Source organism: Ranitomeya variabilis, chromosome 2 (genome assembly GCF_051348905.1).
Source record: "Ranitomeya variabilis isolate aRanVar5 chromosome 2, aRanVar5.hap1, whole genome shotgun sequence".
NCBI lineage: Eukaryota > Metazoa > Chordata > Amphibia > Anura > Dendrobatidae > Ranitomeya > Ranitomeya variabilis.
The window spans coordinates 298,288,191-298,576,548 of NC_135233.1; the positions used below are offsets into that span (position 1 = coordinate 298,288,191).

General features: G+C 44.0%; 4 protein-coding genes across 10 annotated transcripts in view; 2 read left to right on the forward strand and 2 right to left on the reverse strand.

Annotated features, from left to right (window-relative positions):
• Positions 1 to 2,020: 2,020 nt before the first annotated feature.
• Positions 2,021 to 117,858, forward strand: LOC143805609 (phosphatidylinositol-binding clathrin assembly protein-like). Of its 4 annotated transcripts, none has more exons than XM_077285123.1 (21): positions 2,021 to 2,550; positions 34,655 to 34,797; positions 37,029 to 37,104; positions 37,601 to 37,703; positions 37,784 to 37,877; positions 37,964 to 38,075; positions 69,801 to 69,907; positions 70,494 to 70,535; positions 82,892 to 82,977; positions 83,180 to 83,303; positions 89,078 to 89,214; positions 90,462 to 90,565; positions 95,740 to 95,883; positions 97,264 to 97,371; positions 107,476 to 107,607; positions 107,698 to 107,728; positions 109,093 to 109,213; positions 110,654 to 110,680; positions 113,185 to 113,241; positions 113,381 to 113,488; positions 116,509 to 117,858. In XM_077285123.1, exons 1-21 carry the CDS (start codon positions 2,421 to 2,423, stop codon positions 116,521 to 116,523), a joined length of 2,001 nt encoding a protein of 666 aa, XP_077141238.1. In that variant the 5' UTR covers positions 2,021 to 2,420; the 3' UTR covers positions 116,524 to 117,858. The 4 variants fall into 4 exon arrangements, with proteins under 4 accessions (XP_077141238.1, XP_077141239.1, XP_077141240.1 ...); XM_077285124.1 differs by having other exon boundaries at positions 107,491 to 107,607; XM_077285125.1 differs by lacking the exon at positions 110,654 to 110,680.
• A 12,481-nt stretch (positions 117,859 to 130,339) lies between these two features.
• On the forward strand, positions 130,340 to 140,799 carry VBP1 (VHL binding protein 1). 3 transcript variants are annotated; one of them, XM_077285128.1, is made up of 6 exons: positions 130,340 to 130,369; positions 132,122 to 132,246; positions 132,343 to 132,409; positions 133,725 to 133,823; positions 137,647 to 137,785; positions 140,260 to 140,799. In XM_077285128.1, exons 2-6 carry the CDS (start codon positions 132,140 to 132,142, stop codon positions 140,328 to 140,330), a joined length of 483 nt encoding a protein of 160 aa, XP_077141243.1. In that variant the 5' UTR covers positions 130,340 to 130,369; positions 132,122 to 132,139; the 3' UTR covers positions 140,331 to 140,799. The 3 variants fall into 3 exon arrangements, with proteins under 3 accessions (XP_077141243.1, XP_077141245.1, XP_077141242.1); XM_077285130.1 differs by lacking the exon at positions 130,340 to 130,369 and adding an exon at positions 130,378 to 130,401; XM_077285127.1 differs by lacking the exon at positions 130,340 to 130,369 and adding an exon at positions 130,599 to 130,750.
• A 12,845-nt stretch (positions 140,800 to 153,644) lies between these two features.
• Positions 153,645 to 173,715, reverse strand: RAB39B (RAB39B, member RAS oncogene family). The gene is made up of 2 exons (XM_077285131.1): positions 172,737 to 173,715; positions 153,645 to 157,884 (listed from the first exon to the last, which is right to left on the reverse strand). The coding sequence occupies exons 1-2, from the start codon at positions 172,949 to 172,951 to the stop codon at positions 157,458 to 157,460; spliced, it is 642 nt and encodes a 213-aa protein (XP_077141246.1). The 5' UTR covers positions 172,952 to 173,715; the 3' UTR covers positions 153,645 to 157,457.
• A 12,194-nt stretch (positions 173,716 to 185,909) lies between these two features.
• LOC143805612 (synaptotagmin-like protein 2) overlaps positions 185,910 to 288,358 on the reverse strand; it is a 110,511-nt gene continuing 8,062 nt past the window's right edge. The window contains exons 1-17 of one of the 2 annotated variants that reach the window (XM_077285132.1): positions 254,190 to 254,327; positions 253,410 to 253,826; positions 247,584 to 247,735; positions 238,140 to 238,227; positions 230,360 to 230,459; positions 227,762 to 227,846; positions 224,871 to 225,905; positions 207,464 to 207,562; positions 203,650 to 203,741; positions 203,406 to 203,507; positions 197,534 to 197,703; positions 194,760 to 194,862; positions 193,365 to 193,526; positions 192,779 to 192,857; positions 188,157 to 188,256; positions 187,027 to 187,232; positions 185,910 to 186,760 (exon numbers count right to left, since the gene is read on the reverse strand). In XM_077285132.1, the coding sequence (XP_077141247.1) occupies positions 186,615 to 186,760; positions 187,027 to 187,232; positions 188,157 to 188,256; positions 192,779 to 192,857; positions 193,365 to 193,526; positions 194,760 to 194,862; positions 197,534 to 197,703; positions 203,406 to 203,507; positions 203,650 to 203,741; positions 207,464 to 207,562; positions 224,871 to 225,905; positions 227,762 to 227,846; positions 230,360 to 230,459; positions 238,140 to 238,227; positions 247,584 to 247,735; positions 253,410 to 253,531 (2,841 nt within the window). In that variant the 5' untranslated portion in view covers positions 253,532 to 253,826; positions 254,190 to 254,327 and the 3' untranslated portion in view covers positions 185,910 to 186,614. Of the gene's footprint in view, positions 186,761 to 187,026; positions 187,233 to 188,156; positions 188,257 to 192,778; positions 192,858 to 193,364; positions 193,527 to 194,759; positions 194,863 to 197,533; positions 197,704 to 203,405; positions 203,508 to 203,649; positions 203,742 to 207,463; positions 207,563 to 224,870; positions 225,906 to 227,761; positions 227,847 to 230,359; positions 230,460 to 238,139; positions 238,228 to 247,583; positions 247,736 to 253,409; positions 253,827 to 254,189; positions 254,328 to 288,358 lie in introns of those variants that run through there. The other variant, XM_077285133.1, reaches the window with a different exon arrangement.

Genomic DNA, 288,358 nt, shown 5'->3' on the forward strand with positions numbered 1-288,358 from the left:
ACATGCTGCGGGTGGTAAACCGCTGCGTTTCTGCGCGGTTTTTCCCGCAGCATGTGCACAGCGGTTTGCATAGGGTTTACATGTAAATGTAAACGCAATGGAAACTGCTGCGGACCCGCAGCATCAAAATCGCCGCGGATCCGCGGTAAAACCCGCAAAGTGTGAACATGGCCTAATGCGCTTTTATAGCGGAAAAAAAGTGAAAAATCCGCAACGTATGCACACAGCCTAATGGTATTCAGGGAAAATGGGGGTGCGTCTTATTGTCGCAATACACTTACAAATCCTGTGGCGGTGGCAGCGGTTCCGATGCAGCCTCCCTTCCCAGCCTGGTACGGTTGTGGCATGGTGGTGGCGGGCTGTGCTCTGAGGCAGTGGCTCTTCGTGCTCCGTGGGGGGCTTCGCCGGCATTTCGCCAAATCCCGGAGGCCACCGCTCATCCGTTAATGCCATGTTGCGGTGGACTCCGGGAACATGGCCGACGGGAAGATGGCTACCGGGCCAGTGCATGCTCAGATTCAAATCTTGGCAACGAGATCTCGTTGCCGAGATCTGAATCTGAGCATGCACGCCCCCAGTCTTGCGGCCATGTTCCAGGAGGCCACCGCAACATGGCATTAACGGATGAGCGGGGGCCTCCGGGATTTGATGAAATGCCAGCGGAGCCCCCCACGCAGCACAGAGAGCCACTGCCCCAGAGCACCGTACCACCTTGGAATGGGATTCCCCAGAGGTCACCGCACCAGCCTGGACCACCGAACGACCCCTGTGACCACTCCTCCACCTGTGCCGATCCCTTCACTGGTAAGCTGAATTTGAACTGTAAGACAGACCCACATTAGACACATTTTTTTTTGCCCCTATTTTCCTTCTGAAAATTTGGGGTGCGTCTTATGGTCCGATGCGTCTTATAGTCCGAAAAATATGGTAACTACTTGTTGGCCGTTACAAACCTGAAGCAGTTAAGGGATGCTAAGAAGGCTGAACACAACAAATGCACAGGAAAGTATTTTTTTTTTTTTTTACATAGAAATGCAGATGTTCATTCTTTTGAGTGTTTTCTGGGCACTTTTTCAACCTGTGTGGAAAAAAGAAGGATTTTTGGCATTCACAGCAAAATCTCTTTCTTGCAGCTTTCATTGGAGGACACAGCACCCTATGGTTACCTGTGTCCCCCAATGAAGTGATAAAGAAGGATTTTTGGTACTCACCGTAAAATCTCTTTATTGCTTCATTGGGAGGACATAGGTAACCATAGGGTGCTGTGTCCCACAATGAAGCGATAAAGAAAACAAAACGTGTTTGTGCACATACTAGTAAGGGTGCGTTCACACTGAGGGGTTTTTGCTGCAGAAACAAAACTCGTGGTTTCTGGAGATTTTCTGCATTGAAAAAACCCAGTATGTGCACACCCTAAATAATATTTTCTCCGTCTAGTTTAAATTCCCATGCACCGTAGATGAGTACGTGCCCCTCGGCCAGACCCCCACCAGGTCCAAAAACAGCGCAAATCCAAAGATATCACAGGCGGCACCATAGATCCTTCCAAAAATCCAATCTGTAACCCAAAATATCTACAAGAGCCCAGGAGCGAGGAGGCAAAAACAGGGCTCAGGCTTCAGGCCATTTAGCCGAAACGTCGCCCGATTTTTACCTCCTCACTGCTGGGATTTCTATAAGGATCTATGGAGCCTCAGATATCTTTGGATTCACCGGATAAATATTTCAGGAAAAAAATACAGCGTTCCACAGGGTTGTTGGATTTTATTAGTAAGTCTCCACAGCAATGCCTCCATTGCCAGTCATGGTGCCCACCCTGGGGCTGGCAAGGTGGGGAGCAGCCAGAAGCCCCTCCGTGTGGCCCTAGCTGAGCCCTAAGACCCCCTGTACCTGTGTGTGGAGAGAGGACAGGTGGGCACGACGTGCCATTATCTCGGTGTAGTCCCCTCATCCCTGTGCATGAGGAGCTCCATGAATAAAGCCGGTCCCACCGTCACCCATGGACGCCCCTCGGGGCCACACAGGCGCTGCCTGCTATCAGCGCACACTCCCTGTACACGAGCTCCGCGGTGACTGACGTGTCCGCTCACATTCCCGGGTCTCCCCAGCACCGGAGCCGGCACACAACACACGACTAATGCCCCCTGACAACCGCCGGCGCTCTGCGGACCGCGGTCACATGACTCGGCGCCGCCATTTTGTCTTGTGAGTAAAGTGAGGTAAAAAAGAGAGAAGGGAAAGAAACCGGAAAGGAAGAGGGAGGCAGCCAGTCACACAGAGCGGAGCGGGGCACGGACTGCTGCCTGTCACCACCAGCTGTCAGGGAAGCCTCCGAGCAGGGTGACCCGGGAGCACGTAGCTGGAGAACCGGCGGTGACACATCCTGCATCCGTAGGCCCGGCCGGGAGTCAGCGCGGACAATGTCGGGGCAGTCCATCACCGACCGGATCACGGCGGCCCAGCACAGCGTCACCGGCTCGGCCCTGGCAAAAGCCGTGTGTAAGGCGACCACCCATGAGGTGATGGGGCCCAAGAAGAAGCACCTGGACTGTGAGTGATAAGTACATGGGGGGAGAGGTCTGTGCGTATGTATGTATGTATGTGTATATGGGCCACACATGTAATGTATGTATACACTGAGGTGTGTGTATATGGGCCACACATGTAATGTATGTATACACTGAGGTGTGTGTATATGGGCCACACATGTAATGTATGTATACACTGAGGTGTGTGTATATGGGCCACACATGTAATGTATGTATACACTGAGGTGTGTGTATATGGGCCACACATGTAATGTATGTATACACTGAGGTGTGTGTATATGGGCCACACATGTAATGTATGTATACACTGAGGTGTGTGTATATGGGTCACACATGTAATGTATGTATACACTGAGGTGTGTGTATATGGGCCACACATGTAATGTATGTATACACTGAGGTGTGTGTATGGGATACACATGTCATGTATGTATACACTGAGGTGTGTGTATGGGCCACGCATGTAATGTATGTATACACTGAGGTGTGTGTATATGGGCCACACATGTAATGTATGTATACACTGAGGTGTGTGTATATGGGCCACACATGTAATGTATGTATACACTGAGGTGTGTGTATATGGGCCACACATGTAATGTATGTATACACTGAGGTGTGTGTATATGGGTCACACATGTAATGTATGTATACACTGAGGTGTGTGTATATGGGCCACACATGTAATGTATGTATACACTGAGGTGTGTGTATGGGATACACATGTCATGTATGTATACACTGAGGTGTGTGTATGGGCCACGCATGTAATGTATGTATACACTGAGGTGTGTGTATATGGGCCACACATGTAATGTATGTATACACTGAGGTGTGTGTATATGGGCCACACATGTAATGTATGTATACACTGAGGTGTGTGTATATGGGCCACACATGTAATGTATGTATACACTGAGGTGTGTGTATATGGGCCACACATGTAATGTATGTATACACTGAGGTGTGTGTATATGGGCCACACATGTAATGTATGTATACACTGAGGTGTGTGTATATGGGCCACACATGTAATGTATGTATACACTGAGGTGTGTGTATATGGGCCACACATGTAATGTATGTATACACTGAGGTGTGTGTATATGGGCCACACATGTAATGTATGTATACACTGAGGTGTGTGTGTATGGGCCACACATGTAATGTATGTATACACTGAGGTGTGTGTATATGGGCCACACATGTAATGTATGTATACACTGAGGTGTGTGTATATGGGCCACACATGTAATGTATGTATACACTGAGGTGTGTGTATATGGGCCACACATGTAATGTATGTATACACTGAGGTGTGTGTATATGGGTCACACATGTAATGTATGTATACACTGAGGTGTGTGTATATGGGCCACACATGTAATGTATGTATACACTGAGGTGTGTGTATGGGATACACATGTCATGTATGTATACACTGAGGTGTGTGTATGGGCCACGCATGTAATGTATGTATACACTGAGGTGTGTGTATATGGGCCACACATGTAATGTATGTATACACTGAGGTGTGTGTATATGGGCCACACATGTAATGTATGTATACACTGAGGTGTGTGTATATGGGCCACACATGTAATGTATGTATACACTGAGGTGTGTGTATATGGGTCACACATGTAATGTATGTATACACTGAGGTGTGTGTATATGGGCCACACATGTAATGTATGTATACACTGAGGTGTGTGTATGGGCCACGCATGTAATGTATGTATACACTGAGGTGTGTGTATGGGACACACATGTAATGTATGTATACACTGAGGTGTGTGTATGGGCCACACATGTAATGTATGTATACACTGAGGTGTGTGTGTATGGGATACACGTCATGTATGTATACACTGAGGTGTGTGTGTATGGGATACACGTCATGTATGTATACACTGAGGTGTGTGTATGGGATACACATGTCATGTATGTATACACTGAGGTGTGTGCATATACTGTATATTCATTCATTCTCTGGCATGTACACACAGACCAAGACATACACTATATATGTATACAGCGACATGCACACTGTATATATGTGTGCACTGCACATGTCACATCTGTACTTATATATAGGGACAGTGCTGTTCACTCGTGTGATTATACATTGTTACCTGTGTATAAGATGCATACAGTAATATCATCTATATAAATATGTGTATCGGCATGTGACCCTTCTTGTGTGTGAATATATTATACATACAGTATCATTGTATGCCCCTGCATCAGTGTATATATACACCTGTTCACGGCATGTACTCATGATAATGTATACCGTCTGTATACTCGCATGTGTCCCTGTCAGTATATATGTCATACACACCACAGGCGATACTGACAATTATTTCCTATAGATTGTGTATGTGTCCTGTAGACTTACATTCTGCATCATATGACCCTGCCTGTGTGATCTGTACAACCCTCATCCTATATAATCTGTACTTTGTGTATATAATATATTTCAGTGTACATTATGTTGGATATATACTGTAATCTTGATGCTGACCTGTATAGTAACCTATATACCACGCATATAGATAACAATAAATGTAGGAGATGATTACATTCTCCAGGAGCCGATTACTTCTTAAGGCCCCGTCTCACGTAGCGAGGTCGCTAGCGAGATCGCTGCTGAGTCACAAGTTTTGTGACGCAACAGCGACCTCAGTAGCGATCTCGCTATGTTTGACACGTAGCAGCGATCAGGCCCCTGCTGTGAGATCGCTGGTCGTGTCGGAATGGCCTGGACCTTTTTTTGGTCGTTGAGGTCCCGCTGACATCGCTGAATCGGTGTGTGTGACACGGATTCAGCGATGTCTTCACTGGTAACCAGGATAAACATCGGGTTACTAAGCGCAGGGCCGCGCTTAGTAACCCGATGTTTACCCTGGTTACCATCGTAAATGTAAAAAAAAACCAAACAGTACATACTCACATTCCGGTGTCCGTCAGGTCCCTTGCCGTCCGCTTCCCGCACTAACTGACTGCCGGCCGTAAAGTGAAAGTACAGCACAGCGGTGACGTCACCGCTCTGCTGTTAGGGCCGGCGCTCAGTCAGTGCAGGAAGCGGACGCCGGGGGACGCGAAGGTGAGTATGTACTGTTTGTTATTTTACATTTTACACTGGTAACCAGGGTAAACATCGGGTTACTAAGCGCGGCCCTGCGCTTAGCAACCCGATGTTTACCCTGGTTACCCGGGGACCTCGGCATCGTTGGTCGCTGGAGAGCGGTCTGTGTGACAGCTCCCCAGCGACCACGCAGCGACTAAACAGCGACGCTGCAGCGATCGGCATCGTTGTCTGTATCGCTGCAGCGTCGCTATGTGTGACGGGGCCTTTAGTAGACCGGTAATTTGCTGACCTCCATAACATGAGTAGATAACAACCCAAAAGATTAGGCAGTCTGCAAATTTCTGGGCGAATTGACCATCCCTCACATCAAACTTTGTTCAAAATTCCTGCAAATGGTACCAATGAGTCTGCTCTGATGGTCCACCGATCCTGCCAGCTTGTGATTGCTGCAGTGATATAATGACACCTTGTTCAGCACGTGACCACCGATTGTGTACAAGCAGTCGGCATCTGACCACCGAGGCCACTGATTGTGTACAAGCAGCACCCGACATTTGGACCACGTCAGCCAAGACTGGGAGGAGCGCCAACCTGTTGGTTATCTTTCTCCAGCAATAGTGCAGTAACATTTTATTTTTTGCAGCCATACTTGAAGTAGGCTGCCTGTACTGGCAGATAATAGACAGAAGGTGATGGATAATAGCGTCTATGTCCCATTTTTCTAGCGTCAGGTTGTCTGTGATGGGTGATGAAACAAAGCATCTGGCTATAAGCATCAGTCAGGAACAAGTGCTGACATATAGCCTTCTAATACAGGGTGCATCCTAGGACGTACAGCTCAGGGGGTCACGCCTGTGGGAAGACTAGTGATGGATGGGCATTGGTGTACACGTCTCAAGATGGTGACCAAAAAGTATCACTTGGCACCTTCATTTCTCATTGTAAGCGCGTTTTGTTTTTTCTCTAATGCTTTTCATGTTTTATAACCTGGAGTCAGGGGTGGTTTAAGGGTAGCTAGGGCCCCGGGCTGTTCAGACACTGTGGGCCCCCTGGTCATGTGAGGGGGTCATCAGACATATACCTGAACCAGATTATTCCAGAAAAATAGTTGCTGTGTGAAACTATAACCTGTCAAACATCCATTGATCTAGTCAATTTACCCTTCAGTTAAGTATATAGTATACAGTGTATAGTGTCAGTGTATAGGTAACACTGACTCACCAGTGACGTCACTAGGTGAAGTCCTTCATCTTTCATCCAGCACAGACCGCCATCACTTCATTCAGCCAGGACTCGTCTCTGCAGGAAATAACACAGTTATCTCGAGCTCTGCTTGTAGAACACATTACTTAATTTTTCCCAACTTCTACATTACACCACATTAAGAAGAAGAGAGGACATAGTGTCACTCTACACAGTAACAGGACCGCCCTCCCATTTAAAACAGTGTCCTCAAAAAATAAAATAAATACATCACTGCAGTAATAATATCCCTCAATTGGCCCCTATGGTAATAATAATATCCCCCATCCTGGCCCCGTGTATCTCATTCCTGGCTTCAGCCATATGTTCTCCCATCCTGTCTTCATGAGTATCCATTCTGCCCCATATGATCTCCCCATCCTGCCCCATCCGTCTCCATCGTATCCATCCTGCGCCATGATCCTGCCCCCATGTCTTTCATTGTGCCCCGTGTCTCCAATCATGCTCCGTATCTACATTCTGCCCATGTCTCCAGTCCTGCCCCCAGGGTGTCCAGCATCCTGGCCTGGGCCCCCCTGATTGCTGTTCGCAATAAAAAAAAAAAAAAAAAGTTCTCCTCACCTGTCCGCGCTCCTTCGGCGAAGCTCTCTCCTCGCAGCTGAAGCACGCACTCGCCGGCGACTGACAATGACATCAGACGCGTGCGTGCTGCAGGTGATGTCAGCTGCCAGCCTTCGATTGGCTGGCGGCTGTTAACTATCGACGTGCGTGGCCCTGTGAGCAGATGAGACCCCTCTGCCCACCGGGCCCATACGCCAGTCAGGGCAGTAATGCCCTGATGGCGGCGGGCAATCTGAGCGGTAGCCCAGGGCCCCCCACCACTTGGCCCTGTGCTACCACCCAGATTGACCCCATTATAATCCGCCCCTGCCTGGAGTGTAGATGAGGGTACAGGGGTTCTGCAGTGATTGCGGGTTGTAGATGGGTAGGGGGAGCACTCACTTATCAGTCTTATCAGATCATTATTTTGGTGTTCAGTGAAGAGATCGCTATCATTGTGCCACTACAGCTTTTAAGTCACTTCTGTTATCTACAGTAATAATCTTTATAATAATCTTTATTTTTATATAGCGCTAACATATTCCGCAGCGCTGTCCCCAATGGGGCTCACAATCTAAATTCCCTATCAGTATGTCTTATGTGGGAGGAAATCCACGCAAACACGAGGAGAACATACAAACTCCTTGCAGATGTTGTCCAAGGTGGGATTAGAACCCAGGCTGCTATTCACTGAGCCACCGTGCTGCCCACAGAAAGACAAGAGGACCACAGGTAGAGGGGCAATGTATGGTGTATTTTCACATAGGTTCCCCCCCCCCCCCCAACTAATGTTTTTTGTTTCTGGATCTTTTGTAAACTTCGCAGTGGAATATTTTTATAATTTTAACTGGAAATGCAGGAAAAAATGTTACAAAAAACTACAGCTGCAAATGTACAACATGTGAGTAAACATATACGCTGGAGGAATCTGTAGTTCTCTAAAATTATTACGGTATGTGCAGACGGTCAGTAAATGCTGAGGGTTGGACACTGTGTACTTGTGCAGCATCCAACCCACAGCGTTCAGATGTTACAGTATAGTGAAGGGGATTTCAAGACATCCCATGTCCAGAGATGCCCGTGGAGATGGACATGTGGCGTGTCTCTCCAGACTGCAGCATGTCTATTTATCTTTCGGAGACGCGAGCCTCCTCAAGGTAAATTTCACCCGTAGAACGTATTGGACGCTGTGAATCTGCACGGCTCGGTGAACACCTGCGGATTCTCCTGTGTTCAATAGACGGCAACACTTTGGATGCAGTGGACATGCGCTTGCCTTTTCCTGATCGTGTGCACATACCCTAAAAGGGCTTTCCGAGACCGGAAAATGTATGGTCTATCCTTATTTTGAGCTTCACTTGGGCACTGTTGTGCACATTTGCTAGTGGCGATGCCTGATATTGCAGCCCATTTCCATTCACTTGCATGGTACTTGGCAGTCAAACCTGGCACAACGGCAACTTGAAAGTACTGAGCCCTTCGTGGCAAACAATCAGGAGGACGAGGTGTTCACTGAAGTTCCACTGCTTCTTTATTTGGCTGATTGGGCAGATGCCAGGAATAGGACCCCCACTAACCTTATATTAGTGGCCTATTCTATTATTTCTGTCCCACTAAACCTTTTTAATGAGAACTTTTTAGGACTGTAGGAGAATAGTTTCTGCATTATGTAATAAAGACGTTTTAATATGTAATGCAAATTAGTACCGAAGAAGAGCCACGTGGCAATGATGCCCTTCTCCAGAAAAGTGATTCTGGCCTGTCGCTAAAAGTGCCCTTTGTGACTTGATTGATATCCCTTTGGTCAAGATACATCCTCACAAGCCAGCTGCCGAGCATGTGCATTGGAGTTGGATGTAATGGACTTTACCTGTACAGGGATGCTACAGGAGTTAGTTTGTGATGATTTATCCAGGCCTGTGCGGGTATATGAATCCTGTGCCTGGTGTCAAGGGTGTGTCAGAGGCTCCAGATCATCGCTCTGCATCTGACTGCAGAAGGTCTCAGCAGTTTGCTTGCCTGGACCAGGGTGTTTATAACTTTCAGCTGGCTGCTGGAAGTTGTGGGTGATATTTCTATTTGCATTTCCCTGTTGAGGCTTGGAGCTATAGCAGCCTGCTATCTTCTTTGGTGTTTGGAGAATGTCTGCGTTTTTTCCTGAGTCTACTCAAGCTAAGTGTTTCCCTTATTTGTTTATCCCATCTGTCTTTAGTGGTAGTGGGGATTGACTAGCGTCTATCTTGTCCTTCCCGTAGCAGGGCTTATTGCCAGGGTCAGGCAGGGATTAGGTATCTATTGGCGATAGGTGCGGAACCTATATAGGGATGATAGGGCAGATAGGGTAACTTTAAATCTGCCTAGGGGTCTTCACTCCCCCTTTCCCTAGTGTTTGGTTCCCTTTCCCATATCCCTTCGTGTTGCACTTAGCCTTTCCCACACGTTGCATGACATTTATTATTATTATTATTTATTTATATAGCACCATTAATTCCATGGTGCTGTACATGAGAAAGGGGTTACATACAGGGTAATAAATATCGTTTACAGTAAACACGTTTACAGTGACAGACTGGTACAGAGGGGAGAGAGGACCCTGTCCTTGCGGACTTACATTCTATGGGATAGTGGGGAAGAGACAGAAGGTCGGAGGTGCAGCAGCTCTGGCGGTGGTGAGGTGGCTGCTCTGGCGATGGCGAGGCGGCAGAATGGTTATTGCAGGCTGTAGGCTTTCTTGAAGAGATGGGTTTTCAGGTTCCGTCTGAAGGATCCGAGGGTGGTGGATAGTCGGACGTGTTGAGGCATGGAATTCCAGAGGATGGGGGATTTTCGGGAGAAATCTTGGAGGCGGTTGTGTGAGGACCGAATAAGTGTGCTGGAGAGTAGGAGGTCTTGGGAGGATCGGAGATTACGTGAGGGAAGGTATTGGGAGATTAGTTCAGAGATATAGGGAGGGGACAGGTTGTGGATGGCTTTGTAGATCAGTGTTAGTAGTTTGATCTGGATTCGTTGGGGAATTGGGAGCCAGTGGAGGGATTTGCAAAGGGGAGTAGTGAGGAGAGAGGTGGATTAGCCGGGCAGCAGAGTTGAGGACAGACTGGAGTGGTGCAAGAGAGTTAGCGGGGGAGGCCACAGAGGAGGGTGTTGCAGTAGTCGAGGCGGGAGATGATAAGGGCATGCACAAGAGTCTTAGTAGATTGTGGGGTGAGGAAGGGACGGATTCTGGCAATATTTTTGAGTTTGAGGCGACAAGAGGTGGCAAGAGCTTGAACGTGCTGTTTGAAGGACAAGGCAGAGTCGAGAGTTGCCCCGAGGCAGCGGTTTTCAGGTGCGGGAGAGAACGTGATGCCGTTTACCATAATAGATAGATCAGGTAGGGGGGATACGTGAGATGGGGGAAAGATGATGAGTTCGGTTTTGTCTACATTGAGTTTTAGGAAGCGAGAGGTGAAGAAGGAGGATATGGCTGACAGAAACTCCGGGATTCTGGACAGAAGAGAGGCGACATCTGAGCCAGAGAGGTAGATCTGAGTGTCGTCCGCATACAGATGGTACTGGAAGCCATGGGACTTTGAGTTGCCCTAGGCCAAGGGTATAGATGGAAAAAAGTAGGGGCCCTAGGACAGAGCCTTGAGGGACTCCAACAGAGAGAGGGTGGGATGAGGAGGTAGTGTGGGAGTGGGAGACGCTAAATGTGCGGTCGGAAAGGTATGAGGCAATCCAGGACAGGGCAAGGTCTTTGATGCCAAGGGAAGAAAGAATCTGTAGCAGTAGACAGTGGTCGACTGTGTCAAAAGCAGAGGACAGGTCAAGGAGAAGGAGGATGGAGAACTGTCTGTTAGCTTTGGCTGTGAGTAAGTCATTAGTAATTTGTCAGGGCAGTTTCGGTGGAGTGGTTGGGGCGGAAGCCAGATTGTAGGTTGTCAAGGAGAGAGTTAGATGAGAGGTGGGAGGAAATTTGAGCATGGACATGCTGCTCAAGGAGTTTTGAAGCAAACGGGAGCAGTGATATGGGGCGATAGCTGGGCATAGCAGTTGGGTCAAGGTTAGTCTTTTTGAGGATGGGTGTGATGGTGGCATGTTGGAAGGTACCAGAAGATAGCGATAGGTTGAAGAGATGGGTTAGGGCTGGAATGAGCATGTTAGTGAGGTTGAGGAGCAAGTGGGAGGGGATGGGGTCAAGTGCACAGGTGGTGAGGTGTGATTTGGAGAAGAGGCGAGTAAGCGCTCCTTCAGTGATGTTGGAGAGGGAGGTTATTAGGGAAGGGCAGAGGTCCGGTATATGGAGTGGTTGGGGACGTGGAGCAGTTAGGGTTTGCCTTGTTTGGTCGATCTTGTTTTTGAAGTAGGTGGCAAAGTCCTCGGAGAAGATGAGGGGAGTTGGGGGTGGCAGTGGTGGGCGGAGGAGGGAGTTAAATGTGCTGAACATTATCACCTGCCATTCACGTTTGCAAAAGAAAGAAGAAAAACCTGACACTTGGTTTTTTGGTTTTTTGTGTGTGTGTGTGTGTGTGTGTGTGTGTCTGTGTGTGTTTTTTCTGTGTGGGTTTTTTTCCCCTTTGCTGGGTTCACGGATCCTGCTGCTGTGCTAGCACAGCAGCTGCAGAGGTTGTCACTGGAGGTGACCGACCTTCGTTCTGAGGTCCAGCAGCAACGGCAGCAGACTCCAATTGTGGGGGATGCTGTGGGTTGGCCGGTCCAGCTTGAACCCAGAGTTGCCCTCCTGGACAGGTTTTCTGGGGGTAGGGACAGGTTTTTTTTGTATTTAAGGAGGCATGGAAATAGTACTTTAAACTTCATCCTTACTCCTCTGGAGATAAGGAGCAACGAGTAGGAATTATTTCACTGTTACAGTGGGAACCTCCATTCTGGGCTTTTGCTCTGCCACAGGATTTATTTTGTCTCCAGTCAGTGAAGTTTGTCAGGGCCCTTGCCCTGATCTATGATGATCCTGATAGTATTTCCTTGGCTGAATCCAAGCTGCATCACATTCTACAAAGGAATCAATCAGTGGAGACTTTTAGCTCTGAATTCCGCAGGTGGTCGATAACGAATTGACGCCTGCAGGACAGATGGGTAAGACCACCAGCTTCTGATCCCTCTTTCCGGGACAAGATCCTGGTGTTGGAGGGAAGGTCCAGGGTGAACCTATACTTGTGGAGTTGGAGGAACCCATCCAGTTGGGGGGTGCGTTCATGTCGTATGTTTCCCCCGACATTTGCAAGAAAAAGGGTGTATGGGTTTTGTTTTGTTTTTTTTCGGTGGGAAGAAGGGACATTTTATTGGGGCATATCATGTAATTCCAAAGCCCAAAGAAATATCACCCACAACTTCCAGCAGCCAGCTGAAAGTTATAAACACATTGCGGTAAAAAACGCAGCATGTTCATTAATTTTGCGGATTTTTCACGTTTTTGCAGCTATTTAATGCATTGGGAAGCTCCAGAAAAAAAAGCATGTGGATTTCTTGCAGAAAATGTCCGGTTTTGTTCAGGAAACTTCTGCAAGAAATTCTGACGTGTGCACATAGCCTAAAAATGCCTGGTTTTCTTGGATACACAAAGGATGGCGCTGGGCCAGAATGATGCAAAAAAAAGTAACTTCTGCTTCTTCATTTTCACAATCTTTGGAGAGTACAGTAGCCGCCACCAGCGCCATTCATTCACAGGTCACATAACCAGTTCTGTCATCCATTGCCAATCTTGTGCCGCCTTCTACCACTTCATGGACTTCACTGTCTTTGCTGAATGAAAAAATCCTTGTTTTTATTTGTTTCACTACATGGAATGACAATGTGGTATTGCTGAGTCCCTGTGATGGGTTCTGCTTCCTGTAAATGATATTTTAACAAACTCTCCTCCACTTCGTAGTCCTGGTTTGTACAATACATGAACTCGATGTTAAGAATATTTTTCTCAATTTGAACAGTTGCCTGGGTGTTAAGATTTGGTGTGAATATGGCCTCTGGAGGCCCGAGCTGCCGGCCTTTCATCTGCTCTGCATTCACGGTCTACCCCTGTTTATTCTCAGGTTGAGCCCTAACGAAGCTTTCTCCTCTGTCCTCTCTCCTGCTTCTAAGCTGTAACATAATAAAATAATACAGTAATATCTAAAAATCATGGATTATTTGGTAAATATAGACCCCACACTTTTAGACCACAGGCTGAACAGCTCTGGATTCAAGATTTTCGAATTGAAACTGTAATAGTTTTATTTTTTAAAATATGATCCCATCACGATCCCAACTTGTATTTTGGTACAGACGTGGCTAGGAGCATAGCAAGCACATATGCAGTTTTTGAAATTAAACTTTTTTTTTTGGGGGGGCGGGATTCGTTTTAAAGTTTTGCGTTTGCATTCTCATGGGTAAAATATTATCAAAGATACTCTTGTGACATATCTGGTGAAAGCCTGTACAGTTCTGAGTAGAATGGTGTTTATTTTGTTTCTCTCTTTGTTTTCTAGCCTGAGTTATGAGGAGAAATGTAAAGGCAGGCAACACCGAAATTCGCACTTTTTCCAAACTTTGAAAATCAATTTTTTAAAAAAAAAATCTAGAATTTTTTTTCTACACATTTTCCATTCTCTGTCACTATTACCAAATAACAAAATCTCAAAAGAATTAAAAATATAGAGTTAAAAATCATTTGTTCACTTCACATGGAATGACCCATGGATGGAATAGTACCTCACGTGCGATCAGCCGCTCTCACAGGGGAGCGTGGCCGGGTGTCGGCTGATTCTCACAGCTGACACCCGGGTCATTCCACATCAAGTGGACCAGTTTTAAAAATCGTCCCCACTCGACCTTCTCCGATTTTGCTGAAAATTTATAAGGATGTACATGTATGTTTGAAAAGAGGTTCTGTAAATTTTTAGGGCCAGATCTCATATACATTGGGCACTGTTGACCTTTCACTGGAGGTTCCACCAAGCCTGCGGCTTCAGCTAAGAGGATTTTGCAAACTTTGGCACATAGCCATTAGAGTTCTATACTGGCTATGATGCTGAAATTTGGCATACTAGCTCAACTTTTGCTGCTAAACACGATGAAATTATTACCGGCTATGACAAAACAATATTTTGGCCGCCATTTTGTGTCAAAGTAGCTTGAAAAACGCGTCGCATAAAATTTATGCTAAACTTTGCCCATATATAACTCAAGACCAAAAACCAATAGTAACTGGTGCTTTGCCCTGTACACCAAACATCTACATGACTTTGCATTGCTGCAATATCACGGTCAAAGCATATGTATTTGTGGAAATATTCACACCCACATATGATGAAAAACTTTAAAAAAACGAATTTTACCTATTTTTAGGTCAAATTTCTCAAAAAGGGTACCCCTAAAATATATTAAGTCTGAAATCATTAGAAAGAGCACATTTTTCTCTACAAGGATCATTGTTTTTTTTTTTTTTTGGAGTCTCTCAGTTTAAGAAATGAAAAATGCCACTGAACATGGTGTTATTTATTAATACGCAATGAATGGTAACTGCACTATTCAAACCCTTGCGTTGGTCCATGGTGGTTATACCACAACCAATTCCCTAAGAATTGGTATTATAATCCTATTAAGAATTGTAATAATGCTGTCTTTCGAGAATTGGCAGCCCCATCGCCTAGGAGCCGTGGCCGATAGCCGTGCAAGGCGAGCCTCGGACGGTCTCTTTATCGCAGGTTCCGAAGCCTGAGGGTGGGTGTCTTTGCCTAGGATCCCAAGCCTAATATTGGGTATCTTTTGTTGGTTCCCAAACCATAATGTTCAGTCTAAGTTGTCTGGAATTGTTGCTGAATTTGCAACATAATCGGTTCAGAGAAGCTGTATTGTCGGCCCATTGCTGTTGCAGTTGGTGCTGGAATTATTGCTATGATTGACTGCTCGGGAATCCAGCATGTATCATTTCTCACAGGCCAGTGAAAGAAGCTAGCTGGTCCATGAGGATGCATAAAATTTATTAATGCATCATGCTCGTCGACTGAAATTTCAGAAATATTTCCAATCCACCAGTTCCTATCGTAAATGCAGGCAATGTATTGCCCTGGCTGGAGGTTTGCATTTGGCACAAAAGGCATTTCTGATCTGACAGATCTATCTACATGGGCAATGAAAGATGATGGGTCATTTGACACCCTTTTGTCATCAATTGGCACAAACTGGTGATTTTCTCTTGTTCCAGCAATTGTTTGTCCATCTTTGAACCTTTCCTCTTGAACTACCCGTATTTTGTCAATTTTTTCTTTTGGAACAAAAAAAAACTTGATTCCATGCAGTTGCTCGTTGCAAAAGTTGAATAAATCGTTGCAAAAGTTGAATAAATCCACCGGGGTCAGTATTTGGTTTTCAGATGGGCGTTGAAGACTGGCACGAGCTGCCAACCTCTTTGCTGTCCCTCCAATCCCATCACAGGGTGACTTTCCATGACTGGTACCAAAAAAATTCCATTCAGCGCTGATATTGAAATCAGCATTGTGATGGCACAAGTTGAGAAAATTTTTGAAATTTTTGTACTGGGCTGCAGATCCATCGCTGAAGTAGTGGATATGACGAATCCCATAGATGAGTCTTGAGATACTCCACAATTACTGTTAAGAAAGTGTGGACTGCAACTGTGTCATGTCGTGAGCAATCACTGATTATGCACAAGCTGATATTCTGCGCAGCTTCACCATTTAACTCCTTGAAGTAAATTACAAATGGGTGTACTGTAGCTTGACTATTTTCCCAATGGAAACCTTGAATGGCATCTTGAACAATAAATGAGTAATTTTCAGCAAAGTCCATAAGGATCACAAGCTCTCCAGGTCTCAGATTTTCCTTGAACGATTTCAGATAGCAACTTTGATGCTTGGCGATTGTAGTGATGGCTACAAAAAGTTTAGAAATTTTCAAAACCAATTCTTCAATGAAATCTTCTATAGTCAGTTGTTTGGTATCAAGCGTGTCTCAATCAGTGTGAATCCATTGTTTGAACTCAATAATATCTTCAGGGTCACTGTTGTACAAACACATTGACTAGAAATTCTTTTAAAACTTCAGGACCCGGGCATTTATCACAACGGCCAAGCATACAATTCCACAGACCATTTTGCATATGAGCTCTTTGTAGTCATCATTGATTGGGCATGCTGCAAGCATTAGTTTGACATTTTGGTGAATGGTACACATGCATGATGCATTAATTAATTTTATGCATCCTCATGGACCAGCTAGCTTCTTTCACTGGCCTGTGAGAAATGATACATGCTGGATTCCCGAGCAGTCAATCATAGCAATAATTCCAGCACCAGCTGCAACAGCAATGGGCCGACAATACAGCTTCTCTGAACCGATTATGTTGCAAATTCAGCAACAATTCCAGACCACTTAGACTGAACATTATGGTTTGGGAACCAACAAAAGATACCCAATATTAGGCTTGGGATCCTAGGCAAAGACACCCACCCTCAGGCTTCGGAACCTGCGATAGAGACCGCCCGAGGTTCGCCTTGCACGGCTATCGGCCACGGCTCCTAGGCGATGGGGCTGCCAATTCTCGACAGACAGCATTATTACAATTCATAATAGGATTATAATACCAATTCTTAGGGAATTGGTTGTGGTATAACCACCATGGACCAACGCAAGGGTTTGAATACTGCAGTTACCATTCATTGCGTATTAATAAATAACACCATGTTCAGTGGCATTTTTCATTTCTTAAACTGAGAGACTCCAAAAAAAACCCCCAATGATCCTTGTAGAGAAAAATGTGCTCTTTCTAATGATATCAGAATTAATATATTTTAGGGGTACCCTTTTTGAGAAATTTGACCTAAAAATAGGTAAAATTCGTTTTTTTAAAGTTTTTCATCATATGTGGGTGTGAATATTTCCACAAATACATATGCTTTGACCGTGATATTGCAGCAATGCAAAGTCATGTAGATGTTTGGTGTACAGGGCAAAGCACCAGTTACTATTGGTTTTTGGTCTTGAGTTATATATGGGCAAAGTTTAGCATAAATTTTATGCGACGCGTTTTTCAAGCTACTTTGACACAAAATGGCGGCTGAAATATTGTTTTGTCATAGCCAGTAATAATTTTATCGTGTTTAGCAGCAAAAGTTGAGCTAGTATGCCAAATTTCAGCATCATAGCCAGTATAGAACTCTAATGGCTATGTGCCAAAGTTTGCAAAAATCCTCTTAGCTGAAGCCGCAGGCTTGGTGGAACCTCCAGTGAAAGGTCAACAGTGCCCAATGTATTTGAGATCTGGCCCTAAAAATTTACAGAACCTCTTTTCAAACATACATGTACATCCTTATAAATTTTCAGCAAAATCGGAGAAGGTCGAGTGGGGACCACTGGTCCACTTGAAATGGAATGACCCACCCGGCACTATGTGCCAGGAGCGGTCATGGACCGCTCCCGGCACTTTAACCCCCGGAACACTGCAATCAAACAAGATCGCGGCGTTCCAGTGGCATAGGGAAGCATCACGCAAGGAGGGGGCTCCCTGCATTCTTCCCTGAGACCCTCAGAACAATGCGATGTGATTGCCTTGTTCCGAAGGCCTCCTCCCTGCAGGCCCCCGGATCCAAGATGGCCATGGGGTCCTGCAGGGAGGTGGCATGTCAGTGCCTGCTGAGAGCTGGCGCTGAGAAGCCTCCTACACTACCTGTCAGATCGCTGATCTCACACAGTGCTGTGCACTTTATACAGTGAGGTCCCATGTAAAATAGTAAGAAAAAAAATTACCGTATATACTCGAGTATAAGCCGAGATTTTCAGCCCAAATTTTTGGTCTGAAAGTGCCCCTCTCGGCTTATACTCGAGGCAGGGTCGGCGGGTGAGGGGGAGAGGGCGCTGAGGCATACTCACCTGCTTCCGGGGCTCCTGGCGCTGTCCCTGCAGTCCCACGGTCTCCGGGTGCCGCAGCTCTTCCCCTGTTCAGCGGTCACGTGGGACTGCTCATTAGAGAAATGAATATGGACTCCACTCCCATAGGGGTGGAGCCGCATATTCATTTCTCTGAGTGGTAATGGTGACCGCTGATAGAGGAAGAGGCTGTGGCACCGAAGACCAGCTTTCCGGGGGAAGGAGCGGGACGCCGGGAGCAGGTAAGTATTACATATTCACCTGTCCGCGTTCCACATGCCGGGCGCCGCTCCATCTTCCCGGCGTCTCTCCGCACTGACTGTGCAGGTCAGAGGGCGCGATGACGCATATAGTGTGCGCGCCGCCCTCTGCCTGATCAGTCAGTGCAGAGAGACGCCGGGACGGGACGCTGAGGAGCTGCAAGCAAGAGAGGTGAGTATGTGTTTTTTTGTTTTTTTTTTATTGCAGCAGCAGCAATGGCACAGCTTTCTATGGTACATCTATGGGGCAATAATGAACGGTGCAGAGCACTATATGGCACAGCTATGGGGCAATAATGAACGGTGCAGAGCACTATATGGCACAGCTATGGGGCAATAATGAACAGTGCAGAGCACTATATGGCACAGCTATGGGGCAATAATGAACGGTGCAGAGCACTATATGGCACAGCTATGGGGCAATAATGAATGGTGCAGAGCACTACATGGCACAGCTATGGGGCCATAATGAACGGTATGGAGCATCTATTTTTATTTTTGAAATTCACCGGTAGCTGCTGCATTGACCACCCTAGGCTTATACTCGAGTCAATAATTTTTCCCAGTTTTTTTGGCAAAATTAGGGGGGTCGGCTTATACTCGGGTCGGTTTATAGTCGAGTATATACGGTAACATGTAAAAATATATTTTTTTAAATTCCTAAGGAAAAAATAAATATTGTTCCAATAAATACATGTCTTTATGTAAAAAAACAAAATAAAAGTACACATATTTAGTATCGCCTCGTCCGTAACGACCCGACCTAGAAAACTGTCCCACGAGTTAACCCCTTTCATGAACACCGTAAAAAATAAAAACTGCCTTATCAATTTTACCACACCCGGAACGGTATAAACGCCCCACCCAAATAAAATTCATGAATTGCTGATTTTTGTTGATTCTGCCTCCCAAAAATCATAATAAAAGCGATCAAAAAATGTCATGTGCCCGAAAATAGTACCAATAAAAACGTCAACTTGTCCCACAAAAAACAAGACCTCACATGACTCTGTGTGAAAATATGGGAAAATTATAGCTCTGAAAATGTGATGCAAAAATTTTTTTTTGCAATAAAAAGCGTCTTTTAACGTGTGACAGCTGCCAATCATAAAAACCCACTATAAATAGTAAATCAAACACCCCTTTATCACCCTCTTAGTTAGGGAAAAATAATAAAATAAAAGTATTTATTTCCATTTCCCATTAGGGTTAGGGTTGGGATTAGGGTTAGGGGTGTGTTGGGGTTAGGGGTGGGTTGGGGTTAGGGTTGGGATTAGGGTTAGGGGTGTGGTTATGGTTAGGGTTGGAGTTAGAATTGGGGGGTTTCCACTGTTTAGGCACATCAAGGGCTCTCCAAACGTGACATGGCGTCCGATCTCAATTCCAGCCAATTCTGTGTTGAAAAAGTAAAACAGTGCTCCTTCCCTTCCGAGCTCTGCCGTGCGCCCAAACAGTGATTTACCCCCACATATGGGGGTATCGGCTTACTCAGGACAAATTGGACAACAACTTTTATGGTCCAATTTCTTCTGTTACCCTTGGGAAAATAAACATTTTGGGGCTAAAATATCATTTTTGTGGGGAAAAAAATACTTTTTTTTTTATTTTCACGGCTCTGCGTTATAAACTTCAGTGAAACATTTGGGGGTTCAAAGTTCTCACAACACATCTAGATAAGTTCCTTGGGGGGGGGGTCTAGTTTCTAAAATGGGCTCACTTGTGGAGGGTTTCTACTGTTAAGGTACCGTCACATTAAGCGACGCTGCAGCGATAGCGACAGCGATGCCGATCGCTGCAGCGTCGCTGTTTGGTCGCTGGAGAGCTGTCACACAGACCGCTCTCCAGCGACCAACGATGCCGAGGTCCCCGGGTAACCAGGGTAAACATCGGGTTGCTAAGCGCAGGGCCGCGCTTAGTAACCCGATGTTTACCCTGGTTACCAGCGTAAAAGTTAAAAAAACAAACAGCACATACTCACCAGCGCGTCCCCCAGCGTCTGCTTCCTGACACTGACTGAGCTCCGGCCCTAACAGCACAGCGGTGACGTCACCGCTGTGCTTTCACTTTCAGTTTAGGGCCGGCGCTCAGTCAGTGTCAGGAAGCAGAGGCTGGGGGACGCGCTGGTGAGTATGTGCTGTTTGTTTTTTTTAACTTTTACGCTGGTAACCAGGGTAAACATCGGGTTACTAAGCGCGGCCCTGCGCTTAGTAACCCGATGTTTACCCTGGTTACCAGTGTAAAATATCGCTGGTATGGTTGCTTTTGCTGTCAAACACGGCGATACACGGCGACCTAGCGACCAAATAATGTGCAGACCTTCTAGCAGCGACCAGCAATTTCACAGCGGGATTCTGATCGCTGCTGCGTGTCAAATACAGCGATATCGCTCCCTAGGACGCTGCAACGTCACAGATCGCTGGCGACGTTGCTTAGTGTGACGGTACCTTTAGGCACATCAGGGGCTCTGCAAACGCAACATGACGCCCGCAGACCATTCTATCAAAGTCTGCATTTCAAAACGTCACTACTTCCCTTCCGAGCCCCGACGTGCACCCAAACAGTGGTTTACCCCCACATATGGGGTATCGGCGTACTCAGGACAAATTGGACAACAACTTTTGGGGTCCAATTTCTCCTGTTACCCTTGGTAAATAAAACAAACTGGCTCTGAAGTAAATTTTTCATGAAAAAAGTTAAATGTTCATTTTTTTTTTTTTAACATTCCAAAAATTCCTATGAAGCACCTGAAGGGTTAATAACCTTTTGAATGTGGTTTTGAGCACCTTGAGGGGTGCAGTTTTTAGAATTGTGTCACTTTTGGGTATTTTTCTATCATATAGACCCCTCGAGGTGACTTCAAATGTGATGTGGTCCCTAAAGAAAAAAATATGGTCTTGTAAAAATGAGAAATCTAATTTAACCCTTATAACTCCCTAACAAAAAAAATTGTTGGTTCCAAAATTGTGCTGATGTAAAGTAGACATGTGGCAAATGTTACTTATTAAGTATATTGTGTGATATAGCTGTGTGATTTTAAGGGAAAATTCAAAGTTGGAAAATTGTGAAATTTTCGCCAAATTTCTGCATTTTTTTCACAAATAAACGCAAGTCATATCAAAGAAATGTTACCACTCACTTGAAGTACAATATGTCACGAGAAAACAGTGTCAGAATCACCGGGATCCATGGAAGCGTTCCAGAGTTATAACCTCCTAAAGGGACAGTGGTCAGAATTGTAAATATTGGCCGGGTCATTAACGTGCAAACCACCCTTGTGAGTTAATCTGTAATGTAGCATAGAGCAATCTTTGCCTGCGTGACTTGTGGCCAGAATTGCAATGTAGCCTCAGACTAAAGAGGACATATGAGTAATAATTGTGGTGTAGATTGTGTGGTGAAATTGAGATGTCATGAGATGATACTATGGACTGTAAAATGCCTGACTACTTTGCTCTTTTCTTGCACCCCTATTACTTCCACTTTTCACCTGATTATGTTTCATATGTAAAATGTCATGTAACTGAGGCCGCAGGGACATATTATTGATGTGGTTGTGTCATGTGCCTATACACGAATGGCATGTTACCACCTACAATATGCAAACACAATGTGTCTAGTGGGGAGCAGCAGCTCGTACATGTAAAAGGGCAGCGCAAGGTGTATCTCTGGGGTCTTATACACTACTAGATGGTGGCCCGATTCTAACGCATCGGGTATTCTAGAATATGTATAGTAGTATATAGCACAGCCCACGTAGTATATAGCACAGCCCACGCAGTATATAACACAGGGCACATAGTATATTGCCCAGCCACGTAGTATATAGCAGAGGCCACGTAGTATATAGCAGAGGCCACGTAGTATATAGCAGAGGCCACGTAGTATATAGCAGAGGCCACGTAGTATATAGCAGAGGCCACGTAGTATATAGCAGAGGCCACGTAGTATATAACACAGCCCAAGTAGTATGGCAGCTTTCTGGAGACCGTCCCCGGCCCGTCCGTCCATGAGAGGAGCAGATGTACGGCCGGTGGTGAGAGCGGCGGAGGCGCCATCTCCGGCAGTGCAGGAGCAGCACACGGCCCGCGCCTAACATCAACAGGACACGTGTGTAGATGACAGATGCTGAGGGCCCGGCCGGGAGTGTGGCTCACACGGGGCGCCCTGCAGGACTCCACAGTGCCGGCACATGGGCTGGGTCCGAAGAGCTGTTAACGTGCGGGGTGATAGTCCGCCCTTCCTGTAGTCCGGCATGGAGGCCATTGCTGGCGGAGGACATCGTGGCTGCTCCCGGGAGTGTGCGGAGCCCCGGGCACAGGTCAGATGATGGCGGCCGCTGTGATCTCCCCGTTGTATTTCTATGTCCCGCATTGTGAGTGCTCGCTGCTTCCTCCCCATTATAACCATGTGCACCATGTGCGGGTCATGTGTCAGTAGTGAAGCATGCAGGGGGGAGTAGGGAGGGACTAATCTGACTTTGCTCGTCGCTGATTGGTCGTGGCAGCCATGACAGGCAGCTGGCGCGACCAATCAGCGACGCGGGATTTCCGTGACGAAAGTTGCCGACAAAAAGACGGAAGTACCCCTTAGACAATTATATATATAGATAAGGCTAAGTGCACACGTTACTTTATAACAAACACCGACCTTGCGGATACAGTTAGTAACGTAATCCCTTCTACTGGGAGTACCCATTGCACTCCAACGGGGAGGGGAGGGGGCAGAACTCCCATATACATATATACGGTACCTATAAGCTACCAGGAGCATAATGCCCAAGAACAATAATGCATAACATCAGCAGTTTCATCTAAAACATGTAAATTTTATTAACAAAGTGCAAAAAAAGTGATACAACAAATATTGAGGACAAGGTGCATGATGCAAAGGCACACCAACATGGATATGCACACGTAAAAAGATTGTAAGGGTTCAATCACAGGACTGTATAGGGTATACAGTATGTCACATCTAACGACAGTGGTGCAAAAAATATGTATATATATTTTCTGAGGTGGGAGGGAAACAGTGGTCTTAGGTTAAATAACCAATTACCCTTTAGTAGGAATTGACCCTGTCCTTCCTAACATCCACCCATATTGCAACCTGCCCAGAAAGTGCAAATGTAGCTAAACCACAAATCATGTGTTGCGCTTACCCATGTGTGCAGTCTCCTGTATGGGGTGTCCTATAGATAGCCCCGTTTCGCGTTTAGAGCTTCCTCGGGGGGGGCTGTGTGGATACTGATAAATGTTTTTTTTTTTTATATCATTACTACAGCTGCTGCTACTTGCCGTATGAATGCTGCGGCGCATGTGGGCGGATCCCCCCCCCGCCAACACCGCGCTCCTTCCGGCTATCCCAGCGACGCACAGAGAGGGAGGAAAACCCCCGTGACGTCAAAAAGTCTGAACGTCGCTGTTTACAGATGCCATTGGTGGCGCGGCTTGGCTGGGAGTCCATCGCACATGCGCACTGCTACGGCGGCCATTTTGGATCAGGGAGAAGGTGCTGGCAGGATGAAGATGCAGGTAACATATAACGAAAAAGTGAAATACACACCAATTCTACATAAAATACATCAAAACCATATGCAGATACATAATGACTCCTTACCAACTGATCTTTTCAGGCAAAATCTTATTTAAAGTGGGTTCAGTTTTCAATACTGACCAATGCCTCTGTAGAATCTCCCGAATATCATCCCACCTGTTATTAACCCCTTCCAGACCTTTGACGCCACGTAGGCGTCATGAAAACCCGTGCCAATCCGACCTATGACGCCTATGTGGCGTCATGGAAAGATCGCATCCCTGCAGATCGGGTGAAAGGGTTAACTCCTATTTTACCCGATCTGCAGGGAGAGGGGGAGTTGTACTTCAGCCCAGGGGGGGGTGGCTTCACCCCCCCGTGGCTACGATCGCTCTGATTGGCTGTTTCACTTTCAACAGCCAATCAGAGCGATTTGTAATATTTCACCTATGAAAATGGTGAAATATTACAATCCAGCCATGGCCGATGCTGCAATAGCATCTGCCATGGCTGGAGACCCCGATCTGCCCCCCCCCCACCCCACCGATCGCCCCCCCCGTCGTCCTTTCTGCCCCGATCTCCTGTCCGCTCCCCTCCTCCCTCCTGTCCGCTCCCCCGGTCCTCTTGTCCGCTCCCCCGGTCCTCCGATTCCCCCCCGTGTTCCGATCCCACCCCCCCATACTTACCTAGCTTCCATGTCCCTCCCGGTGTCCGGCCGTCTTCTCCATGGGCGCCGCCATCTTGGAAAATGGCGGGCGCATGCTCAGTGCGCCCGCCGAATCTGCCAGCCGGCAGATTCATTACAAGTACATTTTGATCGCTGTGGTAGGTTCTATCACAGCGATCAAAATAAAAAAATAATAAATAAACCCCCCCCCCCCCCCCCTTTATCACCCCCATAGGTAGGGACAATAATAAAATAAAGAAAATATTTTTTTTTCTTTTTCCACTAGGGTTAGGGTTAGAACTAGGGTTAGGGGTAGGGTTAGGGTTACGGGTAGGGTTAGGGTTATGGCATGTGCACACAGAGCGGATCGGCCGCGGATCGGCAGCGGATCGGCCGCGGATTGGCAGCGGATCCGCAGCGGATTGGCCGCGGATCCGCAGCGGATTGAATTCGAAGCAGTTTTCCATCAGGTTTACAGTACCATGTACACCTAAGGAAAACCAAATCCGCTGTGCCCATGGTGCGGATTTTTCAAAAATCGTGCGGAAAAATCTCACACGAATCCGCAACGTGGGCACATAGCCTTAGGGTTAGGGTTGGAATTAGGGCTAGGGTTTGAAATAGGGTTAAGATTAGGCTTGTGGTTAGGGTTACGGATAGGGTTAGGGGTGTGTTGGGGTTACAGTTGTGGTTAGGGTTGGGATTAGGGTTACGGTTGGGATTAGGGTTAGGATTAGGGTTAGGGTTGGAATTAGGGTTACGGGTGTGTTGCGGTTAGGGTTGTGGTTAGGGGTGTGTTGGGGTTAGGGTTGTGATTAGGGTTATGGCTACAGTTGGGATTAGGATTAGGGGTGTGTTGGGGTTAGTGTTGAAGTTAGAATTGAGGGGATTCCACTGTTTGGGCACATCAGGGGTCTCCAAACGCAACATGGCGCCACCATTGATTCCAGCCAATCTTGCGTTCAAAAAGTCAAATGGTGCTCCCGCCCTTCCAAGCCCCGACGTGCGCCCAAACAGTGGTTTACCCCCACATTTGGGGTACCAGCGTACTCAGGACAAACTGGGCAACAACTGTTGGGGTCCAATTTCTCCTGTTACCCTTGCAAAAATAAAAAATTACTTGCTAAAACATAATTTTTGAGGAAAGAACAATTATTTTTTATTTTCACGGCTCTGCATTATAAACTTCTGTGAAGCACTTGGGGGTTGAAAGTGCTCACCACACATCTAGATAAGTTCCTTCGGGGGTCTAGTTTCCAAAATGGGGTCACTTGTGGGGTGTTTCTACTGTTTAGGCACATCAGGGGCTCTGCAAATGCAATGTGACGCCCGCAGACCATTCCATCAAAGTCTGCATTCCAAAACGTCACTACTTCCCTTCCGAGCCCTGGCATGTGTCCAAACAGTGGTTTACCCCCCACATATGGGGTATCAGCGTACTCAGGAGAAACTGGACAACAACTTTTGGGGTCCAATTTCTCCTGTTACTCTTGCAAAAATAAAAAAATTCTGGGCTAAAAAAATATTTTTGAGGAAAGGAAACACATTTTTTATTTTCACGGCTCTGCGTTATAAACTTCTGTGAAGCACTTGGGGGTTCAAAGTGCTCACTACACATCTAGATAAGTTCCCTTGGGGGTCTAGTTTCCAAAATGGAGTCAATTGTGGGGAGTTCCTACTGTTTAGGCACATCAGGGGCTCTGCAAACGCAACCTGACGCCCGCAGAACATTCCATCAAAGTCTGCATTTCAAAACGTCACTACTTCCCTTCCGAACCCCGACGTGTGCCAAAACAGTGGTTTACCCCCACATATGGGGTATCAGCGTACTCAGGAGAAACTGGACAACAACTTTTGGGGTCCAATTTCTCCTGTTACCCTTGGGAAAATAAAAAATTGTGGGCTAAAAAATCATTTTTGAGAAAAGAAAAATTATTTTTTATTTTCATGGCTCTGCGTTATAAACTTCTGTGAAGCACTTGGGGGTTCAAAGTGCTCACCACACATCTAGATTAGTTCCTTGGGAGGTCTAGTTTCCAAAATGGGGTCACTTGTGCGGGAGCTCCAATGTTTAGGCACACAGGGGCTCTCCAAACGCGACATGGTGTCCGCTAATGATTGGAGCTAATTTTCCATTCAAAAAGCCAAATGGCGTGCCTTCCCTTCCGAGCCCTGCCGTGCGCCCAAACAGTGGTTTACCCCCACATATGGGGTATCATCGTACTCAGGACAAACTGGACAACCACATTTGGGGTCCAATTTCTCCTATTACCCTTGGGAAAATAAAAAATTCTGGGCTAAAAATCATTTTTGAGGAAAGAAAAATTATTTTTTTATTTTCACGGCTCTGCGTTATAAACTTCTGTGAAGCACCTGGGGGTTATAAGTGCTCACTATGCATCTAGATAAGTTCCTTGGGGGGTCTAGTTTCCAAAATGGGGTCACTTGTAGGGGAGCTCCAATGTTTAGGCACACAGGGGCTCTCCAAACGCGACATGGTGTCCGCTAACGATTGGAGCCAATTTTCCATTCAAAAAGTCAAATGGCACGCCTCCCCTTCCGAGCCTTGCCGTGCACCCAAACAGTGGTTTACCCCCACATATGAGGTATCGGCATACTCAGGAGAAATTGCCCAACAAATTTTAGGATCCATTTTATCCTGTTGCCCATGTGAAAATGAAAGAATTGAGGCTAAAAGAAATTTTGTGTGAAAAAAAAAGTACTTTTTCATTTTTGCGGATCAATTTGTGAAGCACCTGGGGGTTTAAAGTGCTCACTATGCTTCTAGATAAGTTCCTTGGGGGGTCTAGTTTCCAAAATGGGGTCACTTGTGGAGGAGCTCCAATGTTTAGGCACACAGGGGCTTTCCAAACGCGACATGGTGTCCGCTAACGATGGAGATAATTTTTCATTCAAAAAGTAAAATGGCGCTCCTTCCCTTCCGAGCCTTACCATGTGCCCAAACAGTGGTTTACCCCCACATGTGAGGTATTGGTGTACTCAGGAGAAATTGCCCAACAAAATTTAGGAACCATTTTATCCTGTTGCCCATGTGAAAATGAAAAAATTGAGGCTAAAATAATTTTTTTGTGAAAAAAAAGTACTTTTTCATTTTTACGGATCAATTTGTGAAGCACCTGGGGGTTTAAAGTGCTCACTATGCTTCTAGATAAGTTCCTTGGGGGGTCTAGTTTCCAAAATGTGGTCACTTGTGGGGGAGCTCCAATGTTTAGGCACACTGGGGCTCTCCAAACGCGACATGGTGTCCGCTAAAGATTGGAGCCAATTTTTCATTCAAAAAGTCAAATGGCGCTCCTTCCCTTCCGAGCCCTGCCGTGCGCCCAAACAGTGGTTTACCCCCACATATGAGGTATCAGCGTACTCAGGACAAATTGGACAACAACGTCCCTGGTCCAGTTTCTCCTTTTACCCTTGGGAAAATAAAAAAATTGTTGCTAAAAGATCATTTTTGTGACTAAAAAGTTAAATGTTCATTTTTTACTTCCATGTTGCTTCTGCTGCTGTGAAACACCTGAAGGGTTAATAAACTTCTTGAATGTGGTTTTGAGCACCTTGAGGGGTGCAGTTTTTAGAATGGTGTCACTTTTGGGTATTTTCAGCCATATAGACCCCTCAAAATAACTTCAAATGTGAGGTGGTCCCTAAAAAAAAATGGTTTTGTAAATTTTGTTGTAAAAATGAGAAATCACTGGTCAAATTTTAACCCTTATAACTTCCTAGCAAAAAAAAAAATTGTTTCCAAAATTGTGCTGATGTAAAGTAGACATGTGGGAAACGTTATTTATTAACTATTTTGTGTCACATAACTCTCTGGTTTAACAGAATAAAAATTCAAAATGTGAAAATTGCGAAATTTTCAAAATTTTCGCCAAATTTCCATTTTTTTCACAAATAAACTCAGAAATTATCGACCTAAATTTACCACTAACATGAAGCCCAATATGTCACGAAAAAACAATCTCAGAATCGCTAGGATCCGTTGAAGCGTTCCTGAGTTATTACCTCATAAAGGGACACTGGTCAGAATTGCAAAAAACGGCAAGGTCATTAAGGCCAAAATAGGCTGGGTCATGAAGGGGTTAAATGTGGAGATGAATCTAAGTGGCTGATCTCTCTTGATGGAAATAGGCCTGGAAGGTCTGCAGAGCAACTGGTCTCTGGGAGAACTCCCAGAGAATTTTTGGGTCAGGACCACACGGAAACATGGAAAACAACCCCATCTCTGTGGTCCTGACCCAAAAATTCTCTGGGAGTCCCCTTCTTACAGCTAGAAGGGGGAGGAGCCTAAAAGATCAGTTGGTAAGGAGTCATTATGCTCCTGCTCCCCCTAGAATTTTTGAGTCAGGACCACAGAGATGGGGTTGTTTTCCATGTAGTTCTTGTAGGGCATGCAGGAACATCATCAGAGCCACCACCTTTTCGGCGGCGGGAGGGGGTAGGGACTACCGGATTACAAGCTATATATCATGCAGCACTACCTATGTAGTATATTATGCTACTTGTGCCTGTAATTTGATCTATATTGGTCTCACGTCCCGTGAACTTCGAGTCGGGGTCCGAGAACATGTCAGGGATATTATAGCGGCTAGGGACGCTGTTAATGTCTCGGAACTTAAGACCATTCCGAGACATTTTAGATTATATCATGATTGTAACCCGGATACATTCAAGGTACGGGGAATTGATCGGGTCCATTCCGGCAGTCGAGGGGGTGACCTTAAACGTACTTTGGCACAAATAGAGTGCCGGTGGATTGTGTCATTAGGGACTATGGCCCCAAACGGCCTCAATGAGAAACTATCCTTTGTTCCATTTTTGTAGACGCTTTTTGGGATGAATTCGTCTCCTTCTTTTGTTTCTCACATTTTAATTCGTTGTATTGTGTTTTTAATCATTGTTTTGTTCTTTTTTGGTTTTAGTCACTTTATGTCGAGTTTATATTCATCTTGCGGTGATGAAATCACATTCATATTCACCTAAGAACAGGCCGTTCTGCTGCTGGGATATTCTTTTGAATACATAATCAAATGAAAGAAGCGTGGCATTGTCTGCCGCTAGAGTATCCCAAAATAACGGCGGGCTACATATATGAAGATGCGGATACTATGAAGATATAGTTTGTAACACTTTGGAAACCTTTCTGTGACCTTTTGGGATCCAATATATGTATCTGCATATGGTTTTGATGTATTTTATGTAGAATTGGTGTGTATTTCACTTTTTCGTTATATGTTACCTGCATCTTCATCCTGCCAGCACATTCTCCCTGATCCAAAATGGCCGCCGTAGCAGTGCGCATGCGCGATGGACTCCCAGCCAAGCCGCGCCCCCAATGGCATCTGTAAACAGCGACGCTCAGACTTTTTGACGTCACGGGGGTTTTCCTCCCTCTCTGTGCGTCGCTGGGATAGCCGGAAGGAGCGCGGTGTTGGCGGGGGGGATCCGCCCACATGCGCCGCAGCATTCATACGGCAAGTAGCAGCAGCTGTAGTAATGATATATATAAAAAAAACATTTATCAGTATCCACACAGCCCCCCGAGGAAGCTCTAAACGCGAAACGGGGCTATCTATAGGACACCCCATACAGGAGACTGCACACATGGGTAAGCGCAACACATGATTTGTGGTTTAGCTACATTTGCACTTTCTGGGCAGGTTGCAATATGGGTGGATGTTAGGAAGGACAGGGTCAATTCCTACTAAAGGGTAATTGGTTATTTAACCTAAGACCACTGTTTCCCTCCCACCTCAGAAAATATATATACATATTTTTTGCACCACTGTCGCTTGATGTGACATACTGTATACCCTATACAGTCCTGTGATTGAACCCTTAAAATCTTTTTACGTGTGCATATCCATGTTGGTGTGCCTTTTGAGTCATGCACCTTGTCCTCAATATTTGTTGTTTCACTTTTTTTGTACTTTGTTAATAAAATGTACATGTTTTAGATGAAGCTGATGATGTTATGCATTATTGTTCTGGGGCATTATGCTCCTGGTAGCTTATAGGTATATAAGTGCACACGTTGCAGAATTGCCACGGAAATTTCCGCGGCATTTTCCCGCTAAACACTAGCAAAATGCTAGCGTTTTCCAAGCGATCTGTAGCATCGCTTGGAAAACTGATTGACTAGTCACACTTGTCAAACTCAAACATAGTGTCTGACAAGTGTGACCAGCTTTTTACTATTGATGCTGCCTATGCAGCATCAATAGTAAAAAGATATAATTTTAAAAATAATTTAAAAAAAATGGTTATTCTCACCTTCCGACGGCCCCCGATCTCCTCCTCAGCGGTGCACGCAGCGGCTTCCGTTCCGAGGGATGCTTTGTGCGAAGGACCTGGGATGACGTCGCGGTCACCACGACATCATCCCAGATCCTTCGCACAAAGCATCCCTGGGAACGGAAGCTGCCGCGTGCACCGTTGAGAGGCGGGAGGACTCTGGGGGCGATCGGAAGGTGAGAATATCAATATATTTTAATTATCTTTTTTTTTTTTAAGCAGTGATATGGTGCCCAGTCCGTGCAGGAGAGTCTCCTCTCCTCCACCCTTGGTACCATCCACACATGATCCGCTTACTTCCCGCATGGTGGGCCTAGCCCCATGCGGGAAGTAAGCGGATCAATGCATTCCTATGTGTGCTGAATCCCCGCGATTCCGCAAATTAATGAACATGCTGCGTTTTTTTCCGGAATGCGTTTCCGCTCCGGGAAAAAAACACAGCATGTGCATACAAAATGCGGATTGCATTCTATTACTAGGATGCTTAATGTGAGCGTTTTTTTCGCAGTTTTATCGCTTTTTATAGTGAAAAATCCGGAACGTGTGCACACAGCCTAAAAGTAAAATGTGAGCTTACACCCAAGATGAAGGAAAATTCACAAGCATAAAAAGGTCAGCAATAACAATAATGGCTGTCAGATGAAAATAAACCTGTCAGTATGAGTCCTCTTTAAGACTACAGTGATTTTTTTTTTTTTTTTTTTACTTGATAGGCAATAACACAAACCATTGTTAGGATGAATGCACACAATCTGGAAATATCAGCACTTTGGATGCAGCGTTTGTTTGCTGTGTGCAAAGCACTGCCGTCTATTGAATGCAGGTGAATCCGCATCTGTTCACTGAACCGTGCGGATTCACCACATTCAATACATTCTATTGGTGAAATGGACATTCTGCTGTCTAGAAAGAAGCACGGCATGTCCGTCTCCCCGGGTGATCTGCAGGTGTCTGTAGACACATGGTGGGCAAGGGATTTCTTGACATCCCATCCACTATGCTGTAACAGCTGGCCACTGCAGGTTTGACGCTGCATAAGTACGCAGCGTCAAACCCGCAGCAATTACTGATCGTGTTCGCATACCCTTAGTGTTTTGGATCTGAATGTCATCAGTATTTGGTCAGTGTCAGTTTTTACCATCAGCGTTTTTCCACGTATGAAAAAAACAAATATTGCGAAGCTTCTCCTATACATTACAGTGTTTGGTCAGACCGCTCACGGATGAAATATGTGGGCTGTCTATGATGTTCAAGGACTACCAGAGATTTATGGTGATTTTAATCTGTGACTCCCAATCCAAAGCTTACACTGTACACAAAAAAGCGTGAACTACCCCATATAACCCATAGACTAGAATGTGTACATGTACATACACGATGCGTCGGCACACTGCAACTAATGAATACATAAACTCCAATATTGCTGCAAACATTAAAAACATAAGGTATTAGTTAACGTTTTTGATCAAAGGGCGCAAGGTCAAGGTGACCTTTTAATATGGATTGTCCCTGTCACTAACGTTCTGCCTCTCCATGTGCCAAACCAGGCCTCATCTGAATGGGGACTGGAAAGGAAACCAGTCGTCGCTCACAATTAAAACCTTGTATGGGAAAGATGGGTGGAATTTTCTTTCTTAGAACGTGTACATATTCGTTCTGTGAAAATCACGAATAGATCGTTTGTGATTCATGGACGTCTGAATGAGGCATAAACGTAATACAAATGTTCCATCTATAGGTGATTCAATCATATATACTTCTTTACAGCCGCTTTCAGTTGATTGCAGGGATTGCCCAATCCTTCAGTACCAGGAAGTGTAGGTTAATTATAATGTATCGGCAGCTGCTTGCACATGACCTGTATACACTAATCTGGCAGCCGAGAGCGGCACAATATTCATCTATCCTGTATACACTAGTATAGTAGCAAGGAATACATCTGTACGCACTTCCGTGGCTGAACAGAACACACATGTACACACCGGCAGAGCAACAGAATGTTCGCCTGTACCCTTCCTCATAGCTGCGCCGTGCGTTCACTATTACCCGCCCACATATCTACGCTATGCGCTCACTAGTACTCATCCACATACCTACGCTGTGCGCTCACTATTACCTGCCCGTGTAGCTGCGCGGTGCGCTCACTAGTACTCGTCCACATACCTACGCGGTGCGCTCACTAGTACTCGCCCACATATCTACGCGATGCGCTCACTAGTACTCGCCCCACATACCTACGCTGTGCGCTCACTATTACCTGCCCGTGTAGCTGCGCGGTGCGCTCACTAGTACTCGTCCACATACCTACGCGGTGCGCTCACTAGTACTCGCCCACATATCTACGCGATGCGCTCACTAGTACTCGCCCCACATACCTACGCGGTGCGCTCACTATTACCTGCCCGTGTAGCTGCGCGGTGCGCTCACTAGTACTCGCCCACATACCTACGCGGTGCGCTCACTAGTACTCGCCCACATACCTACGTGGTGCGCTCACTAGTACTCGCCCACATACCTACGCGGTGCGCTCACTAGTACTCGCCCACATACCTACGCGGTGCGCTCACTAGTACCTGCCCGTGTAGCTGCGCGATGTGCTCGCCTGTACCCAATTGCACAGGATACAACAAGTAAACTGAAAAAGAAAACTTCTGAATGTGACTGCCACACAAAGCACATGCATCATCCTTGTGTGCTCCTAATTCAGAAGTGATCAGTAGAAAACAACTACTTTAAATAGCGAGGAGCTTCAGAACCAGATGCAGCCAGGGCACAGGAGTGGTGCTGTTTCTAGGAAAACAATATTTTTGCTTTCCTATCAAAATTTGTAATACAAGTTTCATATGTCTGACATTCAGGGTCCAGAGTATGAACTGCGATGTTCGGTCTGGCCACAGATCTCCAGACTTGATTCATCAGCCTCGTAGGCATAAGCCTATAAAGTCGTTTTATCTAAATAGGAAGAATCCTTTGCACAAACACTTGTGCTTTGGAAAAGCAATGATTAAACTATTATTGATCTCTTATTATGGGGGAATTCCAATTTCAGGACACTTGCACATTCATCAGAGCTTCTCTCTGAAGCGCCCAGTATGTTTGTGCTTGACACACGTGTAATATCTACAGGACCGGTGCCAGGCGCTGGGAGTAGGAATTGAGCACTTGATGCAGGTTCTACCACAGATCTCCTATAACGTGGTGAACTTATGAGAAATAAATATTCAAAAGTAGACAACTCTTACTTATTTTTCCATTTTTATGGGATTTAATTTTAAATGCATGCTGGTGCTAGTTCTGCTTTTGTTTCTGGCATGGAATTGTGCACTAATCTGAATTCCCACAATCCTGAAGAAAATGCAGAGATGCATTTATAATTCTCCTCTTATAAAGCAAGCGGCAATGGTATAATTTTATATCTGCATTTTTTTTTCTCAGATGCTTTGCTTTTATAAGGAAATTGCTGATACATTTATAAATTATTTGATGTCTGTTGTAACTGAAAAGAAATGTGATGTGTTATCGCCCTATGCTTCATTAAGGATTGTAACATACGGTACTAACTTTTGTGTTTTATCAGATCTTATCCAATGTACAAATGAAATGAATGTTAACATACCGCAGCTGGCCGACACGCTCTTTGAACGGACCGCCAATGGTAGCTGGGTTGTAGTGTTCAAAGCCCTGATCACAACACATCACCTTATGATGTATGGTAATGAGGTAAGCTTGCACATCTTATAAGGCCATAGGTCTGCAGTAAAGAATCAATTCTCTGTATACTGTAATAAGTATTGCAGTGTAATTTTGTTGTAGTGTTGACTTTTAATATTGATTGCCTATTCTTGTGATCATTCATCAGTCTCAGATTGGCGGGTGTCCCAACACCCCTTTTTTTTTTTTTTTTGCAAGTTTTGCGGTGTCCAGTGAACAGAGATGGAGAAGCAATGCTTTGTATACTGTGTAGTGGCTGTGTGTGGATGCTGCAGCCCTGGAGGATGTCCCCCACAGGAGATGGAGCTGAATTACACACTGTATATCTGCTCTCTGCAGGAGCTGGCAACAGCTGATCAATGGGGTTGTTAGTTCAACACCAATCTGATAATGATAACTTAATAGGCCATCAGTTTCAAAGTTTTAGGCAACACCTTTATGCAGTAGCAATATAATAAAGAATTATGTCATCTTTTTACAAATTATGAGCTTAAAAAAGAAATATGCATGCTTATGAAATGAGCATTACGTTTGGTTTAGTGGGCATCTTCATCTACTAGTGTATCAAATATAGCAGGAGATCTTTGATCCAGTTGTTACACATGTCCACACTGGCACAGACTAATAAGTTTTTGCCCATTAAGGTACACTTCAGTGTATATCCGTGATCCTTGTATTTCTGCCATGGTTTTGCGGTGTATGTGCTGCTGTTGCGCAGCAGGTCTGCATGAGACTAATCCCTTTTGTTGGTTAATGAGACTAATATTACCTTCTCTGTAGCATGCAGGGTTGCTGAAACTCCCATCAACCTGCATGGGATGCGGACTGTTCCATGTCCAAATCTGTGTGAAAATCAACATTTTAACATGATCTAGTACGGTTTGTTTCCATTAGATAGGAAGCAACTCCAGCTCACAAGGAAAAAAAAATCTAATTTTTATTCAATATCGGAATTAAAAAGTAAAATTATGAATAAAAAGGACAGGGTGAAAAAACTTCCAAAAAAGAGGGGACAACACCCACTGAGGGGAACATAGACTACAGAACCATTCTCCCATAGGTAATATTACATGCCCATCGGCTCTTAGTTTGTTTTCATACCTTTTGGGGTATTGGTATATAGTGGGGGACCGTCGCTGGGAGACCTGTTTGGCGGTGTTACACTAGTGCAGAGCATTGGTACTGACTGCATCTAGGCACACCACGGCTTCTGCATTCCCTGGGACCCGCCGGTTTACAGCACTCTATGCGGCAATCATACAGCGTTTTTTAGGTAGCCCTATTTGTCAGCGCACTAGCATTCTCTTGCACTTTCTAATATTTTCCAGCGCAGACCACTTTCCTCTGAAGGCTAGATTTTTCTGTTGCGCTCACCAACAGTGTTGGCACTGGTGGGTTCTATTCCTGACTATCCCCCCCCCCCCCCCCCTCCCTCATGGCGTTTTGTCTCACCACTTCTTACCAGATAATTAATTCTGTGTTTTCCCCTCCTTTTTGGAGGAATTTTTGCCCTCTATTTTTTTTACTAATTTTTATTTATTTTAATTCTGATATTGAATAAAAATTATTTTGATTTTTATCCTTGTGCGTTGGAATTGTTTTCTAACGGCAACAAACCATATTAGATTGTGTTGAATTATTGATTTAGAAGTGCCTAATGCTTACTATTGGATATGTAGGAATGGCGCTGAATATTCAGTTATTAGTCAATCATTTGCCAGCAGCAGACAAGATTGTTTGTTTGAGCCAGTTCAGTGGGGAACTTAGTGTAAGGCTGTGTGCACACGTTCTGGATTTTTCGCGGTTTTTGTTTTTTTTTCGCGATAAAACCGCGAAAAAAAACGCATCTATTAAGCATCCTATTAATAGAATGCAATCTGCAATTTTTGTGCATATGTTGAATTTTTTTTCCGAGAAAAAAAACACATTGCTGAAAAAAACGCAGCATGTTCATTAATTTTGCGGATTTTTCGCGAATTTCCCGCTATTTAATGCATTGAGAAGCTCTGGAAAAAAACGCGAAAAATCCGCACAAAAATGTGAGAAAAACGCATGCGGATTTCCTGTGGAAAAAGTCCGGTTTTGTTCAGGAAATTTCTGCAAATAATCTTGATCTGTGCACATAGCCTATAATAAACATTTCACTTCAGAGATTTTGCTTTGTTTTGTTTTTTTAAACAATAATTTTACATGACATTTACTACTGGTCCAAATTATTTTTTTTTTTTCTTTCTTTTAAGCGATTCATTCAGTATCTTGCATCCAGAAATACATTATTCAACCTCAACAACTTCTTAGATAAAGGTGCTATGCAAGGTAAATAAACTGTATATTTAACCATATAATACATAATTTGTCAGCTCCCTTTTCTAAAGAATAGACAGCAGCAAACTTGTCATTTATTAAAGTATGCTTCTTTCCCACATATCAATCATTTATTTTCTTGCAATGACCATTCATTCTCAAAAACTTCTCAAATCTGTCCACAATTATGTCTTCCTTAGGAATCAATTACTACTTTTGCCTATAAGAGTCTTAGAGGAGGGGGGAAGCTGGAATAAGACTAGAGAAACTTGACTTAGTGCAGAGGGGAAAAATAGCTAAAAATGCAGGGTACAATATATACATATAATGGGTAGAAATGGTGCTATTCGTCATGTACACATACAGTGCATCTTATTCTGAAAGGACAGATACTCTTGAACGTCCCTTTTTATGACATTTTTTTCCCCTGCTTCCTTGTTTGCTTTATGAACATGAAATTAAAAGATCGATGTTCAAGAAGTTTTAAACCTTTTCTACCACCTTCCAGGCTATGATATGTCAACCTTCATTAGGCGCTACAGCCGGTATCTGAATGAAAAAGCGCTTTCTTACAGACTTTTGGCAGTGGACTTCACCAAAATGAAAAGAGGGTATGTAAAACAAGGACATAAATTACACACTTGAGTTATTTAGTTTTTTTTCTAAACCTATTTTTCTGTCCTCATTTTAGGATAGACGGAGTTATGAGAACTATGGCTACAGAAAAGTTATTGAAAACTCTTCCTATCATCCAGAATCAACTAGACGCTCTGCTTGATTTTGATGTAGGTACATGATGGTTTTGTGACCGTAATGTCTCTATTGCTTTTTTTTTATTTTTTTTAAACTTTTGTATATACTTTTATTTTAGGCAAACCCAAATGAATTAACTAATGGTGTTATAAATACTGGCTTCATGCTGCTATTCAAAGACTCCATTCGATTATTTGCTGCATACAATGAAGGAGTTATTAATTTGTTAGGTAAGTCATCTTCTGCTCAGTAATTTCTGTCAATGTATTGGTCTCCTTTAAATTTTAGTACATTTTATAAATCTGTTGAAGACAAGGGACTACATACACATCTTTGTAAGTTCTTGTCATAGTAGCTGTTCATTCACCTTGTGTTTAATACAGCCTTTAGTAACCGGTATGGGATGGCCCCACTCACAGGATATTCACCCAGCATTTATACTTCATAACGCACAAGTTACAGATGTCACCCAAAGCGAGATTTAAAAAAAGACCTTTCCTAGTTTACCAAACATTCTTTTTCCTTTTTTGAGGTAAGGGTTTAACGCCTTAATGACTGGCTATTTATTTATTTTACCTGTTCACTTTTCTGCAGCCATAAAATAAGTTATCTTTTTATGTGGCTGCATGAGGCTTTGTTTTATGTTTGACAAATTTGATTACCTTCTTACCACTATTCTAGGGTGCACATACATATATTTATATGCATCATAGAATAGTGGTAAGAAAATAATAAACTTTGTGAAGCATAAAACAGATATGTGTGTGTGTGCGCGTAATTCTGGTGTTTTTGAATTTTTTTCTCGCTACGCTGTTTAGCAATCAGGTTAATCCTTTTTTATTGATAGATCGGGCGATTCTGAACTCGGCGATACCAAATATGTGTAGGTTTGATTTTTTTTTATTTTTTTTTTTTTTATTTTGAATGGGGCGAAAGGGGGCTAATTTAAACTTTTAAAAAATATGAAAAAATAAAAATAAAAAACAATTTTTTTTACTTTTGCCATGCTTCAATAGCCTCCATGGGAGTCTGGAAGCTGGCATAGCCTGATCGGCTCTGCTACATAGAAGTGATGCTCAGTTCACCCCCTATGTAGCTGAATTACTGCATTGCTGAGAGTGCCGACCACAGGGTGGCGCTCATAGAAATCCGGCATCAACAACCATAGAGGTCTTGAAGAGACCTCTGGTTGTCATGCCAACGCATGACGGGGGTCAGCGATGCACGCATTTCCAGCCCGATGACCAGATGCGCTAGTTAAATGCCGCTGTCAGAGTTTGACAGCAGCATTTAACTAGTTAATAGCGGCAGGTGGGTCGCGATTCCACCTGCCGCTAATGCGGGCACATGTCAGCTGTACAAAACAGCTGACATGTCGCGGCTTTGATGTGGGGTCAGCGCCGGAGCCGCATCAAAGGGAGAGACACGACATGCGCAGTACTAGTACGGCGCATGTCGTGAAGGGGTTAAAGCCCAGGACCAAGTACCGTAAATTTGCGGCACTTGACCCTTGTTAGGGGTAATTATTACATATTTATTTTTAGATCTAGTGGAAGAGAATATTATGGAATCCTTTGAAATATTGGGCAATTGTCGTTCCATTAAAATAGATTTGGTGATCAGGTTATTTTACAATTATAACGCATCTTACCATGGAGCGAACAACAAGTTAACCCCTTAACGACTGCCGATGCGCCTTTTAACACCTTTCTACCATTGAACGTACTATTCCGTCCATGTGGGGTGGGCCCTACTTCCCAAGGACGGAATAGTACGTCCAGCGAGATCAGCCGCGTTCACAGGGGGAGTGAGGCCTGGTATCAGCTGACTATCGCAGCTGACATAAAGCACTATGTACCAGGAGGGGTCACGGACCGCCCCCGGCACATTAACCCCCGGCACACTGCGATTAAACATGATCGCAGTGTTCCGGCAATATAGGGAGGCATCGCGCAGGGAGGGGGCTCCCTGTGTGCTTCCCTGAGACCCTCGGAGCAACGCGATGTGATCGCGTTGCTCCGAGGGTCTCTTACTTCCTCCGCCCTGCAGGCCCGGATCCAAAATGGCCGCGGGGCTGCATCCGGGTCCTGCAGGGAGGTGGCTTACCAGCGCCTGCTCAGAGCAAGCGCTGGTAAGCCTGCAGCCTTGCATGTCAGATCGCTGATCTGACACAGTGCACAGCAAAGTGTCAGATCAGCGATCTTACACTATAACATGATGCCCCCCATGGGGCAATGTTATAGTGTAAAAAAAATATATTCAGATGTGTAAAAAAAAAAAATATATGTATATATATATATATATACCGTATTTTCCGGCGTATAAGACGACTTTTTAACCCCTGAAAATCATCTTAAAAGTCGGGGGTCGTCTTATACGCCGGGTATCGCATTGCCGGGTGTATATGGTGGGTGGGGGGGGAGTGGGCCTGATGACGACGAGGGGGCGTCTCACAGGAAAGTGAGTATCCCCCATTACCTCATTGTATCATTGCAGCGTGGGGTCTCTGCTGGGAGCGGCGGCGGCTGCTGTGCTGTGCGTGGGGCGGCGGCTCCTCTTCTTCAGTGTGGGGCCTCAATGCTGCTGGGCGGCGGCGGCGGCTTATCTTCAGGCAGTCGGGGCTCCTCCGGTATCTCCTTAAAGCCCGGAGGCCCTGCCGGCAACTCCATCGGTGCAATGCAGTGGCCTCCGGGAACATGGCCGCTGCTCAGATTCAGAGATCTGAATCTGAGCATGCGCAGCCCCCAGCGGCCGGGCCACCGCATAGCAGCAATGGAGCTGTCTCCGGGAAAATGGCCGCTGCTCAGATTCAGATCTCGTCTCCCGAGATCTCGGGACGAGATCTGAATCTGAGCAGCGGCCATGTTCCTGAAGGCCACTGCATTGCACCGATGGAGTTGCCGGCAGGGCCTCCGGGCTTTAAGGAGATACCGGAGGAGCCCCGACTGCCTGAAGATAAGCCGCCGCCGCCGCCGCCCAGCTGCACAGAGGCCCCACACTGAAGAAGAGGAGCCGCCACAGCACAGCACCCACGCTGCACAATGAGGAGCAGCAGCCGCCGCTCCCAGCAGAGACCCCACGCTGCAGCGATACAATGAGGTAATGGGGGATACTCACTTTCCTGTGAGACGCCCCCTCGTCATCATCAGGCCCACTCCCCCCCCCCCCCAAAAGGCACATTAGTTACCGGTCCTATAAGACGACACGGTTTATAAGAAGACCCCCGACTTTTAAGGAGATTTTACATTTTAACTGGAAAAGTTGGGGGGTCGTCTTATACGCCCAGTCGTCTTATACGCCGGAAAATACGGTATATTTGTTCCCATAAATACATTTCTTTATCTAAATAAAAAAAACAATAAAAGTACACATATTTAGTATCGCCGCATCCGTAACGACCCGACCTATTAAACTGTCCCACTAGTTAACCCCTTCAGTGAACACCGTAAAAAAAAGAGGTAAAAAACAGCGCTTTATTATCATATCGCCGAACAAAAAGTGGAATAACACGCGATCAAAAAGACGGATATAAATAACCATGGTACCACTGAAAACGTCATGTTGTCCCGCAAAAAGAGCCGCCATGCAGCATCATAGTGAAAAAATAATATATAGTTTAATAATATATGGTTATAGTCCTCAGAATAAAGCGATGCAAAAATAATTATTTTTTCTATAAAATAGTTTTTCTCCTACGCCTCATTGGGGGACACAGGACCATGGGTGTTATGCTGCTTGCCACTAGGAGGACACTAAGTAAACACAATGGGTTAACTCCTCCTCTGCAGTATACACCCCTTGACTGGCCAGTAACGACTCAGTTCTTGCTTAGTGTCTGTAGGAGGCACTTGGGTCTGTCTCAGACCCCAACGTTTTTTATTTTATTTTTTAATTTTCTGTAAATTTTTATTTTTTAATTAACGGAGTGAAGGGGGCGACGGATCCTTTTAGGGTCCGCTCTCCCCCGAACCATCAACAGGCGAGCACGGCGAGTATATTTCCCCGTACCTCTCCTGCGACGTTTGGGGCACGCCTAATCTACGCTAGGGCGACTGTTCCTATATGGTCCCGATCTCCTCCCTGTAAGATGGCGAGCACTTAGAGTACACTCTCATGTGCATCTCCCGGGCTCCACCGCATTCAAGCCCCCACCTTGGCGTCTCGTAGTCCCCACAGTAGCCGTAAGCTCAGGACCGTGGGTAAGCTGCTCCACTGCATAGGGAAAAGCTTAACCCCTTCTCTGCACCCATAGCTCTGCTATTGCAGTTTATCGGAGAATAGGCATTCACTATGTCTCAATCTAAGGAGGCAAAACGGGGCAATAAAAAGCACACTGTGTTTTTTACTTCTTGTGCCACTTGCAATTCTGCGTTGCCACGTGCCCACAATACCCCCTTGTGCCAGAACTGTGACCCGGTCTGTGCGCAGTCGCCTTCTGCCGCCACCCCCAATGTCTCCACCGACTCCTCCGAGCCTAACCCTCCTGAGTGGGCCGCGTCCTTGTCACGCTCTATGGATTCCTTGGTCAAGGCATTGGACTCTTTCCGAGGGTCCTCCTTAAGCCAGAACTCACCTCCGTCGGCTGCAACAGAATCTGGCGCCGGCGCGGGGCCGTCCGACCACAGGGGGCATACCGTACTACGGGAATCTCGGGGTGCCCGAAAAAGGACCCTTCCCTCATCTCCCGTCCAGGCTCGAGCTTCAGCATCTGTCAGCTCATCTTCTCGCTCCCCCTCCCCCGAGGGTCGCAGCGTACATGACTCAGAATACGAGTCGGAGGAATCTTTAACCCAAGACTCCTCGGTCAGGAGACTCTTGACTCCCTTATTGAGGAGTCAACAAAACACTAATGGTGGACGAGGAATCGGTATCTACTCAGGAACACGTCGTGTCTTTTTTTTTTTTTAAATTTGTTTATTGATTACAGCATGAACCATACATACATTTGCTTATATTCATTATTATCCATTAGATACATAGAATTACCACACATAGCCATGTCTGGAATATTGTAAAGGTTACAAGCAATGCATGTCAATCATTTGTTTATATCCTATTCAAACTTTAACTACATTAACTTCTAATAAAACCTCTAAAACTAACATGCTGCCGCTTAAAGGAGAGTTCTAGATAGATTCTACCCTGTGAGTAGACAATGTCCGCAATCTTACACCTTTTCCTTGTATATTTGTTAAGTTATTTAACCTAAACAGTATGACAGGAGGAGTTCCATCTTCCCCATATCTTCTCAAATTTAGCTGGATTACCTCTATTCTGGTACAGTGTCCGCTCATACGGAATAATGGAATTTACCAAGTCCACCCATGCTCTAAGAGTTGGACAAGAACCACCCATCCATCTCAGAGCCAACACCTTTCGTGCCAAAAACAGCGTCTCCCTCAGAAAAATTCCCGTATGATGATCCCAAGTCTCTGCCTCCCATACTCCAAATAAGCACACCAGGGGTTCAAGTGGGACAGGGATCGACACCAGTGATGCCAATAATGTCGTTACCTCATTCCAATATTGGAAGACAATAGGACATTTCCATATCATGTGGATAAAATCTGCATTGCTAGAATGGCATCTCAAGCAGTCTGATGAGTGTAGACGACCCATTTTAAAAAGACGAATCGGGGTCAAATAGGATTGATATATGATATATAGTTGGGTCATCCTATTATTAACTGATGGGGAGACTTTAGTTGGGGATTCCAAGATTTCATCCCATTCCTCTCCCAGTGTGTCTGGGAGAAGCCGTTCCCACTTCCCCTTAATTGAATCTATGGTAGATCCCTCACCCATGGATAACAGATAGGTATACAAAGAGGAGATAAGTCCCTGGGGACCCTGCGAATTAAGGATACCTATTAACGGTAAGTCTGAGATAGCTCGACCCGTACCCACACTCCGCATATGTGACTGGAAGGCTGACCTTAGTTGCAAGTAACGGAAAAATTGAGATTTTGGTATGTTGTAGGTATTTTGTAACTGTTCGAAGGAAACAAAAATCCCCTGATTATGTAGATTTCTTACTGTAAGGACACCATACGATATCCAGAATTCAGTGGACGGATGACCTAGTAATACCGGAAAATAACTATTATTCCACAATGGCATTTCAGCTGCTATATCAGCAAATCCCGTTACCTTTTTAATTTGCCTCCATATTGATCGTGCCAACCGAAGCAAAGGTAATAAATGAGGAACAGTAGTTCTCTCCATCTCCAAAAATCCCAGTGGACAATCAATTTTGGCTGAGTACAGAATATGGTTTTCAGAGTTAGGAAGAGTTTTCCCGGGCATCCACATATTCAACATTTTAGCCTGACCAGCAAGGTAATATAGGTAGAAGTCTGGCAGGGCCGCCCCACCCCCTTGTTTGGGTCTTTGCAGGGTGGATAACTTAAGTTTAGGCCTAGCCTTTCCCCATATGAAAGATGTAGTAAGGGAATTTAGGGTTGTAAAAAAAAATTTAGGTATTATAACCGCACTGTGTTGAAAACAGTAGCTCAGCTTTGGGAGCAATATCATCTTTATGAGATTAATACGTCCAGCCACAGATAATGGTAGTTTGTCCCAGGTAGCGAATTTGGATTTAACCACATCTAGTAACGGAAATATATTAAGATGCAAGTCTAGGTGACTACTCTGGGACATATGTATTCCTAGATATTTAAACTTGGAGACAATGGGTAGCAGTGAGAGGGTTTCAAGGCAGGACATTGGAGTATGGGAGAGAGGCATCAGGGCAGATTTTTCCCAATTTATATAAAGGCCAGAAAATTTACTGAATCTATCTATCATCGTTATTACTTTCGGTAATGTGTCCTCCGTTTGATCCATAAACACCACCATATCATCAGCATATAGACCGATGACGTCCACCCTATCAGCGATATGTATCCCTTTAATATCTACAGAAGACCTCATTCGTATTGCCAAGGCCTCTATCGCCAAGGCGAATAAAGCTGGGGAGAGAGGGCACCCCTGTCGAGTTCCTCTGTGCAGAGAAAACGGTGCAGACATTGAGCCATTCACCACCATTCGTGCCCTAGGTTTCGCATATAATGTACCTATCCCTCTCAAAAATTTATTCCCAAACCCATATTTCCGTAAACATGCAATCAAGAAGGGCCATTCGAGGGAGTCCAAAGCCTTGGCTGCATCCAGCGAAGCCTATGCCCACTTGTTGTCTGCTTCCAGAGAACTATATTGTATGACCGACTGTACCCGTCTGATGTTGATAGAAGTATTTTTCCCAGGCATAAAACCGGTTTGATCCGGGTGTATGAGATCTAATATGATCTTATTCAATCTAGTGGCTAGGATTTTAGTGAAAATTTTATAATCTACGTTCACCAAAGAGATTACTCTATATGATCCACAATCCAGAGGATCCTTCCCCTCCTTCCTGAGTACAACAATATTAGCATCATAAAACGTTTCGGGTACAGATTCCCCCTCCCATATTCCCTTGAGTACCTTCAGCAGTATAGGTGCCAGTTTGTCACGGTATTTCCTATAGAACTCAATGGGAAACCCATCAGGTCCCGGGGCCTTTCCAGCTGCCATATCTGTTATAGCGTGTTCTACCTCCTCCAGGGTAAATTCAGCCTCCATAAGGGCTTGCTGGGATGGGCTCAGTGAGGGGAATGTTATATCCGATAAATAATCTAAGCATTCATCAATACCAGAACCACTGCTAGATTTATATAACAAGGTATAATAGTCATAGAAGCCCTGAAGTATTCCTTCAGTAGAGGATACTAAAGAGCCATCGGATACCCGGATCTGCAATATTGTATTGGAGGTATTGTGTTGGCGTACCAAGAAGGCCAAAAGTGTACTGGCCTGATTTCCCAGTTCAAAATAGGCTTGGCGAGTGAAAAATAATTTGCGCTTTGACTTAACATCTGCATGTTGGGTAACGTCGTGCCTTTTAAAAAAAAAAAAAAAAAAAAAAAAAAAAAAAAGACTAAACGCGTTCAAAGGACATTTGCTAATCACCCTGAGTTTCAGGACATTGTCCAAAAGCACAGGGAACATCCAGAGAAGCGATTTACTGCTCAAAAAGCCACGGAAGCTAAATATCCTTTCTCCAAGGATCTGATGAAGGAGTTGCTTCTCTCTCCCTCTGTGGATCCTGCCGTGTCGTGACTCGCATCCAAAACGGTCTTATCTCTGTCCGACGGTTCATCAGTCAAAAATCCTTTTGACCGTCAAATTGACTACCTGGCTCGCTCAGTCTTTGAGGCCTCAGGAGCAGCTCTCCTTCCATCTTTTGCCGCAACCTGGGTGGCTAAGGCAATGGTTGCCTGGGCAGAAGTGTTAACCTCTACTGTCCATGGCAGTAATCTTCCCACAGAGGCGGCTAGACTAGCTAATCAGATAGCTCAGGCCGGAGATTTCGTAGTTAACGCTTCCATAGATGCGGCTAATTGCGCAGCGCAAGCGGCTGCAAACGCAATCTCCATCAGGAGGGCCTTATGGCTCCGTGATTGGCGAGCAGATTCTGCTTCTAAAAAGTCGCTGACTTCTTTACCTTACCAAGCGGGTTCTTTATTTGGGGAGAAACTAGACCAAATCATTTCCGACGCTACCGGAGGGAAGAGTAAATTTCTTCCCCAGCAAAAACCTGCCCGGCCTTTTCGGAATCAACAGCAATTTCGATTACGGTCCTTTCAGAACAACTCAAGTTGGTCCTCCTCTTCCCCTGGTTCAGGACGGCGGGAAAACAGAAATCCTCAGGTCTCATATAGGCCAAACCGTTCCTGGAAACCCAGACCGAGACCTTCGGGCCCTAAGCCATCCGCATCCCTTAAACTTTCTACACAATGACTCGTTTTTGTGTCCGGTGGACACTGACAAAGTAGGCGGACGCCTTCTTTCGTTCCGTCAAAATTGGCTCTCGGTCGTTCACGATGAGTGGGTCAGAGAGCTCGTGTCTTCCGGATGCAAAATCGAGTTTTCTCCCATCCCCCCTCCGCGCTTCTTCCAGTCTTCTCCCCCCAAAGCAAGGGCATCTCATCTTCTTCAAGCCATACAGGCCCTTCAAAGGGACGGTGTCATCGTTCCGGTCCCTCGAGACTAAAGGTTCAAGGGATTTTACTCCAACCTTTTCGTGGTCCCAAAGAAGGACGGGACCTTACGGCCCATACTGGACCTCAAACTGCTAAACAAGTTTGTACAGGTCCGACACTTCAGGATGGACTCGCTCCGTTCTGTTGTCGCGTCCCTGGAAAAAGGAGAGTTCCTCGCATCCATAGACATCAAGGATGCTTATCTACATATTCCAATTTTTGGGGGGCTGGGGCGCAGTTTTCAATCACCACACGGCACAAGGTCGTTGGCCCACAAGGGAGTCGCCTCTTCCAATCAATATCTTGGAGATTCGAGCGATCACGCTTGCCTTTCGCAACTTTCACCATCTTCTCGCAGGCCATCCCATCAGAATCCAATCCGACAACGCCACAGCAGTGGCGTATATCAACCGACAAGGGGGAACCCGCAGCAGGGCAGCCATGCTCGAAGTCTCCCACATCCTGCGCTGGGCCGAGACCAATCACTCGCTCATCTCGGCGATCCACATACCGGGTGTGGAGAATTGGGAAGCGGACTTCCTGAGTCGCCAAGGTCTTGCCTCGGGCGAGTGGTCCCTCCATCCGGAAGTCTTCCAGCATATTTGTCTTTGCTGGGGGACGCCGGATGTGGATTTCATGGCCTCGAGGCTCAACAACCAGGTTCCCCAGTTCATCGCTAGATCCCGCGATCCTTGCGCCATCGGGGCAGATGCTCTGGTCCTGTCGTGGCATCGGTTCCAGCTGCCATACATATTTCCGCCTCTTCCTCTGCTCCTGAGAGTCATCAAGAAGATCAGGGCAGAGGCGAGGCCGGTGATCCTCGTCGCGCTGGACTGGGCGCGCCGAGCATGGTACGCGGAACTCGACCAAATGGTCGCTGACGTCCCCTGGCGGCTTCCAGATCGCACGGATCTTCTCTCACAGGGCCCGATTTGCCACCAGAACTCCGGGGCCCTGTCTTTGACGGCGTGGCCGTTGAATCCTGGATTTTAGCCCAAGCCGGATTCTCTCCAAGGGCTTCTTCTACCATGATTCGCGCGAGGAAACCCGTATCATGCGCATTTATCATCGCACCTGACGCATTTTCTTCTCATGGTGCAATGCCCATGGATGTTCTCCTCTGGAGAAACTCCAGAATGGACAGAATGGAAAACACCAATCGGGTTTACACTCAGGCCTTGCCCTAAGCTCGCTCAAGGGACAGGTGTCCGCATTCTGTCCTATTCCAACGGAAGATCGCTTCCAGACTGCCGGTTAAGACGTTCATCCAAGGAGTCTCCCGGGTGGTCCCTCCCTATAGAATGCCCCTGGCTTCATGGGATCTTAACTTGGTTCTCGGAGTTCTTCAGGAGGCCCCTTTCGAACCATTGCAGGACATCTCTCTCACCCTCCTTTCTTGGAAGGTGGTCTTTCTTGTGGCGATTACATTAATCAGGAGAGTTTCTGAGTTGGCGGCCCTTTCTTGCCGACCCCCTTTTCTGATTTTTCACCCAGACAAGGTAGTCTTGAGAACCTCTCCCTCCTTCCTACCTAAAGTCGTCTCCTCTTTTCATCTAAATGAGGACATTGTCTTGCCGTCATTCTGTCCGGAACCAACCCATCGTATCGAGAAAGCTCTCCATACTCTGGATGTGGTTAGAGCTCTTCGGCGGTACATATCTCGCAAGGCTCCCTTCCGTAAGTCGGATGTCCTGTTCATGCTTCTGGAAGGACATAGGAAAGGCCTACCCGCCTCAAGTGCCACTCTAGCCAAGTGGATTCGCTCCACTATTCAGGAATCCTACCACGTCAAGAACACCTCTGTCCCAGCAGGGATTAAGGCACATTCGACTCGGTCGGTCGGTGCTTCTTGGGCCATTCGGCACCAGGCGTCAGCACAACAGCTTTGTAAAGCTGCGACTTGATCCAGTCTGCATACTTTTACGAAGCACTATCACGTTCATACTCCGGCTTCGGCAGACGCTGCCCTTGGCAGGGTCATTCTGCAGACAGCGGTACCTCAGTAAGCCAGTGGTACATGGGGTTGTAGCAGTGCAATTGCTCCCCACCCAGGGACTGCTTTAGGACGTCCCATGGTCCTGTGTCCCCCAATGAGGCATAGGAGAAAAGGAGATTTTTGTGTACTCACCGTAAAATCTTTTTCTCAGAGCCAATCATTGGGGGACACAGCACCCACCCTGTTAGCCTATTGGCTGTTTGTTGTATTTTGTAACTCAGTTTTGGACATAGTTTACTTGTCTTGGTTTTACTCCTAGTGCTTTACTACCGAACTGAGTCGTTACTGGCCAGTCAAGGGGTGTATACTGCAGAGTAGGAGTTAACTCTTTGTGTTTACTTAGTGTCCTCCTAGTGGCAAGCAGCATAACACCCATGGTCCTGTGTCCCCCAATGATTGGCTCGGAGAAAAAGATTTTACGGTGAGTACACAAAAATCTCCTTTTATCGTATAAAAGCGCCAAAACATAAAAAAATTATATAAATGAGGTATCGCTGTAATCGTACTAACCCGAAGAATAAAACTGCTTTATCCATTTTACCAAACGCTGAACAGTATAAACGCCCCCCCCCCCCCCCCAAAGGAAATTCATGAATAGCTGGTTTTTGGTCATTCTGCCTCACAAAAATCGGAATAAAAAGCGAACAAAAAATGTCACGTGCCCAAAAATGTTACCAATAAAAACATCAACTCGTCCCGCAAAAAACAAGACCTCACATGACTCTGTGGACCAAAGTATGGAAAAATTATAGCTCTCAAAATGTGGTAACGCAAAAAATATTTTTTGCAATAAAAAACGTCTTTCAGTGTGTGACGGCTGCCAATACTAAAAAACCTGCTATAAAAGTAAATCAAACCCCCCTTCATCACCCCCTTAGTTAGGGAAAAATAAAATAAAAAAAAATGTTTTTATTTCCATTTTCCGATTAGGGTTAGGGCTAGGGTTAGTGTCGGGGCTAAAGTTAGGGTTTGGATTACATTTACGGTTGGGAATAGGGTTGGGATTATGGTTAGGGGTGTGTCAGGGTTAGGGTGTGGTTAGGGTTACCATTGGGATTAGGGTTAGGGGTGTGTTTGGATTAGGGTTTCAGTTAGAATTGGGGAGTTTCCACTGTTTAGGCACATCAGGGGCTCTCCAAACGCGACATGGCGTCCGATCTCAATTGCAGCCAATTCTGCGTTGAAAAAGTAACAGTGCTCCTTCCCTTCCAAGCTCTCCCGTGCGCCCAAACAGGGGTTTACCCCAACATATGGGGTATCGGCGTACTCAGGACACATTGGACAACTTTTGGGGTCCAATTTCTCCTGTCACCCTTGGGAAAATACAAAACTGGGGGCTAAAAAATAATTTTTGTGAAGGAAAAAAAAAGTTTTTTTTTATTTTCGCTGCTCTGCGTTATTAGCTGTAGTGAAACACTAGGGGGGTTCAAAGCTCTCACAACACATCTAGATGAGTTCCTTAGGGGGTCTACTTTCCAAAGTGTTGTCACTTATGGGGAGTTTCAATGTTTAGGCACATCAGTGGCTCTCCAAACACAACATGGCGTCCCATCTCAATTCCAGTCAATTTTGCATTTTAAAGTCAAACTGCGCTCCTTCCCTTCCAAGCTCTGCTATGCACCCAAACAGTGGTTTAACCCCACATATGGGGTGTCCGCGTACTCAGGACAAATTGTACAACTTTTAGGGTCCAATTTCTTCTCTTACCCTTGGGAAAAGATCATTTTTGTGAAAAAATATGATTTTTTATTTTTACGGCTCTGCATTATAAACTTCTGCGAATCACTTAATGGGTCAAAGTGCTCACCACACATCTAGATAAGTTTGTTATGGGGTCTACTTTCCAAAATGGTGTCACTTGTGGGGGGTTCAAAGTTTAGGCACATCAGGGGCTCTCCAAACGTAATATGGTGTCCCATCTCAATTCCAGTCAATTTTGCATTGAAAAGTCAAATGGCGCTCCTTCGCTTCTGAGCTCTGCCATGCGCCCAAACAGTGGTTTACCCCCACATGGGGTATCGGCGTACTCAGGACAAATTGTACAACAACTTTTGGGGTCCATTTTCTTCTGTTACCCCTGGTAAAATAAAACAAATTGGAGCTGATGTAAATTTTTTGGGAAAAAAAGTGTAAATGTTCATTTTTATTTGAACATTCCAAAAATTCCTGTGAAACACCTGAAGGGTTAATAAACTTCTTGAATGTGGTTTTGAGCACCTTGAGGGGTGCAGTTTTTAGAATGGTGTCACACTTGGGTATTTTCTATCATATAGACCCCTCAAAATGACTTCAAATGAGATGTGGTCCCTAAAAAAAAAAATTGTGTAAAAATGAGAAATTGCTGGTCAACTTTTAACCCTTAACTCCCTAACAAAAAAAATGTTTGTTCCAAAATTGTGCTGATGTAAAGTAGACATGAGGGAAATGTTACTTATTAAGTATTTTGTGTGACATATCTCTGTGATTTAATTGCATAAAAATTCAAAGTTGGAAAATTTCTAAATTTTTGCCAAATCTCAGTTTTATTCGGACTCCCATGACAGCACTACGAGAGAGGGGATCCGCCCTTCAGGAACAGGAAACCTACAGATACAAAAGGGCGGTACCTCTCCCTATGCATCAGTTGGTTTCCTGTTCCTGGAGGGACAGGATCCTACAGATGAAAATCCTCGTAATGGATCCCAGGCCGGCCAAATCTGGTAGCGGGGGGGTCTCCTACCTCGGCCGGTGCGGATCTCCCTGGAGACGCCACGGTGGTCCTGGCTGGACTGCACGTCGGTGGCGTGTTGCAGCAGGGAGCAGGGTCCGGAGGATTCCTGATCTCCATTCTGTGCCGGCGTTGGTGAGTATAACCGTCCCCCTTGGTCCATGCAGCAGTGCGGCGGTGCAGCGGTGTGGTGGGGTAGCGGTGGCAGGAGAGGAACGCCGACCGGAGCGCTGTTGTTCATCTCCGGCGTCCTGCACCGCTCTCAGGAGCGTTTCCGGAGTGCTGTGACGCCGGGGGCGGAGTCAGCAGGCGCTTCCGGGTTCCTGGATGGCTGCGCATGCGCAGTCTATCCAAGATGACGGCGCCCATCGATCCTCGACACCGGTTTCCTCATTAGCCACCGCTGACCTCCCAGCTGCGGTCTGGTCAGCAGAAACCAATGGGATGACACCAGGCAGCCTGCTGACCGGAACTCAGGGGGATTTAAGCAGGTGTCAGATTTAGAGCCCTGCTTTTGGCCACATTTCCATCATGGAGAGTGATGGTGAGCAGCCTCAGCTACTGGATGTGCGACAGAAGCCCTTGGAGAAGGAGCATGTCAGGAGTGACCAGTCCAGCCGCAAAAGCTCGTCCAAGCAGGGATCAAGAGCTTCGACTGGGAAAGAACCCCCTCGTGTTCCGGTACCTTTGTTTGGCGTACGCTGGTAAGTGACCTACGTGAATGTTCACTCAGTGACGCGGGCCCCTTTTATACTTTGTCATTCTAGGGAAAGAAAAATGCAAAGACGAAACATAAGGAGTGCGCCCTATGTGGAATCCCTTTACCAGATTCTTGTCCCAAAAAATTATGTGCCCCCTGTATACAGCAGACGGTGAGGTCTACAGGTGTGGTAGGGGTTAAGGAACATCAGGTTGGATAGAAGGTATCACCTTATTGTCCTCCCCTAGGTAGCGGAAGAATCTGCAAGTACGGCTAACTTAAAAGAGATGATCCGTATGGAAGTAAGGGAATCCCTGCGGTCTCTATCCCAGGCGGGAAGTTCGAAACATAAAACTCCCTTAATCTCTGAGTCTTCGGAGGAAGAAAGAGAGGAAGGTTCCTATGGCTCTATTCCCTCTTCCTCGTCATCGGAAGAGGACTCTGGCCGATTTTGTCTACCTCTGGACCGAGTTGATAAGCTAGTTAAATCAGTCAGAAGTACGATGGTGGCCGCAACATGTACAGGCAGATCTTTAATGGTCTGGCTGGATCAGTTGGAGTCACAACTTAAGGAAGGTGCGTCCAGGAATACAATCCTGAATGCGCTCCCAGTAATCAAGATGCTGCGGCCTTCCTGTCGGACGCTTCATTGGATTCTGTCAGAATGGCGGCCAGAGCAGCAGGTCTTTCCAACGCGGCTCGTAGAGCCTTATGGTTAAAGTGTTGGTCTGGTGACATCCAGTCAAGATCCAAGCTCTGCGCCATCCCATGCAAGGGGGAATATCTCTTCGGACCAACTCTGGATGAGTTGCTTGAAAAAGCAGGAGATGATAAGAAGAAGTTCCCTAAGGCTACGTTCACATTTGCGGTCTGCGCCGCAGCGTCGGGCGCCGCAGCGTCGCCGCATGCGTCATGCGCCCCTATATTTAACATGGGGGCGCATGGACATGCGTCGCACTTGCGTTTTGCGCCACATGCGTCCCTGCGGCGCCCGCGTCCGGGCGCAGAGGACGCAGCAAGTTGCATTTTTGCTGCGTCCAAAATCAATGAAAAAAAGGACGCATGCGGCGCAAAACGCAGCGTTGTGCATGCGTTTTGCTGCGTTTTTGTTTGCGTTGTGCGTTGCGGCGCCGACGCTGCGGCGCAAAACGCAAATGTGAGCGTAGCCTAATCTGGCATCAGCATCTTACCGTCGCCCTTTCAACAGGAGGAGGTTTGGTCGCGGAAGGAAACGCGCGTCCTCACCCTCTAGAGATAATTTCAGATGGGAGGATAGACGCAGGAGAGGTACGGGCTACATGTTCCGCCGTTCCTCAAAAGAACGTAAAAAGTCAGACCAATGACTAGCAATCCCTGTGGGAGGGAGATTGGCAGCCTTCTCTTCCGCATGGTCTGACATCACTAATAGTGACTGGGTCCGAGGCATTATATCAGACGGTCTGAGACTGGAGTTTAACCATTGGCCTCGTGATAAATTTAAATTAACCCCCTTACGTTCCTCCACTGTGGAACAGACAGCTTTGGAAGCGGAAGTCGTGAATCTATGTCTTAAAAAAGTGCTGATTGAGATTCCAGATTCAGAAAAAGGAAGAGGGTTCTACTCTCCTTTATTTCTGATTCAAAAACCAGATAAGTCGTTTAGAACTATCATTAATCTTAAATCCCTTAATGAGTTTCTGGTTAATAAAACCTTCAAAATGGAGTCTATCAGTTCTACAATAAAGATGTTGTTCAAACACTGCTTTATGGTAGTTGTAGATCTTAAGGACGCATACTATCATATACCTATCCATGAGAACTTCCAGAGGTTCCTGAGGGTGGCGGTGTCTATAGAGGGAATTGTTCGTCATTTTCAATATAGAGCCCTTCCCTTCGGCATTTCAGCAGCACCTAGGGTATTTACTAAAGTAGTCGCTGAGGTTATGGCACATTTGCGGGAATTCAATATCCTCATAATGCCTTATCTGGATGATTTTCTTATTGTGGGGAATTCAGCAGATCATTGCCTTTCACAAGCAAAGACAGCCATAGCCAAACTAGAACGTCTGGGCTGGATCATAAATTATGACAAATCCCGTTTACAGCCCCTAAAAATTCAGAGATTCCTCGGACTGTTATTAAATTCAGAAACCCAACAATGCTGTCTGCCGCCTGATAAATTGCTCCACATTCAACAACAGGTGTTAAAGGCGATTAATAAACCATCCATGACCGTTAGACAGGCTATGTCACTGTTAGGATCCCTAACTTCGTGCATTCCTGCCGTCCGTTGGGCCCAATTCCATACCAGACCTTTACAGTTTGAGGTTCTAGATAATGATAGAACCTTACAGGGGTCCATGCAGGGTCAGGTAATGTTAAGTCCGGTAGTGCTTACATCTCTCAGATGGTGGCTAGTAAAAGACAATCTGTCGGCAGGAGTTCCCTGGGTGACGCATGTGACTCGTGTAATAACAACAGACGCCAGCCCTACGATATGGGGGGCACACATGGGTGACATCGTAGTTCAAGGGCTATGGGACCCTCAGACATCAGCCTCTTCTAATCAGAGAGAGTTAATGGCTATTAATTTGGCAGTTAAGGAACTCCTCGTGTATCTACAGGGTCACCATGTCAAGATCCTCTCCGACAACCAGGTGGCAGCAGCCTACGTAAATCACCAGGGTGGAACACATTCCGAATCTCTGATGGAAGTAGCAGACCGCCTTCTCCAGACAGCAGAGACCCATTTACTATCTTTAACTGCACTGCATTTAAGGGGGAAAGAAAACATAAAAGCAGACTTTCTAAGCCGCAACACCCTGAAACAAGGGGAATGGTCCCTGAACAGAGACATCTTCAGTCAGATTGTCCACATGTGGGGTCATCCAGAGGTGGACCTGTTTGCCACCAGGGACAACAGAAAAACAAAAAAGTTCTGTTCCCTGAATCCCAGGGAGAATCCGTTGGCAGTGGATGCCTTCTTGATCAAATGGGACTTCCATTTGGCTTATGCGTTCCCCCCGCTGGGCCTATTACCTCTGGTGGTCAGGAAGATAAGGGAGGACCGAGCAAGGGTCATACTGGTCGCCCTTTTCTGGCCCAAGAGGGCTTGGTTCGCTTGGCTCAGGACCATGTCGGTGGAAGACCCTTGGGTACTCCCGGACATTCCAAATTTACTCCATCAAGGTCCGATCACCCATCCGCAAGTGAAGGGGCTCCATTTGACGGCATGGAGTTTGAGAGGTCATTATTAAAGAACAGAGGTTTTTCCCCAAATTTAATTGATACCCTTATGAAGAGTAGAAAAAATATAACAACAAAAATCTACTCTAGAACTTGGAGGAAGTTCTTGGCCTCTTCAGATTTTAGAATCGAAGAAGGGTTACCAATTAACCAAATTTTAGAATTCCTGCAGAAAGGGTTAGAGCTAAACCTATCTACAAGTACGCTAAAAGTACAAGTCTCAGCTCTGGGGGCCCTGTTTTATTGTAACATTGCTAATAATTATTGGGTATCAAGGTTTATAAAAGCTTCTAGTAGAGCTAGACCTATACACAAGAACAGGTCGGTACCTTGGGATCTCAACCTAGTCCTGTCAGTCTTGACTAGAGAACCGTTTGAGCCCTTACATTCGGCTTCAGTTAAATTATTGTCCCTCAAGACAGCATTTTTGGTAGCAATAACATCTGCTCGTAGGGTAGGGGACATACAAGCGCTCTCTACACTCCCCCCGTATACAGAGTTTCTACAGGACAGAGTAGTCCTTAAACCGGACCCCGCCTATTTGCCAAAAGTCGCCTCACATTTTCACAGATCACAGGAGATAGTGTTACCATCATTCCTCCCTAACCCCTCTAATACTAAGGAAGAACTACTCCATACGTTAGATGTTAGGAGATGCCTGTTAGAATATATCACAGTCACTGACGCTTGGAAGAGAGAGGATGCGTTATTTTTATCCTTCCAAGGTCCTAGGAAAGGGCTTAGAGTTTCGAAGTACACACTAGCGAAGTGGATTAGGGAGGCTATCTCTCTGGCTTATACTGCAGGTGGAGGTCCGGCTCCGCAGAATCTGAGGGCGCATTCCACCAGGGCCATGGCTACATCCTGGGCGGAAAGATCTGGAGTATCAATCGACCAGATATGTAAGGCAGCTACGTGGTCGTCCCCTTCCACCTTTTCAAGCACTATCTGTTGGACTTGGGGTGCTCCTCTGATCTCCCCTTCGGGTTAAGGGTGCTACAAGCTATAGTCCCTCCCTAAGGTAGTTTTACATCTCTGTAATTCTCTCGTAGTGCTGTCATGGGAGTCCGAATAAAGCATTAAGCTACTTACGGGTAGCGGCATTTTTCGGAGGCCCATGACAGCACCCTTAGTCCCCTCCCTTTTTCACGTGGGGGTTGCACTTCCTATAATGTATATAATGAGATATATATAGATCTCACGTGTGGTATTTGCATTGGATTAGTTTTGTATATAAACTGTATATAATATTTGTGTGCTACTAACCGCGGTAGTCCTCTCAGGCTCTAATATACAACTGATGCATAGGGAGAGGTACCGCCCTTTTGTATCTGTAGGTTTCCTGTTCCTGAAGGGCGGATCCCCTCTCTCGTAGTGCTGTCATGGGCCTCCGAAAAATGCCGCTACCCGTAAGTAGCTTAATGCTTTTTTCACAAATAAATGCAGGTAATATCAAAGAAATTTTACCACTATCATGAAGTACAATATGTCATGAGAAAACAGTGTCAGAATCACCTGGATCCGTTGAAGCGTTCCAGAGTTATAACCTCATAAAGGGACAGTGGTCAGAATTGTAAAAATTGGCCTGGTCGTTAACGTGCAGACCACCCTTGGGGGTAAAGGGGTTAACAGCGGTAGTTAAGGGTACTTTTTCCTCAGTGCTGCTTTTTAACCCCTTCATGACCCAGCCTATTTTGACCTTAATGACCTGGCCGTTTTTTGCAATTCTGACCAGTGTCCCTTTATGAGGTAATAACTCAGGAACGCTTCAACGGATCCTAGCGGTTCTGAGATTGTTTTTTCGTGACATATTGGGCTTCATGTTAGTGGTAAATTTAGGTCGATAATTTCTGAGTTTATTTGTGAAAAAAACGGAAATTTGGCAAAAATTTTGAAAATTTTGCAATTTTCACATTTTGAATTTTTATTCTGTTAAACCAGAGAGTTATGTGACACAAAATATTTAACAAATAACATTTCCCACATGTCTACTTTACATCAGCACAATTTTGGAAACAAAATTTTTTTTTGCTAGGATGTTATAAGGGTTAAAATTTGACCAGTGATTTCTCATTTTTACAACAAAATTTACAAAACCATTTTTTTTAGGGACCACCTCACATTTGAAGTCAGTTTGAGGGTTCTATATGGCTTAAAATACCCAAAAGTGACACCATTCTAAAAACTGCACCCCTCAACGTGCTCAAAACCACATTCGAGAAGGTTATTAACCCTTCAGGTGTTTCACAGCAGCAGAAGCAACATGGAAGGAAAAAATGAACATTTAACTTTAGTCACAAAAAATGATCTTTTAGCAACAATTTTGTAATTTTCCCAAGGGTAAAAGGAGAAACTGGACCACGAACGTTGTTGTCCAATTTGTCCTGAGTACACTGATACCTCATGTGGGGGTAAACCACTGTTTGGGTGCACGGCAAGGCTCGGAAGGGAAGGCGCGCCATTTGACTTTTTGAATCGAAAATTAGCTCCAATTGTTAGCGGACACCATGTCGCGTTTGGAGAGCCCCTGTGTGCCTAAACATTGGAGCTCCCCTACAAGTGACCCCATTTTGGAAACTAAACCCCCCCCCAAGGAACTTATCTAGATGCATAGTGAGCACTTTAAACCCCCATGTGCTTCACAGAAGTTTACAACGCAGAGCCGTGAAAATATCATTTTTCTTTCCTCAAAAATGATTTTTAGCCCGGAATTTTTTATTTTCCCAAGGGTAACAGGAGAAATTGGACCCCAAATGTTGTTGTCCAGTTTGTCCTGAGTACGATGATACCCCAATCATTAGCGGACACCATGTCACGTTTGTAGAGCCCCTGTGTGTCTAAACATTGCAGCTCCCCCACAAGTGACCCCATTTTGGAAACTAGACCCCCCAAGGAACTTATCTAGATATGTGGTGAGCACTTTAAACCCCCAGGTCCTTCACAGAAGTTTACAACGCAGAGCCGTGAAAATAAAAAATCATTTTTTTTCCTCAAAAATGATGTTTTAGTATGCAATTTTTTATTTTCAGAAGGGTAACAGGAGAAATTGGACCCAAATAGTTGTTGCCCAGTTTGTCCTGAGTACACTGATACCCCATATGTGGGGGTAAACCACTGTTTGGGCACACGTCGGGGCTCGGAAGGGAAGCAGTGACGTTTTGAAATGCAGATTTTGATGGAATGGTCTGCGGGTGTCACGTTGCATTTGCAGAGCCCCTGATGTGCCTAAACAGTAGAAACCCCCCACAAGTGACCCCATTTTGGAAACTAGACCCCCCCAAGGAACTTATCTAGATGTGTAGTGAGCACTTAGAACCCCCAGGTCCTTCATAGAAGTTTACAACGCAGAGCCGTGAAAAGAAAAAATAATTTTTCATTCCTCTAAAATTGTTTTAGCAAGCAATTTTTTATTTTTGCAAGGGTAACAGGAGAAATTGGACCCCAATAATTGTTGCCCAGTTTGTTCTGAGTACGCTGATAACCCATATGTGGGGGTAAACCACTGTTTGGGCGCACGTCGGGGCTCGGAAGGGAGGGAGCACCATTTGACTTTTTGAACGCAAGATTGGCTGGAATCAATGGTGGCGCCATGTTGCGTTTGGAGAATTCTAACTCCAACACTAACCCCAACACACCCCTAACCACAACCCTAACCCAACACACCCCTAATCCCTAACCACAACCCTAACCCCAACACACCCCTAACCATAACCCTAACCACAAGCCTAATCTTAACCCTATTTCCAACCCTAGCCCTAATTCCAACCCTAACCCGAAGGCTATGTGCCCACATTGCGGATTCGTGTGAGATTTTTCCGCACCATTTTTGAAAAATCCGCAGGTAAAAGGCACTGCGTTTTAACTGCGCATTTACCGCGAATTTCCGGTGTTTTTTGTACGGATTTCACCTGCGGATTCCTATTGAGGAGCAGGTGTAAAACGGAATCCGCACAAAGAATTGGCATGCTGCGGAAAATACAACACAGCGTTTCCACGCGGTATTTTCCGCACCATGGGCACAGCGGATTTGGTTTTCAGTAGGTTTACACGGTACTGTAAACCTAATGGAAAACTGCTACGAATCCGCAGCGGCCAATCCGCTGCGGATCCACAGCCAAATCCGCACCATGTGTGCACATAGTCTAATCTAACCCTAACTCTAGTTCTAACCCTAATTCTAACCCTAACCCTAACCCTAGTCCTAGTGGTGGAAGAAAAAAATATATATATATATTTTCTTTATTTTTATTATTGTCCCTACCTATGGGGGTGATAAAAAGGGGGGTCATTTACTATTATTTTTTATTTTGATCACTGTGATAGGTTTTATCACAGTTTTCCAGCCATGGCCGATGATATTGCAGCATCGGCCATGGCTGGATTGTAATATTTCACCAGTTTCATAGGTGAAATATTACAATTCGCTCTGATTGGCTGTTTCACTTTCAACAGCCAATCAGAGTGATCGTAGACACCGGGGGGGGTGAAGCCCCCCATGGGCTGAAGCACCATTCCCCCTGTCCCTGCAGATCGGGTGAAATTGGAGTTAACCCTTTCACTCGATCTGCAGGGACGCGATCATTCCATGATGCCACATAGGCGTCACAGGTCGGATTGGCACCGACTTTCATGACGCCTACGTGGCGTCAAAGGTCGGGAAGGGGTTAACGGCCCTCAGAAATAAGGTTATGGCGCCCTTCCTCCCCCAGCCTCGGAAAATCTCCGGGGTCTTGGCTACCTCGGGAGAACATGATTCGGCTCAGTTTTTACCGTACCCAGTGTTGCGATCACCATTATTCACCAAATAATGGTAGCCAAAAAAAGTCCTATTTTTCTTTCCATTTATTTATCTTTTCGGATATGATCTAGCACATCAAAGGAGAGAGAAATGGGGACCCACGACACCTCCTGCATCCCCTGGCCCTTGACATCTTCTTCTGGGAAGAAAATCGCAGGTGCATGCGCAGTGTGCCCACCGAGGATCGGCCGGCCAGCAACAATAAGAGATTTTTCCTATTGGTTTATTTTGATCGCTGTGATGGGGTCTATCACAGTGATCAAAATGAAACAAAAAGTAAATCAAACCCCCTTTATCACCCCCTGGCTGGTTTCACATTTGCGGTTGTGTCCGCAGCGTTTCTGACGCATACATCCGCATGCGTCTTGATTTCCTATCTTTAACATGCAGGTAGATGTAGATGCAGATACATGCGTTTGCATGCGTTCGCCCGCGTTTGCTTACGCATGCGTTTTTCGGGGTGTGTGGCAAGGCGCGGCTAACGCACCATGTTGGAATTTTTGAGGCAGCAGATTTCCATCAAATATGCGCAGGCATGCGCATGCATATGAGTGCGTTAAAAACAGGATTACTGTCTATGGGAACGCATGCGTACGCATGTCTTTGCGTACGCATGCGTTCGATGCGCTTGCGTTTAGGCTGCGCATGTCTAGGCACTGATTTAGACTCGCCCTCCTGGAAATATCAAACGCATGCGCATAACGAGCACAAACGCATGTAAAAACGCATACAAACGCTGCGGGTTTTTTGCCGTCTTGCTTAAGCTGATGCAGATTAAAAAACGCTGCGTTATCATGTGTGTGCATGCATTTTTGCATTCGTTTGCAGTTGCGGACAATACGCTGTGGACACAACCGCAAATGTGAAACCAGCCTTAGTTAGGTAAAAATAATAAAATAAAAGTATTTTTCATTTTTCTGTTGGTTGGGGCTAGGGTTAGGCTTGGGGCTAGGGTTAGGGCTGTGGTGTTGGGGTTAGGGCTGTGGTGGGGTTGGAGTTAGAATTGGGGGTTTTCCACTGTTTAGGTACATAAAGGGGTATCCAAAAGCAACATGGCGTTCGTCATTGATTCCAGCCAATTTTGTGTTCAAAAAGTCAAACTGTGTTCCTTCCCTTCTGAGCCTTGCCATGCGCCCAAACATGCGTTATATGGGTGTACTCAGGAGAAATTGCACAACAAACTTTGTGGTGCGTTTTCTCCTGACACCCTTGTGAAAACAAAAAAAGTTTGTTTCACGAAAAATGTTTTTTACTTTGGAAAAAAGTAAAATGTTGAGACCGAAACAGGGGGGCGGGGCGGCTTTGCCAGACTTTTACTTATATTATCTTGCCGGGCAGGCTAGGGCGATAAATAAATGGATGCCCAATAGTCTTTTACCTAACTCTGAGAGCCACCTACTCCACTCTGCCCGGACTGATTGTCCATTGGGGTTTTTGGAGCTGGAGAGAGTCGGTGTCCCTCGGCTGTTGCCTTTACTCCGGTTGGCGCGCTTAATATGGAGACAAATTAAAAAGGTCATTAAATTCGTGGATATAGTGGCTGAGATGCCACTGTGGAACAACAGTTATTTCCCGGGATTACTGAATCATCCGTCCACTGACTTTTGGATTTCATATGGTGTTCTCTCGGTGGGCAATGTACATAATCAGGGTTTTTTTCTATCCTTTGAACAATTACAAAATATTTATAATATCCCGAGATCTCAATTTTTCTGTTATCTACAATTAAGGTCAGCCTTTCAATCGCACATGCGGAATGTGGGTACAGGTCGAATCATTTCATCTTTGCCTTTAATAGGGATCCTAAATTCGCAAGGTCCTCAGGGACTTATTTCCTCTTTATATACATACTAGATGGTGGCCCGATTCTAACGCATCGGGTATTCTAGAATATGCATGTCCACGTAGTATATTGCCCAGCCACGTAGTATATTGCCCAGTGACGTAGTATATTGCCCAGTGACGTAGTATATTGCCCAGTGACGTAGTATATTGCCCAGCCACGTAGTATATTGCCCAGCCACGTGGTATATTGCCCAGCCACGTGGTATATTGCCCAGCCACGTGGTATATTGCCCAGCCACGTGGTATATTGCCCAGCCACGTGGTATATTGCCCAGCCACGTGGTATATTGCCCAGCCACGTAGTATATTGCCCAGCCACGTAGTATATTGCCCAGCCACGTAGTATATTGCCCAGCCACTTAGTATATTGCCCAGCCACGTAGTATATTGCCCAGCCACGTAGTATATTGCCCAGCCACGTAGTATATTGCCCAGCCACGTAGTATATTGCCCAGCCACGTAGTATATTGCCCAGCCACGTAGTATATTGCCCAGCCACGTAGTATATTGCCCAGCCACGTAGTATATTGTCCAGGCACGTAGTATATTGCCCAGCGACGTAGTATATTGCCCAGCGCCGTAGTATACAGCACAGAGCCACGTAGTATATTGCACAGCGAAGTAGTATACAGCACAGAGCCACGTAGTATATTGGCCAGTCACGTAGTATATTGCCCAGCCACGTTTGTCACAGGTTAAAAAATAAAGAATAAACATATACTCACCTTTCCAAGGGCCCCTTGTAGTCCACGGCAGCTTCCAGTCCCAGGGTTGGTGTGAGCGCAGGACCTGTGATGACGTCGCGGTCACATGACCGTGTAGCGGTCACATGACCGTGACGTCAGGTCCTTTCCGCGCAGGCGCGCAGGACTTGTGATGACGTCGCGGTCACATGACTGTGACGTCATGGCAGGTCCTTCTGCCATACCATCTTTGCCACCGTAACCTGCAGCGGAAGATGGCGGGCGGCGCGAGCGGCTCAGCGGACTACAGAGGGTGAGTATAGCAGGTTTTTTTATTTTTTATTTATTATTTTTAACATTACATTTTATACTATTGATGCCGCATAGGCAGCGTCAATAGTACAAAGTTGGGGACACACAGGGTTAAAAGCGGCGGTAACGGAGTGCGTTACCCGCGGCATAACGCGGTCCGTTACCGCCGGCATTAACCCTGTGTGAGGAGTGAGTGCGGGGAGTAAGGCGCGGCCATTTTTTTCCGGACTGTGCGCGTCACTGATTGGTCGCGGCAGCCATGACACGCAGCTGGCGAGACCAATCAGCGAACGAATAACCGCGACAGACAGACAGACAGAAGGACAGACAAACGGAAGTACCCTTAGACAATTATATAGTAGATCTGCTGTCCGTGGGCGTGGGGTCTACCATAAGCTCTATTAAAAGGAAGTGGGAGGGACTTCTTCCTGATGTACTGGGAGAAGAATGGGAAGATATTCTAGAATCTCCAACTAAAGTCTCCCCATCAATTAATAATAGGATGACCCAGTTGTATATCATATACCAGTCCTATCTGACTCCGACCCGTCTCTTTAAAATGGGTCGCCTACATTCATCGGATTGTTTGTGGTGTCACTCACGAGATGCAGATTTCATTCATATGATCTGGAATTGTCCTGTTATTCTTCATTACTGGAAAGAGGTGACGACATTGTTAACATCTCTATTGTCGATCCCTGTCCCACTTGAACCATTGACCTGCTTATTCGGGGTGTGGGATGCGGAATCCTGGGACCATTGTACTGGGATTTTTCTACGAGAGGCTCTCTTTATGGCGTGAAAGGTATTGGCGTTACGGTGGATGGGTGGTTCTTGTCCATCTCTCAGGGCCTGGGAAGATCTGGGGCAGATGGAATTCCTCCTATCATACTTTATAGTCTACAATAATTTAATCTTTATGTAAGAAATGGGGTTTATGGTTTCGGGGACGTTACTTAGAATATTCCACATAAATTTCACCTTTGTATTTGGCGGCGCACTACTAATGGTAGTTAAGGTAGTTAATGTTATATCGTAGAAGTTTTATAAGGCATAAGTGATTGACATACACTATCTGTATTCTTGCGATGTGTTAAATGTGGTGATATGCTGTAATTATCTGTACTTCATTTTACAATTGATAATGATAGACATGAATGCAGATGTGTGTATTGTATGATTTATTCAGAAAATTAATAAACAAATTTTTTTAAAAAAAAGTAAAATGTTCATTTTTTCCTTCGACATTGCTTTAATTCTCGTGACGCACCTGAAGGGTTAATAAACTTCTTGAATGTGGTTTTGCGCAGCTTGAGGGGTGCAGTTTTTAGAATGGTGTCACTTTTGGGTATTTTCTGTCATATTGACACCCCCCAATGGTCCCTAAAAAAAAAAGAAAAAAAAAAAAGTTTTGTTCATTCTGTTGGAAGAATGAGAAATCGCTGTTCAACTTTAAACCCTTATAATGTCCTAACAAAAGAAAAAAAAATTGTTTCCAAAATTGTGCTGATGTAAAGTAGACATGTGGGAAATGTTATTAATAACTATTTTGTGCAATATGACTGACTTAATTGCACAAAAATTAAAAGTTTGAAAATTGCAAAATGTTCAAAATTTTTGCCAAATTTTCGTTTTTTTCATAAATAAACACAAGTCATATCGAATTTTTTTTACCACGAACATGAAGTACAATATGTCACGAAAAAACAATCTCAGAATCGGTGGGATCCATTGAAGCGTTCCAGAGCTATAACTTCATAATGTGACAGTGGTCAGAATTTTAAAAATTGGCCCGATCATTAACCCCGTAAGGACAAGGGGTATTTCCGTTTTTAAGTTTCCATTTTTTGCTCCCCTTCTCTCCATGGGCATAACTTTTTTTTTTTTTTGTCAAATGGCCATGTGAGGGCTTGTTGTTAGCGGGACAAGTTGTACTTGAACAACACCATTGGTTTTACCATGACGTGTGCTCAAAAACGGGAAAAAAATTCCAAGTGCGATTAAATTGCCAAAAAAAAGTGCAATCCCACAGTTTTTTTTTGTTTTGCTTTTTTAACTAGGTTCACTAAATGCTAAAACTGACCAGCCATTATGATTCTCCAGGTCATTACGAGTTCATAGACACAAAACATAGGTTCTTTTTTTATCCAAGTGGTGACATTTTTTTTAAACACTTTGTTAAAAAATAAAAAATAAATTGTCCCATTTTCTGATACCCGTACCGTCTCCATTTTTTTAATCTCGGGTTGGGTGAGGGCTTATTTTTTGTGCGCCGAGACGACGTTTTTAATGATACCATTTTGGTGCAGATGCGTTCTTTTGATTGCCTGTTACTGCGTCCAAAATAACGTAATTCTGATGTTTTGACTTTTTTTTTTTTTTTCTCAAAACGCCTTTTAACGAATCCTTTTTTTTATTGATCAGGCGATTCTGAACGCGGCGATACCAAATGTGTGTGTGTTTGACTTTTTTTTTTTATGAGTGGGGCGAAAGGGGGGTGGTTTGAACTTTTTATATTTTATTTTATTTTTTTCACTTTTGGCATGCTATAATAGTCTCCGTGGGAGACCAGAAGCTGCCATAACTTGATCGGCACTGCTACATACAGGCGATGATCAGATCACCTGTATCTAGTAGAATCAGATGAGCTGTCATTTGCCGGAAAAGGTGCGGCTCATCGTCGGATCCCGCACCAAACGGGGGGAGGCGTCCAATGACGGACTAAGTACAAAATTGGCTCTGTCACTAAGGGGTTAGAGCTTTTTTTGGAATACATCAACTCAGTGAAAAGGCCAGCAAATAGTCTGTATTTTCACGCACTCAAAAAAAAAAAAAAAATTTATGATAGTGGGAGAGAAAAAATACATGGTGAATTAGGGTTGAGTCTGCAATGATGATCTGTCAACTGCTGTTTGACCTGGAACAATATTTATGTAAAATATTGTTTACTGTACGGAAAGCTCACGAGTCAAGCAAAACCAAAAACATTTATAGAAGCAAATATAAAATCGTGTGGTTTAGGAGAGTCAATATTGCCCTGTTGCTTGCACCTTTTTGCACAACTCCTTTAAGAACTGTGATTCTGCAGTGAATTTGGCTTCGTCTCATTGGAGAGTAAAACAAAATCCATTTAAATTAGGAAAAATACAAATTGTTTGTAAAAACGTTCAACATTTCTATCGCATTTAATTTAATGGGGTTTATTTTTACATATTTACCGTATATACTTGAGTATAAGCCGAGATTATCAGCCCAAAATAATGGGCTGAAAGTGCTCCTCTCGGCTTATACTCGAGTCTTATGCAAGGGTCGGCAGGGGAGGGGAAGCAGGGCTGTGTAATAATACTCACCTGCTCCTGGCGCGGTCCCTGCACGTCTTTTCCCCGGCGCCGGAAGCTTGTTCCTGTAGTGAGCGGTCACATGCTACCGCTCATTACAGTAATGAATATGGACCCGACTCCCATAGGGGTGGAGCCGCATATTCATTACTGTAATGAGCGGCACCATGTGACCGCTCACTACTGGAACAAGCTGCCGAGGAACAGACCTGCAGAGACCGCGCCAGGAGCAGGTGAGTATAACGCTGTGCACTATATTCACCTGCTCCCCCGTTCTACCGTCGGCGCCACTGCGTATTCCGCGTCCTCTGCAGTGACGCTCAGGTCAGAGGACGCGATTAGGGCGCGCCGCCCTCTGCCTGAACGTCAGTGCACAGGACGGAGATGACACGTCAGCGGTGGAATGGGGGAGCAGGTGAATATAGCAAGTTGCCGGGGGCCTGAGAGGTGAGTATGCCATTTTTTATTTTTTTTAATCTCAGCAACAGCATATGCGGCAAATATCTGTATGGAGCATCTTATGGGGCCATGTGCAGCGTTATATGGAGGCAAATATCTCTATGGAGCATCTTATGGGGCAATGTGCAGCATTATATGGGGCAAATATCTGTATGGAGCATCTTATGGGGCCATGTGCAGCACTATATGGGGCAATTATCTGTATGGAGCATCTTATGGGGCCATGTGCAGCATTATATGGGGCAATTATCTGTATGGGGCCATATGCAGCATTATATGGGGCAAATATCTGTATGGAGCATCTTATGGGGCCATATTCAGCATTTGTGCAGCATTATATGGGGCAATTAACTGTATGGAGCATCTTATGGGGCCATGTGCAGCATTATATGGAGGCAAATATCTCTATGGAGCATCTTATTGGGCAATGTGCAGCATTATATGGGGCAAATATCTGTATGGAGCATCTCAGGGGCCATGTGCAGCGTTATATGGGGCAAATATCTGTATGGAGCATCTTATGGGGCCATGTGCAGCGTTATATGGAGGCAAATATCTCTATGGAGCATCTTATGGGGCAATGTGCAGCATTATATGGGACAAATATCTGTATGGAGCATCTTATGGGGCCATGTGCAGCACTATATGGGGCAATTATCTGTATGGAGCATCTTATGGGGCCATGTGCAGCATTATATGGGGCAATTATCTGTATGGGGCCATATGCAGCATTATATGGGGCAAATATCTGTATGGAGCATCTTATGGGGCCATATTCAGCATTTGTGCAGCATTATATGGGGCAATTAACTGTATGGAGCATCTTATGGGGCCATGTGCAGCATTATATGGGGCAATTATCTGTATGGGGCCATATGCAGCATTATATGGGGCAAATATCTGTATGGAGCATCTTATGGGGCCATATTCAGCATTTGTGCAGCATTATATGGGGCAATTAACTGTATGGAGCATCTTATGGGGCCATGTGCAGCATTATATGGGGCAATTATCTGTATGGAGCATCTTATGGGGCCATGTGCAGCATTATATGGGGCAAATATCTGTATGGAGCATCTTATGGGGCCATGTGCAGCATTATATGGGGCAAATATCTCTGGAGCATCTTATGGGGCCATAATCCACATTTGTGCAGCATTATATGGGGCAAATGTGTCTATGGAGCATCTTATGGGGCCATAATCAGCATTTGTGCAGCATTATATGGGGCATATTTTAATATGGAGCATGTTATGGAGCCCATCATAAACTGTATGGAGCATTATATGGGGCGTATTTTGTATGGAGCATCTTATGGGGCCCATCATGAACTGTATGGAGCATTATATGGGGCTCCTGAATCAATATGGATTTTCAAAAACACTTAACCTACTGATGTCTCAATTAATTTTACTTTTATTGGTATCTATTTTTATTTTTGACATTTACCAGTAGCTGCTGCATTTTCCACCCTAGGCTTATACTCGAGTCATTAAGTTTTCCCAGTTTTTTGTGGCAAAATTAGGGGGGGGTAATTGCATGTAAAATCATTTTTGCAATTTGGTTGCATTTACAATGTTGCACAGTTTTACTTTACTAGCTCCTTGTTTCCTGATACATTCATCTTTGATGTGATCACAAATCATTTGAGAAGAGCTAAAAAATTAGAGAAAAAAGTTGAGTCTTTTTATATGGCCAGACCTGGGTGGCGATATGACTGGATTCATTAGCTTTGACCAATCAGTGGACATTGGTCTGCCTGTGCAAACAGACACTAAGGGTATGTGTCCACGTTCAGGATTGCATCAGGATTTGGTCAGGATTTTTCATCAGTATTTGAAAGCCAAAACCAGGAGTGGGTGATAAATGCAGAAGTGGTGCATATGTTTCTGTTATACTTTTCCTCTAATTGTTCCAGTCCTGGTTTTGGCTTACAAATACTGATGAAAAATCCTGATGCAATCCTGAACGTGGACACATACCCTAAAAAGTAAATGATGTTCACTGAATGACCTATACTAGACCTCCCGGTGCACATAGGCCGCCATATTTCTTTGCAGTGCGAATCCTGCTTACAACAGAACGATGCGCCAACGAGAATGATGATTGTTTTGTGCTGCACAAAAGATCGTTTCACCCAATGAACAAGAGTTTTGCTCGTTCATTGGATGATCGGCAGCCTGTTTACACAGAAAAATAATTGTGAAAACTGTTTTTAACAACACTCATTCACAATGATCTTGTGTAAATGCGCCTTTAGAAACGTTCCCATTGGACGTTAGAACAAGCTCACTGAAGGATACTTGGTTAACTCGTTCTGCTGCCAGCAATAAGCAGTGCTGCACATCATGCGGACATATAAAAGGCACTTTTTTTTTTTTTTTTTTTTTTTTTATGAAACCCAATTACTAAAATTACTTCCAGCCAAAAACAAGTCCTACATTGAAGTAAGAAAAAATAATTGTTCCCAAAGTTGAACAACCCTTTTAATATTTTGTTTATGGCAGACATTCCCCGTTGAGTTGGTTCAGACTCGCCAGTGCTGTGAGCCAGCTTAAATGTACCAAAATGTTCTCACTGCGGGCTGCTGTGCAACTCCTCCATGTTTCCAGCTAAGATAAATTTCTCCGTCCTCTCGTCTGCTTCCTATCTGACTATAAACTGTAATTTACTGGAAAATTACTATTATTTTTTTTTTTTAAAATTGATGTGCTTTCATGCAGAGATCATATGATATATACATAATTGATCCTAAATAATTGACATTTTAATAAAAATTGATGTGTATCCTTCCTTTCGTCTACTTCAGAGAAATACTTTGACATGAAAAAGAACCAATGCAAAGAAGCCTTGGACATTTATAAAAAATTTCTTGCTCGAATGACCAAATTGGCAGAATTCCTCAAAGTGGCAGAGGTCAGTATTTTCTTTCCTGAGTGTAAGGGGCCTCATGTAGCTCTTGGCACTGGTACAGTAGCATGGCTCATGCATGATGCAAATTGAATGCTCTTAAGAAATTTTGGATTTGCCAATGGTTAATGATTGTAAATATAATAGCACCCAGCAAATGTGTAATTGCTTGTTGCCATTCTTGCTTAACTTCAGATTTTGTCCTGTGACCAACAGCATCTTGCAAGGTTTTTTTCTTTATATCCTTTACTACTTTTAAATGTCTGCATCATTCCTTGCCAGAATGGCATGAAGCTTGGTTCATGTCCATGTCCCTGATCTTTGCATTTGGAGTTGCACTAACAACAACTGCATGATGTTGGCACAGTTTTGTAAGATTAAATTGCCTGGTTCTTCTTTTGCTTTTTTTTTTTTTTTTTTTAAGCTTTTGTCTTTTAATTTTTGCAAGTGCCACTGTACCAGTCCATTAAGTTAATAAAGGCCCTTTTACCTTCATACTGTGTGTAAGCATTCAGTATCCACAGCATTCTCCATTGCCGCTGCATGAAGTAATGTACACTTTTCTCCCCCCCTTCCTTTTTTGTGAATTCAGCAAGTTGGAATTGATCAGGGTGACATTCCAGATCTTACTCAGGTCAGTGTGCATTTCACATTCATTTAATTCTTTTATTTTCTCATTCCTTCCAGATCTCTGTATATGTTTTTATTGCTTTATCCATAACCCATAATCATGAGAAGTTTTCTCTTCCATATACATCTTATATGGAAAAACATTCATGTGAACTGGTGCCTTCAGATATCTGACTTCAAATAACTATGTACACTTTTCATGACCGAAAGTTAACTATTTTAAAGGGAACCGATCATCTGGATACTTCACCCCTAGTGTGTGTGTGTGTAAAATGGATGTTTAATAAATATTTAATACTCAACATGCTTGTAGAATTGTCTGAAAGTTTTAAAGAAATCCTGTGTTTCAGTGGTAAGTGCAGCGGGGCAAGCAGCTCCCTTACTCTGGTTTGTGATGGACAAGTGAGTCTCAGAGACATGCCTTCACTGTCCAAGATTTGGCGCAGGCGCTGCCATTGCCCAGGATCGTCTCCTAATGGGGGGGGGCAGTGCATTGTACAGTTAGTTCACGTCTTGAAACATCGTTAAAAGTAATGGATCTACTGATGCATTGAGGAGGTGACGCTACACAGTGACTACTCCTGTAGAAAATTTGGGTATGAGATGCATTTAATTGCGACAAGAGTGACCTGCCATCACAGACAGGAGGCTAGCAGCAGGCAGGAAAAAGCGAGAGGTAGGAGATCTGTAAGGGCACTGCCCGTCCCGCTGCACTTGTGACTAAAACCGAAATGCTGGCTTTCACTTCCAGGCAACATTCTACATGCAAGGTAAGGATTTAATAAGCATTAATGGGTAGATACACACATGCTATTTATTAACCCCTTTCTGACCCCGGACAGGATAGTACGTCCGAGGTCAGATACCGCGCTTTGATGCAGGGCGGTGAGCCCGCATCAAAGCCGGGACATGTCAGCTGTTTTGAACAGCTGACATGTGCCCACAATAGCGACAGGTGAAATCGCGATTCACCCGCCGCTATTAACTAGTTAAATACCGCTGTCAAACACTGACAGTGGCATTTAACCGGCGCTTCCAGCCATCCGGCCGGAAATGAGCGCATCGCTGACCCCCATCTCGTGATCGGGGGTCAGCCATGCGTCAGGATGGTAACCATAGAGGTCCTTGAGACCTCTATGGTTACTGATCCCGGCCTGCTGTGAGCGTCACCCTGTGGTCGGCGCTCATAGCACACCTGCAATTCAGCTACATAGCAGCGATCTGATGTTCGCTGCAATGTAGCAGAGACGATCGAGTTGTGCCAGCTTCTAGCCTCCTATGGGAGGCTATAAAATCATGGTAAAAGTAAAAAAAAAAAAAAAAAATGTGAAAAAAATATAAAAGTTTAAATCACCTCCCTTTCGCCCCATTCAAAATAAATCAATAAAAAAAAAATCAAACCTACACATATTTGGTATCGCCGCGTTCAGAATCGCCCGATCTATCAATTAAAAAAAAAAAAGGATTAACCTGATCACTAAACGGCGTAGCGAGAAAAAGATTTGTAACGCCAGAATTATGTTTTTTTGGTCTCCGCAACATTGCATTAAAATGCAATAACGGGCGATCAAAAGAACGTATCCGCACCAAAATGGTATAATTAAATACGTCAGCTCGGCACGCAAAAAATAAGCCCTCACCTAACCTGAAATCACGAAAAATGGAGACGCAACCGTTATTGGAAAATGGCGCAATTTTTTTTTTTTTTTTTTTTTTTTTTAGCAAAGTTTGGAATTTTTTTCACCACTTGGATAAAAGAGAACCTAGACATGTTTGGTGTCTATGAACTCGTACTGACCTAGAGAATCATAATGGCAGGTCAGTTTTAGCATTTGGTGAACCTAGTAAAAAAGCCAAACAAAAAACAAGGGTGGGATTGCACTTTTTTTGCAATTTCACCACACGTGGAATTTTTTTCCCGTTTTCTAGTACACGACATGGTAAATCCAATGATGTCGTTCAAAAGTACAACTTGTTTCGCAAAAAATAAGCCCTCACATGGCCATATTGATGGAAAAATAAAAAAGTTATGGCTCTGCGAAGGAGGGGAGCGAAAAACGAACACGGAAAAACAGAAAATCCCAAGGTCATGAAGGGGTTAAGGTTGTAATATCCTGATGACAGGTTGCCTTTAACACAGCTCTCCTGTGGTCTTTCATTGAAAGAAGTGATTTTTGCTCATGAGTGCAGTTTTATGTCTGGCCATTTGCTGCAGTTAGTGCAAACACATACAGTCATGGCCAAAAGTATTCACACCCCTGCAATTCTGTCAGATAATACTCAGTTTCTTCCTGAAAATGATTGCAAACATAAATTCTTTGGTATTATTATCTTCATTTAATTTGTCTTAAATGAAAAAAACATGAAAAGAATTGTTCTAAAGCCAAACTGGATATAATTCCACACCAAACATAAAAAAGGGGGTGGACAAAAGTATTGGCACCGTTTGAAAAATCATGTGATGCTTCTCTAATTTGTGTAATTAACAGCACCTGTAACTTACCTGTGGCACCTAACAGGTGTTGGCAATAACTAAATCACACTTGCAGCCAGGTGACATGGATTAAAGTTGACTCAACCTCTGTCCTGTGTCCTTGTGTGTACCACATTGAGCATGGAGAAAAGAAAGAAGACCAAAGAACTGTCTGAGGACTTGAGAAACCAAATTGTGAGGAAGCATGAGCAATCTCAAGGCTACAAGTCCATCTCCAAAGACCTGAATGTTCCTGTGTCTACCGTGCGCAGTGTCAAGAAGTTCAAAGCCCATGGCACTGTGGCTAACCTCCCTAGATGTGGACGGAAAAGAAAAATTGACAACAGATTTCAACGCAAGATTGTACGGATGTTGGATAAAGAACCTCGACTAACATCCAAACAAGTTCAAGCTGCCCTGCTGTCCGAGGGTACAACAGTGTCAACCCTTACTATCCGTCGGCGTCTGAATGAAAAGGGACTGTATGGTAGGAGACCCAGGAAGACCCCACTTCTTACCCCGAGACATAAAAAAGTCAGGCTGGAGTTTGCCAAAACTTACCTGAAAAAGCCTAAACCGTTTTGGAAGAATGTTATCTGGTCAGATGAGACAAAAGTAGAGCTTTTTGGGCAAAGGCATCAACATAGAGTTTACAGGAGAAAAAAAGAGGCATTCAAAGAAAAGAACACTGTCCCTACAGTCAAACATGGCGGAGATTCCCTGATGTTTTGGGGTTGCTTTGCTGCCTCTGGCACTGGACTGCTTGACCGTGTGCATGGCATTATGAAGTCTGAAGACTACCAACAAATTTTGCAGCATAATGTAGGGCCCAGTGTGAGAAAGCTGGGTCTCCCTCAGAGGTCATGGGTCTTCCAGCAGGACAATGACCCAAAACACACTTCAAAAAGCACTAGAAAATGGTTTGAGAGAAAGCACTGGAGACTTCTAAGGTGGCCAGCAATGAGTCCAGACCTGAATCCCATAGAACACCTGTGGAGAGATCTAAAAATGGCAGTTTGGAGAAGGCACCCTTCAAATATCAGGGACCTGGAGCAGTTTGCCAAAGAAGAATGGTCTAAAATTCCAGCAGAGCATTGTAAGAAACTTATTGATGGTTACCGGAAGCGGTTGGTCGCAGTTATTTTGGCTAAAGGTTGTGCAACCAAGTATTAGGTTGAGGGTGCCAATACTTTTGTCTGGCCCATTTTTGGAGTTTTGTGTGAAATGATCAATGTTTTGCTTTTTGCTTCATTCTCTTGTGTGGTTTTTCATTTAAGACAAATTAAATGAAGATAATACCAAAGAATTTGTGATTGCAATCATTTTCAGGAAGAAACTGAGTATTATCTGACAGAATTGCAGGGGTGTGAATACTTTTGGCCATGACACTACGTCTATTTGGAGTCATTGTGGCTGATTGTCTAAAAGCTACGTAGCTTTAGTAAATGTAAACTTAAACCAGACGATCTTAACATGCACCAGATCATCATAGTGGTTAATGCTGTACGGTAAATTTGGAGCATCTTTAGACTGAGTAAACTTTGAATAATCTGTCAATCCATTACTTCAGTCCACTACTAAGTTGAGGTTCATTTTGGTGCAGAGGATCACAGTTTATACAACAACCTTTCTTTCCCATCAAACCATGCCTGCTTTCTGATAGGCCAAGTTCCTTGTTGAGCGAGTCTACATTTTGTAATGAATATTGCTCAAACCATGTAAGACAGTTTGTTGGCACAAGCTAAGTCAGAAAACTTCTGCTGACATAAAGGTTTACATGATTTTACTTTTAAAGAGAAACTCTTATCATGTTTTTACTTCCCCATATAAAAGCAGTATTTAGAGGCAAAGTCCCTGAGTCCAGTGCTGTGCCACTTACTGGGCTCCTTGCTGTAGTTTTTCTAAAGCATTTGTCTGCTGCAGTCCTCCAGGTGATAAACTCCTGCTGTGTAGTCCTCAATATTCATGAGCCCTGGTTAACCACACCACTGGCAGCTTCCTTTCTGCACTGTGCATAGACTGCATAGACAGAAAGCTGCAAATCAGTGGTGTAGCTGGGGCTATACAGAGCTCAGTACTGAGGGGACTGGTAGATCTGCAGGATTTATCAATACAACCGTAAGGAGCAGAGTCAGTGACCCAGTGCTGGAATCAGAATCTGTTACTATTTCTGCTGCCCTACAATTGAAAAGCATAAACCTGCTAGGAGATGCTCTGTACCAGTTCTTTATGATCCTGGCTAGATGCCAAAAATGCATATTTTGGTAGGTTTTCCTAGCTTTTGAACAGTGTAAAGTGTCTGTGTTTGCCATGGTCATAAATGTGGCACATTTCCACTTTTGTTTAATTTTACTCCACCTTTTTTATCTTGTGTATGCCAGTTTTTTTGCTTCAATTTTTGCTACATATGTCTCATTTAGCTGTGTAAATCTCCCCTCATGTGCGACACCTAATAGTTCTGGCCAGATGCATTAGGCCGAGTTAAGTGTCTGTGGCTTTTGTTTCATGAGCAGATTTGAAGTTTGCCCCTTATGTGAAATTGTGCGCACATGTAAGCTGCGCAGTATGTGGGGTCTCCTTGTAGGCAGCTGCATTTTGCATGCAGAATTTTGTCTGCTATTTCTCGAAATTGATACCTTGTTTTTTTTTTTTTGGTGTGTGTTTTTTTGTTTTTTTTATCTAGTTTCCCAAAAATTTAGGTTAGCCTAGGTTGATGATAAATGTACGATTACAACTGAATCTGCAAAAATCGGACCCTGTTTCAACTATTCAGTGTAATAAGGCAGACTGAATCACTTTGGACTCCATTTGACTTGCGTTCCAGCAGTGTCTGTCTTTTAGGGGGGCGCTATTGCATACTTGGCTACGCTTTTGTGTCCACCTTATTAAAAAAACACTTGACAGTGCCAGAACAGGGTTTCAGGGGGAAAACCTGTCCAGGGCTCAGCATAAAGCACTGTATAAAGGTGAATCCAGCCTTAGAAAAGCAACATTAGCAAAGTATTGTAGATACATTTGTAGAAATAATAATTTTTCTAATATTATGTACTGTGTACAATTATAATATATGCTGGAGAACTATGTAAAAAGATCCTTTTTAAAAAGGAATCTGTCAGTAGGATCACCCCTCTTAAGCCGTATATATGGGTATGTAGGTCATAGGAAGCTGAATAAAATGATACCTTTATCTACTATCCATTGACTTATTCCAGAGAAACCCCCCTTATTTTTTTTATGTAAATAAGCAGTTAAGATTTATGGGCCGAACACCTGAGAATCTGCCTCCACAGATTTATTTTTTGTGAAAAGGATGATTATTATCCGTGTGAGACATGTAGATCAGGAGAGCAGACTGTCAGTCATTACATGTCTCACACTGGTTATCCCCCTTCTCACTTAAAATAATCTCTGCAGGTCTACAGATTCCCAGGCCCATAAATCTTAACAGCTCATTTACTTAACCCCTTAATCCCATATGACGTACTATCCCGTCGAGGTGGGGTGGGCCTTAATTCCCACCGACGGGATAGTACGTCATAGCGATCGGCCGCGCTCACGGGGGGAGCGCGGCCGATCGCGGCCGGGTGTCCGCTGCCTATCGCAGCTGACATCCGGCACTATGTGCCAGGAGCAGTCAACCCCGGCACACTGCGATCAAACATGATCGCAGTGTACCGGCGGTACAGGGAAGCATCGTGCAGGGAGGGGGCTCCCTGTGTGCTTCCCTGAGACGATCGGTACAAGGCGATGTACTCACCTTGTACCGAGCGTCTCCTCCCTGCAGTCCCCGGATCCAAAATGGCCGCGGGGCTGCATCCGGGTCCTGCAGGGAGTACTTCCGGGTGCCGTGCAGGCGCTGGTAAGCCTGCACGGCTGTATGTCAGATCGGCGATCTGTGATGTCCCTCCCTGGGACAAAGTAAAAAAGTTTAAAAAAAAAATAAATTTCCACATGTGTAAGAAAAAAAAAAAATAAATCTTAAAGAAGAAATCTTAAAAAAAATAAATAAAAATAACCAATAAAAGTACACATTTAGTATCGCCGCATCTGTAACGACCCAACCTATAAAACTGTCCCACTAGTTAACCCCTTCAGTGAACACCGTAAAAAAAAAAGAGGCAAAAAACAACGCTTTAATATCATAACGCCGAACAAAAAGTCGAATAACACGTGATCAAAAAGACGGATATAAATAACCATGGTACCGCTGAAAACATCATCTTGTCCCGCAAAAAACGAGCCACCATAAAGCATCATCAAAGAAAAAATAAAGTTATAGTCCTCAGAATAAAGCGATGCCAAAATAATTATTTATTCTATAAAATAGTTTTTATCGTATAAAAGCGCCAAAACATAAAAAAATGATATGAGGTATCACTGTAATCGTACTGACCCGAAGAATAAAACTGCTTTATCAATTTTACCAAACGTGGAAAGGTATAAACGCCTCCCCCAAAATAAATTAATGAATAGCTGGTTTTTGGTCATTCTGCCTCACAAAAATCGGAATAAAAAGTGACCAAAAACTGTCACGTGTCCTAAAATGTTACCAATAAAAACGTCAACTCGTCCCGCAAAAAACAAGACCTCACATGACTCTGTGGACCAAAATATGGAAAAATTATAGGTCTCAAAATGTGGAGATGCAAAAACTTTTTTGCTATAAAAAGCGTCTTTTAGTGTGTGACAGCTGCCAATCATAAAAATCCGATATAAAAAACGCTATAAAAGTAAATCAAACCCCCCTTCATCACCCCCTTAGTTAGGGAAAAATAATAAAATTAAAAAAATGTATTTATTTCCATTTTCCCGTTAGGGCTAGGGTTGGAGCTAAAGTTAGGGTTAGGGTTGGGGCTAAAGTTAGGGTTAGGGTTGGGGCTAAAGTTAGGGTTAGGGTTTGGATTACATTTACGGTTGGGATTAGAATTAGGGGTGTGTCAGGGTTAGGGGTGTGGTTAGGGTTACAGTTGGGATTAGGGTTAGGGGTGTGTTTGGATTAGGGTTTCAGGTAGAATTGGGGGGTTTCCACTGTTTAGGCACATCGGGGGCTCTCCAAACGCGACATGGCGTCCGATCTCAATTCCAGCCAATTCTGCATTGAAAAAGTAAAACAGTGCTCCTTCCCTTCCGAGCTCTCCTGTGCGATCAAACAGGGGTTTACCCCAACATATGGGGTATCAGCGTATTCGGGACAAATTGGACAACAACTTTTGGGGTCCAAGTTCTCTTGTTATCCTTGGGAAAATAAAAATTTGGGGGGCTAAAAATCTTTTTTGTGGAAAAAAGGGATTTTTTATTTTCACGGCTCTGCGTTGTAAACTGTAGTGAAACACTTGGGGGTTCAAAGTTCTCACAACACATCTAGATAAGTTCCTTGGGAGGTCTAGTTTCCAATATGGGGTCACTTGTGGGGGGGTTGTACTGTTTGGGTACATCAGGGGCTCTGCAAATGCAACGTGACACCTGCAGACCAATCCATCTAAGTCTGCATTCCAAATGGCGCTCCTTCCCTTCCGAGCTCTGCCATGCGCCCAAACAGTGGTTCCCCCCCACATATGGGGCATCAGCGTACTCAGGACAAATTGGACAACAACTTTTGGGGTCCAATTTATCATGTTACCCTTGTGAAAATACAAAACTAGGGGCTAAAAAATAATTTTTGTGAAAAAATAAAAAAAATAATTTTTATTTTCACGGCTCTGCGTTATAAACTGTAGTGAAACACTTGGGGGGTTCAAAGCTATTAAAACACATCTAGATAAGTTCCTTAAGGGGTCTACTTTCCAAAATGGTGTCACTTGTGGGGGGTTTCAATGTTTAGGCACATCAGGGGCTCTCCAAACGCAACATGGCATCCCATCTCAATTCCAGTCAATTTTGCATTGAAAAGTTAAATGGCACTCCTTCCCTTCCGAGCTCTGCCATACGCCCAAACAATGGTTTACACCCATATATGGAGTATCAGCGTACTCAGGACAAATTGCACAACAATTTTTGAGGTCCAATTTCTTCTCTTACCCTTGGGAAAATAAAAAATTGGGGGCGAAAATATCATTTTTTTAAAAAAATATGATTTTTTATTTTTACTGCTCTGCATTATAAACTTCTGTGAAGCACTTGGTGGGTCAAAGTGCTCACCACACATCTAGATAAGTTCCTTAGGGGGGTCTACTTTCCAAAATGGTGTCACTTGTGGGGGGTTTCAATGTTTAGGCACATCAGGGGCTCTCCAAACGCAACATGGCGTCCCATCTCAATTCCAGTCAATTTTGCATTGAATAGTCAAACGGCGCTCCTTTCCTTCCGAGTTCTGCCATGCACCCAAACAGTGGTTTACCCCCACATATGGGGTATCAGCGTACTCAGGACAAATTGTACAACAACTTTTGGGGTCCATTTTCTCCTGTTATCCTTGGTAAAATAAAACAAATTGGAGCTGAAATAAATTTTGTGTGAAAAAAAGTTAAATGTTAATTTTTATTTAAACATTCCAAAAATTCCTGTGAAACACCTGAAGGGTTAATAAACTTCTTGAATGTGGTTTTGAGCACCTTGAGGAGTGCAGTTTTTAGAATGGTGTCACACTTGGGTATTTCTATCATATAGACCCCTCAAAATGACTTCAAATGAGATGTGGTCCCTAAAAAAAAAATGGTGTTGTAAAAATGAGAAATTGCTGGTCAACTTTTAACCCTTATAACTCCCTAACAAAAAAAAAATTTTGGTTCCAAAATTGTGCTGATGTAAAGTAGACATGTGGGAAATGTTACTTAGTAAGTATTTTGCGTGACATATCTCTGTGATTTAAGGGCATAAAAATTCAAAGTTGGAAAATTGCGAAATTTTCAAAATTTTCGCCAAATTTCAGTTTTTTTCACAAATAAACGCAAGTTATATCGAATAAATTTTACCACTAACATGAAGTACAATATCTCACGAGAAAACAATGTCAGAATCGCCAAGATCCGTTAAAGCGTTCCAGAGTTATAACCTCATAAAGGGACAGTGGTCAGAATTGTAAAAATTGGCCCGGTCATTAACGTGCAAACCACCCTCGGGGCTTAAGGGGTTAAAAGAAAAACCGTGGATTTCGGTGGAATAAGACATCGGATTGTAGATATCAAGGTGTCATGGTATTCATCTTCCTATGCCCTACATGCCCATATAGACCGGTTAGGAGGGGTGATCCTGCTGACAGATTCCCTTTTTAACTCCAGTCCGCTAATAATAAAGCTCTATGTTGGTGTGCTGGTTTGGGCAGTGACCAGATTTGTCTGATATGCAAGATATTGTTATTTGGACTTGCAATCTGTCACCTCATTTTGCCACTATAAACTGTGGCCACCGCCATTAGGGGCTTCTCTAAAGCATTCTGTAATTCTGTAGATAAGCTCCCGATGTAACATGAAAGATAAGAAAAACAAGTTAGATTATAATCACCTGGGCGGTCCGGGTCCAGCACCTCCTATCTTCATGCAATGACGTCCTCTTCCTTCTGTCGTGGTTCCTGCACAGGCGTACTGATGTGCCATGTTGAGGACAGAGCAAAGTACTGCAGTGCGCAGGCATCGGGAAAGGTCAGAGAGGCCCATTGCCTGCGCACTGTAGTACTTTACGCTGCCCTCAACATGGCACATCAGTATGCTGGTGCCACGACAGAAGCAAGGAAGAGGACGTCATCGCATGAAGATGGGAGGCGGCGGACCCGGACCTGCGATGCCCATCGGACCCGAACCACCCCTGAGTGAGTGAGTGTAATCTAACTTGTTTTTCTTATCTTTCAGGTTACATCAGGGGCTTATCTATAGCATTACAGAATGCTATAGATAAGCCCCTAATGGTGGTGGCCGCAGTTTATAGCGGCAAAATGAGGTGACAGATTCCCTTTAAAGTTCATCTGCCACCAGATTTGATAATATAAACTGTCTACCTTAGTAAATATATTTCTTAGATTTGATGAGATTGATGTACTATCTTCACGTCAGAATGGTGTCAATCCAGATAATAAAAGTAAGCATTTTTACAGCTGAACTCATAAAATTCTCATTTTAATATCAGGATATAAAACTTTAAAAAAAGGATTATGCAACCACTCTGACATGGATTTGAAAAGTGCAACAGCCTCATAAGCTCTAATTTTAATGATGTGTAAAGTGGCGAGACATGTGCTTTACACTGGTAGTATCCTGAGCGCTCCTTGATTTATACCACACAGTACACCTAAAAGGTTTCACCAGATCTTCAGTTTCTTATCAAGAATAGTGACCACCAATTAAAACCTTACACAAGAATTTCACTGCTTCATCTTTATGCCTGTTGATATTTGTATTCCTTGCAGAGTTTAGTTATTACATTATGACTAATGATGAGCGAATATACTCGTTACTCGAGATTTCTCGAGCACGCTCGGGGGTGCTCGGAGATTTCGTTTTTCTTGCCGCAGCTGAATGATTTACATCTGTTAGCCAGCATAAGTACATGTGGGGATTGCCTAGCAACCAGGCAACCCCCACATGTACTTATGCTGGCTAACAGATGTAAATCATTCAGCTGAGGCGATGAAAACTAAATCTCCGAGCACTAAAAAATACTGGGGGGACCTACGAGCATGCTCGAGAAATCTCGAGTAACGAGTATATTCGCTCATCGCTAATTACGGTATGACCCATATTTTAAGGAGATTTCTTTTGAAGCTATAAAACAGACATTTAAAGGGAATCTCTCAGCAGGTTTTCCTATGTAATCTAATAGCAGCATGAGGTATGGACAGAGACCCTGATTCCAGCGATGTATCACTTAGTTTACTGGGTGCATAAGTTATGATAGATTCACAGTTATGTCTTGTGCAGATCTAGCAGCGCTCAGTTGCTGAGCTGTATATAACCTGCCGTCACCACATCTTTCTGTGTACATTGTATAGTGACAGAGAGCTGCTGATCAGTGCTGTGGGGTGTTCCTGGACTAGAAGACAGGAGGTGGTGATAATCTCCTACTGATTTAAACGCTGATTGTATTGAAACAGAAAAACAGCCTGAGAAGTGACACATCACTGTAATTGGGGTCTCTGCTTTTACATCATGTGCTTTCAGATAAAGAAGCAGAAACCGGCTGACAAATTCCTTCTAAGTGCAACCACCAATACGATGTTCGTTTTTGGGACCTTATCTTTCATCTGTTCCTTTTCTGGTGGTTTACTAACTTGTATTATTTTATTCCCAGCAGCCATGTAAGTTGTTATTTGATTGCATAGTCATAATAAGGAATTGTTCCAACCACAAGAGTTACAAATCAGAACATCATACAATCATAAGTGGTTTCAACCAGAAGTACATATTATTAATATGATGCAATTCTAGGCTACCATCTAATTGTTCTTAGATGAAATCCTGATGGTAGTCATCTTTAAAGGGGTTGTTTGGACATTAATATAGATGGCCTGTTGTAGGGATAGGTTCCCAATGCCAGATTAGAGGGGGTGCGACACCAGGAGACCCCACAGATCAGCTTGTGGCGACCGGATGTCATCAGTTGCAAAGCTGCATATCTCCTTGAACGTTAGTGGTCACGGCCAGGTACTGCACATCTTAATACGGGTGGGTCTGTAGAACCCCACTGCGGCCATTATGCAGATGACAAAGATGTTCTGTTCTGCTCTGCCACCTTACTCATCCGGCCAGCACTGGTAACAGCTGATCAGCAGAGGTTTCGGGAGTCGCACTCACACCGATCTAGTACTGATGGATAGGCCATTGATTACCGGACAGCAGCACATACTTTATGTAGGAGAGACAGGCAAAACAATGTTAAAAGCAGGCATCTTTGTCTTGTACATCTTTGCAGCAACTTTTCTCAGAAAGAGTATCTAATTAATGACTATTCATCTGCAGGCACCCAGCAGTTTGCTGGAAGCACTTGAACAGCACTTGGCATCCCTTGAAGGGAAAAAAACAAAGGAACTCTCAGCTGCTAGTCGGTGAGTTGTACAAAGTACTGTCATAATGCCAACATAACGAAATTCACTCGGAGGAGAAGACTTCACCTAAACTACATTTTGTCTATTTTCTCCCCGAGTATACAATGTTTTTAATTGCGTTTGAGTATGTATATATGAGGGTGTGGGTATATGTTATTATGACACACTATATTATTTAAAAAAAAAAAAAAATGTATTGCAGAGCTAGCACCTTGTCTAGTGCGGTATCGTCACTTGCCACAACTGGGTTGTCCTTTTCTAAAATGGATGAAAAAGAGCGACAGCTGGCACTAGAGGAGGAACAAGCGAGACTTCAAGCACTTAAGGTATTGCTAAAAAAAAATATAAAAATCGTGTACATATTCATGCTTGAGGCTTTCAATATTCTCTGTACATTATAATATTTACCTTGTAGAGATAGTCTCATAAGGCATATGGACAAAGGCTGCCGTTATATGCCTTATGGACAGCTTTATAATGGGTTATGTATCATTGTAATCCTGTGATAATGAGATTACTGCTGGGAACTGACCGCACAGGAAGTGTCAGAAAAGTGCAGAATTTCAGGAGCTTTATTTTAGATGGTGACTTTATAGATAGGGAATTTTTTTAAAATAATGTTAACATTCCCCATATGTTATGCTTTTTGCTAAAATTAATAGATGAAATGGTAAAGGTACTGTATTTTCATTTGAATAATTTGACATGAAAATATTGTAGTGCTGCCTCCTACAGTCGAGGCCAAATGTTTTAAGACTGACACACAAATATTTGTTTGCTGCTTCAGTGTTTTTGGATGTTTAAGTCATAATTGTAATTAGTAACCATAAAAACATCCAAGTATTTTATACGTTTTTAAACTTTTATTGACAAATACACCAAGTTTTTACATAGAGTTGACCCTTATTTTAAAAAGACTTCTGCAATTCACCCTGGCAGCTGAATGTCAGCTTCTGGGCCAGATCCTGACTGATGACAACCCATTCTTGTCTAATCAGTGCTTGGAGTTTCACAATTTCAGTGTTTTTGTATGTTCACTCGTTTTTTGAGGATTGATCACAAGTTCTCAATGTGATTGGGACCTGGGGAGTTTCCTCAACATGGACCCAGAATTTCAATGATTTGTTCATAGCCAAATTGCTCCGGGATGGTTGGGAGCAGTTGTTCTTCGAGGGAGATTTAGACATATATTTATGGCAGTTCTATTAGATAGAATTGTGAGTGAGCCCCTCCATGGATGAAAAGCAACCCTACTCATGAGAGGTCTCAGGATGGTTTACTTCTGACATGACACAGGACTCATTGTAGTGCTACAGTTTTTATTATCCAGACAAACCTCCTAAATTTGCGGGAAGTACAGAGACTGGACTATAGAGGATTGTGGTATTGTTATTTCTTTCTTGCTTCATTGGGGGACACAGGTAACCATGGGTGTATGCTGTTGTCACTAGGAGGCTGACACTATGCAAATAAAGAAGAAGTAGCTCCTCCCCGGCAGTATACACCCTCCGACAGTCACCAGGCAACTCAGTTTTTGCTTAGTGTCTGTAGAAGACGGACATGGATCTAACCCCAGATCCGCATTTCTTTTACAGGGATTTGTTGTGTGTTATTAATCATTTCCCCCTTTCTTTTTCAGATACTTTCTTCAGGGTAACAGGGTGCAGTTTTCTCATCCTGTTTTCCCCACTTTGAGCGACCGAGAGACAATGTGGTTTCACCCACATCGCACCCTCTCGGACCCGCTGGGCAGGACTTCGTACCCTGTCACCCCTTCGGGTGTTCAGGGTGACCCTTTTTTCTCGGTGGCCAGTCCTTGCCCTTTTCCCCTACTCATCCCTCTCCTCGGAGTGGGCTGAGAGGAAGACGGCGGTCACTTCCAGTGACCCTCTCCCCCTGTTTAGGGGTTGACGCCGTCTTCTGCGCCGGAGCTCATGGTGCGGGAAGGAGGACTTCATTCCCAGGACCCTCTCCTCGGACAAGGGCTCCTGACGTGTTCCTCAGCCTCAGGTAGGGAATCTTCAATCATCAAGCGTTCATTTAGGGGCAGATCAGAATGGCGAACGGCAGAGCCAGTAACCCACCAGGAGGGCTCACCTCTGTTTTTCTATGGAGTCACCTGTTAATCTTGTGCCGCTCCAGTCATCGGCCGCTAGCGCAGCAGGCATCTTTAATTTTCCCCCCTTCTCTTTCAAACTCCTTTGGACGCGCGCGAGCCATTTTTCTTCCATATTCAGGCAGGCTTTCTGTGCCCGGCTTACCACGCCCCCCTACGGCATTGTCCCGCCCTGCGTCCCCACGGACACGCCTTCCCCGGAGTCAGCACTCTCGGGGGCGTCTTTTTCTCTTGGGAGTTCCTCCCTCCCTTCTGCGCTTGGACACGCCCACCTCCATCGCGTTGTTCCCGCGCTCCACAGGCCGACTTCCTCTTCCTGCTGCTTCTCTGTCGCATCGCGTGGGACACGAGGGTCCCTGGGGGACACAGACTCCTGCGGCTGTCGCTGTTTTGTTCGGTAGGCTTGGCGTTACTGCCCTCTCGGGCTCTACTCCTCCCTGCAGTACTTCTCCGCACCTATGGTACAAGGTAATACCTCTACCTATGTCCGACCCCGCACCAGGCTATTCCACTACGGTCATCCACTACGCCTACGCTCACTGTAAGAAGAAGTGGGCCTCAGGTCACCCTTCTCCTTTCTGCCCGTCCTGCGTTCCTCCTATCATGTCCGGCCCTCAGGAAACTCCTAGGTCTCGGGACGAGTGCACCCCCCCTCCCCCGGAGTGGGCTGTTGCAATGTCTCAATCAGTGTCAGACCTGACTAAGGTGTCTCAGTCTCTGGTCCAGGCACTTGAACGTATCCCGCTTCTCTCTAATGCCACCAGTGCCACGAACGCCTCTCACGGCGATTCGCTCGCACCTGTCCAAGACCCTCACAGAGGCAGACTTGAGAAAAGAGACAGAAAAAGGACCCTATCTAGATCCGCTTCCAGTTCCCCGGACCATACCAGGATACCCCTATCTGCCCGTTCCCGTTCCCCCTCCTCGCAGGCGGACCTCGGGTCTGACGTAACCTCTCAGTCGGAATCTGACTCGGATGCAGATCAGACTTCCGGAACACAGGATATGGTCGATAGCCTTATTTCAGCTATTATTCAAACGCTTGCTCTTAAGGAGGACGAGGCAAGCTCTCAGGACGTCTCTTTTGCTTTTAAACGGATTAAACGTCCCTCTAGGGTTTTTCCTAATCACAAGGAGTTTGACAACACTATCTCTACACACTGGGAGAACCCTGGTAAGCGTTTCCCTGGCAGGAAACGGCTAGACGTTTTATACCCTTTCCACTCCGACCTTGTCAGCAAATGGTCCGAGTCTCCTAAGGTCGACCCGCCTGTTTCCAGACTAAATAATGCAAAACGGCTAACAGCACTGCTGCATAAAGTGGTGCTCGTCCTAGTTCCACCGGATCCGAGTGGAGAGGTACATACCAAAGCTTCAAAGTGAAGGACAGCATCCAATCCAGGTGAAGACAGAAAACACTTTATTGTGCCAGTAGTGCGACGTTTCAACCTCACAGGGTCTTTATCAAGCATTTTTTTAAGCATGTTTCCAGACTATCTTCTCAGACGGTTTTGTCTATTCCGGACGCGGCTTCTCTTAAAGGGAGCTTGTCACCCCCCCCAGGCGTTTTTAACTAAAAGAGCCACCTTGTGCAGCAGTAATGCTGCATTCTGACAAGGTGGCTCTTTTAGTTCTGTGTGCTGTAACTGCCGAAATAATCAGTTTTATCGTTTGTCCAAAATACCTTGTCTTCCGTCAAGGAGGCAGGCCTTTCCCCCCTGCTTTAGACGCCACACAGCTGTCACTCACATCTTGGCGCCGTCTCCTCACCGGTGTTTTGAAATGATGCGGTGCCTGCGCTCTTTTCTCCTGCCTTGGGCAGGCGCAGTGAGCGCTGGCTGTCTGTCCTCTGTGCGTACGTACGCCCTGCCTGTGAATCCCAGCGCCGCAGTGTCTTAAGATTTATTCATACTACGGGGCTGGGATTCCTGGGCATGCGCATTGCGTTTCTAAGCCTCTCACCCTCTCCCACCGCCTGCTACAGCGTGTGCATCCTCCGGTGATCCCTCCTCCGTGCAATCGCCTGGAACCTTGCCAAATCCTCACAGCGGGTGTGTGTGTGTAGCAGGCGGTGGGAGAGGGTGAGAGGCTTACACACGCAATGCGCATGCCCAGGAATCCCAGCCCCGTAGTATGAATAAATCATAAGACACTACGGGGCTGGGATTCACAGGCAGGGCGTACGTACGCACAGAGGACAGACGGCCAGCGCTCACTGCGCCTGCCCAAGGCAGGAGAAAAGAGAGCAGGTGCCGCATCATTTCAAAACACCGGTGAGGAGGCGGCGCCCGGCGCCAAGAAGATGTGAGTGACAGCTGTGTGGCGTCTAAAGCAGGGGGAAAGGCCGGCCTCCTTGACGGAAGACAAAGTATTTAGCACAAATTACAAAACTGATTATTTCGGCAGTTACAGCACCCAGAACTAAAAGAGCCACCTTGTCAGAATGCAGCATTACTGCTGCACAAGGTGGCTCTTTTAGTTAAAAACGCCTGGGGGGGGGGGGGGGGGGCATTGTGACCGGTTCCCTTTAAAGACCCCACAGACAGACAAGGCGATGCTTTAGCCAAATCGGCATTTGAGGCTTCTGGGGCCTGCTTGCTTCTGTCCTAGTTTCACCTCTTCATGGGTAGCGAAAGCTGTGTCAGCCTGGGCCAAAACCCTGCGCAGAGGCATTTGGCCTCGGCTCCTGCTGAGGAACTGTCTGATTTAGCGGATCAGATTTCTCTTGCGGGAAAATATCTCATGAATGCCTCCCTTGATGCGACGGCCTGCTCGGCTAGGGCTAACAGTAGCATTGTGACCATTCGCCGGGTCCTTTGGCTCAAAGCGTGGAACGCAGATCCTGCTTCCAAAAAATCCCTCACTGGTCTGCCCTTCCAGGGTTCTAGACTCTTCGGCACGCAGCTGGGTCAAATGGTCTCGGACACTACGGGTGGTAAGAGTACCTCCTTACCCCAGTCCAAGCCTAAACGTTCCTTCAATAGAAGGTGCCCCCAGTGCTTTCGTCCCTTTCGGTCCTTTACCTCCTCAGGAAACCGCAATCAGGACCGCTCTTCCTCACAAGGAGACCGGAGGAAGCCCTCTTTCAGGCCTCCCCCGCGCTGGAGAGCTAAGAGCCACCCCTCAAAACCATCTGGATCTCGGTGCCACAGATTTGCTAATAAATGACGGAAATGAAGTCCACAATTGCTCGTTGGATCCGTTCGGCGGTTCTGGAGGCATACCGTGTCCAAGACAAACGGCCTCCTTCGGGGGAGAAGGCACACTCTACCCGGGCAGTGGGAGCTTCCTGGGCAGTTCGTCACCAAGCTTCGGCCTCGCAGGTTTGCAAGACTGCAACGTGGTCGTCCATTCACACATTTGTAAAATTCTACAAGGTGCATACTCGGGCTTCTGCGGATGCGAGCCTGGGTAGGAAGATACTGCAGGCGGCGGTTTCTCACCGGCCGACCTAACTCCTCTTTTTCTGCAGAATATCCCGCCCTAGGGACTGCTTTTGGACGTCCCATGGTTACCTGTGTCCCCCAATGAAGCAAGAAGGAAAGAGGGATTTTTGGTTCTTACCGTAAAATCTCTTTCTTGGAGCCTTCATTGGGGGACACAGCACCCTCCCTTGAAGTTGTACCGTGTTGGCCAACATGCCGTTGTTGTGGGTTGGTACATAGGTTGAGTTTAATATTACTTGTTCCTACTACTGCTTTTGCACCAACTGAGTTGCCTGGTGCCTGTCGGAGGGTGTATACTGCTGGGGAGGAGCTACTTCTTTATTTGCATAGTGTCAGTCTCCTAGCGACAGCAGCATACACCCATGGTTACCTGTGTCCCCCAATGAAGGCTCCAAGAAAGAGATTTTACGGTAAGAACCAAAAATCCCTCTTTTCTCCGATGAAGCGCCTTTCAGACTGTTTGGGACGTGATTGTCTGGAGAAGAAAACATGAGTCCTAGTATGTTTGTCTTCCTAATGTAAATGATTTCCCTTTCAGGAACAACGTCTAAAGGAAATTTCTGTAGTTTCAAATTCTACACCTGGATCAACATCGCCAAGCACTTTATCTGGGAAAAGTGTTAATACCACATCGGCTGTGGATTTATTCTCCACTCCTGCACCAACAACTAATAGGCAAGTCGTCTAGACATGTATATAGAGATTAATCAATATTATGACATGGCCCTATTAACTCCTTAATTACTACCAATACGACTTAAGAGAATCGCGATATAAGAAAAGCACATCCTCCGACAGGTGACAATCCAGCAGCTATCAGCTGTACACTATAGCTGACAACCTGCTGCATCAGCCATGATCAGTGCTGACACCGTCCATGGCTGTTAAAACCCTTAAATACTGCTGTAAACTGTGACTACAGCATCTAGATGGTGACCAGAATGTGCCCTCTTTATCCCCATCGGCGCCCTGATATCTTGATTGTGTGGTCCTGATGGCAATTCTTAGCCAGATAACGGCCTTAAGGTCTTCCAGCTATAGCGGCCTGTTCAGAAGTTAGAAACATTTTAGTTGGTAAAAATACATTTTTTTTCATTCCGGTCATGTCACTATGCATCAATTCCTGAAAAGCACCTGAAGAGTCAATAAACTACCTGAAAGCAATTTTGAATACGTTGAGGGGTGCAGTTTTTAAAATGGAATAACCTTTAGGGGATTCCTATATATAGGACCCCCAAAGTCATTTCAGAACTGAATTGGTACCTAAAAAAAAAAGTTTTGTAAATTACCTTTAAAAAAAAAATTACTTCTACATTGTAGAAGGTTTAAAAATGTAACAAAATAAAGCAACATTTTACAAATGATATAAAGGGAAATGTTATTTACTATTTCTGTGTGGTATGACTATCTGGATTAAAGGGATAATCAAGTTTGAAAATTGCTAATTTTTTAAAATTTTTGTCAAATTTCTGATATTTTTATAAATAAACACAAAACCGATCAACCCAAGTTTACCATAATCATAAAGTATAATGTGTCATGAAAAAAAGTCTCCGAATCAATGGGATATGTCAAAGAATTCCAGAGTTATTGCTACATAAAGTGACAATGGTCAGATTTAACAAATTTGGCCTGGTCACTAAGGGGTTAAAGTGCAATTGTTGGTCAATATTTGTAAGCCAAAAGCAGAAGTGGCTCTACGCAGAGAAAATGTCAAATGGAAGTTATGTACCTCTACTTCATATTTTTTAACCTACTCCTCGGTTTGGTTCATAAATGCTGATGAGAATTATTTATTTTTCTACCTACCCTAATTAACTTGACAATTTGTTTTCAGAGCTTAATTTTTACATGTGACACTTGTCTGGTTATTGCTCTCAAATGTTCCCATTTTCTAAATTAAAAGCATTTGTACCCTCCAGCATGCCCAACCTTACCAGTGACCTGTTCGACCTGCATCCAACATTTGTACCAACAGTACAGAGCACTCCTGCTATAGCATCATCCACAAACAGCACATGGGGAGGTAAGTAGAAGTAGATGAAGTCTATAACATAAGAGATATTCTATAGGAATTGGTCTTATTGCTTTATATGTTAAGACTGAAAATGGCAGCGCGATGCTAGGCTATGTTACCAATTTCCCATCGAAAAGGGTTCTGATCACTGGAATCAATAACTGTCCCTATGACTGCCTAGGAAAAATAAGATTTTGGTTACGCGCCATAAAATCTTTCTCGCAGCCTTCATTGGGGGACACAGGAAAAAAATGGGCGTATGCTGCTGCCACTAGGAGGCTGACACTATGCACAAATAGCACAAAAAAAATTAGCTTTTCCCCAGCAGTGTACACCGCACCAAGTTAATCAGATAGTTAGAAAGCCGTAGGAGAAGCCACGTGTAACAGAATAACAGAAGAAAAAACAGAAAACCACAGGGTAACAAATAGACGTTAATACAGTTGTCACGCTTTGGAGGAGGGTGCTATGTCCCCCAATGAAGGCTGTGAGAAAAAGATTTTACGGTGAGTAATCAAAATCTTGTTTTCTCTATCACTTTATTGGAGGACACAGTAAACCATGGGACATCCCAAAGCAGTCCCTGGAGAGGAAACCAGCACCGCTCCATTCACGTCGGAGAACTAGCCACTGCCTCTTGCAAGATTCTTCTACCTAGCCTTGCTACTGCTGAGGCGTAGATATGGACCTTGTAGAACTTGGCAAAGGTGTGAAAAGAAGACAGTCACTGCTTTGCAAATCTGTAAGGCAGAGGCCCAAAGGCGAATGTCCCAGAAGGCACCCACTGCTCGGGTGGAGTGGGCCTTAATCCCAGGGGGAGGAACTCTGTCTTTAATCCAGTACGCCTTGAAGATTGTCGCCTGGATCCAGGGAGCAATTTTAGCCTTGGACGCTGGAAGGCCTCTGAAAGGACCTTCAGGGATAACTACGAGAGATCTTAGTTAGATAAACGCTAATCGCCCTGACCAGGTCCAACCTTGTTCACAGAATGCTCCAGAGAATTAACTGGTGATGGGCAGAAAGAGAAGAGGACAAGGTCCTTATTGAGATGAAAGGCAGAGACTACCTTTGGGAGAAAAGAAGGTACAGGATGTATAACCACCTTATCTTGGTGCAGAATAAGGAAGGGTGAGCAACAGCAAAGAGATGCCAGCTCCAAAACTCGCCTGATGGAAGTGCTCTTCCAAGATAGAAGAGGCAGAGAGACCTCTGAGCAGTTCAAAGGGGGGACTTCTAAGAGTCTCCATTACTAGAGGTGAGCAAGCTTATTCGGAAAACGTTTGCGAATCTCAAATTTGGCATTCCCAAGCATTTTTCCTAAAAATCTGGAGAATTCGTCCAAAGCTCTGTATATCAAGTTTTCATTGAGGGCTCTTTCAGACGACCGTGTTTTTGGTATGTGAGTTACAGTATTCACACGTACCAGAGACACACGTAGACCTAATTCACTTAGGTCTGTGCACATTTTAGTGTGTTTCCATGGACCGTCACCTAGGAATCAGCTGTACTGTTTGTGCTGTTCTCTGGCAATGGGTGCTGAAGATGGCTCACATCACTGCCTGCCTGCTCGCGCTACAATCTGCGCTGGTAGGAGACAATGTTGAGGGTTGTATTCAACAGTGAGAGCAGGCTTCAGCTGATGGGAGTATTTATCAGCCACCACCTGTGCTATAAATGAATAATAATAAAAATGACGTGAGGTTTCCTTGTATTTTTGATAACCAACCAGGCAAAACTGACAGCTGCGGGCTGCAACCCTGAGCTGTCAGCTTTTGCAAGGCTGGTTATCAAGAATAGAGGGGTCCCCATGCCGTATTTTTTTAAGTAAATAATTTAAATAAACGGCGTGGGGTCACCCTCGTTTTTGACAACCAGCCAAGCTAAAGCAGTGGGCTGTGGATATTGCGCCCCCCAGCCTAAAAATATCAGCCTGCAGCCACCTCAGAAAAGGCGCATGCATTCAACGGGCCATTTCTGGCGTTTTGCCCAGCTCTTCCCACTTGCCCAGTGACTGTGGCAAGTGGGGTTCATATTTGTGGGGTTGATGTCACCTTTGTATTGCCAAGTGACTTTAAGGCCAGAGGTTAATAATGGGGTGGCGTCTATAAGACACCTCCATTAATATCCCCATAGTGATATTGTATAAAAAAAAAATCCGGAATAAATTCCTTTTAATTGAAAGAGTGACAGACTCCTTTTAATTAAATTGAATCTGTCACCCCAAAAATCGTATATGAGCGAAGGCCACCGGCATCAGGGGCTTATCTACAGCATTCTGTAATGTTGTAGATAAGCCCCCGATGTATCCTGAAAGGTAAGAAAAACAGGTTATATTATACTCACCCAGGGGAGGTCCGGTGCGGTCCAGTCCGATGGGCATCGCGGTCCGGGTCCGGCGCCTCCCATCTTCATACGATGACGTCCTCTTATTGTCTTCCTGCCGCGGCTCCTGCGCAGGCGTACTTTGTCTGCCCTGTTGAGGGCAGAGCAGAGTACTGCAGTGCGCAGGCACCGGGAAAGGTCAGAGAGGCCCCCGGCACTGCAGTACTTTGCTCTGCCCTCAACAGGGCAGACAAAGTACGCCTGCGCCAGAGCCACGGCAGGAAGACAAGAAGAGGACGTCATCGTATGAAGATAGGAGGTGCTGGACCGCGACGCCCATCGGACCCGAAATGAACCGGGACCGCCCCCAATTTTTTTTTTTTTTTAAACGTTTATTTAAATTATAACAAAAACAGCATGGGGGACCTCTCCAGTCTTATTAACCAGCCTTACTAACGCTGAGGGATGCAACCCATCAGCTGTCAATCTCGCCTGGCTGGTTATCAAAAATACAGGTGAACCCACGTCAATTTTTTAAAAATAATTATTATTTATTGATAGTGCAATTGATGCCACTTTTTCTGGTGTCTGCCCTTAATTTGAGCTGTTTTGGCTGCTTTTGGGCTTCCTGAAGGTGTTGTCTATGCTTTTGGTTTTGCCTCCCATGGCATTCAATGGTGTTCGGCTAACATCGGGAAATTCGGCGAACATAAACGAACCTTTAAATGGTTCACTTCTCTCTATCCAGGACCAGGTTGAGGTCCCAGGGATCAACTGGTGGTCGATACGGAGTCGCTGCATGAGCTACTTCCTGAAGAAAAGTCCTGACCTTATGATGTAAAGCAAAATTCTTTTGAAAAAGAATGGATAACGCAGAAACTTGGCCCTTCAAAGAACTTAGAGCTAGACCTGTATCAAGCCCTGCTTGAAGGAACGCCAGAAGAAAAGGAAGAGAGAAAACCAGTAGTCTCACACCAACTGAAGAAGGCCTTTCATGTCCAATGGTAGACTTGAGACGATACCGGCTTTCGAGCTCGGATCATCATCTGAATTACACGCTCTGAGAACCCAGAAGCTCTTAAAACCATGGCTTCAACAGCCAAACCATCAAATTAAGCGACGAAGAATTACTGTGGAAGATGAGTCCCTGCAAAAGCAGATCTGGTCGGTCTGGAAGTCTCTAAGAGGCGTCTGTGGGTATGTAGACTACCTCTGCGTACCAGACCCTCCTGGCCCCATCCGGTGCTATTAGGGTGACCTGCACCCCTTCTGCTTTGATCTTCTTTAACAGTCTGTGAAGAAGGGGAAGAGGCAGGAACAGATTAAAAAAAAAAAGCACAAACTGTGACCAGGGTATTGCAAGATCGTTGACGTCCACCATGACGGGGCGAGGGGGTCATGGGACCTGGAGATGAACCATGGGACTTTTCTGTTCATCCTGGAAGCCATGAGATCCATATTCTGAGTGCCCCACCATAGACAAATCTGATGAAAAGCTGTCTGATGCCAAGACCATTCTCCCGCCAGAACACCCTCGCGACTGAGAAAGTCGGCGGTCCAATGGTCTACGCCCGGAATATGCACAGCCGATATTGCTGGAACCCTAGTCTCTGCCCAGAGAAGAATCTTGGATACCTTGGTCATTGCCGGAGGACTCTGGAGTTCATCGCTGGTGGTTGATACATGCCACCGCCGTGGGGTAGTCTGTCTAGACTCGAACTGGAAGGTCCCAGGGAAGGTTTTGTCAGTAGAGAAGGGACAGAAGACTTACTCTGATCTCGAGAATGTTTATTGGCAGAGAAGTCTCTTCCAGCAACCAATGGCCCTGGACCGCTCCCCAGCCGAGGAGACTGGCATCCGTTGTAACCACTTACCAGTGGATAGGGAGGTAGGACCAACCCTGACGAATGAGGAGGGAAGACAGCCACCAGATTAGGGGCATCCTGATTTGCATTGAGATCTGGATTGAATGGTCCAGGGAGAGAACAGACTTGTCCCATTGGGACAGAATGGTCTGCTGAAATGGCTTGGTGCAGAACTGAGCGAAGGGTATTGCTTCCCACAGCCGCCACCATCATGCCCAGAAACGCCATGGCCGAATGAGGGGAAAAAGATCGAGGGCACTAATGGGTGAAAACCCCTAATTGTAGGAAGAAAGACCCTCGCCCGGTGAATATCGAAAAGCATGCCTAGAAAAATCAGACTATGGATCGGAACTATACAAGATTTGGACCAGTTGACAATCCAGCCGAGGCAGGGTACGCTAAGCTAAACTGATTTAACTTGGTGCCAGTTGGTGGGGTGTACACTGCTGGGGAGGAGCTAATCTGTTTGTGTATAGTGTCAGCCTCCTAGTAGCAGCAGCATACACCCATGGTTTTCTGTGTTCCCCTATGAAGCGATAGAGAAAGTTGAGTTGAGGCTACAACAGACAGTGATGCTTTTGCTAGTGATTGGCAGAGATCAGAGCTTCAACAAATGTATAATGGTGTTCTCTGAAGCAACACCTTTTACATACATAGATTGTGATACATATAGGGCAGTGCTCCCCTACTCCGGTCCTCAAGAGCCACCCACAGGTCATGTATTCAGGATTTCCTTAGTATTGCACAGGTGATGAAATTCTTGCCTTTCCAGGTAATGCAATTATCACCTGGGCAATACTAAGGAAATCCTGAAAACATGACCTATTGGTGGCTCTTGGGGACCGGAGTTGGGGAACACTGATATAGGGAATGCCACCTCTTGTACACTACTCTCACTACTATTGCAACAGGAAATGGCATGTTAGTACATACAATTTTTATTTGTGCCAGTTTCTTACAGTGTGACAGAATTTATGACTTAAGATTTCTTCCCAGGTCATTTTTCATCATCAAATGGCGTTAGTTCCCCACCACACCTGGACATCTTTGACATGCAGCCCGTTGAAGAAGTTGTAAAGTCTACCCCTGCTTTTAACACTTCGACATTTCCTTCTAAATCACCAATGGGACTTGTTAGTGGTAAATCTGATTTATATTACTACATTTGTGTGTAGAGATGCATAGCAAGGTCATTTGACCTTGAAAATTCCTGCAGCAATCCTTAAATTAAGATAAGCTGTGCTAGAAAAGTAAGTATGGTTGCTTTATTACAGAAACAGCACCACACTTGTACACAAGTTGTGGGTGATACTGCAGCCCAGCTTCATTCATTTCAGTCAATTGTCCGGACTGGGAACTTCTCTGACGAAAAATACAAAAGTCTTGTATTTTAAAATGTGAACACTTTGTAATGTCTATCTTGCAATACTGGATGTGACATTTACACCCTAGAAGCCAGAAAATTCTGATAGCTTATCCACTTCTGATTCTTGTTAGGGCTTGTGCACACCTTGCAGATTTGGTGTGTTTTTGGTGGGTTTTTGCCATGCAGATTTGCTAGCAATCCTGAAGCAGTCCTGATGCGAGCAAAGTGATTGAGAAACCTGAAGTGTCATGCACACGTTGAGTGTTTTTTTTTGTTGTTTTTTTTTTGCAGATTCTGTGCAGAAAATAATCTGCAGCATGTCAATTCTCTGTGCGTTTTTGTCCTGTCCTGCATTTTTCACCATTGACCTCACTCAAATGAGGCAAAAACGCAGGGCAAAATGCATAAGTGTTTTTTTTCCTGCCAAGAGAACACAGAAATATCTGCATCCATTTACTCAGTGTGCACATAGCCTTAGAGATTTGGATGAAAACTGCCGACTCCATCTCTATCTCTATCCTGTCTGTGCCAAGCAATGCCATGTATAGGAAGGGGCGTCTGTGTTCTTCGTCATATGGATTTACACAAGATGTCCATCTCAACACTACCCCATACAAAGCAGAACATGTTGTCATAATATATTTAACAATCTATATAAAAATAGTTCTTTGTGATTGAGGCTCCGATAAATTTTAATTCCCATAAAGCTCAATATGTGCTGGTATTACTCAATGGACATCACCCTGTTCTTCATAAAGGTGCAGATCCCAGAGGTAGGACCTGCATCTATCCAACATTGTGGCATTTCCTGTGGATATGTCACTAGTGTCAGAGATGGGAGAAGTCCAAAAATTGAAAGCGTTATACATATTAGAGGAGATTTATGAAATGATCTAAACGAACTGTCTTTTTTGCCCATATCAACCAATCACAGTGAAGCTTTAATTTTTCAAGATGGTAATATAAAATAAGATCTGCTCTGCGATTGGTTGGTATGGGCAACAAAGGCAGCTTTTCTTGTAGATTGTTTCTAAACTTTCCAAATTGTTTGTAATTTGAACATTGTGAATTATATTAATTGTAATTTTTTTACAAGCCAAATATTGCTATATGCTTAGACACTAAATGTAGTATTTGCGTATAATCTGGTGTAGGTTTCCCAATTCAGTCAGGTGTACAGAACGCATCCACAGCAATGAATGTGGATTTTGATGCCGTTTTTGGAACAAAGACTTCGGCACATGAAAGTAACGAAACACCAGGTACGCTTTATATTGGTTGCATTTTCGGAGGTACAGTAAAGAGTATAAAATAAATCTGTTGGTTTGAAAAATGCATTTCTGACTTGCCCATATTCCCCCTTCTGCTTAGATGCATGCGTAGTCAATGACCAGAGTGACCGCTACACTTGTACATCGTGAATAAAGCTGTGTCTTGTGTAGCTGAGGCAAGACTAATCCTATGCATGTATGCAATGATCTTCATATCTGTAGAAATATGTGTCTAATACCTGGGTAAAGTAATGCATTGGGGCTTCTCGTCAAATAACGAGAAGTCGTGTCGTTTGTGGGTTGTTACTTTTTTTTTTAGTTTTTTTTTTTTTTCTTTCTATTCGAAATCCTGCAGTCACCAAAGTTAATTACATAATCCTACCAAATGATGTTAGAAAAGGATTAAAGCCAGGATACAAAATGACATAGCGTTTCCATTACAAATCCACAATAAATCCAAGATTTAAAAAAAGAAAAATAGAATTTCGTGGTACTGTGCTTCTTGATGTGGATACTTGTTGCAAAACTGAAAATCTCCAACATATCCACTATGTCTACACTTGACATTGGAGAGTTATAATAGGAAAACCTATAGAGCTGGCCAATTACAGAAAACCATTGCAAGGATATTCTGTCACTTTATGATTTTCCATCCTTTTTAATCTTCACCTATCCTGAGAATGAGAGGGACATAGCTCTGCTTCGGTTCCCTCAGAAGCTTTACCTGCACAGTGGTGCCGCCGTGGACCATCAGCCCACCTGATTGACTTGGAAGGGTCCACAATGCTGTTCAGGGACTTCTATACTGGTGAAAATAAAATGAACATAAATATGAAATAAAATGAACATAAATATGAAATAAAATGAATATAATGCTCAAAACCCTCAAGCGGTTAAAAGAAGGGACTTATTCATTCTTTAAGAAACTTGTAGTCAGAAGCCAGCTTTCTCTCTGTCTCCAGACTTGAAAGTGTAGCTTAACCCCTTAGTGACAGAGCTTAATGACCAATATAACGAAAAAATGCCGAAAAGTGACAACATTATAAAAACTGCACCCCTCCAGGTGCGCAAAACCACATTCAAGAAGTTTATTAACCCTTCAGGTGCTTCACGAGAAGTAAAGCAATGTGGAAGGAAAAAAATGAATATTTAACTTTTTTCACAAATGAACTTTAGAACCATTTTGTTTTATTTTCACAAGGGTATCAGGAGAAAATGGAAAACAAAATTTGTTGTGCAATTGCTCCTGAGTACACAGATACCCCGTATGTGGGGGACAGCCACTGTTTGGGTGCATGGCAAGGCTCAGAAGGGAGGGAGCACCGGTTTGACTTTTTGAAAGCAAAATTGGCTGGAATCAATGGTGGCGCCATGTCGCGTTTGGAGACCCTCCGATGTGCCTAAACAGTGGAACCCCCCAATTCTAACTCCAACCTTAACACAACCCTAACCTAACCACAACCATAACCCTAACTGTAGCCCCAACCCTAACCCTAATGGAGAAATGGAAATAAATACATTTTTTATTTTATTTATACCTAACTAAGGGGGTCATAAAGGGGGTTTTTATTTAATATTTTTTTAAAAAAAAAAAATTTGATCTCTGTAAGAGGTCTATCACAATGATCAAAATTAACCAATAGGAAAAATTTCCTATTGATGCCGACCGGCAGATCTCGGCGGGCGCACTACTCATGCGCCTACCATTTTCTTCCCGGAAGAAGATGCCGCCGGCAGGAGGACATTAGGGGGGATGTAGGGACATCAGGGGTACTGGGGGGGATCGGGGTACCCCGGAGAAATTCCGATGCTGGGTGGGCGCTATACACTTATTTCTCCGTGCCGTTACAAGCACCACTGAGGCATAAGTACTAGTGATGAGCGAGTGTACTTGTTGCTCGGGTTTTCCCAAGCACGCTCGGGTGACCTCCGAGTATTTATTACTGCTTGGAGATTTAGTTTTCATCTCGGCAGCTGAATGATTTACAGCTACTAGCCAGCCTGAGTACATGTGGGGGTTGCCTGGTTGCTAGGGAATCCCCACATGTAAACAAGCTGTCTAGTAGCTGTAAATCAGTCAGCTGCCGAGATGAAAACTAAATCTCCGAGCAGTCATAAATACTCTTGAGGTCACCCAAGCGTGCTTTTGGGAAAACCTGAGCAACGAGTACTCGCTCATCACTAATAAGTATCCTTAACTGCTGCCGTTAACCCCTTCCTGACATCTGACGTACTATCCCGTCGATGTGGGGTGGGCCCGTATGACCACCGACGGGATAGTACGTCATACGCGATCGGCCGCGCTCACGGGGGGAGCGCGGCCGATCGCGGCCGGGTGTCAGCTGCATATCGCAGCTGACATCCGGCACTATGTGCCAGGAGTGGTCACGGACCGCCCCCGGCACATTAACCCCCGGCACACCGCGATCAAACATGATCGCGGTGTACCGGCGGTATAGGGAAGCATCGTGCAGGGAGGGGGCTCCCTGCGGGCTTCCCTGAGACCCCCGGAGCAACGCGATGTGATCGTGTTGCTCCGAGGGTCTCCTACCTCCCTCCTCGCCGCAGGTCCCGGATCCAAGATGGCCGCGGCATCCGGGTCCTGCAGGGAGGGAGGTGGCTTACCGAGTGTCTGCTCAGAGCAGACACTTGGTAAGCCTGCAGCCCTGCACAGCAGATCGTCGATCTGGCAGAGTGCTGTGCACACTGCCAGATCAATGATCTGTGATGTCCCCCCCCCCCCGGGACAAAGTAAAAAAGTAAAAAAAAAAATTCCCCACATGTGTAAAAAAATCAAATAAAAAAAATATCCTAAATAAAGAAAAAAATATATATATATTACTCCCATAAATACATTTCTTTTGCTAAATAAAATAAAAAAAACAATAAAAGTACACATATTTAGTATCGCCGCGTCCGTAACGACCCAACCTATAAAACTGCCCCACTAGTTAACCCCTTCAGTAAACACCGTAAGAAAAAAAAAAAAAAACGAGGCAAAAAACAACGCTTTATTATCATACCGCCGAACAAAAAGTGGAATAACACGCGATCAAAAAGACTGATATAAATAACCATGGTACCGCTGAAAACGTCATCTTGTCCCGCAAAAAACGAGCCGCCATACAGCATCATCAGCAAAAAAATAAAAAAGTTATAGTCCTGAGAATAAAGCGATACCAAAATGATTATTTTTTCTATAAAATAGTTTTTATCGTATAAGGGTATGTTCACACGTTCCTGATTTCCATCCTTTTTTTTTTCAGGACTGAAACCGCAGGTCTTTGCAGAAAACGCAGGTGCGGTTTTGGTGCGTTTTTGGTGCGGTTTTTTATGCGGTTTTTAGTGCGTTTTTTGATGCAGTTTTGTCTGCAGATTGTCTGTGTTTGACACAAATAAAGCTTACTGCAGTTGGGGGGGGGGGGGGGAAAAATGATGTCATTTCATAGTCCAACCCTTTTCTTCTCCCATCCTCCATTTTGGAACTTACACATCAAAATGAGTGGACGTGCTGAGCGTAGGCCAGATGACAGCCCGCGGATTCAGCTCCGCACGCCACTATAAACGGTAGGGTTAGGGCTCATAACCCTAAGCACCCTACCCCTAAAGGGATCCTAACCCTACCCCTAAAGGGATCCTAACCCTACCCCTAACCCTAAAGGGATCCTAGGGTTAATGATAGTGTTGCTATTGTAAGGTGGCATTAAGCACGGTTAATAATGGAGAGGCGTCAATAAGACGCCTATCCATTATTAATCCTATTAAGGGTTACTATAATATATGTGAACACCCTAAAAAAAATACATGGGGTCCCCCTATATTTTTAGGCCAGAAAGGCTAGGCAGACAGCCGTGGGCCAATATTTGAGGCCCGGGAAGGGGTTAAAATACCCATGGCTGTTCCCAGGCTATGAATATGCCACGTATTTCAGTGCCACGTATTTCAGTGCCACGTATTTCAGTGCCATGTATTTCAGTGCCACGTATTTCAGTGCCACGTATTTCAGTGCCACGTATCACGTATTTCAGTGCCACGTATCACGTATTTCAGTGCCACGTATTTCAGTGCCACGTATTTCAGTGCCACGTATTTCAGTGCCACGTATTTCAGTGCCACGTATTTCAGTGCCACGTATTTCAGTGCCACGTATTTCAGTGCCACATATTTCAGTGCCACGTATCACGTATTTCAGTGCCACGTATTTCAGTGCCACGTATTTCAGTGCCACATATTTCAGTGCCACGTATCACGTATTTCAGTGCCACGTGCCAGTGTGGCACGTGAAATACGTGGCACTGAAATACGTGGCACTGAAATACGTGATACGTGGCACTGAAATACGTTAAGTGCCACGTATCACGTATTTAAGTGCCACGTATTTTTACTATTGTAAGGTGGCATTAAGATCTTCCATGGAGAACAGACACATCCAGAGATATGTCTGCTCTCCACGGCTGCAGCAACACACTGACAGGAGCCATAGTTCCTGTCGGTATGTCACTGCGCATGCGCGAGCGAGTTTACCGGCGGTCATTGACCCCGGCACTCTCGCTTAACGGCAGTGCTGCGTGGGAAAGTTCAACGCAGCTGTACTGCCGTTAACCGAGACGCCGGCGCCATTGAACTCCGGGACAGTACGCGATACACTGCTAGGAGCCTCGCTCCTGGTAGTGTATCGCCGGAGAGCAGCCGATCGGCGTGGGACACTCGTTTTATGGATTCTGCGGACAGGGAGTATGAATTTGGTTTATTATTTTTGGATTTTTTCATGGAAGATCGAGGGCTTCGCCTACAAGTGTGCTGTTGGTGAGTATATACTCTGTGTTATGTGTTGTATGTACTGTACTGTGTGTCATGTATGTGTATTGTGTGTAGGTGTTTGGTGTAAACTTTACTATTGTGCTAAGTCGCCGGACACAGGGACAACTCTCCCATCCTAATACCGGATGGGAGTAGTAGTCCCATACGGCGACTTAGCACAATGGAGGCACTATCGTCGCATGGGGACGGACACACAGACATACCAGATCAATCAGACGCCCGACATCGATCCCCATGCGACGGTATGCCTCCATGATGACAGTCTCTTCAGGAACGACACTCCGCCCACGCGCTTCCGAGGAACAACTTCCGCCCGCTTCCCCGCACTTCCTGCAGCTGCGGTTCTGCACATCAAACCGCAGTAAAACCCGCAGATATATTTTTGATCTGCGGGTTTTACTGCGGTTTTGACCTCACAATGGAGGTCTATGGGTGCAGAACCGCTGCGGTTTAGCAAAATTAAGTGACATGCTCCTTCTTTTTTTCCCGCACCGATTCAGCGCGGCTTTTTAAGGGAAATTCAGGACCGTGTGCACAGTGGTTCCTGTTTTCCATAGGAGTACATTGTAATGTACCCTGCATGGAAAACAGCTGCGGAACCGCAGCGGCAAAACCGCTGCGGTTCCGCAGTAAAAAACGCACTGTGTGAACATGGCCTAAAAGCGGCAAAACATAAAAAAAATGATATAAATGAGATATCGCTGTAATCGTACTGACCCGACGAATAAAACTGCTTTATCAATTTTACCAAACGCGGAACGGTATAAACGCCTCCCCCAAAAGAAATTCATGAATAGCTGGTTTTTGATCACTCTGCCTCACAAAAATCGAAATAAAAAGCGATCAAAAAATGTCACGTGTCCGAAAATGTTACCAATAAAAACGTCAACTCGTCCCACAAAAAACAAGATCTCACATGACTCTGTGGACTCAAATATGGAAAAATTACAGCTCTCAAAATGTGGTAACGCAAAAAATATTTTTTGCAATGAAAAGCGTCTTTCAGTGTGTGATGGCTGCCAATCATAAAAATCCGCTAAAAAACCCGCTATAAAAGTAAATCAAACCCCCCTTCATCACCCCCTTAGTTAGGGAAAAATTAAAAAATGTATTTATTTCCATTTTCCCATTAGGGTTAGGGCAAGGGTTAGGGCTAGGGTTAGGGTTGGGGCTAGGGTTAGGGCTAGGGTTAGGGCTAGGGTTGGGGCTAGGGTTAGGGCTAGTGTTACGGCTAGTGTTAGGGCTAGTGATAGGGCTAGGGTTATTGCTCGGGTTAGGGCTAGGGTTAGGGCTAGGGTTGGGGCTAGGGTTGGGGCTACAGTTAGGGTTGGGGCTAAAGATAGGGTTAGGGTTTGGATTACATTTACGGTTGGGAATAGGGTTGGGTGTGTCTGGGTTAGAGGAGTGGTTAGGGTTACTGTTGGGATTAGGGTAAGGGGTGTGTTTGGATTAGGGTTTCAGTTATAATTGGGGGGTTTCCACTGTTTAGGCACATCAGGGGCTCTCCAAACGGGACATGGCATCCGATCTGAATTCCAGCCAATTCTGCGTTGAAAAAGGAAAACAGTGCTCCTTCCCTTCAGAGCTCTCCCGTGTGCCCAAACAGGGGTTTACCCCAACATATGGGGTATCAGCGTACTCAGGACAAATTGGACATCATCTTTTGGGGTCCAAGTTCTCCTGCTACCCTTGGGAAAATACAAAACTGGGGGCCAAAAAATAAGTTTTGTGGGAAAAAAAAGATTTTTTATTTTCACAGCTCTGCTTTGTAAACTGTAGTGAAACACTTGGGGGTTCAAAGTTCTCACAACACATCTAGATAAGTTCCTTGGGGGGTCTAGTTTCCGATATGGGGTCACTTGTGGGGGGTTTGTACTGTTTGGGTACATCAGGGGCTCTGCAAATGCAACGTGACGCCTGCAGACCAATCCATTTAAGTCTGCATTCCAAATGGCGCTCCTTCCCTTCCGAGCTCTGTCATGCGCCCAAACAGTGGTTCCCCCCCACATATGGGGTATCAGCGTACTCAGGACAAACTGGACAACAACTTTTGGGGTCCAATTTATCCTGATACCCTTGTGAAAATACAAAACTGGGGGCTAAAAATCATTTTTGTGAAAAAAAAAAAAAGAATTTTTATTTTCACGGCTCTGCGTTATAAACTGTAGTGAAACACTTGGGAGTTCAAAGCTCTCAAAACACATCTAGATAAGTTCCTTAGGGGGTCTACTTTCCAAAATGGTGTCACTTGTGGGGGTTTTTAATGTTTAGGCACATCAGGGGCTCTCCAAACGCAACATGGCATCCCATCTTAATTCCAGTCAATTTTGCATTGAAAAGTCAAATGGCGCTCCTTTCCTTCCGAGCTCTGCCATGCGCCCAAACAGTGGTTTACCCCCACATATGGGGTATCAGCGTACTCAGGACAATTTGTACAACAAATTTTGGGGTCTATTTTCTCCTGTTACCCTTGGTAAAATAAAGCAAATTGGAGCTGAAATAAATTTTGTGTGAAAAAAAGTTAAATGTTTATTTTTATTTAAACATTCCAAAAATTCCTGTGAAACACCTGAAGGGTTAATAAACTTTTTGAAAGTGGTTTTGAGTACCTTGAGGGGTGCAGTTTTTAGAATGGTGTCACACTTGGGTATTTTCTATCATATAGACCCCTCAAAATTACTTCAAATGAGATGTGGTCCCTAAAAAAAAATGGTGTTGTAAAAATGAGAAATTGCTGGTCAACTTTTAACCCTTATAACTCCGTCACAAAAAAAAATTTTGGTTCCAAAATTGTGCTGATGTAAAGTAGACATGTGGGAAATGTTACTTATTAAGTATTTTGCGTGACATATGTCTGTGATTTAAGGGCATAAAAATTCAAAGTTGGAAAATTGCGAAATTTTCAAAATTTTCGCCAAATATTCGTTTTTTTCACAAATAAACGCAAGTTATATCGAAGAAATTTTACCACTATCATGAAGTACAATATGTCACGAGAAAACAATGTCTGAATCGCCAAGATCCGTTGAAGCGTTCCAGAGTTATAACCTCATAAAGGGACAGTGGTCAGAATTGTAAAAATTGGCCCGGTCATTAACGTGCAAACCACCCTTGGGGGTGAAGGGGTTAAAAGGCGTATTGTTGGTCGTTAAGGGGTTAAATGATGCCGGTGTTTTCCTGAAGCGGCTTTGCCTTAAAAACTCAGTGTGCACCACCACCTGACACACTGTGTGCACATACCCTAGCAAGTGTTGCTTTTCTTTTACAAAGTCTAGTCTTGCTCTTGGCAAAAAAGGCATATCACATTCACAAGAACTTCTCACATACTAAGCGCACATACTTAACACCAAGCATAATAAAATTAAAAGGTAATGGTTGATTGTTAATTCACTTCAACATCATAATCCTTGTAAGGAATGATTACCCCAGCAGTAATCATTACAGATTTATCTATATCTATGTTTTATGCCTGTTCGATGTTTGGTTTATTCCCCCTTACAAAACTAATTCCCTTTTCTCTCTTTATTGCACGCTTGCTCATGCTCACCTGCCCGTGTCTCTGGTGAGTTATTAGATATTGTTTTTTGTTCATAATAAAGACTAACATTCTTTTTCAGTGTTATTGTACAATTACTCCACTTGAAATGTATAACCCACGTCACCAGTTTACAGATATGAGGGAGGTCAATTCTCTCAGATTTAATTGAATATGTATCAGATGTAAAAGGGATCATTTGTCATACACTATGACAATATCTAATGACTGACATTCTCCCTGATGTAAGATGTTTCAGGATACAGTACTGTTAGATATTTTAAAATGATAGCTTGTCTCGATATCTCTCACACATTGCTTAGACATTTTGCTGATTTATAAAGTGAAATGAGTGAGGAACATTTTTTAATTATACGTTCTAAAGATATAATATTATGCGGTGTAATATTATGACCCTTGTATAATATTATACTGTGTAATATAATGGCTCTTCTATAATATTATGGGTGTAATATAATGGCTCTTCTATAATATTATACAGTGTAGTATAATGGCCCTTCTATAATATTATACGGTGTAATATAATGGCCCTTCTATAATATTATACGGTGTAATATAATGGCCCTTCTATAATATTATACGGTGTAAGATAATGGCTCTTCTATAATATGTGATGTAATATAATGGCCCTTCTATAATATGTGATGTAATATAATGGCCCTTCTATAATATTATACGGTGTAATATAATGGCCCTTCTATAATATTATACGGTGTAATATAATGGCTCTTCTATAATATTATGTGATGTAATATAATGGCCCTTCTATAATATTATGTGGTGTAATATAATGACGCTTCTATAATATTATGCGGTGTAATATAATGGCCCTTCTATAATATTATACGGTGTAATATAATGGCCCTTCTATAATATTATACGGTGTAAGATAATGGCCCTTCTATAATATTATGTGGTGTAATATAATGGCCCTTCTATAATATTATGTGGTGTAATATAATGGCCCTTCTATAATATTATACGGTGTAATATAATGGCCCTTCTATAATATTATACGGTGTAATATAATGGCCCTTCTATAATATTATACGGTGTAAGATAATGGCCCTTCTATAATATTATACGGTGTAAGATAATGGCCCTTCTATAATATTATGTGGTGTAAGATAATGGCCCTTCTATAATATTATACGGTGTAATATAATGGCCCTTCTATAATATTATACGGTGTAAGATAATGGCCCTTCTATAATATTATGTGGTGTAATATAATGGCCCTTCTATAATATTATGTGGTGTAATATAATGGCCCTTCTATAATATTATACGGTGTAATATAATGGCCCTTCTATAATATTATATGGTGTAATATAATGGCCCTTCTATAATATTATGTGGTGTAATATAATGGCCCTTCTATAATATTATACGGTGTAATATAATGACGCTTCTATAATATTATGTGATGTAATATAATGGCCCTTCTATAATATTATACGGTGTAATATAATGACGCTTCTATAATATTATGTGGTGTAATATAATGGCCCTTCTATAATATTATACGGTGTAATATAATGGCCCTTCAATAATATTATGTGATGTAATATAATGGCCCTTCTATAATATTATACGGTGTAATATAATGGCCCTTCTATAATATTATACGGTGTAATATAATGACGCTTCTATAATATTATGTGGTGTAATATAGTAGCCCTTCTATTTGATTTATGTCAGTCTTTTTGCCTTCTCAGTCATCTACTTCACAGATGATGTATTGCAGCCAACAATCTCACAGCATATTCAAAGGTCTGTGGCCGCAGGAACGCAGAGTGGAAGATTCATGGCAAATGACCTTGATTCTTCACTTGCAAACCTGGTCGGAAGTAAGTGATTAATGGCAGCGTTTGTTGTGTAGATGGGTCATTTTTCTTACCTGGATGCATTTCCTCAAAAAATGTTGTCTTGCGTTTCAGATCTTGGTTTTGGAGGAACACCATCAAAAAGGTGTGTGGAATAATTTGTACAATTTCCTGGCTCAATCCAAAGCATTGTTCTTAGAGCACTGGTGATTACTATAAAAATAACCTATATAGAATAATTAATCTGTGGACGGCTTAATGCAAGGAGTCATTTAGACTAGAGTTCATCTGTTTGTTTTTTTCCTAATAACCTTTTTTAGCTTAAATCAAGCGTTAATGGGTTTATCGGACTTGAGACTAAAAATGTTTCAAAAGGCAGCGGATGTTAAAAAGATATGTACTCACCAGTGACCACCTATACATTCAGGGACAACATCCCGATGACGTTATTTTCCAGTCACCTGACCGCTGCAGCCATTCACAGGTCTTTGTGGTTAAGTGACCAAAAACAAGTCATCATCTCTTGGTGTCCCATTGGCTACTGCCGGAGACGGTATACGTTCTATCTTCTCATATTCCCTGCCTTTTGAAAAAAATTACTTTTTTCGTCTGACAACCCCTTTTGAACCCTATTGGTCCAGCAGCTTTATGTTGGCTACAATGACTGCTCTCTTGGCCTTCTCTTAGATAATAGATTTATGGAACAGACTAGTGCATAAAACACCCATTTCCTAAAAAGGTTGGTACGCTGTGTAAAATGTAAAGAAAACAAGAATGCAATGACTTGGGAACCCCTTTCCAACCTTCTGTTAACTCTCTAAGCTTTATAAGAGATGTGTTGCTGCCATCAATTTCTATGAATTTTTTTTTTTTTTCAAATTAAATGGTAAATCGTCAAACGTTCACCTTCTGATCTGTGTTCTATGTTGTGTTGTGCATAAAATATGGCTAAAAGATTTCCAAATCATTAAATTCTTACTTTCTTTACATGTTACACAGCGTCCCATCTTTTTTGGAATTGGGGTTGCACATAGGCAGTGTCCGCACCTGTGTGCTGTGCAGACAACTACATCCGTAACTGGTCTGAAATATGCTGCTATATTGAGCCTAAGATTAAAATGGTGCACTCTGCCAAAAATCTGCTGGTAGGAAGAAACCTTGTAGAGGTTTAGATGGAGAGGCCTGTGCCCATCTTATCTAGGCAAGGATGTCCAAGGCACCAGGTGTTTTCCTCAATAAGCCTCTGTGTGTTTGCTACAGCATAAAGCAAGTCACACATTTTGTGTAGACCTGCTGGTGTAAGGTGACATTGGTGCATAATGTAAGGCTGGGTAGGTTTATTATTATTTACTAGTGATGTGATTTCATCAGATTAGCATTTCATTATTATTTAATGGTTTAGACTTTGTGCATATGTTCATTTTTTTACAGCCTTAGTTGTTTGGTATTAGATACTTGACGTCGTGCCCGACGTGTTGCTGAAGAATGACCTGTTGTCTGTCCCAGCAGATCTGACATGCAGTGGAATCAGCCATCAGAGAAGAGACTGACTGGTGGCACAAACTGGCAAGCAAGAACAAGCACTTCTACCACGTGGACCCCTGCACCTATAGCTCCTGTACCTCAAATGGTAGGTTATCCGGTTATTTCACAACACATGTACCGAAGAATGGTCTCTCCAGCCACCGCTTCTGGGGTCAGATCAAACCATGTACAGCAGTAAAGGATCACTGTTTTGATCCCCCTTGTAACTTGCATATTAAGTGCTTTATTCCCATGACCAAAGGAGCAATATATTCCCCAAACTGTGGCACAATACTGCTTATTGTGTGACTATTTCCCAGAAAGGTGGAAACCTCCATTTACAGTGTAATACATTAATCGAACATCTGATGTTCTGAATTTCTGGTAATTTGGCACAAGACTATTTTTAACAGATGACCCCCTTGACTGAGAGACTTAAGCCCCTTTCACACATCAGTTTTTTGCCATCAGTCGCAATCCGTCGAATTTTGGAAAAAAAAAATGGATCTGGCAACTTATGCCGCTGGATCCGTTTTTCTCTCATAGACTTGTATTAGCGACGGATGGCCTCACATTTCATCTGTTGTTCGCCGGATGCGTCAAATAGTTTGTCCGGCAGCTGGAGACAACGGACAAAGTAACGTTTTTTGTCTGCGTCGAAATAACCGACAGCGACTGATTCGTCACCGTCCGTCGTTGGCTAGAATGGAAGCCTATGGCGCCGGATCTGTCAAATGATGGCGACGGATTCCGTTTTTTTTTTTTTTTTTTTTAACTGCGCATGCTTCGATCCAATTAGTCGGATCTGTCCAAAAAACAAATCCATCTCATCAGTTTTCACAATCTGCAGTGGATCCGTTGAGCCAACTGATTGTGCCTGACGGCAAAAAAACTGATGTGTGAAAGGGGCCTTAGGCTATGTGCACACGCTGCGGAATGGTGTGCGGATTTTTCCGCACTCTTTTTGGTAAATCCGCAGGTAAACCGCACTGCGGATTTACCGCGGTTTTTGTGCGGATTTCGCCTGCGGTTTTACACCTGCGGTTTTCTATTATGGAGCAGATGTAAACCGCTGCGGATTCTGCACAAAGAATTGACATGCTGCGGAAAATAAACCGCTGCGTTTCCACACTTTTTTTTTTCTTCAGCATGTGCACTGCGGATTTTGTTTTCCATAGGTTTACATGGTACTGTACAACGCATGGAAAACTGCTGTGTATCCGCAGCAAAATCCGCAGCGTGTGCACATAGCCTTAGGGATTTTACAATATATCCACTGGGTGCATTGGACCTTGAACTATAGAAAGCAATTACATCTGACCCAGCATGCTCCTTTGTTCTTTTCTAGAAAGAACTTGCTGCATGCATGCTTTTATGTATATGCAGTATTTCTGATAATCTGGCAGGCCTGAGGGCAGCAGACTGTCCGACTTTATAATATATATTATAAATTATGGTGGTGCGCTGTTAAATGTGGTGGCTCACAGTGCTGTTACAGTCCATGACTTTGTAATCATTTTGGGTTTTATTAACCATGCTATCCCAGAATGGAGTCCATTACTCTACTGGATATGTAAGTGCTGCTTTCTGTGACCTATTAAAGATAGAATTAAAGGGAACCTGTCACCACGTTTTTGGAAGATGGGATAAAAATAGCGTTAAATAGGGGCAGAGGTGGGCGTTACATTAGTGTGTGTGTTATGCGTTTATTACCCACCTAAGTTGCCGAAATAACTTTGCAAAGTCTCCGTTTTCGCCTGTCAATCAGGCTGGTCAGGTCGCATGGGCGTTGTCTTCCCCCAGATTTGGCGTAGTTTTCCGTTGGTGGCGTAGTGGTGTGCGCATGCCCAAAGTCCGGAATCCTCTTCCAGGGGATTTAAAATAGTGCGGTGTTCGTTATTGCATTGGTGATCGGTGGGCGCGGCCATCTTCCTTTGGCCGCGCGTGCGCAGAAGCGGCGCTCTGCTGGCCGCGGCTTCAGGAAAATGGCCGCCGCGATATCCATCTGCGCACGCGCGGCATCCCGCGGCCATTTTCCTGAAGCCGCGGCCAGCAGAGCGCCGCTTCTGCGCACGCGCGGCCAAAGGAAGATGGCCGCGCCCACCGATCACCAATGCAATAACGAACACCGCACTATTTTAAATCCCCTGGAAGAGGATTCCGGACTTTGGGCATGCGCACACCACTACGCCACCAACGGAAAACTACGCCAAATCTGGGTGAAGACACCACGCCCATGTGACCTGACCAGCCTGATTGACAGGCGAAAACGGAGACTTTGCAAAGTTATTTCGGCAACTTAGGTGGGTAATAAACGCATAACACACACACTAATGTAACGCCCACCTCTGCCCCTATTTAACGCTATTTTTATCCCATCTTCCAAAAACGTGGTGACAGGTTCCCTTTAAGATGCTTTCATTGTTTGCAGGTTTTGCATTTTCAACTTTAAACTGTTATGGAAGCTTTTGCCTATTGGTGATGGGTTAGCTAAATTTTGAGCTGTTGCACATTGTTTTAGTGATGTATGCTGCATGCCGGCTCTAACAGGATGAACGCTTCTATAGCAAAGAAAGATTCTGGCACATCCCAGCATCAAATGTATGTGTGGGTGCCATTTCCCTAACCGAGATCAAACTATGCCTTACTGGACAGCTCCCTGTTACCACATGGAAAATTGGAACAGCAATGGGCACAACCTTGGTTATCGCAAGAACTGAAATCTGTCGATGGTGCCTAGCTCAAAGCAAAAAACAAGCTGTGAACTCCTGATGTAAATGTTTTTACTAGTTTTTTTATCTCTGATATTTTGTAATTTCAATATTTAGCCCTTTTCTTTTCATTTGCTTGAGTGTTTTGTTTTTAAACAAAAAAAAAACTGAAGAAAACAAAGGGTATTCCCCATGATTTCCAGTACTTGTATATTGATGATATCTGGCACCACCACCGATCAGCTGTTTACATCCGCAGCGGTACATGGTGTAAAGAGCTGGACTGAAGTGTGCTTTCTTAAGTGCATACACTAGAACGGCCACTACACTGTGTACCACGCTGCGTTCTTCAGGCTCTTTACACTGTGTACATCAGCTGTTTTCAGCTCTCATTTACAGCCAGATCTGTGGGGTGCCCAGCGTCAGACCCTCGCTGATATCGATGACTTATAGGGGTATTCTCAAGTTGTGTTTTGTGTAGTTCAGAACTCTGCATTCTCCCTATAGGTTCCTTTCTCCTGGTTTCTAACAGGGCGGCCTCTCATTGAGGGACGGCTCTGGTAAATAGTAGGACTGTAATATTAGAACTATAAGCTCAGCACAAGTTTTGCTGTAACACATACAGCTATCACTATCGTTACATACAGTGATAACGGCATTTGAACAAGCACACAGTTCCTGACAGTGTTAGCAGACATGTTCTGAAAGCTGTCAGACTGTTGATTTATGATTTCATCTCAACAGAAGATGAGAGAGGAGCAGGTGAACAAATATCTGCTGTATCAATGGGCTGGAGAGAGCTGATTGAGGTGTTAAGAATTAACCCCTTTCTTGGAATGTTACTACTGCAGTCACCATTAGCGGCCGGGATCTTTGGAAACCAGCTGCACACTATAAAAGATAAAAGCTCTCTTTGCAGGGGAATGACACACTGTGTCAAAATAAGCAAGTTTGCAATTGACTTTCTTTTTCTATCTGCTTATTAAAGCAATTTAAGAGCTTGAGAGCACCCCTGCAAGTCCTGGAAACTTGAAATATTGAATTTCTCTGTTGGATCACACAAAAATAACAATTTTTTACTTGAAACCATTTAAAAAACACTCTGTTGTTTAAAAATTGTTGTGCTGCTCTCTATACAAATGGCCACCTGAAACTTCCAGTGCTAAGAGGCCGCTTCCAGTGCTCCTACAGACTGAGCTACTGATGTGTGACCACAATGATCTAACACAGGAATGTAACTTACACTGTGACTCCTGGGCTAATCTCTTTGAAGGCAGGGCTATTTTGTCATTATGATCAAGAGATGCCATTGTAGCAGCACTGTGTGAACATACATAGAATTATATGTTTTTGATTTCATTTGAAGGTTCCTGCACCCCTGAGCTATCCAGTCACTACACCTCAAGTGCCTGTGTATGGAATGGTGAGAAGGCTATTGCCCTTGTTTTTAAAAGTTAATCTTGGATACTTAAAACCTGAACGAACTGTTAATGTTTGCATTGGTAGAAATCTATCCTTCAGTTACCTCGTTATAGTACATGTATATTGGTTTTTCTCTTCAGGTTCCTACACAGATTGGTGCAAATCCCCTCATGGTTCCTCAGCCAATGATTTATTCACAGCCGGGAATAAGACCCACAAATCCATTTGCGCCTGTTTCTGGGGCTCAGGTAAGCCTGTGTCACTTTTAAGATATTATCAAATATTCATCTTGTTAAATGTTGAAATGTTTCTTCCTCACATCAGGTATTTAACTTATTTCTAATCATGTATGCATTTAGATTATGAATGCTTTTGTTCCAGACGACGTACACGCGTTCAGTATTCGGTCAGTATTTTACATCACTATCTGTAAGCCAAAAGCAGGAGAGGCACAATCAGTGGAAAATTATAATAGAAACACGTCACCACTTCTGTATTTTTCGCCCATTACTGATTTTTGGCTTACAAATGCTGACTAAATACTAAACACGGCCTTTTTCTCAATGAGTCTTGTGGCCAGAAATGTAGGCATGTACATTTTTTTTTTTTGTATTATTAACATTGGGAACGAAGGCCTAATTGAACAGATGCCAAGCATTAATAGACTTTAATTCAACAGTTAAGCTTGGTAAACACTTTTGGCCCGTAACTAGAGTCCAGGCTCCACATGGATCGAATTGTGAACTATAAAAGATAAAGGCTTTCATGGCAGGTGAATGTCAGCAGGTAAAAAAAGCAAGTCAATTGCAAACTTGCTTATTTTCATGCTAATTAAAGCAATTTAAGTACTTGAGAACATCCTTGAAAGTCTGGGAAACTTTAAACATTGAATGTCTGGTAGATTGCACAAAACTGCAATTTTTCACTTGGAACTATTTAAAAAAATACTCCCTTTTATATACCACCACCTGAACTGTCCAGTGCTGGTAAGAGGAGGCCACGTTTTGTGCTCATACTGATTGAGCTACTGAAGTGTGACCATTGGAATTAAACATGTGGTGGCAGCCAAAGTTAAATAGGGATATCCTTGTGTTTCATATCCCCTTTGGTGGTAGACTCCCCTGTCCATATCAGCAGCTGTCTCAGTAAAGGGTATGGACATACAGTCAGTGCAGAGCAAAAGTTTGTTTTTCTGTATTTTCATGACTATGAAAATTGTACATTCACACTGAAGGCATCAAAACTATGAATTAACACACGTGGAATTATATACTTAACAAAAAAGTGTGAAACAACTGAAATTATGTCTTATATTCTAGGTTCTTCAAAGTAGCCACCTTTTGCTTTGATGACTGCTTTGCACACTCTTGGCATTCTCTTGATGAGCTTCAAGAGGTAGTCACCAGGAATGGTTTTCACATCACAGGTGTGCCCTGTCAGGTTGGGATTTCTTGCCTTATAAATGGGGTTTGGACCATCAGTTGTGTTGAGCAGAAGTCTGGTGGATATACAGCTGATAGTCCTACTGAATAGACTTAGAATTTGTATTATGGCAAGAAAAAAGCAGCTAAGTAAAGAAAAACGAGTGGCCATCATTACTTTAAGAAATGAAGGTCAGTCAGTCCGAAAAATTGGGCAAACTTTGAAAGTGTCCCCAAGTGCAGTTGCAAAAACCATCAAGCGCTACAAAGAAACTGGCTCACATGAGGAGCGCCCCAGGAAAGGAAGACCAAGAGTCACCTCTGCTTCTGAGGATAAGTTTATCTGAGTCACCAGCCTCAGAAATCGCAGGTTAACAGCAGCTCAGATTAGAGGCCAGGTCAATGCCACACAGAGTTCTAGCAGCAGACACATCTCTACAACTGTTAAGAGGAGACTTTGTGCAGCAGGCCTTCATGGTAAAATAGCTGCTAGGAAACCACTGCTAAGGACCGGCAACAAGCAGAAGAGACTTGTTTGGGCTAAAGAACACAAGGAATGGACATTAGACCAGTGGAAATCTGTGCTTTAGTCTGATGAGTCTAAATTTGAGATCAGAAAAGGTGAACGGATGGACTCTACAAGCCTGGTCCCCACCGTGAAGCATGGAGGAGGAGGTGTGATGGTGTGGGGGTGCTTTGCTGGTGACACTGTTGGGCATTTATTAAAAATTGAAGGCATACTGAACCAGCATCGCTACCACAGCATCTTGCAGCAGCATGCTATTCCATCCGGTTTGCGTTTAGTTGGACCATCATTTATTTTTCAACAGGACAATGACCCCAAACACACCTCCAGGTTATGTAAGGGCTATTTGACCAAGAAGGAGAGTGATGGGGTGCTATGCCAGATGACCTGGTCTCCACAGTCACCACACCTGAACCCAATCGAGATGGTTTGGGGTGAGCTGGACCGCAGAGTGAAGGCAAAAGAGCCAACAAGTGCTAAGCATCTCTGGGAACTCCTTCAAGATTGTATGAAGACCATTCCCGGTGACTACTTCTTGAAGCTCATCAAGAGAATGCCAAGAGTGTGCAAAGCAGTCATCAAAGCAAAAGGTGGCTACATTGAAGAACCTAGAATATGAGACATAATTTCAGTTGTTTCACACTTTTTTGTTAAGTATATAATTCCACATGTGTTAATTCATAGTTTTGATGCCTTCAGTGTGAATTTACAATTTTCATAGTCGTGAACAGAAAGCCTATGGATCCAAACTTCACTCTGCCCCCTCTCTGCGCAGTCTTTGATTGATTACTGGAAGTCTCTAGCCAGACTCCCACCGCAGGAAATTCAAGGGCCAACAAAATAAATACTTGTAAGTCAAAGTTTAATAACACTTAAGTTTTTTTTTTTAATTTTTGTTTTGTTTTAATACCTGTGAAATCTCCTGCTGAAAAAGTACAAGATACTCCTTTTGGTTAATTTTCATAAAGCAGTGGGTTGCCGCACATTTTCAAGGACCACTGCAGCCAGTCCGGTGACTGGTCACAGTCGTGATGCCAGTAGTTTTGATGTATCTGCCTTTTCTCAATACACCAAAACCAAGAACTCGAACAACTGACAAACAGTACGTGTATGTCCCTGCAGTCAGTGTGGGGTATATTTGGTGTGTGACTTGTCACTTCAGCTATCATCACAGCTAGATCTTTGAATGCTTTCTGCACAGAAATATATATATTTTTTTTATTTTTCCTGACCAATGAAAGTGTAACCCTACTTGTTACTTCATTTGTGCATAACAGATCTATATTTTGGTAAACAATTGTATTTTTTATTTTTTTTACAGATGCAATTTATGTAAAACAGCCAAAGCAGCAAGGAGGCATTTGCAACCAAAAACTGGTGAAAAGGGATTTCCTATCCTTTGCTGGCATGGTCTTTACCAGGGCACCGATGTGTTTGCAGTTTAATACTCTTTATGTGAACTGCAGTCATGTAGAGGTTGTGGTTAGAGCTGTCCTGCCATGGAATCTAATGTGACCTGCTTTGACTGTACAAAGCTGCTCCACAAAACATCCTATTTTTCTTTTTTACTACACTGGTGGTAGGCAAAAAATTCTAAATGTGAACATTGAGGTGCCTTTGTCCAACACCACAAGGGGTTTTGTAGTATTTTTTCCTAATATCCTTATTCGTTCTGAAAATATCTCAAAATAAAACCCATCTTTTCCTGACAACACATGTAGCTTTTCTGAAGAATTTGCTCCTAGCCGATGGTGAACAGTTGGATTGTCAGGTGTCATTGTGCTGAAATAATCACAATGATTTTGTGCACCATGAGGACCAGGATCAATCTTCACAAGAAGTCCATGTCAGGAAAGCCGCTGTTTTATACTGAAGAAATGGGAATGAACTTTGGAGCTGTATGAACCAGTAGAGCCGACGGCAATGCAATAAGATGTCTTTTATTGTCACATCAGAAATTTCGCTTTTTGTGTGGGTCCGAGGTCATTTTGTAAAGTCGAAACTTCTGTTATATGAATGGTTTTTCTTGCTCCTTGTCGTCTTGTATTTTTTTCTGTATATTTTACCCTTTAAATCCAGGTGTGACTTGTATGTTGGAGGTATTGCAAATAACAGGAGGTCATTTATTATTTTTTTTTTCCTTTTGCCATTGCTTAAAGAAAGTTTATCCTTTGTAACCAATAAGTAGGGGAAGTGTAACTCCTGCTGTTTGTGCCACTTTACTTTAAATAGTCAGTACATTTTTTATTATGTAAATATATATTATATATATATCCTGAATAATTTCTTTAATGCTGACGCATCCTTATCTTTAAATATATTTCTCAAAGCAATGTCCTTTCAAAAAGGATCTTAAAAAAAAAAAAAAATGTGCAAATTATTGTTGAATATGATTAGTTGATGCCAAATTAGCTGAATAGATGAAATGCATCATTCTATATTTATTTAATCACAACGAAAACATCTGAATATTTCCATCATCTCTTCAATCCTCGTTGCCATTATAGCCACTTACGGCAATAGAAGAAAGGACATCAAAGCCAAGGTTTACTGTGCCCATGTACTACAAGAATGTGGATCTGAGTGTGGTATTAAAATAAGATATCTCAAGTTCAGATTTAAAAAAAAAAATGAAATTAAATAATGTAATAAAAATGGTATGTGAAATATGGCGGTTTGTTTTGTTTTTTTTTTCAGTTGCAAACTAAAGTGAAAAGCTTTTGGTTTCTCATATGGAAGGGGAGAAGTCAAAGATGCAGGCATTGGTCTTTGCTGCTGGTTTGACATTAAAGGGTATCATCAGGTTTTTGTTACATGTTTTTTTTTCCCCGTCTCACAATTTTTTTTTAATTAGAAATAAACACTAGAAACCTTGAATTTATCACATTGGCCACTTGGGCTTTTCTTCAAATAACTTCCTATTTCGGGAAATCCACATGTACATTATCAACAGTGAACGGACCATGTCTTTTGCGCAAGTAACTCATTTTGAAGAGATGGCATTCTGTGATATCACCTACTGTGATTGGTGGGTCCTGTGCTATCAGCTGTATATAGAGGCAGTGCCTGCCATTGTAATCCTGCCTCTCATGACAAGGAATCTGCTGAAAACTATACTCAGACTTCCTGTTCTTTCATGAAGAAAGTGGCCAGTGTGAAAATTGCAATATTTGATAATTTTAATAGATTGTGATTATGAAAAATTTTAAGACGTGCATGTGATACTGTTGCTACCCCCTTTTAGAATCTTTGATAATATATTTTCTGCACTTTAATGGTTTATTTATAAGGGCCTAGAATTACTCAGCAAGTAATGTTCTTTACAAGGAATTTGGTGGATTCTCACTCCCAAATTTTGCCCTTATTAAAATAAAGCTGCTCAATTAGCGAAAGTGACCTCTATATCTGCATCGCCCCAGGGTCCTGGTTGTTGCAGTAATATCATTCTCCTCTAGGGAGGAGTGATGTTACGTTTAGAGACAATAAAGGAGATCTCACTACCAGGTAACACCAACACACAACACACTTCATACTCCAGTCCACCAGGGGGAGCTATGCTCCTATTTTTTAGGGCATTCTTCACAATTAGGTAAAACTGGTGGTCTGAATAGAAAGTTAGGCAGTTGCTATCTGAGCTTCGCTCAGGTAGTTGGTCCCTGACGGGGGTGGGATCCTGTCAGAGGCCGAGACAGAAGGCCACGGAGCTGCGCCTGCCCCAGGTGCGGCAGCTTCCAGAAAGAGACACGAACAGAGAACTGTATTGTAAAGCGTGAGAAGTCATAGCAAAAGGAGAGGAAACCATCAGGAGTTCTGCCCTGCATAGGCTGCCTCCTTCTGAGGTTCAGGATCCGGTAGCCGGAACACCGAGGGAGCAACAGTCCTTTATGCCTTGCTCCAGAGACCAGCAGGACAGCTAATTCCACGTTATCTGCCCAACCTATACCCAGGAGGCAAGGTGGCAACTTGTGGAGGCCGGGGCGTGCTAGAGTCCCTGTAAAAAGCCTCAGGCCACCAGTCATACGGGTTTGTCCTATCCACCTGGGGGACAGAGAGAAAGAGACATAACATCTAGAACATCTACAACAGTTGTGAGGACCTTATGAGAGGCTCAGCAGTAAGGTACTACAACACCCAGGTGCTAGAGGAAGGCTACTGATTTCCACCTGGATAAGGGAACTCTGGATTTGCCTTTAAACCGGCCGGATTCTGCCTGCCCTGTGATCTGGTGCTCTGGACTGTGGACGCTGAAGCCTTCAGTAAAAAGGTAAAGAGACTGCAACCTTGTGTCCTCGTTCTTCACTGCACCTCACACCATCCACCATCTTCACACTGGGAAGCCCTGGGGACATACCTCACCTGTGGGAAGGTATACCATCTAGCTGCCATAACATCACCCCAGCGGACCCCTTAAAGCAGTGTCGGTCACCCTGACCGAATACCACAGGTGGCGTCGCGAACACTTTCCCTTTAAAGACCTTTCCCCCCTTTTTAATACGGACGTCCCTAGGGCCACGGACCGGGTCAGCCACCGTGACATCCCCCCTGAGAACCGAAGGACCCGGTACCGATTACCCTACTGCCCTAGACGGGGCGATCCATATACATCCAGCTAGACGCACCTTCGTAGGTTAGGCTTGGAATCCTTGTTGAAGCCATGATTGTCCTTGCCTGGGCTTATGTGGGTAACAGGCCCATTACCAGATAATTTAGCTCAATCTGCTCCCTAAGGGTATGTGTCCACGTTCAGTACAGCTGCAGCGTTCAACCCGCAGCGAGCAGATGTTACAGCATAGTGGAAGGGATTTTATGAAATCCCGTCTACACTTTGCGTGCGAACACGCATCTGGTGGCAGAACTGCATATACGCACATGCGGCGCCTCTCTTTTTTTTTTTTTTTTTTTTAAGATCGCAGCATGTCTGTCTACCTTCTGGCGACGATCCGTCGCTGCAAGGTAAATCACAGGACCCTATGTATGGGGTGCGGAGATTCCGGATGTGTGCAATGAACACATCCGGAATCACTGCGCGTACAGAAGGGGGCGGCGCTTTGGGCGGAGCGGGTTTTCCGCTCCGTCCAAAGCGCCATCATTACATACCATGGACACGCACTCTTAGGCTACTTTCACACTAGCGTTGTTTTGCATACGTCGCAATGCATCGTTTAGGAGAAAAAACGCATCCTGCAAAGTTGTCCACAGGATGTGTTTTCTCCCCATAGATTTACATTAGCGACGTATGCCCACACGTCGCAACCGTCGTGCGACGGTTGCGTCGTGTTTTGGCGGACCGTCGGCACAAAAAAAGTTACATGTAACGTTTTTTTGCACGTCGTGTCCGCCATTTTCGACCGTGCGGGCGTGGACTGTCGTAAGACTGCTTCCGCTGCCCACGGCGGGCAACACTTTCACAACGCGCGTCGGGCCGACGCTAGTGTGAAAGCAGCCTTATTCCTTCATTCTCTAAACCTGTGGAGAACATTTTGCTTCCATTTTCAACTCCAATCAAATCCCCATCTTTCTTGGCACCATTTAATAATTCAGTGTTAACAAACAGGCCTAAACCCCAACATTTTTTAGTTGTGGAAAACAAGAGATTACCAACCTCAAGCATCTCAGGAAAGGTACCAAATGCACAGACAAGAGTTTACACAATATGGGCCTCCAACTAGTCAACCTATTCACCTAAAGCAAATGCTACATTTTGTTAAACCTCCCCCTCTTCGCCCTACCCACCACAATGTGTCTTAATGATCCATTTGGACGAGGAGTGATGTAATTATTATAGTCTAATTTACCCTCTACAAATGTAGAGGTGAGAGCCGTGGGTGTCTTGGGTATCACGATCAGTTGAGAGACTCTACCACTGTTGTGATACATCAAGAGGGTAGCAACCAAGTTACATTGATTGAGAGCTATTCCGCACGTCTTCAGTGTATAGTATGTCCTAGATCAAATACATCAAATCTAACCTCACGTTTCTGACGGATGTGTCAGTGGTTGTGATGAACCAGGAGACCTGAAACATATCTAGCAAATGTGCCCTTCGATAAAAACCCTAGGGCTTGATATTGCCGTTCTTATTTCATACATTGTCCACGTAGTCCTTATGTTATGCTCTTGGGTGATAGACCACCAGGAGGTTCTACTAAATCCTTCTGCCTTATTAAATCTATTACAATTGTTCCAATGACCCACATTGTCTCTATGTCAGGGGTGTACAACCTGGGGCCACATGCGGTCCATGATACTCTTCTCTGCAGCCTGCATCCAGCTGCATAGTGTCTGGTCACGTATTTTCCATGTCATGGAGACGTCCAGTGCTTAGCACTGTAGGGATGTGTAATTGTGAACTTTGTGCTTCCTTTTTTTGGAAGTGCATCTGAACAGCAAGGTGGATTGCTGTTGAGGGGAGATAGAGAGAAAAAAAAAAATCTATAAATCTTCAGCACAGCGAGTGTGAGCGAGCTGAGTGTGACCTGAGCGTAAGTGTGAACGGCGGTAAGTGTGTGACTTGTGATTCAGTGACTAAAACTAAACTAAAAAATGACAGTGTTGGCCCCCTTAAAAATAATCTGGGGGAAATGGTGGATGAGGATGAGGAAAAAGCCAATATGCTAAATGACTTTTTTTCATCAGTATTTACAAAAGAAAATCCCATGGCAGACAAAATGACTAGTGATAAAAATTCCCCATTAAATGTCACCTGCTTAACCCAGCAGGAAGTACAGCGGCGTCTAAAAATCACTAAAATTGACAAATCTCCGGGCCCCGATGGGATACACCCCCGAGTACTGCAGGAATTAAGTACAGTCATTGATAGACCATTATTTTTAATCTTTAAAGACTCCATAATAACAGGGTCTGTACCACAGGACTGGCGTATAGCAAATGCGGTGCCAATATTCAAAAAGGGGCAAAAACTGAACTCGGTAATTATAGGCCAGTAAGCTTAACCTCTACTGTGGGTAAAATCCTGGAGGGCATTCTAAGGGATGCTATACTGGAGTATCTGAAGAGGAATAACCTCATGACCCAGTATCAGCACGGGTTTACTAGGGACCGTTCATGTCAGACTAATTTGATCAGCTTCTATGAAGAGGTAAGTTCCGGACTGGACCAAGGGAGCCCAGTGGACGTAGTGTATATGGACTTTTCCAAAGCTTTTGATACGGTGCCACACAAAAGGTTGTTACATAAAATGAGAGTAATGGGGATAGGGGAAAATATGTGTAAGTGGGTTGAGAGCTGGCGCAGGGATAGGAAACAAAGGGTGGTTATTAATGGAGCACACTCGGACTGGGTCGCGGTTAGCAGTGGGGTACCACAGGGGTCAGTATTGGGCCCTGTTCTTTTTAACATATTTATTAATGACCTTGTAGGGGGCATTCAGAGTAGAATTTCAATATTTGCAGATGACACTAAACTCTGCAGGGTAATCAATACAGAGGAGGACAATTTTATGTTACAGGATGATTTATGTAAACTAGAAGCTTGGGCTGATAAATGGCAAATGAGCTTTAATGGGGATAAATGTAAGGTCATGCACTTGGGTAGAAGTAATAAGATGTATAACTATGTGCTTAATTCTAAAACTCTGGGCAAAACCGTCAATGAAAAAGACCTGGGTGTATGGGTGGATGACAAACTTATATTCAGTGGCCAGTGTCAGGCAGCTGCTACAAAGGCAAATAAAATAATGGGATGTATTAAAAGAGGCATAGATGCTCATGAGGAGAACATAATTTTACCTCTATACAAGTCACTAGTGCGACCACACTTAGAATACTGTGCACAGTTCTGGTCTCCGGTGTATAAGAAAGACATAGCTGAACTGGAGCGGGTGCAGAGAAGAGCGACCAAGGTTATTAGAGGACTGGGGGGTCTGCAATACCAAGATAGGTTATTACACTTGGGGCTATTTAGTTTAGAAAAAGGAAGACTAAGGGGTGATCTTATGTTAATGTATAAATATATGAGGGGACAGTACAAAGACCTTTCTGATGATCTTTTTAATCATAGACCTGAGACAGGGACAAGGGGCATCCTCTACGTCTGGAGGAAAGAAGGTTTAAGCATAATAACAGACGCGGATTCTTTACTGTAAGAGCAGTGAGACTATGGAACTCTCTGCCGTATGATGTTGTAATGAGTGATTCATTAATTAAATTTAAGAGGGGACTGGATACCTTTCTGGAAAAGTATAATGTTACAGGGTATATACACTAGATTCCTTGATAAGGCGTTGATCCAGGGAACTAGTCTGATTGCCGTATGTGGAGTCGGGAAGGAATTTTTTTCCCCATGGTGGAGTTACTCTTTGCCACATGGTTTTTTTTTGCCTTCCTCTGGATCAACATGTTAGGGCATGTTAGGTTAGGCTATGGGTTGAACTAGATGGACTTAGTCTTCCTTCAACCTTAATAACTATGTAACTATGTGGTCATTTCTGAGGCAGCCACATTCTGGCACAACGGGCAAGTCCTGACTCCTGTTGCACAGAACATAGTAGATGAGATGAAGAAGAGGCCGCCATGGATGATTGCTGTTATATTCATTGTTTTTATGGGCGAAAGGAAACTCTCAACTTTGTCATCATCTGGCAAATTTTACAATGTAGAGACCTGAATAAAAATGGTCTTTTCCTTTCTGGACTGCAAAGCCATGAATAGAGTACCTCTAACCTCCTCATAGGTGTGAGCCCTATAAATGGAGCCAGCACCTACTGGATATTTATGAACAAAGTCTCAATGTAATGCTTTAGTAATAATGCGGCCCATGTGGCAATATCGCTATCACCATATAGCTCATCATGCTGCAGTCACCTGGGCTTTCTAATGATCTGTGGCTCATGTGAAACAGAATTACTTTTAATAATATTTCCCTGGATTGTCCTGGATTGTTTTTTCCTCTCTTATCCTCCTTTTGCCGCAACAAAATGCAGCTTGATTTCGGTTACCGTAGATAGTTGGTGATATCCTTCTCCCCTCCCCCATTTCTTCCACATCTTCCCTTGCTTCAACTTCCTTCCCTATTTTGTAGTATTTGTATTTATTTTACTCACTTGTATAGCACCATTAATTCCACATATGCACTGTCCCCTTTGGGGCTTACAATCTCGATGTTGTTTTTTTAATCTTGTACACATGGCTTCTGCTTGGGGAACCTTCTTATACGCTCCTCTTTTATTTGTGAAGTTTGGTTTTCAACATGGCCAATAAAATCAGTTTTGAAAGTGAAAGAAATACATGTAACCTTCACACTGAACAACTTAACAACGATATCGATAGCGATCCGTGACGTTGCAGCATCCTGGATAGCGATATCGTTGTGTTTGACACGCAGCAGCGATCAGGATCCTGCTGTGACATCGTTGGTCGGAGCTAGAAGGCCAGCACCTTATTTCGTCGCTGGATCTCCCGCTGACATCGCTGAATCGGCGTGTGTGACGCCGATTCAGCGATGTCTTCACTGGTAACCAGGGTAAACATCGGGCTACTAAGCGCAGGGCCGCGCCTAGTAACCCGATATTTACCCTGGTTACCAGTGTAAATGTAAAAAAAACAAACACTACATACTTACATTCCGATGTCTGTCGCGTCCCCCGGCGTTCTGCTTCCCTGCACTGTGTCAGCGCCGGCCGGCCGTAAAGCAGGGCACAGCGGTGACGTCACCGCTCTGCTTTACGGCCGGCGCTTACAGTCCAGGGAAGCAGAACGCTGGGGGACGCGACAGACACGGAATGTAAGTATGTAGTGTTTTTTTTTTTTTTTACATTTACACTGGTAACCAAGGTAAACATCGGGTTACTAAGCGCGACCACACAGCGACGCTGCAGCGATCGGCATCGTCGTCTAGATCGCTGCAGCGTCGCTAAATGTGACCGTACCTTAAGGCCGGGGTCACACTTGCGTGTGCAATGCGAGAAACTCAAGCGAGTCTCTCGCCTCAATACCCGGCACTTGGGACCAGAGCGTGTTGCTGCATAGAAATGCATACAGCCGCACGCTCCGGTCCCGAGTGCCAGTTATTGAGGCAAGAGACTCACGGGAGTTTCTTGCATAGCATTCGCAAGTGTGACCCCGGCCTAACACAAAAACCTGCTTTACACAATAGGTCATTTTTTTGCAACATATTTGCTCTTTTGGGAGAAAAAAGTTGACCCCTCTTACACTAGCTATACCCATCCTACAGTAGGACAAGAAATCTGGTTTTCCATATCTGTTCTACCTATAAAGATTACTAATTTTATTTTATTTTTTCAATCAAGTCAGCATTGAGTAATTCTCACTGTTCCCACCTATCCCCCATACTTCTCACTCTCCAAAATCAAGACTTCAGTCACCTCTGTTCACCTGTCTCCTAGAGTTTGGCGCAATGTAGCGCGGTCTTTAATTTTTTTTTCATCTTCCTGACCGCCACATTTTTCAGGTCTGACGTGTCACTATGTGTTAAAGGGAACCTGTCACTAGTTTTGTCCCGTGTCTAGGACTTTTATCCGTACCTGGTAAAGTGAATGTGCACTTAGGTTTTTGTCTCTGCTTACAATAAGGCAGAGCATAGTGTGCTTGCATGAGATTTTGCCTGGCTATGCGTATGATGCAGAAGGCGTAATCCACGTCAATTACAGTAGGAGGACAGTGATCAGAAGCCGGGAGGAGATGGCCGAAGCCATGCCCATTGGACCAGACAGACAGGATTAACACATATTGCAGGAGAACTTCAAAAGGCTTTTTGGGGGGCTATACAGGGGGTTATGTAACTATTGATGGACTGCATCACAGGCGCTGATTAAGATGATAGTTTTAGCTGACACAGGACAAAAGTGGTGATAGGTTCCCTTTAATAACTTTGTCTCTAGCCCAGTGATATTTAGAATTGTTTTACGGTATTTTTTTTCTTCTCTAAATTTTTTTTAAACTTTTTTTTTCCTGAATTTTGGGTGACAGGACAAGAAACACTGTACATTGTTAATGGCAAATGTTTTGTGTTTGAAAATATTTGAAATTTTGTAGAAGATAAAATTTCATTTTGAAATTTATTTATTTTTTTTATACCCTTTAAAATAATCACACAAAATAGTTAATGAATATTTACCGTGTATCTACGTCACTATAATTTTTAGCATCCTTTTATTTTGTTAGGATGTTGGAAAGCTTTAACCCCTTTCTGACATTGGACGTACTATCCCGTCGAGGTGGGCCCGTATGACCACCGACGGGATAGTACGTCCAGCGCCGCGCTCACGGGGGGAGTGCGGCCGGGTTTCAGCTGACTATTGCAGCTGATATCCGGCACTATGTGCCAGGAGCCGTCACGGACAGCCCCCGGCACATTAACCCCCGGCACACCGCAATCAAACATGATCGCAGTGTGCCGGCGGTACAGGGAAGCATCGCGCAGGGAGGGGGCTCCCTGCGACCCCCGTAGCAACCCGATGTGATCGCGTTGCTCCGAGGGTCTCTTACCTCCTATCCCTGCAGGCCCCGGATCCAAAATGGCCGCGGCATCTGGGTCCTGCAGGGAGGGATGTGGCTTACCGAGTGCCTGCTCAGAGCAAGCGCTTGGTAAGCCTGCAGCACTGTAAGTCAGATCGCCGATCTGACAGAGTGCTGTGCAAACTGTCAGATCAGCGATCTGTGATGTCCCCCCGGGACAAAGTAAAAATGTAAAAAAAAAAAAAAAAAAAAAAATTCCACATGTGTAAAAAAAATAAAAATAAAAAATTCCTAAATAAAGAAAAAAATATATATATTATTCCCATAAATACATTTCCTTATTTAAATAAAAAAAAAAGTACACATATTTAGTATCGCCGCATCCGTAACGACCCAACCTATAAAACTGTCCCACTAGTTAACCCCTTCAGTGAACACCGTAAAAAAAAAAAGAGGCAAAAAACAACGCTTTATTATCATACCGCCGAACAAAAAGTGGAATAACACGCGATCAAAAAGACGGATATAAATAAACATGGTACCGCTGAAAACATCATCTTGTCCCGCAAAAAACGAGCCGCCATACAGCATCATAAAAGAAAAAAGTTATAGTCCTCAGAATAAAGCGATGCCAAAATAATTATTTATTCTATAAAATAGTTTTTATCGTATAAAAGCGCCAAAACATAAAAAAATGATATAAATGAGATATCGCTGTAATCGTACTGACCCGAAGAATAAAACTGCTTTATCAATTTTACCAAACGTGGAACGGTATAAACGCCTCCCCCAAAAGAAATTCATGAATAGCTGGTTTTTTGTCATTCTGCCTCACAAAAATCGGAATAAAAAGCGATCAAAAACTGTCACGTGTCCGAAAATGTTACCAATAAAAACATCAACGCGTCCCGCAAAAAACAAGACTTCGCATGACTCTGTGGACCAAAATATGGAAAAATTATAGGTCTCAAAATGTGGAGACGCAAAAACTTTTTTGCTATAAAAAGCGTCTTTTAGTGTGTGACGGCTGCCAATAAAAAATCCGCTATAAAAAATGCTATAAAAGTAAATCAAACCCCCCTTCATCACCCCCTTAGTTAGGGAAAAATAATAAAATTAAAAAAATGTATTTATTTCCATTTTCCCATTAGGGTTAGGGCTAAGGTTAGGGTTAGGGCTAGGGTTAGGGTTGGAGCTAAAGTTAGGGTTAGGGCTAGGGTTAGGGTTGGAGCTAAAGTTAGGGTTAGGATTACATTTACGGTTGGGATTAGAGTTAGGGGTGTGTCAGGGTTAGGGGTGTGGCTAGGGTTACCATTAGGGTTAGGGGTGTGTTTGGATTAGGGTTTCAGTTAGAATTGGGGAGTTTCCACTGTTTAGGCACATCAGGGGCTCTCCAAACGCGACATGGCGTCCGATCTCAATTCCAGCCAATTCTGCATTGAAAAAGTAAAGCAGTGCTCCTTCCCTTCCGAGCTTTCCCGTGCGCCCAAACAGGGGTTTACTCCAACATATGGGGCATCAGCGTACTCGGGACAAATTGGACAACAACTTGGCTGTCAATATTGGCGGGCTCAACCAACATTACACTAATGCAGTGGTCCCCAACGTTTCTGATCTTGAGAGCCACATTCAGCTCTGAGAGGGTCATGAGCCACATCCAGCCTTGAGAGACGGTCTCGAGCGACATTCAGCTCCCGCACCCCTCACAATAGTGGCAACCAAAGCCCCCATTACAGGCATAATGGTAACTAAAGCTTTTCCACAAAAATCAATCACCCCAGCGCAGTATACAAAGATCCAGGGGTTCCTACAATACCCCCATTCAGTATTCTCCTATAAAGCGCTCCCAAGACACTGTCACATCCAGCTTCAAACATCTCCTCTGACAGGTGGTGACATCTTGTCTCCAGTGTACCATACTTATATAATCTCAAAACCCCTAAGACCAGTATATGTGCGTCCAGATCTGCTCTTCTGTGCAGGGCTGCTCACAAAATTCACCATTTTCAGATTTGCTCTTCATACCCGTTTGCTAGAACTGGAACTAATGTACAAAGCTGACAGACAGCCGCGAGCCACAATTCATGGGACGGCGAGCCACATGTGGCTCCCGAGCTACAGGTTGGGGACCCCTGCCGCAGATCATACTTCCCCATACCACATGATCCCATGCAACACTAGTCTGTTCTTAAACCAGATCACTTACCCCAAATTATACAGACCGCAGACCAGATGCCCCCACAGAGGCCTCACAGACTACATACAAGCCCCCTAAATACAAACCACAGATTAGATGGCCCCTAATACAGACCTCAACAAATACAGCCCTAGATCAACCGACCTCCCCCCCAAAAAAAGACCCCCAGACCAGCCCCCAATACAGATCCTTCTACAAATACAGACCCCCAGACCAGCCCCCTATACATAGCCACCTACAAATACAGACCCCCAGACCAGACCCCAATACAGATCCCCTGCAAATACAGACCCCCAGACCAGCCCCCTACAAATACAGACCCCAGACCAGACCCCTATTACAAATCCCTCAACAAATACAAACCTCCAGACCAACTCCCTAATACAGATCCCCCTACAAATACAGACCCCCAGACCAGCCCCCTAATACAGATCCTCCAACAAATACAGACCCCCAGACCAGACCCCTAATACAGATCCCCCAACAAATACAGACCCCCAGACAAGCCCCCTATTACAGATCCCCCAACAAATACAGACCCCCAGATCAGCCCTCTATTACAGATCCAACAAACAGACCCCCAGACCAGCCCCCTAATACAGATCCCCTGCAAATAGACCCCCAGACCAGCCCCCTAATACAGATCCCCTGCAAACAGACCCCCAGACCAGCCCCCTAATACAGATCCCCCTACAAATACAAACCCCCAGACTAGCCCCCTAATACAGATCCCCTGCAAATACAGACCCGCCCCCTAATACATATCCACCTACAAATACAGACCCCCAGACCAGACCCCAATACAGATCCCCCTGCAAATACAGACCCCCAGACCAGCCCCCTACAAATACAGACCCCAGACCAGACCCCTATTACAAATCCCTCAACAAATACAAACCTCCAGACCAACTCCCTAATACAGATCCCCCTACAAATACAGACCCCCAGACCAGCCCCCTAATACAGATCCTCCAACAAATACAGACCCCCAGACCAGACCCCTAATACAGATCCCCCTACAAATACAGACCGCTAATACAGATCCCCCCTACACATACAAACCTCCAGACCAACCCCCTAATACAGATCCCCCAACAACTACAGACCCCCAGACCAGCCCCCAATACAGATCCTCACCAAAATACCGATCCCTGGACCAGATTACCCCAGACACCCACAACACACAGAGGCTAAAACTGATCCTCTTCCCCCAGAGACCATCTACAGAGCAGAGACAGCCCCAGACCAGATCCCTGAATCAATCCAGAGGCCTCCATTCCGCACTCAGACAGCACATAAGGATTGCGCCCAGCATGTTCTCTTTGCTTTTTCTCTTAATTTTGGGTGCACAGCACGATTCCTCGGACAGACTGCACTGCTGAGACCAGGCCCATCCCTGCTACACGCTGAGGGGCAGCAGTTTCCCGCCCCTGCGGCGCCATCACGTGTCCATCTGCGGCCCCGCCCACAGGGTGTGCCCTGGCTCAGTGAGTAGGCAGCATCCAGGCAGGAAGTGACGCAACTCTGGGCGGAGCCTCCCACGCCGGAAGGTGATTATGGAGTAACACGACTGTCACTGTTGGTAAATCCCACTGAACTCCCCGTCAGCACAGGCCCCGTTCCCCGGTGGTGGCCATGGCGGCTGCTCAGTGCTCCGCTATTCCTGCTCAGCGCCTGCGCTCCTCGGCTATGGCGCAGCTGCAGGACTCCGCCCGACAGATCTGTTAGGTCCTATCACCATGGTCACCGGCTAAGATTTCTCAGCCAATCAGCGCTTTTTAGAGGCGTGGCGTAGAGTTGCACATCCTCATAGTAATAAAGCTCGTTGACGCAAAGCACGCACAGCTTCCAAGATGGCGACGGCCAATGAAGGCGGTGGTGTGGCCGGTATAAAGAAGGGGCACCTGAGCATCCCCGAGGCCGTGTTTGTGGTAGGACGGGTGTCGGGCTCCGTGCGGAGCGAGGCTGTGTCCGTACATGGCGGGGTGCTGCAGGGACGGGCACGTGTGGCCCCTACTGGCAGTCTATGTGTCCTACAGACCCGGGCACTGTGCCCACAAGGCCTCTCCCTGGGCGCCTGGCTGCTGCGTACAGTCCGTGGGAACGAGTCACGTACCCAGACACGGTCCGTCAGCCCGGAGGCGCCTCCTAGCGGCTGGGGCTCTTGTTTACTGACCTGGGGTGACCCGTGACGTCATAGGCCAGCTAACCAGGAGAGCCTCAGGTGTAAGGTGGTCTCCTGCCCCATCCAGTGGCCGCCGATGGAGGTCCTGTGTGATCTGTGGGGTCCTGGGCAGAGAATAGGCATGTGCCCACCTACCTGCTTCTGACTGCACCTGGTGCTGAGTGATCAGACGATCCACTGACCAACTAACCAAAGTGTCCGCGTCACACAGGTCATCCCCCCCCCCCCAGTAGCTTCAGAGGGTGCGATGTGTTCTCTTACAGTTCGGGGGCCTCATCCTGATCTAACCCCTTCTCACTCTGTCATGTCATATTATGCCATGTGACGGGCGTATGGAGAATTCGGCCAGCAGCAACAGAGCTAGGTGGGCAGACGATGACCTGCTGAAGACCCCGACTGCTGCCTGTTATATAATGCACAGTGTAGCACAGTATATGGTACAGTTGATAAAATGCCTGTACTGCAGCCAGACTAAAGAGAATACAGTGAAAAGTAAAGTTAACAATATAAAAGGGGTATCCCACCTAAATAGATAAATATTGTCAGACAGTTCTGTAAATGCAAACACTTTTCCACTTTTCTTCCTTTTTTATTTATTTATTTATTTTTTTCAGGCCTCGCATTATGTAGTACAATATGCGGTAATATAAAGTGTAATTGAAAATGATATCTCACACACACACACGAAAACAAACAGTTCCTCATAGTTCTGTCTCATGAAAGTGTAAATAAAAGCCAAACATGGCTTTTGGAAGAAAAGATGAAACTGAAAACATAAAAAAGTTGTGAGGGTTAAAGATCTACTTTAAAGGAGGCTTTTAGTTTGGACAATACAGTCTGTAAATGAAGGGCTAGTTGATCTCCTCGTGTGTAAAGGCCCCGATGATCCACTGCTGGGGACGTGGTGCAGGATCCCCTGGCTTATAGCTAATAAATGGCTGAGCTAACGCCAGTCCTCCTGAGCCGGGGTCCCTTCAGCCGACATCCATATACCCTTCCAGGACAGGTGGTTATGTGGAAAACGTCCCTTACATAAGATAATGCAGATCCTCTGCCGTATTATGTGTGAGATGTCATTTTAGTGCAATGTTAATACTATATATGCATGTTCCTGTAGGAAGATGTGGATTCCTTTATGAAGAATTCTGGAAATGAGACGGCTGATGTAGTACTCAAGAGGCTAGACGAGCAGTACCAGAAATATAAGTTTATGGAATTAAACCTTTGTCAGAAGAAGAGGCGGTAAGTGCTCGTGCATCTTGTGTTCCGACCACTATAACACAGAACAAGACTTCTGAAATGTGGGTTTGGTTTTTTTTGTTTTTTGTTTCTCTCTAGGCTGAAAAACCAGATCCCAGAAATTAAACAGACACTAGAAATTTTAAAGCACATGCAGAAGAAAAAGGTAATGTATCATTGCTCACTTTGTGTGTAATGATTATTATTGTAGAATTTCTATGTGCGATTGTTGTACAATTCTATATCCAAAGTTCTGCTGTTGCCATGAGCTGGTGACTCTTCTGAGTCGGGCATATAGTGGTTACACATGGGGTTGTTTCTGTACTGTTCTAAAATAACTCAGGTGTGCTGTAAGCTGTGCCCAGTAGTATTAAAAAGCCGCTCAGCAAGCGTTTATGGCATATTGGCGCTACTAGAGCAGATTGGCAACAGTGGAGGAATGTCATTTACTAACAAGCTTCTCCTCCTGCCAACTCTTCTTTTTCCGGGGATTGAGTAGCAGACAGCATGGCCGATCTCCAGCTTCTTTAATAGTTCATTCATATAGGAAGATTTTTGCGCATGAAGAGTTATAAGTGATTGCCACTCAGTAGAGGGCTGTGCAGACTGTATGTGGTCAGACCAGTCATTAAAGGGAAAGTTTGCAGTCATTAAATGGTGCTCAGTGTTGTGCGCCCGCTGTCGCAATTCTTCAGTATTCTTGTGAGTGGGTGGTCACATGGCTGCGTGTATGTGCATTGCATACTTAGTCACGTGCCGAGTGGTCTCTTCCAGCTTCTGTGAAGTGGAATGCGTCTAGTTGGCACATGACTGCAAGTGTACACATCGTATACATGTGGTCAAGTGACTGCCCAATCGCATCAGGAATACTAATTTAATTGTGACTGCATGCATACCGTCACAAATGGCAGTCAGTATTCGTAGTGAATCAAACTTTTATCCCAAGCCTGGACAGCTCCTTCAAAACATACAGCATAGTTCACATGACCAGTTTTCTTTTTTTTTTTTTTCATTAATTTTTGGTCCGTGTGCCCACTTTTTTACCATAGCTGTTGTACGTTTTTTGTTTTTTTTTTCTAAATAGAAAAACTGATTAAATTACTGTAACACAGTTGGCTTCAGAATGCAATTTTTATTTATTTATTTTTTGGAATAAAAATTATTATTGAACATGCCCATAGGCCATAATGGGTATTTGTGGGAAAACACAGAACACTGAGTGAATAGGGCCAAAGGCTGCGTTCACACCTTGTGGCCAGAAGAAACATTGCAGTTTTAAGCAAATAACATGTGGGTTTAGGTTTCAATCTATAGCAGATATGCCTTCTGCTTGATTTACAGCTGACTGATCATTGGCTTGTGTGAAAGAGCTTTTAGCCTTAGGAGTCTTTTTATACCTGGTCCAAGAACTTTTACCAAAGGAAGAACAGGATTGTGTATGTATTTATTTGCCTTGTAATTAATCACCTCTTACTACACAGGGTACTACTGAACCAATGGAAACAAGGTTTTTGCTGGTGGATAATCTGTATTGTAAAGCATCAGTGCCGCCAACAGACAAAGTCTGCTTATGGCTTGGGGTGAGTGTAACTATTACATATATTAATGCCAAGCGGAGGACTTTGCAATCAATGTAATTTATTTTAATGACATGCTATAACTGTTTACTTAATGGGAATCTGTCACCAGGTCTCTGCCACTTTCTCTGAGTGTCAGAAACCCTGATTCCAGTGATGTAATTTCCTGAGCTGCATGCTGTCATTTTGATAAAATTACCATTTTATCTGCTGCAGATCTAGCAGAGCTCTGTATAACTCCGCCCCCACCACTGATTGGCAGTTTTCTGTGTACACTGTTCATAGGCAGGAAGCTGCCAATCAGTGGTGAGGCCGGGGCTATACAGAGCTCATGAATGTGGAGGCCTACATGGCAGCAGGTTTACTAGTCCTTTAGTGATAATCTCCTGCTGATTAAATAGGGATTTTATAAAAATTACATCAAACAGCCCAGTAAGTGAGACATCAGGGTCTCCGTCTCTATATTATGCTGCTGTCAGATTAGGTGTCAAAAGCCTGAAGAGATTCCCTTTTAAATGGACCCTGTAACTACATTCTTGCCACTTGATCCAAATGCAGCATGAATCAGAACTAGTGATGAGCGAATATACTCGTTACTCGAGATTTCCCGAGCACGCTCGGGTGACCTCCGAGTATTTAGTGCTTGGAGATTTAGTTTTCTTCACCGCAGCTGGATGATTTACAGCTATTAGCCTGCTTGATTACATGTGGAGATTCCCTAGCAACCAGGCAACCCCCACATGTACTTATGCTGGCTAACAGATGTAAATCATTCAGCTAAGGCAAGAAAAACTAAATCTCCAACACTAAATAATACTCGGAGAACACCAGAGCGTGCTCGGGAAATCTCGAGTAACGAGTATATTCGCTCATCACTAATCAGAACCTGTCTTGGCGATTTGCGCCCAGGTATCAATGAAACACTGCAGTCTTTCAGAGAAAATGTTACTTTGAAACGACAGTTGGGGACTATAGGGAGAGATCGGACTAGTCTGTCATAGGCCCCGGCCGACTTCTGCACTGTTCACTGTCGGGGAGGAGCTGGGTGGGGACTTTTCTATAATATTATGTATAATATATATTTATTAAAGAAAATTCCTCATCCAGCATCTGTTTTTCCACCTACAAAGAATGAAGAGGTATGTATTTTTTATCGTAGGTACACTTCAACTGTGAGAGGCAGAATCTTTAAAAAAAAAAATCCAGAAAATCACATTGTATGATTTTTGCATAATTAATTTGCATTTTATTGCATGAAATAAGTATTTGATAAACTGGAAATACAGAACTTAATATTTGGTACAGAAAACTTTGCAATTAGAGGTCAGTTGTTTCCTGTAGTTCTTTTTCAAGTTTGCACACAATGCTGTAGGGATTTTGGCCCACTCCTTCATACAGATCATTTTTTTTTTTTTTTAGATCTTTCTGGGCTGTCGCTTGTCAAAATTGAGTTTTGGCTTCCTCTAAAGATTTTCTGTTGCGTTCAGATCTGGAGACTGTCTGGTCCACTCCAGGACTTTGAGATGCTTCTTACGGAGCCACTCCTTAGTTGCTTTGGCTGTGTGTTTCGGGTTATTGTCATTCTGTAAGACCCATCTTCAATGCTCTTACTGATGGAAGGAGGTTGTTGGCCAAAATCGCACGATGCATGACCCCATCCATACGCCCTTCAATACAGTGCAGTTGTCCTGTCACCTTTGCAGAAAAGCACCCCCAAAGTATTTTCCTCCACCATGCTTCACGGTTGGGACGGTGTTCTTGCTGTTGTACTCATCCTTCTTGCTCCTAACACAGCAAGTGGAGTTGCTACTAAAAAGTTCTATTTTGGTCCCATCTGACCGCATGAACTTCTCCCAGGCCTCCTCTGGATCATCCAGTTGGTCATTGGCAAACTTCATACGGGCTGGACATGTGCTGGTGTGAGCAGGGGAACCTTGTGTGCCATGCAGGATTATAATGCATGACGGCGTAGTGTGTTACTAACAGTACTTCAGGTCATTGACCAGGTGCTCCCATGTAGTTCTGGGCTGATTCCTGACTTTTCTCAGAATTATCCTTACCCCATGAGGCAAGATCTTGCATGGAGCCCCAGAGCGAGGAAGATTGACAGTCATCTTGTGTTTCTTACATTTTCTAATAATTGTGCCAACAGTTGTTTCCTTCTCACCAAGCTGCTTGCCTATTGTCCTGTAGCCCATCCTAGCCTTGTTCAGGTCTACAATGTTGTTCCTGGTGTCCTTAGATGGCTCTTTTGGTCTTGGCCATGGTGGAAAGGTTGGAGTATGATTGTGTGTGGACAGGTGGTTTTTGTACTTTTATACAGGTAATGAGTGCAGAGTAGGAGGCTTCTTAAGGAAAAACTAACAGGTCAACGAGAGAGAGAGAATTTTTGTTGGTTGGTGACTTATTTTATGCAATAAAATGCAATTTGATTATTTAAAAATCATACAAGGGGATTTTTTTTTCTGTTTTTTATTTTTAGATTCAGCCCCTCACAGTTGAAGTGTATCTATGATAAATATTACAGACCTCTCCATTCTTACACCATGCAAAGCTTCTATTTCTATTCAGTTTCTTATTTTACAGGTTTTGCAGATAGAACTGAGAACCTGATTCTGATTTCATTTTTGAGCGTCAGGAGGAACCCAAATTGCTGCCCCGTATCCTGTGGTTACATTTCTCTAAACTCCCGAGTGTGTTGGCCTTCATAAAGACAAATGTTAGTCATTTAGACATGGTGTCGGGTAAAAATGATCTTGACCTTAAGTTTAACGTCTTATTAGGATTGGCTATGAATGTGTGAGTGGTAGAGGTCATTAGCCTCAGTGCCCCACCAGTAAGAAGAAAGAAGGGGCTGTGGGACTCTCCTCTGCAGTATCCAATACAGTCCGTGCAGCGGACTATTCATTTGCTTTCGCCGATTACTACCCGCATACATGGATGGTGCCACATCGGTACTGCTGTAAAGTTCAATGTGAAACTTGGCACTCAATAAGTGGAATAATAATGTTATTCGCTATTATGCAATCCAGAATATTGTAGATGTTTCGGTCTCAATCACAGACCTTCATCAGTACTGGAAATAACACATGCCTATTAGTCAGTCGTGAACAATACCATATGTTATACTGTCCAAATAGGAAAATTGTAAAAATCAAATAAAAAGGAAAAACAAATGATCAACAATTCTGGACTCCCAACTCTGATTCTACTTACCTTCTGTGTTTATTCCATCACTGTACATATATTTGTATGAGATGTTCTGCTATCACTGGGTTACACCTTGTCCTTTTCATCCACAGGCTTTTTCTTTTGCAAGTTTTTTTTCAACTTTTAAATCCTAATGATTGGATGCTTCCTTTTTTTGCTTTGGTTCATCCCTAAAAATTCTTGATTTTTATTTGAATCTTATTTTTGGGTTCTTTATTTATTTCTTTATTTTTTTTCCCCCCAATTTTTCTATTTGGACACTGACCTATGGGTATTGTTCTTGTTTGACTCACTCCAAGGTATGTTATTTCCAGTAAAGATGAAAGTCTACGATTGAGACCCCAATGTCTATAATATTCTGGATTGCATAATGCCTAATAAAATTATTCCACTTTTCAATTTATTGCATGTGAAGTTTCATATTGGATTGTATCACTGGATAGAATCCTACTTGAGCACCAATTCGGCCAGAAGGGCCGTGGTTTTCCTTATTTATTTGGTCAGTACTGCTGTAAAGGACCCAGAAATATTCATTTTAATATTTGTTTTGTAAAGCTTAAACTCCATGTCTTGATCTTCTTTGGGGGGACATTGTAACCATCTCTTTGATTCCTAGGCCAATGTAATGCTTGAGTATGATATTGATGACGCTCAGGCTTTACTAGAAAAGAATTTGTCTGCAGCCACAAGAAGTCTTGAATCAACAGAAGAGGACCTAGACTTCCTCCGGGACCAGTTCACCACCACTGAAGTCAGTATCCTTCTCAAGGTGTTGCCATGCAAATTTGCTTCTCTTTACTGGTTCAATAGAAACCGAACACCAATATGTCTCAGTGATTGGCTGCAGTGGTGTTGCACCCTGTCAAAGTGAGGTCATCAGTGTAGCCAAAACACTGAGTTTTGAGCAGCATTGGGCCATGGAACCCAGGGAGGAGCGAGAACCCATTTTTGTCTATTTAAGTATTGAGGAGCATTTATTTTTCTAAAATAAAAAAAAAATCCCTTTTTAAGGAAACTCTCATGATAAATGTATTACAGCTAGGTGCCTGACCACTACCGATCATTAGAATAGGGGCCACTTGTTTGGGTGGAGTCTTAGTGCACGTACATTACCAATACTGCTCTCACTATGGGAGCACCGCGGCATTGCAAGTAATGGCTGCTAATGTACTTGAGTTGAAACATGCAATGTAATGCCATATGGCAGGGAAAATCCAAAACCTGGTGGATCTTTCTCTACAGGTTGCGACTGTACCAGCGAGAATTCAATGATTATAAGCCGAGAATTTCAGCCCATTTTTTTAGGCTGAAACTGCCCCTCTCGGCTTACACTCGAGTCATTCCCAGGGGTCGGGAGGGGGAGGGGCAGCTGTGTAATAATACTCACCTGCTCCTGGCGCGGTCCCTGGACGTCCCTCGTTCTTTGGGCACCGGCAGCTTCTTCCTGTAGTGAGCAGTCACATGGTACCGCTCATTACAGTAATGAATATGGACTCCACTCCCATGGGAGGGAACCAGGGACGTGCAGGGACCGCGCCAGGAGCAGGTGAGTATAATGCAGTGCGCGATATTCACCTGCTCCCCGTTCCACCGATGGGCGCCTCTGCGTCTTCCCCGTCCTTTGCAGTGACGCTCAGGTCAGAGGGCGCGATAACGCGATTAGTGTGCGTGCCGCCCTCTGCCTGAAAAGTCAGTGCAGAGGACGCGGTAGACACAGCGGCGCCCATCGGTGGAACGGGGAGCAGTTGAATATATCAAGTGCCGGGGGCCTGAGAGGTGAGTATGTAATTTTTTTTTTTTTTTTTTTTTTTTTTTATCGCAGCAACAGCATATGGGGCAAATGTCTGTATGGAGCATCTTATGGGGCCACGTGCAGCATTATATGGGGCAAATCTGTATGGGGCCATGTGCAGCATTATATGGGGCAAATATCTCTGGAGCATCTTATGGGGCCATAGTCAGCATTTGTGCAGCATTATAAGTGGCGTATTTTGTAAGGAGCATCTTATGGGGCCCATCATGAACTTTATGGAGCATTATATGGGGCTCCTCATTCAATATGGATATTCAAAAACACTTAACCTACTGATGTCTCAATTAATTTTTTATTGGTATCTATTTGTATTTTTTACATTTTCCGGTAGCTGCTGCATTTTCCACTCTAGGCTTATACTCGAGTCATTAAGTTTTCCCCTTTTTTTTTTTTTTTTGTGGCAAAATTAGGGGTCTCGGCTTATACTCGGGTCGGCTTATACTCGAGTATATACGGTAAGTTGCATGGGACTGTAATTCCTGGGTGTCATGTATGACATTTTAATTTTCTTAACATACATTTCCTTCCACTGCAAATATGTTGTGTGCAATATTGTTTTGGTTATGCAGATGCTTTTTTAAAGGAGGGGAAAAAATATACAGTACTAAACAGGTGTGGAAAGAGTGCTACAAAGTAAGAATGCAAAAGGCAGTGTTAATAGTTTATTTTTATCAATTGAGAAAACCTAAAGTGAAATCTAAATCGAGTCACTTTGCTGTGAACGTTCTTTGCCTTCAATTCTTATATAGCGCAACATCAGCTCGCCACAAACCGCAGGCGATGTCAGTGTGATCCCAGCAATGGTGCGCAGCTGTCTCCAAAAGATGAGGCAAAAGAGGTTAATCCAGCACTAACAAAATGTATATAGAAAGTCCAATTTATTTCAATCTATTTAAAAAAGGATAATGTATACCTATGAATAAGGACTTTCTGTCCAAAACAAGTTAAGTTTCTATTTATATTTATTTTTTGGAACCCCATTCCTTCCCATGGGTTTAAATAAATTGGACTTTCCATGAAGTTTTTTTTTTTTTTGTGCTGGATTAACTTTTTTTTTTGCTTCATTCTTCCTCGTTTGTCGGAGACATCTGAGCACCATTGCTGGGATCCTACTGACATCGCCTGCGGCTTGTGGTGAGCTGATGTTGCGCTGTACAAGAATTGAAGGCAAAGAGCGGTCCTGGCAAGATGACTTGATTTTTAGACTTTACTTTGCATTTTCTTAAATGATTATTTTTAACACTTCTATATTTTTTTTTAAGCATTATTTGCAGCAGTCTTTCATACCTGCCTAAAGCTTTTGCACAGTCTGTAGCTATAGATGTGACCGTTGATTTTGGTGGTTCTACCACTCCTGAAGTGTAGATTGTGTTCCGTTAACAGAAATCATTGTTCTTTCTTTAACCCACGTTTCAGATATGGCTAGGGTTTATAACTGGGATGTAAAACGAAGAAACAAGGACGGCGTCTCTAAAAGTAAAGCATAGCTGCTGTGCCTCTTTTAAATATTTCCAGACACAGATTGTTTTAGATAAACTCCCAGTTTTCATTTGGGCACTTGGGATGGACCTTTAGTTGTGGACCTGCCCTCCTCTCCCTTAAAGCAGGCACTTTTTCCTTACCTATTTATTCATATAGTCCCATTACATGCATGCCCCTTGTTTTATGCCGATCTAACAAAGGCCGGAGAGGCGTTATCGGCTGCTCCTGTGCCCTCCTAATGCGTGATAACATGTACATAAGCTGCAGAAAACTATCCACACGTCTTGTATACTGAACACTTGGAGAGTGTAATAAAATAAATCCACTAAGTGCCACCTGGTTTGCTGGACTGTAATCATTGTTACAAAACAGGCCTGTTCCGATGTGATTCACTTTTTAGTGTGATTTTACCAAAAACGTATTTCATTTGGATCTGGGAAGCCGTTTTAAATAAATGCTCTATTGTGACCTGTTGATGGCCGCCTGGGACAGTCTGATTTCATTTGTTTCATACTTTCATTCTTATTTGGTGTAATCCATAAATGTAATGTTCAAAGAAATATGGCTGACGTGTGCGTATGCGTCTCTCGTACAGGATCAGTCAGGCGTTAGCTGCATTGTCTGAATACAAGGCTTGCAATTCTGTATGCTTTACAGGTAGATTCATGCTGCCCGAACCACTGGCTGTACAATTGGAGCAAGATGTTTGAGGCTATGTGCCCACGTTGCGGATTTCTGTGCGGATTTTTCCACTTAGTTTTTGAAAAATCTGCAGGTAAAACGCACTGTGTTTTTACCTGCGTTTTTGTGTGGATTTCGCCTGCGTTTTTACACCTGCAGATTCCTATAATGGAATAGGTGTAAAAAGCTGCAGATTCCGCACAAAGAATTGACATGCTGCGGAAAATAAACTGCAGCGTTTCCACGTGGAATTTTCTGCAGCATGTGCACTGCGGATTTGGTTTTCCATAGGTTTACATGGTACTGTACACCGCATGGAAAACTGCTGCGGATCCGCAGCCAAGTCCACAACGTGTGCACAGACCCTGACTGCGAGAAGACAAACTTTTGTGAATCCAGCTGGGGAATTTAGGAAGAGACCCAATTTGTCTGATGGAGTTCCTGCCCGTTTCATCTTTCCCCAGTTCATTGACAGGTCTATTTTGATGTTCACATGAGAGAAAGCTGCCGATCCTCTGGGACAGAGAGAAGTCTTTTAGAAAGTGTCCCTAATGGAGCTTTCTCCCTAAATCCCTGAAACTATTGACTGATTCCATTTAGAAAGAAAAGTCTTCGTCGATATTCCCAATTGTCACAAGTCTTGAATCCTTTTTGTTCTCACAACTTACCTGAGCAGCTAAGAGGCTTACTCCAAGATTGTATCCCAATAAGTAGTAGGTGTAATAATATTGGCAAACACAAATAAGAAATGTAGTATAGTTCTTCTGATTCTCTGTCGCTTACCCCATATGCAGGACATTGCAGCAGCTTGGGTATCTATGGGTTAGACCACTAGCACCTACCTGTCACTGTGAGTGGTTGTAGCCATGGATACCTAAGTTACTGCAATTCACTGCACATGGTGTAAGCCACATAGCGAATCAGGAGAACTGTACTACATTTCTGCTTTCTCCGGGATGCAGTCTCTTCTCGGTGATGTCACAGCGTTGCAGACTGTCCGGGTCATGCTGCGCTCTGCGTGACACCAAAGTGGGTTTTACAATGTAAGTCTGTGGAGCGTCACATTGTGGCCAGATAGACTTGCATTGTAAAGGAGACTTCTGGCTCTGAAGAGGAGGAGAACGGCGCTGGATACCGGAGAAGACGGGAGATGAACATATTAACACTCACACTACATTATATACACAGATTATAAGGGAAAAAAATGTTCATTCGAGGGCTTCTATAATGCATGCAGAGCCGTTGCTCCTTTTTTTTTTTTTTTTTTTTTTTTTTAACCATTCAGATAAACGTTTAAAGATCCTGTTCCAAACATGCGTACTGTGTGACTAAGGCCGGGGTCACACTAGACCGTAATACGGACGAGTGCTATGCGATAAAAAATCGCATAGCACTCGGTCCAATGTTAATCTATGGTGCAGCTCCCATCATCCGATATTTTCTCCACCGTATTTCGGATCCGAGGGAACTCGCAGCAGGCTGCGATTGTCAGCGTATCTCGGCCGAGACTCGCCAATGCAAGTCTATGGGGGCGAGAAAAAATCGGATTACACACGGACCATGCGTGTGCATTGCGAGAAATACGCAGCGCTGCTCTATAGAAAAGCCGGTAATTCAATTGCCGGCTTTGCATTTCTCCTTCACAAACCCGACAGGATATGAGACATGGTTTTCATACAGTACACCATCTCATATCCCCATTTTTTTTGCATATTCCACACTACTAATGTTAGTAGTGTGTATGTGCAAAATTTGGCCGCTGTAGCTGCTCAAATAAAGGGTTAAATGGCGGAAAAAATTGGCGTGGGCTCCCGCGCAATTTTCTCCGCCAGAATGGTAAAGCCAGTGACTGAGGGCAGATATTAATAGCCAGGAGAGGGTCCATGGTTATTGGCCCCCCCGTGGCTAAAAACATCTGCCCCCAGCCACCCCAGAAAAGGCACATCTGGAAGATGCGCCTATTCTGGCACTTGGCCACTCTCTTCCCACTCCCTGTAGCGGTGGGATATGGGGTAATGAAGGGTTAATGCCACCTTGCTATTGGAAGGTGACATTAAGCCAGATTAATAATGGAGAGGCGTCAATTATGACACCTATCCATTATTAATCCAATTGTAGGAAAGGGTTAAAAAACACACACACACACACGATTAAAAAGGATTTTAATGAAATAAACAGCGGTTGTTTTAATAATTTATTGCTCTCTCATTCCATTTTCAGACCCTCGCTTGGCAAAACAATAAACACACAAGATACATACCCTCTCTGATGAACTGTCACGTCCCACGAAGTAATCCATCTGAAGGGGTTAACTAATATTACAGGCAGAGCTGCGATAAACCACTCGCTCGTGCCTGTAATCCCCGGGTGCTGAAAGGAAAGCAGTGATCTATACTTACATTCAGTCGCGGTGATGCGCCCCTGCTGGATGTTCTCATGAACTGCAGCCTGGGAACTTTTTCCCACGCTCCAGGTCATATGAGGACATCCACCAGGGGGCGCATCACCGCGACTGAAGGAAATGTAGGTCAATGACCTATAGTTACCTTCAGTCGCGGTGATGCGCCCCCTGGTGGATGTCCTCATATGACCTGGAGCGTGGGAAAAAGTTCCCAGGCTGCAGTTCATGAGAACATCCAGCAGGGGCGCATCACCGCGACTGAATGTAAGTATAGATCACTGCTTTCCTTTCAGCACCCGGGGATTACAGGCACGAGCGAGTGGTTTATCGCAGCTCTGCCTGTAATATTAGTTAACCCCTTCAGATGGATTACCTCGTGGGACGTGACAGTTCATCAGAGAGGGTATGTATCTTGTGTGTTTATTGTTTTGCCAAGCGAGGGTCTGAAAATGGATTGAGAGAGCAATAAAATATTAAAACAACCGCTGTGTTTATTTCATTAAAATACTTTTTAATCATGTGTGTGTTTTTTAACCCTTTCAAACAATTGGATTAATAATGGATAGGTGACATAATTGACGCCTCTCCATTATTAATCTGGCTTAATGTCACCTTCCAATAGCAAGGTGGCATTAACCCTTCATTACCCCATAGCCCACCGCTACAGGGAGTGGGAAGAGAGTGGCCAAGTGCCAGAATAGGCACATCTTCCAGATGTGCCTTTTCTGGGGTGGCTGGGGGCAGATGATTTTAGCCACGGGGGGGCCAATAACCATGGACCCTCTCCTGGCTATTAATATCTGCCCTCAGTCACTGGCTTTACCACTCTGGCGGAGAAAATTGCGTGGGAGCCCACGCCAAATTTTTCCGCCATTTAACCCTTTATTTTAGTAGCTACAGCGGCCAAATTTTGCACATACACACTACTAACATTAGTAGTGTGGAATATGCAAAAAAAATGGGGATATGAGATGGTTTACTGTATGTAAACCATGTCTCATATCCTGTCGGGTTTGTGAAGGAGAAATGCAAAGCCGGCAATTGAATTACCGGCTTTTCACAGATATCGCGCTGAATGAAATATAAATACAGAATATATATATGTGTCTCAATGATAGATATATAGATATACTGTATATATGTTTTCCCGAACATTTGAGCACATAAATCCATTAGATGTCGGTTTTGCAAGCTTGCGAGAAAATCTCGGCATACGGATGCCATACGGATGTCACACGGATGTCACACGGATCATTTGATGCGAGGAAATCGCATCCTCGCACTGCACACGGATCACTGTTTTTGAAACATTTGTGCGATTCTCGGCCGTGAAAAACGGACCGTTTTTTTATACGTTAAGTGTGTCCCCGGCCTAATCGTCATTATATATTGTGAGGAATGAACTAGATTATCCACAAAGTAACTATTTAGGCTCTTTCCTGCACTTTACTTGTTCTGATCATTATTTTTTTTTTTTTTTTTAAGTCCATTGAAGAGCATATTAGACCTGAGAAAAACTTCACAAATCTACTGTAACATTCGATGTAACTTGTTAGTGTTTCTTCTTGGTTCATAATGAAAAACCTGATTTATATCCATGAATTTACCTTCATTAGCTTGGTATAGACATTTAAGAGTAACAGAAAGGGCCTCATTTACACCAATATAGGTTTAAGTTGCAACACCAGACACACTGTTGCAGTCAAAATGTATTCAACTCCCCCATTATAAGTTAGGTTTATTAGCAAAAGTTATTAACTTCCTGCTATTTGCAATAAACCAATCAAACAAGAATAATATAGCGCAACACAACTTTAACTGAGAACTGCAATCTCAGAATTATTCAACTTTCTAAATAATCTGTCCTCATAAGTGCACATGTAAAGATCTGATACCCGGAGTACACCTGCCGCAGGTAATGAAAGGCCTGGCAATGTTTGTATGTGCAAAATATGGTTAAGGCCTACTTAGATGTGGCCATTTCAGGTAGTATACAACCATTCACTGGCTACATGCAAGTCCATTGGGGTTGGTTTAAGGGCTCTTGTTCTTTACAGACTAACCACCTTTCTAATCACACAAAGAATGATGTTCTCGGCAGCACATGTTCTGTTTACACAGGATGATGATGTGCTGCTGAGAACAATATTTTCAATTGTGCTTAAACCTAATTTGCAGTGGGAGTTGAATAAGTGGTTAGCTACAGTAGATCAAGAGGATCTGTCCACTCTCCTGTCATCCCTCTTTTAAAGAGACTGTCAGTAGGATTAACCGACCTCCCCCTCCCCCTCCCACCTGTCTGTATGGGCATGTAGGTCATAGTAAGTCGAGTGAAGTAATACCTTGATATCTGTGATCCAATGTCTTAGGCCAGGTTTATATTGCGTTAGAGCAGCCCGTTCAACACATAGCATTAACGGGCTGCGTTAACGCTATAGCATACACGCCATCACGTTATGCTATACCGCTAGCGCAGATGATTCATCTGTGCTAGCGGCGACGGAGCCTCAGATGCTGCAGCCCATGTCCGAGGCGCCGTCACTGAATGACGGCACATCGCTAGCGCATGCAGATTATGGCATGCGTTGGTGATGTGCCGTATAATAGGGGTTAATGGCAGCGTTAACCAACTGCATTACATCGCGGTGTAACGCAGTCCGTCTTAACGCAGTGTGACCCCATCATTACTCACAATAAATCCCTGTTTTCTTAATATTTAAATGTGCTGTTTAAAATCTATGGGCTGGGCATAGATCACCCCAAGAGTCTGCCACTATATGACATTGTTCAATCATACGCAGTCAGCAACATGCACAGGGAAGAGGCATACTCTCCACAATGGCGCAGAGCAGGTTTCTCTGTGTGAGAATTGTAATGGCAGTCAGTCTGCTCTCACTGCAGAGCTGTGTGACTGCATCGTGCCAGGAGCTTTCATCACAGCAGTCAGTGTGTGAGAAGAGGCAGCACAGCAGAGCGGAGCTTTCTCATTACAAACACTTCTATTGTTGGGCGTGTTCTTCTTTACTCTCTATTTTAGGCCGGTTTCACATATCAGTGGCTCCGGTATGTGTGGTGACAGTTTTCTTACGTACTGGAGACACTGACACATGTAGACCCATTCATTTGAATGGGTCGATGCAGATGTCAGCGTGTTTTCATGGACCGCCGCAGGGGAAGCAGTGCTACTGTAAGCAGCTGTTCCCCTGCGTCTGGTACTGAACCTGCTTTTCATCCATTGTCCCCTGCTGTGCCGGTGAGCAGGGGACAATGAATGAAAGAAAAAAAACTACGTCGGGTCCCCCTAGTTTATTAACCAACCAGACAAAACTCACAGGTGCGGGCTGATATTCTCAGGCTGGTTAGGGGCCATGGATATGGCCCCCCAGCCTAAAAAAAAGCCCACAGCTGCCCAGAAAAGGTGCATCTATTAGATGCGTCAATTCTGGAACTTTGTCCAGTTCTTCCCACTGCCCTGTTGTGTTGGCATATGGGTTAATGTCACCTTCCTATTGTAAGGTGACATTAAGCCGGCTTAGTAATGGAGAGGTGTTAATAAGACACCTCCATTACTAATCCCACAGTTGTTAAAGGGTTAATAACACACACACACTCTCTCTCTCTAAGAAAGTATTTTAATGAAATAAAACAATACACACAGTTTTTCCATCTTTATTCTTTTGCCATTCCAAGCAAAGCCCTCGATCTCCTGGGAAAAAAAGAGAAAATAAAAAACCAACAATATACCCATACCTGTCTGCCGTACAGTCAGTCCCAGGCCGTAATCCATATCTGGGGGCATTTACATTTTACAGCCGGGAGCGCTGCTACTGCGACGCTCCCGGCTGTAAACGACTGGGGAATGAATGAAATGCAGGGGGCGGAGCTCCAGTGACTAGCGGTGATGTCACCGAAGCTGCACCCCCTGGCGGCACTAACTCTTCAGCATGGGAAAATATATTGTTTTTTTTATTTTGACTTTTTTTTTCCAGGAGATCGAGGGCTTCGCTTGGAATGGCAGAAGAGTACAGATGGAAAAAACTGTGTATTTTATTTCAGTAAAATACTTTTTTCTTACTGTGTTTTATTTAACCCTTTAACTACTCTACCATTAGTAATGGATAGGTGTCTTATTGACGCCTCCATTACTAAGCCGGCTTATGCCACCTTACAAAAGGAAGGTGACATTAACCCCTTATTACCCCCCATATGCCAACACACCAGGGCAGTGGGAAGAACCGGACAAAGCTCAAGAATTGGCACATCTAATAGATGAGCCTTTTCTGTGAGTTTTGCCAGGTTGGTTGTAAAATATAGGGGGGACCCCACATTGGGTTTTCTTTCATTCTCCCGGCTCGTGCTGATCGCTGGCAGAGCAGGGGAGAACGGATGACAGCCGGCTTCAGCACCACAAGCAGGGGACAGCGCTTACTGTAGCGCTGTTTCCCGTCGGCCGTCCGTGTGGTCCTGATGCAGCACACAGATAACTCTGGTACTGGAATTATCTGGACGTGTGAAGTGAAACCACACTGTGTGTGTTTGATTTGATCAACATCATACAGGGGTAGAAGTACTCACCACCAGAGACAGACTCTCAGGGAGATCTGTGCCCAGCCCATAGATCTTAACATATACAGTAAGAAAAATGTGGATTTCTCTGGAATAAGACATCAGATTGCAGATATCAAGGTATCATTTTATTAATCATGTAGCCCATATAGACTGCTTAGGATGGGCGATCCTATTGACAGATTCCTTTTAAGTAAATGTTTGTTCTCTACGTGAAATAACAAAGCTGGAGCATTGCTTCCTATGTCTTTACATTATACTGTTCTTATACTATTCCTCCTCCAAATTTATTAAGGTATTTGTGATGTGTTCCTACACAATTTATCCCAAATGATAGGTCAAGATGAATCCTACGACGCACTTCTTAATGTTTTCACAACTATTCAGGAGGACGGACAGAACATTGAGTTATGCAGGAAGATGCTCCAGAATCTTTATGTAGTATTTCCTAAAAAATAAAAAGACAAGTCGTAGGGACAGGTTCTCTTTAAGCAGTAAAGGATCTGGTGATCCTTCTGTCCAAAGACAATCTAGGCTGATGTACACATTAGCTGGTCGGCTGCCTTCTATCTCATGTACTGGACCCTTGACGTGAAAATTAGAAACTTTGTAACATATCTGAGAAATCTGCTTTTTTCTCCTGGACTGATCATTACTCTCAGAATTTTCCTTTCACAGTGAATACGGACTCTCATTACGGAGACAGGAGATGAGTTTGTGCTCAACAGACTATGGAGAATTGTACGGCTGTGTTCACATGTTGCGTTTTTGCTGCAGTAAAACCTGCTCTCTTGGCAGTAAAGAAGTGGCTTGCAAAAAGCAGGTTTAGCTGCGTTTTTTAGGATCCCAAAATTCATCTTTGCTTTCACCGCAGAATCATGGACACCATTCACCAATACAAGACATATGTGAAACCATTTTTGGAAAATAGTGGGGAGAGCTGAATTGATCAGGAATAGTTTACCTAAGACATTGGCAGAGAAATGAGTTTGTAGAACATGGTTTACTTTCACACTTTGGTTGGCCACAGGCATTGTTCATTTTCGCACCATGGTGGAACAATGTTTACCTTTCACACATCACTAATTTACTTAAACTATACTGATCATATTAAATTGAACTAATCCTAAACTGCCATTCTCAACCACCAGGAACATCAAGACATTATGGTTTAAACTTGGGGAAAAAAATCACAAAAATGAATAGGTTTCACATAAAATAAAAAAATCACAAAACCTGATGCCTGTCTTTTTGTTCTTACCTATTGCTTTCTATGGGTCAAAAACCCTGAAAGAAGTGACATGCTGCATTTTGCAAAAAGCAAGCTATTGCACAAAATACTGCGGACACAAAAACCAAGCTGCGTGCAGGAGATTTCTGAAATATCATTGACTCAACTGAAAATTTATTAAAAAAAAAAAGACAAAAGTTAAAAAAAGCAACATGTGAAAATAGTCTTATAAGGAGCTTTTTGGAGAGTTTTCGATGTTGCACATTTTCTGCACCCATTAAAGGGAACCTGTCACCCCCAAAATCGAAGGTGAGCTAAGCCTACCAGTATTAGAGGCTTATCTACAGCATTCTGTAATGCTGTAGATAAGCCCCCAATGTATCCTGAAAGATAAGAAAAAGGTTAGATTATACTCACCCAGGGGTGGTCCCGCTGCGGTCCGGTCCAGGGCCTCCCATCTTCTTACAATGACGTCCTCTTGTCTTCACGCTGCGGCTCCGGCGCAGGCGTACTTTGTCTTGTTGAGGGCAGGGCAAAGTACTGCAGTGCGCAGGCGCTGGGAGGTCAGAGAGGCCCAGCGCCTGCACACTGCAGTACTTTGCTCTGCCCTCAACAGGATAGACAAGTATGCCTGCGCCAGAGCTGCAGTGTGAAGACAAGAAGAGGACGTCATCGTAAGAAGATGGGAGGCCCCGGACCGGACCGCCCCTGGGTGAGTATAATCTAACCTCTTTTTCTCATCTTTCAGGATACATCGGGGGCTTATCTACGGCATTCCAGAATGCTGTAGATAAGCCCCTGATGCCGGTGGGCTTAGCTCACCTTCGATTTTGGGGGTGACAGGTTCCCTTTAACCCCTTCCCGACCTTTGACGCAGCGTATGCGTCATGAAAACCTGTGCCAATCAGACCTGTGACGCAGCATATGCGTCATGGTCGGATCGCGCTCCTGCAGGCCGGGTGAAAGGGTTAACTAATTTCATCCGACCTGCAGGGACAGGGGGAATGGTACTTGAGCCCAGGGGGGGTTTCTTCGCGCCCCCCCCCCCTTCCCCGTGGCTACGATCGCTCTGATTGGCTGTTGAAAGTGACGTTTCACTTTCAATCAGAGCGATTGCAATATTTCACCAATGAAAACTGGTGAAATATTACAATCCAGCCATGGCCGATGCTGCAATAGCGATCTGCCACCGATCTCCCCTCCGTCCTGTCATTGCTGTCCTCCGCTCCCCTCCCCTCCGTCCTCCTGTCCTCTCCCCCCGCAGTCCGATCTTCCCCCGCAGTCCGATTTCCCCCCCCCCCCCCCCGCTGTCCGATTTTCCTCCCTCCCCCCCCCCTCATACTTACCAACCCCCGGTGTCCGTCTGTCTGCTCTATGGGCGCCGCCATCTTCCAAAATTCGTTACAGGTACATTTTGATCGCTGTGATAGGTTCTATCACAGCGATCAAAATAAAAAAAATAATAAATAAACCCCCCCCCTTTATCACCCCCATAGGTAGGGACAATAATAAAATAAATATTTTTTTCCCCACTAGGGCTAGGGTTAGCGTGAAGGCTAGAATTAGGGTTAGAACTAGGGTTAGAATTAGGCTATGTGCACACGGTGCGGATTTGGCTGCGGATGCGCAGTGGATTGGCCGCTGCAGATTCGTAGCAGTTTTCCATCAGGTTTACAGTACCATGGAAACCTATGGAAAACCAAATCCGCTGTGCCCATGGTGCGGAAAATACCGTGCGGAAACGCTTTGCTGTATTTTCCGCAGCATGTCAATTCTTTGTGCGGATTCCGCAGCGTTTTACGCCTGTTCCTCAATAGGAATCCGCAGGTGAAATCTGCACAAAAAACACTGGAAATCCGCAGGTAAAACGCAGTGGATTTTTCAAAAATGGTGCGGAAAAATCTCACACGAATCCGCAATGTGGGCACATAGCCTTAGGGTTAGGGTTGGAATTAGAGTTAGGGTTGAAATTAGGGCTACGGTTGGAAATAGGGTTAAGATTAGGCTGTGGTTAGGGTTATGGGTGTGTTGGGGTTAGGGTTGGGATTAGGGGTGGGTTAGGGTTGTGATTAGGGTTATGGCTAGAGTTGGGATTAGGGTTAGGGGTATGTTGGGGTTAGTATTGAGGGGTTTCCACTGTTTAGGCATATCAGGGGTCTCCAAACGCAACATGGCGCCACCATTGATTCCAGCCAATCTTGTATTCAAAAAGTCAAATGGTGCTCCCTCCCTTCCGAGCCCCGACGTGCGCCCAAACAGTGGTTTAACCACATATGGGGTATCAGTGTACTCAGGACAAACTGGGCAACAATTATTGAGGTCCAATTTCTCCTGTTACCCTTGTGAAAATAAAAAAATTGCTTGCTAAAACATCATTTTTGAGCGAAGAAAAATGATTTTTTATTTTCACGGCTCTGCGTTATAAACTTCTGTGAAGCACTTGGGGTTTCAAAGTGCTCACAACATATCTAGATAAGTTCCTTGGGGGGGTCTAGTTTAGAAAATGGGGTCACTTCTGGGGGGTTTCTACTGTTTAAGCACATCAGGGGCTCTGCAAACGCAACGTGACGCCCGCTGACCATTCCATCAAAGTCTGCATTTCAAAAGTCACTACTTCCCTTCCGAGCCCCGACGTGCGCCAAACAGTGGTTCCCCCCCCACATATGGGGTATGAGCGTACTCAGGACAAACTGGACAACAACTTTTGGGGTCCAATTTCTCCTGTTATTCTTGTGAAAATAAAAAATTGCGGGCTAAAAAATAATTTTTGAGGAAAGAAAAATTATTTTTTATTTTCATGGCTCTGCGTTATAAACTTCTGTGAAGCACTTGGGGGTTCAAAGTGGTCACCGCACATCTAGATTAGTTCCATGGGAGGTCTAGTTTCCAAAATGGGGTCACATGTGGGGGAGCTCCAATATTTAGGCACACAGGGGCTCTCCAAATGCGACATGCTGTCCGCTAACAATTGGAGCTAATTTTTCATTCAAAAAGTCAAATGGCGCTCCTTCCCTTCTGAGCCCTGCCGCGTGCCCAAACGGTATCGGTGTACTCAGGAGAAATTGCCCAACAAATTTTAGGATCCATTTTATCCTGTTGCCCATGTGGAAATGAACAAATTGAGGCTAAACGAAATTTTGTGTGAAAAAAAAAAAAGTACTTTTTCATTTTTACGGATCAATTTGTGAATCACCTGGGGGTTCAAAGTGCTCACTATGCATCTAGATAAGTTCCTTGGGGGGGTCTAGTTTCCAAAATGGGGTCACATGTGGGGGAGCTCCAATGTTTAGGCACACAGGGGCTCTCCAAACGTGACATGGTGTCCGCTAACGATTGGAGCCAATTTTTCATTGAAAAAGTCATATGGCGCTCCTTCCCTTCCGAGCCCTGTCATGCGCCCAGACAGTGGTTTACCCCAACATATGAGGTATCGGCGTACTCAAGACAAATTGTACAATAACTTTTGCGGTCCAGTTTCTCTTTTTACCCTTGGGAAAATAAAAAAATTGTTGCTAAAACATCATTTTTGTGACTAAAAAGTTAAATGTTCATTTTTTCCTTCCATGTTGCTTCTGCTGCTGTGAAACATCTGAAGGGTTAATAAAGTTCTTGAATGTGGTTTTGAGTACCTTGAGGGGTGCAGTTTTTAGAGTGGTGTCACTTTTGGGTATTTTCAGCCATACAGACCCCTCAAACTGACTTCAAATGTGAGGTGGTCCCTAAAAAAAAATGGTTTTGTAAATTTTGTTGTAAAAATGAGAAATCACTGGTCAAATTTTAACCCTTATAACTTCCTAGCAAAAAAAAATTTTGTTTACAAAATTGTGCTGATGTAAAGTAGACATGTGGGTAATGTTATTTATTAACTGTTTTGTGTCACATAACTCTCTCGTTTAACAGAATAAAAATTCAAAATTTGAAAAAAAAATTTCACAAATAAACGCAAAAATTATCAACCTAAATTTACCACTAACATGAAGCCCAATATGTCACGAAAAAACAATCTCGGATCCGTTGAAGCGTTCCCGAGTTATTACCTCATAAAGGGACACTGGTCAGAATTGCAAAAAACGGCCAGGTCATTAAGGTCAAAATAGGCTGGGTCATGAAGGGGTTAAGGAATAGATGTTACTTGCGTTTTGTTGTTTGTTTTTTTTAAATACTCAGCGTCAAAAAATTCACCCTGGAAACTTAGCCTGTGTTTTCAGGAGATCTTGCAGCAGAATGCCTGTGTCTCCCTGTAGCGCCTCCTCCTTCCTCCATAGAATTTTAAAAGCACCAACTGTTCTCTCCTATTTTCTCAGTAAAGGGAAGTCTGGCTCGGGCCCATTGTATTGCATTGTTGTGTGCAGTAAGTATGCATCTGATGAGGTGTAATCTGTGCTATCACCAACCAGACTCTTCCGGTTTATAGGTTTTGGGACATGAAATAAACACAGAGACTTGTTACGAGTTTTATCAGTTCACATATTACCAGTAGTTTGTTCTAGGTACAAGCATGTTTTGTCATTCACATACAGCTAGATAGCATATGTTCACATTTACAGTGCAAAAACAGAAAGCAAGGGAGTGTACATTTTTATATCCTGGAGATTCTGAGGAACGCAAAACCAACATGCAGATTTGACATTTTAGAATGTAAGCTCTTTATTTATAGAAATGTATAGAACTTGTCTTATTATTTCTAGAAAATAACTAAGAAAGATGGAAATCCTTATATTTATTCTCATAAGATACGAGTCATTAAGAGGGACGAGATATGTGTTCAGAAACATTAGTCTATTAAGAAGATATATATATTAAAACTCAGTTTTAATCATGAGTCCAGAGCAATGAATCATGTTGTCTCACAATGGGACAACACATGTCCTACCATTCCACGTGGACATACAAGTTCTCCGGCTTAGATACCCCCATCTATGCGCCAAGAAGACGCAGGTGGTCACTGACTTACATGGTGGACTATTCAGGTGAATGGCCACCACATTATCCTAGGTTTCCCCTGCAGAAAAATGGCAAGTCTATATTGGCCCATACTAAAGGGGTTGTCGGATGAGACGCCGCCTATGAAACGCACCTCATTAATATGGTCCATGTCAGAGCTGGGCTGAGGCCTTTGCCGATGTAACAGATTTTACAGCTACAGTACAGCTATACGGCGTAAGCTTCTAAGAAATGTAGTATTACCGCAATGGTTGGTTTGGTCACTGCCACATCAATGTGTTGCCCCTAAATAGTTGGCTAGCTTTCCTCTAGGTTCCTCAAGAAAATCATTTTATAGGGTGCTAGGTAAAGCTGTTTGGTCGTAATGACAGTTTTAAAATGTTTAAAGAGAATCTGTTAGCACACAATGACTGTTCAAACCAAGCACCTTCCCACCTACTTGTTTTCCATCAATCTCTACCCTTTTCTGGCTCTTGCTAGACCTGTCAATCAAGGAAGAGGAGGGAGGAGATAGATGGAAGACTACTAGTTGGGAAAGTGCAACTCAACTGTTTGGCCCCGCCATGATGCACCGAGCGTCTGTGCTTGGTTTGAACAGTCATGTTGTGCTGACAGAATTCCTTTAAACACATGAGCCTGTACAATGAACATAAAGGTCTAACCTTCTTCACGTGGCTTCATCGGTGGCCGGATCTTCAAGTCTCTCCATGCCTTTACACAGGCACACACCAAATGTGAAAATGAAGTTCAGAGGCCACGGGCCCTGATGTTTTTACATTTTATATTAACTTTCATAACAAGGAGTAAGCCGATCAAGGGCAAATTCACACAGCTTTTAACAAAAAAAAAGATATTTTTTTTCTCCCCCAAAAGCAAGATGGATGTTGGCTAGAAAAAAAAGTATGAAAATATAAACTGCAATACAAACACTAAGTGTTTTTTTTTTTGTGTGTCACTACAAAATGACTGTTCAAACTAAGCACAGGCACTTGGTGCATCCAAACAGCTTGGTGCACCCTCCCACCTACTTGTTTTCCATCTATATCTGCCCCCCTCTATTTTGATTGACAGCTCTGGCTCTATAGGAGACAAAGGAGGGCAAAGATAGGTGGAAAATAAGTATGGTAGGTGAGAAGGTGCACTTAACTGACCATGCTAAGGATGCACTGAGCTCGGTTTGAACAGTCATTTTGTGCTGAGACTTCTTTTAAGTAACTTTTTTTAATGTATTTTCTACAGACTTCTGTATAAGGGGGAGAGAGCCTGGCCAAAAAAAGGCATGAAATTCCCGGCATTTTTTGTTTTTTTATAATCACTGAAAAAATGGCCCCTTCTGAATGGAATTAGCATGTCCTTATCCAGGCTTTCCATATTAATCTACAAAATTGGGGTTGGATTCTACAAGAGCGAAGAAGGTGAACAATTCATGAAGGAAATGGCATCCTTCTGGCAGATGTTCATGGGTATGTGAGATTATAGAGAAGGGAACATATATTTTATGGGAAAAGGAGCCCGAAAACTGCAGGTTGAATGCACTCTAGCACCCCGACATCTCTCAATTGAAACTGCAGGTTCCAATTTTTAATCATACTTCATATTTGTGTGCATTAAAAACATAATTTAGGACTACTGATAATAATGGCTAAACCTATACCGCATGGGTATAGTACTGCACTTACAATAACTGATGTGTCCCGCATGAAATCCAATAGAAGCGCCTACAACTGGCTCGCCACTGGCATGACCGAGTCTTAGCATGGTGGGAAGGGGCCGCTAACAATCAGGCATCACAATACTATTATTAAGAGGGTTGTACGGGATTAAATAGTTCCCTATAGGCATGTAGCTGTAGACATTAACATCATCCGCTTAGCTCTAGCACTTCCTCTCTGATGCTGCTCCTCCCAGTCTTTATTGACAGGCTGCAGCGGTGAGGTCAGGACTACATCACACTTGACTACTGCAGCCAATCACGGGGCTTAGCATTGATATTAATGCAGTTACCAAAGACTGTTTGGGATCTTTAAAGGAGTTTTCCAGAATAAAATTATATATATATATATATATATATATATATATATATATATATATAAATAAATAAATAAATAATCAGCTTACAAAAAAAAAAAAAATGTTCACGTCTTTTGGATGCAGTTTAGCCCTTCTTTTTTATGTCAGGGAGCTGAGCTGCCCATGTATATGATGGAAAAGAATCAGATTCCTAATCCTGGACTGCCACTTTACGCCATGAAGAAGAACTCTGCCCGGTTGTTGGATCTCACAGGTTCGGGTTTATTACAGCTTGTAAATGGATAATTCTACACTATACAGCCAGCAATGTTTTCTGCGTGTAACGAACACGTGAAAGTATTGAACAATACCTGGTCTCAAGGCAGTATTGGTATTTTAAGCAAACACTGAGAAAAGGCCAAAAAGTTAATTTGCTCCTTTATCTTGTTACCTTGTAATCTGAATGTAGTTTGTATTGCCATAACGGTAAATGGGGATTTAATCTATTGCTTAGATTACATTATTTTCTTTTGAAATAGTGCAAATTATGATAATATTTGGTCTGATTACACAATTTACTCTACAAAGTAAGAACTATTTAGCGCTCAATCACCAATGCACCTTACATGGTACCTAATGTCAAGTTCCATTTTTGAAAGATCAGGACGAGCAGCCATAAATTACCAACTTACTAGGAGGCTGGCGCCATAGAATAGCTTGGAAATGCAAGTTGGTAGCCATTGTATTATTTCGGTTGCCTCCGCCAGGTGTGAGTAACGAACGCTTTAAGACCACTGAACTAGTTAAGGTAAAAAAAAAAAAAATTAGAATTTTTTTTTTTTTCATTAGAAGCCATAAAATAACTTTTCAATGTCTCCCGTTTCCAATGTACGGTAAATAATAGGGTTGCCTCTTCTATAACTATATATAATGACCATTACACTGTGGTATTAACTCACGGCATAAAACTACCAACATTAAACTACACAGAATTTATCAAATGAATTAGGATGTTTCTGAAATTCTTGGTATCATTGATTTATGAATCCCAACTCCTAAACATAGACATGCACACTTGGCCCTTGCCAGAGATGTAAGAGCTTCCTTAAGTTTGAGATGTGGTTACGGATTTTACAAACTATTATTTTTTTACAATTTTTTTTTCTTCCACAATCCAACCTCCCTTCGCTCTATAGTACCATCAGCAAATTTCAGGGAACCCTTTCTCTCTCAGATTGGTTTACGGCTGTTATTTTATTAGAGTTCACAATGGCGACCTTGATATTAACTTCTACCGCTTTAGCAAAGGCACCGCCTGTCTGATTTAATTACCTCTTCGGAGGAGTGCACTACGTTTGGGACAAACCCACTTTTTACCCCCTCCCAGCCTTCTTGGATATTTATCTCTCCCTTTCTGACAAGCTCATATATATCGCGAGTCAGGTCGGTGAAGGCTTTCTCTACGTTGATGGCATCTCGGGCTGAGGTTTCTATATATCTCATGCCGTAGGCAGTGGCCAGTTTCTCTGCCTCGTGTCTTGTCACTTGCCGTTGTGTATCTAGGTCACATTTGTGGCCCACGAGGACAAAAACAATCTGGTAGGGCTGCACGTGAGCTTTAGCCTCTTCCAACCATTCGTGGACATTCTGGAAGGAGCGGCGGTTGGTGATGTCAAATAGCAGGAGCCCTCCAACAGAATTCCTGTAGTAGGCACGTGTGATGGACCTGAAAGGAAACAGAACACCGTTTTAATAAAAAAGAAAAGGTAATAAAAAAATAATAATTTTACAATATTAAAAAGGGGACAACCCCTCTAAGTTTCCACCCTAGCTGAAGCTTGTTGGAAAACAACAATCTTCCATGTACTTGCCGTCCCCAGGTCCACATGTGAGTTTCTGCCTAGCAATGGCAGCGGCGCTGACATCACTTTGATAGTGTGGCAGCCAATCAGCAGCTCAGCCAGTGTAGACAGAACGCCTCCTTCAGAGCAGATGAGCTCTCGTCGATAGGTGGCCGTGCTGTCAAGGTAACATCAGCGTTGCAGCCAATGCCAGTCACTGGAAATCAGTGGCAGACTCCAGCCAGTGGACCCAGGGAAGGGGAGTACAGCACGGTCTGTTTTATAACAACTGCAGGCAAGGCGGACACTTAATTTGAAAGGGAACAACCCCTTTAATGCTTTCACTTCTATGTCACGATGTGACACGACCCAACAGGGGGTTAGTCAGCGGATGCGCAACACACACACAACGGGATGGAAATGGGGAGAGGAAGGCCGTACTGATAGGGAAATGTGGAATGGTCACCACCTGCGCTAAAACCTGAGCCTGTCTCTGCACTCCCCTAACGCCCTATGTGGGTCCTTCCCCCACCGCCGTCAGGAACCTCATCCCTGACACCTAGCACTGCCCTGGCCGGCAAGAGGCGCTGGCCTCACCACAGCAGATAGTACCACACAGCGGACAGTGACAAACGCGAACAGGCCAAGGAATAAACAAAACACTTAGCTTCCAGACACCGCTGCCAAGCTCCACACCTCAGATGACACAGAAACAGGACTCCAAACACCAGAAGTAGCTGACACCAGAGAGCTGCAACTGCACGGCTGGTCTCCAGAGAAACTATCACCAACAGTCAGCTCATGCATCAGGTGACCATTTAAAGGATGGTGGGAGTGGTCACCATCCACATCAGCTGACCTAGCAATTCTGCAGTTCCAGCAGATTGACAGCAGGGAAAAACGCCTCGATCCACGAGTTCAGTTCATCTCTGCAGTCACCTGATACTCAGCTTTACGGCAAACGCAGCCCAAAGGAAATGGCAATAACGTAGGCTCCGGAGGCACCACAAATCTTCAGAGCGCTGACCTGTGGAATGTGTTGTGTACGTTCATAACTGGGATGTTAACTCCAGCTGGAAAGTCCCCAGGCTGAGAATGGCCGACACCCAAAACGGCCTGATTACCCTAGAACTCCAGGTCCCAGAAGCATACTTCCACCTGATGTTTTTGGTGGACACCAATATGTACACATTCACACACAGGTCCGGACCTGAATGTTTATTTCCATGCATGCATTTGCCACAGCATTTGCCACAGGATGGTGAACTCTTTGAGGAACCGACAGCAGAGGTGCCCCCCTGTGTCGCCAAACTCTTACCCTCACTACACACAGGGAACCATCACCCTCCACTGACCCCTCCTAAGAGGACTCAGACTCAGGGTTTACTTGTGGTGAGGGTTGAGTCTTGCACCTACTCCCTGGCAGCACCTTCGCTGCCCCCACTGGAGAAGAAGGGGTAGGTTTGAGAAAGACGGCAGAGACAGTAGCTCCTGGGCAGCAGTCCTTACATGACTGGTCCCAGCTGTCTACTTCCCTGGACCGCCAATTTATGACCGGATTGTGTTTCTTCAACCAAGCGAGGCCTAAGACAATGAGAGTTGGCATACCGTCCAAGATGTAGCATGACAGGGACTCTTCATGACGAGTCCCTATACGCAGGTTTATATTATCTACGACTTGGGTCACCCTCCCCTGGCAGAGTAGGACAGAGTCAACTACCTGAACGCTAAGAGGTCTCGCCAGCGTCCTACCCATTAGACCATGGGTCTGGACAAAGCGAGAATCCACCAAATTGACTTCCGCTTTACTATGCACAAGCACCGGAACGGTCTCAATTACCCCCCCTTCCCCAACTACTTCAGCAGGAATGGTACACTGATACAAAGATGGAGGATATATACACACCTTGGTCGCCTCCCTCCACACGACCAGGGGGATGCGGCTTTTGAGATGGTGAACATACTTTTGCGCGAGCTTGGCAGACATTGATGTAATGACCAGTAAGTTCACAGTAGAAACATGCCCCCATACCACAGCGAAACACAGGCAACCCTGTTTGAGAAGACACTTCTCCCACCTGCATAGGTTCGTCCTTCTGCACCGGTGTGTCCTCCTCCCTAGAAAGAACAACAGGGGGCAGATTCGGTGTATGTCTCTCCCTGAGGTGACCATCGACCCGGATAGAAAGGGCCATGGTGGCCTCCAACTGCCCAGGAGTAGCGTACTGCACCAGAGTATCCTGTAGCCTAGGTGACAGACTCTGACAAAAATGACTCCTAAGAGCAGGGTTCCACTGCGTATCAGTGGCCCACGTCCTAAACTCTGAGCAGTACTCCTCAGCTGGCCTGCCCCCTTGCTTGATTTTACGGAGTCTAGACTCAGCCAGGGAGATGCCATCAGGATCTCCATACACTAGCGCCAATGCCTTAAAAAACTTGTCCACAGATCGTAGATATGGTGAATCAATCGGCAGGGAGAAGGCCCAGGATTGGGGATCACCTTTGAGAAGGGAGACTATAATCCCCACACACTGTTCCACTCCTGAAAAAAACAAAAATGTATCTCTCCCTCCAGAGAACCTGTCAGGGAGACATATCTTGGGTTCTGGTTGAACCTGCACATGAGCCGAGACCCAGACACCTGCTGAAGCTGCAGCATAAACAGACACCGCAGCTCCTCATCATTGAGGGTCTGGATCAGCTCGGCAAAAGCCTGGGCTTGAGCCATAGGTTCACAGGAAGAAATATGGGTTGGTGATAATGTCACGATGTGACACGACCCAACAGGGGTCGATCAGCGAACCGCGCAACACACACACAGGGATGGAGGATCCTACTGATCGGGAAATGGGGGATGGTCACCACCTGAGCTTCAACCTGAGCCTGTACCTGCACTCCCCTAACGCCCTAAGTGGGTAATTCCCCCCCACCACCGTCAGGAACCTCGTCCCTCGCCGACACCTAGCTCTGCCCTGGCTAGTGCACTGGCTGACAAGGGGCGCCTCATCTCTGCAGGCAGTACCACACGGGACAGTGACAAACCCGAACGGGACAAGGAATAAACACAACACTTAGCTTCCAGACACTGCTGCCAAGCTCCATACCGCAGATGACACCAGAGAGCTGCAACTGCACGGCTGGTCTCCATAGAGAAACAGTCAGTTGATGTATCAGGTGACCATTTAAAGGATGGTGCGAGTGGTCACCACCCATATCAGCTGACCCAGCAACTGCAGTTACTGCAGATTGCCAGTGGGGAAAAATTGACATTAACTCTCGCTGATCCTGGAAGGAAAAAGCTAAATATAAAAAAGTCATTTAGCCATAGTGGTTTCCTCCTATTTCTAGGATATATATTGGGCACAGGTCCTGTTCAGGATGCTTATATAATAGTTTCCCTTTTGCTTTGTGTACTTTTATTTCTCAGGTCATTGCCCCAGTTTATGGCACTAAGATCACTCCTCAGACAATGGAAATTTGCCTTTCTGAAGTTTAGAGTCCTTATAGCCCCTTTACTAAACATCTGATTAAAGGATACATGAAAACGTATTATTTTGTGATCACAATTACTCAAGTGAGCCCCAACCCATGTATTTGATATGTGGCCCGGCCTACTGGTCAATATCAGCTCTAGAAGTTTCCCCCCATCTTATTGGGTCCTGAACCAGTTGTGAAAGGTAATCGTCTTTCATTGTTGTCAAACGCCTGTTTTCTTTGCTGGACTTGCAGGTTTCTGCCCCCAATTTATGTCAGGGTAGTTGAAATCCCCCATAATGACTTCTCCCTGATTCGCTGCCTCATCTATTTGCTTTATGAGTATACTTTCTTCTTCCATTATATTTGGAGACATAACAAACCCTTCTCAATATTTTATTATCCTTTGACTGATTGTCCCTAACACCCACCTTTTTGACATCCCTTGCACATGTGGTTTCCCTTATTCTCTATTAACCTTTACCTTTCTGTTTGGAGAGTTAAAAGGGTAAGTGTGAAGGGAAAGTGAGGTGAGCCGACGGGACCGGGGGCCCCATTTTGCATATTAATCTAGGGTGCCAACCTCCGCAGCATGGTAGGGACAATCCAATCAGGGAGAGTGGAGGGCGAGCCAGAATAGGCTTTCATTTTCGACCTCTGCCCTTGAATTTTGCAACTTATGTCTGGGTATCCTATTGTTTTTTTGTTTTTTGTTTCTTGGTTTGAATTTGATTGTATTTGTTTAAATTGGGCTCCTGAGGAGGAGAAGGTTGATTTTTGGTATTATAACCTGTAAGGACCTCCTTGGTTTCACTGTGGTTTTTTTTTTTTTTTACTTACACCCCTTTGTCTTTTCCTAATCACCGCGGCATTATCATTCCTTGCATTTCGGGATATTTGTAATTGACTGGTTGCAAACAACATCTATCTAGGGATTGCCAGGTTGCATCCAGGGTGAGCCGTCGGTAAGTGGGGCGCCACATTGCGAACAAGCTAGGGTGCCAACCTCCACTGTTATGAAGGGCACATCAGGGTCCGGTAGGGCCATTTAGGGTTTTTTGTGTATATTATTAAAAGAATCAAATTATTGGATCTGCGGGCTGCAGGCAATTGTGGTATTTGTCTTTAATTCTTAAATGGTTGAAATAAAAATTTGATTTTAGGTATTAGTATGAAGGATACCGTGGTCGATTTGTCCGAGAAGATCCTGACGTGACGCTCATTTAACTTCTGGCACCTTCTCAGGGCTTCCTAGACTGCTCAGAGTTCCCTGTGGTTTGAGGAACTGTTGCGTACAGATGTGGGCCATGTCCCCTGGAGGTAACGTCCTTCTATGTGAGCTCCCCAGCCGCTGAGGCTTGCGTCCTTAGTGATGTTTATGCACGGGGACACTCTCCAGGGTCTTCCTTCTTTGATGTTTGCTATACTGGTCCACCAAGACAGAGACTGTTTTACTTTTCCAGATAGCAACATCATGTCTAACGAAGCTTTCTTGCCATCCCATGCTGAAAGGACCTCCCGTTGTAGGATTCTTGAATGGAACTGACACCATTGGATACTGGGAATACATGAAGTCATTAGACCTAGAAGCCTCATGGCTTTCCTGATAGATATGTATTTTCGCGTTTGCAGCGCTTGAGCCTCTTGTTTGTTTGTTGTTTTTGTGTTGGAAGGAATGAGTACTCCTGGTTGGGGTCTAGAAGTACCCCCAGAAATGTATTTTCCTTTTCTGGCATGAGACTTGATTTTTTCAAATTTATTACCCACCCCAGCCTCTGGAGGAGTGACGTGGTTGCTGTTAAAGACTTTTCCATCTGTTGTGGTGAGTCTGCCACCAGCAGAAAGTCATCCGGGTACTGGATGATGAGAATGTCCTTTTCTCTCAAAAAGGCCATAACCTTTGCCATGAGTTTTGTGAATATACGTGGAGCTGAGGAGAAACCGAATGGCAGGCACCGGAAATGGAAATGATGTATTCTCCCCTGGTCTTTTATTGCAAACCTGAGGTACTTTTGATGTGAGGCGTGGATGGGTACATGGTAATAAGAACTTTGGAGATCTAGCGTGCTCATTACTGAGTCTTTCCTTATCAGTGGTACGATTGACCTGAGTGACTCCATTTTTAACCGCTTTTGTAAGCTACCCACTGGTTTAAAGGCTTTAGCTTTATTATTGTTTGGTATTCCCCTCCTGGTTTTTTTTATGGAAAACAAACTGGAATAATGTCCATGGAACTGTTGGGAACGGGGCACCTGAACTATGACCTGCTGTTCTGTAAGCTCTTGTATATCCTTTAAAATCCTTTGATGGACCTCTGGAGACTGGGTACTTGTTAGGCAGTATCTTTTGGGAGGTACCTGGATGAACTCTATCCTGTACCCCTGAGCAACCGTCTGCAGGATCCAAGGATTTTTGGTGATCTCCTGCCAACCTTTCAGGAAGTATAGCAGTCTTCCCCAGATTTCTCTGGCGTCATTCTGGGCCTGGTCTTGACCCCTGTTCTCGAAAGGAACCTCTACCCCTGCCACCTTTGGGGTAGCTCCATCTGACAGACTTCCCTTTTCCTTTATAGTCCTGCCTAGGGTGGGAGCGAGTCCTCCGAAAGGACGGCATTTTCCTTGGTTTTTCTTCGGGAGAGCCTTTCTTTTTATCCGATGCTTTCTCAAGCAACTCATCTAAAACTGGTCCAAATACGTGTAGGCCTGAGAATGGTATTGAGCAGAGTCTGATAAGGCGTTATTTCTGGCTGCAAAACGGACTGACTCTGCTGATGCATCTGCCATAAAGTCAGTCGCCATCCTTAGTAATGGTAGTGATTTCAGGATTTCCTCCCTGGGAGCCCTGTCTTTAATGCTTATCCCAGTCTTTTATAACTTATCTATATCTACCCAGAGACTCAGATCTGGCTATTGAGGTGGCCGCTATGTTTGCCTTCTTAATGGCTGCAGATGATTCCTAGGCTTTCTTAAGGAGGTCTTCCGATCTTTTGTCCATCGGATGTTTTAGGCCAGATGAGTCCTCAAAGGGGATGGCTAGAGACCCTGGCCACAGGAATGTCAATCTTTGGAACGGACTCCCATATCTCCATATATTAGTCTCTTCTGGATCAAAAGGAAGACGGTATTTAAAGTCACTTGGGACTACTAGCTTCTTTCCTACATCTTCCCATTCTTCCAGTATCATTGCGGTTATGTGGTTATTAACTGGAAACACTCTATTCCTATGAACTCTCAGGCCGCCAAACATTTCATCTTGTATTGACAATGGTTCCGTGGAGTCTTCCTCCTTCATGATACTCCTAACAGCCTGTAGGAGCATGTCTGTATTTTCAGACGAAAATAGGCATCTCTTCCGGAAGTAATACTGAAGAACTCTCGCCGTCCCCAGAGTCCAGATCGGAATACCCAGATATCTCTCCCTCCTCTGAACTTGGATCCATGTCCCATCTGGGTCTCTTAGGACAGGGAGATTGGGAAGGCACTAATGCTGAGACAGTAGCCTGAACCTCATCCCTGATCATGGTCCTTATATTGGTCAGTAAGGAGGTCTGCTCATCCTTAAGCAGTTTAGCAACACATGCTTCACATAGCTTCTTCTCATGACTCTCTGGGAGTCTGGCAGTACATAATGGACATCTGCTAGCCTTCTTCTTGGGAGTTGAAGTAGACCGTTTAGGCATGTCTTTGTCCTTAAAAAATAATGTAGAAAGAAGGGCCTGTAGCTATTGGATCTAAAGCCCAGATAAGTGACCATTACTACATTTACCCACATGGTCCGTGGATAGCTCTAAGGACTGGACGTCAGGACGGCTAGCACCCTCCATCTTGCCAAGTCAGATGTGCTGTCAGTTGTCCGTCTTTAAGTAGTCTGTCTTACCCAGCTTCAAGATATCTGATTCGTCCTCCTTCCGAGCTCAGCTGCTGTCAATCTTGGTGTTTGCAGGTACTCAGCCGGACTGCGCATGTGCCATCTGGAACGCACGCCGACCACCCAATACTCACCTGCGCCTGGCACCATGTTCTTCCTGGTGATCCTGAACACTCCCCCAGGTACTGGCCCATACGGAGCTTCAGAAGGCATGACCCCGGATAACGTCACCGGCACGCCGTAAGTCCAGGAAAACGCCGGCCGGTGATTCAGCCTCTCCAGCCCGCACCCGGTATTCTGAGGCATCGCTTGGAAAACTGATTGACAGGTTGGTCACACTTGTCAAACATAGTGTTTGACAAGTGTGACCAACTTTTTTTTACTATTGATGCTGCCTATGCAGCATCAAAGTAAAAAGATATAATGTTAAAAATAATTAAAAAAAATAAAAAATCGTGATATTCTCACCTTCCGGCGGCCCCAGGAGCCTTCCCGCTCCTCGCGATGCTCTCATTCCCAGTAATGCCTCGCAGCAATGACTCCAGATGACGCAACATCACGCGAGACCGCTACGTCATCACAGGTCATTGTCGCAAGGCATTACTGGGAACGGGAGCATCGCGAGCAGCAGGAAGGTGAGAACATCATGATTTTTTATCTTAATTCTTTTTTTTTTTTTACAGGTGTATGGTTCCCAGGGCCTGGAGGAGAGTCTCCTCCACCCTGGGTACCAACCGCACATGATCTCTTACTTCCCGCATGGTGGGCATAGCCCCATTTTTCCAAAATGAGATTCCACCGCAGGAAAAAAGCATGTGCACAAAAAATGCGGAATGTATTAAAAATGATGACATGCTTATTTAAGCTTTTTTTTTTAGCATTTTTTCAGAGGAAAACGACCGAAAAAACGCTAAAAAAAACCCTAAAAATCCTGAGCATGTGTACATAGCCTTATAATGCACTAAATAACTACACAAATAAGTAGACCATATGCTGTTGTAAAATAATAATATAGATAATTATATCTTGAAGCAATTATACAATGAAGATCTATTATAAATGGAGCTATTATAGGATATTGGAAAGTGCCAGAGAATTGGATATGCAAGTGCACTATAGCCTATCCTTCCCACTAGAAAGCGGTCTCCTTTAAAACCATACCCTTGCTACAATGTCACTATGTGTAGCTGATGAGGCCATATACAGGGATATACAGAAGTTTTTTTTACCTGGGTGGCGGTGATAAAGTGAATCCTGTGGGTGCTTATGCTGAGCAAGGGACGGTGTGGCAGAGCTGTGCTTCCTACAACACCCGACAGGCGCCGTTTCGCTGCTCGCTTCTTCCAGGGGCGTGGGATTTGGCCCTGTCTTTTTTAATTGTATTTTTCATTGTTTTATTATTTATTTAATAAAAATTATTTTTATTCTTAGAATTTTGGAGTTGGAATCGCTTCTTGTCTAGTGGGAATTTACCACAATAGACTATTTTGATATATCCATCATGGTTGACCTGAAAGGGTTTCAGATGTTTTCTATAGGCTAATTAAAAAGATTAAAAATATTGGTTACTATTCCAAACTAGCACATTGTTAATGGTCGGTCTGCACATACACATTGTCATTACTTACATCAATATATAAAAATGTCAATATCAACAATTTCCCGTTTGTTTACTCCCTTAGCTTACTTTTAGCAAATAAATGCTATTAATGCCTCTATTTTTAATGCTTTCCTAATCTGCAGCATTTTTTCTGACACTGGCCTAAAACCACAGCACCGTAAAATATAAATATACATATTTACACACATACATACACACATATTTTCAAAGTAGATATATTTCTAAAGGTGCTATTGACATGAAATTCTTCAGCAGATGTGGGTAACAAACCATCCAATTCACACAGGGAAAGAAATCAAACCATAGATGTCCAGAACTTATTTTTTTGTGTAATCATGAGAAATAACAGGTAAAAGTATTGAGAGGTGCAAAAAGCCATGGAAAGTCATGACACCAGCTGAAATCTGTAAGTAAGCAGAAAGCAATCCTGCCACTTAGTGAAAAATATCAGTTGATTCAACTGAGGCCCTATAAAAAGGTGTCTCATCACTAAGGTGCCACACAAGAAACATCTCATGATGGGTAAAACCAGTGAGTTGTCTCAAGACCTTTACAACCTTATTGTTGCAAAACAGACTGATGGCATTGGTTACAGAAGAATTTGTAAACTAATGAAGGTTACAGTGAGCACTGTTGGGGGCCATAACCCAGGAGAGTAAAGAACATCACTTCACCATAAACTGGCCATGACCAGGTGCTCCTGCAAGATTTCATACAGAGGTGTGAAAAGAATTATCATAAAGGATATCCAAGAGCCAAGGACCACATGTGGAGAGCTACAGAAAGACCTGGAATCAGCAGGTAGAATTGTTTCAAAGAAAACTATAAGTAATGCACTCAACCTCCATGGCCTGTATGCTCTCTCACCATGCTCCACTCCATTGCTGAATAAAAAGCATGTTCAAGCATGTTTAAAGTTTGCTCAGCAACATTTAGACAAGCCTGTTAAATACTGGGAGAATATAGTCTGGTCAGGTGAAAACAAAATTGAACTCTTTGGGTGCCATAATACACACCATGTTTGGAGGCCAAAATGCACTGAATATCACCCCCAAAACACCATACTAATAGTGAAGTTTGGAGGTGGGAACATCATGGTGTGGGGAGGTTTTTCAGCATACGGAACTGGCAACCTTTATGTTATTGAAGGAAGGATGAATGGACAAATGTACTGAGATTCTTTATAAAAATCTGCCATCTACAAGGATTATGAAGACGAAACAAGGGGTAACATTTCAGCAAGAAAACACACAGCCAAGGAAGCTCTCAATTGGTTTCAGAGAAAGAAAATAAAGCTGCTAGAATGGCCGAGCCAATCACCTGGCCTCAATCCAAAAGGTCATTTTTTGGAAAGAACTAAAGCTCAGAGATCATAGAAGGAGCCAATGGGAGCTTCAGGATGTGAAGAGTGTTTGTGTGGAAGACTGGGCCAAAATCACCCCTGAGAAATGCATGTGACTAGTTTCTCCATTACAGGAGGCGTCTTGAAGCTGGCATCACCAACAAAGGCTTTTGTATGAAGTATTAATTAAATTTCTGTAAGTGTGTACAATATGTGTCATTTCTCACTATTACACATAATTTATGGACATCTATTGTTTGATTTCTTAGCCTGTGCAGATTGGATGGTTTGTTGTTGACATCTGGAGAGAATCTCAGGTCAATAGCACCTTTAGAAATATATTTACTTAGAATATTGGTGACCTGATCAATACTTACCACATATAGTCATGCATAAGCCTAGTTTTTCAGCACATTTTTTGTGCTGAAAATGCACCCCTCGGCTTATACACGAGTCATTGTCCCAGAAAGATGGCAGGGGAGCAGCGGGTCACAGAGGCAGGAGCTGGTGGCTGCGGCTAAAGCCTGTGCCTGCTGCTAAAGAGAAATTAATATTCACTGCGCTGGCCGTGAATATTCATTTCTCTTATAGCGCGCAGTTACAGCCGCAGCTTCCAGAACACATCATACTTACCTTCCTACGCGCCCTCGCTGCATCTCGTTCTGGTCGGAGCCAGCAGCTCTTCCTGCCAAGCAATCACGTGTCCCACCACTCATTAAGGTAATGAATATTCACTCCACGCCTATGGGAGTGGAGAGAGGTGAATATGCATTACCTTAATGAGTGGTGACACGTGATCGCTCGGCCATAAGAGCTGCTGGCGCCGGAATGAGATGCAGCGAGGGCGCGCAGGGAAGGTAAGTAGGATGTGTTTTTATTTTTATAGGAACCATGGACACAGGGATAGGGGATAAGGAGCCATGCTTACAAGGACGGGGATAAAGAGTCATTCTTACAGGGACGGGGAGGCATGCATACAGGATAGGGATGAGGGGACAATGCATACCCGGCCTATACTCAAGTCAATAAGTTTTCCCAGTTTTTCATGGCAAATTTAGGTGCCTGGGCTTATACTTGGGTCGGCTTATACTCGAGTATATACTGTATCTCACCCGTTGTATACAAACACACTCTCCAATGCCAAACTGCTCATGTTGTGAAGCTGTCACCAACGGTCTCTTCTAGCTGCAGTGATAATGTCCTGTAACAGGTGACTAACCGCTGGACTAACCGCTGCAGCCAATCACAAGTTGCAGGAGGTGAATGTTTGCAATGTTAGGCTACTTTCACATTAGCGTCATGCACTGCACGTCGCAATGCGACGTTGCGGCGCACCGACGCATACTGTGGAAGCGCCGCACAACGGGGGCAGCGGATGCTGTTTTTCAACGCATCCGCTGCCCCATTGTGAGGTGTAGGGAGGAGGGGCCAGAGTTCCGGCAGCGCATGCGCGGTCGGAAATGCTGGACATGACGCACCAAAAAACGTTACAAGCAACGTTTTTTGGTGGCGACAGTCCGACGCAACACGACGCAACCGTCGCACGACGGTTGCGACGTGTGGCAATGTGTCGCTAATGCAAGTCAATGGAGAAAAAACGCATCCTGCAAGCACTTTTGCAGGATGCGTTTTTTCTACAAAACGACGCATAGCGACGTGCAGTGCACGACGCTAGTGTGAAAGTAGCCTAAAGGGTGAGCTGTGTGGATTATCCACAGCTATTTTGCTTGGCTACAGCATTTCCAATGCATTAGGTCCACAGTGGAAATACACCTGGGAACATTCCCAAAGACAACATTGCAGATGGTTTTGATTAAAAAGAGATAAAAAAAAAAATACATACCAATTTGCACACAGGTTTTATAGAAACCGTTTTAACGCTATAGCTCCAGATGGGCAGTGTTTGTGGCCCAGTAGGTGAATGTCCAGCAGATCACAGATCCGCCCACCATAGGGACCCATTGTAAAGTCTACACTTTTGCAGTGACCTTCTGTAAACATCGCTTTCCTACACAGTGAATTATACAGTATGAAGATGCAATCCGGCCAGACAGATGATAATAGAGCGCCCCTTTGGCCTCCATTTATGGTAACATTACAGCACTCAGTTTATTTTTTGGCTAAGTTCTCAAGCATAGTGTGCACTTAACCTTACAAACAGTATTTGCTGTCTCCATAAGTCTGCTCCATTCACACAGGGGACTTTGGGGCTCTTGTTCTTGGGGCTGACCCCCGGGATCATACATTTATCACCTATACACAGGTCGGTCGGAGCGGTCACTGCGATCTAAGCACAGTACATGTTCCATAGACTTGTGGGGCGGCCCGACAGCCAGTAATCTGGAGGCAGCACCTGGCTCTCACCACCACTACAAGCCCTATAGAGTCACTTGTTCTGTCCAGTGGATCTGACCATTTTCTGGTATCACATTTGTCGGGGTACCATACACCCATCTGAACGAGCTCTTTGTTACACCCTAACACACACATTCTACTGAGATGCGCAGAAACTGTACTGTGCCATACAACACGTTTCTCACTTGGGACCTGAGGCCAAGGCTTGGGCCACTCAGTGCCGCTGATAGACGGTGGCGATACATCTGAAGGGGTCACATCGTAACACCCACACTACCCCAACAAGCACGTCACTGGCAATCAGACTAGGTTGAAATTTTTGTGCCTTTGCTGTTGGGGCAGCGTAGGTGTCACAATGTGACCCCTTCAATTATGTAGTGCCACCATGTATCAGTGACACCAAGCCAACTTAAGTTGTGCGACAAAGTCACTGTGTAGCCCTAGCTTTATGGTGGTGCTCCATACGTCGCCATGTAGCCCTAGCCTCATGGTGGTGCTCCATACGTTGCCGTGTAGCCCTAGCTTTATGGTGGTGCTCCGTACATCACCGTGTAGCCTAGCCTTATGGTGGTGCTCCGTACATCACCGTGTAGCCTAGCCTTATGGTAGTGCTCCATACGTCGCCATGTAGCCCTAGCCTCATAGTGGTGCTCCATACGTTGCCGTGTAGCCCTAGCTTTATGGTGGTGCTCCGTACATCACCGTGTAGCCTAGCCTTATGGTGGTACTCCGTACATTGCCGTGTAGCCCTAGCCTTATGGTGGTGCTTCGTACATCACCGTGTAGCCTAGCCTTATGGTGGCGCTCCATACGTCGCCGTGTAGCATTAGCCTTATGGTGGTGCTCCATACGTCGCCGTGTAGCCTAGCCTTATGGTGGTGCTCCATACGTCGCTGTGAAGCCCTAGCCTTATGGTGGTGCTCCGAAGCCGTGTAGCCCAGCCTTATGGTGGTTCTCCAAATGTCGCCGTGTAGCCTAGCCTTATGGTGGTGCTCCGTACGTCGCCGTGTAGCCTAGCCTTATGGTGGTGCTCCATATGCCGCCGTGTAGCCTAGCCTTATGGTGGTGCTCCGTACGTCGCCGTGTAGCCTAGCCTTATGGTGGTGCTCCATACGTCGCCGTGTAGCCTAGCCTTATGGTGGTGCTCCGTACGTCGCCGTGTAGCCTAGCCTTATGGTGGTTCTCCATACGTCGCCGTGTAGCCTAGCCTTATGGTGGTGCTCCATATGTCGCCGTGTAGCCTAGCCTTATGGTGGTGCTCCATACGTCGCCGTGTAGCCTAGCCTTATGGTGGTGCTCCATACGTCGCTGTGAAGCCCTAGCCTTATGGTGGTGCTCCGAAGCCGTGTAGCCCAGCCTTATGGTGGTTCTCCATACGTCGCCGTGTAGCCTAGCCTTATGGTGGTGCTCCATATGTCGTCGTGTAGCCTAGCCTTATGGTGGTGCTCCGTACGTCGCCGTGTAGCCTAGCCTTATGGTGGTGCTTGATATGTCGCCGTGTAGCCTAGCCTTATGGTGGTGCTCCGTACGTCGCCGTGTAGCCTAGCCTTATGGTGGTGCTCCATATGTCGCCGTGTAGCCTAGCCTTATGCTGGTGCTCCATACGTCGCCGTGTAGCCTAGCCTTATGGTGGTGCTCCATACGTCGCTGTTTAGCCTAGCCTTATGGTGGCACTCAATACTTTGCCTTGTAAGCCTAGCCTTATGCTCCTGCTCCGTTCATTACTGTGTAGCCCTAGCCTTATGGCGGCGCTCTGTACGTCGCTAGCTGAATATGTTCGATTAAGTCCATAATATGACATGATATATTGGAGGCATAGCAGAATACAATAGGGCGCCATACCCCCTTATATAGGTCCTGTTCCAAGGCTGCGTTCACAAGCAATGGTCACACTGTGCCCACAAAGCGGCCAATCAGACTGGCCATGTGGCAAGAAAAAAAAACATGTATTTCCTTACGAAACTAAAGAGATTGTGTAAAGAGCAGGTATGAGAGAGGGGTCTGGGCACCGTATGCCCACTACAAGGATACGCAGCCTCAGAGTGTGCGGACCACCACTGACGTGACCTCCCCCTTACCTGAACCTCTCCTGGCCGGCTGTGTCCCAGATCTGCAACTTGATTCTCTTCCCTGGTTCGATCTCCACCAGCCGTGAAAAAAAATCCACTCCCACGGTGGGGTCAGACACCTGGGCAAAGCGGCCTTCTGTGAACCTCCGGATCAGGCACGACTTCCCCACCGTGGAGTCCCCAATCACAATCAGACGGAATTGGTACAACCAGATTGCTTCCATGATTGGCGGCCCGACAGCGGCTTCCTCCAGATGAAAGATTTCTTTCTTGCAGTGTTACAGAGGTCCTTGTGTGAGTCTGAGCCTTACTCCGAGGGTCCCCTCACAGCACTGGACGGGGGGCACCTTACATGCAGGACCTTTATGGCTCCCGACACTAAGAAGTGGCCTCAGGAACCGGACGACAAACCCCTGCGATCCGACAGTGGCCTGGGTGCAGCGGCGGCCTCCGCCTCCAGGGGGCGATGCAGCCAGGTGTCAGGTGAGCGGAGGGCAGGGATCAGTGGAGGGCAGGGATCAGTGGAGGGGTGTGATCGGCGCAGCCGTGATGGAAGGGCAGGCGGCAGACATCTTGCCGCTGAGGAGTATTATGCACAGGCCTGGGCTGGCGGGGCGGTGATCGCCGGCATATGAGGGGTTACCGCGGCGGGCGCGCACATTGCGCGGTGGCGGCTGCAGGGCGGTGCACCGGACAAAGCAGCGGAGCCGGGCGCCTACCTCGGAGTGATGGCCGCCGGGATCAGCACATGCACCGGCCGCGGAATGTCAGCTGAGGAGAACGCAGCTACTAACGGCCGAGGCTGGCGATGGCGGTGCCCGGGAGACAATGCAGGCCCGGGCCGCGGAGTGATGGAGAGCTGCTGCCCGCACCGAGCTGATGAAATGGCAGCAGCATCAGCACCAAACACTCTGACTCATCATTGGCATCAGCAGCTGCCGTAATCACCGCACTACGCGGGCAGCCGGCCCGGCCTCTACCGTACTGCTCCGAGCAGCCGCGCCCTCTGCCAGTCCGTCCGGCGCTCTCAGCCAATCAGCGCGGGGATAACTGAAGGCTAACGACAGAACATCATAGTACACGGCAGCCATTATTCCAGAGTCTCCCCTAGAGGCAGGACCCCCTTACAGGGCCCATACAGTCTACCTAGAGGCAGGACCCCCTTACAGGGGCCGGGCCCATACAGTCTACCTAGAGGCAGGATCCCCTTACAGGGGCCCATACAGATTCTCCCCTAGAGGCAGGAGCCCCCAGGTGTCTGATACATGACAGGACCCCTTACAGGGCCCATATAGAGTCTCCCCTAGAGGCAGGAGCCCCCAGGTGTCTGATACGTGGCAGGGGCCCATATAGAGTCTCCCCTAGAGGCAGGAGCCCCCAGGTGTCTGATACGTGGCAGGGGCCCATATAGAGTCTCCCCTAGAGGCAGGAATGCCTAGGTGTCTGATACATGGCAGGATCCCCTTACAGGGCTCAAACAGAGTCTCCCCTAGAGGCAGGAGCCCCTAGGTGTCTGATATATGACAGGACCTCTTACAGGGCCCATATAGAGTTTCCCCTAGAGGCAGGAGCCCCCTGGTGTCTGATACATGGCAGGATCCCCTTACAGGGGCCCATACAGTCTCCCCTAGAGGCAGGAGCCCCCAGGTGTCTGATATATGACAGGTCCTTTTACAGGGCCCATACAGTCTCCCCTAGAGGCAGGAGCCCCCAGGTGTCTGATATATGACAGGTCCTTTTACAGGGCCCATATAGTTTCCCCAAGAGGCAGGAGCCCCTAGGTGTCTGATATGACAGGACCCCCTTACAGGGGCCCATACAGAGTCTCCCCTAGAGGCAGGAGCCCCTAGGTGTCTGATATATGACAGGACCCCCTTACAGGGGCCCATACAGAGTCTCCCCTAGAGGCAGGAGCCCCTAGGTGTCTGATATATGACAGGACCCCCTTACAGGGCCCATATAGTTTCCCCTAGAGGCAGGAGCCCCTAGGTGTCTGATACATGACAGAACCCGCTTACAGGGCCCATACAGAGTCTCCCCTAGAGGCAGGAGCCCCTTACAGGGCCCATATAGTCTCCCCTAGAGACAGGAGCCCCTAGGTGTCTGATATATGACAGGACCTCTTACAGGGCCCATATAGAGTTTCCCCTAGAGGCAGGAGCCCCCTGGTGTCTGATACATGGCAGGATCCCCTTACAGGGGCCCATACAGTCTCCCCTAGAGGCAGGAGCCCCCAGGTGTCTGATATATGACAGGTCCTTTTACAGGGCCCATACAGTCTCCCCTAGAGGCAGGAGCCCCCAGGTGTCTGATATATGACAGGTCCTTTTACAGGGCCCATATAGTTTCCCCTAGAGGCAGGAGCCCCTAGGTGTCTGATATGACAGGACCCCCTTACAGGGGCCCATACAGAGTCTCCCCTAGAGGCAGGAGCCCCTAGGTGTCTGATATATGACAGGACCCCCTTACAGGGGCCCATACAGAGTCTCCCCTAGAGGCAGGAGCCCCTAGGTGTCTGATATATGACAGGACCCCCTTACAGGGCCCATATAGTTTCCCCTAGAGGCAGGAGCCCCTATGTGTCTGATATATGACAGGACCTCTTACAGGGCCCATATAGAGTTTCCCCTAGAGGCAGGAGCCCCTAGGTGTCTGATACATGACAGAACCCGCTTACAGGGCCCATACAGAGTCTCCCCTAGAGGCAGGAGCCCCTTACAGGGCCCATATAGTCTCCCCTAGAGACAGGAGCCCCTTACAGGGCCCATACAGACTCTCCCCTAGAGGCAGGAGCCCCCAGGTGTCTGATACATGACAGGACCCCCTTACAGGGCCCATATAGTCTCCCCTAGAGGCAGGAGCCCTCAGGTGTCTGATACATGACAGGACCCCTTACAGGAGCCCATACAGAGTCTCCCCTAGAGGGAGTTTGCATCATGCTGCCATAATGGTGCTGATAAAACGCATTTACCTTGGTCAGGTAGGACTCCTTCACCTGTTGCTCGTGCATATGCGTTGCCCACCAGGGCAGTGGGGTACTTGGTACCGGGTCCGGTCGCTCTTAAAGGGGATGTCACGGTGGCTGCGACCCGGTCCGTGGCTCTGGGACTCAATTAAAGGGGAACGGTCTTTTAAGGGGTATTGTGAAAGTCTATTTTCGTGACGCCACCTGTGGTTCTCGGTCAGTAGGGACAGACGCCGCTTAAAGGGGTCCTCTGGGGTGATGGTATGGCAGCTGGATGGTGACGCTTCCCACAGGTGAAGTGGGGTCCCCAGGGCTCTCAGGGTGTATGGCAGGGATGATGAGTTGCCGGTAATTAACAGAGGACTCAGGGTTGCAGTCTTTACCAGGTTTACTGTTGGTAGCAGGCCACAGTTCAGGGTACCGGCAACAGGTACAGGAGTCCAGGCAGCCCGGAAACAAGAAGTCCCCTTGGCAGGTCAGGTTGGGAGCCTTCCACTTTGTGCTCAGTATTAGTCCCTTGCTGCCTGAAGTATCCTAACAAGGTCCTGGTTCTTTCCTGTCCTGGGACAATACCTGTATGGTAGGCAGCTTGAGCAGTTCCTTCTGGGGTCTCTGCACGGTGACTCCAGGCTCCAGAATGCTGCTGTACCATAGGCTTAATACAGGCAATTTATGTATAGTCCTATGCCCTCCGGTTCTGTCGTGCGACTCAGTCTCCCACGAGCTCGGGCCCACAGTGCCTGGCCTCTGCGTTCTGGCTGTGAGGGTGCCTAGTAGCAGTTCCCCTCTGAGCCTTTCTTCCTTTTCACTGTGCTCCTATCCTGTCTCTGTCCACTCTCCGACTACACTGAACTCGACTGACCCGACTCCTCCTCCAGACCAGGATCTTATTCAGGGAAGCTGCCCTAAAGCCGGGTTTTGAGCTCCCCCTCCTGGCCTGGATTCAGAAGGTGTTGTGTGTGAGATTACCTGCCAAAGGGATCCCTCTTGTCTCCAGGCAGAGCACTACCCTCCCCGAGAGGAAGGCAGCACTACTGTGGTACCCGAACTCCTGGGGTGCCACACATACACTGTAATTTGTGCTCATTTTGGGTCACTGACAGGACGAGCTATTTTATCTCTCATCTTAACCCCATATATTGCTCCCAACAGTGCCCCAGTAATAATACTTCCCCTGTATGGCCTCTTATGAATATAAGCATATTAGCCTGACATTTCATTGCCTGTTTTCAGTGGTGGACCCAAGCTTCTGACACTCATTGAACAATTCTTTACTATAGGACTTAGGGTGCCACCATTGTTCTCGGCAACGCGGGACCGGTTTACACAGGACAATGCTCTGCCGCGAATAGAGATCTTTTATGCACCAGAAAAATGTTGTTTCACCCAACAAACAAGTATTTTCGTGATCGGCAACCTGTTCACACAGCATGATTATCGTGAAACGAGCGTTCCTAGGAATCCTTGTTCCCAATAATCTTGCACAGTGTAAATGGACCCTTACCTTTCCAATGACCGGCAGTGGAGCTGTGCGCGCCCTACTGCTATTGAAGTTGATGGTATTGCAATGCTTTCTCCTGCCCTGCAGCTTCTTCTACCTTCTTCTTGTCATTGCCCTGGATATTTTTTTCTAAAACAGAATCTGTCAGCAGGGTTTACTTCACAACCCAAACTATATGTGCATGTAGCTTTTAACAAGACCTGTCCAGCAATACCCTTACATGGCTTGTCCATTCCTCCATTTTTGAGAAATCATTGTTTGAATTGATGTACAAAGGAGACTAGATCTGAAGCCTCTGTCACTGCAGGTCTATTCGTTTCCCAGTGCTGCCTCCTCCTGCTTCACTGACAGCCTCAATGCTGTGTGACAGATGCGATGAATAGAGCTGGAGTGACAGAGGCTTCAGAGCTACAACTAGCTCTTTAGTCTTATTTGTATATTAGCTCAAACGCTGATTTCTGTGTAACGAAGGAACATACTGGCCGCGTAAAGATATTACTGGACTTGTCTTTGAAAGAGCTACATGCACATATAAATAGTTTGGGGTGTGAAATTCTGCTGACAGTTTCCCTTAAAGTTTTGAAGTCAATCAGCAGTAAAATACAATGTAAAAATACATTATAATATCTAATATACACTCCTCTGACTATGCAGAGTAATTGTTAAAAGGGGTTTTCCAAGTTATAAGTTTAAAAACCTAAACAATTTGACACAGCACATGTTGATTTTTTTCTGAATCCATTGTGCAATGAATAAAGCCCTACACTCTCTTTGGGGCAAAAACGCTTGAAAAGATTCCCCGGAATTCATTTATCCTTCCCATTCACTTGTTATATAGGACAGAGCGTCTTCCTAGTGGAAATTTCCTGAACAATGGACATGTCAGATCTTTTAAATGTTTGCCATCTTTGAAAGCTTAAATTTAAAAGACCCTCAAAAGCCTGAACCTATGAACAGCAAGTTGTTTTGCCGTGCAAATAAACAGGAGGATTCTTTTGAACGTTTTTGGAACGCTTTTCTTTTTAGAAATGAAGCCATTCAAGTATAGTCGGAGTGTGCACATACCCTAATACAATCAATCTATCTGCTACACATACTTTTGTGCCATTTTTACTTTGCCCAGGAATGGGTGAGGTTGTACATTTCTTTATTTCCTGAGGAAGAAGTGTACAGTGTGAATAAAAACATAGGATTCCCATCCTAAATACAGTGGGGGAAATAAGTATTTGATCCCTTGCTGATTTTGTAAGTTTGCCCACTGATAAAGACATGAACAGTCTATAATTTTAAGGGTAGGCTAATGTTAACATTGATAGATAGAATATCAAAAATAAAATCCAGAAAATCACGTTGTATACATTATATAAATTTATTTGCAGTGAGAAATAAGTAAGGGATCAAATACTTATTTCCCCACTGTATCTTGTTAATAAAATGTAGCAATTTTTCACAGGAATCAGCCAGTCCTTTGTTTCCAAACGCCTCATTGTTCTGTCACATTATATAAGACAATACAAACCCTCCGTTACAGAATTAAAGGTACCGTCACACTCAGCAACTTGGCAACGAGAACGACAACGATCCGTGACGTTGCAGCGTCCTGGTTAGCGATCTCATTGTGTTTGACACGCAGCAGCGATCTGGATCCCGCTGTGCCATCGCTGGTCGGAGCTAGAAGTCCAGAACTTTATTTCGTCGTCAGGTCGGCGTGTATCGTCATGTTTGACATCAAAAGCAACGATGTCAGCAATGTTTGACATGGAGCTAACAACCAGCGAGAACGAGAAGTGAGTCGCCGTTACGTCACTGGATCGCTCCTGCATCGTTCTGGAGTTGCTGTGTTTGACGTCTCTACAGCGACCTAACAGCGACGCTCTAGCGATCTAGTTTAGGTCGGCTCGTTGTCTATATCGCCGCAGCGTCGCTGAGTGTGACGGTACCTTAAGGCTCCTTCAGCGCTGGTCCTCAAACTGTGGCAAACATACAGTCATGTGTGTACTCTGATCCCGCATCCATTTGTTACCCTACTGTTCCTGCCTCCTTTTCTGGCTTACCTGCGGTCTGCACAAGAATGCATATATCCACTACATGATCAGGAGGGGATTTAGTGGCAGCTAGACCATCCAAGGTTGAGGCTTACATCTCAGTCACATATGGTTCCTAGACTGATTCTTCTACTCAACGTCTTTTTCTTGGGGGGGGATTTAGGTATTTATCACTCCCTTAATCAGGTACAAGAATCCTCCTTGTTAGTGTAGTGCAAAGATCCATATATTACCATCGTCCCATCAAAAATAATGTAGATCAAGATTTCAGTTGGTAACTTTATACAGGGGGTGAATTAAGTATTGAAAACGTCACCAATTTTCTAAACATTTCTAAAGGTGCTATTGACATAAAATTCTCACCAGATGACGGTAACAACCCATCCAATCCACACGGGAAAGAAATCAACCCTAGATGTTCGTAAATTAAGTTAGAAAATTTATGGAAGAAACTAAAGCTCAGAGTTCGTAGAAGGACCCCACGGGACCTCCAGGATTTGAAGAGTGTCTGTGCAGAAGAATGGGCCAAAATCACACGTGAGCAATGCCTGCAACTAGTTTCTCCATACAGAAGGCGTCTTGAAGCTGGCATCACCAACAAAGTAAAGTAAAATAAAGTTTAGTAAGTGTTCACTGCTTTTTCCCTGTGTCATTTCTCATTATTACACATAACTTAATTTATTGACATCTATGGTTTTACTTCTTTGCCTGTGTGGATGGGATGGCTTGTTACCAACATCATGTCAATAGTATCTTTTAGAAATATATTTACCGTATATACTCGAGTATAAGCCGAGAATTTCAGCCCATTTTTTTTAGGCTGAAATTGCCCCTCTCGGCTTATACTCGAGTCATTCCCAGGGGTCGGCAGGGGAGGGGGAGCGGCAGCTGTCTAATAATACTCACCTGCTCCTGATGCAGTCCCTGCAGGTCCCTGGTTCTCCGGGCACCGGCAGCTTCTTCCTGTAGTGAGCGGTCACATGGCGGGGGCAGTGCGCTATATTCACCTGTTCATCGTTCCACCGTCGGCGCCACTCCGTCTTCTGCGTCCTCTGCAGTGACTCTCAGGTCAGAGGGCGCGATGATGCAATTAGTGTGCCCGCCGCCCTCTGCCTGAGCGTCAGTGCGGAGGACGGGGAAGACACAGCTACGCTCGGCGGTGGACCGGAGGACAGGTGAATATAGCAAGTGCCGGGGGCCTGAGCGACGAGAGGTGAGTATGTGATTTTTTATTTTTTATTTTTTTTAAAATCAGAGCAACAGCATATGGGGCAATTATCTGCATGGAGCATCTTATGGGGCCATGTGTAGCATTATATGGGGCAAATATCTCTATGGAGCATCTTATGGGGCCATGTGTAGCATTATATGGGGCAAATATCTCTATGGAGCATCTTATGGGGCCATGTGCAGCATTATATGGGGCAAATATCTCTATGGAGCATCTTATGAGGCCATGTGCAGCATTATATGGGGGCAAATATCCCTATGGAGCATCTTATGGGGCCATAATCCGCATTTGTGCAGCATTATATGGGGCAAATGTGTCTATGGAGCTTCTTATGGGGCCAAAATCAGCATTTGTGCAGCATTGTATGGGGCCCATCATGAACTGTATGGAGCATTATATGGGGCTCCTGATTCATACCGATGTCTCAATTAATTTTACTTTTATTGGTATCTATTTTTATTTTTGACATTTACCGGTAGCTGCTGCATTTCCCACCCTAGGCTTATACTCGAGTCATTAAGTTTTCCCAGTTTTTTTGTGGCAAAATTAGGGGTCTCGGCTTATACTCAAGTATATACGGTACTTAGAAAATTGGTGACATATTCAATACTTATTTTACCCGCTCTATACTTATATTAAGGTTCTCCCACATAAAACTTGTCAACTCTCCTGGAGATGCCTGAAAAAAGGAAACCTTCCAGGCCGCTTCATACATCTCGTGGGTGCCACCTTAAAATCTCCTGAAAACCAGCACATCTGTAGAGTTTGTTGTGCATTATGCCTGGGCGATGCATTACTGGAGTTATAGCAACAGCTGTGCTGGCGGGACAAGAGATGGCACTGAGCGAACTGTATGAGATTGTCTGCACTGTACTGCATGAGTCAGTCTTCTATCGGTTCATTTCTCCAAACCTCCATGGTAGTGATGGGAAGTCCAGCGCTTTTTCATGATCTGGATCACTTGGCTCTGCTCACCAAAAGTTGATCCTAAATGGATCCCTATTAAATATCTTCACCATAGGTGAGCACACATTTAAGACCAGTGTCCCACTTGCAATTGCAATGCAAGAAACTCGCGCAAGTCTCTTGCCTCAATTCCCGGCACTCGGGACCGGAGTGTGCGGCTGCATGTATTTCTATGTAGCTGAATGCTCCGGTCCGAATCACCACCGGCAGTGTCGGGTATTGAGGCGAGAGACACGTGCGAGTTTCTTACATTGCAGTTGCATGTGTGACACCGGCTTAAGATGAAATTAATCTAGCCTACGTGTAGCCAACCACTTAAATTAATGGGTGTGTGCGGTTTGGATCAACGGGGCGGGTTTCGGCTGTCTAACACCATCATTTTACGCCCATGGAGCTGTTTTTTTTGTCTTGGATCGGTCAGGAACGACCCATCACTACTCCATGGATAGCTTTACTTGGAACGTACAGTAATCTACGTCTGATTGCTGATGAATCTGCTGAAAGCTAAAATCTGCAACTGGAGTGACCTGATAAAAGGGGGGACAGGATTACAAGCAAAAATGTTTCGGTCAGTACACGAGACAGTCAGTGCTAAAAGTTGGAAAGTACAGCCCTTCTACATTCAAGATGACAACAAATATAACATATACAGAATAAAACACTGGAAAACCAAAGATCAGTACAGTACACGTCCCACGACAGTGCAGAATGTCTACATTACAAGCCAAAAATGCCTCTTATGTTCTAATCCAACATGGCCGATTCTTGCTTCCTCTTCACAGGAGATGCCAGAAGACAGTTGGCATGCCCTCATACACTTTAGATTATTGGCAAATCTCTTCAAAGGCAATTATCTAATGTGTGTTACCCTAATTAATGGGTTAATTCACAGGCGGCTATATGCACAATATGACTTCTCAGACATTTTGGCACAGGCCTCTGCTCCAAGGACTGGTTGTTCTAGTAATGCCTGTTTATCTGGGTGTGATCGAGAAGACAAATAACTGAAGGAATTCAATGGAAAGGGCCGAGGCAGAGAGCGGAGAACTCTTCTAAACCCTGGTGCTCCGTCAACACGTTAGAATTGCAGCGTTGTATGATTTATAGTTTTATCATGCGATATTAAATCTGATAAACCATTGTGGTCTGAATATTTCTGTATGGACCGTGAAGACTAGACAATAAAACCTTTCCCACACACAGTTTTAGGAAAAGCTCCAACAATTTGAGCCATTTTCAGAGTGATTTTTTACATAAAAAATGCTGTAATCAGATGTTCTCCGCAAGTCAATAAAGATGTATCAAATACAACAATTAATTTTTTTTGTGACTTTTTTTAATACTTGCAGCGGCCCGTTGGTTTGGGGTTTTCCAGACAGATTCACTCATGTTTCTCCCATAGGCCTACAGTGTTTTTTTTCCATGGTGTATAATATTTTGGGGGGACTTAATTTGTTTCCTTTTTCACATCAGAAATCATGTCATTCTAAGTGTAATCTTTGAATCAGATGATCTATGTATCCCAAAATTTGCATTGAAAAAAAAATGCAATAAAAAAAAGTATCAAAACACAGTTGCAAACAAAGCGTCACGAAAGCCGCCATACAAAGTGCCTGAATACACATGTGCACATTGCTTTGTGGGAAAAAAACTAACAGAAAAGTGTGTGAAGGTAGCTTAATCAGATTGTCTTGGAATGGTAAGAAGGCTATAGTGTGGCCCATGTTTATTTTTTATTCTAAAATTACAGCAAAACTGCATTGTTTGCCCTTATTTTGAAAAATTGGCGCAAAAAATGCTTCATTGTTACAATGTGTGAACTTGGCCTTCATCTAAAATCCGTGCCATACCTGTGCATGGGTTGTTTCTATATGAGAAGAGGATCTTTATAGCAATGATTGTGGTTGAGCTGCAATACAGCACAATCTGTTGGCAGGCATTGTTTGTTTCCAAATCCGTGGCAACCTCCTTCAAAGGAAATCTATTATTTATTTTTTTTGCCATCTAATCTTCAGAACAGCAAAAGTAGGAGCAGAAAACCTGACTCCAGCAATGCATCACTTACTGGGCTACTTGCCGTAGTTTTGATAAAATCAGTTTTATCAGCAGGATATTATCACTAGAGGACTAGTAAACCTGCTGCCATGTAGGCCTCCTTTTTCATGAGCTCCGTATAACCCCGCACCTACCACTGATTGGCAGCTTTCTGTGTACACTGTGCAGAGGCAGAAAGCTGGCAATCAGTGGTGTGGGCGGGTTTGACAGAACTCATTCAGAGATCCGGTAGATCTGCAGCAGAGAAAGCATAGAATTTATCAAAACTGTAGCTAACAGTCCAGTAAGTGACACCTTGCTGAAATCAAGGTCTCTGTCCCTACATCTTGCTGCTCTCAAATTCGGTAATAAAAAACCTGCTTACAGAGTCCTTTTAAGACCAACCCGTATGATTTTCTTGAGTTTTTTTGTGTGTGGAATGTTTTTTTTTTACTTTTTAGTTTGTCCACCAGGATATAGATCTGTCTTTCTACTGTTCTAGAATATCACTATTCCCACAGCTCAGATCAAAGGACTCGTTCAGTCTGTGAGTAAAAGGTCAGCAAACGACCTTGTTTGTGAAATATGTAACAAGTGGATTATTTGCAGAGGTTCCAGTTCATGTCGGTCACATTTCACGGTGACATTTTTTCAGAAAAGCATTATTCATTGTGACTACAGGAGAAGTTTAGTGAAAGCCAAGTTTACACACAGCGCTGACATTTACAGTACCGAGCCGCAGTCTGGAGACACCTAATAAGAGCAGTGTAACGACACAACGTGTGGAAATGCCACAAACCATAAGGAAATCAATGCCGGGCTCTGTCCTCTACAGACATGTCTCTCTGCGAGAGTCTGGTGGCAGAAAAGGGAGAGTGTCCTTATAAAGCATGGCGTCTGGGCTGTATTGAAGGGAACCTGTTCTGAGGATTTTAGACCTCACACTAATGGCATGTATGTACTCTGCGCATCCATACCTTCATTTTAGAAATCAGATTTGGCATTTCTCAACAATCCAGCATTGAAATCTTATGCAAATTAGCTGCAAGTGCTCCAGGGTAGGACATAGCACTTGCAGCACTCCTGCCCTCCTCACTACTCTTCGCCCACCTACTATATAAGACTGACCGGTCTGCCATCATCTGCCCGGGAAGAGGCGGAGATCCCCACTCATATACGTTGGTTGGCTGCTCCTGACAATATCGACAGGTTCAGGTGACAATACTCTAATATTTATGGGGGTCTAGATTGGCTAAGGCTATGTGCGGATTTCGCTGCGGATCCGCAGCAGTTTCCCATGCGTTTACAGTACAATGTAAACCTATGGAAAACGCAATCCGCTGTGCACATGCTGCTGAAAAAAAAACACGCGGAAACGCAGCGGTTTACATTCTGCAGCATGTCAATTCTTTGTGCGGAATCCGCAGCAGTTTTACACCTGCTCCATAATAGAAAACCGCAGGTGTAAAACCGCAGTGGAAGCCGCACAAAAACCGCGGTAAATCCGCAGGTAAAACGCAGTGCCTTTTACCTGCGGTTTTCACAAATCCGCTGCGAAAAAATCCGCAGACCTCAAGAATACGTGTGCACATACCCTTAGTGATTGGGATCAATACCTTGCTGCATGCACAATTATATCTTAGCTTCAGCTTTATAGAAATGCACATTATGTATTTCTGAATTACAGCAGTAATGTGAGTTGAAGTCTTACTTCCAAAATCCCAATGCGGTCTTATATGTATTCATTATATTTGTTTGTGCCTATATAACTAATTTTAAAATCTTCCCTTCATAGATCACCCCCCGCCCCCCAAAGGCTGCCCCTCTAGGCTCGAATTACCCTTTAGTTACCATTGGCTCTATCTTGCTGGAGGTCCAGCGCTCCTGGTCAGTCATGTGCAGTGCCGGCTCTCCCCGCTTACACCCTGACCCCATAGCTCTGCCTCCACCGCTGACAGACTGTAGTCTACTTTTACAATAAACACTATACGTCTGGGCACTCTCTCCTCCTGTACAGTCTCCGGCCAGCCTTATTGTATCTTCTGCCATCTACAGCCTTGGTATTGCTGCCTGTGTAGCTTTAAATAATTGTTAGCTGGTTTCTCTATGAGCGCGACTCTCCTGTACTTCTCCAAAATGGAGCTTAGAAGTAGGAGGAAGTGCAAAGTGGAGCTTTTTTTATTGCCTGCTGCAGGAAGAAAGACTGGAAAAACAATTGCACAATAGGGCCTTATCATCATAAAAAGGATATACAGATATAGGAAGTTGCTCACCTGCTCACAACACATATCACTTGAATATGGCTGCTGTCGACTTGCAAGAAGATCCAAGATGGAAAAAATGGGGAGAAATAGGGTTTTCAATATGTTCTTGAATGTCAGCACTTGATTAAAAAAAATGTTACATTTTACCAAAATAAAAGCTAAATAATGTAAAAAAACACAATTAGAATTCCTTTATTTTTTTCCTATTTCACAATGTAAAGTGCAACACTGAAGCACTCTAGAACTGTAAAATTGATTTCCAGAAAACAGAACAAAGTAATTTTTTTTTCCACCCCACAACATAAAATATTGTACACTTATATCTCCACAGACACCAATGGCAGTGATTAGGAAATCATTCTAATTATTTACTTGCTCCATTTATACTTTTATTTCTCTTTTATGTCTTTTTGCCTTTTTTTTGCTCAGTCATCTGCCAAAGTACCTTGACTTCATTGACTAAAATGGAGTCCATCGGAGGATTTTTCAAGACCTCAACCAAGACCTTCATGTCTGTAACGTAAAAAGGTTCATTATTCTTGATTTTGTTACGACCATATAACCCCAAAAAATGCTGTATCCTCTTGTCTTCAGAAAGTTCAAGTATAAAAAAAGTAAAGGTTCTGCCGAAAATTTCCTTTTGAGGGAGTTTTCTGGTAGTTGTTAAAGTAGATCCACAATAAAGTGCTTTGGCATTAAGAAGTAACCCGTGTGCAGGTCATCAGTTTTAAAACTACATTCACAGAAAAAAAAATCTTCTCAGCAACTGAGAAAACAAACATTAGTGGGAAAATCTGATTAAAAAAAATTCACCCCCAAAATATATATATATGGTTCTGTATCTTATGAGTACCGTGACTTATTTTTGACAAACAGCAACTTTACTTGAACTTCCTTCTCCCAGCCAAGGATCTTAAGGGCAGGGATCCTTCAATCCATTCGTTTGGAGTCATCATCATTTCCTGCCATAAGGCCACCTCTTCCTGTGTGGAGTCCATCCAGTCCACGGCAATCCCATAACTGTACCCTGAATATAGAATATAACAAAGACTGGTCAAATACCACCAAATTATTATAGATATCCAAAAGACATAGAAAAGGAAGCGGAAAGACGTAGGATAGTCAGGGGCAGACGCACAGATGGAGCCGGGATCTGCACTAGGCTCATAGTGTACAACACCGTGGATCTCTGCCAGGCAACAATAGCGCCCCGCTTTTCACCTACATGCACTGCACCCTAGACAGAGGTCTACGTTGCCTAACCATCGTTACAGTCCAGTTTATTTGTTTTACCTGAACCAAGTCCAAGTCTTATTCCTCCAAGGAAATGATTGCTGAGTTTTTCATGATCCCAGACGGTCAGCTCGACACATGCATCTTTTAAGTCTTCAGTGTGGAAGCCATCATAGACAATGGTGTGGTTGAACACCGGGTTTGTGTCTTTTTTAATGACGCGTGTCTTTTGGTAACTCTTCTTGCTTGTATCAGGTAACACGTAGCTACAAGGGAGTGAAAACATTGTTTTTTGTAAGAACTTAACTGTTTAATCACCACCTTCATAAAGTCTATTTAATATTTGCTTGGCTATTTATTGTTTGGTTTGTTGCTGAATTTTAGCTATTCCACATCTTTTAGCCTAATTCATCAATTGCGACTTTTTAGACAGAAATTTAGCGCAACTTCAAAAAAAATGCAGTAAAATAGATATGATATGCACGGGGTACTTGTCAACATGTTATGTTGGGACTCAAGACAATGAGGGTTGTTGATGTGGGTTTAGAGCTTTGTATTTTGGACAAAGTATCGACCAATACATCATGCATATTATTGATAGCGTTTACTGCACAATTTTCGTTTCTATGCAGGATGGAGCCAGGTCGATCAATGTTGGCCTTGTAGACTGGGGTGCCTGTCCCTGTGGGGTGCACTTATATAGTCTAAACTAATAGTATGGGTGTCACTAATAAGCTGCAAGCCAGACACTGTGCGTTACCTGTGTGTGAACAGTGCCCTATACAAGCCTTATTTGTGTGCAATTCTAACACTCGGCGACCCCCCCCCCCCCATGGCCGGATTGTGAGTGGTCGTTCCATCAGTATTTTGCCCTGTGCTGCCTCTGTCGTTATCAAGGGGGTCTGCTGCATCCTGCAGTGTCAGTGTTCTCACCTATTTTGGTGAAGACAGCTGTCTTTTTTCTGCTATGTTTTTTTTTAAGTCATTTTTCTGTCTGTCTGTTAATGCTGATAATTTTACATATAGAAAATAGTTCTAGCGATATGTCAAAAGTTTTGATTGCTGGGAGTCAGGGTGCCAGGACCCCCCCCACAAACAGCTAGCTACATCTTCATTTCCATATTATTTCGTCTATGTTCAATATAAATTGCCACTAGGACAACACAACATCTAAACTCGCAAATACTCACCACTTCACAAAGGAGTCAACCCCAGAAGGTCTAAGCTGCGGTAAATCTTTAGTATCTTTCACCCAGATATGGACTTCCCCTGAGGCAGGATGCTTTGGACCTAAAGAATACAGAAGTTTTTTCATGTAGTAATTATCTTGTCAATGTTCAATCGATCTTTTTGTCTGATGTACCAGGGAGTCAATCTGCTCCTTAGCATGGCAACCATAGATTACTTAGTTTTGTCAAGCTGACAGCTTCTACTTGTGCCGTGATGGAGCCTTATGTTTCCAAAAACCCAATTTTAAACCACATTTTCTGCATATGCCGTGTGCGCCAAACGTCTAGCGTGTCCACTTTGTATTGAAAAATGCAGTTCACTATGTTTTTTAATACCTGACCCAATATGTGCCTGAAAACTGTCATATTAAATAGACAGGAACTATGTGTCGGGTATTAAAAAGCAAAGCTAACAATAATACAAAGTGGTCACGCTATTCATTTGGTGCACACAGCATATGCAGAAGATGTAGTTTAAAAGGGTTTTTCCATTTTACACCTCTACTGTCTCCTTTGTTTTGAAATCCAGCTGCTGCTCACACAGTCCACCACCATAAAAAGTCCAGTTTGGTGGTCCTGCAAGCACAGTAGTAGCTAGTCTCTGGCCAATCTCTCGATTGCTATGTAATCTGATAGCACCATAACGTAGGAGCAGAGACCTTGATTAGGGATGTGCCACTAAAGGTACCGTTACACTAAACGACTTACCAACGATCACGACCAGCCATACGACCTGTCCGTGATCGTTGGTAAGTCGTTGTGTGGTCGCTGGGGAGCTGTCACACAGACATATCTCTCTCCAGTGACCAACGATCAGGGGAACGACTTCGGCATCGTTGAAACTGTCTTCAACGATGCCGAAGTCCCTCTGCAGCACCCAGGTAACCAGGGTAAACATCGGGTTACTAAGTGCAGGGCCGCGCTTAGTAAGAGCTTCCCTACACTGAATGTGTCAGCGCCGGCAGTAACAGCGGTGACTTCACCGCTGTGCTCTGCTTTACGGCCGGCGCTGACACAGTCAGTGCAGGGAAGCTCTCGGCAGCAGCGCGTGCATTAGCAGTTTTAACCCTGTGGACGCCGGGGGACGTGACAGACATCAGAATGTGAGTATGTGCTGTTTTTTTTTTTTAACTTTTACAATGGTAACCAGGGTAAATATCGGGTTACTAAGCGCGGCCCTGCGCTTAGTAACCCGATATTTACCCTGGTTACAAGTGAACACATCGCTGGATCGGCGTCACACACGCCGATCCAGCGATGACAGAGGGTGATCAGCGACCAAAAAATGGTCCTGATCATTCCCCAACGACCAACGATCTCCCAGCAGGGGCCTGATCGTTGGTCGCTGTCACACATAACGAGATCGTTAGCGGGATCGTTGCTACGTCACCAAAAGCGTGACGTTGCAACGATATCATTAACGATATCGTTATGTGACTCAGCCTTTACTGGGCTGTGTTGTGTTGTTTCAATACAATCAGTGTTTTATCAGCAGGAGATTATCACTTCAGGACCACTGACCTCATGCCTCCTAGTCCAGCCACGACCCCAGCACTGATTAGCAGCTCTGTGTCACTACACAATGTACACAGAGAGCTTGTAGTGTCAGGGTTACACATAGATCAACAACTGAGATCTGCAGCAGAGAAAACTGTGACTATCACAACTGCTGCACCCAATAAACTAAGTGACACATCACTGGAATCTCTTTAAGGCCGGGGTCACACTAGACCGTAATACGGACGAGTGCTATGCGATAAAAAATCGCATAGCACTCGGCCCAATGTTAATCTATGGTGCAGCTCCCATCATCCGATATTTTCTCCACCGTATTTCGGATCCGAGGGAACTCGCAGCAGGCTGCGATTGTCAGCGTATCTCGGCCGAGACTCGCCAATGAAAGTCTATGGGTGCGAGAAAAAATCGGATTACACACGGACCATGCGTGTGCATTGCGAGAAATACGCAGCGGTGTTCTATAGAAAAGCCGGTAATTCAATTGCCGGCTTTGCATTTCTCCTGCACAAACCCGACAGGATATGAGACATGGTTTACATACAGTAAACCATCTCATATCCCCCTTTTTTTTGCATATTCCACACTACTAATGTTAGTAGTGTGTATGTGCAAAATTTCAGCACTGTAGCTGCTAAAATAAAGGGTTAAATGGCGGAAAAAATTGGCGTGGGCTCCCGCGCAATTTTCTCCGCCAGAATGGTAAAGCCAGTGACTGAGGGCAGATATTAATAGCCAGGAGAGGGTCCATGGTTATTGGCCCCCCCTGGCTACAAACATCTGCCCCCAGCCACCCCAGAAAAGGCACATCTGGAAGATGCGCCTATTCTGGCACTTGGCCACTCTCTTCCCACTCCCTGTAGCGGTGGGATATGGGGTAATGAAGGGTTAATGCCACCTTGCTATTGTAAGGTGACATTAAGCCAGATTAATAATGGAGAGACGTCAATTATGTCACCTATCCATTATTAATCCAATTGTTTGAAAGGGTTAAAAAACACACACACACATGATTAAAAAGTATTTTAATGAAATAAACACAGCGGTTGTTTTAATATTTTATTGCTCTCTCATTCCATTTTCAGACCCTCGCTTGGCAAAACAATAAACACACAAGATACATACCCTCTCTGATGAACTGTCACGTCCCACGAAGTAATCCATCTGAAGGGGTTAACTAATATTACAGGCAGAGCTGCGATAAACCACTCGCTCGTGTCTGTAATCCCCGGGTGCTGAAAGGAAAGCAGTGATCTATACTTACATTCAGTCGCGGTGATGCGCCCCTGCTGGATGTTCTCATGAACTGCAGCCTGGGAACTTTTTCCCACGCTCCAGGTCATATGAGGACATCCACCAGGGGGCGCATCACCGCGACTGAAGGTAACTATAGGTCATTGACCTACATTTCCTTCAGTCGCGGTGATGCGCCCCCTGGTGGATGTCCTCATATGACCTGGAGCGTGGGAAAAAGTTCCCAGGCTGCAGTTCATGAGAACATCCAGCAGGGGCGCATCACCGCGACTGAATGTAAGTATAGATCACTGCTTTCCTTTCAGCACCCGGGGATTACAGGCACGAGCGAGTGGTTTATCGCAGCTGGTGCCTGTAATATTAGTTAACCCCTTCAGATGGATTACTTCGTGGGACGTGACTGTTCATCAGAGAGGGTATGTATCTTGTGTGTTTATTGTTTTGCCAAGCGAGGGTCTGAAAATGGAATGAGAGAGCAATAAATTATTAAAACAACCGCTGTGTTTATTTCATTAAAATACTTTTTAATCATGTGTGTGTGTGTTTTTTAACCCTTTCAAACAATTGGATTAATAATGGATAGGTGACATAATTGACGCCTCTCCATTATTAATCTGGCTTAATGTCACCTTCCAATAGCAAGGTGGCATTAACCCTTCATTACCCCATATCCCACCGCTACAGGGAGTGGGAAGAGAGTGGCCAAGTGCCAGAATAGGCGCATCTTCCAGATGTGCCTTTTCTGGGGTGGCTGGGGGCAGATGTTTTTAGCCACAGGGGGGCCAATAACCATGGACCCTCTCCTGGCTATTAATATCTGCCCTCAGTCACTGGCTTTACCATTCTGGCGGAGAAAATTGCGCGGGAGCCCACGCCAATTTTTTCCGCCATTTAACCCTTTATTTTAGCAGCTACAGTGCTGAAATTTTGCACATACACACTACTAACATTAGTAGTGTGGAATATGCAAAAAAAAGGGGGATATGAGATGGTTTACTGTATGTAAACCATGTCTCATATCCTGTCGGGTTTGTGCAGGAGAAATGCAAAGCCGGCAATTGAATTACCGACTTTTCACAGATATCGCGCTGAATGAAATATAAATACAGAATATATATATATGTGTCTCAATGACATATATATATATATATATATATATATATATATATATATATACTGTATATATGTTTTCCCGAACATTTGAGCACATAAATCCATTAGATGTCGGTTTTGCAAGCCTGCGAGAAAATCTCGGCATACGGATGCCATACGGATGTCACACGGATGTCACACGGATCATTTGATGCGAGGAAATCGCATCCTCGCACTGCACACGGATCACTGTTTTTGAAACATTTGTGCGATTCTCGGCCGTGAAAAACGGACCGTTTTTTTATACGTTAAGTGTGTCCCCGGCCTAAGTAGTATACTACTGTGCAGACTAAGAAGAGGAGCAACCTTCATGAGAAGAAACTGAGTGACGTATGTCACGGTCAGACTGTGGTCTATTTTGTATGATCACATATTCAGTATAGATACTGGATGAAAGTGTTCATTTTCCCCAGACTTATGGTCGATTTATGAGCAACACGCTCCTTTTTTGATAATTCTTATAAAAATTATCCCCATCGGCAGCACAATATCCGATGTAGACAGGTCAAGTGCTGCCAACTACACTGCTCTGTATGAGGACAGGCTGACCCCATTAACAACCGTCTGGTTCCCATCAACTTGTACATAGTGGCTTATTATTGGGTCATTTAATTGGGCCAATAGCCCTGATCTAAGTAAATACTACTTCTATAGTATCTTACCGAGACTTCCCGGAGGGATATACCTAATGGACAAATTCATAACACCAAGGTGATCCACACCATTCATTGCAGATAGGCTCTGGAGGAAGAAAACATTCCGTGTTATATGCCACCTATCCCACACTGTGGCTCAGTTATACAACACACATTTCTGATGCTAATGAAAATGGCGACAGCTTATTAATATTTCAACATGTGATGAAAATGGTTAGTTACTCTGGTGTAATAATCCTGCCTTACAATATTGTGACTTCTCAGTAGTATGGTGACGGACTTGAGTTTTATTGGTCATTGTCAGATAGTTATATGGTTGTCTGATTATTTTGGTTGTCCTCCGCTAGGAGATGCAGCTCTAACATCAGGAAGGATATAGCGTAGCTTTCCACGGGCAAAAGTAACCGTGGTAGATCATTTTTTTGTTACTTCAGATTTGAGATGAAAAACAATCAGCGCTGACTCCTTTTGGTCTCATTGGCGATGCCCCATTGAAAATACATGGAGCCCACCCACCTTTTACGAGCCTTGTCCACTAAGGTACCATACACTACAACTATGTACCCCCATGTGTGGTAGGATGCTTACATACCCGTGGTTTTAGGGTATACCAGTTCGGCTTTGTATTACTCCAATCCCAACTGGTCAGATCAATCTCTAGTTCTCCCAGAAAACTGTTCCGCCCAAGTGGGTCGTTATGCCACACGGACAGATTAAGTTTCTGAATCAGCAACACCATTTTTTCAATTTTGTACTAGAATAGAAAAAAAAGAAAACACAGCATTGAATGTATCATCCATCAAAGGTTAGAGAAAATTAAACACAGTTTAGGTAAATCAGTAACTAAATGGTGAACCTAGGGGGAGTTGGCAGGAAAACTGTCCGGAGGGGATGGTGGTGTGGGGTAGGTGTTACATATAAGCCAGGGTATTTAGATAGAGAGCTAAGAGCGCAAACGTAAAGCAGATCCATCACCAGATTTCTCATTACAAGCAGAATATACTATGACGTGGCTCTCTAAGAACTGATGAATTTGGTGTTCTTACTTTAAAAAACCCTCGTCAAAATGGCTGTATAATCCCGATAAAATAATCATTTTCTGAGTCCAATTGTACAGTTAGAAAGCCCATAAATCCAAGTGTATTCAGTCTTTGCGCACACAGCCTGAATGACGGCTGCAGCTTGTACTGAGCAGCAGTGTGAGATCTCAACAGCAGCAGGGAGGAGGGACACTGAGGAGTGGTCAAACCATTTAGGAGGGTCGGAGACTGAGTTTAACCTTTAAAAAGGTTGTACAGCCATTCTGACATGAATTTTCAAAGTAAGTACACCGACATCGACAGGAGTAAGATCAATAATATAATATATATGCTCTGTATTATGAAATCTGGTGACAAATCCACTTAAATCTTTGCACCAGGAGAAGGAAAATCAAGCAACACTGAGAGATAAAAGAATGTCATTGTTGATGTTGTTACTTGTTAAATGAAATAACATTGATAAAACATTATCTAATACATTTCTAATAGATCTAAAACAAATTCGATTGAGCTAACAGATTGAAAAACTAAAAACTAGTGTTCGTGTGAATGGATCCGGTCCATCGGCCATGTAGGTAGCCCTTGGACGGGAGTCTTGAGAACTGCCTCCTGCCCGCCCACATCTCTGACTCCTCCTTTTATCACCTTGCCTATGTGACGTTGAGCCAAAACGATCAAACAAAAGAAGAGCCACGGATGCCGGCAAGCAGGAGGCAGTTCTCAGAGCACCCGTCCAGTGATCACTGATTACATGGCTGATGGACCTTGCGTGCAAATCGCCTTGCACTGACTTACAATGTTATTTTTCATGGAGATTGCAGTATAATCCCAACCTAAATATTACACAGTACCAGGGTACATCATAACACAAGCCAATGGGCCGAGAGGAACATGGGACACGTCAGGGGAAAATAACACTGCAATGTAAAGCAAATGCAAGGACGTACCCTTAAAACTTCATTGTAAATTGGATTGGTGGTCTTTCTTTTGACGGACGTTTTCCTCTTTCCCATCCTTGCTTTATCTGGTAGTAGATAAGTCTTGACATACCTAGTAAAAGGTTATTACATTCTGGTTAGTACCATGATGCTGAGAATTGTTCTATTCTTGATAATTTATATATATTATACAGGAGAGCATCTATATCTAATAGAAGATGACATGGGGACGACGACTACTACAAGTAATGCTCTATGGCGGGTGTACTGCCTGCTGCTCTTAGCGGTGTGTGAAATAACGCAGCTGTACGTCACACATTTGCATTTCCATGTAGAAATTGGTCATGCCCTGGCATCCATCCAAGCATAGAATATTCCTTAACATCTCCATACTTGTTATATACTGGCTCTAGTTGAAAAAATAAAACACCCAGACCACTTCACTGAGATTATAAAAAGCGGACTTTTTTTCTGTGTGAAGGGGAATATAAAGAAAACATTAATGTAGAATACACGCAGACACAAATCTACAAGGAATATCTGTGTTTCAATAGAGTTTCACTTTGGCACTTTTCTACTGTATGACAATGACAATGTTTTACAGATACTTCCCGTTTCGTTCCTTCCTATAAACCCCATATAAAAGTGATAACAGCTCCACACCTACAGGTGCCACCGACATAACGGCTTCATTGTCTCTGCGGCTATAATCTCATAGATGGAAAGTCCCAGGTGAGCGGAGATATAATTAGCACAAAAAAAAATAACTAAGGGATCTATACTGCAGATACACAAAGGAGGTATAGTCTTTGGACAGTCATGATCCATCTTGTTGAGTAATGAAGCAATTAGCAATTGGTTTAGTTTTTATACAGTTTAAAGGGAATGTATTATCAGAAAACTACAGATCAGGTTTTGGTTTTAAATAGATCCACCATACACTCCCTCTAATATATCTTGCAATTCTCACACTGACCCACCAGAGTTCTCTTAGGCTCACACTTCTTGTTCATTAATGAAGACTTTTCAGCAGTCTCATTATCATCAGAGGCTGGATTAGAATGACAGGTAACCTCTATACACAGCTGATAACACAGAACCCACCAATCATATTAGGTATTATCAAGGCTGACCCAGCTCTCCCAGCCTTCTGTATTTAAAAGTTAAAAATCTTGCACCATGGCTATTTTACAGTCATGCTTCCTGTTCTTTCAGGAACAGTTTTTAGCAGTCTCATTATCATCACAGACATGATTACAATGACAAGTGAAAGCACGATACACAGCTGATAATGCAGGATCCAGCATTCACAATGCATGTCACAGCTTTCCTTACTTATTTTCCTACTTCAACACAAGAGTTGAGTCAGTCTATTGCTACTAATGTACATGTGTCATGTGTTGTTTCCTGAAATAACATGAAGTGCAAGTCTAGAATTGCCTCAGTAGCTAATGTGAAAATTACAGCGTATATATATATATATATATATATATATATATATATATATATATATATATATATATATATATATATATATATTTATTAGTACAGATCGTGTTATGAAAAAAGATCTCAAATTAAAAAAAAAATAGAAAATGAACATAAAAACGTATTTTATTACAATCTATTAAAATAAAAAAATAAAAATCTTGCAATTTTCATACTAATCACTGGGGCTGTTTAGACTGTAGCTTCCTAAGGTTTCAAGAAATAACACATGCATATATTAGCAGCAATGAACAGATGTCAACCCTATGTTTTGTCTGGAAGCATCTAATATGCATGTGCAACGGTTATTGTAAAGGGAGAGGGGACTCTGTAAGGATGATATCGCCTACTGCGTTTGGTGGATCCTGTCTCATCAGCGGGGTATAGAGGTGTTACCCGTCATTGTAATCCTGCCTCTGCTGATAAGGAGATTGCTGAAAACTGTTCCTGAAAGGACAGAAAGATCATCCTAAAAGAACTCTGGTGGCTGTGAAAATTGCAAGATTAATAATTTAGTTTCTTTAATAAAAAAAATGGGAAATGGGACACAATAGATGGAAAATTAGCCTGATTTAGACGGTGGGTAATTTTCTGATGACATATTCCCTTTAATGTCATAAGTGGATTGCGTCATGCCGTCATTGCACTTCTGTACAACTAGAGAAAGTGTAACCCACACCAAACACTGCAATAAAAGTTCCCAGCTATTGTAATCACATACAGAACGTCTCAGTGTTTTTGTTTTTTTTCTGTTGGCACTGTCAACAATTATTCTTATTTTTGGCACCAGTATAAAAAAAACTTAGCTAACACAGGTACATCTTAAAAGTAGACTGTTTGCGCTTGGATGTGACACAACATTTGTCAAACAGGTTTGACATGTGCTTGAACTATCCAGTGTCTCACAATAGACACTTTCCCCTTTGTTGCTACCGACGAGCACAGAAGGAAGGCTAAACAGTAGCACAGTCCTAGCCGATGTGTACATGACGCAGTCCAGCGACTTGTATAGTGTGCAATTCTAAATTGTAAGCATCCGGCGATCATTATTCCACCTCAAGGCTATTGGTTTTTCATTAAATACTAAATCCAACAGGTAAAGTATGTGCAAGTCGGAAAGCAATAAAATCCCAGAAAATCCATGAAAGGACAAAAGGATATAAGTTGTCTATATACAGAGTAGCACAGCGTCACACGTATCACTGTACGGAGATCAGGTATCTGCGGTGTGGATAAAATATACGGAAAGACAACATAATTTAATGTATGCGGAATAGTAACAGTTTAATACTGACGGATCCGATCGTCCTTTCTTCTCATCCACCACGGCCAGGTCCTTACACTGAGCCACGAAGATCTGGAATTCACGGTTCTTTTCATCATAATCTAAAGAAAACTGAACTGTTCCCTGCGCATCTACACTCCCAAAATCTCCGCTGTACACGCTCAGGACACTGTTACTGACCTGTCAGAAGAAAATACGTTCAAATACATAAGTAGTTAGCGCCGGACATACTCCAGAGAAAACAAACAATTCACACTTGCATTTTTATCTAGATATATCATCTCCCTTTTTCTTACACCTATGGGGATTCAGGGACCTGAGATAAGTTGTTACATAGTCTGGGCTATATATATTAATGGGTAGAGTTGCATGTCACTAGAGGCTCTTTTGATTACCTGGCCTTGTGCAATGTCATCATTGCGGAGTGATGCACACATGACTTTGCACCAGGTCAGCCAATCAAATGAAGAGCCGAGGACGTCAGCAGGTAAGAAGCGGTTTTCTGTGCTCCTGTCCAACAGTCACAGTCCATTTTCGGGACTGCTACACAGACTTTCCCTTTTAGATCACTGAGTAGTACCCAATTTATAGCTAGGTCATATAAAACGTAACACTTAATATAAATGTAAAAAAAGTATATACACATAACACAATATACATTCATAACCCCAACAACAGAGGGTCTGTATTTATGGGGGGAGGAAAAAGGAGGAGAAAAAAATCACCCTAATACTATTGTCTCCTGACCTACCGTCGGAGGTCGGCACCCTCAATCCTGCGCAGTGGCGCCCCCACTCATAGACGGCTATCTCTCCCTCTCCCTAAATAACCCTGTAATAAAGATATAGGGTGCAAAAAGACTTAGCAGTAAGGTACCATATGTTACTAGTCAGGTCAACATAGTACCCCGCTTCTGATATACCATATGGCACGTGTAATATATCAGGGAGGGAGGCTAGTACAGCCCAAAAGGACAGACACACAAAATCACAAAAATTGTGAATGAAAAATTAAAGGGTACAGGCAGATATCAGTATTGCACATATCCCCAGATATAATACATAGGCTATTGAGATCCCAAATAAACGCTTTGATATATGCACCCAAAGGGTTTTCTCTTATGCGATTAGTAGCTAAATTGTATATTAAAATTGCACATATCCCCAAATACCAAGGTCCAGGATTCACATTCCCCTATAACCGTCATACAACACATTTAACGGGAGCCCAGTAGCATATTCTCAGGATGGGGTGATTTTTTTTCTACTCCTGTTTCCTCCCCCCATAAATACAGACACTCTGTTGTTGGGGTTATGATTCTATATTGTGTTATATGTGTATACTATTTATATTAAAAGTTATGTTTTATATGACCTATCTATGATTTGGGTACTATTCTGTGATCTAACTCCGTTTAATTTATTTGATATACGGTGATTCACAGACTTTCCCGTTACTGAAGTAGGAGATGACATTTGGTGCTTTTAAAATTCTTGGGAGGGGAGTGAGGAGCTGAAGGCAGAACCAGACATTCTGCTGCAAGCTCTCCTGGGACCACAGTTACTGTTCTCCATAGAACTTTATAGGCACCAACTGTCCTCTCCTATCTCAATTATGGACAAATCCGTATTCACTCAAGACAGATTTTGCGAATTTTAGAGAATGAAAGATCAGTCCAGTAGGAAAAAGAAGTGGATTTCTCTAATAAAATATATTATGAAGAAGATTATTTTCACGCTTACTATTGATTTACGAAAAAAATATATAAAACGCTGGTCACTCTTTAAACACAATTTACTAATCTGTAGCAGATGTCCTTACACTGTTGAAGAACATGCTTTAAGAACTTTTATTTCACCAAGCTTAGAGTAATATTACCTATAGCAAGGAAATCTAGGAGCAGCCACCACATTTTCTGGTAATAGCAGCTTTGCCTGGTGAGGATTTAGGATGTAAAGTTACCAGGATCAGAAGACCCCACAACTCTCAGAAGCAAAGAACGGGCTGTTTCGATAAGGCAACCACATTAATAGATCTAGGTTTCTCAACCATGGTTACGTTGAGGAACATGAATGATGAACGATGAACATGAAATTGGTTACGTGACACACAGCCCTGTTTTGGGCCCAGCCATTAATCCTTTTTTAATGACCTCGTGCACAGAACAGAATGTGAAGTGTCAATTCTTTATGATGACACAAAACAAAGTAGAATAGGTAAGACTTGTTGAGCTCGTTTAGCTGGGGAAAAAGATATTTTGTTGTAATCTTTGATAGAAAAAAAACTATTAGAAGTTCAACATAAAGAATTGGCATATTTATGGGAAAAAAAAAAAGAAGAAAACGTGGTTTAGACAGTAGCGGGAATGGTAGACACACACTGCGTCCTCATGTCAAACAGTCCAGGTTACAGTGTGGATCGCTTGATAAAGTGTTTTATCATCATCAGGTGGAATTTTTAACCTTTTGCAAATGCAATGAAGCTGGAAGATTTCATTTGGAGATGCCTACCTTGTTTCACAATTTTTTGGTTACAGTGTGGACATGAATCACGAAAAAAAAAAAGTTCACCAACATCTTAAAAAAAAATAAATAAATAAATAAATAAATATATATATATATATATATATATATATATATATATATATATATATACACATACACACACACTACCATTCCAAAGTTTAGGGTCACCCAGACAATTTTTTGTTTTCGATAAAAACTCATACTTTTATGAATCCAATTAGCTGCCAAATGAATTGAAAATCTAGTCCAGACATTGACAAGGTTCGAAAAAAAGATTTGTTTCTCCATAACACTTTTTTCCAATCTTTCTCTGTCCATTGTCTCTGTTCTTTTGCCCATATTAATCTTTTCCTTTTATTAGCCAGTCTCAGATATGGCTTTTTCTTTGCCACACTGCCCTGAAGGCCATCATCCCGGAGTCGCCTTCACTGTAGACACTGACACTGGTGTTTTGCATGTACTATTTAATGAAGCTGCCAGTTGAGGACCTGTGAGGCGTCGATTTCTCAAACTACAGACTCTAATGTACTTGTCTTGTTGCTCAGTTGTGCAGTGGGGCCTCCCACTTCTCTTTCTACTCTGGTTAGAGCCTGATTGTGCTCTCCTCTGAAGGGAGTAGTACACACCGTTGAAGGAAATCTTCAGTTTCTTGGCAATTTCTCTCATGGAATAGCCTTCATTTCTAAGAACAAGAATAGACTGTCGAATTTCACATGAAAGTTCTTTTTTCTGGCCATTTTGAGAGTTTAATGGAACCAACAAATGTAATGCTCCACAATCAGCCAAACTGTTTTCAGCTGTGCTAGCATACTTGCACAAGGGTTTTCAAGGGTATTCTAACCATCCAGTAGCCTTCTTACATAGTTAGCAAACACAAAGTTCCATAAGAACACTGGAGTGATGGTTGTTGGAAATGGGCCTCTATACACCTATGAAGATATTGCATTACAAACCAGACGTTTGCAGCTAAAATAGTCATTTACCACATTAACAATGTATAAAGTGTATTTCTGAATCATTTAATGTTCGCTTCATTGGAAAAAAACTGTGGTTTTCTTTAAAAAATAAGGACATTTCTAAGTGACCCTAAACTTTAGAACGGTATTGTATATATATATATATTTTTTAGAACCAACACACACCACTTTCCACCAGAATACTCAGAGACCATATTCAGTATAGCGTGTTCTAGCATTACTGCTGGAAATACGAAGACTGTGGAATTCACAACTATGAGCAATGAGAAAAACAATAATAGAATTTAAAGGTTCAGACAATTCTCTTGAGCATTGGATGTAAGGATTAAGGGGGTTTTCTGGTCTACTTAAATAGTTAGCATTGGAAAACAATGCTTGTAAAAAATAAATAAGATGATATACTGCTCTCCGCTCAAGCACAGGCGCTCCAACCATGTCTGCCAGAACAGAAGATATGTCATCTTGACCAATAGTTACCAGACTAGTAGTCAGGACTAGTGATGAGAGAACATGCTCGGATAAGGTGTTATCTGAGAAAGCTTAGGTGGTGACAATGTCTTTGGCGGGCTTGAATAATATGTTCGAGTCCCTGCTGCTACATGTCTCGTGGCTGTTCAACAGCTACAACGCATTCAGAGATTGTTTAACAAACAGGCAATCCATGCATGTGTTGCAGCTGTCAAACAGCCGCGAGACATGCAGGCTCGGGGTCTCGAAACATATTGCTCAAGCATGCTGAAGACACTTGGTTAGCACACAAGCATGCTCCGGTAACACCTTATCCCAGCACGTTCGCTCGTCACTAATCAGGACATCATCTCTGCTGGTCTGGCAGAGACGGACAAAGTGGCAATACTAGAGCAAAGGCAGGATTCTGGAGGCAAGTAGGTCTTCTTTTTTTCAGTTTATAAGCATTCCTTCCAAATGGTAACACTTAAAGAAAGGAAAACCCTTTTAAGTAAAAAGAGAAGGTGAATCATGTTTAATTTATCCAGCAAAAATCATCCAAAATGTCTTTATTGGTTCTGAAGAGAATTATTTCCGCAACCTCTGGGACCCACACTAATCCAGAGAATGAAAAGGCTGCAGTGCCCAGTGATCTCGGCCACCGGAGGTAAGGGTAAGTTCACACAGGAATTTTTTGCTGCGTATTTTTGCTGCGTTTTTTTATGCTAATTTTCAGCTGCTTTTTACAGTATCAGCAAAGCCTATGAGATTTCAGAAATCTCATGCACACATTGGTTTTTTGTTTGATCAGTATTTTGTGCTTTGCTGCGTTTTTTTGACAGAGCATGTCACTTCTTTCAGCGTTTTTGCTGCGTTTTTTCACCCATTGACTTGAATGGGTGTTGAAAAAAACGCAGCAAAAGCGCAGCAAAAACGCAGGTATCATTATTTGCTGCTGAAAATCCAAGGACATTAGCCTGGAAAAAGAGAAAAAAAAATACGCACAAAAAATACGCACCAAAAAACACCAAATACGCAACAAAAACGCACCTTTAGGGTAAGTTCACACAGGACTTTTTTGCTGCGTATTTTTGCTGCGTTTTTTAATGCTAATTTTCAGCTGCTTATAGGTGCGTTTTTGGTGCGTTTTTTGTTGCGTATTTGGTGCGTTTTTTTTTTCTCTTTTTCCAGGCTAATGTCCTTGGATTTTCAGCAGCAAAAACGCAGCAAATAATGATACCTGCGTTTTTTTCAACACCCATTCAAGTCATTGGGTGAAAAAACGCAGCAAAAACGCTGAAAGAAGTGACATGTTCTATGTAAAAAAAAAAACGCAGCAAAGCACAAAATACTGATCAAACAAAAAAACAATGTGTGTGCATGAGATTTCTGAAATCTCATAGGCTTTGCTGGTACTGTAAAAAGCAGCTGAAAATTAGCATTAAAAAACGCAGCAAAAATATGCAGCAAAAAAGTCCTGTGTGAACTAACCCGAGCGATCATATCTACCTGTACTGTCTCATTTCTGAATCTGATTGCCAAACACGTGGTCATCATACGCTCATCACATGTCAGCGGTACCCTACAGCCCGATACCCGACAATGAAAATGGATTGGCAGAGTATGTCCCCTACACAGATGTGGTCCTTGATATTTCCTCCCATTATGTGATACTGTTCATTTGTATGGGAAATACATGAATTGTAAAGTGCTACGGAATATGTTGGCGCTACATATAGACAATTATTATCATCACCCTGTAAAAAAATACATCAGACACATAAGAAAAAGAAAGAGAACAGTGATAGTGATGGCATAAGCTAATGAAAGTCCGATACCCCAATAAAGCAGAATATTAGGGAGCTGTGGTGGTAATCCGTACACCTCTCATCTGCATGGACACTGGCTGCGTCGGTCTTTAGAAGGTACTTACAGAAGATACTGAGGCCATGTCAGAGGAGTTACTGCCACTGCTAAGGGTCTTCCTGTGTCTTTTAAAGTTGAAGCTGACTTCTGAGGCCGTGTCAGATTCAGTCTGAAACCAAAAACAGAAAGAAACATTACTGAGAAAAATGAAAATTAAGTATTGAGAGAATTTGTAGGACTGATCATAACTGTAGCGATGACGGCCACATCATAGACGCTATACAACGGTTACATCCTGCTTTTGCCCTTACCTCGGAATGCAGGGCTGGTGTGGATTTGCTCAGCTCCTTGGCACGGTCCGGTTCCAGAAGTTGGTGACTTAACGTGTTCGGCTTGTTATATGCTTAGAGAAACAAAGGAAGGAAATAATAGTGATAGACATAACCTTGAGAAACAAAGAGGACGCATCAAACTGGCAACATCTCATACTGATGTGGCCTTATTGTGTCTTAATACACGGCCATACTACATTTGTTTTACAAGATCTACTAACATGCAGCTTTGCTGAAAAAAAAAATTCTTAGGACATTTTTTCGTTTTATGCTATGTTCACATGTTGTGATTTTGTGGTGTTTTTTTTGTGTGCAAATTTTAAGCTGTGTTTACAGTACCAGCAAAAGCTATGAGATTTCTGAAATCTCACACACACGCTGGTTTATTTTTTCCTGACTGAATTGAAAAACTGCTGCGTTTTTGCAAACTGCACCATGTCACTTCTTTCAGCGTTTTTTCACCCTCAGGAAGCAATGATTAAGTGCAAAAACGCAGCTAAAACGCAGGTTTCACATTTTTCTGTGTTTTTGATGTAGAAACCCTAAGAAAGTTGCATCATGATTTTTTGATGGACACTAAATTTTCTCAGCATGCACAAGAGACAACAAAAACGCAGCAAAACCTGCTTTTTGTAAGCAGCTTCTTTACTGTTAAGAGAGCAGGTTTTGCAAACATCTAACGAAGAATAACATCTACTAAAGAATAAGTCTACTTTCACACATCAGGTTTTTTGCATCAGGCACAATCCAGCGAATTTAAAAAAAAAACCGGATCCTTTTTTTCCCGCCGGATCCGTTTTTTTCCGCCGGATCCGTTTTTTTCTCATAGAGTTGTATCGGATTGTGCCTGATGTCCCAACGTTTCATCCGTTTTTTGCCGGATTCGGTGCTGTCCCAATTTTCTGACAATGGACGCCTATGGGAACCGGATGCGCCACATGACGATGTCCAGCCTCCAAACTGCGCATGTCCTGTTCTCTCTCTCTCTTTTTACTATTGATGCTGCCTATGCAGCATCAATAGTAAAAAGATATAATGTAAAAAATAATAAACAAAAATAAAAAATCGTGATATTCTCACCTTCCGGCGTCCCCGGCAGCCTTCCTGCTCTTCGCGATGCTCCCGTTCCCAGTAATGCATAGCGGCAATGACCCTAGATGAAGTGCGGTCTAGCGAGACCGCTACATCATCACAGGTCATTGCTGCGATGCATTACTGGGATTGGGAGCACCGCGACCATTGCGAGGAGCGGGAGGGCTGCCGGAATGTGAGAATATCACAATTTTTTATTTTTGTTTATTATTTTTTTACATTACATCTCTAATCCCGGATCCGGAAGAAAAGCTGATCTGGCGCAATCAGTTTTTACACTAATTGAGCTGGATCCAGCAATCAGTCCCGCCGCCGGATTATGTGTGACGGCGTGGGACGGATGTGTGAAAGTAGCCTAAGTCCAGCTATTTTACAACCATTTTAGGTTTAAAATAGTTGTGACATCTGTTCAAGAGATATATATCATTTTAGTGATATCAGCCAATGTACAAAAGAGAAGTCAGAACTTTTTCTCATTATTTTCCTTATAGTGGGAGAAGGAAACCCAATAATTTTACTAAAGCCACTTTCCTACAAGCTCCAATGTAGGGCTGCATTTACACTGGACGACAGTGGCAACTAAACAACCGTGGCTACAAGCAAGCCTATCAACAGTGGTTTAATAGACAGGCTGACCGCACTTCCATTTACATGATTGCTCTGTGCACGTGGAAAATCATTGTCATCAGCAGAACAAGTCTTGTTTAGACAGGACAATGTGCTGCCGAGAATGATTTTTTTAAAACAGTTACTAGATTCAGGCTGCTCGAACAACAGGCAGCATGAATCAGAGCATGGCTGCAGGATTGCAGTCAGGTATGTTTTACTCTGAAATGGTGCTGTACTTTAGAAAAAAAAAAAGTTTGAAAAGTTGGCCGGAGACTATAGGGTGAGACCTGCGGTCGCCGACCATCTTCTCCCTGCCTTATTCCAGGTGACTGACAAGTCTCTATGCCGCGGCTGCCCTTGAGTCTACACCAAATGGCCACTTTGTCAGGGACACCCATCTAGTAGTGCGCTACACCTCTTTTGGCCATTAGAACTGCATAGATTCTGCAGCGGCACATAGAATTTGTGGCTATTTTATCCACACAGATTAGCTCTACTGTACCTAGTCCCAGAAAGGGTGCATAGGATTAAGATTTGGGCAAAGTGATTGTCAGGGAGGCAAGAGAATATTGCTCAGTCATGTTCCTGGAAGCAATCTATGACTATACAACTGGTACATGGTGCATTATCCTGCTGAAACTACACAATGACCATGAAGGGGTGTACTTGTGTGGCCATAATTGACCACAAAACAGTCCAGATCTCCATTCATCCAGAGATCTCAGATGAGCCAGGGTGTGCAAAGAACACATTCCCCACAGCATTACTCCACCTCCACCAATCTGAACTGATGAGATCGGATTCATGCTGCATAATCCAAATTCTGACCTTCCCATCAGCATGCTGCAATAGAAATCAGGATTCATCTCAGCAAGCAGTTTTTCCACTGCTCAATGATCCAATTTTTGCACTCTCTTGCCCCAGTCTGGTTTTTCAGGTTCCCTACGGACAGAAATGGCACTCGAACCTGTCATTCGCTGCTTGTTTTTCATTCTTGGTATACTCTCAACACCATTGTATAAAAACAAAATCCACACGGTTGACAATTTCTCTAAATAATGGCCCCTTCTACTCCAACACTTATAACAATGCTATGTTCGAAGCCACTCAACATAGCTTGATTTTGCCATTATATGGATGGATTCACACCTAAAATAGTCCCTGGAAAAGGTGTTCACTTGATTTTATGCTAAACTCCAGGGTCACATATGAGACATGTAGATCAGGACATCAGACTGTCAGTTATTACATGTCTCACACTGGTAACTCCCCCTATTATTTACAATATTCTCTGGAGGCAGATTCTCCAGGAGATCTATGTCCAGCCCATAGATCTTAACAGCTCATTTACCTATAAGAAAGAGATATAAGAAAAACATGGATTTCTCTGGAATAAGACATCGAATTCCAGATATCAAAGTATCATTGTATTCAGCTTCCTATGCCCTACATGCCCATACAGACGGCTTAGGAAGGGCGATCCTACTGACAGACTCCCTGTGATATAGTAAAATATATCTTAAGGTGCACTTTGTGCATTTCTTCTGTTGTCATCTATGTTTTTTAACTCTTCGCTGTCTACCCTAAATAGATTAGTGCTAAAAGTAACCAATAGCAAATTACTATACTCTTTTCATTTTTTGATACTTTTTGCAAAATGAGAAAACTTGCACCCGGGGGAAACAGATCCAAATGCAAAGAGTTTCAGCAAGCACGAGAACATGTGCTTACAGATGCAGAACATTTTTCCACGCTGTTTTCATCAGTGTCTTCCCCTTCGCAAGCTGTCAACAGTTTTCTATAGAAGAACAAAGACCTTGAAGAAATCTATTTTACACTCGACTCCACAACTTGTATCAGAAAAAGGATGTGGATGAACAAACAGTACTTTTGTGAAGCAAAGTCAACATTACGGACTGAACGCTTGGTTTCCTAGGTACACGGACAGACGAGTGCTAGGACTGTGCTGTGATGATCTGCAACTGGCTTTTAAAGGGACAATACAAAAATCTAGAAGAAAGTTCCAAGGCTATCTTCACCAAAACTTTCATATTGACTGTGTCAACCTGTTTTTCATCCCTGAAAAACTCACTTTCTGTGGTTGTATAGATGTTCACCATGCTTCTTGCGTTGCTGACGCTGCTGGTCTTTGGTGCAGTCACATCCCCAGGGTAACCTTCATCGTTCTGGTCTACAGAAGAAACCAAAAACTTATCAGGTACATGGTCCGCATTATATATCATATGCTATTATCTTAAAGAGAAAATACAGTAAAAATGTTACAATCTGTTACAGTATCGTATCTATGGAATGTTAATTATCTGTTGTTATTTTGATGCCACATTTTTCCTACATCAGAAAATGAGCCATATATATTTAGTTACAAAATGGATGAAAAAAAAAAAAGTATCAATGTCCGGATTTATTCTCACCCTTGACACGGTGTGTGGTATTTTGGGGACACTATGGCTTCCATAAGATAATATCTACACTCCTCTTCAGAGGTATTAATCATTTAATTACCGTATATTTACTTATTACTGTTTGATTATTTTGTAGAGGGATTTTTTGGAACTAAGCAAGAAGTGGTCAGCAGCTGGCGCACCGCCGTCATTAAATTGGCAGATGGAAATCAACTACTGTAAAAACTATGGATGACCTTGCAAGAGGATTTCTGTATGAAAAGCTGCTGTGAGACAAAGCATGGGTTTCAGTAAGCTGCTGCGACATCACAAATGGGTTTCCATCTGGTAATGTGGTGTGACAAGCTGTGACATCATTATTGCAATTACACATGTTTTGTTATACACATGTTTAGTTCCTTTGTGTGTATTGGAACAACACAAAAAACAGAAACGAAGGCAAATTGGACATAATTTCACACAAACCCCCCAACATTGTTGTCACCCTCAATTTAATATTTGGCTGTACACCCTTTGGAATAAATAAGTGCAACCATTCACTTCCTATAACCACCAACAAACTTCTTACACCTCTCATCTGGAATTCTAGACCACTCTTCTTTTGCAAACTGCCCAGGTCTCTCATATTTGAAAGAGCTTTCTCACAATTTTAAGATCTATCCACAAGTGTTCAATGGGGTTTAGATCCAGACCCATTGCTGGCACTTCAGAACTCTCCAGCGCTTTGTTGACATCCATTTCTGGGAGCTTCTTGAAGTATGGTTGGGGTCATGGTCCTGCTGGAAGACCCATGACCTAGGACGCAAACCCATCTTTCTGACACTGGGCACTACATTGCAACCCAAAATCCTTTGGTAATCTTCAGATTTTTTGATGCCTTGCACATAGTTAAGGCACCCAGTGCTAGAGACAGCAAAACAACCCCAAAACATCTTTGAACCTCCACCATATTTGACTGTAGGCACTGTGCTCTTTTCTTTGTAGGCCTCACTCCGTTTTCGGTACACAGTAAAATGATGTGCTTTATCAAAAAGCTCTATCTTGGTCTCATCTGTCCACAAGATGCTTTCCCAGAAGGATTTTGGCTGAATCACGTACATTTTGGCAAACTGCAGTCTAGCTTTTTATGTCTGTGTCATCAGTGGGGTTCTCCTGGGTCTCCTGCCGTAGCATTTCATTTCATTAAAATGTCGATGGGCAGTTCGCGCTGACACTGATGCACCCTGAGCCTGCAGGACAGCTTAAATTTCTTTGGAATTTCTTGATTATGTTGTGCACCATTGACAAAGAAACATGAAAATCTCTAGAAATTGACTTAATCTTGAGAGATTGTTGATATATATATTTTTTTTTACAATTTTGATTCTCAAGCCCTCAGACAGTTTTCTTCTCCTCTTTCTGTTCTCCATACTTAGTGTGGCACACACAGACACACAATGCAAAGATTGAGTCAATTTTTCTGCTTTTTTCCTGGTTTCAGGTGTAATTTTCATATTGCCCACACCTGTTACTTGCCATTGGTGAGTTTGATCTAGCATCACATGCTTGAAACAAAGTTGTTTTACCCACAATTTTGGGAAGGTGGCAACAATTTTGGCAGGCAGAGTTTTGGGCTTTTCTGTGAAATTATGTCCAATTTGCCTTCATTTCTGTTTTTTTTTTGTGTTGTTCCAATACACACAAAGGAAATAAACATGTGTATAACAAAACATGTGTAACAGCAATAATTATCTGGGAGAAATACTTCATCTTCTGGAATAATTTAAAGGGTACCAACACTTTTGACCATGACTAAGTGATGTAATATTACAACCATCATGTAAGATTTAGTGACATCGCAAAGGAGTTTCAGTCTAATAGGCTGCTATGACATCACAAGTGGGATCCAGTCAGCTGCTGTGACCTCAGAACTACTTTTTGTTTTGTAAATAAGCAGCTGTGACATAAGTTACCATCAGGGAAGTGGGTTTTAGTCAGGTACGACGCTGTGACATCACAGGTGAGTGTCTGTCTGGCAACCTGCTGTGAAATCGCAAGTACATCTCATGATTAGTAATTTCACCGATGGCTCAGAAGTCATAACCAGGATCTTTCTTTTTATACTTGGAAGATATATTTCTTTTTTTTTTCTATTTTTTATCTACTTATTTGTATAACAGACCATTGGTTCTGAAAACCGATTGAGAAAATACATTCTGAGTCTGGACTTGGTAGATAGATTTTGTTTTTAAGACGTTTTGTTTTTAAGACAAAGGAAGAAAAATCATAATTATTTCTAAAACAAATACATAAAAAAAAAAAATTTGAGGATGATTTTTAGCACAATCTGTATTAAAAAAGTAAACATATTACCATCTGCGCAATTTCCACACTGGCCACTGTGACTTTTTCTAGACTCATACTTCCTTTTATTTCAGGAGATAATACATTGGCCACAATGGTCAGATGCTGAAGTGTCAAATGAGTGTGTGCAAGGTCATTGTGAAGAGGAGCAGGGTCAGCTGTGACATCACCTATTGTGAGTATTGGGTCCTGTGGTATCAGCTGTGTATAGAGGCATTACCTGTCATTGTATTTCTACCTCGGATGATAAGTAAACTTTTGCAAACTCTTTCTAAAAGAACAGAAAGTGTGTTTAAAAAAAGCCCATGTGGCCAGTGCGAAAATTGCAAGATTCCTATTTATTTTTTTTTTATTTTTTTTTTAAAAGTTGACCAGTAATTTCTCATTATTACAACAACATTTACGAAACCATTTTTTTTTAGGGACCACATCACATTTGAAGTGACTTTGAGGGGCCTACATTCTAAAAACTGCACCCCTCAAAGTGCTCAAAACAACATTCAAGAAGTTTATTAACCCTTCAGATGCTTCAGAGGAACTGAAGCAATGTGGAAGGAAAAAAGAAAAAGTCATAGTTACTCACCGTTAACGGTGTTTCTCGGAGCCCATGACAGCACTACGGAGAGAGGGGATCCGCCCTTCAGGGACAGGAAACCTACAGATAAAAGGGCGGTACCTCTCCCTCGCATCAGTTGGTTTACAGAGCATCAGAGGACCTCCAGGTTAGTTACAACAGAGAGAACATTATATTTATAACATTCCTTAAAAGAGGAACCCCGTGCCTAAACTATAGTATATACATCATATAAATTATATAAATTATATTTTAGAAAAAGTGCTCACCGCACTCGTGATGGGAGGGAATAAGCAGGTGCTGTCATGGGCTCCGAGAAACACCGTTAACGGTGAGTAACTATGACTTTCTCGGTCTCCCATGACAGCACTACGGAGAGAATTGCAGAGATTAAGCTTAGGGAGGGACCACCGCCTCAAGGACCCTTCGTCCGAAGGTTAAGTCAGATACAGAGGCTAGATTTAGTCTATAGTGCCTAAAAAAGGTTGATGGTGATGACCAGGTGGCCGCCTTACAGATTTGCTCTATTAATACCTCTGACCTCTCAGCCCATGAGGTAGCTACTGCTCTTGTGGAATGCGCTTTTATACCATCCGGGATTATATTCCCCGAAGATGAGTATGCCAAGGCTATTGCCTCCTTAATCCATCTGGCTAAGGTCCCCTTGGACGCCCGGAATCCTTTTCTGGGACCCTGAAAACAGATAAACAAAGAGCCTTCCTTCCTATACTCCCTGGTGGAATCTAGGTATTGGACTAGGCATCTTCTAACGTCTAGATTATGGAAGTTTAGTTCTTTCTCGTTTTTTGGGTTTGGACAGAAAGATGGCAGGGATACTTCTTGTGACCTATGAAATTTTGATGCCATTTTCGGCAAATAGGCTGGGTCGGGTCTAAGAGTGACTCTATCATCCAAGATCTTAGTGAAAGGTGGATTAGAGGAAAGGGCTTGAATGTCACTTATCCTGCGTGCAGATGTTAAAGCAACTAAGAGAATAGTTTTGAGTGATAATGTTTTTATCGGAATCGTCTGTATAGGTTCAAATGGAGGGCCCGTTAATGCTGAAAGGACTAAATTTAGGTCCCATGAGGGTGTTTTTTGAATAACTAAGGGTTTTGATCTTGTAACCGCCTTAATAAATCTTATTACCCATGGGTTAGCAGCAATGTTTTGGTTATATAAGGCTCCTAAAGCTGCTATTTGTACCTTCAGGGTACTGACTGCCAGCCCCTGCTCCAGACCTTTTTGTAGGAACTCCAGAATTTTAGGAATTGAAGGCCTGTCCTGGATCTTTACCTTGGAGACAGATAGGAATTTCCTCCATGTCTTCCCGTAAATTTTAGTGGTGATGGGCTTTCTACTTTTTAAGAGTGTAGCCACTAAGTTATCTGAGAAACCTCTTTGTCTTAATAGTCCCCGTTCAAAAACCAGGCTGTCAAATGGAGGTTCGACTCCTGTGGGTGGAAGATTGGACCTTGATGTAGAAGGTCTGGCATGTCCGGTAGAACCCACGGGTCTGATATCGATAGTATCCTTAGCCAGGAAAACCATGCTCTTTTTGGCCAGAATGGGGCAATCAGGATCATTTTTGTTTTGTCCTCTCTGACTTTCCGAATGACTGCTGGAATCAGAATGGTTGGCGGAAAGGCGTATGTCAGTTTGTGTGTCCATGGAATCAGAAAAGCATCCAGAGCCTGGGGATTCCCTTCTGGGCTTAGAGAACAAAATTTGCCTACTTTTTTGTTTTTGCAATTGGCGAACAGGTCTATTGTTGGTGTCCCCCACATTTTTGTGATCTGATTGTAGATGGATTGGTTTAGGGACCACTCGCCTTGTTTTAACTGAGTCCGGCTCAGGTAATCTGCCCTTTCGTTGTTTGAACCCTGGATGTGTAGTGCCGAGAGGGATAGTAAGTTTTCTTCCGCCAGTTTGATAATTTTGGCTGAAGAACTCATCAGTGAACGAGACCTTGTTCCCCCCTGGTGGTTTATATAGGCTACAGTCACTTTGTTGTCCGAAAGAACTCGGACATGGTGTCCCTGAATGTCGGCTAGGAAAAAAAGAAGAGCATGATATACCGCCCAAAGTTCTTTTTGGTTTGAGGATGCCAATAGTATTTGATCTGACCAATTTCCCTGGGCTATTTTGTCCCCCAGGTGGGCCCCCCACCCTTTGGGGCTCGCATCGGTTGTTATTATCCGAGAGATGTTTGGTACCCAAGGGACTCCCTTTGACAGGTTTTGGTCTTTTCCCCACCAGAGAAGGGAATGAATAACTGATGAATCTAGGGTGAGCCGGCTTTCCAATTTGTTTTTTAGTAACAATTGCCATTCCAGGATATGCCACTGAAGCTCTCTTGTATGAAATTGCGCAAAGGGTATCGCTGGTAGGCATGAGGACAGAGAGCCCAGAAGCGACATTGCTCTCCTTAGAGTCATTGAGGGATTGTGTAACGTTCGCGCTATCATGGACAATATGTTGTCTTTTTTGGGACCCGGAAGCCGGCATTCTTGGACCCGAGAGTCCAATGTCAGTCCTAGGAACTCTTGTACTTGACAGGGTTCCAATTTCGATTTTTTTATGTTTATAAGCCATCCCAAGTCCGTCAGGATGGTCATCACTTGGTCTCTCTTTTCTCTGCAACTTTGTGCTGAGTTTCTTGCGATAAGAAAGTCGTCCAGGTAAGGGACTATTAGTATATCTTGTTCCCTCACGTGGGCCATCATTTCCGCTATTATTTTCGTAAATATACGTGGGGCTATTGAAATCCCGAATGGAAGAGCTTTGTATTGAAAAAACCTTATTTGGCCCTTTATGGAGACTGCCATCCGGAGGAATTTTTGGGATTGATTGTGGATGGGCACATGATAGTATGCGTCGGTTAGATCTATTACGACCATGTAGCAGTTCGGGAAGAGAATCTTTATAGTGGACCTTATCGTCTCCATTTTGAATTTGTGATTTACGACGTATCTGTTTAGGTTTTTTAGATTTATGATTGTCCGAAAGGACCAGTCGGGCTTTGGTACTAAAAATAGAGGGGAGAAAAACCCTTCCCCTATCTCCTGAGGAGATATTTCCCGAATCACTGATTTTTGTAGTAGGGACATAATTTCCTCCTCTAATGCAGTTTGTTCTGCAGCCGAAGATCTTGTTTTTGTTGTTACATAATTCCGGGGAGGGAAAGAGACAAAATCTATTTTTAGACCATACCGTATGATATTTAAGATCCAGATGTTGTTGGAAATTTTTTCCCAGGCGGGAAGGAATGATGTCAGCCTTCCTCCCACCGGAGGGTAAATGTCATTTGGAGAACTTTTTATCACGGGAGGTGTTGCCAAAGAGGTAACCCTTATCCCTTCTCCTTCCTTCTTCCCACTTATTCTGCTCTCTGGGGGGTCTACGGCGAAAAAATCTGCGGCTCCGAAAAGACTGTTTAAATGGAGTCGGACCCAGATTTGGAAACCCCTTCTTCTTATCTCCCGCCTTTTGGAGAATGTCATCCAGGGTTTCTCCAAATAAAAAATTTCCCTCACATGGGATAGAACATAATTTTAATTTTGTTTGTAGATCCCCCGGCCAGCTCTTTAGCCACAAGGTTCTTCTGGCAGCGTTGGAAAGAGCAGCGGCCTTAGATGTTAGGCGTACAGAGTCCGCCGAGGAGTCCGCCAGGAACGCTGCTGCTGCTCTCATTGCAGGGAACGAATCTAGCAATTGTTTTCTGGGTAACCCGTCTTTAATCTGACTTTCCAGCTGGTCGATCCACACCATAAGGGATCTGGAGGTGCAAGTAGCTGCAACTGCAGGTCTCAGGCTACCCCCAGCTGATTCCCATGCTCCCTTGAGGAAAGTGTCCGCTTTTTTATCTAACGGGTCTTTGAGGGTACCCATGTCCTCGAATGGCAGCGCGAATTTTTTCGAGGCTTTGGCCACTGCAACATCTAGTTTTGGTGCCTTATCCCAGAAAGAGGAAGCCTCATCCTCGAAGGGATATTTTCTTTTAAGGGAGGGTACCGAGGAATTTCTTCTATCCGGTTTCTCCCATTCTCTTTTAATTAATGTTTGGACATTAGGATTTAGGGGAAAAGTCCTTCTCTTTTTTTGTCCCAGACCTCCAAACATCACATCTTGGGCCGTTTTGTCGGGTTTGGGTTCCTCCACCCCCATAGTAGCCCTAACTGCTCTCACTAAGGAATCCACTTCTTCTAGTGGGAAGCAATGTCGGCCAGACTCTTCCTCAGAAGAGGATAGGGGGGATTTTGAATCGTCCGAATCAGCATTTTCGGATGACGATCGGGCCGAGTGGGAATGTACCGACTCCTTCACCCTCTTCACCTCTTTTTTGGAGGATAGAAGGGCATTCTGAACCTCAGACCTGATTACATTTTTAAGTTCAGAGGCGAAGTCGGGGGTCTCCTCACATAGTAAGCTCTGGATGCATGACTTGCAAAGCTTTTTCTCCCAGGTTACTGGTAAAGCTTTATCACAGGTAGGGCAGACCCTATTTTTCTTTTTCTCCAGGCTCTTCTTACCCTAGTAAGGGAGAAGAGGGAGCCCCATTATAAATATGTACATTCACGAAGATCACTCACCACCTGGATGTGGAGGCAGGTACCGGTTCTGGAGGGGGACTTGGGCCTGTTAAGGAAGGTGCTTGAGACGGAGTATCAGTCTTCGCAGCGGATCTGCTGCGCCGTGTGGAACGGCTGCTAGATCCACTCCTGGTGCTCTTTGTGTGGCGCTGCTGTCCTGGCTGCAGCTCCTGTGGATCGCTGTCCTCCATGGTTACAGGGAGAAAGTGCGACCCCCATGTGCGCACAATCTCCCTTTTTGTAACCGGCGCCAATCCCCCAGCGTCTGCCGCACTTCCGGTTTCCTGCGCGCTCCCAGGGAGAAGATATTACTGCGCATGCGCGCGCGATGACCCGGAAGTCCTTGCCGCATTTCCGGAGCGGCGGCCATCTTTGTACACCCGGAGCGTGCAGCGGTCGGCACAGGAGCTCCGGGTGATCAGCGCCCCTTTTTCCTATGGAGTCTGGCGGCGTTCTCCCCTCGCTCACCCTGAAGGACCCCTCGGTCCCAGCGGTGGCGGCTTCGGGAGCCGGACAAGCCGTGGCAGGAGCCTCCTCGCTGCTGGAACTCGACCGCCCGGTCCCGGTCCATCGGTCTTCATGTCAGGTACCGTCCGATAGAGAGGTTCCCTGTCAGGGACAGGAAACCAACTGATGCGAGGGAGAGGTACCGCCCTTTTATCTGTAGGTTTCCTGTCCCTGAAGGGCGGATCCCCTCTCTCCGTAGTGCTGTCATGGGAGACCGAGAAAATAGGGATTTTTGTGTACTCACCGTAAAATCCTTTTCTCCGAGCCACTCATTGGGGGACACAGGACCATGGGTGTTATGCTGCTGTCACTAGGAGGCTGACACTAAGTTGAGACAAAAAAGGTTAGCTCCTGCCCTGCAGTATACACCCTTATGCTGGCTTCCAGAGACCCAGTTCAGTGCAAAAGCAGTAGGATATTAATATCAATATAATACATAACAGAGTATAACATGTCAGAAAAAGTCAAGAACCAAAAAGGTAACGAGCCGTAAGGCTAACAGGGTGGGTGCTGTGTCCCCCAATGAGTGGCTCGGAGAAAAGGATTTTACGGTGAGTACACAAAAATCCCTATTTCTCCTTCGCCACATTGGGGGACACAGGACCATGGGACATCCCAAAGCAGTCCCTGGGTGGGTAACAATACAACCAAATAACTCTGTGTACCATCTGACTTATAAATGCACAACGGCCGCCTGCAGAATACGTCTGCCAAGGGCCGCATCTGCGGAAGAATGAGTGTGGACGTTGTAGTGCTTTGAGAAAGTATGCAGGCTAGACCATGTTGCGGCCTTGCAAACCTGCTCCGCCGACGCCTGGTGCCGAATGGCCCAGGAAGCACCAACTGACCGAGTAGAGTGAGCTCTAACCCCCGCAGGGATGGGCCTGCCCCTGACTCGATAAGCTTCTTGGATAGCCGATCGGATCCATCTGGCTATCGTAGCCTTAGACGCGGCTGAACCCTTCCTATGACCCTCATGGAGGATAAAGAGGGAATCCGATTTACGGAAAGAGGCAGTCCTAGAGACGTACCTCTTGAGAGCCCGTACCACATCCAAAGTGTGAAGGGCCTTTTCGGCCCTATGTTTTGGCTGTGGACAAAAGGAGGGAAGAATAATATCTTCATTGAGGTGAAAAGATGACACCACCTCAGGGAGAAAAGCGGGAGATGGGCGTAAGACTACTTTGTCCTGGTGGAAGGAAAGGAAGGGCGCCCGGCAGGAAAGTGCGGCCAACTCCGAGACGCGCCTGATAGACGTTATTGCCACAAGGAAGGCCACCTTCCAAGAGAGAATAGATAGTGGGACGTCTTGCAGAGGTTCAAATGGAGGTTCCTGAAGGACGCTCAGGACCAAGTTGAGATCCCAGGTCTCTAGTGGCATTCTGTAGGGGGGAACCACGTGGGAGACCCCTTGAATGAAGGTCCTGACTTGCGAGTTAGTAGCAATCTTATGCTGGAACAACACCGACCGTGCTGAATTCTGGCCCTTGAGGGAACTGAGGGCCAGGCCGGAATCCAAGCCGGACTGGAGAAATTCCAGAATGAAGGGAATGGAGAAAACGAGAGGGGGACGACCGCGGAGTCTGCACCAAGAGAAGAAGGCTTTCCAGGTGCGGTGGTAGATGCGAGCGGAAGACGTCTTGCGAGCTCTGATCATGGTGGAAATGACCTGCTGGGAGAAACCTGCCTGAGTTAGGATCCAGGTTTCAACAGCCACACCGTTAAACGTAGGGCCCCTGAGCTCTGATGGTAGATCGGTCCTTGGCGCAGTAGATCTGGGCGGTCTGGCAACCGCCAGGGAACGTCGGATACAAGATGCACTAGTTCCGCATACCATGCGCGACGCAGCCAATCCGGGGCGATAAGGATCACAGGAATCCCCTCTATCTTGATTTTTCGGATCACCTTCGGTAACAGAGGAAGTGGAGGGAACACGTACGGGAATCGGAACCGGTGCCATGGGAATATCAGAGCATCCACCCCAACGGCCCGGGGATCCCGAGAACGCGCTTTGAAGTTGGGGACTTTGGCGTTGAGCCTGGATGCCATCAGATCCACATCCGGAGTCCCCCAGCGAAGGCAGATTTGATGAAAAACCTCTGGATGGAGCTCCCACTCTCCCGAGGAGACACCCTGACGGCTGAGAAAGTCCGCCGCCCAGTTCTCGACACCCGGAATGTGTACCGCGGAAATGGTGGAGTGGTTGTCCTCGGCCCAAAGGAGGATGTGTGTGACCTCCTGCATCGCTGCCCTGCTGCGAGTGCCCCCTTGATGGTTTATGTACGCCACAGCTGTGACGTTGTCCGACTGTATTCGGACTGGGTGACCCGCAAGCAGAGGGTGAAAATGTCTCAGGGCAAACCTGATAGCACTGATCTCCAGAATGTTTATGGCGAGAAAGCGTCCGGGCTCCCTGTTGAAGCGCTTGGGCCTTGGACCGAGGAAGAAAGATCAGCCCCTTGGACGTGTCTAGGATCATGCCTAGGAAAGAGATCCTTCGAGCCGGAACAGGGGAGGATTTGTCCAGGTTGATTAACCAGCCTAGGTGCGAAAGGGAATCCAACGTAATGCGGACACTTGCTTCGCAGGCATGAAAAGATGGACCTTTGACCAGAAGGTCGTCTAGGTATGGCAACACGACCACTCCTCGGTCGAGTGCAGGATGGCCATGACAGCCGCCATGACCTTCGTGAATACCCTGGGTGCTGTGGCAAGACCGAAGGGCAAGTCCGTGAATTGAAAATGGTCCTCTTGGATGGCGAAACGGAGGAACCTTTGGTGTGGCGGAAAGATTGGAATGTGAAGATAAGCATCTCTGATGTCTATTGATGCTAGAAACTCGTCTCGCTCCAATGAGGAAATGACCAACCGAAGGGACTCCATCTGGAAGTGTCGTACTTTTACGTGCTTGTTTAGGAGTTTCAAGTCCAAGATGGGGCGCACGGACCCGTCCTTCTTTGGTACGAAGAAGAGGTTTGAGTAGAAACCTCTGAATCTCTCGTGTTCCGGAACGATGACCCCGTTTTGGCGGAGGGAATCGATGGCGCAATGCAGAGCGTGTGACTGAGCTCTTGAACTTGGGAGACGAGAGGGTAAAAACCGAGCTGGAGGGGAGACGGAAAATTCTATTTTGTAACCAGACGACACCAGGTCTCTGACCCATTCGTCGGGGATGACGGAAAGCCACACATGACGAAAAAGAAGCAGGCGTCCGCCTACCTTGATGGTGTCAACTGGAATACTCCCCGAGTCATTGTGAAGGAAATCTGGCAGGTCTAGAACCTCTGGTTCTGGGTTGTCTAGGTCTTCCTCTCCAGGACTGATTCGGTTTGTAAGAAGGCCGAGAGTCTCTGTCTGTGCGTGTAGATCGTTCTGATCTAGACGATGCAGTGGAGTTGGACCAGAAAGGGCCACCTCGAAAGGGGCGAAAACGAAAATACTGTTGGCGCTGAAAAACAGCTTTTGGTCTGTGTTGAGGGAGGAACTTGCTTTTTCCCCCTGTAGCATCGGAAATAAGTTGGTCCAATTTTTCTCCAAATAGGCGTCTGCCCTGAAAGGGGAGAGAAATCAGAAACTTTTTTGAGGAGGAATCCGCCCGCCATTCTCTAAGCCAGATAACCCTCCTGATGGTGACGGCGTTTGAAGCCGCTGTTGCCGCACAGTCTGCTGCGTCTAAAGATGCGTACATCACATTATCTGCTGCCATAGCAATTTGTTTGGCGAGGTCCGCCTCTTCAGCCGGAAAAGCGTGGTCCTGAAAGGAATGTGCCAGAGTATCTGCCCAGGAAACCATAGCTTTGGCGACCCATGCCGCAGCGAAGGAAGGGGATAGGGAGGAACATGAGGCTTCATACACTGATCGCACCAGGGAATCCAACTGGCGCTCTGTGGGACTTTTAATTGATGCCCCGTCAGGTACTGATAACAGCGTTTTGGTAGCCAAACGCGACACCGGAGGATCCACCAGCAGTGGTTCCATCCAATCCTTAACCAGCTCTGAGGAAAAAGGATATTTAGATTCCAGAGCCTTTTTGCCTGTAAAGCGTTTATCCGGTCGCTCCCTGTGCCTCTTAGCTATCTCTAGAAAATCCAGATGGGAGGCGAACACCTTATGGGATCACTTGTTTCTAGTGAAGGAAACTGCGTGATCCGGAGCTGAATTAGGGTCCTCATTAACCTTTAGCACATGATTGACAGCCTCAATGAGGGAGTCAACAGTTGAACGGAACTCCGGGGAATCCGGGTCCATGGACGCCTCAGACTCATACTCAGAGTCGTGATCGGTTCTAGCCCCTGGGGAGGGTGAGCGAGAAGTGGAGCTATTGGAGGCTGAATGGCGTGGTGAATGATCGGGAGAGGTAGTGCAGATCTGTTTTGTGGATGTCCGAACCTCCTGTGGGTGAGAACGGCCCCTGCTGGCTGACGATTCCCCTGTAATAGAGGGGTCTCAACCCAGGGAAACGAACGCCCCGCTCCCCAGAGGGGTCATGAAGGGATTCAATCGCCTTAGCTAGCGAAGCCACGGATTGGGACAGGGACGTGGCCCACTCAGGGGGGCTAGCACTGGGGTCGGTAGCGGCGGAGGGCTCCTGGGCACATTGGGCATCACAGTTTGGGCAGAACGGGGAGCTCTGAGGCTTGGGAAGAGGAGCCTGACAGGTGGTACAAGCAGAGAAAAAGGTGGTATGAACCTTAGTAACCTTTTTACCCCTTGACTGGGACATGTTGTACCCCAATGTAATGCACAGAGCTGCTATGAGGAAGCTGAGGGATAGCGCTGCAGGGAAGCAGATAGAGCCGTCTCCTTACCCGGTCCTGTGCAACGCAATTGAGTGGAGAAGGAAGATCCTCCGTGGGGGTGAGAGAAAAGACCGGCCGGCGCTGCGTGCAGGGGGAAGATGGCTGCCGAGACCCTGAAGTGTAGTCTCGCAGGGAGCGAGAAGTGCCAGAAGAGTGGGCGGGGCAGTAGGAGTGATGCGTGGAGTGGGCGGGGCCGTAGGAGTGATGCGTGGAGTGGGCGGAGCCTACCGGAGTGCGGCCTAGAAAGGGCCGAAGCCGGGGACTACATTTCTGGCCTCGGCCGGCGCGCACCCGCGAACCGCGGGGAAAAGAATCGCGGCGATCTGTAAAGGATCCTGCCGCTAAGGAGCCCCCCAGAAAAGGTGAGCCACCATAGAAAAAAACGACCCCTAGGCCATACCCAGTGGCAGGGGCGCGCGCCATCTGCACTTACCCCATAAAGGTGCCCGGGCTACTTGGGACGGTGCAGGGTTGGGGGAGCCTCCATCCACTATCCCCATGAAAGGGGGGTGGAGAGGAACCGTCCGCCTCCTTCCATCATCCGCTCTTTTTCAGTGGTGATGCAGTGGGGGCTGCACGGACGCCACAGTGGAATAGTGCCTCTGTACAGCCGAGGGTGAAACCTGGTGGGCAGAGCAGATGTCCGGCAATAAAAGGCCTGGCTGCAGAAGAGGATACTGGAGGTAACACACCAGTGCTCGTCTGTTACTCGGGGGGAGATCAGTGCCCGTGAAAGGGGCCCGTCGCCCAAAAAGGTCAGCTCAGGCAGTGGCTTCCCACGTCGCAGGAGAGGATACGGAGAGGTGAAACTCCCGTGCTCGCCTGTTGTTGGTTCGGGGGAGATCGAAACATGAAAGAATCCGTCGCCCCCTTCGTCCAGAATAACAAGGTTTAAATCCAGTGTGCCTCCTACGGACACGAAGCTTGAACTGGGTCTCTGGAAGCCAGCACAAGGGTGTATACTGCAGTGGAGGAGCTAACCTTTTTTGTCTCAACTTAGTGTCAGCCTCCTAGTGACAGCAGCATAACACCCATGGTCCTGTGTCCCCCAATCTGGCGAAGGAGAAATGAACCTTTCCCTTTTTTTTGTCAAAAAAATTTACTTTAGACCCCAATTTTTTTTATTTTCACAAGGGTAACAGGAGAAAATGCATTATACAATTTGTTGTGCAATTTCTCCTGAGTACACCGATACCCGATATGTGGAGGAAAACTAGTGTTTGGGCGCACGGCATGGATTGGAAGGGAAGGAGCGCCATTTGACTTTTTGAGTGCAAAATTTGCTGTAATCATTAGCGGACGCCATGTCGCGTTTGGAGAGCCCCTGATGTGCCTAAACAGTGGAAACCCCCCACAAGTGACTCCATTTTGGAAACTAGACCCCTCAAGGAATTTATCCAGATGTGTGGTGTGCACCTTGAACCCACAGATGCTATACAGAATTTTACAACGTTGATCTGTGAAAATTAAAAAAATATATTTTCCCCACAAAAATGTTGTTTTAGCCCAAAGTTTTGTTCATATTCACAAGGATAGCAAGAGAAACTGGATCTTAAATTTTTTTGTGCAATTTCTCCTGAGTACCCGGATACCCCATATATGGTCAAAAACTACTTTTGAGGCACAGTGCAAAGCTCAGAAGGGAAGAAGCACCATATATGAGTTCAGATTTTGCTGGACTGGTTTGAGGGTGCTATGTCATATTTGTAGAGCCCTGGAAGTGCTAAAACAGCAGAATCCCCCATAAAAGTGACTCCATTTTAAAATCTACACCTCTAAATGAATTTATCTAGTGGTGCAGTGATCATATTGACCTCACATGTGTGTCACAGAGTTTTATACCATTGGGCAGTGAAGAAAAAATAAATACCTTTTTTAACACCAATATTTTGTTTTCACTCCAGATTTTACATTTTCTCACTGGGAAATGAGTAAAAATGGCAACAAAATTTGTTTCACTCGGGAGAGAGGGAGCGCCATTTGCCTCTTGGAGTGCAGAGTTTCCTAGAATAGCTTGCTGACTTCATATACAGAGCCCTGAAGTACTAGAAGAGCAGACTCCCACCCTCAAGTGACCTCATTTTGGAAATTATGCCTCTTTGGGAATTTATCTACAGGTGTAGTGACGATTTTGAATCCATGGATGTTTTCCAGAAACAAGCAGTTTTGAATGCTGCTGAGTGAATAAATGACAGTCTGCCACTGTAGTGCACAGTACGTTTAGTCACCAGTACGTTGTAGATTTAATTTTTTCAAGTAGTTTCTTTTTTCATAAATGTGATCTGAGTCTTACTGTGATATTTGGGAGGCAGAAAGAAAAAAACAACAGCAGGTGGAATTGATTTTAGTTTTTACCCTGTTCCTCATGCAGTATAAGTGATTAGGCAACTTTATTCTTTGAGTCATTGCAATTACATCGATACTAAATTTATATCAGGTTTTTATGTGTGGCTGCTTTCACACACTAAAAGACGTTTTTTATTGCAAAAACTGTTTATGCATATCCATATTTGGATATCTATCATTTTTCTATATTTTAGCTGACAGGCATGTGAGGACTTGTATTTAGTGGGAAGAGTTGACGTTTTTATTGGTACCATTTTTGGGCACATTACTTTTTTGATCGCATTCTATTCCGATTTTTGGGAGCCAGAATTAACAAAAACCAGCTATTCAGAAATTACTTTTTTTAATGCCGTTCAGAGTGTGGTAACATTGATAAGGCAGCTTTATTCTTTGTGTCAGTATGATTACAGCAATACCACATCTATAATTTTTTTAATGCTTTGGCGCTTTTACATAAAAACTAATTTGATAGAAAAAATAATTATTTTTGCTTCGCTTTATTCTAAGAGATATAACTTTTTTATTTTTTCGCCGACAGAGCTGTATGGCAACTGTTTTTTGTGGCACAGATAACTTTTCAGAGATACCATTTTTATTTACATTTGTCTTTTTGATCGCATTCTATTCCACTTTTTGTTTGGCGGTATGAAGATAAAGCATAGGGTTTTTTGTTTTTTTTTTATGGTGTTCACTGAAGGGGTTAACTAGTGGGACAGTTTTATAGGTCGGGTCGTTCCGGATGCGGCAGTACCAAATGTGTGTACTTTTTTTGTTTGTTTTTACATAAATGCATGTACTTATTGGATTAATACTTTATCTTTTTTTTTTTTGTTCTTTATTTTGTGATTTAAAAAAAAATATTTTTACAACTTTTAATAACTTTTTTTACATCGTTTGAGGATGGAACATCAACTTTCCTGTCCTGATCACTGATCTAATACTTTGCAATGCTTTTGCAGTGCTGGGCATTAGAACAGTGCATCGCAGGCAGGGGTGACGTGTGTCAGCTCCTGCTCTGAGTAAGAGCCTATAGGCCACTGTCTCCGGGTGACCCCACAGCCACTTTCGGCCTGGGGTGACCATGGAAACCATCGGTACAACACGATCGCAATCGCACTATGCCGATGGGAGCGGAAAGGGGTGGTCCCTACCTCTGCGATGCCCATCAATATCGCTGTCAGTATTGACAGTGGCATCGGATGGGTTAAATGCCCAAGATCAGTGCTAGCACCGATTGTGGGTGTTGCTGCAGGGTATCAGCTTTCATATAGAGCTAACACCAGCATTTGATGGCGGCGGCGCTCAGTGCGAGTCTGCAAGGTCGGGGAAAAGTACGATATATGTATGGCGGATTGTGGGAACGCAGCTCCCGCAGCGCTGTACACGTATGGCACATGTCGGGAAGGGGTTAAAATACATGTAACACACAAACCTGATTTAAGCAATAGGTCATTTTCTGTTGAGCCACTTTTTTTGCAGCTGGTAATTTACATTAGATAAAAAAATCATCCAAACTCACCAACATCGATAGGATCAGATGTCAAGATCCTGTGCAATGTTTATGGAGGTGTCTTTACTCTTCCAAGACAACACATGCTGGAGGAAAGGAGGATCAAGTATGTTCGATTTCAACATTCTGATATTTTTCCCCATGTAGGATGATAAGCCACTGCAAGACCTTTCTTATGCTTATTTCTTTAAAAAAATGCATGCTTGCATACTACATCTGTTGTCTATTTTCCTGGAACATCTTGGACACTGGTGGATGCATAACTGCACCATATAGTGGCACTATCATATGAATATAATAGGCCAGAACATACACTCACACACTAAATATCCTCTTTGCTTTGATATAAATTAAGACATGAAATAACGCAATTTGTAACGTAACAACAAAACAAACAGTAATACCGTTTCCAGTCTCCAGTGCTGAATGTCCCGTCATGTCTTCCCTCTTGGGTTTACTGTCTGTTCCACCCTGTTCTTCATCAGAGGATACCGTATCAATTAAAATCTGAACCCTGCTATAAAGTGACTCTGATACTTCTGGTTTGCATTGTGGAACAATGATTTCCTCCACAGAGTCTGCTACGTCTGACAAAGAAAGGGTTGGCTGCTTGTCTTTTGGAGAAGAGGTAGGCTCCTTGCCAACGGAAGAAGCTCTCACTGGAAGCTTTGATTTCTTAGAAGAGCGGCTAACTCCACTGTTGTCCTCACTGTGTGAGGTTGTCCCATTACTTTCCGATACAGAGACACTTCTAGAATTAGACGCACCCTTGCTTTTGGCATAGGTTGATCTTGGTATTGAAGATGATGATGGAGTTTTTCGATGTGGAACCACATGGACCATTTCATCTTCGCTGGAGGACACAACTTGGGGTCTTTGCGAGAAATGCTTCAATCGATGTGCACTCTCAGGCAAAGACCTCTCCTCAATATTAACTTTTGTGGTGGATTGCATAGGAACTGAGTGATTTGCCGGAGACTCATCTAAATTCTTTGCATCTTCTGCTTCTTCCTCGAAATGGCTATGACTTGCATTCCCTGAATTCCCAGCTCCTTTTTCCCAAAATTTTTTCAGAGACTTAAATTGGTCTTTGTCTAGCATGGGCTCTTGCTCTCCTTGCATCTCTTTCATTGAATGGACTTCAAAGTTTGAATTTGTTTTGACATTTTTAGGCAAATCTATTTCGGGTGAGGATAATCCTGACTGTGCTAATGTTTCTGTCTTCTTTGAACTGACGCTTGAATGATTCAATTGTGGTGAAATGTCAGTCTTCAATGCTTCCTTGCTTGTTTTTCTTTTGACTGGTATCTTACTTGGACTTTGACTTTCTTCTTTTGGACTTTTTTCAGGAGAAGATATTTTTCTGGCAAGAGGAATAGGTTTTGATATTGAATTCTTATTTTGTGCGCTGCCCTCTTGCAAATTACTTCCATCGTCACCTATAAAATTATAGAATACATAAATCACAAAACTAAACACAATTTGACAAAATAAATATATGGTGCTTCAGGAAGACTACTTAAAAAAGCAACACCTTTAAATCATTGTAAAGAGTTTAACGTTTAGGCTTTCAAATTAACAAAATTCTAAATTAAAATTTACCAAAAAATGTTTATACACTATGTTAGAAGCAAGGCCGATGTCCATACATTATATTAAAATGTTATTTTTAATTATTCCTTAGGGTATGTGTCCACGTTCAGGATTGCATCAGGATTTGGTCAGGATTTTTCATCAGTATTTGTAAGCCAAAACCAGGAGTGGGTGATAAATGCAGAAGTGGTGCATATGTTTCTATTATACTTTTCCTCTAATTGTTCCACTCCTGGTTTTGGCTTACAAATACTGATGAAAAATCCTGACCAAATCCTGATGCAATCCTGAACGTGGACACATACCCTAACTGGAAGATATTTAACACCGAATGCATATTGTAAGTTAATCACTACAACAAAGAGTAAGACTGGGGGGTAGGTTAGAATTTGGTCAGATAGTGTGGCGGCACTGCGGCCAAACCGCCACCCACAGCAGCAGGCCAACACGCATATGAATCAAAATTGTGCGGCAATTAGCCATTGTGTTGGGCGGCGTTTTGGCCATATGCAACTATCCGTACTCTTAATCTGATGCATTTAAGAAATAGTTACCTGTTAAAATAAAGTACTGTGGTAGCTAGAGAGTTGTGGTGGACAGAGAGCATATTTTTATTAACTCTCTATAGTCACTTTTTTTTTTCTTAGTTTTCAGATATCCTTCTTGCTCCTGGCATACTGAAATACCATACAAGAGTAAATAAGTATGATGCCTGCATCTTCTATTACATGAACAATTAGTGATGAGCGAATGGGTCTTGGATAACGAGTTATCTGAGCATGCCCGGCTGTTATCCAAGTATTTTGGGCGTGTTCGGATAAATATATACTCGAGTCCCCGCGGCTGCATGTTTTACGGTGGTAGACGGCTGCCACACCAGTGCAGCCCACCACCAGGTAATCTCACATACCTTTGTATGACACATATATTTTTGCACCCTTGACTTGCACGCTTGTGACATGTTTATGCAATGACATTCTCGACACTGCGTGTCTACAAGTGCTTATTGATTTAATGCATTCTATATATCTTCAATACATCTTCATGGTTTTCTGGTGTGCTTACCTCATGTCCTATTATCACCCATCACCAGTATATTATATACTATTGCATTAAATGGAATTACTCAGTACCTTTGTATCTGATTGTTAGTACAAGAAAAATGGTACCTCTTTTCTGGTGGTCTTATGTATTTTTCTGTGATTCATCATTTGCCCCTATGTGGTATGTTGCTGTACTTTTAACATATTTATTCTTCAATTGTATGTGCAGGCACCTCCGTTAGTTGTGCCATCATTTCACCAATTGTCTTCCTCTATCGGTTTCAACGACAGTCCAATGGGTATAGGGCCTCCCAACTCTTCATGGACAGATTAGTCTGGCAATGGCTCTCTCATAGAGACCACAAGAGCATTTGGCCGAGCATTCCCTTGTAGGAAGCAGTCGGGGGGGGGGGGGGGGGATATCTGCTGATCAATGTCTTGGCCGACTGCTATCTAATATGTATGATTGCCTTAAAGATTTTTGTGCCTACAGCTGCAAGCCAGAGGTGTTTCAGGGACTTTCTTCCTCCCTATACATTCAGGTTTGCTAAAAGACTAATGTCCCACTCATGTTCTTCATAGGGCACGTACAAAACATAAACACAGTAAGCAGATAATCTAGATAGAATGCATACACAAGAAGTTTTCAAACACGTTACCTTGTTCGGGAAAGTTTCTTGTCTCACAAGATGACGATAGGTCTTCAGTAGTTACACAGTCTGTTTTGTTGTCATTTGGGCTTCTCTGTAAAAAAGTTATACAAATAATGCTATGAGTGGCTGGGCAAGTAGCAGAGATTTGTGAAGCCAGGATTTCCTGAAATCATATAATTTGGGTCAATTCTATTGTGAATATTGGGGAGTAAAAATTTGAAGGGGTTCTCCAGAATTGCAAAATCTTTGCTGTTGTTCCAAAAACAGCACCACACCTAGTCACAGCATATACATTCTTTTGTAGTTCCACCCGGTCAGTTCCAACAGTGCAGGGTAATATTAATAACAGGAACATATAATAAACAAATACGGCGAGGGTTCTTGTAGAAAAGCAGCCTTGTTTTTCTGGGGCTGTGTTCATATTCTGCGCTACTGCATGGAGTTGCACAGTGAAGCCCACCTGCAGGGGTGAATGAGAGCAGGATTAGGCGGGTAATGGCTCACTCATTAGTGGCTGTAGGTGGGCAATGCGGCAGTACCACGGCATGCCAGCCGAACTCTGCAATTCCTTTTAAATACCTACTATTAAATAGCACATTCTTTAATTTATTTTTTTTCACATATGCACTAGTACTAGAGGGAACAAAGAAAACACAAAGTACAAATTGATGCTTCCTGGAACACAAATGGGAGATGATAATTTTTTACCTGTTGGACTAGTATACGGGTCAAGACAGGATTAAGGAAGAGGATTATCGCCCTAAATGTAATTACTGTTTTAGCTGAGATCTGTTTTACTTTTTTTCTTTTTTACATTTTTCGATAATATGCAAGATACACTGCTCAAAAAAATAAAGGGAACACTTAAACAACAGAATGTAACTCCAAGTAAATCAAACTTCTGTGAAATCAAACTGTCCACTTAGGAAGCAACACTGTTTGACAATCAATTTCATATGCTGTTGTGCAAATGGAATAGACAACAGATGGAAATTATTGGCAATTATCAAGACACCCTCAATAAAGAAGTGGTTCTGCAGGTGGGGACCACAGACCACATCTCAGTACCAATGCTTTCTGGTGATGTTTTGGTCACTTTTGAATGTTGGTTGTGCTTTCACACTCGTAGTAGCATGAGACGGACTCTACATAAGTGGCTCAGGTAGTGCAGCTCATCCAGGATGGCACATCAATGTGAGCTGTGGCAAGAAGGTTTGCTGTGTCTGTCAGCGTAGTGTCCAGAGGCTGGAGGTGCTACCAGGAGACAGGCCAGTACACCAGGAGACGTGGAGGGGGCCATAGGAGGGCAACAACCCAGCAGCAGGACTGCTACCTCAGGAACAGGAGGAGCACTGCCAGAGCCCTGCAAAATGACCTCCAGCAGGCCACAAATGTGCATTTCTGCACAAACGGTTAGAAACCGACTCCATGAGGATGGTCTGAGTGCCCGATATCCACAGATGGGGGTTGTGCTCACAGCCCAACACCGTGCAGGATGCTTGGCATTTGCCAAAGAACACCAGGTTTGGAAAATTCGCCACTGGCGCCCTGTGCTCTTCACAGATGAAAGCAGGTTCACACTGATCACATGTGACAGACGTGACAGAGTCTGGAGACGCCGTGGAAAGCGATCTGCTGCCTGCAACATCCTTCAGCATGACCGGTTTGGCAGTGGGTCTGTAATGGTGTGGGGTGGCATTTCTTTGGAGGGCCGCACAGCCCTCCATGTGCTCGCCAGAGGTATAGCCTGACTGCCATTAGGTACCAAGATGAGATCCTCAGACCCCTTGTGAGACCATAAGCTGGTGCGGTTGGCCCTGGGTTCCTCCTTATGCAGGACAATGCCAGACCTCATGTGGCTGGAGTGTGTCAGCAGTTCCTGCAAGATGAAGGCACTGAAGCTATGGACTGGCCCGCCCGTCCCCCAGACCTGAATCCGATTGAACACATCTGGGACATCATGTCTCGCACCATCCACCAACGTCACGTTGCACCACAGACTGTCCAGGAGTTGGCGGATCCTTTAGTCCAGCTCTGGGAGGAGATCCAACAGAAGACCATCCGCCGCATCATCAGGAGCATGCCCATGCGTTGTAGGGAGATCATACAGGCACCTGGAGGCCACACACACTACTGAGCATCATTTCCTTGTCTTGAGGCATTTCCACTGAAGTTGGATCAGCCTGTAACTTCTTTTACCACTTTGATTTTGAGCATCATTCCAACTCCATACCTCTGTGGGATATTAGTTGTGATTTACGTTGATCATTTTTAGGTTTTATTGTTCTCAACACATTCCACTATGTAGTAAATAAAGATTTACAACTGGAATATTTCATTCAGTGATATCTAGGATGTGGGATTTTAGTGTTCCCTTTATTTTTTTGAGCAGTGTACATCTATGAATGATCTTGTGATAAAGAGTAGAGATTGCAGTTCTGCCCAAAGATCCCGTCAAGGTAAACAGCATTTTATGCCCAAGTGTTTTACACATAACTAGGCACAGTTTGCCTTCAGAATGGTGCCGACATTAGTCCCTACCGATTGTACCATCCAAGCAAAATAAGCAACACATTCAAACACATTTGTCCCATAGTTACTTGCCTTTTGTGGCACATAATGAGAGGATGATTCAGGTTCTGAGGAGGAGTCTATCCTGAGCTGAGGCACGCCAGCAGTTCCATCAGAATTACCACCAATGGTACTGAAAATGAAGAAGTATGATAGAGGCTTACCAATTCCTAATCTTTGTCTACAACAGATATATGTATATGTATATATATATATATATATATATATATATATATATATATATATATATATATATATATATATATATATATATATATATATATATATATATGTATGTGTATATATATATATATATGTATGTATATATATATATATATTCATTGCAGCCATTTGGTAAATTCAAAAAAGTTCATTTTTTTCTCATTAATGTACACTCTGCACCTCATCTTGATTGAAAAAAGACAAATGTAGAATTTTTTGCAAATTTAGTAGCAAAGAAAAACTGAAATATCACATGGTCATACGTATTCAGACCCTTTGCTCAGTATTGAGTAGAAGCACCCTTTTGAGCTAGTACAGCCATGAGTCTTCTTGGGAATGATGCAACAAGTTTTTCACACCTGGATTTGGGGATCCTCTGCCATTCTTCTTTGCAGATCCTCTCTAGTTCCGTCAGGATGGATGGTGAACATTGGTGGACAGCCATTTTCAGGTCTCTCCAGAGATGCTCAATTGGGTTTAGGTCATGGCTCTGGCTGGGCCAGTCAAGAATGGTCAAAGAGTTGTTCTGAAGCCACTTCTTTGTTATTTTAGCTCTGTGCTTAGGGTCATTGTCTTGTTGGAAGGTGAACCTTCAGCCAAGTCTGAGGTCCAGAGCACTCTGGAAGAGGTTTTCATGCAGGATATCTCTGTACTTGGCCACATTCATGTTTCCTTCAATGACAACCAGAAGTCCTGTCCCTGCAGCTGAAAAACACCCCATAGCATGATGCTGCCACCACCATATTTCACTGTTGGGTTTGTATTGGGCAGGTGATGAGCAGTGCCTGGTTTTCTCCACACATACCCCTTAGAATTATCACCAAAAAAGTCTATCTTCATCTCATCAGACCAGAGAATCTTATTTCTCGTAGTCTGAGAGTCCTTCATGTGCTTTTTTAGCAAACTCTATGCAAGCTTTCATATGTCTTGCACTGAGGAGAGGCTTCCGTCGGGCCAGTCTGCCATAAAGGCCTGACTGGTGGATGGCTGAAGTGATAGTTGACTTTATGGAACTTTCTCCCATCTCCCTACTGCATCTCTGGAGCTCAGCCACAGTGATCTTGGGGTTCTTCTTTACCTCTCTCAACAAGGCTCTTCTCCCACGATTGCTCAGTTTGGCTGGACGGCCAGGTCTAGGAAGACTTCTGGTGGTCTCAAACTTCTTCCATTTAAGGATTATGGAGGCCACTGTGCTCTTAGTAACCTTGAATACTGCAGAAATTCTGTTATAACCTTGGCCAGATCTGTGTCTTGCCACAATTCTGTCTCTGAGCTCCTTGGCCTAGATCCTTTGACCTCATGACAGGGCCGTTTCTTCAACAGGGCGGGCAGGGCGGCCACACGGGGCGCCGTGGGGCCGGGGGGCGCAGGAGAGGCCTCGGGCCCCGGTGGTCCCCTGCCCGCTGCTGCTCGGACTGGCCCACCCAGGGGAGGGCCCCCACTGCTCCGGGGGCCCCCCTGGCCGCCCCCCACCCACCCTCCTTGAAGACGATACTCACCCTGCTGCCTGCTCCAGCGATGGTCTCGGCGTCTGCTCTGCACTGCATCTTCTTCCTGCTTGTGCGGTCACGTGGTACCGCTTCATTAAGGCCATGAATATGCGCATATTCATGACTTTAATCAGTATCACATGACCGCACAAGCACAAGCAGGAAGAAGATGCAGTGCAGAGCAGATGCCGAGACCATCGCTGGAGCAGGCAGCAGGGTGAGTATCGTCTTCAAGGAGGGTGGCGGCCGGGGGGCCCCCGGAGCGGCGGGTGCCCCTGGAGCAGTGGGGGACACTGGGGGGGGGGGCAGAATGCTGGCGACACACACTGGGGCAGAATGCTGGCGACACACACTGGGGCAGAATGCTGGAGACACACACTGGGGCAGAATGCTGGAGACACACACTGGGGCAGAATGCTGGAGACACACACTGGGGCAGAATGCTGGAGACACACACTGGGGCAGAATGCTGGAGACACACACTGGGGCAGAATGCTGGAGACACACACTGGGGCAGAATGCTGGAGACACACACTGGGGCAGAATGCTGGAGACACACACTGGGGCAGAATGCTGGAGACACACACTGGGGCAGAATGCTGGAGACCAGGGGCGGAACTACCGGGGTCGCAGAGGTCGCGGCTGCACCAGGGCCCGGGCCCAAAAGAGGGCCCGGTGCCGCCGCGACCTCTGCGACCTCGGTAGTCCGCCGTGGGCGCAGCTTACCGGGCCGCCGCCAGGATGAATTGCAGGCTGAGCGGCCGGTCACTGTGGGGGCAGGCCGTGCGGCGTCACGTTCTTCGGCTCCTCCTCCTCCTTTTCGCGGGGCTGCCAGGCGCGCGCGCGCTGCCTGGGGGACTTCGAGCGGTGAAGCCAAGGTACGTGCAGCAGCAACATGTGGGACATGTGGGGGGTGCGACATGTGGGTGCGCCATGCTCTTCCCAGGTCCCGGGCTGCCTGGCGATGCCGATCGCCGGGCCCCCGGCCCAGGTATGTCCGGGCGGCAGGAGCCGGTGCCATTATCGTTTAGCTGGGGGGGGGTGCCCTGCATAGTGCTATTGGTCAGCTAGGGGGGGGGGTGCCCTGCATGGTGCTATTGGTCAGGTGGGGGGCCCTGCATGGTGCTATTGGTCAGCTGGGGGGGGCCCTGCATGGTGGGGGGCCCTGCATGGTGCTATTCAGCTGGGGGGGGGGGCCCTGCATGGTGCCATAATGGGGGGGGGGGGGGGCCCCATTTAAAAGTTCGCACCGGGGCCCGCAGGACTGTTGTTACGCCCCTGGCTGCTGCTGTTTAAGGGCTGTCAGGGGCGCGGATGCCGCGCTCAGTGCTGAGCGCGGGCGCGCCCTGCCCGAACTCAGCTGCAAATCTGACAGCTGAGCGGTCAGATCATCGCCTCGCGTCGCCGCGCCCCCCCCCCCGCACCGCACATAATGGTTGCGGCCACCTCGGCGCCGCCACTCACCTCCGCTCCGCGCTGGATGAACAGCGAGAATGAACAGCCAGGATGAGGCAGCTCGGCCACTCCCACACTGATAGCAGGGGCGCCGCGCTCTCGGCTGAGCACGGGCGCTCCCTGAGACAGTGATCAAAGAGCTAAGCACACACACTATCACTGTCAGACTAGGCTGCCTGGCTGTTGCCAATTTCAATGCTGGACAGGACAGGCTGCAGTCTAGTCTGACAGTGGTAGCAGTATAGCAAAAATGCCCACCCCCTGCCTATGGATTAGTCCTTCCCTTCCCAGCAGCCCCATTTAGCAGTCTGAGCGCGCTCAGACTCAGAGGGCAGAGGGCACTGACACACTGAACAGGTGAGGGGGTCTGAGGGATGGGATGGGTTGGGCTAGCCTTTTTTTTTGGATGGGGACCCCCACACCTGCCCCCCCCCCAACCACCCTTGGGGCATGCTGATTTGGCATGCCCCACAGCATGAAACCCGGGAGGGGGCCCAGCTGACTTACCTCATCTTTGGCAGTCTGGTGGCATCCTCACCCAGCGCACTCTTTGCACCAGACAAACATTTCAACATTCTGCTTGTATGATTGCATAACATAAAATGATATCTTTTACTGTCAAATTTTTGTCTTTTCTTTTTAAAGACCAGTTATAATGCCACCTCCTAAGCCTTCAGGAGCACAATTTCGAAAAAGAAAGCAAAAAAAGAAGAGTGAAGATGCAAAAGGTGCAAAATTAATGGCAATGTACTTGCAGACAGAAAGTGCAGTACCACACCCAGGATATGTTTCTTCAGAAACGGAACCACAAGGTTCAGGCTCTCAAAGTCTGAGCTACTTTTCACATGAAGAACGTGATCCCAAATCTGGAGATGAACATCACAAATCAAGAATGATGTCTTCAACACTGGAGTCTGAAACATCTTGTTCAATAAATACATCTGAAAATGAGCAGACTGCACCTAAACCTGCAGAGGCTGTTACAGCTGTGTCATCGCATGAGTCTGGAAGTACAAATGATGTTCTTTCTACAGACATTTCCGAAGATAACTCAGAGTGTTCAAATAAGGATGTCTTTACCTATAAAGATATAGCATTGTGGCCAAAACCAATCAAGGGTCAAGTAAAAGACCATATTGTCCTCCAAGGACCACAACCTCTGCCTGCCTCTGATTTCATATACCCCAGGGACAATGAAAAGCGTCATTTTTCCTCATTTTATGGATTCCTTGTGCTGCCAAATCGAGAGAAGGTACCCAGACGATGGCTACAATATTCTGTTTCTGCAGACAGAGTGTACTGCTTCTGCTGTAAGTTGTTTGATCACAATCCAAAATCCAAGCTTGGGACTATAGGCATCAGCAACTGGGCACATATTGGGGAATACCTATCTACACATGAATTGTCTGCTGCACATGTAAATTCACGTCATGCATGGATTGATGCACAGAATAATCTTAAAAAAAATACAGGAATTGATAAAGATTTGCAAACCCAGATTACACAGGAACATAACCGCTGGCGAGAAGTGTTGGAAAGAGTTATGGCAGTAACTGTATACCTGGCAACCAATAATTTAGCTTTTCGAGGATCGTCAAATACATTGTTTACACCAAATAATGGACATTTCCTTGGGCTTATAGAGCTTCTTGGAAAATTTGAACCAGTAATGAGAGATCATTTAAAACGAATTACTTCCCAGGAAATCCATACACATTACTGTGGAAATTTAATTCAAAATGAAATTATCTGCTTGATGGCCTCTCAGGTGAAGAAATGTATTCTAGAAAAAGCCAAAAGATCTAAGTATTTTTCAATAATGTTGGACTGCACACAAGATGCAGGTCACACTGAACAGTTGTCATACACCTTAAGATTTGTTGATATAGATGATGATCACGTAGCAATAAAGGAACATTTTATTGGCTATCGTCCTGCTACTGATACATCTGGGGAAAGTCTCGCCAATCTCCTTTTAGAAGAGATTAGTAAATGTGACCTGGACATGAACAATTGTCGAGGACAAGGATATGACAATGGTGCCAACATGATAGGCATGCAAAAAGGAGTTCAGGCTAGAATCTTAAAAAAATATCCTCGGGCATTTTTTAACCCCTGTGGATGCCATAGTTTAAACTTGGTTATAGGTGACGCTTCCAAATCATCGGTAAAATCTGTAAATCTGTTCGGTGTGTTACAAAGGCTTTATAACCTGTTTGCATCATCTTCTAAACGATGGTGTATAATAAGTGAACATGTGAAGCATCTTACGCTGAAGAAGGTATGTGCTACTCGTTGGGAATGCCGTGTTGAAAGCTTAAAGGCAGTACGCTATCAATATCCGGAAATTCACGAGGCTCTCCTAGATTTGGAGCAAAAGGTTGATGATCCCACTCTTGCTTCTGAAGCAAAGTCACTGTCAGTGATGTTGGAAGACTTTGCCTTTCTAATCACACTGGTAGTATGGTATGACCTTTTATTTCAGGTACAAATCGTAAGTAAATCTATGCAGTCAAAAAATATGGAGATGACTCGATGCAACGATTTGTTGAAGAAGTGTACCATATTTGTAAAAGAATATCGTGATTCTGGCTATGAATCTGCAAAGACCGTGGCCACTGAAATGGCTACAGACTTGGGCATCGAAGCTAAATTTACAATAAATAAAAGGCCCAGTAAAAAAAAAAAATTGTTTGACTATGAAAGTCAGGATGAGTTAATTACAGATGCAGAGCAACATTTTAAGATTTCTGTTTTCTACCCTCTTGTAGATAACATGGTTGCATCACTGGAGAGGCGTTTCTCACAACTGTCTGAGCATAATAAATGTTGGGGCTTTCTATACAACATTAAAGATTTGCCAGAAAAAGAACAACTTAAAAATATGTGCAAATCGTTGGAAAATATGCTAAGCCATACTGCAGAGGTAGACAAACTACAATGTGACATTGACGGCAATGAATTGCTGGAAGAATTAAAACATATTCAGCCAATGATTTCAAATTCTTCTATAACACCACTGGAGGTTTTGAAGCACATAAATTACACGCACTCTCATGACCTGTTTAAAAACATATGGATTGCCATGAGGATATTACTAACTATTCCGATTACAGTTGCAAGCAGTGAGAGAAGCTTTAGCAAACTGAAGCTGATAAAAACATATCTTCGTACCACAATGACAGATGAGAGGTTATCATCTCTTGCTATTTTATCAATAGAAAATGAACTGGCAGAAAAGCTGAATTATTCGGAAGCTATTAATGCTTTTGCAGCGGCTAAATCTAGAAGAGTCAGTTTCTCATAAATCTGCAACCTACAATTTTTAGGATCTGTTTCCAAAATAATTAATAGATATTATTTACCTACAACTTTGTTCTCACCGTTAATAATTAGCATACTTGTCCCTTTTCCCCAAGTTCTATATAAGTTAAAGGCAAATTATAATTTATTAAAAAAAGGGAAGATACAAGCCTGCTCTCTATTTATTACTCAAGCCCACAAAAATAATGTTTATTATTTTCGGTGCCGGGGGGGGGGGGGGGGGGGGAGAAATTTCCTACTCTCGCCCTGTGTCATTTTTGGGCTAGAAACTGCCCTGCCTCATGATTCTCATTTGGTCTGACATGCACTGTGAGCTGTGAGGTCTTATATAGACAGGTGTGTGCCTTTCCAAATCAAGTCCTATCAGTTTAATTAAACACAGCTGGACTCCAATGAAGGAGTAGAACCATCTCAAGGAGGATCACAAGGAAATGGACAGCATGTGACTTAAATATGAGTGTCTGAGCAAAGGGTCTGATTACTTATGACCATGTGATATTTCAGTTTTTCTTTTTTATTAAGTTTGCAAAAATTTCTACATTTCTGTTTTTTTTCAGTAAAGATGGGGTGCAGAGTGTACATTAATGTGAAAAAAATAACTTTTTTTAATTTACCAAATGGCTGCAATGAAACAAAGTGTGAAAAATGTAAAGGGGTCTGAATACTTTCCGTACTCACTGTATATAAGTGGCAAATTATACATAGCAGATTTCACTCTGCAAGGTTATTCATGGAATGCAATATAATAATAATCTCCCCTATGAGGTGTTCATTAACAAACTTATCACCCACCTTGACTATAGTAGTATCATTGCTTTTGTATTCCCACCGGTATCTCACGCATCTGTAGCTATAGCCTTTCTCATCTGCAGCTCTAACCTCACGCATCTGCAGCTATAGCCTTTCTCATTGGCAGCTCTAACCTCACGCATCTGTAGCTATAGCCTCTCTCATCTGCAGCTCTAACCTCACGCATCTGCAGCTAAAGCCTCTCTCATCTGCAGCTCTAACCTCACTCTTCTGCAGCTATAGTCTCTCTCATCTGCAGCTCTAACCTCACGCATCTGCAGCTCTAACTCGAATCATATGCAGCCCAACCCCTTCAATTTGTAAAGGAAAACATTTTTCATCCTGATGCTATCTAATGTCTATGGCTGGTGCCATCTTTAGTTCTCCTTTTATAGAGCCGGAATTCCCAATAAAATCTGTTAGTCTGTTAAAGTTGCTGAGGAAACCTATTATATCAAAGTAGTTTTGTCCTAGAATGTTTAAGAGCTACTGTACTAGGCTTTGTTAATTTTTGTATCTTCATGTGAAATTACCTTTGCGGTCCCTCAGAGTCATACTCCGCACGTGTGGATAGATTCCATATCCCTTCTTTTATATTCTCCCCTTTTCCATTCTTTACACCTGATTGTGAAGTTAAAATATGGATTACATGATTTAATACTAATACAATTAATGTACAAATCAAAGCAGATGATACTTTTTTCTGTCTACTCTGAGGTGCTCAAGTTTATCAATTGTGAATATTAGAAAGAATCAGCATTAGATGTGCCCATTATATTACCTGGAAATATTTCAGCATTGCAAACTGAGGAAAAGACAAGAATTAATATAACTATGGATGGAGGACTGAATCTCTGAAATGTGATCTTTACTTTCTGTGCCTTTCAAATCCCTCCTAGAAGGTGCTAATTGTATTACAACTTGACAAGCCATTGTATCTGTACAAGGTAACATTTGGCAGTTGAGTTCTTGTACTTGGAAATTAAACCGTTGAGAAAGTTAAAGGGAATCTGCCAGCACATTTTGCCATGTAAGCATGACAGCAGCATGATGTAGGGACAGAGACCCTGATTCCAGTGATGTGTCACTTAAAATCAGTTTTCTCCGCTACAGATCCAGCAGAGCACAGCTGTTGAGCTGTGTATAACCCACACACACCACAGCTATCTGTGTACATACACTCACCGGCCACTTTATTAGGTACACCATGCTAGTAACGGGTTGGACCCCCTTTTGCCTTCAGAACTGCCTCAATTCTTCGTGGCATAGATTCAACAAGGTGCTGGAAGCATTCCTCAGAGATTTTGGTCCATATTGACATGATGGCATCACACAGTTGCCGCAGATTTGTCGGCTGCACATCCCAAAGATGCTCCATACAAGGCAGGATGGATCCATGCTTTCATGTTGTTTACGCCAAATTCTGACCCTACCATCCGAATGTCGCAGCAGAAATCGAGACTCATCAGACCAAGCAACGTTTTTCCAATCTTCTACTGTCCAATTTCGATGAGCTTGTACAAATTGTAGCCTCAGTTTCCTGTTCTTAGCTGAAAGGAGTGGTACCCGGTGTGGTCTTCTGCTGCTGTAGCCCATCTGCCTCAAAGTTCGACGCACTGTGCGTTCAGAGATGCTCTTAGGCCTACCTTGGTTGTAACGGGTGGCGATTTGAGTCACTGTTGCCTTTCTATCAGCTCGAACCAGTCTGCCCATTCTCCTCTGACCTCTGGCATCAACAAGGCATTTCCGCCCACAGAACTGCCGCTCACTGGATTTTTTTTCTTTTTCGGACCATTCTCTGTAAACCCTAGAGATGGTTGTGCGTGAAAATCCCAGTAGATCAGCAGTTTCTGAAATACTCAGACCAGCCCTTCTGGCACCAACAACCATGCCACGTTCAAAGGCACTCAAATCACCTTTCTTCCCCATACTGATGCTCGGTTTGAACTGCAGGAGATTGTCTTGACCATGTCTACATGCCTAAATGCACTGAGTTGCCGCCATGTGATTGGCTGATTAGAAATTAAGTGTTAACAAGAAGTTGGACAGGTGTACCTAATAAAGTGGCCGGTGAGTGTAGTATAGTGACACGGTGGTGGGGTTGAGGTTGGACTAGGAGGCACGAGGTCAGTTGTCCTGAAGTGATAATCCGATGCTGATAAAACACTGATTGTATTGAAACAGCAAGACACAGCCTAGTTAATTGACACATTCCTGAAATCAGGGTCTCCATTCCTACAATATGATGCTGTTACATTATATAGCAAAAACTTAATGACAGATTCCCTTTAAAGGTGTTATTCAGAACTTTCCATTTTTTTCCTATGGGGATGAGTTCAGCCCTGTGACAATCTCTCCCGGGTCATTCTCCTGCTTCCTTTGACTTCACATGAACAGAGCAGTTCTTTTTCTTCAGCTTTGCTTTGTCAATAGAGTGTCATTGCTGACGTCATGATGATTGACAGCTGGCTCCCCACAGTTAAGCAGGGAGGAGCAGACAATTGAAAGGTGACCTTTCAGCAGAGCGGAGTGGAAGAGAAGAAGCTACTCTGTCAATGTGACATTATAGGAAGCAGTAAAATTGCTATCTGTGACTGCTCTGACCAGGAGAGATCGTCACAGGGCAGAACAGGCAGGTAGTTAGCAACTACCTGCTGGTAAATTCTTAGCCACATAGCAAAACATCCAGAAGTCAAGGATAACGGCTTTAATATGTCTTTGTTACTACCATTACACACAAAACTACTCCAAACCTTAAGGATTATTACAAAATTAAACTAAGCCACCATGACTAATGGAGATCAAAATCTACCACTTCTAGTCTAGACCAACAGAGATTCCAGCAGGGGCGGACATATCATTGGTGCAACCTGTGCAGTCGCACAGGGGCCCAAGGGGTAAGGGGGCCCATTTCAACCTCCAAAGCAGGTACAATTTTGCATTTGTAGGAGCTCTTGGGCTGCAAAGGGCCCATATATTGTTCGTGCACAGGGGCCCTTTTCTGTGTCCGCCAGTGGATTCCAGGTATTGGGTGGTATACCATTCTATATCCCCAAGGAAATCACAGAACACCACCAGTAACCATCATTAGGCAAAGAGGTGTCATGTATGTACAATATCAGCAAAGTAAGTATAGCCGGGGAAAAAAGGGCGAACGGAAAGCATCATTTTGCATTTGCAGCTGCAATGTAGAAATAAGAGAAGGGACGGCCGTCATCTGACATTTGCATCCTTATCCATTATAGGAAGGGGCCGATAATGAGTTCCCTTGTCGATAACATCAGGAACATGGCATCAACTGATAAGAAAACATTTGCATAGAGTTTGTATGTTCAACCCATGAATGTGACAATATTTTCTAATAATACAAAAAATTGCCATATTAATAGTTTTTCAATAATATAAGTGCTTTTCTGAGTTCTAGCGCTAAGCCTACTTTTATCATAGCTAAATTTGGCTTAATATGGCCTAGATAAAGGTACTTCTGAATGTACCTGCTATTAAAGGGGATGGCCACATTATTCCTCACAATTTCAGTCCATACAATGGCTGCTGATGATCAGACCAGTCTATCTCAAATAGAAAGTCTCCTCCAATAGAATAGCAATTTCCGCATATGAGGTTTTCAATTGGACAAAGCTGAAGGGCAGAAGTGGTTTCCTCTGTTCCTGAGCTGTGTCATATATGGTGATGTGACCTCCAGTTCATTAGAGTACCTTACTTACTGCTACAGTCCATTCCAAGCACAGAGTTTTCCGGTCTGTGCTTGGAACAGCTCAGCTAGCAGCTCTGTAGTGAGGTCTGAACGGTGATGTCATAGGAGGGGTGGCATGTGACCCTGGCAAGCTTACAGTGACTGGAGATGTGCGTACGGAGGGAGAGATGGTGAGCACATTGTAGGCTCCTCACAGGACAAGTAATTTATCAGCTTGTCCCTTTAGCCATAGGGGATGGAGCATTGCTATTCCAGGGAGATACATTATATTATAATATATGACTCATTCCACCTCTATAGTACTCTAAGCCTGCCAGTGTTCGCACAGGTAATATGTCATGATCCATTTTTGGATTTGTGGCAGATCTGGTTCCATGGAGTTAAACCTTTTATCCTTTTTGAACAAATGGGGGCTAATGTCAGTTTTTCCCCGCTGGCAAGCTGGTGTAATTGCATTGCTGCTGGGTCAGCTGATGTGGGCAGTGACCACACCCACCATCCTTTAAAAGGTCACCTGGTGCATCAGCTGACTGTCGGTGTTAGAGCAATCTGCAGTGACCAAGCTGGAGTAAGGAGCTCTCTGGGTGCAGTGGTGCTTCTGCTGAGTTCGCTGATCTGGTGCCTTTCTTCTGCTGTGCAGTGCTTTGCAGCAGAAAAAGCTAAGAGTGACATTTTTGTTACCTTGTCCCTTTGGTGTCTGTCACTCCCCCTTGTGTTTATTATCTGCAGTGGTGCGGCTAGTGCCTGTCACAGGCCAGTGCACTAGCCAGGGCAGAGTTAGGTGACAGTTAGGGACGCGGTATCCTGACGGCGGCAGGGGGAAGGACCCGCATAGGGCATTAGGGGGGTGCAGGGTCAGGCTCAGGTTTGAGCTCAGGTGGTGACCATTCCCTAAGGATTGGGCCTTCCTCTCACCTATACCATCCCCGTTGTAGGTGTACTGTGCCTGTCAGGACTCTGAACATTTTGATTACCTTTTGTGCATTACTGCCCTTTTCCAAGATGGCGTCTTTGGTCTCATGTGCACTGTGTCTTCCTGCTATATAACTCCACCCCAGCCTTTAGTCTGTGCTAGAGTATTATGCCTTGCATCCAGCTGCTGATGACTCCCTGGCTTTGCACCTGCACCTGCTCCTGTGAACCTGTGTGGAGAGCCTGCTACTCAGCTCTGAGTTTCTGCTGCATACATCGGTTTCCAGTAATCCTCCATCTGGCTGCTTGTGTTTGTTTCCATCTGCATTTGCTGGACATGTAAGCTGTTGCTGCTCTCCTTAAACCTGAGACTATTACCCAGGCCTCCCTGGTTGTGCTAAGATATTATTTGAACTGCCTTATAAGCATATCTATCTGTGTTTGGACTACCAAGGACTTATTCGTGTCAAGTATCCTCAAGAATAATTGTGCTTCATAGACTTTCTGCTTGATTGAATTTTCCTCTGAAGTTCCCTATAGACTGCTAAGCTGCGTTTAATATTTACACCAAGTGTTGTGGACTTGAGTTTCTCTCTGCACCTGTTTGAATCACAGTGTGATAATATAGACTTTACCACTTATAAAACTGTGTCCTGTAGTTGTCTTGTTCCATGCAAAGAGTCTCCTGAGTTATCCCTTATAATCTTTACAGTGCCATTAGCTGACCAACCATCCGTTGGGTCGAGTCACACCATGATAGTCACTGCGTGACACAATATTACTGACCGCAAGAGAGTCTTCGAGTAACACATACTAGGGCGAGTGGGAGTGTAAAGTGACCGAGGACGGTAGCTATGGACAAGCTGCTGCTCCATAACACCCTGTCTCTTTACAGGAAAATAGTGTGGGTCCTGGCATCGTTTCCCACTGTATCCTTCCTCTGTAGGTTACTCCAGGGCCCTGCAGCTTATCCATTTTATCCTACGTCACCACAACCCAGCTTCTATGCCAGAGTCATGATCAGCGAGTTTCGCTCTACTCGCTCAGTGGTTCCACGTCCTATCACTAGGAATGCTCTGGATCTAGTACTCGGGAGCCCCACTAGTCCCACACTCTCGGTCTCCTGTTTAGGTCTGTTACCTTCAGAACTAGCAAGCTCTTTGGTTTCTCATGACTCGGAGTCTTGTCCTACAACGCCTCACAGAAGGTCACCAATCCTCATCAGCAATTCTCTTCAGGATCTCACCATCCCTGTCTGTACGTCTCTATGCTGTGGATCACCCCTTAGCAGCACAGCACACCTGTTACTCTCCAAACTCTAACTCCTATCTGACTAACTATTAGGGAGTAGGCCGCTTTCCCTGGCACTAGCCCCTTGCACTGCTGGCTAGTCCAAAATCTTAACTTTCACATACCCTGCTGTCTGTAGCTGGGCAGAACTTCCCTATAATCTATCTGATAACACTATGCATTACATTATCTTTATCCTACATTACTACATAGTATACACATTATATTATTCTATCATCAATACTTATACTATACCTTATGCTATGTCATAATACATCACACAGGAACATATCACATAACACAATATACTGTAGTGTGAAAAAGTGTTTGCCCACTTCATGATCATGTTTGACTATGCAGGAACATGGTCTGATCATACCACAGCTCCTGGCCAGGAGAGGACGCCAACGTTAGTGTACAGCCAGGACAGCAGGGGATCACAGCTGATTCCTTCTGTGAGGTAAAACATTTCTCTGCCTGTTTTTAAATAAGGTTTCACTTCAAAGAAAGAATCAGCTGTGATCCTGTGCTACAAGGTCAGTTTACTCTTTTGCCTCCTCCCCTGCCCAGGAGCTGTGGTATGATCAGTACATGACCATGTACGGTCAGACACAGCCATTACAGAGTACACAGCAGGGGACATTTATAAGATTCTCTCAGCACAGGAACATATTTTTTTTTAACACCTGCAATTGTATAACGGATTTTTATTCCAAGATCTATTCAATAAAATGTACTGTGTTAGTGGAAAAACCCTTTTAAGGGGGATGAAATGTAAAAAAAAAAAAACTAGATAATGGTGGGTGACTGGGGAACTCATTACAGGGACAGACAGTTTTTTTCATGTATTTTTTGTGCCCCCAAACTCCAAGTTTTCCAAATCAGCAATGATAGTGGTTACATAACATTTTCAAGTGAATATCTGATTTGCAGTTCAATAGTATACACTGAAATTATTCCCCACCAAAGATGCACAACATTAAAGATGAGTGATAAGACTCAACAATCATATACGATACACAAAGAGTGTGAAGAACAAATACATTCTTATTTATTTGTATGTATTTCAATAATACACTTTTTGGGCTTTAATATACTCTGTTCTTGGGCCTCGTTTACTGCCCACATGCTATGTATATCACTCTATATCAAAAGGCAAAATATTGCATAAAACTGCAGATTTACTGATCCATACAACCAATGTTTTCTACCAATTACTTGACATCAGCCTCACTTCACCGATGTGTGATATGGGACAAAGCAAATGTGGACAAAATTATCATTTATGCAGCAGATTTATATTACTTATGTGGTTATTGGTCTTTATTTCTGCTTTTATAATCTACCTATGCATCTGATTAATCTATTGCAGAATCTGTTCCAGATCTCTATGTGCGGTAAAATGTTGCTCACACATGGTTGGGAACATTAGGATGTCACAAATGTAATGTAATTGTCACTCACAAAATGCTGACAGCAGCAGGGCCAGATGATTTGGTTACACCAAACTGCATGCTACCTTTTATATACAGAAAATTTGAAAAATTGAATTTGCCAGTCTTAGTAAATTGTATACTGGGAGTAAAATGTGACTTACAGTATTTATTAAAGGGGTTGTCCAGATTTAGGCTACATATCTGCAGTCCCTCTACGTGACTTCAGACTTGTGAATCCTCACATCGCACACACTGCGTGCTGTGAGGGTTCTCCAATACCGACACCAGGAGCAATTTTCATACTTTCAGCCACATTCCGACTAGACAATGTCCAGCCTCACTCAAAACAATGGCATTGATTGAGGCCACGCACAGCTAGTCGGTATGTGACCGTATGTATGGAAATCACATACTTGCTATCATGCGCCCACCGCCGGCACCAGAGAATCCTCACAGCGTACCGTGAGCTCAATGTGATAATTTACAAGTCTGCAGTCACATAGAGTGACTGCCTACTCATAACCGAAGGCCGGAAACCCACTTTAAGAGAAATTTGTTGCCAATTTGCCTATCCATGTGAGCCTTTTTCAAAACTATGAGATTAAGTTTTCACAAAAAACATGTAAGGGCGGCAAAATGCAGATATTAACCAGGAGTTTACTGAATATTTTCCTAAAACTGCAGAACAGCAGAAATATTTTGCCTTATGGGTTAAAATGTCATCACTTTGTCAGCGTTACCAGTGAAGCTAATCCTCTCCAGGACTTTGGTTTAACAACTTCCTGCTTAGTTCGAAAGTCACCTGATCTGGGCAAACATAGGAGGAGGCTAGCAAACATAACATAGCACAGCAAGGTACTGTTTATACTGGCACAGGCCCAGTCTGAACTGGGAACTGGAAAGGACTAAAAACTACAATTGGTCCTTGCTTGTGGCAATGTTTCTGGGGGCATTTCTGGATATATGGCATCAGTCAGACAGCATTAAATAAACTCTAGATCTAACACCATTTCAGAGAAAAATAAACCTGCCGGCAGTCGTTCAGCCGGGCTCTGACTCATGCTGCCCGCAGCTTGGGCATCAGGATTCAACTGACAGGTTCCCTTTACATCATGAAACATCATTTTCTCCAACCTATCCAAATAGTATTTCCAGCATTTGCATTCATATGTCGATTACTCTGTAAGAAAACACTGAACACGACCTAGACAACAAGAACAGAAAATCTAACTCATTCATTGCGCGGACATGTCGAGAATAGTTTCAATTAAGTTTAAAGGAGTTTTTCGGCCTTATACTACTTGTGAATCCTAACAGCATGCACACTGCACACTGTGAACATTCTCCGGTGCTTGCGCCACGAGCGAAAGGTTATGTGACAGCAAGTATGAGATTTGCATATTTCCAGACACATTCTGACTAGACTTCTCCAGCCTCACAACGAATCCATGCCCATCAGGTAAGCCCTTGACTACATACACTCACCGGCCACTTTATTAGGTACACCATGCTAGTAACGGGTTGGACCCCCTTTTGCCTTCAGAACTGCCTCAATTCTTCGTGGCATAGATTCAACAAGGTGCTGGAAGCATTCCTCAGAGATTTTGGTCCATATTGACATGATGGCATCACACAGTTGCCGCAGATTTGTCGGCTGCACATCCCAAAGATGCTCCATACAAGGCAGGATGGATCCATGCTTTCATGTTGTTTACGCCAAATTCTGACCCTACCATCCGAATGTCGCAGCAGAAATCGAGACTCATCAGACCAAGCAACGTTTTTCCAATCTTCTACTGTCCAATTTCGATGAGCTTGTACAAATTGTAGCCTCAGTTTCCTGTTCTTAGCTGAAAGGAGTGGTACCCGGTGTGGTCTTCTGCTGCTGTAGCCCATCTGCCTCAAAGTTCGACGCACTGTGCGTTCAGAGATGCTCTTAGGCCTACCTTGGTTGTAACGGGTGGCGATTTGAGTCACTGTTGCCTTTCTATCAGCTCGAACCAGTCTGCCCATTCTCCTCTGACCTCTGGCATCAACAAGGCATTTCCGCCCACAGAACTGCCGCTCACTGAATTTTTTTTCTTTTTCGGACCATTCTCTGTAAACCCTAGAGATGGTTGTGCGTGAAAATCCCAGTAGATCAGCAGTTTCTGAAATACTCAGACCAGCCCTTCTGGCACCAACAACCATGCCACGTTCAAAGGCACTCAAATCACCTTTCTTCCCCATACTGATGCTCAGTTTGAACTGCAGGAGATTGTCTTGACCATGTCTACATGCCTAAATGCACTGAGTTGCCGCCATGTGATTGGCTGATTAGAAATTAAGTGTTAACAAGAAGTTGGACAGGTGTACCTAATAAAGTGGCCGGTGAGTGTATATGCAAATAGCATACTGGGCATGCACCGCCACTCCTGGTGCCAGCACCTGAGATTCCTCACAGCGTGTAATATGTAGGATGTGAGGATTCACAAGACTGCAGACTTGTAGCCTAAGTCCAGACAACCACGTTAAACGACAATATCAAGTAATAATCAATTAAAACATATATCTTACCAGGAAACACAATACCAAACCCTTGACACTACATGACCATTGTTGCCCTTGCTGCCTCTAGCACTTACTTTTATTTGGATTCTGCTTCCTCCGAATTGAAGCTCTAAGTAAGTCAGAGCCTTGTAACTCCTCTTGGAAGCGTCGACACTTCACATCATGAAACCACTCTCCAGTCACAAATTTTTTCTTTTTTTCATCTTTCAAAGATCCCTGGAGACGTCTAAATGAGAAAAAAAAAGTTCTACCCAACAGTATCCAAAATCCATATCTATCGATGCATTTACTTTCTTCTGCCTTTCCCTAAATTAACATGCGTACAGTAATATCACAATAGAAAAACAATATAATAAATGTGGAATTGCTCTTTGCAAGTTCAAAAAAAGTAGCTTTCTGTGACGGAGATTATTATTATTATAATACATTTTTATAGCGCCATTTATTCCATGGCGCTTTAAATATGAACGGGGCAAATATAGACAAGTACAATAAACAGGAGTAAAACAAGGCACACACAAGTACAGGAGGAGAGAGGACCCTGCCCGCGAGGACTCACAGTCTACAGGAGATAGGAGGAAGTTGGTATTAATATGGCCAAACAATACACATGATTTTTTAATTTTTTTATTTTTACTATTGATCTGTTATTTGATTATAGAAAGAAGGAATTGACAAACAAGTGTCAAATCTAAAGGATTCCATACAAAGTCTAAATTGGGACAATTTAAGCCAAAAAATTATGGTTGATCGGCTGAATTCTTAATAGGGAATGATTGTTTTAGCAAACTAAGAAAATACAGCTGCACTCTGAAATGCTCTAATATGCAAACACTGAATATATGAAACTGGAACTGCATTACTGGTACAGAAATGTTAAAAATGAAGGTACTTAGTGCACAAATTGACCAATTCATGAAAGCCCATCAGCCGTGACAAGGCAAAACCCTTTGATGGGAGCCCATTCTTACACTCATTTCTCGGGCTGAAGGCCTACAATTTTAAGGGCAGGCAAGCTCCAACTCTAAAACACCTTAGGCTGATGGGAGGAAAGCAAAGCAATGCTTGGACTGACAGGCAGCTCTCAACCCAAGCATGACAGCATGCATTGGTATTCTGCTGTCACACTCAGGTTGGGAGAGCTGCTAGCCAGTCCAGCTACTGTCTGACTCTTCCCTTTTATGACTTAAAGATCTTTCACGATCTTTCTTTCGTCCATGAATGATCTTTTGCTGCAAGATTATTCCAAAAGATATTATCCATTTGTCACAAAATATCCAGTGATGTACAACTTATAGCGGCAGACCACGTTGCCGCTATGGGGCCCGTGAGTGGGGGAACCCGGAGCCAGTGTTGGCACCTTGCCTTCCCCCATCCGTCATCACGATTTCAACTTTATCCACATCCTGGATGCAAATACAGTTGAAATCAATGATGAAAGAGGGAGCTATCAGAACACAGCCATCATCTTCCGGCAAAATGCGGGCTCGCGAGGGAGTGACATATGGGGTACCCTAATCTCCCGATATCTTCCCTCATGTAATCTCCGGTCCTCCCAAGACCTCCTTCTCTCCTCCACACTTATTCACTCCTCATCCAACCACCTCCAAGACTTCTCCAGAATATCCCCTATCCTCTGGAATTCTCTGCCCCAACACGTCCGACTATCAACCACATTCGGATCCTTCAGACGGAACCTGAAAACCCACCTCTTCAGGAAATCCTACAGCCTGCACTGACCCCGCTGCCTCCTCACCACTACCGGAGATACTGCCTCACCAACACGGGAGCCCCTGCTACCCTCAGCCTATTGTCTCCTTCCCCTTAATCCTGTAGAATGTAAGCCCAAAAGGGCAGGGTCCTCGCCCCTCTGTATCAGTCTGTAATTGTTAGTTTGTGTACTGTAAGTGATATCTGTAACTTGTATGTAACCCATTCTCATGTACAGCACCATGGAATCAATGGTGCTTTATAAATAAATAATAATAATAATAAATAATACCCTGAACGTCATATGTTGTTAAGGGGATAAAAGAGGACCCTTCGCCAAATTTTTCATCTTGAACTGGACAGACACACGATGTAATAGGTACTGCCGAGCAAATAAAACTTTTTTGATTTAGTGTTTTGTTTTGTTTAATTTCGCCTCTCTTTTGTTGAGATATTCCCAATCAAACTATTTGGAACACAAACGGTTTATATATACAGTTATGGTTGAAAGTGTTGGCAGCCTTTAAATTGTTCCAGAAAATGAAGTATTTTTCCCCGAATATGATTGCAATTACACATGTTTTGTTATGCACATGTTTATTTCCTTTGTGTATATTGGAACAACACAAAAAAGAGAGAGAAAAAGGAAAATTTTACAGAATTTCACACAAAACCTCAAAAATGGACAGAACAAAATTGTTGGCACCCTCAACTTAAGATCTGGTTGCTCACCCTTTGGAATAAATAACTGAAATCAGTCGCTTCCTATAACCATCATCAAGCTTCTCCCAACTCTCAACTGGAATTTTAGATGACTTATTTTGCAATCTGCTCCAGGTCTCTCATATTTGAAGGCGCCGCCTCCCATCAGCAATTTTAACATCTATCCACACAGGTAATACAATGTGATTTAGATCCGGACTCATTGCTGACCACTTCAGAACTCTCCAGCGCTTTGTTTCCATCCATTTAAGGGTGCTTCTTGATGTTTGGTGTAATTGTCCTGCTGGAAGACCCATGATGCAATTCCAGCTTTCTGACACTGAACCCTACATTGCAAGCCCCAAATCCTTTGGTAATCATCAGATTTCACGATGCCTTACATACAGTCAATGCATCCTGTGCCAGAGGCAGCAAAAAAATCTAAGAACCTCCACCATATTTGACTGTAGGTACTGTGTTCTTTTCTTTGTAGGCCTCATTCCGTTTTCAGTAAACAGTAGAATAATGTGCTTTACCAAAAGCTCTATCTTGGTCTTATCTGTCCACAAGACGCTTTTCAATAAGTATTTTGGCTTACTCACATACATTTTGACAAACTGCAGTCTAGCTTTTTATAAGAACATACAAGAAAAAAAGCACATAAGGACCCAGGATAGGGTAAAATAGTTTTTTATTTATCAAAGCATTTAAAACACTGTTTAAATAACAATAAAAATACAGAGCAGAGTAAAGAGGGTAAACAGGCAATGAAAGTCACCAATAAAGTGGGACCACAGGTCCGAGGTAAAGAAAGACAAACCAAAAAGTACCTATAGTGAATCATAGTTAGTTCCCTGTTTACCCTCTTTACTCTGCTCTGTATTTTTATTGTTATTTAAACAAAGTTTTAAATGTTTTGATAAATAAACACTATTTACTCTATCCTGGTTCCTTATGTGCTTTTTCTTGTATGTTCTTATTCTCTACTGCACTGGACCTTCTATCGGTTTATTTCCCTTTAATGGACACATAGTTCATTTCTCCTTAATGGATATATTTTGTTAGAACTTTGTGTTACGGTGTCTTTGTTATCTTTCAATATGTTTCTAGTCTAGCTTTTTATGTCTGCGTGAGCAGTGGGTCCTCCTGGGTCTCCTGCCATAGCATTTCATTTCATTCAAATGTCTACAGATAACTTGGGCTGACACTGACACACCCTGAGCCTGCAGGACAGCTTGAATTTCTTTGAAACTTGATTAACGCTGCTTTATCCACCATCCAAACTGTTCTGTGTTGGAACCTTTTAATCAAATTTTCTCTGCCATCCAGGGACATTGGCTAAAATGCCATGGATTGTAAACTTCTTGCACACCGTGGACAATGGAACATCAAAATCTCTGGAGATGGACTTGTAACCTTGACATTGTTAATATTTTTAAACAATTTTGGTTCTCAAGTCCTCAGACAGGTCTTTTCTGTTCTCCATGCTTAGTGTGGCACACACAAACACACAATGAAAAGATTGCGTCAACATCTCCCCTTTTAATCTGGTTTCAGGTGTGATTTTCATATTGCCCACACCAGCTACTTGCCACAGGTGAGTTTGAACGAGCATCACATGCTTGAAATAAGGTTGTTTACCCACAATTTTGGAAAGGTGCAAATAATTTTCTCTGGACCATTTTTTGTGTTGTTCCAATAAACACAAACGAAATAAACATGTGTATAAAAAAACATGTATAATTGCAATAATTTTCTGGGATAAATACTTCACTTTCGGGAACAATTTCAAGGGTGCCAACAATTTGGACAGTGGAAACTTCACACTAGACTTTGGAAATCAAGGTCCCAGAGTCTGGAAGAAGAGTGGAGAGGCCACAATCCAAGCTGCTTGAGGTCTAGTGTGAAGTTTCCACAATCAGTGATGGTTTGGGAGCCATGTCATCTGCTGGTGTAGGTCCACTGTGTTTTATCAAGACCAAAGTCAGCGCAACCGTCTACCAGGAAATTTTAGAGCACTTCATGCTTCCCTCTGCCAACAAGCTTTTTGGAGATGGAAATTTCATTCTCCAGCAGGACTTGGCATCTGTCCACACTGCCAAAAATACCAATACTGGTTTACAAACAACAGTATCACTGTGCTTCATTGGCCAGCAAACTCGATTGACCTTAACCCCGGGTATTAATGTCAAGAGGAAGATGAAAGACACCTGACCCAATAATGCAGACGAGCTGAAGGCTGCTATCAAAGCAACCTGGGCTTCCATAACACCTCAGAAGGGCCACAGGCTGATCGCCTCCATGCCACGCTGCATTGATGCAGTAATTGATGCCAAAGGATCCCCGACCAAGTATTGAGTACATTTATTGAATTTACATTTCAGTAGGCCAACATTTCAGATTAAAATCATTTTTCAAGCTGGTGTTATAAAGTATTCTAATTTACTGAGATAATGACTTTTGGGTTTTCGGGTCGTCATAAGTACTCTGAAACCACCCGAGCGTACTCGGGAAAACCCGAGCAACGAGTACACTCGCTCATCACTAATAATCACCAACATTAACAGAAATAAACACGTGAAATAGATCACTCTGTAATGACTATATAATATACGAGTTTCACTTTTTGTATTGAAGAACTGAAATCAATTAACTCTCTGATGATATTCTAATTTTGTGAAAAGCACCTGTATCTATATCTATCTATAAGCACACACACACATATATATATATATATATATATATATATATATATATATATACATATATATATATACACACACAAATACACACACATACATACACATTATATATATATATACACACACATATATATATATATATATGTGTGTGTGTGTATTTGTGTGTATGTGTATATATATATATATATATATATATACATACATATATATATATATATATATATATATATATATATATATATATATATATATATATATATATATATATATATATACACATACATACATACATACGCACACACTACCTAACCAGTTCGGGTGTGTGTCTGGAGGGTGCAAAATTAGAGAGCTAACCCTCCCCTATATCTATAGATATTGCCTAATTAGTCTGTGGTTCAGAAGCATACACTTGGGGTACTGCGGGATATTCAAAGCCTATACTGTACAATGTATGGACAGTCTATACTGTCTACACATACTACATCTCATTTTTTTACTTCACTTTACATACATTTTAGAAGAATAAGCCGCAATAACTCCTACAAGGATATCCTGCAATAATCACTTTACTGTACATAGAAGGGAAAACAAAGGAGTTTATTAAAAGTAGTAGACCTTTTCGTTGCTTATGACATTACAGTGTATGTTGCTGCTTTCCTACTTGTTGACTGATGAAGGGTTAACTCTACTCATTTTCAGCAGGTACTGCAGGATAGGATCTGAGTAACACTGTCTTTATGATGGGATGTTGCAGCCTAGTGATCTGTATGTATAGTAGGGTCCTACCTGATGCGGTCACCGTCCTTCTTCTGCAGCTCAGCATCTCTTTGCAGGACTTTCATGAGTTTGTCATACTCGTCATCCGTCAAGAAGCTGAGGTCCAGCATGGTGCCCGAGCTGTTCTTCATTACAAACACCAACAGAAATGACTAGTTAAAATCAAGCTGGTCAAGTTTAACCATGGAGGGACCAGAGGCAAGGAAGACTTCTCTCTGAAGAATGGCGTTAGCACGAGCTGAACATGTGGAAATTTGGCAGCTTCATCTTCTCAATTTAGTTGCTATCCAAAAGTAATGAAGGATAATTTCCATCCACTTTCCCCAGTGCAGTCAGAGTGTTTCCAAGTCACACCAGCAGACTACAGTGGTCCCCATTGTCTGTAGTAATAGGGTTTAGGGTCCATTTCAGACGTCACAGTTTTTCCTGTGAAGAAAACAAGAGTTGTAAAACTGGACTGGTTGACGCTCAGAAGAAATAAAGATTATTTTCTAGATTTAGATCATCATGACATATGGTGAGTGAATGTGTACTGTGGGGGCGGATATTTACTCGTCAGTACTCGTTCCAAAGAAAGCTACAGAACCCAACTTATTCCAGAGGTGCAGGCAGATTCAGCCAAGGTAACCGTATGCGGTCATATCTGTTCTTTAAGGTAAGAGCAAGGGAAAAGCAAACACCGGATGGACAGGACGTGCCGATTTAGAAAAAAACAGAACTGCGTAAACATGGAGCGTAGAGCTTGTGGCTAGAACAAAGCGGAGGTCATTAGTCAAATTCCAAGGTTACCTAGAGCTTTGGTTCAGAAAACGATCCCAGGAAGCCAGTGCAAGTCAGAGTGGGCACAACACTCTACCAGTCCATATGTTCTTCGTGGCTCCGGTCTTGAGAGCAGAAATAAACTGCAGATGGGAGTGTCTACCTGTCCTACCACTTTCCTTTACCATCGTGCACACCAATAATTCCAGCCACCCTTTTACTCATCATACCCCGGGGGCACGGCCAGAAATACATAGTGACACAACCCTTTGTGTGCTACTATAGATTCCTGACCTTAGCCAGCCCAGTTCCCTTAAAGCTATAGCGAATAACAGCTGGAAAGGAGCCAGGAGTGCCTGTTATTGTAGCTTGGCATAGAAAAGGTTACAGAAATAGAACTATTACAGCTTTTTGTCTCTCGCGCTGAATCAGAACATACATACTAATTTCGGTGCATATTGTGATCCATTTACAGCTTTCTATTGTGCACAGGCAGCTACATTGTTTCCCTAGCAAAACCTCAAGTCTTATCTTCATTTGTTGTGCAGTTGGATGTAAGCTATTGTTCCTTGTTATCAGCCATTTCAGTCTGGGGAGAGACTGATTGTAGTGTTTGTCAGTGGTGTGAGGGTATGTGCACACGTCAGGATTTCTTGCAGAAATTTTCCTGACAAAATCCGGACATTTCTGCCAGAAATCCGCATGCGTTTTTTTGCGTGTTTTTGACGCGTTTTTTTTTTTTGCGGATTTTATGCGGATTTTTTTGCGTTTTTTTCCTGACACTCCAATTTCATGGAAATCCGCAAAAATAATGAACATGTTGCTTCTTTTTCCGGAATGCGTTATTTTTTGCGGAAAAAAACGCAACATTTGCACAAAAAATGCGGAATGCATTCTAAATGATAGGATGCATAATGTATGCGTTTTTTATGCGGTATTATAGCGTTTTTATTGGGGAAATCCACAAAAAAAAACGCAAAAATTCCTGAAGAAATCCTGACGTGTGCACATACCCTAAGGCCCAATATACAGACTATTTACGACCAAACCTGTTGGTATCGACGTGTTCAAATGACGGTCTAGTGTGTATGAGAGCAACGACTGACTGATGATCAGGAGAGAAGACGAACACATATGTCTGATTTCAGTTGGCGGCTCTCATTGACATGTATTCACAATAGATGACCAGGACGTGAATGCTTAACAGGAATTGAACATGAATGTGAACGCTCATATATTTAAGGTATGCTTCCCTGACTTCGACTACCGCTAATAATTCCAATTACCTCTCTTGTCAGGTTTTCACTTTGGTAATTATTTTGTATACACAATAAGCTATGGCCTTGTGTGCCAGGTAAGGCACCGATAACCCAAGATCGACAACCTACACTGTCGAAGCATGGGTATTCAAGTACAGAATGCTGATTAGAAGACGATGGCTCCAGCAAATTGGTGGCATGTGTTGGGCAGCAAGCAAACAGCTTTAAAAAGTAGAATAATGAGCAAGTGCAAGATAATGTGAGACTTTATCCCAGCCGCACTGGTCAGCACTAGGGTGAAACCCGACTGTCTCGAAAGTCGGATCGTGTGAAATCGGCCGATTATTGTGAAAAGTCGGGGGGCCGACCGAAACACGAAACCCAATGCAAGTCAATGGGGATTGTTTTTTTGGTTTTTTTTTTAATATCTCTCTCTCTCTCTAAAATTTGTGTTTCACTGTGGGAATTGCTATATCCCAAACGTTAAGATGGCGGTTTTACCCCTTGTGACGCCGCACAAAGCGAGCCGGAACCCATGTCATCACGCTGCACACACTCCTTCATTGGCTGAAAAAAATGGCGGGGAAAGCGTAATACGAAACGCGACTTTGGCGCGAAAATCGCCAACCGTGTGGCCGATCCCACGCTGGGGTCGGGTCGGGTTTCACGAAACCCGACTTTGCCAAAAGTCGGCGACTTTTGAAAATGACCGATCCGTTTCGCTCAACCCTAGTCAGCACGTCTCCAAAATGTCATGTCTTCCGGGGTATTCCCAGTATACAGTACTTAGTATAAGTAAGAATGGTCCATGTACATCCATATCGCATGATTAGCATGAACGGCGAAGACTAGCCTATGTAGTGTGATATTGGAGGTGCGTTACTGAAGTACAAAGTGTGGAAGGATAAATACTATTTTCAATAGAAAGGGGGAGAACACATTCATTAAGGTGTTTACGTCACAATTCTGGTTTAAAACATCTTGAAAAGTTGTACAATGTTGGCGCAACACATGGTTGAGCAAAATTTGGCAACTTTTGGCATTTTCACGCCAGTTTCGGACAGCTCTGAGTCAACACTCACCCATCTAGTTCCTTATCAGTCATTTTGTATCTTACACTAAAAATATTACTCCAGTCCCCTACCTGACGTTGTAAGATGCGCCTGATGTGGAAAGCATCTCAATAAATCAGGTGCCTCTTTCTCTTCTATGCCCCATCGTTGAGATGGATGTATACAACACCAGTTTTAATAGGGGCGTCTGGTGTAAGATACATAAGGAGATGCACATCACTTAATAAATTAGGCACATCTTACAAGTGATCCTCCGCTAGAAATATACTCAACTTGTAGACTGGACGGCATTTTTGGCGAAAGTTACACCACTAAAGTGGTATAAATTTTCATGAATAGGTAGGTGGGCTTAGCCATGTCTTATCTTACACATGCCTAAAGTCAAATTTTTCCAAAACTTCCAAGTTGCTCAAAAAGTTAGCAAGTGGTGTTTTAAGTCAGAAAACTGGCAGAAGCGCCTTCATCTGTCTAAGCCAAAATGCATAACAGCTCGGTGCATAAGACTAGTCAGTGTCTAATCACCTAAAAAGAGCGCATGAGCATCAGAACTAGACCATAAAGCAATGTGAGAAGGTGGCTTATCTGATGAATTAGGTTTTCTCAATCCTTGCAAAACTTACCTGGGAAACAGATAGTACCATGATGCATTATGAGGAAAAAGGCCTACGGAGGCATTGTTATGCTATGGGAAATCTTAGTTCTTCATGTTGATTTTACTTTGACACACACCATCTAGTACAAATTGCTGCAGACCTATGACACCCCTTCATGGCATTTTTTGAGATAGAAAATGTATCCTGACACCCTGAAAAATGTGTTTAGCGAAGGACCGAAATCAAGCTAATGACTCCAAATTCTCTAGATTTCAATCCCAATATCAGCGGGATGTGCTAGAAAAACAAGTCTGATCCATGGAGGTTATGACATGCAATTTACAGGATTAAAGGATTTGTTTTATACAATTAATTGTATATCCTTATCACTAACGATCATTATTAAAAATATTAATTAATACTTACTCATCCTCAGGATAGATTATCAATATTGAAATCGGTGAGAATGTGCTCAATCGTCGGCTCTGATCAGAAGTAATGAGCCGTCAACAGAGCGCACTGTCAGTGCGTGTTGTAAGAAGAATACAAGTTGTGGGGGTGGCGCTGGTCTTTGCTTGCCAGGTGTTCTTCTTACAACAAGCACGGACAGTGCCACGAATATACTGAGCATCCATCGGAATTGACAACCCTGATGATACTTTGGGTATTGCAGCACGCACGGAGATTCTCAAATGAAGCTTTATCAAAAACAAAGCTGTAAATTGTAAGGACTTTTGAATTAAAATATATTAAAAAATAGATTGGATTACGGCATCAACCCCTTCACGACCTTGGACGTATAGCTACATCCAAGGTCGTGTCCCTGCATTTGATGAAGGCTCCAGCGCTGAGCCCGCATCTTTCCCTGCTCATCTGATCAGCTGTCATGTGCATCTAACAGACGTGGGTGGATTTGAGATCCATACGCGGCTGTTAACTTAAATTCTAATGTCAATCTCTGACAGCCTCATTTAACACAAGCCCGGCGGATTCACATCACAAGACACATCTATCGGCGCCCCTATCACATGATCTGAGGCTCTGCTATGTGTAGCACAGGCGATCAGTTGAATGCAGCTTCAAATGTCCTAAGTGGATTATTGAAGTAAGCATAAAGTTAAAAAAAAAATAAAAAAAATATTTTAAAAAAAGCAAAGAAACTGAAGTTCAAACTAGTGCCCTTTTACACCATTCAAAATAAAATAATTTAAAAAAATAATACACATTTGATATCACTGTGTTCAGAAATGTCTGATCTATCAAAATATAAAGTAAATTAATCTGATCGGTAAATGAAGCGAGAAAAAAATTAGACCGCCAGAACTATGGTTTTGTAACATTATAAACAATGCCAGGCAACCAAAATATCATATTTACCCCAAAATGGTACCAATAAAAATGTCAGCTCAGAGCGCAAAAAATAACTCCTCACCGAGACCCCGACAAATGGAGAGGCTACTGGTCTCAGAAAATGACATTTTTGTTTCTTACAAAATTTGAAGATTTTATTTCACCACTTAAATAAAAATGAAGGTATGCGTGTTTGGTATCGGCTTACTCATACTGACATGGAAAATCATATTGGCAGGTCAGTTTTAGCATTTAGTTAATATGGTAAATAAAAAAAAATAAAAATAAAATTGTGGAATCGCACTTTTTTGCAATGTCACTGCACTTGGAATTTTAGATTATTTTCCCGATTTTCCAGTACATTATATGATAAAATCAATGGTGTAATTCATAAGTACAACTTGTCCCACAAAAAACAAGCCCTCATATGGCTATATTGATGGAAAAATAAAAAAAAAATATGGCTCTGAGAAGAAGGGGAACAAAAAACGAAAAAGCAAAAATGGAAAATCGCAAGGTGGTGAAGGGGTTATTAAATAGATAGGCATTTAAGATGAAAACTAATTTGTGTTTTGCACCATCCCTTCACAACTGTAATACATGCACTAGTGTGGTAACGTTTACCTGTAGCTAACCTAGAAGGACTATAATTCAGGCTATTTTGTTGGTTATTTCATCCAAAATTATAAAAAAAATCCCAAAGTCACTTCAAAGCTTGAGTACAGCTTTCCATCTTGAGTATAAAATACAAAGTATACATTTTTTTTTACTGTATTATACAGACTCTGCCCACAAATCCTTTAATACACAGTGTGTGTATTTTAAATGTTTGACAAGTTCCCATTGTTTGCTTCAAAGGTGTAGGCGATTACACTTGTTATCTACTGAAAAAAGTACAAATTACTGAACTTAACTATGTTGGTGCCAGCACCAGGAATGAAGTTTGTGCACTTCCACAAAACAATGCTATTGGATTTTAAAAGTTAAAGGGGTTTTCCCACAAACAAAAGTTCATTTTAATCAATAGATCTTGGAATAATAACTTCCACAATTGGATTTGTTTAAATAAAATGTCCCTCTGCTGAGATAATCTTATAAATGTACCCCTGCTGTGTACTGTGTAATGGCTGTGTCTGTCCATACAGGAACATGGTCTGATCATACCACAGCTCCTGGGCAGGGGAGGACGCAAAATAGTTTACAGACAGGACAGTAAGGGATCACAGCTGATTATTTCTGTGAGTAAAACATTTCCCTGCCTGTTTTTAAACAATGTTTCACTTCAGTGCTGTCCTGTCTGTATACTCTATTTTACTTCCCCGTCCTGCCCAGGAGCTGTGGTATGATCAGACCATGTTCCTGCACGGTCAGACACAGCCATTACACAGTACACAGCAGGGACACATTTATAAGATTATCTCAGCACAGGAACATTTTATTTAAAGACATCCAATTGTGAAACTTATTATTACTCCAAGATCTATTCATTAAAATGAACTTTTGTTTGTGGTAAAACTCCTATAAATGGGTATTCCGATATTCTGAAAAGAATGTATATATTGATACTAACATATTACAACCCCTACTAGTGATGAGCGAGTGTGCTCGTTACTCGAGATTTCCGAGCATGCTCGGGTGTTCTCTTAGTATCTTGGGCGTGCTCATAGATTATGTTTGAGCCCCCCCAGCTGCATGATTTGTGGCTGCTAGACAGTCTGAATACATATAGGGATTCCCTAACAAACAGGCAGTCCCTACATGTGTTCAGGTTGTCTAACAGCCGCAAATCATGCAGCTGCGGGGGCACAAACATAATCTACGAGCATGCCCAAGATACTCGGAGAATGCCAAAGATACTCGGAGAACACCCAAGCATGCTCAGAAAACTCGAGTAACGCGCACACTCGCTCATCACTAATCCCTACCAGTCCTCAAAAACCTCTCTAGGCCATCTGCGGTACATTCACTTGAGCGGGGATGTGCATATAAGGTGGCCAGGAGTGGCAATATGCAGTAGCGTAACTTGAAGCTCATGGGCACCAATGCAACATTCCCAACAGGGGCCCCAACTATTACGGGTCTTTAACAGTATTGGGTTTCTAATTAAAAAAAGAGAAAAGAGGAGAACAACAGGTTGGTTGCACTTTAAACAATAAATATTTATTATGCATTTATTAATAATTAAATTATGATAAGTATGTTGTAAAAAGTGGATACATTTGTGTTACTCACTTTTATCGGAAATGTTTAAAAAGGGAAATGACAGGAAGTTTTAAGAGAAAGTTTTATTTTTAACCTAACAGTTTCCATTTTTATAAGCTTGCTCTTTATGCAGTGACATTTTATACGCGTGCTGAGCAGATGGGATATATCCCAGCAACCTAGCTGCAACCTAGGAGATAAATATTATTTTAGCTGTTCTAACAGGAAGATGGTGTCTTTCCATTCACTTACAGAGGAGGTTCAGACCCATCTGTCTTAGTATATTTTTCTGAGTATAAAGTTTTTCTTCAAGATGTTGATCTGTTAGATAAGATGTTCTGTATGCAGAGGAGGAAAAACCTCAGCTAGTCTACAGGCATGGGTACAAGCTGTTTTTATCAATATTCTGGTGTGTACTACTGAATACAGGACATATGGTTAATAAAAGATCCAATTTATTGCTAAAGGCCACACCATTGCTAAATATTGCCATTGCCACACTGCTCCAACATGTGGTTATGTACAACCAACCCTTAACAGAAAAAATAAACAATCCGAGCTAATTGACTGGCAGGTAGGTCATTGTGTCTCCACAGAACAGGCTTTTGTAAATGACCTCCATAAAGCAAAGAATCGCCTTCAGTTAATCTACAAAAACGTATCTAAGAATTGCTCATCAAAAATTATATTCCTAACCACTGTAATAATATTATCCAATCCTTCAGAAGAGGAAAAACTCTCAAATATAATTTCAAAGCTGAATTACCAACATCTGGCATTCCATAAAAACTTTAAAAAAGGGGAAAAAAATTCAGCCACATTATGATAAAACAAAATCCCGATCTATGTATTTCAACAGTGATAGAAAGGAAATAACATGCCCAGTGTTCCCTCTCCCTTTGCATTTAGTGAGAAGGGAAGCCTTAAACTTGGCACCTGTTTATTCTGAACTGTGCAATCCAGAACAATGGCAAAAAATGTCTCTATAGTGCTAAAAAATGTCATCATTACCTAGGGTTGTGTAGAGACCAGTAAAGTGCTCAAATTCAGTATAATTTGTAGCCTAGTAGGGCAGAGAATAATTTAGGGCCTACATCCCTGGTGGCCTATGGAAGTGAAAAGGTCATTGTTAGTATCCCTGGCAGCATAGGGGTCAAAAGAGAGTAATGTCTGCAGCCCTGGTGATTTAAAGCAGAAAAAGAGTGATTTTTGGTCCTCACCGTAAAATCTCTTTCTTAGAGCCTTCATTGGGGGATACAGCTAACCATGGGTGTATGCTGCTGTAGGAGGCTGACACTAGGCAAAAAAGGAAAATAGCTCCTCCTCAGCAGTATACACCCATCGACAGGCGCAAAGTACCTCAGATAGTGTTAAAGCAGTAGGAGAAACGACCAAAACTCAACATATGCACCAACCCAACAACAAAGGCACGTAGGCTCAATAGAGGTACAAACAGTTAGGGAGGGCGCTGTGTCCCCGAATGAAGGCTCCAAGAAATAAATTTTATGGTGAGTACCAAAAATCCCTCTTTCTTTATCTCTTCATTGGGGACACAGGTATCCATGGGATGTCTCAAAGCAATCCCAAGGCTGAGAAACAGAAAGAATGCAAAGAAAACAGACTAAGGTCGGCTGGTGCGTAACCGCTACCTTCAGCACCCCCCTTCCCAGGCCTGCATCAGACGAGGTATGAAACCCTGTAAAACCTCACAAAGGTGTACAAAGATGACCAGGTCATGGCCTTACAAATCTGTAAAGTTGAGGTCTGGTGATGAACTGCCCAGGAAGCTCCCACCGCCCGGGTGGAGTGAGCCTTTAACACCAGAGGAGGCTGTTTGTCCTGAACACGGTATGCCTCCAATATTGCTGAACGAATTTAACGGGCAATAGTGGACTCGGAAGCTGGGAGCTCCTTACGACGTCCTTCAGAGATGAAAAATAGGGCATCAGAGTGGTGAATGGAAGCAGTCCTTGAAAGGTAGACTGGGATAGCTCTAACCAGATCCAACTTATGGAGGGACTTCTCCAGGGGATGGACCGGAGAGGGACAGAGATGGAAGGACAGTTTCTTCATTAATGTGAAATGAAGAGACCACCTTAGGCAAGAAGGAAGGAACGGGTCTGATAACCACCTTGTCCTAATGTAGAATCAGGAACGGAGAACGGCAGGATAATGCCGCTAACCCATAGACTCTCCTGATGTACGTAATGGCATCTAAAAAGGCAACCTTCCTTGACAGATGAGGGAATGTCTTGAATGGGCTCATAAGGAGAGCGCTGGAGTGTGCCAAGAACAAGGTTAAGATCCCATGGATCTATAGGAGGACAATAAGGAGGTGCCAGGAGGGCGACTCCCTGAAGGAAAATTTTAACCTGACAATAAGAAGCCAGATTTCATTGGAAAAGGATCGACAGTGCAGAAACTTGACCCTTAAGGTTACTAAGTGATAGACCAGAGTCAAGACCTGCTTGGAGAAAAACCAGGATGGAGGGAAGGGAAAAGGACATAGGCACCCAATACTTGTCTTCATTCCACTAAGGACCTGGACCAGAGACTGTAATACTTTTGTCAGGTTGGAGACCGACCATGACATAGCAACAGCCTACGCCCAAGGAAGGGGTATGCCCTCATCCCGGGTGGTAGGGAGCTCCTGTGGGGCAAACATGGTAGAAGGGCTGCAAGACTGGCAGACAGGAGAAGGCCAACCTCTTTTGCAGAGGGCAGAAGCGTAATGAATCACAGTAGGCTTAGAGGGCCAAAAAGAAGCCTCTCTAGGGTTGGGCACAAGTCAAGCCTTGGTAATACTGCTGAGAAGCGCTATATATGGACAGAAAAAGAGAGAGGGCAGAGCCTACCAGATGTCAGCAGCAATCAGCAGATGACTGTGTCTCCCTGGGGCAGATGTCTGCAGGATAGACGGTCTAACGCTGAGGGCGCAGGAAAGGAGCAGATAAAGGCAGTGCCTTACACAGGATTACAATCAGCTGAGGTGCAAGTTCCAATATTAGCATCGGCTGTGCTGTGTCACAGCAAGGACGATGCACTGCGGTGGGAGTGACTGAATGCCGGCTGTTGGGAAACTGAAAACACCCCCCCTACTGGCTGAATCGCCAAGGGCGTGTACCGATAGGGAGAGGGAGCTCCGTAATAGGAACAAAAGGATGCCGAGAAGACGCGTGCTGCATAGTGGTGGGCATGTCCAGATCTGAGCAGGAGAGAGGAGGAAGAGCAAGACCTTGGTCTGAAAAGAGAGACCAATTTAAACGCGCAGTGGTGAGTGGCCGGGAAAGCCGGTGGTCTGAAAAGAGAGCGCAATTTAAACGTGCGGTGGTGAGTGGCCGGGGAAGCCGGTGAGGAGGCACGAACAGGAAAGAAAGGGATCGGCTCACAAAGTCTGAGACCGGCTAGGGAGAAATGGCCACGGCTGAGTGAGTATTACTGCACTAAAGCCACCCTGTACCATGTGGTGGTCAGATGAAGGGACGGTTATGATTTGTAGACCTGTCGCGTGCTGCTGCGGGGAAGGAAACATACATACCTAAGAGGCGAGTCCCGGTCCCTCTACACTGATGAGGATACCTTCAGGAGCCCTCAGATGGATGAGGGTCCTGGTATTAGAGATCCTCCTTCCCACATCATGGTGCAGAAGATGGTGTCAACCCCTTACAAGAAGGGGGGGGGGGGGGAGGCCACCACTGGTGACCACCGTCTTCCTCCCAGCCCTCTCCAAGGACAGAGTTGGGGAGGGGAAAAGGCTAGGACCCACCACCTGGAATCACCCTGAAGCACCCGTAAAGGTGACAGGGGAATAGGTCCTGCCTTGCGGGCCCGAGAGTGGGCGATGTGGGTGACACCACACTGCTCTTTTGGTCTCATAAGTACAGGAAAACAGGGTGAGAAACTACACCGTTACTCTAAGAACAAAGGAACCTGAAACACAAAGGGAAAAGATTAGTAAAAATACACAGGGAACCTGAAAAGAAAAATGCGGATCTGGGATCAGATCCAGGTCCGTCTCCTACAGACACTAAGCTTAAACTGAGGTACTTTGTGCCTGTCGGTGAGTGTATACTGCTGAGGAGGAGCCATTTTCCTTTTTTGCCTAGTGTCAGCCCCCTAGCGAAAGCAGCATACACCCATGGTTACCTGTGTCACCCAAAGAAGCGATAAAGAAATGGATCAGAGGGTTACTTGCCCCTGTAGGCTTCAGCATCATCTCTGTAGCAGAAAGGCTGGCACTAGAATGGATAAACATCCATTTCTCACCCAGATTTCTTCTTACGGTTCCTATAGAGTTCCTCCTATTCCTGGTACCAATGTCTCCATCAGACTGCTCCCTATGGCCTTCATGTCTCACAGACCATTCCCTATGCCCATTTCACTTACACCATCTGCTTCTTTATCACTCACGTCTTCCAATGACCTCCATTTCTCGCACAGACTGGTCCGTCTCTTACTCAAATTGCTCTCACATCCCTTCTCTCTCACAAACTACTCCCTAAGACTGCCTCTCCCTTACAGACTGCAATTTAGGCACTTTGACAGAGAGCTAGCTCTTCTTGCCCCCTCACCAACAATAGCTCTCCTGGTTCCACACAGAACGCACCTTCGTCCCATGTACTGCTCCACCTGCCTTCTCTACCCTCTGTTTCAGTGACTCCATGGGTCTGTATCACTTTCCCAGCTTCCTTTTCTTTTCTCACCTGACCATTGGGATGAGGGCAGGGAAATGGAAAGTACGGTGCAGCTATGGTAAAAATTCACAGTTCTCTCTAAGATCAGGCAAAGCCCTTTATCAGTGCCTGATCTTTATGGGGATTACTAAGTGAGTCTGCTTGAATGCACAATATAATTGAGTGAGGGGAGTTTTTACTTTAGCAGTTGGTAAATTACACCTGTCAACATCTCCATTGATTACAAGTGCAGAAAATCATCAGGACACATTGCTACAGAAAACAATTTTGATAATTCCAATATATTGGAGAATGGCCTTCTAAGCCGTTCCTCTTGTAGGTACATGGTGAACCTAGACTTTCAATATGAGGCACACATTGTAATGGAAAAGGGGGTGATGCTGTTAGGAGCTTTTTTGATGAGGAAACAGTCCTGAAACTGCTACTAACATGTTCCCTGAAATTAATACAATTACTTGGTGCCAAGCTTGTATCATGAGATTCAGTGGCTAGGTTATGGAACAGCTTGAAAGAATTCTCAAGATCAAGTTTTGTGGGTATATGCATAAGAAATGTGCTAAATCCAAATATCGCTGACTATGACTAAGCTATACAGGACATCTAAGAGACTTACATTTCAAGTTTAGCAACACAATAAGTTATAGGATAAAAAAATGAGGTGGAGCATTGAGGTGACAAAGAAAAAAAGTGGAACATAAAATCAGTTGACAAAAGTTCCATATTACTCCCCTGGGGCACTATGGCCTACAGCCCAACACAAGTTGAATGGTTTGCCTAGGTATGAAGAAAGGTGGGGCAAAAGTAATAATGCTTCAAAACAACAAATTAAGATGTTACTAGCTGCCAGTCTTGGTTTAGAGGGCTGCAGCATTGATATCCCATCTACAACATGGAACCTCTGCAGCCAATCGCTGGATCAGCAGTGATGCCAAGGTAGATGACTCGGGACCTTTGAGGCAAGTGATTGGCTTCAGGATGCTAGTGCTGTAGTCCTGTAAATCACCAGTGAAGAGCTGACAGTTTAGTCTGGGATGTCAGGTCAGATTGTTGGTGAAAAGTATTCATCGTACAATTGATCATCTGCATTCCACTAGGTAAGAATATTACATGTATGACTTCACCACTGCAGGTGGTGTAAACACAAGGGGTAGTGACAAGCACGAGACAGACAAAGACAGGGAAAAATAAAACTTACCTTTCAAGCTTCTGCTGCAAGCCCCACACAGCAAAGGATATGGAACCAGGGCCTCAAGCAGCTGATAAACGCTGACACCAGAGAGCTCCCAACTCCTCGGCTGGTCTCCAGAGAAAAACTCTATCACCAGTCAGCTGATGCGTCAGGTGACTATTAAAAGCATTGTGGGAGTGGTCACCACTTACATCAGCTGACCAGTAACACAGCAGCTGTCAGCAAGGAAACTGACATTAACCCTTGCTGGCCAAAAGTAAAAACTGCATTTAAATTAAAGCAGAACCAGAGCTCTCATGACTCCAAAAATGAGTTGTGACAAACAGGCTATTGAGAGTAAAGGTAAATGCAGTTTTCGTTTTTGCTGGAGTGAGGTACAGTTCCACCCAAAAACTACATGTTATATTGAAGGACTAATATAGATCATCAAGCTGTGGTGGGTACCTTTTGCCCTTCCATTGTCCCCTCCAATTGTGGTATATTAGGCAATAATTAGAATCATCAGCGTTAGTTAGGAATGCGTTTCACAAGTCTGGAAAGGAAAGGTGATTTTTTTAATTTAAATGGTAACAACATATTCCACAACACTTCATAGGTAAAGATGAACCTAAACTACAGAGCAAACTATCTGGGTAAAAAAAGTAATGTCATCCAGCTTATACATTCAAACGGATATTATTTTCTATCTTTATGTAGATACAAATGTAATAAACTTTATAAGCAAACAATTTTCCAGATGTAGAGTGCTCGTGATCCTTGCAGGCTGCATACACATAGGATGGTAATAAACCATAGGCACTGTAAGGCTTTTATACTATAACCCCCTTAGTTATGTCAAGTTCTGTGGAGGATGCCATCTAAACATTTTTGTATAGGATTCGTGTACTGCCCAAATCGTAGTGCTATGCAGCACATCCTTTTTCTGGTAGATATGCCCTTAAATAAAATACTGGATTTACGGATTCAGATTTTACACTAAAGCAGATTCCTCTTTGCCAATTTAGACCAATCTATTGCAGTGTTTTAAGGCCAATGTAAATGAATCCACCTCTAACAAACTGCTGCTGTTTGACAGGCTTTTTCCCAGTGTCTACTGCACACCTAACCAAAGAAAACACAAAATCAGTCATGCGCTCCGTCCTCTAAGCTTTTTCCATTTACTGTGGGATCTTACAGGATGTGCACACACATCTTGGCAACACCATTTCTCAAGAAGCGGGACAGAGATTAAAGTAACACTTTCAACTTAGCACTGAAAAAAGAAAAGCTAATTCCATATGGATTTTCTTTTTAAGAGACTGTCTTAGAAAAAAAAAAAAAAAAAGCCTAATTTTAAAGGGGTTGTCCACTACTCAGACATCCCTTTCTTAAATACAATCCCCCTCTCGTGTCTCCCCTTTTCCTCATAGTTTGTAAGCTTGCGAGCAGGGCCCTCACTCCTCTTGGTATCTGTTTTGAACAGTGATTATTGTTATACTGTAATGTCTATTGTCTGTACAAATCCCCTGTATAATTTGTAAAGCGCTGCGGAATATGTTGGCACTATAGAAATAAAATTATTATTATTAATTATTATTATCCCCTTGTAATACAAAAATACCCTATACTCCCCTCCCGCGATGTCAGTGTGGGTCTCCTGGGGCACGCATGACATTGTTATGCCACGTGAGCACCGCTGCCACTAATCGGCTGCTGAGCCCTCACTTCCATCGGACGTCCAAGCTTCATCAGAAGGAAGTGAGAGAACACAAGATCAATAGCAGCCACTGATTGGCTGGAAAGTTCACGTGGCATAACATTTTCATGGAAGCCGTGGGAGACGCGACACTGACATCGCTGGAACAACGTGGGCTCGGGACGATAGCTTCCGTTTTTTTTGTATTTTACAAGGGGGAATATGGAGTTGAAGAAGGGATTGTCCTATTAGTGGAAAACTATTAGTGCAACTACCCTAAACTTGTGAAACCAAACAAAGAAATAACTTACAGCCAACAAGAGTTTGCAAAATTCCAACTTTTTTGTTACAAGTCCCATTCAATCGCTAATACCTGACAACAGAAAAATCAGAAAACAGAAGGAACTACAGTATGTTCCCCAATTTTACTCTCTATTAAAGGACAGAAAAAATGATTACTGTAAATACCCTGCAGTAAATAATGCATGAAAATAATATACGGTATTTAGTTAACATGTTTTTTGATGTGGTGTGCCATGGCTGAGCGTCTATTAGCTGAACTCAGTCTGTCTCAGCCGTTCTACACATGCACGTCACTTCACAAACAGTAAGATTTTAATATTAGACTTAGCACTGTCCCAATTACGGGATGGCTTTCGCATTTTTTTTTTTAAATAAAAAAACAGGTTAATTAAATACCGGATATTATTTTCATGTACTCTGCTGTTTATTTATGTACTACACAGTATTTAATCATGTTTCTGTTTTTGTTTTTTCCTGTTCAGTGGCCAGTGTGAACGTGCGCTTACATGCTGCATGTACACCAATTTATATCCCAGTTCATACCTTTGTTTTTTTCCCTCTATTAAAGGAAACCGGTCATCTCCAAAAATGCCATTTACTGCAGATGTGGTGATTAAATGCTATTTATATACAGATTAAGGGAACCTTTTAGCGGGACTTTGCTTAGTAACCTACAGACAGTGTCAGGTCGGCGCCATTATACTGATTAAAATGATACCTTGGTTGATTAAATCCGTCTTGTGGTTGTTGATTAATCTTTATTTTCAGTTAATTAGATTTTCGTGCTCTGGGGTGGCCGGTGGGTGGCGCTGTGGGTGGCCTGTGGATGGGGCTGTGGGTGGCCTGTGGGCGGGGCTGTGGGTGGCCTGTGGGCGGGGCTGTGGGTGGCCTGTGGGCGGGGCTGTGGGCGGGGCTGTGGCGGGGCTGTGGGCGGGGCCGTGGATGGCCTGTGGGAGGGGCTGTGGGTGGCCTGTGGGAGGGGCTGTGGGTGGCCTGTGGGCGGGGCTGTGGGCGGGGCTTTATGTGGTGCTTTGATTACATATGCATCTGTATGGGCTTATAACAGGTCATTGATTCTTCACTGACCTGCTTCCTATTTTACATAATGCATATTATATTGTGGGGTTAGAAAAAATATTTACATCCAGCAAAATGCTGCATGCGCAGTAACATCTAGATGTTACCAATAGATGGTACTGCTGATGCCACATTTTTTTTTTTCTTCCAGAAAAATGGTGACGGCGGCAGTGCATGCGCAGTAGTATCTATTGCCTGCCTAACTATTGCAACAGGACAACGTTCAGTTGAAACCAGCGGGCCCCCTTACATGTCTTACTTGGGGTCTCACCAGAGAATTCTCCGGTGTCCCGGTGGGCCAGTCCGATCCTGGGTGTAGGAAGCACTTGCTATATAGTGAGTGCGCTGTAATTACTCCCTGCATGAACTGTGAGCAGAGCAGGCTGGCAATCAATGGGCCAGGGAGTGATTACAGTACGCTCACAGTATAGTGACTGTAATAGTTCTTTGTTCTGCCCCAATGACTGGAAGCGACGAGCTATAGGGAATATAACTTCATTTTCTCCCTGTAGATGTTACTCCAGTAAGTCTCCCAGAAATGATTTAAAGGGAACCCCTCATGTAAAAAAAAAATGCTATTAATCTGCAGGTATAGGTTTAATCCGCAGGTTAATAGCGTTCTTAAATCATACCCGCTGACGTTAAGTACCCCATATCTACAGGTTAACAGTACTTTTTTACATGACTGGTTTATTTAAATGCCATTTTCCTGCAGATTAGCACTCTATCTGCAGATGAGTGGCGTTTCTGGACGGGACAGGTTCCATTTAATAGGGAGTGAAGTTAGGGAACACGCTGTAGTTCCTTCTAGCACTAAGGCTAGTACAAGGATTTTTCTGTTGTCAGGTAAACAGCATTTCTGGAGGCAACAGGTTCCCTATAAATGCCCAGGACATGCAATCATCATCATCATCATCATCGTACATCTCAGTGTATATAATCCAGCAAAAAAAATAAACTTAACATTTCTATTTTTACTAATATTATCTTTTCTTTTTTTTCATTAATTAAATAAAAAGGTCAAAATATGCCATGCTGCTAAGTGAGATCTACTGCAGATAAAATGGAAAGTTGTCAGGAGCTTTTTGTCACTAAACTTATTACATTGATGGGTTGAGAAATAAAAAAATAAACTTGAAGGCAGTAAAATATTTAAAATAACAAACATAGCAGTAAGTCATCCTCCCTATTTCCAGCCAATGCTCCAGTCTCAGTGTTTTGACTGCAGCAGTGTCATGTCGATGACGGCTCACATCAGCGCTGCAGACAATCACTGAGCTCATTGGCTTGTGCCATCTATACTGGCAGAGCCGCTGAGCTGGAGAGTTGTTGTGGGCTGTCAATGGGAGATTACTGATGCAGCAGAGACACAAATACCGAAGTATCGGTGGAAAGAGCGCACTGGTCCCAGGGAGGGCGAGTACTATCTGGCTTTGGTTTTTTTTATATATCACAGGAATCGTTTGAGTCCACTTTTCTATAAGTGGAAATTCCTTTTAAATTTAAAGGTGCATTGGCCACCTGGCTCCTGGGATATGTCTAGCCCTCCAGCTCTGATTTACAGGGATAGCGGAATCGGGTCTGCACATGGAGACATCGTCTCAATTATGCTATAATTATATAAATAGATTATCTGCTTAGAGCAAAGGAACTAAGAACCTCATGAGCCAAAAGGAATTTGTCTCACTTAACCCTTTAGTAAACAAGACAGGGTTCATGGGTGACACACGTAACAGGGTGTAGCAACATGTGTCTCAAATAACAAGAGCAAAGTCATACGTTACTGGTACTGGGTGTTACTAGGATATTACGAAAAATACAAATCATAAAAACACAACAGGTCTGATCCTTCTCTCCCCATGCGGACGCTCTGATACACATTAGACCTCCAGCAGATCACGCGATACTAATCTAACGCCTCATTCAGACATCTTTGATGTTTAACTTATGCAAAAAATGCTCCACGTTCCATTACATTTTGGATCTGATGGTCATCACTCATCAGTATTTAGTCAGGAATTACGTTTCTACCAGCAGTGTTTTCATCAGTCATTTTTCAAGTCTGGAAAAAAATAGATTGCAAAGCTTCTCCTATACATTGTTATGTTAGTCATGGACAGCCAACGCATAGAATACAGATGCCATCCGTGTGCTGGTAGAGATTTTTAAGATTTTGAAGGATATATAAACTTGTGAGGGTAATTTTGATGTGTGACTCCGAACGAATACAGGCAAGTCTCTGATTTTTTTTTACTGCCATATGGGTCTCAAAAAAGTTAGACATGTGTATTGCACCATAGACATTAATGGCATGTGGTCTATGCGTGAAAAACAGACAGAACACGAACATAACTTATGGATGTCTGAATGAGATCTAATGTATATGGGGGCCATTAACTGCTTTCAAACAACTATGGCGTGGTCTTATCTCTTATATGTGCAGGACAGCACATATCGACATCCAACATGCCTTATCTGTCTTTCTCCTACAGTTGTCCAGTCCAGCCAAAATGGGTTTTTCAGCCAGGAAAAAGAAAGGATGATTTTTGATCCTTTTGGTCATTTATATGTTAACTTTTGACTTCTATATGCCATCAGTTTTTATACACCAACAGTTAAAGCTATGGAAGATCATAGGGCATGCTACAATTTCCTATACACAGCCCATCGGCCTTCTCAGTGACTTGCAATGGTCCGGGTGCTGCCCACATATGGATCTACAATAAACTCAACGGAGCATAGTCTTCTACTGAAGGGGACAATGCTGGGTTTTCATTGGCTGTAAGCCATAATCATCAACATTAACAGAAAAAAACACTTGAAATAGATCACTCTGTGTGTAATGACTATATAATATATGAGTTACACTTTTTGTACTGGAGAACTGAAACAAATTAACTTTGATGATCTTTTTTGTGAGAAGCACATGTATGTATGTATGTATGTATGTATGTATGTATGTATGTATGTATGTATGTATGTATGTATGTATGTATATATATATATATATATATATATATATATATATATATATATACACACATACACACACACACTAGATGGTGGCCCGATTCTAACGCATCGGGTATTATAGAATATGTATGTATGTATGTATGTATGTTTATAGCAGCCACACAGTATATAGCACCGGCCACGTAGTATATAGGAGCCATGTAGTATATAGCAGACAAATACTACGTGGCCTGTGCTATATACTATGTGGCTGCTATATACATACATACATACATATTGTAGAATACCCGATGCGTTAACACAGCCCACGCAGTATATAGCAGCCACGCAGTATATAACACAGGCGACGTTGTATATAACACAGGCCACGCAGTATATAACACAGCCCACGCAGTATATAACATTGCCCACATAGTATGTAGCACAGCTCACGCAGTATAACACAGCTCACGCAGTATAACACAGCCCACGCAGTATATAGCAGCCCATGCAGTATATAGCAGCCCACGCAGTATACAGCAGCCATGTAGTATCTAACATTGCCCACATAGTATATAGCACAGCCCACGCAGTATCTAGCAGCCATGTAGTTTATCACACAGCCCTCATAGTATTTAGCAGTGTGGGCACCATATCCCTGTTAAAAAAAATAATTAAAATAAAAAATAGTTATATACTCACCCGCAGGGATCCAGCGAAGTCCTGGCAATGCTCGCGAGACCACTAAGTCTTGTGGGTAATTTCGCAATGCATCTCTGGGAACGGAAGGTGGCAGCGGGCGCGAGCGCATCGTCCGACGACGGAAGGTGAGAATAGCCGGTTTTTTAAATTATTTTTAACATTACATCTTTTTACTATTGATGCCGCATAGGGAGCATCAATAGTAAAAAGTTGGGGACACACAGGGTTAATAGCAGCGGTAACGGAGTGCATTACCTGCGCCATAACGCGGTCCGTTACCACTGGTATTAACCCCGTGTTTGCGGTGACTGGAGGGGAGTATGCGGGCGCCGGGCACTGACTGCAGGGGAGTAGGCAGGGACTAATCGGACTGTGCCCGTCGCTGATTGGTCGCGGCAGCCATGACAGGCAGCTGGCGAGACCAATCAGCGACGCGGGATTTCCGTGACGGAAGTTGCAGACAGAAAGACGGAAGTACCCCTTAGACAATTATATATATACTAGACTGTGGCCCGATTCTAACGCATCGGGTGTTCTAGAATATGCATGTCCCCGTAGTATATGGACAATGATGATTCCAGAATTCGCGGCAGACTGTGCCCGTCGCTGATTGGTCGAGGCAACCTTTATGACATCATCGTCGCCATGCTGTGCCCGTCGCTAGATTGTGGCCCAATTCTAACGCATCGGGTATTCTAGAATATGCATGTCCCCGTAGTATATGGACAATGATGATTCCGACTGTGCCCGTCGCTGATTGGTCGAGGCAACCTTTTTTACATCATCGTCGCCATGGCAACCATTATGACATCTACGTCGATACTGTGCCTGTCGCTGATTGGTCGAGGCTGCCAGGCCTCGACCAATCAGAGACGCGGGATTTCCATTATGACATCATCGTCGCCATGCTATGCCCGTCGCTGATTGGTCGAGGCCCAGGCGGCCTCGACCAATCAGAGAATGAATAAACGGGACAGACAGACAGACAGACGGAAAAACCCTTAGGCAATTATATATATACTAGACTGTGGCCCGATTCTAACACATCGGGTATTCTAGAATATGCATGTGCCCGTAGTATATGGGCAATGATGATTCCAGAATTCGCGGCAGGCTGTGCCCGTCGCTGATTGGTCGAGGCAACCTTTATGACATCATCGTCGCCATGGCAACCATTATGACATCTACGTCGACACTGTGCCCGTCGCTGATTGGTCGAGGCCTGGAGGCCTCGACCAATCAGAGACGCGGGATTTCCAGGACAGACAGACAGACAGACAGACAGACAGACAGACAGACAGAAAGACAGACAGAAAGACAGACGGAAAAACCCTTAGACAATTATATATATAGATAGATACTAGATGGTGGCCCGATTCTAACGCATCGGGTATTCTAGAATATGCATGTCCACGTAGTATATTGCACAGCCCACGTAGTACACTGCACAGCCCACGTAGTATATTGCCCAGTTACGTAGTATATTGCCCAGTGACGTAGTATATTTCCCAGTGACATAGTATACAGCACAGAGCCACGTAGTATATTGCCCACTTATGTAGTATATTGCCCAGCCACGAAGTATATTGCACAGCGACCTAGTATACAGCAGAGCCACATAGTATATTGCCCAGCCACGTAATATATTGCACAGAGCCACAGAGTATATTGCACAGTGACGTAGTATACAGCACAGAGCCACGTAGTATATTGCCCAGTTACGTAGTATATTGCTCAGCCACGTAGTATATTGCCCAGTTACGTAGTATATTGCCCAGTTACATAGTATATTGCCCAGTTACATAGTATATTGCCCAGTTACATAGTATATTGCCCAGTTACATAGTATATTGCCCAGTTACATAGTATATTGCCCAGTTACATAGTATATTGCCCAGTTACATAGTATATTGCCCAGTTACTGTTGTGAATTCCGTTCTCGGGCTCCCTCCTGTGGTCATGAGTGGTACTGTGTGAGTTTGTTCTTGGGCTCCCTCTGGTGGCCTTTAGCGATATGGCTGGGCTCAGCTGCTTCATTTCTTTCTATGCTGGGCCTATTTAACTTACCTGGACCTTCATTTGTTGCCTGCTGTCGGTGTATTCAGTCCTGATTCTGAGCTCTCCTGAATATTCCATGTGACCAGTCTCCTGCTGGAGAAGCTAAGTTTGCTTGTTCATTTTGCTCATTATTTCCTTGAAAACGTTTCTCAGTATATGATGTGTTCAGTCCAGCTCGCTTTTATGTGATTTTTTGCTTGCTGGTTAGTTCTGGGGTGCAGAGTGCGCCCCTCACATCGTGAGTCGGTGTGGGGGTTCTTGTATTCTCTGCGTGGTTTATTTTTGATAGTTTTTGTACTGACCGCACAGAGTCCTATCTATTTTCTGTCTATCTAGTGTTAGCGGGCCTCATTTGCTAAACCTGTTTCATTTCTACGTTTGTAATTTCCCCTTAACTCACCGTTATTATTTGTGGGGGGCTGTCTATAACTTTGGGGTTATTTCTCTGAGGCAAGTGAGGTCTTTGCTTTCTTTCTAGGGGCAGTCAGTTTCTCAGGCTGTGAAGAGGCGTCTAGGTTTTTAGGTAACGCTCCACGGCTGCCTTTAGTGTGTTGGATAGGATCAGGATTGCGGTCAGTATAGCTTCCACATCCCCAGAACTTGTCCTATTATTCTGGTTATATGTGTCAGGTCAGTTTTGAGATCCTACCACCGGATCATAACAGTACAGCAGGCCACAAAGTGTTAATGCAGCAGAAGAGGGAGAAGAGGAATCCTGAAGCTATTTTTTTTTTTTTCCTCTGCTCTGTGTTTAGTCTCTCTCCTCCCCTTAATCTCTGGGTGGTTCTGAACTCAGCTGCAGATATGGACATTCAGAGTCTGTCTTCTAGTGTGGATCATCTCACTGCAAGGGTACAGGGCATTCAGGATTATGTAGTCCGCAGTCCTATGTCAGAGCCTAAAATACCAATTCCTGAGCTGTTCTCCGGAGATAGATCTAGGTTTTTGAACTTTAAGAATAATTGTAAGTTATTCCTTTCTCTGAGACCTCGCTCCTCTTGTGATTCTGTTCAGCAAGTTAAAATTGTTATTTCTTTGTTACGTGGTGACCCTCAAGATTGGGCATTCTCTCTGGCGCCAGGAGATCCTGCATTGCTTAATGTGGATGCGTTTTTTCTGGCGCTTGGAATGCTTTATGAGGAACCTAATCTGGTAGACCAAGCAGAGAAGGTTTTGCTGGCTCTCTCTCAGGGTCAAGATGAAGCAGAGGTTTACTGTCAGAAGTTTAGGAAGTGGTCTGTGCTGCTCACTCAATGGAATGAGTGCGCCCTGGCGTCGATTTTCAGAAAGGGTCTTTCTGAAGCCCTTAAAGATGTTATGGTGGGGTTCCCCACGCCTGTGGGTCTGAATGAGTCTATGTCTTTGGCCATTCAGATAGATCGGCGTCTGCGGGAGCGCAAACCTGTGCACCATCTGGCGGTATTTTCTGAGCAGAAACCTGAGCCTATGCAATGCGACAGGATTCTGACCAGAGTTGAACGGCAAAACCACAGACGTCAGAATGGGTTGTGCTTTTACTGTGGTGATTCTACTCATGTTATCTCAGAGTGTTCTAAGCGCACAAAAAGGTTCGCCAAGTCTGTCACCATTGGTACTGTACAACCTAAATTCATTTTGTCTGTTACTTTGATTTGCTCTCTGTCATCCTACTCAGTTATGGCTTTTGTGGATTCAGGTGCCGCCCTGAATTTGATGGATTTGTCATTTGCCAGGCGCTGTGGTTTTATCTTGGAGCCTTTACAGTTCCCTATCCCACTAAAGGGAATTGATGCTACGCCATTGGCCAAGAATAAACCTCAGTACTGGACCCAAGTGACCATGTGCATGGCTCCTGCACATCAGGAGGTGATTCGCTTTCTTGTGCTACATAATTTGCATGATGTTGTCGTGTTGGGTCTGCCATGGCTGCAGGCTCATAATCCAGTCCTGGATTGGAAAGCAATGTCTGTGTCAAGTTGGGGTTGCCAGGGAATTCATGGCGATGCTCCTTTGGTGTCAATTGCTTCTTCTACTCCTTCTGAAGTCCCTGAGTTTTTGTCAGACTACCAGGATGTATTTGATGAGCCCAAATCTAGTGCTCTACCTCCTCATAGGGATTGTGATTGTGCTATAAATCTGATTCCTGGTAGTAAGTTCCCTAAGGGACGACTTTTTAATTTATCTGTACCAGAACATGCCGCTATGCGGAGTTATATAAAGGAGTCCTTGGAGAAGGGGCATATTCGCCCGTCCTCGTCCCCTTTAGGTCGGGGTTCTTTTTTGTGGCCAAGAAGGATGGTTCTCTGAGACCCTGTATAGATTATCGCCTTCTAAATAACATCACGGTCAAATTTCAGTACCCCTTGCCACTGTTGTCCGATCTGTTTGCCCGGATTAGGGGGGCCAGTTGGTTCACCAAGATAGATCTTCGAGGAGCGTATAATCTTGTGCGCATAAAGCAGGGCGATGAATGGAAAACAGCATTTAATACGCCCGAAGGCCATTTTGAGTACTTGGTGATGCCTTTTGGGCTTTCTAATGCCCCCTCTGTGTTTCAGTCCTTCATGCATGACATCTTCCGAGAGTATCTGGATAGATTTATGATTGTGTACCTGGATGATATTTTGGTCTTTTCTGATGATTGGGAGTCTCATGTGAAGCAGGTCAGGATGGTATTTCAAGTCCTGCGTGCCAATGCCTTGTTTGTGAAGGGCTCTAAATGTCTCTTCGGAGTCCAGAAGGTTTCCTTTTTGGGCTTTATTTTTTCTCCTTCTACTATTGAGATGGATCCAGTCAAGGTCCAGGCTATTTATGACTGGACTCAACCTACATCTGTGAAGAGTCTTCAGAAGTTCTTGGGTTTTGCTAATTTTTACCGTCGCTTCATCACAAATTTTTCTAGTGTGGTTAAGCCTTTGACTGATTTGACCAAGAAGGGTTCTGATGTGACGAATTGGTCTCCTGCGGCCGTGGAGGCCTTTCAGGAGCTGAAACATCGATTTTCTTCGGCTCCTGTCTTGCGCCAGCCCGATGTCTCTCTTCCCTTTCAGGTCGAGGTTGATGCTTCTGAGATTGGAGCAGGGGCTGTCTTGTCGCAGAGGAGCTCTGATGGCTCTGTGATGAGACCATGTGCTTTCTTTTCAAGAAAGTTTTCGCCTGCCGAGCGGAATTATGTTGGTAATCGTGAGTTGTTGGCAATTAAGTGGGCATTTGAGGAGTGGCGACATTGGCTTGAGGGAGCCAAGCATCGTGTGGTGGTCTTGACGGATCACAAGAATTTGACTTATCTCGAGTCTGCCAAACGGTTGAATCCGAGACAGGCTCGATGGTCGCTGTTTTTCTCTCGTTTCAATTTCGTGGTTTCATATCTTCCGGGTTCGAAAAACGTGAAGGCTGATGCCCTTTCTAGGAGTTTTGTACCTGACTCCCCGGAAGTTTCTGAACCGACTGGTGTCCTCAAAGAGGGGGTGATTTTGTCTGCCATCTCTCCTGATCTGCGACGGGTGTTGCAGGAGTTTCAGGCCAATAGACCTGACCGTTGTCCACCGGAGAGACTGTTTGTCCCGGACAGATGGACCAGTAGAGTTATTTCCGAGGTTCATTCTTCGGTGTTGGCAGGTCATCCTGGGATCTTTTGTACCAGGGATTTGGTGGCGAGGTTCTTTTGGTGGCCTTCCTTGTCGCGGGATGTGCGTTCCTTTGTGCAGTCCTGTGGGATTTGTGCTCGGGCCAAGCCTTGCTGTTCTCGTGCCAGTGGATTGCTTTTGCCTTTGCCTGTCCCGAAGAGGCCTTGGACGTATATTTCCATGGATTTTATTTCGGATCTTCCTGTCTCTCAGAGGATGTCTGTCATCTGGGTGGTTTGTGATCGTTTTTCTAAAATGGTCCATTTGGTACCTTTGCCTAAGCTGCCTTCCTCCTCCGATTTGGTGCCACTGTTTTTTCAGAATGTGGTTCGTTTACATGGTATTCCGGAGAACATTGTGTCTGACAGAGGATCCCAGTTTGTGTCCAGATTTTGGCGGTCCTTTTGTGCTAAGATGGGCATTGAGTTGTCTTTTTCGTCGGCCTTCCATCCTCAGACGAATGGCCAAACCGAACGAACTAATCAGACCTTGGAAACTTATTTGAGATGTTTTGTTTCTGCTGATCAGGATGATTGGGTGACTTTTTTGCCATTGGCTGAGTTCGCCCTCAATAATCGGGCTAGTTCTGCTACTTTGGTTTCGCCTTTCTTTTGCAATTCTGGTTTTCATCCTCGTTTTTCCTCGGGTCAGGTTGAACCCTCTGACTGTCCTGGGGTGGATTCTGTGGTGGATAGGTTGCAGCAAATTTGGAACCATGTGGTGGACAATTTGACGTTGTCCCAAGAGAAGGCTCAGCGCTTTGCTAACCGCCGTCGCTGTGTGGGTCCCCGACTTCGTGTGGGGGATTTGGTGTGGTTGTCTTCTCGTTATGTCCCGATGAAGGTTTCCTCTCCTAAGTTCAAGCCTCGTTTCATCGGTCCTTATAAGATTTTGGAAATCCTCAACCCTGTGTCATTTCGTTTGGACCTCCCAACATCGTTTGCCATTCATAATGTGTTCCATAGGTCATTGTTGCGGAGATATGTGGTGCCTGTGGTCCCTTCTGTTGATCCTCCTGCTCCTGTCTTGGTCGAGGGGGAGTTGGAGTATGTGGTGGAGAAGATCTTGGATTCTCGTGTTTCGAGACGGAAGCTTCAGTACTTGGTTAAATGGAAGGGCTATGGTCAGGAGGATAATTCCTGGGTTGTCGCCTCCAATGTCCATGCGGCCGATTTGGTTCGTGCCTTTCATTCGGCTCGTCCTGATCGGCCTGGGAGCTCTGGTGAGGGTTCGGTGACCCCTCCTCAAGGGGGGGGTACTGTTGTGAATTCCGTTCTCGGGCTCCCTCCTGTGGTCATGAGTGGTACTGTGTGAGTTTGTTCTTGGGCTCCCTCTGGTGGCCTTTAGCGATATGGCTGGGCTCAGCTGCTTCATTTCCTTCTATGCTGGGCCTATTTAACTCACCTGGACCTTCATTTGTTGCCTGCTGTCGGTGTATTCAGTCCTGATTCTGAGCTCTCCTGAATATTCCTTGTGACCAGTCTCCTGCTGGAGAAGCTAAGTTTGCTTGTTCATTTTGCTCATTATTTCCTTGAAAACGTTTCTCAGTATATGATGAGTTCAGTCCAGCTCGCTTTTATGTGATTTTTTGCTTGCTGGTTAGTTCTGGGGTGCAGAGTGCACCCCTCACATCGTGAGTCGGTGTGGGGGTTCTTGTATTCTCTGCGTGGTTTATTTTTGATAGTTTTTGTACTGCACAGAGTCCTATCTATTTTCTGTCTATCTAGTGTTAGCGGGCCTCATTTGCTAAACCTGTTTCATTTCTACGTTTGTAATTTCCCCTTAACTCACCGTTATTATTTGTGGGGGGCTGTCTATAACTTTGGGGTTATTTCTCTGAGGCAAGTGAGGTCTTTGCTTTCTCTCTAGGGGCAGTCAGTTTCTCAGGCTGTGAAGAGGCGTCTAGGTTTTTAGGTAACGCTCCACGGCTGCCTTTAGTGTGTTGGATAGGATCAGGATTGCGGTCAGTATAGCTTCCACATCCCCAGAACTTGTCCTATCATTCTGGTTATATGTGTCAGGTCAGTTTTGAGATCCTACCACCGGATCATAACAGTTACGTAGTATATTGCCCAGTGACGTAGTATACAGCACAGAGCCACGTAGTATATTGCACAGCGACGTAGTATACAGCACAGAGCCACGTAGTATATTGCCCAGCCACATAATATATTGCACAGAGCCACGGAGTATATTGCACAGTGACGTAGTATGCAGCACAGAGCTATGTAGTATATTGCCCAGTTACGTAGTATATTGCCCAGTGACGTAGTATACAGCACAGAGCCACGTAGTATATTGCCCAGTTACGTAGTATATTGCACAGAGCCACGTAGTATATTGCCCAGTTATGTAGTATATTGCACAGCGACGTAGTATACAGCACAGAGCCATGTAGTATACAGCACAGAGCCACAGAGTATATTGCACAGCAACGTAGTATACAGCACAGAGACACGTAGTATACAGCACAGAGCCACAGAGTATATTGCACAGCAACGTAGTATACAGCACAGAGCCACGGAGTATATTGCCCAGCCACGTAGTATATTGGGCAGTCACGTATGTCACAGGTTAAAAAATAAAAATATACTCACCTTCCGAGGGCCCCTTGTAGTTCTGTCGCCTGTGTGTGGTTGCAGGCGGCAGCTTCTGGTCCCAGGGTGTGATAACGTCATGGCAGGTCCTTCTCGCGCAGGCCCTGTGATGACGTCACGGTCACATGACCGTGACGTCATGGCAGGTCCTTCTCGCATACCATCTTTGCCACCGGAACCTGCCGCTTGCAAGGAGCGGTTACCGGAGCGTCGCGAGGAGCAGGAAAGGCGGCGGAAGGTGAGTATATAATGATTTTTTATTTTTTTTATTTATTTTTAACATTAGATGTTTTTACTATTGACACTGCATAAGCAGCATCAATAGTAAAAACTTGGTCACACAGGGTTAATAGCGGCGGTAACGGAGTGAGTTACCCGCGGCATAACGCGGTCCGTTACCGCTGGCATTAACCCTGTGTGAGCGGTGACTGCGGGAAGTATGGAGCGGGCGCCGGGCACTGACTGCAGGGGAGTAGGGAGGGACTAATCGAACTTTGGGCAGTCGCTGATTGGTCGCGGCAGCCATGACAGGCAGCTGGCGAGACCAATCAGCGACTTGGATTCCATGACAGACAGAGGCCGCGACAAATGAATATCCGTGACAGACAGAAAGAAAGACAGACAGACAGAAGGACAGACAGAAAGACGGAAGTGACCCTTAGACAATTATATAGTAGATATATAGAATATATATATGAATGAGAGAGAGAGAGAGAGAGAGAGAGAGAGAGAGAGAGAGAGAGAGAGATAGATAGATACTAGATTGTGGCCCGATTCTAATGCATCGGGTATTCTAGAATATGCATGTCCCCGTAGTATATGGACAATGATGATTCCGACTGTGCCCGTCGCTGATTGGTCGAGGCAACCTTTTTGACATCATCATCGCCATGGCAACCATTATGACATCTACGTCGATACTGTGCCCGTCGCTGATTCAGAGACGCGGGATTTCCATTATGACATAATCATCGCCATGCTGTGCCCGTCGCTGATTGGCGGCCTCGACCAATCAGAGACGCGGGATTTCTACGTCGATACTGTGCCCGTCGCTGATTGGTCGAGGCCCAGGCGGCCTCGACCAATCAGCGAATGAATAAACGGGACAGACAGACAGAAAAACCCTTAGACAATTATATATATAGATATATAGATATTTATTAACAAAAACAGACATCAAAAAGGGGTTGTTCACTAGGGAGAAACTCCTTAAAAAAGGTGCAGTCTGGTGGAGAACATAACCTCTGGACTGGCACAGTTCTTGTGGTGTCTTCTAGGAGGATACTAAAAAGTTGTGGGTGACATACTGTCCACCAGGAGACACAGTGGGAAGTTTGCAGCATCAGTCCACAAGGTAAGTATGTACTTTTTTTTATTATTATTTTCTGCTTCAGACTACATCTATTAAATTGACTTTATGCCATATACTGTAAGCCTGTAGATAGTCATGTACACTGGGAAGACTAGATAGCCAAATTTATAACAGAAGCCTCCAGCTTAGGGCATTTACATAGCATCACATTTACAGCAGCATGTCCATTCAAAATAGCTGTGTACTTTTACCACATTACTGTAAATGCTTCTAAATTTCATTTACCGCCATCAATAAATACCTTATCACTGAGAATGTTTTATTATCATGTGTGTTTTATATTACACGCTACCATCCTGAGCACAGCAAATAAACATATCATTTTTCCTGAAATTCCAGTATGGGAAGCGTTACACCGGTTAGGCTAAGTAAACATGGTGTCACCTTTACCCACATAATGGGCTAGAACAAGTTCTCTGCAGGATGTCACTCTGGGCTATGAAGAATAATTGGTGCATTCCCATGACTAATCGCTCGCACGACTCAGGATATTAGCACCTTAGCTATTTGTAAGCTCTGCAAGGAGTTTGTTTTTACATTTTATAGTCATTACACTATTTGGTAATACCAGAATACTCACTTTATTTTTAATAAAACCTAACATTAATGATTCCTTCCCATCAAATTATTTTCTTGTGTTTTTTTTTTTTTTTTTTTATTATTAGTAGAATTTATTTTAATTTATACTGTTCTGAATAGGCATTTTTTTCCTGGTGTTTCTTTTAAGTCCTAAAGAGCAGCCTATGAAAACAAAAAATTTTGAAAAAATGCCACACCCAGGGAATGCTGTGTTATGAAAACAAGCTGCGGCCCTTTAAAAGCACACCCAAAACACTACACACCAAAACACTACACACCAAAATGATTTGCCTTTACAAACCAAAATCTTCTTTGATCATGTCAGTTCTGCATGATCAGCGTAGTTTCCAAGGTTAGAAGGGTAAAGGGAACACTGGTGATCTATGTTATGTCACATGACCAAAGGCGCTCCACCCTGTCTGGGGGAACTGAAGAGGAGGTGAAAGTTTGCTATGCCCTCCATGATGAGATTAGAATGGAGTTGCTAGAAGAATTCCTCTCTCTAGTGTCACTATTCTAGCATCCACTATGTCTTCCACACTCTGTATGTATCAAAGTATGTGGGTATAATTATGATTTAAATTGTTACAATTTAGGAAGTGCAATTACGGTAATATTTTATATGTGATTTTCTCTTGTTTTTAAATAAATATGGTGCAAATCATGAAAGACTGATGTACTTTATGTACATGCTCAGTAGTGACCAGTGCTGTGGAGTCGTAGTTGAGATGAATCTGTACTGCACTTTATGTACATGCTCAGTAGTGACCAGCGCTGTGGAGTCATAGATGGGATTAATATGTGCTGCACTTTATGTACATGCTCAGTAGTGACCAGTGCTGTGGAGTCATAGTTGAGATGAATCCATGCTGCACTTTATGTACATGCTCAGTAGTGACCAGTGCTGTGGAGTCATAGGTGAGATGAATCTGTACTGCACTTTATGTACATGCTCAGCAGTGACCAGTGCTGTGGAGTCAGAGGTGAGATGAATCCATGCTGCACTTTATGTACATGCTCAGTAGTGAGGCAGTACTGTGGAGTCATAGGTGAGATGAATCTGTGCTGCACTTTATGTACATGCTCAGCAGTGAGGCAGTGCTGTGGAGTCATAGTTGAGATTAATATGTGCTGCACTTTATGTACATGCTCAGTAGTGAGGCAGTGCTGTGGAGTCATAGTTGAGATGAATCCATGCTGCACTTTATGTACATGCTCAGTAGTGACCAGTGCTGTGGAGTCGTAGATGAGATGAATCTGTGCTGCACTTTATGTACATGCTCAGTAGTGAGGCAGTGCTGTGGAGTCATAATTGAGATGAATCCATGCTGCACTTTATGTACATGCTCAGTAGTGATCAGTGCTGTGGAGTCGTAGATGAGATGAATCTGTGCTGCACTTTTTGTACATGCTCAGTAGTGAGGCAGCGCTGTGAGTCAGAGTCGTGGAGTCGGAGTCAGGGAAATTGAAGAGTCGGAGTAGACATGGATGACAAGTGAGAAAAAAAATCATCCCACTTGTTACACACCTGTCCTGGGTTCTGCTCCCTTCGCCCTGGTCCTCTAAACTTTCTTGTGCTCCACATCGGCTTTGTAAGTAGCCCAGCATGCTCCCATGTGATCATTTACCTAGGCCTATATAATAAGGCTTACCAAGACACACTTGGGTCTTGGCATTAATCTGCTGATCTGGGGTCTCCATCAGCCTAATTGCCTCTTTTTAATTAAAAAAAAAAAAAAAAAGTCAATATACCGGTATATATTTTTGCCTAAAATACAAATGGAAAGGTGTCATCTTTACCTTTAGGCCTTTTAGACTTCATTTCATCTTCAACTTGCTTATCTGTTCACAATAGCAGTAATTTTGACCAGGGTGCCAAAACTTTTACATACCACTGTAACCTAGAGTCCATGTGTAAGTTGTAGAGTCCAAAGACAGCATACTAGCTGTAAATATATTTTTGGGAATGTAGCCGAGACAACAAAAAATCATAACTCACTAAGGAAACCTAAGGATATGTGCAGATGATCAGGAATTGGCAGAGCTTTGGACGCAGGGCATGTTTGCTGCATCCAAAGCGCTGCTGTGCATTGAACGCAGGTGAATCCGTATGTGCTCACTGAACCGTGCGGAATCACCAATTCCAATACATTTTATGGGTAAATTTCTCTCTGCAAGAGAAATAGACATGCTGCCGTCTGGAAAGACGCGCCGCATGTCCTACTCCACATGTGATCCTCAGGCGTCTAAGCATGCATAGTGGATTTGTTGAAATCATCCACTATGCTGTAACATGTGAACGCTGCGGGTTGGGTGCTGCACAAGTTCACAGCGTCTAACCTGCAGCGTTTACTGATCGTGTGCACATACCCGAATACATCAACTAGAAGTGAGATGCAAAGTAACCATTTTGTACTGAATCAGCATGAAACAGCAGAGTAACTGGCTGAGCCTCCCCATTTACAGGCATTAAGACTATTGCACTACATTTATTTTAGTAAAAAATAAATGTTAGAAAACAAAGAATTGTTGTCGGAATGAGTACTACTAGTGCCTGGTACCACTCATAGAACCGTCACGGTGGTATCTCTGCATTTAGTAAGAAACCTGTTGGTAATCAGAGAGAAATACATTCTTTAGGCTAGGGTCACAATAGCGTACAAAAGAAAGTCAGATTTTCATCTAGAAAAGCGGGAGTATTTTTTTTCCTCACGTGTCATCCGTGTACAATCTGTTTTCTTACTCGGCAGCTATTACTCTTTTACAGGACCATTTACAGTTTCCTATGCTACAGAATTGTAATGTATCCATAATAATCAGATGCTGTAGTGATGGTCTGTATGGCATCCAACTTTTTTCTTGCATCCTTCCATTTTCAGAGTGAAATCGCAGATTCGGTCAGTGAAAAAAATTAATCATCAGCCCCATTGAATACCATTAGTCTGAGTAATATACAATAATAACAAAAAAAATCAGATAGCACTCGTCTGATTTATACGGTGGTGTGAGCGAGCCCTCGCATAGATGAGCTCACAATCTGAGATTATGGATGGAGATAGTGGCTTGTCCTGGTGAAGAAGCGTTGTATGGTTCGAAACGCGTTGACAAATCTGCTTCCATACACCCTCCACTGTTCCTTCATCGTCTGGGGGGAGTTTGGCAGATTTTAGATCCATCTTTCCATTTTTCCACATTTAATCTGAGATTATGAGCGCACGCTGTTGGGGGTTTACGTTCTTTTTTTAATTTTTTTTTTTAGTTTGGGCTGTTGGATCCCGACTTACCCCGGCTGTCCTTTCAGGATACTCTTGCCCATTAACATCTGAGATTTTGTTGATTTTTGTGCCAAGGTGCAGCGTATATTTGTGAATTTCTCTTTCTCCGGTACACACCCACACACTGGTGCCAATTATTCATGTGGACATATGGGACCTTGTGCGAGTCATTTATTAAGCTAAAGAAGAATGAAGTTAGACTTCTGTTATTAATGCCAAGCAAATTATTCACACGCAGACCTGCAAGATGAACTACGGTGAGTGAATAAAACATTTGGCAGCGACAAAAATAAACGAAAAATAAAACTACTTCTGTAATTAACTGCAACCCTTTCGTTCTTAGGATCGGTGCATGGACCCCAGCCCATCAAATATTGAGGTCATTCATAACTTAAGGATAAGACATCACTGAAAAGATGAGAATAGACCTTTTAAGGGTGAAGGATTGCTTTACTTTTGCTGGCTAAGTATGTGTAAATTAGAGGGACAATTAGAGCTATACACAGCAAATACTATAAAAAACATAAAATAAAATGAGGCCTTATTGTCAAGCAATGGCGGGGATGTGCTGTATGGATCACATTTACTGTATTTGTCTTTCCCGATCATATTTTTTGCCCATATAAATCAAAATAAGAAATAAAAAAAAGACACAGAAGTGTGAGCAGGTGCGGCGCAGTTCCAGTAAATGAACAGCAGAGGGAGCGAGCACAGTATACACAGGAGTGCACATATAGGCGCACACGGTCACTGGAGATGGTGAGCACATCCGGCATGTGCAGAACGTTTGTTTGCAGACTGATCTACATTTCCTATGAGAATAAAGGTCACTATTCAAATAAATGACACTATTCCAAAGCGTGAGCACAAAAGCCCATATATCTTGTGCGCATACTATTCCGCGTCACCGCCATAATAGCCTTTAAATGACAAATCAGCAGTGAAAGCTTTGGGTGAGGCTAAATCTTTATGGTATGCAAAAGATGTGAATGAAAGATAAAGGCTCTAAATGAAAAAAAAAAAAAACTCCTTAAAGTGAAAGGTTTGTGCATCAAATACAAAATAAACTCTTTTTTTTCTGATTCACAAAGTAGAACACAAGTTTTATTACTTGTAGAAATCTAACTTTCTATATGAAAACGAAGAACGTAAAAAAAAAATTAAAAAAATCACACATTCCTTGCTGATTTATAGCACAGTGCAGGGGGCTCATTGGTCACCGTACGGTTTTACAAGATGGAGGACATTCCCTGTCTGTGCAGCATAGAGAGCAGGGCTGGGACACTGTCACATGGGGGATTTATAGGGGCACAATGTGCAGTCTGCAGCCTTGGCACAATGAATCAGCACTTACCTCCTGCCAGTCACTAGCATTTTCTATAAAGCAATACAAAAATGCCATGACGGACCGTGGGAAACCATAATAAATCACTATGATTCTAAGTGATCCATGTCTACAGCCCATAATTCTGATCAGAAGACATCAGCTGCATTCACTGTAAAATGTACAATGATAATTACAGCCAAAATAACTTGTATAAGTTTCTTCAGCTAAAAAAAAATTGGACATCTTAAATATTTTATACGGACAGGGTAAAAAAAAAAGTGCCCTATTTTATGGACTGTCCTGGAATTTCTGGACAG

Bases quoted from the DNA above. Each gene is read 5' to 3' on its own strand.
- LOC143805609 (XM_077285123.1), top strand. From the start codon at position 2,421: ATGTCGGGGCAGTCCATCACCGACCGGATCACGGCGGCCCAGCACAGC. The intron at 37,704-37,783 runs GTATGTAAAACA...TCCTCATTTTAG, and splicing joins TTCACCAAAATGAAAAGAGG to GATAGACGGAGTTATGAGAA. The intron at 110,681-113,184 runs GTAAGTGCTGCT...TTTCATTTGAAG, and splicing joins TCCATTACTCTACTGGATAT to GTTCCTGCACCCCTGAGCTA.
- VBP1 (XM_077285127.1), top strand. From the start codon at position 130,673: ATGGCGACGGCCAATGAAGGCGGTGGTGTGGCCGGTATAAAGAAGGGG. The intron at 132,247-132,342 runs GTAAGTGCTCGT...GTTTCTCTCTAG, and splicing joins CTTTGTCAGAAGAAGAGGCG to GCTGAAAAACCAGATCCCAG. The intron at 132,410-133,724 runs GTAATGTATCAT...CTTACTACACAG, and splicing joins AGCACATGCAGAAGAAAAAG to GGTACTACTGAACCAATGGA.
- RAB39B (XM_077285131.1), bottom strand. From the start codon at position 172,951: ATGGAAGCAATCTGGTTGTACCAATTCCGTCTGATTGTGATTGGGGAC. The intron at 157,885-172,736 runs GTAAGGGGGAGG...GTTTCCTTTCAG, and splicing joins GCCGGCCAGGAGAGGTTCAG to GTCCATCACACGTGCCTACT.